We start from the raw sequence: 215,108 nt of genomic DNA, 5'->3' as shown, positions 1-215,108 counted from the left end.
CATCTCATGGTACTTCATATTTAACCCTGAGCAGAGTCGCTTAATGGTGAACACAGGACACCTGGTTATTATTGGTAAAGAAACCACAGGTCAAAGAGCTCGGTTTAGACACACACACACCTATACACACACACGTATACACAAACACACGCACACAACGAGAGAGTGACAGAGAGAAAGAGATGCAGTGTTCTTTGCATATATATACAATATGATCCAGCAATATGGGAATTCCTTATAATGTTTTATTGGTGTTTTTGCTAAAACATCAGCATGTTTCTGAACTAGTCTCTAATGTAATGATTCATATAACATAATGTACCTTAAATCTAAGCACATTAGAGCTGAAATTTATTTCAATTTTTATAACTATTCATTTGCTGATTGTTTTTTAATGTCTATTAAAATGACTGATATTCACAGAGCTTGGGTGTTCTGCAGTATTAAATGTTAAATTGCTATTGGATGGTTGTTGTAACTGAAAATGTGGTGCAAACAGTACACCACAATATTTTTCACCAGCCGCCATTGGTTATTGGTACCATGATACAATGTGGTTTTGTTAAATATAATTAGTTATTAATAAGGGATTGTTTTCCTCACAATATATTTACTTCAGTTAAAGGAACACTATGTAATATTTTTACCTTAAAATACAGCTTCAAAATCATAGTGATGCTTCACTTGCCTGTATTATGAAGTATAGAGCCTTTCATTGCTGCTCAACTCAGCACTGCAGTTACTGAACTATGTAACTTTTGGAGGAGGGTAGGGGAAACCTCAGGAGGAATAACAAAAACAAATTTAAAAACGTTTTCTGAAACTTTTTCTCATCTTTACCTGTGGTGTTAATAATTGCTGAGGGGACTCTATTTTTAAGAGTAAATTATGTGGATCATAAACACACTTGAAAAACTGAAATTATTAAACAGATTTATATATGTTGCCCTACCAAGTTCTTAAAGAGTAAATTAGAAGGAACTATGATTACTTATTTAAGGGAATCCGTTTCTGGTTCTAATCATGTTTGGTAATCAGATTATGAGTAGTCTCAACATAACTCAACACAAGTTATCAGCTTTAAAAATCAGCTTTAATAGTTTATTCAGAGACGAACTTGCAGGGCAGTTTAGGCTTTCTATTATGTAGTAGGCCTAATGATTTTGGGAAATGTTCACCAGTACATTTTATTTATATATTTATGGTTTGTACAAAATTACACTTTTCACAGTTTGAGTGCAGTGGTAGTAAATTACATTTTTTATTTTTCGTATTTTGTGTAAAGCCAGCCATTGGTTCTTTTTGAACTGCTGCTAACCAAGCATCCCTGGACCAACAACAGCGCAAGGCGCTTGTGGAAGTACATTAGCGGCCCAGTTTTGTTGTTAGCTGTAATACCAGAAAATGATAGAGCCAAGATCAATCAAGAGTTGAAAAAGAAACCAAAAGAACCCCATGTTAACATCCCATACTCAGCACTGACTCAGCAATAACTCTGTCTCTAATTTGTGACACTGTGAAAGTAAACCACACACTCTCAGATAAGAAATTATTATTTGTTTTATTAAGAAACAATTGGTATTAAATATAAAATATTAAAACAAAAAGCATAGAGTTATGGCTCTGGTTCATCTGCTCCTACTGCCGGCTGCACTGTTGCCCCTCAGTCAGTCAGGTACATGTCAAACACACATAATCGCACACATAGCCTGTGTGGTTCAGTAGCTCAGTGGAAAATTGCCAAGTTTCTGTTCCAAGGGTTGACTGTCTAAATCTTTGGTTGTGATGGCTGTCTTGTCTAAAACAGCTTTGAACACTGTACATCCATCATTCATATTGTTTCTCATTAATCAAGTTCAGTTCTGTTCACCAAATTTGTAACTAACTTTCTTTTAAATTTGCTTTTGTGAGTGAATGTGTGAGTGTCTGTCGCCCTATGAAGGACTGGTGCCCCCTCCAGAGTGTGTTCCTGCCTTGTGCCCAGTGATTCAGGGTAGGCTCCAGACCCAGCACGACCCTGAACTGGATAAGCGGTTACAGACAATGAATGAAGGAATGAATATTTAAAGTGTTTCTCCTACACTCTTAAAAATGATGGTTCTACAAGGGTTCTTAATTAAAGGAAATGGTTCTTTGCATCATAAAATGGTTTTTCATATTGATAGATAATGTGCTCGAGATGTTTCTATATAGCACCTTTTAGAGAAGGGTTCTATACGGTACAAAAAAACAGTTCCTCTATTGTTACAAGCTTGACATCATAACAATATAGAAACTGAAAGTTGCTATATAGAACAATATATAGCACATTCTCCATCAATTTGAACTCTTCAATAATGCAGAAATTCTTTTAATCATGCAATAGTTTCTTCAAGTGTTCAGGGTTCTATATAGAACAGTTTTCTTTACTGAAGAAACTTTGATCAATTTTTGTCCATGACAATGTGCAGAAAGAGAGCTATATAGTAGTATCATATTAATAATAATTATTATTATATAATTGCAAGGGATACTACAGAAACACAGCATGTTGTGTAAAACACTATGTTGATAACTTTACCACTAGCTCCACTAGAACCCAGATAAAACCATCTGATGAAATGTTTATTCTTATCTTTGTTTCTTTGGGTGGTTTCCAGCTTCCTGCAGATGGTGAAGACTACAAAGGAGACAAAACCTCACAAATTTAACATGCAATTTTAATTCTGAATATTCAAAAGCAGTAAATGAAGCTCTGATGTACTTCACAGTTTTGTACTGTGGTACCTGAGATTTTTTGAACCCTTTAGATTCTCCCTACATTTCTCAAGAAAACAATTAGGCAAATAAGGCAATATTATCTGTGAGTGGCAAAATTACATGAAATTTTATTTTTCTAGTGTGTGTTTTGAGTTCCTTATAAATATTCTCATTAACTGCTGATCAGTCCTGCACAAGGATTTTAATAAATCCAAACAAATGATATTAAATTTATTTTCATTTTCTTCGCATTTATTAAAATAAATTTGTTTAACATCAGAATTGTAACTTTTCCAAAACAGACTAAACAGCACAAGAGTTTGTTCAGTAAAACAACTACTGGATTAGAATTTAATGAATATGACAAATCAAAATTAAATGAAGAACTGTGCAAAACCAGTTTTTCTATACTTTTGTGAACTTGAGAACAAACCACCATCTGGAAGATGAGTGCAAATCACTGTTCAACAGTTCATTTATCAAAGATGCAGTAAAATAGGAATTGTCTCTCCCTCCTTAAAGTTCCCCCAACCTTTTGAGACTGACCTTTCCTCAGTACATCACTCTGCTGGTTGAATTTAGCCCACAGCAACTGGCTCAGCTTGTGAAAAAAGAGAGTGTATTTAAATTGTATTATTCTTGAACCAATTATTTGTACCAACTCATTACTAATAAGTAATTTAAATTAAATTAAGTTACACTTTATTTTGACATGGTCTGATTGCTTGTTTATATTAGTGACACTTATTTTATGTTTTCTTCATTTTTAAGCTCATTTTAATATGTTTAAGAGTTCAGGCAGGCAGCTCATAGAAACATATTGCAGTTGCATTAGAAAGGTGACAAAAATAACATATGACTAGTATATTCAGTATATATTAAGTGTAACTTAATATAATTTAAATTCCATTTGTCATGATTTAGTACAAATAAGTGGTTCCAAAACAACATAACTTTAGTATACTTTCAGCTTTGACAAGGGTCACTTTTCATAGTGACAAGCTAGTTAGCTACTAGCTAGCATTTTCAGGCTAATATATATAGCATTTTGCATTGTATAGTTTTATACATTGGTAAATCACCAACTTGGATCATAAATATATTTGACCCAGATAAATTTGCTTTGACATAGCAGTCATTGCATCTGATATCTTAACGTTTTACTCTGATAAGCCAAAAACAGTTTTTTAAGTTAACTGGTGCTTACCACCCCTCCCATGTACGTTTACTTTTCACATTCTGGCAGATACAGATAAAAGTTTCCTCAGTTAGCAGTTAAATTCCTGTGTAGATGGTGAGTAAGATGTAACTTTTGAGGTTTTGTCACCTCAGTAGACACCATTACCAAAAAGAAGTTGGAAACATCCCAAAGCAACAAAGAAGATAAGAACGTCATCAGTTTATTTAATCTGGCATCAGACCAATGATATGATGGTAAATTTATCAACATAGTGTTTTTCCACAACATGCTGTGTTTCTTCCAGAACAGTGTTGCAATTACAGATGCTTTGGTTTTCACATTTTATTTCTTTCTTTGCATCAGAATAACACAAACACAACAGAAAAAAGTCCAGTTTAATCATTTCCACATAGGTCCAATAAAAAACTGTGGAAAAGCACAACAGTCTCAAGGCTACAAGTACTGTATATATGCAGAAGTCCTAATGTTCCTGTGTCTACTGTGCACAAAGTCAAGTAGAAGATTATGAGTCCACGGCATTTTAACTTACCTCCCTGGACATGGACAGAAGCGAAAAATTAAAGGAAGATTGCAATGACTGATTCTTCATAGGACTGGACAACAATCGCAATCATCTTCCAAATTCAAGCTAACCTGCAGGCACAGCATTGAGTAAAATGTAAGCCTGCACTATCCTTCACAATTTGATGCTATGTTAGGATCCTCCCAAGAGAATATCTTGTCGACAGCTAAGACAAAAATAGAGTTTTTTGGCAAAGTACATTATTACACATTTACAAAAAACAGAATGAGGCCTATAGAGTAAAGAACAGAGTCCTTACAGTCAAACATGGTGGACATTCACAGATGGTTTGGGGTTGTTTTGCTACTTCTGGATTCAAGAATTTTTATTGTCAATTCCACTATATTTCTAGGAAACACAGAAGAAACGAAATGCCATTTCTCTATCATCTTATACATACATATTTACAGACAGACATGTAGGCCACAAATACAATATAATAAAACATAGAATGGAGAGGGGGGCTTGGGGAAGGGGAGAGTAGACTATATCAAACGTACAAATAGTAAAGTGCAAATACATTATGGAAACCATAACATCAAAGGTGCATAGAATAGCAGCTTGTGAAGAGTAATAGTGCAGTTGATTGATAGCAGCAAATGTTTTTTATTCGAGAAGCTGAGGTAGTTCTGATGTATTCAAGATGTAAAGTGCAAATACTGACTTAAAAAGTTTCATTGTCAATGAATGAGTTCCAGATGCTTTCCTTGCACATGTACGGTGTAGTGTGCAAGAAGCTGATTTTGAGAGTGTTGATGTATTACAGTCCGGAAGAATAGTGAAGGTAGTGAACAGGAGTTCCAGCTCCTGATGGCCTGGTGGATGAAGCTGTTCAGAAGTCTTGTGGAGCGGGCTCGGAGGCTCCAGTACATTTTCCCTGAGAGCAGAAGGCTGAAGAATGAATGTAAAGTGTGGGGACAGTCTTCAGCGATGTTGATGGCTCTATGGGTGAAGCGGGAGTGGTAGATGTCTGTAAGGGAGCGTTGAGGGGTACTAATGCTGGCAGTGTTCACTTTGCGTTGCAGAGTCTTCCGGCAGGAGGCAGTGCAGCCTCCGAACCATGCAGTGATGCAGCTAGGTATGATGCTCTCAACAGTGCCCCTCTAGAATGAGTGCATGATGGTTGGTGGGACCCATGCGTTCCTCAGTTTGCAGAGGAGGTAGAGGCAGGTTTGAGCTTTCTTGGCCAGCATAACCATATTGTTGAGCCAGGAGAGGTCTTGAGTGATGTGCACCCCCAGGAATTTGGTGCTGCTCACCCTCTCCACTGCAGCACCATTGATGATCAGGGGTGGATGCTGTGAGCGACCCCTCTTGAAGTCGACCATGATCCCTTTGGTCTTCCCAACATTCAGGAGGAGATTGTGGTCTTTGCTCCACTGGACCAGTTGGCTCACCTCGTTCCTTTAGTTGGTTTCATCATTGCTAGTGAAAATGCCCACCACTGTCATGTCATCTGCAAACTTGATGATGTGGTTGGTGATGTAGCTAGGTGTACAGTCGTGGGTCAACAGGGTGAAGAGCAGCAGGGTGAGCACACAAATTCATGTGTTTAGCATGATGGTCCTGGCACCCAGTTACAGAGTGAGTTGTTGAGTCCCAGATGTTTGAGTTATTGTATTAGTTGAAGGGGAATAATTGTGTTGAATGCTGAGCTGTAATCCAAGAACAGCATCTGCACGCAGGTGTTCTTTGAGTCCAGGTGAGTGAGGGCTGGGTGGAGAGCAGCAGAGATCTGTTTGATCCTCTGTGGATCTGTTTGATCTATAGGAAAACTGAAAAGGGTCATGGGAGGGAGGGAGGATGAACTTGACGTGTGGCATAACCAGCTGCTCAAAGCACTTCATGATAATGGAAGTCAGAGCGATGGGCTGATAGTCGTTATAGCCGAATGGGAGGGGCTTCTTTGGCACAGGTATAACTTGTGATTTTGAGACACACAGGAACAACAGCTTGGTTCAAGGAGATATTGAAGATGTCAGTGAGGACATCCTTGAGCTCCTTGGCACAGTCCTTCAAAACATACCCAGGTATTTTGTCAGGAACAGTGGCCTTGCTTGGATTTATCCTGGCGAGGGTTTACTCCATGTTGGCTAAAGACAGACATGTGGCCTGTTCATCCTGGGGTGGAGTGATCTTATGTGCTGGTGTGTTGTTTTGAGTGTCAAATCATCCAAAGAAGTCACTGAGGCAGTTTAGTAGTGTGTTGTTGTCACTCATGCAGGTCTGGGGGTGGGGGTTTGTAGTTTGTGAGGGTTTGGATGCCACGCCACAGAGACTGAGCATCTCTGGTGTTGTTGAAGTGGCTAGATATTTTCTCGCTGTATTGGCGTTTTGCTTCTCTGATGCCATGGGACAGGTTGGCCTTGGCAGTTGATAGACCTGCAGTGTCACTGGTCCTGAAGGCTGTCTCGAGCCCTCAGAAGCCTGTGAACCTCTTCTGTCAGCCAGGGCTTCTGGTTAGCATGAACAGTGATGGTTTTGCAGTGAGTGACATCATCCGTGCATTTTCCAATGTATGCTATGATAGTTTCTGTGTATTCCTCAATGTCTATGTGATCACTGTATGTAACTGCTTCTTTGAAAATCTCCCAGTGTGTAGTGCTAAAGCAGTCCGGCAGAGCATGTGAGGCTCCCTCTGGCCATACACGTATCTGCTTTTTTAGGTCTGATGGCTTTCACTCTGGGTCTATAAAGAGACCTAGTGTGAAAGGGGGGAAGCTTTGCAAGCTTCTTTGTGGGTTGTGTATACTAAGCCAAGTATGTTATCTCTTCTTGTAAGGAAGTCCACATGTTGGTGGCCTGGTGGAGTTCGTTTAGTGCCTTGCTCCTTCCGGTGTTCTTTACGGTGGAAGGGATGTAAACAGCAACGAGCAGAATCCATGTAAATTCCCTTGGTAGATAAAACGGATGGCATATAATGACGATAAACTCTGCCAGTGCTGAACAGTGTTTGTGTCTGGCACTGAATGCTTTGATTGTGCATGGCATCATGAAATATGAAGACATAGGGCCCAGAAAGCTGTGTCTCCATCATGGGTTCATGAGGTCATGGTTCTTAAAGCAGGACTCTGACCCCAGTATGAAGACTGTGGTTTTCATTCACTCACTCACATCCTTAAAATTACGTATTTATTCAGTGTAACAGTTCGAGTAAAGCATGTGAAGGAGGCTGTGCACAGCTATGTGGAGTTTCATAAACACACTAATGCCGTAAAAAGTCTCCCCACCACTTCCCTTTACAATATTCCAGGAAAAGACATACACTCATATGAAATAAAACATTTTGCAGTCCTCCTCTCTCTTGAGATGTAATACGTGTGTAAATGGTCAGAGTCATCCTACTGAGCTTATGAGCGGAGAAAAGTAACCAATGCAGAGCCGTGGCTCTGGCCAACGTGCATGGTGTTGTGCCAAACACAGCCCCAGAAACACACACAAACAGAGCATGTTCCTGTCCTGCCCATTTCCTATTATTTATTTATATGAAAATTTGTAAATGACCCCATCCAGCTCCACTGGGTGATTTCAGGCTCTGAGCTCTTTCTTGAATTACTGAACATCGACACGCCCACGGACAAAGCCACAGTTCACACTGAACAACCTACTCTTCTTTGGTTCCAGCTGGGAAGAAAATTTTCTAGTTCGTGAACCAGTTAAATTTGTTTGAAATGCACAGAATGGTTCAAATTTAGTTCACAAACTGGAACCATTAAAGTTCCGTGTTGGTGGAAAGGCTCTATATGAAATATTGCTGAACTAACAACAGAAAGTGAAATAATATTCCTACTCATGCATGCACGTTTCAACATTAGGAGTCAGTCTGTCAGTACGAAAAAATACCTCTTCTAGGCTGACATAGTAAGCAGTCTGGCAAAAATAGCTGCACACACCAACACATCAGGGCAGACACATGTTTATTCAGAAACCTTTCAGAAATGAAATTTTCAGAAAGAAACAACTTTCATTGACTTTCATTACTTTTTTTCATTGAATAAAGTTGCAGTCACACTAGATAATAATTGATGAAATTTCATGATCACATCCCCATTTAATGTCATTCAATGATTTATTGTAGAAAATTCTGGGGCAAATATGTTTCAAGTTTTAATTTTTGCTCCAAGCTCAAGTTGTGATGAATATTGACATGTGAATTTGCAACTTCAACCAGTAACACTACATTTTTGAGTGACCTGAAGGGGTAAGGCTTTTTATAACAGTAATCTTCTTTCAGATACTCCCTCCTATCATGGGTCACCACAGCGGATCAACCGTGATCCACACCATCAATCTGGCACAGATTTTACGCCGGAAGCCTTTTCTGACAGAACCCTCCCAATTTATCCAGTCTTTGGAAGCAGCACTACAGCGCAATGCATTCCAGTGGCTAGGTACACACACTGACACCTATGAAGAATCTTCCGGACCATGAGAGGAAACTGGAGCACCTGGAGGAAACCCACATGAACACGGGGAGAACATACCAAACTCTTCAACGACAGTCACCTGGAGCCGGACTTGAACCCACAACCTCCAGGTCCCTGGAGCTGTTTGACTGCAACACTACCTGCTGTGCCACCAACATTGTGGAAATGCTAGTTGTAGCATTTCGTGTTTTCCATGTTTAAGCACAGCATTTTATATAACATGATCTGATATTCGATTCAGTTATAAATTGGTCCATAACAGTTTGCTGTCATTCAGGATGGTGGTTTATAATGCATGCATATTTTGTGTTTTTATTTTTTGTATTTATTTGTATTACTTTTTTTACTGCTATAGATGTGAATTTGCCAGTTTGTTAGTCATCCTTCAGCTCTAAGGCAGAAGGAAAGCTTGTATTACTCTTCCCCATTGTTTCCTCATTCTCATTCCAATATGCTAGCAAAGGTTAAGATGCTAACTCACAGAAAAGCTGCTAACTACATTGCTAACCTACTAGCCTCTCCTAGAGCTATGAAAACTGCTAATGTCTAGTGACCACTGCATCAGTTTTATGGCATTCATAGTTAGAGAAATTAGTTTGTTAACACAAGGCTACAAAAACTATCAAGGGCCTTTCAGAAAAGATATGAGAGGCAAAATAAGATGGCATTTACCAGGGCACTCCAGACAGCACAGCCATACTCTTAAACTCTCTGCCAACATAATCACATTGCACTGGGTGGCAGTTTTTAAGTGCTCTGATTACTCCACCTGATAAAAACTGCATTAATTACTTTCAGATATGAATCCTGCATCATACTGAGAGGCACTAAGAGCACACAGTTCACACCTGGGGCTGCACAGAGAGCTTTCCCTAGACCCAATTAGAGACATGCTTAGGTGGGTGGGAGTGAAAGCCCAAGCATCAGGGGAACAAGTAGCACACTGAGAACTCTTTTAAATGAACAGTGTTGCCTGCTGTTCTTCATAAGCCAGAAGGTCATGTAACTACCACTAAACCATAGCCTGTCTGCGTTCTACACAGTGTAGCCAAAAGTGTTTGGATGCAAAACTTTTGGAGACTAGCATATTTCTGAAATTAAGGCTATTTATTAACTGCTAATTTCTCTGTTTTTACTGTTGCTGTTCTGAAAAGGTTACTGTATGGAACATTTCTGTAAGGATTTTTTGACAATCAGCCACAAGGGCCTGTCAAGAGATATAAGGTCATGTAAACACCATTAAACATAGCTATGAGTTAGACTGTTACCCGTTTACCCTCATCTGTAATATTCACTGTGTGCCAAATGTAGCGACACAAAAAACTTACTTCTGCTCTCCTCAGAGGGCTGTAGGAACATTTTTCTAAAGATTTGATGGCATTTATTAATGATTAATTCTGCATCACCAACATCAGGCCAAATTAGCCCAAAGTATTAAATGATTCCCTGCCATTTTAGAATACATTATTTCACTACTCATACAAGCTGTGTGCTCTATACTAGTTATATTAGCATTGGATCCACATCAGCCCAATGCCCGTAACTGTCACTGTTTATCACAAAAAACATGACTTATGCCACTTCTGTTTACCTTTTTTTTTTTTTTTTTTTTTGAGTATGTAAGTCTGTAGCAGTGAAGATAACAATCACATGCCTGACTTGGGCTTCAGCTGTTGAATGAAGTTAATTAGGTGCCAGTCCATCTGCTGCTCAAAGATCCATACAGCAGCATCTCAGTGCCAAGTAGTAGAGCCTTGCAGTCAGATTTCAGGAATCCTCAGCCTTGTGTTTACAGACATAAACAAACACTGCAAAAATGGATTTCATCAAATGAGATAATAAAATCTTATATGTAACATTCTTCATAACACTGTTGTAAGTATATTCAACAACTTCACTGACAAATTGACTTGTTTTCAGAGATTTTATACAGTGGATAATAGTGTCTTTTTCCTTTGACATGTCAATGAACTTTTTCACATGTATGCTGCACATAATAATGGCAGGTAGATTCTGGACCCACCCTGATGAAGATAAAGCTAGTATAGTAGATGAACAAACACACAAATTAAAAGAGTATATAGAGATGAAAATATATATCAAATTTAAATACAAAAAGCAGCATTTATTTTAAATCTACATGTTTTAAATACACGTTTTTAAACGGTTTAGCGCTTGGCTACAGAAAGATGGAACAAGAGTTCCACAATTCCATGATAACAAAAAGTCAGCACTGTGTATTAATGCAAAGCACAATAGCACCCCCTTGTGGGGGAGTCCTTAATTATTAGTATGTGAAATATATTATCCCTTTTGCTGCAATTACTGTGAGTGAGTCAGTCAGTTAGTTTATGAGTGATTATGTATGTGAGTGAGTCAGTATGATGTTTTTTATGTTCATTTAAAATAATTTTCTGTAGTATATTCATTCCTTAATCCTAAAATTAGCCCAGCAGATCTTTGCCTTAACCAACCAAAAATTCATCTGACAGCTGGTCAGAATCTTACCATCCCTATAAATGGCTGGACTTTATATCAGTGGGCGGTTGTCACCTACACACTGTGGTGAAGGCTTTATTTTTGTAACTCACAATGCATCTCTGACAGAAAAAAAAAGGGAAAAAGAATAAAGTAATGCTAATTAACATGCACATTCATCTATGGCACAGAATGTAATGACAGAGAAGAAGAGAGAAGGGGAAGGTAAAAGAAATAAAGGTGGGGTGAAAGAGAGAGGTGTTGAGAGAAAATGAGAGACTGAAAGAAGAGGTGAAGAAAGAAAAAAAGATAAAGGAATGGATCTTATTATGTATCTTTATTTTTTGTGTGTGTTTGTGTGTGTGTAAGTGAGAAAAGAGAGAGAGAGAGAGAGAGTACTTATTCCAGTGATGACCTACAGAGGGGTGGAGGAAAGTGGATAGGGAATCAGGGAGTTGGGGGCAGACAGATAGAGAACATCTATCACAGAGATAACCCGGAGATAGATAGATAGATAGATAGATAGATAGATAGATAGATAGATAGATAGATAGATAGATAGAGAGGGAGAGGGAGAGAGAGAGAGAGAAAAGGATGCCCGTCTGGAACGCACTGTTATTTGGGCAGCCTGTGCAGCCTCGGTTAGTGTATAAAGAATAAAGATGAAGTGATAGCAGCATCTCCCCTCGGTAAAAATCTGAAGCCTGTAAAGTGTGTGAAAGAAAGATAGACCTTTGCAAACTGTCACTGACAGGATATTTACTTGTCATTACTGATACCAAAGGAAGAGATGATTATGAACTCCCCCACCGCTAGAGGGTATTTGTGAATTATTTGTCTTTTTTGAGTGGTTAACTTCAAATCTAAATTAACTACTTTTTTCATTGATTGTAAAGTGTCCTTGGTTTTACAAAAGGCATTATATAAGTGTAAATTATTATTATTACTATTATTATTAAAATCTGAGGTATGTGATATTTTTTAAAATCCAGTAAATTGAAGCCATTTTTTTTAATCCATCAGAAAAACTTTTAAAAATTAGCTGATTCATTTCTCAATTTTCCAGGCCTGTTATCTGAAAAGAGTGTTACCCAGAAAAAGTAGCATAAGTCCTTGAGACAGAGGTTACAAACTGGTACTATATCTCTACATGAGTTCTTGTGTTTTCTTACGTTCTCACGTTCTTGCCTGACATCAGCTTTCGCTGCCAAAGTTACATTCCAAAACTCAAGAACATAAATGGCAAAAACGTTTTGACAAACGTTTTGCTCTTCCCAAAGTAATAAGGATGCATCAGTTTGTGACTTGCCACTGAGAACGACCAGAAATATGCTTTTGAAACATAACCTCTCAAGAGCGTTCTTCTGAAGTCCATTCTTTGTATTCTTGGCGTTGTGAAACAGCCCTGGAGAAAACTAGAACTAGTCAGTTTATATGACTCCCATGATGCACTGGTTATTGAGGGGCTGTGGTGTGTTGGCCATTTTTTTTTATTAAAGCTGTTTGTTTGTAATACACTGGAATGGTCTTCTATTTTTCCCGTTTTGTATTTTCTCTGTTCCGTTATGTTGGAGAAAGGTTTAGCTCTGAGGTCAGTGTCCACATTATGCTGTTTCTAGATCGTTACACCAGACAATAAGATTAATTAAGAGACAATAAAATGATCCATCTACTGCCTACACCAGTGTTTTCTGTGGGAACACTACAATAACAAGCAAGTTAGTGTCATGAATAAAGTTAGTGTCTCAGGGTACAGGGATTTGTGGAATGAAGTGTTCTCCGGTTTCTAAGCAGGAGACACTACTGAATGTAGGTTCTTTTTCATTCAAAAGAATTGATTGTGTTCATGTAATTCAAGACTTCCACTGAAGCACATGCCTGCCAGACAGTTTCTTGTCTGACATTTAGAAAGATGGATTTGCTGCCTTCCTTCTTCTTTGTCTGAGAGATTACTTATTCTACAGCTTATTGCTGCACATCTTTGTTGGTATATGGAAAGCGCTTTAGCTATTCAGCCCCAATAATGTTCACATCCAATTCTTTCTGATATGTTTATTTAAAATCTTCTCTCAGTCAAATGGTTCAGAAGCCATCATCCCACGTTCACATGCCTCTGAAAGACATGACATGTTCTTCTCAGTGGGAGAGCAGGCTGGGTAACTGTGTGTAGCTTTAGTGTTGGGATACTAGCAGCAATGCTAGCAGAATGTGCTTTGAGGGTGGCCTGGGCCTGTCTGAAGCAGAGCTGTGTTTGCTGATAAGAGACTGCCAAAGAGACATCATCCATTCTCATTACTGTCTCCTCTCATAAAGCTGGGCTCTAAAAGACAGACACAATCCTCAGATGCAAGAGGATGAGATTTGTGCAAGCACATACTATTATAACATTTTGAATAAAAGAAATGGGTAGAAAAAAATGGGAAAACTGTATTTCCTGAAGTATCCAAATAGTGAGTTCCATACCCAAATCAACACACAATATTTTACCTTCATAGAAAAGCATTTCCAATAGAAGGTGATGCTTTGCAGCAGCAGAACATGACCCTTAGTCCACCATACCTAGTACCAAGGGTTGGTTATAGGGGTATAAAGCCCCCCTAGCATTTAGCTTAGAAGTAGTGGAACTACATTGTCTGCAGTAATGGTGCTTCAGCTTGAGGCTGACTGCAATAAAATATTAATAGCATGGCTTTTGTGTGTTTTGTAAAATATTTGTATTAATTTGACAGTAAAATAAATGTCACATTATTTTGTATTCATGAATGTTTAATAATGTGTTGTTAACTTTAATGAGAGAAAAAAAGTAATAACAGTTAATCAACTATAAACTTTAAAGGTGTAATCAAAATGCAGAAAATGACCCACTTAATGGGCTCATTGTGGACTGGCGACCCAAACAACTGCATGAAATGGCCCGGTTCCAGTTTTTGTGGGGGTTTTTGTGGGGGTTTCTGTATAAAACATGATGGCCATTTTGTTTTTTGTTTTTTTTATAACCAGCTTAACTTGCTCCACAACTGTCCAGATCAGTAGATGCATAGTTAAACTGAGAGCAATTGAGATTGCTGTAAATGATGAGTAAATCTTGTCCAAAATCTCAGCAGCTGCTGCCAAAGACCTTTGTGGACCTCTGTGCTCTCATTAAGTTACTTGTACATTGACAAGGTGAGGATATTTTTTCCACTTCAGTGCGGACACAGAGGAAGCAGGTGTCCTGCAGCGATCTGAGGAAGAAGAGAGTGTTCGGAACATCCAGCGTTTATGAGATATCAATAATTCGACTGATGGCTCATCCCAAGGAGTGGCAAGGGGTCCTCAGCTGTCTGGATCCAGTCCACAGCCTTTTTTCCACTGCAGGGTCGAAACGCTTTTGAGCAAAATGTATAACAGTACAATTAGCTAACTGTGCTGAGAGCCAATGAGCAAACCTGGTGGGATGGCTTAATGACATAGTGATTCATAGATTGGTTCCACAATTATGATATTTAAATGTCACAGCTGTGTTCTTATGCATTTCCTAATTATACAAACAGATGCAAAGAGAACACATAACAGATCACAAATCCAGACCAGCTATGGTAACTAATTGGCCTTGCACAGAAAAAAACCCACTAATGACTACTTTCCATAAAATGCTTTTAAAGTGTTTCAAAATGTCACAAAGAGTATTTTCTTAATTCTTTATGATTTACATTGTTGGGAGTGGGCTTTACACATGCAGTAAATATCAGTGCTATATACAATTAAAACTATTGTCATATTGTTACAAATGTATATATGACATGCAGCATTTTGGAGTAAAACTATTCACTGGTATATAACCATATGTGTTATCCCTCTCTCTGCCTCTGAAACACCTGGTCCTGCTTCCTTTAATTAGATTTAGGTCAGACTCCTCTGGGCGTTTGCTTTATTAATGCTGAGAAACACCAAACACAAAATGTTCTCAATTAAAATGAAGATGAATGGCAGAGTTCAGCCTCCTGCCGAGCCTCTCCACCAGAATTACTGCCGTGCAGACGCACCATTAAACTCCATCTCTCTGTCTGTCTCTCAAGCACACACACACACACACTCTTTTTCTATCACTTTCTCCCTCTCTTTATCTTACACACACAAACACACACACATCCTCTCTCTAACACTCTCCTGTTTTTCAGTGTTGGACGGCAAGGAAAAAACATGAAGCGGTAGACAGCAATCTAAAAATAAGCCATTTTCACACTAGACACCAATCACATTCTGCTTTCTAAACCCTTCCCATAATCAGAAGCAGTTACTTAGCCATTCTTAATTAAAAATGTAAATATGACACAAAGCGGCATGGTAATGCAACAGGTAATGTCTGTCACACAGCTCCAGGGTCCTGGGGTTGTGGGTTTGAACCAAACGACAGGTGACAGGTGCCTGTGAGGAGTTTGGTGTGTTCTCCCCATGTCCAAATGGGTTTCCTCCGGGTGCTCTGGTTTTGTCCCACTATCTGAAAACACACCTAGCGCTTTTCCACCAAAGGACTCTGGCTCTAGAACCGGTTCCGTTCCTGATTCTTGGTACCTTGGTTCTTTCCAATGAACCGGCCCACGTTTCTACACGTTTAGAGGGGAACCAAGAATACGCCATTATCAGGAGGCATCACTGTGGCTGAATAAAGCGCCAGAGCCAAAGATAAACTGTTACAGTCATGACGGGGTCATTGTTTATTCTTTGTTTACCGTGGAGTCATATTGCTGAGTTCAGAGCCGTCCTGTTGAGCTTGTGAACAGCGAAGAAACGTAACAGCTGCAGCTCTGACCAACGCGCCTAAAAGTACCAGAAAGATGAATTCATTTACGATGCTCTGGGACAATGATTTCCATAGTAGCTATAGCAGGGGGGATGCAGCCAGGCAGATTATTACATATAGATTTCATGTGCCTTGTAAAACGTTCACTATAAAAGTGATTTGTCCAATAAGATGCAGTGATATATGAATTATAATGTGTAAAATAAATTCAAGCGGCATCTAGAAATAAAGGATGTACTCACGTGTGTCAGAGTTTGTGTGTGTGAGAGAGGTCTAAGATATTTTTATCTACAAAAGGGGGGCACTGAGGCAGGTTTGGGAGCTAGTGCTCCAGAAAGGTCTGTAAATCCTTGTTTTTTTTTTATATTGTATATACTTTCCCCTCTTTTCTTACGTGAATTATTATTGTCTATTTAATTTAACCAGGAATACCATCTGAATAACTCGGACAAACAAAACAATAATTGTTGACGCACCCTATGGACAAATGTTTGTGGACATTCAGCCATGAGAGCATTATTAAGACTTATTAGTAAATGATTAGTTTTTGATGTCAAGTACAAAGGTATTGAATGATGCTCCATCACTTCAGAACTCACAGCCAATGCTTAGCACTGAGCATGGCAAACACGATGTTGCTTACAGCTGTTTCAGAGAATTCCATTTTATTTCAGGCTTTTCTATTGTGTGTGGGGTCTGTTTTCACAGTGGGTGCACCTTAAAGTAGCTGAGTTCACTAAAAGTAAAGGGTGTCTATAAATGTTTGGGCCTCTCTGTCTGTTGATAATAGACGGTGAATGTAATAGACCATCCAGAATATATTAGATCCAACTTTGCTGCAGAAACACAGAGCCATGCAGAGAAAGATTTATATCAGCAGCACTGGTGCCTTGAGGGAAAGTATCTGCTTCTGTAATAATAGCCCAAACACAACTAATAATGCTCTTCTAATGTGGACAGACGAGAGCTGGGCAAAGCAGGGATACAAACAAACAAACAAAAGGTGAATTGTGTGTGTTGACTGCTCCTCGTAGGTGTAGGAGCCTCTCCGTTGGAGATTTCTAACCTCTCGGCTGAATTAATTTTCACATTCAATAGGACAAGTGCATTAATAAGTCCCACCGACCCTCGAAACCGCTATTAAAGGGCAGGGCAATGAAATGAACATCCACTTATCTGTGAATATAGAAACAGTTTGACGCATTACATTTTCAGTTATCCAATTTAAAAAAAGATCCTCTCCCTCACTCCCTTCTCTGGAATCATAAATACACTGAATGTCCATATGTTTATAGACACCTAAGTTGTGTTACTGTAAGGTGCTCCCACTGATGTTTAAATGTGCAAAAAATATCTTCTGGAATGAGACACACCCAACCAGCTGCACAGAAGCCTAAGAGTGGGCTAGTGGTGTATAGCTTTGCGCTGTGGAACTTGGAGTGATGGATCTCCAACATCTAACATTTTTGTAATGAGTGGGAGTGGAATATGCAATCCAGAACTAATCATCCAACATCAGCATCTGACCTCTCTAATGTTATCAAGGATGAATACCATCAGATCTTGACAGAAATGTCCCAAGGTCTAGTCTAAAACCTACCCAAGGGAGTAGAATCTGCTACAGCAGTAATGGAGGACAAGCTACTTATTGATATCCTTTGTTTCATAAGAAATTATAAGCAATGATAAACTTTAAACCTGTTTGTAAACAAAGTCAACTGCCTATGCACTAGTGTGATGCCAAGTTTTTTTTGTTTTTTTTTTAATCAATCGAAAACTGGAGTAGTTTGTTCCACCTCCAGCACTGAATTCAGCTCTGGTTTCCTCCCACGGTCCAAAAACACACATTGGTAGGTGGACTGAAGACTCAAAAGTGTCCGTATGTGTGAGTGTGTGTGAGTGACTGTGTTTGTCATCCTGTGAAGGACTGGCGCCCCCTCCAGGTTGTGTTCCTGCCTTGCACCCAATTATTCCTGCTCCAGACCAACTGCGACCCTGAACCGGATAAGCACTTACAGACAATGAATGAATGAATGAATGAATGATGAAATTGACAGGCAATTTTATCAACATAATTACAGTCATAAATTAATTTTTTTTTTTCAAAACAACCGTTTGTGCAAAAAGAAAATAAAAAACATTTTTTAATTGTATTTATAATCACCCTATCATTGCTGTCAAAAGAAAAACACATCTCCAAAACAATAACTATACAGGATAAGGAAAAAACCTTCTTAATTTCCAATGGAGACAATGTAAAAAGATTTTTTCCAAGGTAATTTTGGAGCATTTCAATTGGTCCATTCATAATGAAATTGTCACACAATGTGAAAGAAAGTGTTCAAATGATGTGGTAAATTAAAATCTATAAAACTGAAGATACATGTTATTTTCTGGACAGTGATGCTATACAGATTTAGAAAGGCTCAAGTGTGAAATTATAAGTAATTATGTGGTGTGTTTGTGTGTGTGTGTGTGTTTGTGAGTGTGTGAAATTATTTACTCCAGTGACATTTGACAAGTGTGTGAGTAAACACACCCAGTGGACTCCATGCCCCAAGGGGAACAAAACAATCTCCAGAAATCAATAACAGATTTTTGCACAACTTGAATTCTGAAATGTCCTGCCAAGCCTGTCTTTTTATCCAAGATCAATGCACCCAACACTGAGTTTACAGAACACCGACACACAATTTAGGCACATTACCTACCTAGCTAGCTACACTGTGAGACAATGCTTAACCTCCACATGGACACTATGAACAGTATTGTTTTTTTGTTCATTTAATTGGATTGAATAAAGTTAAACTTCTAAGGACTGGCGTCCCCTCCAGGGTGTGTTCCCGCCTTGCGCTCGATGATTCCAGGTGGGCTCTGGACCCCCCGCGACCCTAAATTGGATAAGCGGTTGCAGATAATGGATGGATGGAAAGTTAAACTTCTAGTTATCACATTCGGAAAAACAAACTGAATAATGGATATTAGCTGGCATGAAAAATTGGACAGTCAAGGTATGTCTCAATTCCTGAATGCAATAAATAATAATTGCCATTTTTTGTAGTAATACATTTCTGAGAAGTTTTATTGAACTGTATTAATTAAACAAACAAATATTCTCTGCTCTTTCTCTTTTCTCTGACTTACTCTCCTCACAGAAGTTGTACCACACAAATAACAGTATTTTTTTTAAATAAATGGATCATTGAGGCCAGTGGAAAATTGAAAGGCTGTATTAGTAATCACATATCTTTCTGAGGTGAACAGAGTTCAATAGAACTCTCCCATAAACAATATTTTAGAAAAATAACCGCCAATACGTTCTGCTTCAGCTTTAATTGCTGTGCATTTACCTGAGACCAGTGTTGTTTAACACCGCAGATAAACGAGACATAAACCCTACATTTCTCTACCATTTAATAAACTGCTTGTTGCTCCTTCCATAAAATGTTCCTTCTTAACATTTGTATTGTTAATTATTTGACTTTATTTGTTAATTATTTGAACACATTCAGCAGTTGGGTGAGACCAAGAACTTGCATGCAATTGGCAAAATTCTTATTTATTTGTTTCTTCCTTCCTTGCTTGCTGAGGATCAGTGGTGTTTGGTTAGCCATCATAGCATCATAACAGCAAAAGTGTGTTCTAATGGGTGCTGAAGATGCTATGATATAGTGGTTGAACATTTCTGTGGCTGAAGAAGTCATTAAACGTAGAATTTTATATTGAATTTGGAGAATCAACTGGCTATATTTGTTGTGTTCAAATAGAACTGAAGACCATTGTTATATTTGAGAGTAAGCTAGCGCATTGTTTGCATATACAAAATGCCCATGTACATTACCTTTTCTCTCCTCAGTGCATATGTTTCTGCCTTGAAGTAGTGAATCTTACTGAATCTTGTGATTGAACAGCTGCAGATACAGATGTGCAGGTGTCACATCAGCAGTTTGAAAGAGCAGCTTTTTTATTTCCATATTGCATATTAATGAGGGACTAATTTGAGGAGGTGAATGAGTCTGACCTTTCCCACGATGCTAGCGCAGCCGAGAGGTCCACACTGAGGGCATGCACATTGATTATGATGAAGATGCTCCACACACACACACACACACACACAAAACCATCACGCATGCAAAATCCTAAAAACATGGTTAAAAAAAAATTCATAATGGCTGAGATGTAAACAATGTCATTCAGGGTGGTTTGACATAATGTTGTGTATTTTTTTAGAGTACCGGGAACCACACCTTAAATTCTGCACTTTTACATTTCTGTGGAATTCCCCTTCAAGTGTGTAATTCACAAAAAAAAATTGACCACATGCACAATGTATCTCATTCTCATTCTCTCTCTCACACCACACACACACACAAGTATTTAAGGCCATTAAATTTGATTAATTTTGTTAAGACTTACCCTTAATCATATCTATAACTTCTACTATCCTATCCCTAACATATAACACACCCTTAAATTATATCATAGTTACACAAAATTTTAGTATTTATTTGGTGAAGAACAGTCTGTGGTCATGGAAGAGAAATCCCACATGTGAGTGTAACAGGTTTTAGTCTCCACATTGTCACATATACCCCCACACACACACAGAGAGAGAGAGAGAGAGAGAGAGAGAGTAGCAGATAACAGTGGGTCGGTCTAATCTGCACATCAGCAGGTAATTTTCTCCTTGATGGAACTTGGGGATGAGGTGAGTCGTGCTTTAAGCTGTAAACCCTCATAAACAGCAACTTTCTTCTGCCCAAGGTTTGGGAAAGCAAGAACAACCTTCCCTATGAGACATTAGCCAGCACTTACCCGGATACACCACAATATTACAACACTTTATAAGCAGAGAGAGATATCGGTGTTAGCCTCAGGGAACTAACTGGGATTTAGATAGAGCAGCCACAATGTGTTCTCATGCAGAGAGAAGATAGCAGCAGAGGTGTTTTTGCTGGAGTTAGAAAACCCACACACACTGGAGGAGGATCAATGATTGCTTTACTGGAAAGATCCACTGTATGGCCAAATGTTTGTCATCCAACATTTTTACTGAAATTAAGGGTATTGAGGTTTTTATTCCTTTGCTGTGGGACCAGCTTCTACCTTTTAGAAGAGATTTACACCAGATGTGGATTTGACTGCATTCACCAATAGGGGTATTAGTGAGGTCAGTTAAAAATTTTGGATAATTAATTCTGGTTCACAAACTTGACATACTGTATAATACTGGATGTATCCTTATCACCCCTGAAAATGCAGATCAACTGCTCCACGGCATAGTCCCTGAGGGATTTATGCCCCTCTATCCCAGGTTTAGCATACCACATAGTGACCCTACACTCCATAGCTGCTCCAGAGCATCCACTACTCAAACTCTCAGAGTAAAGTTCGCCAGAGCAACCCTGGTACCCCATACTCACAGAGCACCTCCCACAGAATCTTGGGGAAAACAGTCATACACCTTCTCCAAACCCACAAAGCATGTGTAGAGTGGAGTAGCAAAATCCCACGCCCCCTAAATCATCAGTGAAAAAGTAAAAAGTTGGCCCATAGTTCCTCCATAGGGAGGCTGAGAAGTGTGATGCCACGCTTTACTCCGGTCCCCTGAGAAGTGTGATGCCATAATTGACACATTTTCTCCGGTCCCCTTATTTAACAATAAGAACCAACACCCCCATTTGCCAATCCAAAGGCACCTTTCCTGACGTCCATGCAATATTGTCAAGTCATGTCATCCAAGACAGCCCAATAGTATTGAGTGCCTTCAGTAACTCTGAACAAATCTCATCCACTCCTGGGGCTTTGCCACTGCGAAGTTTTTCACCACCTCAATGACTTCAGCCAAGTAAATGGAATCTGACACCCATGACACTTCTAGTCCGGTACCCATCTGCAGAATCTGAAGTTCCCTGAGCCAGCCAAGCCCGAAAAGCCTCCTTCTTCTGCTTTACAGCTTCCCTCACACCTGGTGTCCACCAACGCGTTCTTGGGTTGCCACCATAACACAGACACAGACAAGCTTCTGACCACAGCTATGTGCAGCTGCTTCCACAATGGAAATCCGGAACAGGGTCCATTCCGACTACATTCCCCCTACCTCCTCCGGAACATGTGAGAAGTTCTCTAGGAGGTGAGAGTTGAAATCCATCCGGACAGTGTCCTCTGCCAGCTTCTCCCAACACACCCTCAATACACATTTGGGCTTACCAGGTCCAGGTTCCCCGCCATCGGATCCAACTCACCACCAGATGGTACTTGGTTGACAGCTCAGCCCCTCTCTTTACCCGAGTGTGTCCAAAACATGTGGCCTTAAATCAGAAGACATGATCACAAAGTCGATCATTGACCTTTGGCCCAAGGTGCTCTGGTACAAAGTACACTTATGAGCAACCTTATGTTCAAACATGGTGTTCATTATGGGCAAACTATGACTAGCACAGAAGTCCGACAACATCACACCACTCAGGTTCAGATCAGGCAGACCATTCCTCCTACCCAGACTTCCCAGTCATTGCCAGTGCGAGCATTGAAGTCCCCCAGCAAAACAATAGAGTCAGCGCATGGAATCCTTTCTAGAACTCCACTCACTACCTCCAAGAAGGCAGAATACTCTGAGCTGCTGTTCGGTGCATATGCACACACACCAGTCAAAGTTTTTCTCTCTGCAAGCTGAAGTCGCATTGAGGCAACCCTCTCGTTTACTGGAACAAACTCCAGCTGTACAATTTATGAAGTTATGTGGTTGTATATTGTTCTCTTGTCGCGTCATATGACATTTCGGTTTGGTTGCATTTTGCTTGAGAAATCTGGACTCAAACCGTATTTAAAGCTGAGAGAAACAGCAGGGGAGATAAGAGGTATATATCACCCAAATGAAAAAAGGTTTACGTGATATTACCAAGACTGCTCTTCTAAGCCTTCCATAGAGCCCAGGGAGCCAGAAGTGTATTATATTAGCATTTCTCTGCAGCCTTTAACAGCAGAGGGGATTATTGAGTTGGGAAGGACACGAATAACAAATCAACGCTGCCCCCGCAAATAATAACAAAGTGTGCCGGGTCCCTGCTTGCTCATGACAGTGAACTAATGAGGTTTATGCCTTGAAAAATCCAAATATTTTGGTGTGTACCCTCTCATCACTCACCGCCAAAAAGAGCACAAAGACAGAATTTGATTAAATTATGCGTCCAATTACATCCAGGTCTTTTGTTTTGTCTTTTGATGAAGACAATTGCTTCTAATGACACCAGTATATATTTGGAGTCTTCATTGGCAGCAGTGTCATTTTTTATTTCACCATCTTAGGGTCGACTTTCCCCTGCTACATTACTTCTTCCTTTCACCAAGAAGATGAGGCAAAACTGTGAAATAATGAGTGTGCTTGCACACACAAACAAACACACCCCCACACACACTTTCTCATCACCACCAATCCAATTACTCAAAAGCCACTTAAGATGCAATGACAAAGCCACCCTTTTCTTACAAAGAAATCTTCACTATGTAAATGCTGCACAGGATCAGCAGACATGGTTGTCAGCATGTTTTTCTGGCTATATTCAGAATTCAGTTTGGGGTCTGGAGGGTCAAAACACCAAGAGCATTCTAAAAGCAAAGACTTTAAGGAGATCACATATGTCTTAAGAAGAACAAAATAATATTGCCTGTCTACTCTTCTGTGATAAGTCCCAGTGACCCTATTCCAGGCAGGATGAATAATTTCCTTATCCCGCTACTCTTAAGCTGAATTAGTGGAATGAGTCTTCCTTTGCAGTTTACATTTGCTGTAATGGGGCAAAAACTATGTAAACACAAAATATTATGAATTTTTGTCTGGTAACATAATAATAACTATTATAAATAAATAAATAAATAATTAAATATGCCCAATACCGACTCAAGTATGTCCTCAGCTGTTATGAGTAAAAATTAGACAAACATTAAATATTCTATTTTTAAATGGAAATTACTGTTTGCAGTGGCACCTTTTAAAATGGAATGAGGTTCCATTCAGTTATGAGAACTTAATATAGAACTAATCACTTTCCAACAATTAGCTGACATATATTTGAAATATGATAGAATATCAGCACCATTGGGTCTGTGGGATGAAACATGAACTGCTACAAACTTTAATTTGGACCAGAGTGTTGTGTTTAGAAGTGTGGTTATGATGTATTTTTTCTGTACTAAAAATGTTTTGTTTGTCTTTGACACAAATCAAATTACATGTGCACACCCAATGTCTTAAAACCAAACTAAACGCTGTTTTTAGTAACAAATCTAGCCAGACAAATAAAAACCCTCACTTCTAGACGCTTCTTTGAAAGAGGAGTGGACACTGAAAGCAGCGGACAAACTAACATGCTTGGTCTTGTTGTGTTCTGTTTGCTGTGATTACTCTTCTCTCATGCTTCTAACATTGTGTCTGAAACCCTTTTTGTAGTAGCGTCTAAAAACAAAGTGGACAATTTTCAGTGCACTCAAACAATCCCACAATGCACAAAATGTAGTGTACAACCCATGTACACTAAAAGATATCATATTAAGATATATATTACCCATACTCCACTGCGTTGTTTGGTAAAAACCCACATGATGTAGTGTCCGAAATCATTCACCATCCTTGTGAATTCAGTTCCCTATAACAGTGAATAATATAGGGAATAGTGAATAGGGAGCCATCTCTGACACAGGGTCAGTGTCACGTGTCTTGATTAGTTCCCAGGTGTATCTTGTCTGTGGTGTGTTTTTATAGTCTGTGGGTCATTTGTCTGCTGTCAGTACTTCATGTTTCTGTTTCAAGGTCTCTCTGTATTTGCATCTCTCTCTTATATCTTGTCTTTGTGTCTTTATTTCATTAAATTATTTCCTGCAGTTACCTCCTGTTCCTTGTCCCTCGCCCCAACCCTAACGTGACAGAAACACTAGACAAGGCTAAACACTAAACAGAAAACCAAACACAATAGAACACATCAAGATCAAACATATTACACAAACAGAGGGGGGCATGGCACATGTTATGCTCTGATATTTAATTGCTGAATATGAACTACTACTTACATTTCCAACATTTATCACCTTAAGTGCAGGCAACTAACTTCACTGCAATGTTTTGTGTTTTATTTTATGTGCTCTAAGGAAAGAAATGGTCACTGTAAATTTATTTAAGAATGAATAAAATTTTATTTATATGATACTAATGTAATCCATTTATTTACCACTGCATTTTGAATACTGTTTACATTGAAACTGTATAGGAATACATTTACTTATAATTTGAATTCTAAATACACAATATTATTCTGATACTGACCATCACAGCTCACAGGGGTGATTACTTGGTCTTGGATCACTTTCATTAATTGAACAGATGATTTGGCAATGTTGGCCTTATACCACAAATTATTTAAATATGCAGCTTAAGATATTATCCAGGAAAAGATTTATATTACAGTGTCTAACTGACTATAGTGTTACAGCGTTCACCCTTAGTGAAATTGTGCAGTTCCTAATGTTACACCTTTGTTCTTAGTTTGTTTTCCTTGTTGATATGGTCTACTTGTTTCACATCGGTAAACTTCGCCACCTAAGGTTGAAGTTATTTTAAGCTTATGTAATATTTTATAAACATCCTTTTAAACCTCAATAAACAGGATTGGATATGCCTTATATCACTGATATATATTGTATATATATGTATCTGAGACTGAAAATAATCTGAAGAAATATACATATTAACAATCATCTTTGGTCAGAACATCTCTTCATCAACCCTCTTCAATATATTGCTCTTTTAGGGACTTTAAATCTTGTAAATTCTCCCAATTAAACTGTTCCAACATGTTTGGAATATCGTAATTGCTGTACATCAAAGTAATGATGTTTTGCTGTTTGCAAGAGACAAATTTGAAAACCTTCAGTGTTCCTCATTTAGATGGAAATGTGGAAAGGATTCCCATCAATAAAAACACACACACACACGAGAGAAGTTCTATTTGCATTCAATATGTGTTCTTCAACTGTGTCTCAGCTCAGTCTATTTACCAGAGAGGTATGTCAGAACTGCCTGCTTCAAAATGCTGAGAGAGAGCAGTTTATTAAAGAAATCATCTGCCCATTTTATCATCACCACTGCAAGTATAGGTGTCCTTTGTTGTTCTACAATTACATACTTTAGTCCATCTATTACTATGGGTAGTAATTCATTCTCAGTGCTGCAGTGAAAATGACATGATGGCAGTGTGTTAGCGTGTGATGTGCTGGTACGAGTGATTTAGGCACAGAAGTGCTGCTGGACAGACAGCCAGCACCACATCAGTGTCACTGCAAAGCTGAGAATGACCCACAACTAATAATACCAGCTCTGTGGTGGTGCTTTTGGTGTCCTAACCATTAAAGGATGGTGAAAAGGGGCTAGGTAAGTATGCAGAGCAACAGATGGACCACAATCTTTAATTATAGAATTTCAAAGTGCATCTCTATGGTAAGTGGAGATTATATAATAGCTGATATAAAAGAATAGACAACCCACATCTATTGATATACTGCAAAGATACAAATATAATACGTTTCACAAAAACATTTCATGAACAACTCAGATCAAACACTTCAGTTCAGGAAAACAGACTTGGGACGTTTTATAGCCTTCAGATTACTTATACATCAATTTAAACATGCCTCTACTCCAAAAAGCCTTTAATTTAACTATAATTAATTACCATAACAATACCATACAGCCTTAGGTAAAAAGTGTGTATTAAAAACACATTGTCTCACACATTGATTGTCTTGGTTTAAAATGTTGGATAGAGCACATTTAAGTAGTAAACAACTTGGTGAAAATATGCCCTTGACAAAAATATCCTCTGATGTCTGACTGTCCTGTCTAGTAAGTTGATATATTCACATCTCATCTGCCAAGTCAATGTCTGCAAAGACTACAATGAAAGTCAAAATCTGACATTGATCAACAGTATCAAATGCTAAATAAAGCAGACCTTCTAAAACTATGCCAGTAACACAGAAATGATATCTGGCAGTAGTCCTGGGAAAAGGTTTAGAATCTGTTCTTGGGACGACACATGTTGTAGAGGCTTTTCATTGTGTTGGGTACCAGCCAGCTTGCAGATATTTAGTGAAAAATTGAGCCAGCACTGGAGTAAATTCCTCACAGGATTGCTTCAGAATCCAAGACCTGCTGCCTTTCTTTTTCTCAGGAAGCAAAATGCAGCTTCATTTGACCAGTCCTGAAATCCAGGATACTGTAGTTTGACTGTTTGTTCTCAGTTTGTTCTGCAAACTGTCTGGAACAGTAGGGCTTAACCAAACAGCTACTTAACTGTCCTGTTCCAGATGCTTGAATCTCCTGACTTTCACATTTTTTGCTGTCTTGCTTCATAGACCAGAGTTAACACACTTAAATTATAACACTTACCTGTTGTCTCTCACTGATGGAATTCTTGATCCAAGGATTGTCAAGATAGACAAAGATGAAAGAGATGGTGGCAGACTGACAGGTTAAAAGTGATAAGAGAAAGAGTGTTTGTATTATAAAAGCTTGATAACCACTAAATCCTGCTCTGGAATTTACTTCTCTTTGTAAGCAACACAACCATGATATTGGTTGAAATTTGTGCAAACCAGACAAGGTATGGTCTGCTCTCTGCTCATTGGCTAAAGACCTGTTAGTATTTTACATTTTTCTAAGAAGAACGATCATTTGTGCTGTTTCCTCAATCAAAAAAACAAAGTAAGAAAAACAAAGGAAACTCCTTTTGAAAATGGCTGGTCAGTTCTGCTCTATAAGCTAAAATGGGAAAAATAAAATGCTCCTGAATTACTGTCTTGCCTTTGCCATGGGCTCCGATTCTGAATAAGTATTTGTTGTTCTTATGTTAATGTTACATTACACTAGTAGCATGTTTTATTTATAAAACTTTACGGAACTTTTAGTTTGATGTTTGTTGCCCTTTATTTGCTGAGGATTGATGCCAGCTCTTAGTCCCCAACTGACAGCACAGTCTGATGTCTCACTCATTCTGCAAGACTCAAACAAAACACAGATATTCTTCTTCTTTTTCAAAGGGTAGGTTATGAGGATTGAGCTTTTACATGGTCACTGTGCTGCTCCCATTAGATGTACAGGACATAGCTGATGTACAGCTCAGCAGGCCAGCTACTCACATCTATTAGATACATTGACCTGCACTGACCCCTGTCCAACACAAACTGCCACTAACCAAAACTCCTCAGCCCTAGAGTTCCTTTCATTACAGAGGTAGACTAGTTAGTAGAATCCAATGAATGAGAGAGAGAAAGGGAGAGATAGAGAGAGCGAAATAGGCAGGAAGAGAAAGACAATGGACTTTCTCACTCAGATGAACTTATTTGATGAAGGCACAGTGGAATGGCTCTCAGTTATTGAGCAACAGATTAGAGAGGAGGGAGGAAAATCAGGAATGAAATTAAAGTTAGTCCCAGGGGAGAAGAGCGGAGAGAGAGAGAGAGAGAGAGAGAGAGAAAATGGGGAGGCAGAATGACAAGGGGAGAGATTATGAAGAATTAGAGATAAACCAGGATGTATATATTTCAGACTGCAGTGTATGAAATTGATGCAGATTAAGAATATAATCAGAATATGATATAAATCTACAGCTCAGATATTGGTACTGACCAGTTACTATTATTTCCATGTAATATGATTATAAATGGGAAACAAGACAAATGTATTTTCATGGTATTTCCAGTTTTCAAAACAATATCAAATTCAAAATTACTTTGAGATCTAATTGCAGTCCTCAGTGTAATATACTTGTTTTGTTTGTAAAAAATAATGTATGTGTAGATTTATTATGTACTTATGATTCAGCACCTGAGCCAATCATCAAGCTGTGTGTGTGTGTGTGTGTGTGTGTGTGTTGCATACAGGCCTGAGAATTATTCTACATGATCCAGAACATTCTTCACACAAACACACACCAGATCAGATGACAAGAAACAGGGAAACAAAGCAAAATCAAACAAAGAAGGAGTCCGAGCCTCAGAGGTGATGGAGAAAATGTGATTATATATTGAGAGAAAAGTGAGATTAAAATTCCGCATCTGAGAAAACAGAGAAATAGTAACCATAAGTAACAAGCTGCCCCCAATCTACCTCAATACACACAACAATCCACAGGACGAGGCTCTTTTATCTGTGAGGGATATTGAGAATTTGAGGTGTTATTGGCCATTAGGACATCACCAAGAGCCTGGCACTGATGAAATGGAAATCAATGCAGATTGTCAGTGGGGATCGCAGGCAGCCGGAGGAGGACAGACCAAATAAAGCTAATCTCCTCATATCCGCCCCAAAGTTGCTAATGCCATCCAAGGAGATTTGGAAGTGTGATTACAACTAGCAGTAGGGAAAGCAATGATAAGGGAAGAAGAGTAAAGAGCAGGAAAACAAATAAGCAAGGACAGCTTGATTGGAAGACCCACATTAGAAGATAAAAGGCCATAAAGGAGCAGTATAGAGAAGGGAGACGCTAATGAAATATAATTCTGAGATTCATAACTGTTCCCCAACATAATAGACCCCTGACATTTAGCAGTATCTTACAACAAGTAAATAGACTATATTGGTCTCATTTAGTCTAAGCTGTTTTTCCCAGTGTGTAAAGTAAAAACATTTGCACCCTGTGGTAAACAAAAAGGTTCTAAAGCAATAAAAACACTGTATAGCAATAAAAACTGTGTATTTAATAATATGTTTTTATGTATTTTTTTGCTATTTGTACTTTATTGTTTGTTTAATATAATTTTCAGAAGATTGAAATAACAGAAAATCCTTGACAACAGAAAAATACACTGTGGAGCAATTGTGTATATGAACATAAATCACTTTGTGCAATGCCAACCCTGGGATAGAGTAATGTAAATGCCCCAGTTGTCTGGAGTGATGAAAAGCTCTCCTACCTGAACTGTGTTAGCCAAAATATTACTTTTTTTTTTTAACTATCCCTCCTTTGTAGGCTTAAGAATAAAAAATGGGGTGTAAACAAATTATTTATTCAAAAGGTGATATATAAATAAACAGCTGCAGCACTTAAGGCGGAATAGAAGATAAACGAAGCAAACTTAGCTGTTTATTCAAAAGCTTGCAGCTTTAACGTTAATGTTAAATGATGCAGTAGTTTTGTCCAGGCACCTGTAAATGCTTCATTGTTTAAGGTGTAACAAAACGTCAGATGCTTGTGTTAGTGATTGTGTGAATATCGCGGCAGTATTTAAGGTGGAACTGAAACTGCGAAGAACTCAGATTAGCACTTGAAAATAACCACGTCATTTTTTAAGGTGGAATGGAATAGTAAGGAATTTTAGTGTACTAGTGCGTTTAGGGACGTTTAAACCAGCGGTTCTCAGACATTTTAAAGACCAGGCCCTTGTCTGACCAGTGTCAATTTTGCTGGATATCTCCACAAAAACCGCCCGTAGTTGCCCGTAGCCTCTATGAATGTGACACTGTTCTAAGGATTGACAACCCGCCAAATCAGCGCGGACGACTGTGAATTGTGATTGGCTGGCAGACATGTATTTTTACACCGTTTTTTAATTATTATAAATATTTTTAAAATAATAATTATTTTTTAAATCATGGACCACGTTTTAAATTATAAGTTAATGATAAATGGACATAACTGAAAATTATAAAAAGAGATACATCCTCTAGTGCCTTATCTACAGCCACCATTGTGTCCCCTTGCTGCCCCCAGTTTGAGAACAGCTGGTTTAAACCAGTACTAAACAGTATAAAAACATCAGTATATGTTCACTTTTCACTTTTGTGCTTCAAAGTTTGGTTCATGATAATGTGCCTTTTAAGGTTGTGGAAAGCGGCTGCACAGTGCACGGCAACTCAAAATATATGTTTGAAGACTATTATTTATTAACAATCCAACCTCAGGAAGAACAGTCACAGGTTTACTTGACTGCTGTTCCCGCAGCTCAGTCTCGTGGAGATTTTTTTCTTTTTCCCACTTTTCATATCCTGAAGGTTAGTTTTGCTTCATCTTCTGGTGATAAATTAACTCTCCCTAACTTGACGAGAGTGGGCCTTTGTTCATTTGCGTGCATAATGAGCGTATAGGGCAGTCCAGCTCTTCAGTAATGACCGTGTATTGTGTGGGTACAATTAAGGTGGAAAGAAGCACCACCCCTGAATGGAAAAAAAATCACATGGAATATGATTTACCTGGTCAAACTGAAACACTGAATCATTTATTCAGATATCAATTTTGAAACGGATGTAAACCGCTTACAAATATTCTGATTGAAACAAGTTCAATTTCATATGGTTCTTTGCCATTCATGGTTCAAAAATTGGATTTGAACTGCTTCTCTGAACAAGGCCATAGATTTACAGAACCTGTGCTAATGGCAACATGTCCTCAGAGGTTAGTTACCTGACATTTTTTTCAGTTCCCAAGCGCATTATAAGCTCCAGATGACTGACATGTGATACATGTATCTTAGTGATAGAGGAGATATAATCAAAATCCCACTTTACTGAGCTGTAGGCACCTTTAAAAAATACGACAGGAGCTACAAAGAACTTTAGCCATGAAAGACTCTTAGGGTAAGCTAATGCATCAGCCCTGCTAGTATCACTAATTTATCTCCAGCTTAGCTGAAATGACATAGAGAGAGAGAGAGAGAGAGAGAGAGAGAGAGAGAGAGAGAGAGAGAGAGAGAGAGAGAGAGAGAAATGTGTGATGGAAGCAGTGACAGCTCGGGCACAATATCCATCCCACAGCAATTTACACAGCAAAGCTGCTGCCTTGCTTTGGTTTGATCCAGTCTGCAGATTATTCAGAGCCTCACTCGCATCGTCAGTCTGAACGACAAAAGAAATCCACTGAGTAATGGATTTAGACTAAGAACAAAAGAGAGAATCTGATACAGAGGCCATCTTGTTGCAAAATAACTCCTACTTTTTCCTTTATATTCAAGTATATGTAACAGTGGTTAAAAATATGCTTGCTTGCTATTCAAAGTTCGAATCTGCATAGGGAGATTAGAGGCTGAAAATGACTGAAAAGGATTACTGATGTTAAATTAACGTTGCGTAAATTATCTGTGATCATTACAGAAATTGCCCATTTCAATATAATGATCAATATGCCCCTCAGCCCATCACAGCAAAGGAAAAACATCTCTTCTTAGTCCAAAATGTTTTAAAAGTAAACTGTATTAGTGTTAAATTAGAATAATTTCTCAGTTTCTCCATTTTAATGGACATAAACAATCAGCAGACTAATACATACCAAATGGATTCTAAATTGCAACTATAATGTGCTCAGATATAAGGTGTCTAACATTATATTAGAGCAGCATGGTGGTACAGCAGGTAGTGTGGCAGTCACAACTCCAGGGACCTAGAGGTTGTGGGTTCAAGTCACGCGGGCGACTGTCTGTGAGGAGTTTGGTGTGTTCTCCCTGTGTGAGAGGGAGGCACCCTAAGACCCTCTATTGACCAGTCACACAAATCTGGGTTAAAAGCAATTTATATAGGGTGACCAGACGTCCTCTTTTAGCCGGACATGTTCTCTTTTTTAGACTTAAAAAAATGTCCGGGCGGAATTCCACAATTTTTTTTTTTCTAGAGCTTACATAGAATTTCGAGAAGTGTTTCGTTCACAAACTAGTCCCTCCCTCCCCTACTCTGTTTGGTTCACTTGAGTGAGAAGGGGGCGTGGTGAAGTAGCCTAAAATCTTCTGATTGGACGGTCTGACTGTAGAGCTACCGTTATTGATAATCTTCTCTGTAAACCTTTAATTGGTCAGTCTGCTCAGGCAATGCTCATGTACCTACCCTCATCTCGAGCAGCTATGCCGAAACATAAATGTTAATTTTTGGATGAATTAAAAAAGAAATTCCCATGTTTTCCCATGTGTAGCAAATAAAGGTGTAAAGGACCTAAAAGCAAACATAGGGTCAGCTAAGCATACAACGGCAGCGAGGGGTGAGAACTCATCACCTCCCCGCTCCCCATCTCAGATCTGGTCATCCTAATTTATATAGTCAGGCATTTAGTAATTTGATTCCCATTAGTTAAAAGATACAGATCTAGGGGTTCGAGGACATGTAGAATTGTGGTAATCTGAGATGATCAAGGTAACTTACATTGATGTTTAGCCAGAGGGTTGCTCGTATCTCTGGGAGACCTCATGTCTGTGCTGCCTCTTTACCTGTCTGCTCTTAGTTACACTGTTCTAATGAGGTCTGCTGGAGCTACAAAACACACTCTAATTACTCTTATAATGTTCAGTCACTCTGAATTAAATATCAGACCCAACTCTCTGCATGTGCCTCTCCTCAACAGAACAACTGCACATCCTGTCTGGGCTAATTCTGGGGAAAGATTGTCTGAGTGTGTGTGTGATTTCCTGCTCATGAAACACCACACAGCTATTAACACACGTAGAAATTAACAGACCACTGCACACTCATTATATCTTTATAATTCTTCATTTGCCTTTTTGTTTTATTCTAATGTTGACCAGAGGAGGACGGGTTCGCCTTTGAGTCGTGTTTGCTCTAAAGGTTTTCCCTCAGGGAGCCAGGGCATGGGATTCTGCAAAGCAGCTTTGTGACAATGTCAGTTGTAAAGTAAAAAAAAATGAAATTACATTAAATTAATTACAATCTCAGAACAAATCTGAAAAAAGTGAGAACAGCCCAGCCAACACACATCGAAAGGTTAAATGTTAGCCTCAAGTATGGATGCCCTCCAGGGTCAATGATGTAGGATCAATGTTAGTGCCACTATTTGGAACTATTTTAAAATATAAAGTAATAAAATCATTATAACCTTTGGGTGCATTTCTCTGATTCCTGGAAATGCATGAATATTCTCAAAAAATTGTTTAGTCTACTATGTACTAAAGGACTCTTTTTTTGCATTAGGAAACAGCATGTTTTCACAAAGATGGTAGCCTTCAAGTGAGTATCATTATCATATTCTAAGACTGAAGCAGAGCGACTCTGATACAGTGAGGAAAAACACACCTGCGTCTTCAGAGAGATACTGATAGAGGGAGCTGCCTGTTTTATTCTGGAGATGTACAGCACTTGACCCAAAGATTACCACAATCTGAGCATGGTAATGTTCTTTTTTCCAATCTCTATTGTAAAAATAATGGCACAGACCAGTCAGAAGTATACACAGGTTTACACAGGTGCTGGGTGTGGTTACCCAGAACAATCAAGCTGGTTGACCAACATACCTGTCGTCCAAAACATAACACATTCTGGTTTTGCTGTTAATGTCCTGGTCTTTTATAAGCAGAAGGGGCTGCAAAGACCACAAAGTTCTCTTACACTTGTCGTGTGAGGTGTGTGAAATCTATGTAGCATGATTCTTGCTGAAAAGACCAAAAATTACACATTTGGTTAACAGCTCAGGAATTATTTCATTTCTGAAACATATTGTTCAAATATTCTTGATATGGAAAAAATGTGTATTTCTATAAACATTAAAACCCCTTTTGTGTATTATGTTTCAATAAGATGCTGACCTTGAACAGTGCATCATTATTATAATCTAAGGCTTAGAAGCAGAGAAACTGTTACAGTGAAGAGACAAACACCTGTGGCTTCAAGCAGAAAGGTACTCTGATCATTTGATGTGTCTATTCAGAACCAGCTGGAATTGAACACTGGAAAACATTCATTATTCTGTTTCTATGTGTTTGTCCCTTTCATCTGCTATAAATACTGTTCAGTCTCGTTTGTGGGTCATGAGTCGGTGTAACAAATGATTGGTGCATCCAAAGAGGTGCCGTGAACGCTCACCTAGAGGACACATCAAATTTCTCTCTCAATCAGTGCTTTCTTTGTTGTGTTAATCATTCTCACAGCATAGGCAACAGACCCTCTCTCCACCATCTACACATTCATTCATTCATTCATTCACTGTCTGTAACTGCTTATCCAGTTCAGGGTCGCGGTGGGTCCGGTGAGATATATGACCATGAGGTCATATATTCTCCAGCATTTCATCTGAAATCAGTGGCTTTAAACCTTTAAGGCTTTAAGGTGTTGAATGTTTCCCTGAATATTAGATTGCATTCAGAAAGTGAAATCAAATGAAGCAAATTAATCAAATATTGATGTTGGATGCATATGCCATTCCAGCTCATACCAAAAGTATGCTAGTCTGCTTAGTTTGCATTTTCTAAAGCATTTTGTCTCAGAATAGACACAGTAGAGGCAATAATGTTATTGATAAGCACAAAAGGGCTGTTTCACATTTAAAATTTGAATTTTGCTATCTTTCTAGTGTGGTGGTGAGATTACATTTCAAATATATTGTCACTAAGTGCAAATGTATTGAATAATATTTTAATGATAAATATGAGGGTGGCACGGCAGGTAGTGTTGCAGTCACACAGCTCCAGGGACCTGGAGGTTGTGGGTTTGAGTCCCGCTCCGGGTGACTGTCTGTGAGGAGTTGGTGTGTTCTCCCTGTGTCCGCGTGGGTTTCCTCCGGGTGCTCCGGTTTCCTCCCACAGTCCAAAAACACACGTTGGTAGGTGGACCAGTGACTCAAAAGTGTCTGTGTGTGTGAGTGAATATGTGTGTGTTGCCCTGTGAAGGACTAGCGCCCCCTCCAGGGTGTATTCCTGCCTTGCGCCCAATGATTCCGGGTAGGCTCTGGACCCACCGTGACCCTGAACTGGATAAGGGGTTACAGATAATGAATAAATGAATGATTAATATGACACAGTTGTTGCATGATCAAATGAAACATGTTGATACAAATTGGTAAATATTTTTTAATTTACATAAAGATAATCATAAACCTTCAAATCTTACTGTAAATAGAATATCTATAGAAGCCTACCAAATAGCAAATGTAAATGGGGGTTTGAGCTCAGACTTGCATACATTAGTGGGAAAGTTAATTTCAAATCTAAGATTCCGTTGCCATTTTTCATATTAGGCTAAATTTTCATTTTGATACTGATAGACTTCTTGATGGGCATAGTGATCTTAAGCCCATAATCAGCTACAGTGGGTCAGTGTATTTTTATTATATTATTGAAATGTTTTAACCAAATCTTCTGGCAAAGTCTGGAATCCTGAAAATGTACCAAAATAGTGGTGAAGATAAAATGGGCAGCTGGTTTCTGTAATAAACTGATTCTGAAACTCTCTCTCTCTCTCTCTCTCTCTCTCTCTCTCTCTCTCTCTCTCTCTACTCAGCCATATCATAAACAAGCAAAGCAGATATTCAGAGGCTAAAAGCTAGAGGAATAATTGCAGGAGAAAAAAAAACCCAAAGGCTTTCTGCTATTTTTCTATTCTCCTTTTGCTTTGCTGCCTTTAAAGCCAGTAAAAGAGGCTGGTGTTATTTTCTGACTTTGATTATTGCCATTCACATGTCATTGCCAGTTTGACCAGACTGCTCATTTTGGTTTTGAGTGTTAAACTAAATGTTTTTCCCTTCTTTGTATTTATTTTCGTCTTTTTTCATGTTTGTGATTGTGGACAGCACATATTATGATGTCATTTTTTTTTGCTCTTCTATGGTTTTACTATTAATATTATTTATATTAATACATATTATATAAATATATATAAATTATTACATATTATATCATATTAATTAATAGCACGTTTATATGCATTTATAACGAGCGTTCAGAAGATTTATCTTGGTCATTTTTGCTCTGGTGGTTGTAAATATCTGCTGTTGGGGTTCGAGCGAAAGGAAAATAAATGTTTGAATAACAATCCATTGTAATACAGAGGAAAGGAAAACAAATATGTATTTGAGATTTGTAATGGGAACTTTAAAGTTTTACATTTGAATGTATGTAGTATGTAGTAATATTCTCTTTACAAATAAACTGAGCAAATGTGTACATTTGTGCACAAGTATAGCAGAAACCTTCCAAAATTATACTTAATAGAGGCGTTCAGCATATTTCACATCTGAACACAATTTGTGCCCATCTATGTATGTTAACTCATTTGGCAACATCAGTTCCCTGAAAACATTATTTTGAAAGACAAACACCTACTAAGATAAAGCAATTTTATTTAAATTTTCAATGTATTTCTGCTGTGACTTGGTCTAATCTATAGTGTAGAAACACAAGCATGAGCACACATCTGGAAAGTGCCCTCAACACAGTGGATGAAGGAATACATATATTTTATTTGATCACTAAACATTTTAAACAACTAGAAACTTTAGCCTCCTTGAATGCCTTTTCATTAACAATAATGTTGACAAATTAATTATGTGGTACTATTGTGTATGCATTAGCCAGTGTGTGTGTGTGTGTGTGTGTGTGTGTACAATGTGGGTTCAGTTGTAGAGGGAAATGTTTTTATTTTAATAACTTTTAAAAATTGTTTATGTAAATCAAATAAGAATATCTGAGGTGCCTATTAACCAGCCTATGGGTGTTTAGAACAGCTCAAATATGAAAAAAGTGCAGTTTATTAAGTACAGATTAACGACAGTTTTTTGCAGGCTTGGATCACTACAATCTAAAAGCCATATAAAAGTAATTATAAAAGTCCAGAAGAAAATGTGAAGTCCAGAACTGTAACAGACACCAAGGCCAGTACAAGGGTCACCTCACTACACTGTGGAGTCCAGTTGATTTTGTCTACTCTAGCTCTCTCTCTGATTTAAGGGCATGAGTTACTGTTCGTCCTCCTGTAACCTTCAGAGTGTTTGATCCGCCACTGTAGCTTTGCTTTGAATGACTGCACAACCAGTCAAAGTAAAATGAAAGAACAGGGCATAGAGAAATCCCAGTGGAACTGCACATCAGTCAAAGAAGAGTGAAGCAGCCTTTTGCCCTATTCTCCTCTTTCTTGCTGTGATGTATGGTGTCTGTTTGAATGAAATGTTAAGAAAACCCAGCTTTTCCATTCACAGTAGGATGGTGGCTAAAGCACCTGTTGCTGACATGTGAGGTTTCTAATTACATGTGGAGACAGGGCCATGCTGGGGCTTTTCCGCATTGGTACGTGTGTGTGTGTGTGTGTGTGTGTGTGTGTGTGAGTGTGTAAGTGGGTTACCAGTGTTCATTGAAATGTCTAGAATACAGCCATGTTTTTCAGATCATCATGATCCTTCATAGATGAATTCTTATAAACAACTATTTCTTAATTATACCTGCAAAGCTTAAAAATGTACATAATCTGATATAATATAGTACTGTGGAAAATTCAGAGACCACCATTTCCAACCTAATAACTGCCATAGAATTTGCATCATCATAAAGCTAATTACTGGTGACTGATACAGCATTATTCATTCATTCATTCATTCATTGCCTATAAGCACTTATCCAGTTCTGGGTCCCGGTGGGTCCGGAGCAAGGCAGGGACACACCCTGGAGGGGGCGCCAGTCCTTCCGATGCAGCTTCAGTGAAAGTCTAGTCATATTTATTTTCTATAACTGATTTTTAGGGTCTCAGTGGGTCTGGAACATACCTGGAATCTTTGATGCAAGGCAGGATCACACCCTGGACAGGGTACCATTCAATCACAGGGCATAACACACTCATCCGATCACCCACACATTTATAAATGTGGACAATTCCCCACATTCCATCTACTAACATTTTTTTTTAGTGGGTGGAAACCAGAGAACCCAGAGTGTGTCCTCCAGGTGCTCTTGTTTCCTACCACCATCCAAAAACACGTTGGTAGGTGGATTAGCGACTCAAAACTGTCTATAGGTGTGAGTGTATGAATATGTGTTGCCCTGTGAGGGACTGGTGCCCCCCTTCTGCCTTGTGCTCAGTGATTCTGGGTAGGATCTGGATCCACGACGAGCCTGAACTGAATAAGTGGTTTCAGACAATGAACGAATAATCCAGCAATCCTCCAGGTATTTTAGCCTAAGACCCCCTTGTTGATAGTAAAGGCCCCCATATGTATTTCATGTAGTTTGTTAAATGACAGCATTATTTTTATATTTTATATTTGCCTTCAGCAAAGAGCAAAAAGGACTTCCAAGAGGTGGACGAAATCCAAACAGTGAGGTTTTTTGAAAAGGCTGAGTAAAAATTGCCTCTGCTTTGGGAGGTCCTGCTCTTGCTCCTTAGACACCTGTTCAATTGTGCAGTAATTCCTTTTGATTTTATGGAGGCAGTGCATTAAAAAGATGCCGAGCTGGATTACACCGTGCATTATGCTCATCTTTCTCTCTCTCTCTCCTCTCTGACTCTAATTAAAGCTTCCCCGTCGCAGCCTGATGTTAATTCACAGGTGTCCGCATCAGCCGTGTCTCCATAGTGACAGTGAGGTATCCCATTAATCCCCAACATTTTATCAATGCTGATTAATCTGGACCACAAACAATGTCTCAGTTTTGTGGTGAGTGGAATGGGGGGTGGTGGGGGGTGGGGTGTGGAGGGAGAGAGAGAGATTGAAAAGATTGGATTGCAATTTGGGCACATTCATTTAGAAAGCTCCATGAATCGGAATACTGTATTCTTCTTGGATTCTGTAACAGGTTCCAATTGCAGTCCAACCTGCCAAAAGTCTTGTCAAGCGCAGGATTCCAGCAGATTGTGCATAGAAAAATCTAACCGTGAGACAATAAGACAAACAGCATGGAACGGCATCCCTGAAACCTGTCAAAAAAATAGCTGAGACTCTTCCCCAATGAACTCTTCTGCCTTTCCAAGTTTCCAACCATACTCCGGCTCTCACCATGGAACCCTGCCCCCGTGGCCTTCTGAAATGTCATATTTAACTATTTCAGGATAGGCATATGAGATGACATTTTAAATGGCAAAGCCCCAATCCTATACTCTTCATTATCTTTCCTCCATTAGAGTAAAAGCACCACTTTATCCATGAATACTGGAATGATGCCTAATAATGACACCCCAGTAACCCCAAACCGAATAGTGCAATTTGTAGGGATGACACCATTTGTCTCATGCACACTAAACCTCATATCACTGTTTAATTCACATTCCTATGGCCCAGCCTCCCTTTATCCTGTAGAATTATGCAGGCGGTGTTTGTTACTGTGAGATATGTAAATGTTTCCTTCCAGCATGCTCTTATATTGCCTGCCGTTCAAAAAAAGCATTTCAGGTTGAATGAAGTGTTCAGCTTAGTATCTGCCCAGACTTTATGGACTGTTAAGTAAAATATATAATTTAAAACTTAGGAGAAAGTCATTTTTGTGCTATGGGTCTTTATATTCGTATCCGTATAATGCGTCAGTAAACATGTCAGTCAGTCTTCTATGGCTGTGCTCTTCCTACCTTCTAAAATGTTCCTTTTTCTATCACCAAACAAAATGATACCAAATTAATTACATTTTCTAATGTACTGTCAGCTAATGAATTTGTATCCAATTAATGTTTTTTACTTTTGAGAAAGCATGAATTAGGCCTGAGAGAGAGAGAGAGAGAGAGAGAGAGAGAGAGAGAGAGAAAGAGAGAGAGAGAGAGAGAGAGAGAGAGAGAACAAGAAACAAGAGTATCAAACCGACAAATTATGGATAAGAAATGTACTGTGGGCCCCAGTTTCCAGTTTGACCCACTGTGACCACATCCATTAAACATAAGACACAAAAGGTCAGTTCAATTCCATCATGCAGCAGCCCTGAAGACATTAGCCCTGTGTTTTCTCTCCCTCAAAAGTCTGTTAACAACCACATGCTGAACTGTAATAACACTGGTGATTGTGTGAAAGTAAAAACGGAATGAAGGAGAAAGATGGCCTTGTTTCATGTAACACTTGAAAGTCCAGAATTATTACTGTCTCGTATTATTATTATTATTATTATTAATAAAATAGAAGTGACCTGTTTTTAAGAAACTACATAATGAAAAACATATTAATATATTACATATATTGAATGGAACCCTTTCATCTTTTTGTTTTGTTTATTGATTTTTTTTTCCCAAAGAAAAGTGCACACAGGAAAACAGCTTTTTGTCAAACTCCATTATAAAAACATCTCCTAGATGTTTCTGCTTCTTTTAATGAATGAATATGAAACAGTAAAAAAAAACAGTTTGAAGATAAATACATTCATTGACTGTAAGCGCTTATCCAATTCAGGGACGCGGTGGGTCCGGAGCCTACCCGGAATCACTGGGCGCAAGGCAGTGCTTCACAAGGTGACACACACTCACACCTATGGACAATGTGTGTTTTTGGACCATAAGAGGAAACCAGAGCACCCGGAGGAAACCCACGTGGATACGGGGAAAACACACCAAACTCCTCACAGACGGTCACAAGGAGCGGGACTCAAACCCCCAACCCCAGATCCCTGGAGCTGTGTGACTGCAACACTACATGCTGCACCACCGTGCTGCCCAAGATAAATACATATTAAGTTAATTACATATTTATATATGGCTGAATTTTCATTCTTGTTTTATTGTTAATCTTTTCCAAAATTTCTTTTGTTGAAGTCACTGTCTATTTGCTAGGTCTTCTCCAATCAGACAGTCCTACCAAACAGGGAGAATGAAGGCAGCATATGTTTATGAAGCATATGCGGTACAAACATATCTATTCAAGCTGCCTAAAATGCAACGCAATTGGACAGGTTAACATGCTTGGATTGTGTTATGTTAGTTTATAGATGCTGGCTTTGACTAGCATCATGAGTCATTTTGAAAGAGAGATATGGCCATATCAAAGAGAGTGACAAGTGCTCTCTTGAACTCCGAGATTGACGTAAAAATACCAGCAATTACACAGTGGTATTAGTTGGATTAAGCCACAATTCTGATAAAGCATTAAAAAAAGGAATCTGAAGACTTGAATAAATTTTGTGCCTCCATTATTTTGCCATTATACCTTTCATAATGTTGCCATTCTGCAGGAAAATATGATTTGTGTTTGAATCTAGATTATAGGTTACTTTGCATGCAATGTATTGTACTTTAATTTGCATGTTCAGCCACTCATAAAATGCACTTGTGTGTACAGGCATTGTTTTTAGCAGTTGAATAGTGGAGTTAGGCATGATTCTCTAGGTTTCCTCTTATTGCAAATAGTACTCAGTATTTTCATAATGCACAGAGAGTATAAGCCATTCCAGCTGTATGAAGAGCAAAGCCTAGCACAGCTCCATTTCCTTTCAATTTCTTGCAGACAAGACATATGCTATAAGTAGCCATTGTTTGTGCTTGGAGACTGATACAGTTTCCTTGTGTGCGCTAGTGTAATTAGCATGCTAATGAAAATAATATGGCAGAATGTATACACTACAAAGAGGGTATAGACAACAAAACCAGAGCATTGGGGCTTACTCAAATTCCTCTTAAGGACACCTATGTCATACACGTGGATTGTTACGCTAGGTTTAATTATTTTGATTTTCTTGTCAAATTATTTTGCTAATAATAATAATTATAATAATATATATATAATGCAGTGTACATGCTAGACGAAGGCTTTGAAAAGCAATAGATTTATTCTATGAGAAATATCTTATATTTCACAGGCTGTTCATTCTTGGGAGTTTGCTTTATTCTTCCTTTTTTCTCCCAATCACCCATTTTAAGTAATTGTGGGATAATTTAATAAGTAGGTAATGGAAGTACAGAATGAACATTGTACTGAACTTGAGATTCATCATATGTTTTTGTCTTCTTCCTGTTATCACAGGGGACAGACCTCCTCTGGTTTCCATGGGAACGAGTGTCACTGTGATTCTGATTGCACAGTTGGTGCCTCCAGGTTCAATACCGGGAGCTGGGAGTGGACGTGTGATCAGTGGAGCAGGCCACGGAGTCGGAGTCTGGGGGAATTAGGTGCTGCAGGCAGTCTGGGAGTACCACTGCTGGTTCAGTGCTGTAAAACACTGATGAGTGACATAATAACAGAAGATTATGTTAAATCTCTAATTAGAAGACAAGGTTTCAAGCTTGTTTAGTTCTGGTGACCAACAGGTGTGTCTTTGTTTGCTGCTCACTTATCACCAGGCTTTAAGAGCCTTTTTTGAAGTTCAGGACTGGGGTATTCCTAAAAGACCACAATCAAAGGTTAAGTGTATACACATGGGATTTTTGTAGGCATATTTTATTAACCCCTTCAGTTACAAGGTTTATATCATTTAATGGAAAACAAAACCATTCTCCCATCAAACCTCCTCCACTACTTCCCTGCAGCTCAAAAGACTTAACTGCAAGTTGATGGGATTGATTCTTTAGGTTTTTTTTATGTAAGAAAGCCTAGTTTTTCCAAAGATGGGTGTTTCAAAGCAGATATCTCAGTCTTCTACTTCGAAAGCAACACATGGACGTTAACCAAGAAAAAACTTAATTTTCACTGGAGAGATCTTTTAAAATTAAGGAGTCATTGAGTCTTTATTTCTGGTTGGTCTGACTTTCATGAAATTTGACAATATGTAAATAGCTGTTGCTTATGAAGGAAAAAAATGCAGATTTTGTTTAGACAGCAATTATCTAAATTGTACACCAGAGGCGAGTGCTCTAAGACTGCAAGGGAAGCGCAGCTTCCCCTAAAATGTCAAAAAATAACTGATCAAATATATACTGTTGTGTGTACATGTGATTGAATTAATATGCACAACAACACGCTCAACTTTTGTTCAGAATCAGCTTCTTATCACTGGTAAACACACGGCTTTCCCGCAGTTTCACAGTGCTTTAAACAGCGTCCACAGAGTTCAATAGCAAAGCAGCAAAGTGCAGCGAAACGAGACGAGTCATTGGATAAATGCTGGGCTTTGTCCCGCCCATCGGACACTCAGCGTCTCTGGGGGTCTATGGGGCAGTGGGCTGGCCTCGGCTGGCCCGGGCGCTCAGCTTCTGCATGAGGATTGGATGATCTGTCTGAGGCTGAATCCCTTTTTGATTGACAGCGAAATTAGCAAATCAGAGATCCTTTGGTGTAGTGATCTGTGGGAGAATTACATTTTCATTCTGTTCTGAGTGGAACCGGAGACTTTCTTAAACCTCTTAGCGGCATTTTCTTTGTTAAAAACGACTAGCGACAAATCGAGCTTCTATTTCTGGTGGGGTTTTTTTGTAGCTGCTTGTGTTTTGAGACTGACTTTCTATCACTCTTTCTGACTTCTATCGCAGTTTCTGTCCAGCGGGTGCTGCTGAGCCCCTCCACCATCACAAAGCACTCACAGGCGGACACACTTCACATGGGACAAGGCCGTTTAAGCAGCCTAGCTCTGCTGGCCATTGAGAGGACACTAGTCAAGTCCCTGGAAAAGACGCCTTGTTGGTACGACAGGGTCACAGATCATTTTCTTGAAAAGGAACGGAGGGTAGAATTTACGTATAAATAAACTGACACATTTTATGATGTAGGCAAAAATTGAGCTTCCCCTCCTTGAAAGACCAGCATCCACCACTGTTGTAGACATATTACATGTTGTGGCCAATAAAACAAATGTTTTTTGTAAATTCATGTGTGTGCAGAAGAGGGCAGCATGGTGGTGCAGTAGGTAGTGTAGCAGTCACACAGCCCCAGAGACCTGGAGGTTGTGGGTTCGAGTCCCGCTCCGGGTGACTGTGAGGAGTTTGGTGTGTTCTCCCTGTGTCTGTGTGGGTTTCCTCCGGGTGCTCCGATTTCCTCCCATGGTCCAAAAACACACGTTGGTAGGTGGATTGGCGACTCGGAAGATTGTACATAGGTGTGACTACATTGCATTGCAGTGCCGGTCCCAAAGCCCAGATAAAATAGGGAGGGTAGCGTCAGGAAGTGCATCTGGTGTAAAAACTGCGCCAGATCGATGTGCAGATTGTGGTTGGTCCGCTGTGGTGACTCCGGATGGGAGCAGCCAAAAGACAAAGAAGACGACGTATGTCCCCAGCCCCAGCCAGAGCTGTTACAATAACTAGGAAGTCTGATCATATTAGACCAAAACTATCAGAGCTACAATGGCTGCCAATCAAATCTAGAATATATTACATATTACATAAAATACAAACTTATATCATAATATGAACCATTGAACTTAAACAAGGCACTGGCTGCCTGTTTGTGCCAAGAATTATTAAATTCACTGCAGGGGAATAGTGTTATGGTATAGAGCCTACAAGCTTTGCAATGAACCTCTAATCCATTTTCAAGACCTAGACATTGTCTCTATGTTTAAGACTAGATTATAAAACTATTTATTTAGTCAAGTGTTTAGTAATTTTTCCCGTTAGTTAAAATTTGAAGATCTAAGTGTTTGAGGACATAAAAAGTGTGGTAATTTGAGATGACATCGTTGTCATTCTGCTGCTCTCACAAGGTCACTCAGGTTTGTTGATGTTAAGACGGAGGGTGGCTGGTATCTCTGGGAGACCTCATGTCTGTTCTGCTCCTTTACTCCTCTGTTCTTAGTTACACTTCTCTAATGAGGTCAGCCAGGGCAACAAAACACACTCTAATTACTTTTATAATCTTCAGTCACCCAGAGTAAAATATCAGACCTAACTCTCTGTATGTTTCCCTGCTGAGTTGAACAACTGCCTGTCCTGTCTGGTCTAATTCTGTGGAGGATTGTTTGAGTGTGGTGTCCTCAAATGTCTACCATCCACCCACAAACAGAACATGTTTCAAGATTTGCAGATTCCAGCTCATCCCTGGTGTGCCTGTGTCTCATCTTCACCTCACAAACTGACCACTGAGACTGGGCTTTATCTAGAACTGCTCGCTCTTCACCTGCTTCAGACTGTTCTTTATTAACACTGCTATCAACACTTCCAGAACAAGATAAAATACACCACTGTACATTCACTATAACACTGAATTTCTTCATTCATTCTGTCCTCTGTTTATAAACTGCCATTCATCTATTTATCTGTTTGTTTTATTCCACTGTGTAGAGCAGAGGTGGATGGACCAGAGGATGCTTTGAGTCCTGGTTGCTCTCAAGTTTTCAGCCTCATTGTTTGAGAAAGTTTCTTCTAACCCTCACCATTAAATTATTTTATTTATTTATTCATTCTATAAATAAAATTGAATGGAACAGAACTGAATGTGGGCAGCACAGTGGTGCAGCAGGTAGAGTCACTGTCACACAGCTCCAGGGACCTGGATGTTGTGGGTTCGATTCCCGCTCCGGGTGACTGTCTGTGAAGAGTTGGAGTGTTCTCCCCGTGTCAGCGTGGGTTTCCTCCGGGTGCTCCGGTTTCCTCCCACAGTCCAAAAACACCTGCTAGTAGGTGGATTGGTGACTCAAAAGTTTGTAAGTGAAGTGAATATTTCCTGCCTTGTGATTCTGTGTAGCGGATAAGCGGTTACAGACAATGAATGAACTGAATGTATGTAAATGCAGACCCTTGCTTTAAGAGGCACCTGTGTTTTTTGTTTGTATGTTTTTTGTTGTATAACAAATGCTATGAATAAAATGTGCCTTGAATTTTTTTATTGCTGTATTGCTCTTTACAGGTTAAAGCCTACTGGACTGAACTGGACTGAGCTCAGGTCATTCTGCTTGACTGGACCTCTCCTACCTCTCCCAAGTTTATTCTTCCATTCCTCCACTGCAGTGGTCAGACAGAACCCCTTCTCCCAGCTCCCCAACTCCGTAGTTGCCATAGCAATCCCCTGGCCAATAATAGTCCCTACATTTGCACCCTGAAGCCAGGAGAGCCAGATGAAAATATGCTCCCCCCCTCCCCAACCCTTCCCCCACAGCATACCTCATTCTGACAGAGAGATTACACTCTAATGTTCCTCACTCGACCAGAATGGACCCCAGAAAATAAACGTATTACCTGGATGGAAAATGTTACGTGGGGCCTGTTCACCAGATTTAGATCTGTGTCTATTCATAAGAATCTGGAATACAGGAAACCTCTCCAAGAAAAGGGAAATGGGTCCATCAATTGATATTCAGTTGTCTGACCCATAGACTTGAAAAAAGCAGACACTCTGAGACTCTAAAATATCCACATTACTTTAAAGGTATGGGTTAGGAATAAAAAAAAAATGTTCCAAGCTATGTACGAAAGGAAATATCCAACAATTTATTATGCATTATGCAAATGACTTCATGCTAACTGATTACTATTAATATAGTTTATTAATTATCTGTGTTTTTGAAGCAATTTAAAGCAATAATTTTTTTAACTGAAATGTCTGAAACCAGAATATGGTACGTACTGCCATAACATGATCAAAACACCACAGAGCCGGAATGATTTTGGTGATGGATCATTCTCATTCTCAGCACTGCAGTGACACTGACCAAATGGTGGTATGTTGGTGTGGGTTGCGCTAGGAGAAATGGAGAAATGGATCAGACACAGCAGTGCTGCTGGAGTTTTTAAACCCCTCAGTGTCTCTGCTGGACTGAGAATAGCCCAATAACCAAAACATACAGACAACAGCATCCTGTGGGAGGCGTCCAGTGACCACTACTGAAGGACACAAAATGTGCAGCAACACTGTGTGTGCATCTACTGTCTCTGACTTTCCATCTGCAAGGTGGACCCACAAGTAAGGTGTGTCTAATAGACTAGACAGTGAGTGGGCAGTGTTTTAAAATGTCAAGGGTACTGCTGTGTCTGATCCACTCGGACTAGCACACTACACATTAATATGCCACCACTGCAATGCTGAGAGTGATTAATCACACATATAATACCAGCTCTAATAATACTATGTTTTTCTTCATTTAGTCAGGATATTTTACACACACGTACACACACTCTTTTACATACCCACACATTGATGTGCATACATTAATCACTGGCTGAGATCTAAAGGAAGTTTCCTTGGCTGTAGAGGCAGATGTCAGGCTGTCCGTGTCTGAACATATTTCTGCCTCTTTGCTCCTGCATGCTGAGCGCACTACAATAAATCACTTGGCAGCGGTGAGAGACGGCGTGTGGAGAGAAATGTGATATGACAAGAGCAGGAGAAGAGCACAGCTTCCCTGCCTGTCCAGTCCAAGCACACACAGTGCACAGCAAGCCCAGCAATGTCCAAGCTCTTTCAACACCTCACATAAACAATAAACAAAGGAGTCTCACAGGACACAGCTTTTCAAATGTCACCACTACTTTCTACTAACAGCCACATTTAAATGAACATTCCATTAACCTGAAACACACACACACATACACACATTATATATATATATATTTGTTTAGGATTAAAGTGAACAGAAAGCAGTTTCAAATAAACTAAATAGAGCTTAATACAGTGACATTGTATAGTCAGAATGTGTACATGTTGCAGTTGATCTCTAAAATTACATTCAACATTCCTGAATATAATGGTTCCTAAATGATTCTTTGTTTAAAAATGTTGTTTTTCAACTAAACATTGCCTATTCAAATGGCTAGAATCATTTGCTATATTAATAGAACCTAAAAAGAATGTTTATGTGGCATGCTGGCACTAAAGCTTCCTGGAGGGTCCAGGAAGTCGTAGATTGGTTCCTTGCCTCAGGTGACTGTCTGTGAGGAGTTTAATGGTTTCTCTCTGTGTCTGTGTGGGTCCTTAACACCTGTGAATGTGCTGTGTGAAATTGTCCAGAGGAGTGACTGGGTGTGTGAGTGATATCCAGGGAGTTACTGCCATTCACCAAAAGATTCCAGATAGACTCCTGACCCAACACATTCCAAATCAGGATGAAGTAATTTGAGACAATTTATAGGTATCTGAGGAAAAGTAGTTTACCTGCAATTATATTATGAAGTTAATTAGAACACTGTTGGTTCTGTGTGTGTGAATATGTTGTGCTGCTCGAGAGCAATGAAAGGTGAAAGACAACAAGTAAGAGCCTATCTTACTTGTTGCAATCTTACCTCTCCAAAACTTTTAAATGATTTCATTTTACACTACATTTTAAATTAGTACAACAGTTCATTCAGTCTTTAACTGATTGTGAGGACGTCAGATGGAATTATTGGGTGCAAGACCATCGCAGACTGCCAAAAATAAACACAGTTTTGTGATCTTAGTAAGAACTTGCTTGTAAATCTATATGTGATGACTTTAGATATAAACTCAAGAAGGTGACAGAGAAAGACTGCTAAATGCAGTCACCTAAAAGTGTGTGTGTGTGTGAGTGAGAGAGAGAGAGAGAGACAGAGAAGAATAAAGAATGGGATCATATGGCTCCAAATGCTGATGAAAAGCTAGGTGAAGCAATAAATGTATGGACAGTTCATTTGAAGGAACAGGTGTGCATCTGTTCTAATGAGCTGCAGGGGTCAGGCAGCAGGTTGCAGTGACAGATGATGGTGAAGTTTAATCAGTTTACCAGCTACTGACACCCAAATTTCCTTGGGTACTTCTGACCATCTCATCTCACAGGCAAATAACTAACATCTCACGGCAAATACCGGTCCATCGCAGGGTAACACACACTCACACATTCACTCACACACTCACACTTTGAGTAGCCAATCCACTTACCAATGTTGGTTATGTTGGAATCATGCTAATGAAGGGCAGAATTTCTAACTGGCACTGTGCTAGATAAAATTAGATCAAATATCTGCAATGGGATAAAATACCTGCATTGTATTCATTCTACAGAATTTACAAACATAAATAAATGAGTTTTTCCTCTGTAATGGTAATAGATTTCAAAAGTAAATATATGTTTATGCATCAGCATCAGCAGATGTTTAAATTAAAAATACTGGATATCGGATACTGACATTGGCCCACAATTCCCACTGGAGCATCCCTTGCAGGTATGAATGTGCAATTTTCACTAGAATTGTAAAAGGCATTATTTCATATTATTTCATTAGCTCCTTCTGCCCTTGAGAAATGAAAGAACCCACTTGGAGCGTGCATGCTTTTCACATCAGACTGAACCAGCAATCTGCTCAGAGACCTTCATTATATATCCATACAACTTTATTCGTCATACATTAACAAAAGCACTTAGAATAAAACTCTCAGCACAGCCTGCAGTACTCCATTAATATCAGCAAACACATCTGTATGTTCCAGTGTTCATGCAGAGTTGTGGAGAACATGCCACATATAAAGCACATCTATTTCCTCAACATTTCACAGCTTCAAATACAGTCACCACGATAAAAATAGTGTCCATTCACATGAAGTACAAACACCAGAAAAGATAGAAGTCCAGCGTTTACAAATTGCAACAAACATCATGTGAATAAAACCATTTCTACATCAAGTATGTTGGATTGGCACTTTGAGAACCTGTTAATAACAGGAAGACTTGAGCGTCAGCGGCCCATAAGAGAAAATCATTTCAGAGAAAAACATTCAAGGAAATGTCGGCACTCATTTAAAAAACGCCTTAATAGCTCAGGAACACGTAGCTTTTTAATAGAAAAAAGAAAGGAAAAAAACTCTACCATCCAAAACCTTTTACCTCTTGTTTAATTAAGCAGCATTTCAGGACTTAATAACAAGGGATCATTTGCACTCTCTTCTGGCCTGATCATAGGCAAGGTCACTCTGTCTTTCTGTGGGGAGATTTTAATGAGGTCTACTGCTTTTACCACTGATATATCTACATTTATTATATCAAATGCTGAGCTCCAGCCACACGACTTTTTTTTCTACAGAGATTGTAATATTTAAACATTAAAAATGCATCCAGTACAAGCACAATATTCAAATTGACTTACTGCATTCAATATTTGCATTAGTAAAGAAACAATGGTGCTGGAATATTGCTCTAATGTATTTTCAGTTTTGACAAAAGTTCATGTTACGTTCATCCCATCAGAATCATGGTTATTTTTATTTTGCCCATATTTGCTCCAGTCATTTGTCCCTAATAAACAAAACCATGTGCACTGCACATGTCATTACTGTCATTACTCACAGGTCTATGTGTTTATACAGTGATGAGCAAAAGTAAGAAACCCCCTTCTTATTTATTACATTTCTTCATCTGTCAGCATCAGGAAAATGCAAAATAAATGTTCAAGAAAACACATCCACTGATTACACTACATGTTTGATATTTAGTGTATCCACCTGTCTTTAACTCAACTTAAATACTATTCTGAAGCCCTGGTTCCAGTTTTTAAAAACAAATAAGCTGGGATATATTTATACACTTGCGAAGTCTAGTCTTAGGATTTGTTGTATGTTCTGCTTCTCATGTTTTCAGTAATCCCTGTACGGGTTTGGTCAGCAATGACTTTCTGACAGCTACACATCTTTTTAGATCAATAGATTAGAGTTGTCTTCTATTTTAACGGTTTTTGATATCTTATATTATACTGAAGACACGTTCAGTGCTAAGAGATTTAAAATTCCATGTGAAACTGAAGGTGTCTGCTGTATTTTTCATTCATTCATTCATTATCTGTAACCGCTTATCCGGCTCAGGTTCGCGGTGGGTCCAGAGCCTACCTGGAATCTTTGGGCGCAAGGCGGGAATACACCCTGGAGGGGGCGCCAGTCCTTCACAGGGCAACACACACACATTCACTCACACACCTACGGACAGTTTTGAGTCGCCAATCCACCTACCAATGTGTTTTTGGATCGTGGGAGGAAACCGGAGCACCCGTAGGAAACCCACGCAGACACAGGCAGAACACACCAAACTCCTCACAGACTGTCACCCGGAGCTGTGTGACTGCGACACTACCTGCTGTGCCACCGTGCTGCTTTCCTGTATTTTTTTTCTCTTAATGATTGTTTCCAGAAGAGAATCATTGAAAAAGTGGCCTCAAACATTTGCACAGTACTGTATTTCCTGAGAACTTGTTTTCGACCAAGATTAAAAAATCTAACTCAGAAGATCATTTTTAAATACTGAAATCTATCCATCAGAAAATAAACAGTGCTTAAACAGCAGGACTGAACTGAGTTCTCCCCAGTATTCACTTTTTCCATCTTTCACTTAGTGCCCAAGGAAACATTTCAAATATGAAACTGATCATATGTACGAGAATGAGTCCATAAAAGATCACAGTCTGTGAATGAACATGCTTCTGTATGTGTAATATATATATATTCATCATCGAAGGTGACCTCCCATTAGAAGAGCCAAGGGATGCTCAGATTAAAGAAGTCCAGTCTGAGCTGACCATGCCACACTAACCTCCTCCCTCTTCAGTAAGGCTTCTGGGTCTCAAAAACTATTCACAAGGGTGAGAACACGGCATCACATTTCCATATTTACGCCAGATTCTGGTTAGAGACAGTGATGCAACATCCTCCGATGTTAGTAATTCATGCTCCAAATGAGTCGGCAGATGCATCCAGGATCAAAGCTAACATTAGCACACTGGGTCATTGTGCGAGTTCAAAGGAGCAGGAGCTCCATGGAATAAAATATTTTTGCTATCAAAAGGCAAATCTTCTGTCTTCATCACACAACAAGCATTTTACAACAAAATATATATATATAACAATCATTACATATGCAATAGAACTTTATCTGCATACCCACACCAAAATCAAATAGACACATTCACCTGCCACGAGAAACAAGCTCAAGAGTGTTTACGGTACTTGTAGTGATGAGTAACAAATCTGCCCAATACTGGATGATGCAACAGGGAAACAAGCTTTGCTATTTACTTCAAGGTCCCTAGTCCATTTTTAAAGACAGTAGTAAGCCTTTCCAAGTCCTTGTGTAGTGCTTTAAAGACCAGGCAGCAGCTTCCCCAGAGGGACTTCTCGCTCCCCCAGCAAGCTGTCCCTTTTCAGGCTAGTGCCCTTGTTCACCACTTTGATCTTCAGAGCTAGGTTCTTCACCTGCGCAGAACTAATCGAGTCAAAGAAGAAGTCCTCATTGAAGACAGGATTGCGGCTATTCTTGATGATGGTGCTCCGCTGCTTCTGCAGCTTGCCCGGCGTGAGGTAGAGAGATACACAACAGTTGATGCTCTTTATGTCGAACATTTGGTCGTAGAGGTCCTCGGCAGCAACAATGCGAATTCGCAGGCGGGCCGTGCCTGCGTCGTAATCTACACAGAGCCGGATTATACCACCTTTGTTCAAGTTGACCGTGTGCTCCCTTTGATGCCTGTCCCTTCCATGCAGATGGTCCAGAGGTCCACCTCCTGAGGAGCAGTGAATCCGCCTAGGGACGTTAGGGCTGGGCTCTGCCGAACTGCACTCATCTGTGGACAGTGAACTGTGCCGGGCAAACGTCCTCTTGGCCTTCACCACCTTAGCCTGGGTCTCATGGGTGAAGATCTTAAGCAGGGAGGCGGAACGGGACAGCAGGGGGGAGCTGAAAGGGGACGATTCTGCGGAGGAACAAGTGTCACTCTCACCCCCACTAAAGTAGCGGTACGGGCTGATGTGAGATGTGTTATAATCCACAGGGTTCAGATGACTGCCATCACTGCTGCTCTTGCCCTGGGATTTGCGCTGGGTGTTGGGAGAGGTGACGGGGCTGGTGTGGTCACAGTGGAACAAAGATTCTTTCCGGCGAGTGTGGGGACTCTCCATTAGCGTGGCAAACCCATAGGAGGTCTGAGTCTTTGGGATATATGGTAAGGACATGGCAGTCTGGGATTGAGGATCAGCATTAGTATCGCCAGCAACAACATCGTCTGCACTTTCAATCTGTATAATATGACGGTTGGCAGCCTTCAACAGGTTCTTGGTGTCTCCTGCCAGCTTGCTGACCAGACGTGGACTCCGAGGGCTGCTGATGATCTTGTTACCGATGGTCTGTTCTGAAGTGGATGGTCGCAGACCTTCCTTGGGCTTGACATCTGCCGTTTCAGTCTCTGGTGGGCAGCAAACCAGCTTAGGGGGGATGAAAAAGTCAGGGATCTTATCAGGGGTGAGGACATTGCTGTAGATGGGGGCTTTGTCCTGTTTGTCACCTGCCTCCCCTTGACGGGGCACATTGTTCTCCACAGAGCTCCGGATTTTCTCCAGAACCCACATGATTCTTCTGGTTTTTGACCCAATGATGGACAGCTGGGGGTTTCCGTCTGCAATATCAAGTAGCACAAGTGCTTAGCATATAATGAAGGCATGAAGCAAGTCATTTTTTTTTTGCATATTCTAAATCTGAGTGCAGGGGTGCCCAGTGATACTGGAATTATGTTGGCACTAGATATCAATCATTAAATATGTAATGTGTTTTTAGTAAATAATGTGTTTATTCTTTACCTCTATTACCATATCAACTGGAAAATAATGACTGAACATGGCGTTGAACATTAATTGCTCTGTAACAAAATAGCAAAAATGTGTCAATATCACCCACCTATGGAACAGGAATAGGGCAATATTCTCATTTGGGTTCGTGCTTTTCAACATTTAGTTGACAATGTTCTCTCTTATGTCTAAAACCTCCAGATGTCTCTGCCATGCAAAAGGCTAGCACACTGGACAGGTTTTTTTTATTTGTACTGTACAGAGGAAACATCTGAATTCAATAAAAATATTTCTGATTACAATCGTGAACTTCACCTTTAATATGAGGGGATAGTTTTGGTGGGCTACCAGGTATTGCATGGTTATTAGGAGTCACATTCTGATTAATTGCTTTACTTCAGTTTTGGAAAATATTGTTTATTTTCCCTCACTTATCTTCCCCTTCCATATGTAAATGTATTACTACCTCTAATATCCTCATTAATATATCTTGGAAATTAAATTTTTAACCCACTCTCCTTTTCAGCCTGTTCAGATGTGGGAAGGACCCCCATATGACCACCACAGAGCTGGTATGATTTAGATGATGCAGAGCAACAAATGGAAAACTGTCTATGAAAAAAAAAACTGTCACCAAAATTATGAGTTTACAGTGGTCAGTGGTCCTGAAAAAAAGGACTTTGAGTTTAGAAACATAGAGGTGGTTATAAGTTTGTAGATTGGGCTTGTGTGTGTGTGTGTGTGTGTGTGTGTGTGTGTGTGTGTGTGTGTGTGTGTGTCGGGTCAAGTTAGTTGTCAATTAGTAAAACTATAAAACTGCAAAAACATATATATGTTTTTAAAACTACAAATAACAGCTTTTGTCGCCTCTTGCAAGAAAACGAAGAGTTTCACCCTGTATTCTCAGTAGTTCCTAATAATAATAATAATAATAATAATAATAATAATAAGGCTTATGTTTTATCTTGTTTCTTGTCCGTTATGTGAGGGAAAGCCATGTGAAACACAACGAGCTGCCATGGGTTAAATGAGCAACAGGCAGAGTCTGGAGGGCAGTAAATCATCCTTTATTAGGAGTCTGAAGTTGGCTTCCTTTCACCTGCTTCTTTTTCCTATTTTCCGCTCGAGCCAACACCGTGTTCGAAAGAGCAGACCAAGAGTCTCCAGCCTGATGTTCAAATATTAACAGCGTAGTGTTCGGACCTGTGCTCAGATTTACACCAGTGTTTTCTTTTCAGTGTACACACAAGAGGAAACTTTTATTTTTACCTGTATAAGTTATCTTAGCGATGTTCGAATTATTATAGAAATGAAATGTCCAAATTAAATATGCTGCGCAAAAAAATATAAATAAAATAAAATAAAATAAAAATAAAACAAATAAACAGGTGGCAGACCAATGAAAAGGACAGCGGGGGATAAAGTAACATGGACACGGACAAGCCTACACTTGATTGATGTGTCGCACAGCATTAAAACGTTATTTAAAACTGCGTTTAGACAACAGAGGAAAAGTATTCATGCACTAAGAAAGAGAGACAGACATCGCAGCAAATATACCTGTTGCGTTAAAGTGGATTACTTACAGTGAGGTGTGAAACTGCTTTTCTGCTTCGAATCCTCAAGTAGTGTAATGCTGATTTAAGCTCTTGTTTTGTGAATATGAATAAACTCTGTTTCGGTCCCTCCTTTGAGGAGCTCGCAACGCAACAGCCTGCTGCGCTTTTATACTCTCCCACCTGCTGCATTGACCAATCAGATGAGTAGCTGCGCTGTCAGAAGAGCATCTGCGATGTCCAATCCCCGCCCTTCTTTACTTAATGAAATAAACTGTAGCTTAGCTAATAAATGTCTGAGGAGAAACATTTTTATCTCTTTGTGTGTGTCTGAAATGGCTCACTTAACGTCTCAATAAAGACCACTGTGGTTTCTAGTAAAGTCAAATAACTAATGAAGTGTTTTAAATGTCCCTGTACATAAGAATTGAATCCAAAAAGCATAATTCATACCATCTTAGCTTAAAGCTAACAGGCTACTCTTTACACAGTTTAGTACAGACAGACTCAGAAACAAATGACCATTTATATTATTAAACACATTTATTCTAACATTTCATAATGTATAAATATTATGAACTTAAATTTTAAACAAAGCTGGCCACTCCTGCTCTTTGGTTCCTTTTGCCAATTTGCTGAGTACGTTTTGAGCTCAGAGAAACCACAATACATTGTGAATTCAGGTGTTCCAATCACTTCCATGGCCACAGGTGTATAAAACCAAGCACTATGTCTTCAAACACTTGTGAAAGAGTGGGTCATTCAGAGAGCTCAGAGAATTCCAGCTTGGCACCCTGTTATAGAATGCCACATGTGCCTGGTCTACTTTTACAAGAGTAACAAACACTAATGTGCCACCACCACATCACTGCAATACTGAGAATGAAACACCACTTGAATAATACCTGCTCTATGGCGGTCCTATGGAAGACTTGACCATTGAAGAACAGGATTAAAGGGTGCGATCAAAGCATGCAGAGCAACTGTAGAACTAAACATTGTACCTCTGTAGTCAGTGGAGCTGAGAGAATATACAATGAGTTTTAGAGGAAAAAAAGAGGAGGCTTTGATGTTGTGGTTGTTCAGTGTATTTACATTTGCATATTTTAAGCATAAATAGTTTAGAACAAGCAATTGGTTATTTTTGAAAGTCTGAAAGAAATAAAATCAGTACAGTGAAACAGAATGTACTTGAGTTTGAACTTCCAATCACTTGTCAATCTGTTCTTGTCTGGCCATCAGTTGCCCTGGAGACCAGGCCATATCTATGGCAACAAATAGACTTTTACAGGTGGAAAAAAACAGAAAAGGTCCGAATGAGTGTGGAGGATTTCAGTATTGAAGTGTCAGGTGCACACTCAAAATACCTGGCAAATGGCTTTCCATCTTTTAAGTCCTTACAGACTAAAATAGCCATAGTATAGAGTTCAGAAAAAAAGAAGATATTAAAGATTGCCATAGTGTTATTAAGCCTCTCGTCACACGCCAAAAAAAAAAAAAAAGGGGAATGAGCCTCTCCTAGAACAAATATAGGACAAGCATAGTAAGCTCTCACATTTTACTAAAATCATACAAACCAGAAATATGAGCCTAAACATTGTTTCACATTTGTGTTAATGTGTCTAAAATTTTAACACTTTACATTTTTTGTCAGTTTATGGATTGGCCCCAAATACCACCTTTGTGCAGTATTCACATACTCCTGTGTTTAATTACACATTACAACATGTGTTTTTGGATTGTGGGAAGAAATCAGAGCACCAAAGAAAACCCACACAGTCTCAGGGCTTACACATCAGACTCCTCACAGGCATCTTGGGGCTCACACTTTAAAGGTACAATAGTGGTTTAAAAGACCAGTTGTGTTCCTTAAAGGTATATTACACTTTCTTTTCCAGAAGCAGATGTGAATATTTGTAAGATTTTTTAATAGAAACGTGTAAAATAAAAGAACATAACATACGTCCTGAGGATCAAATTGGTCACTTGAAGTCAACACAACTTTAAAATCTACAATTAATATAGATTATGGTACAATTATGTTCCCTTGAGGGTACCACCACTGTGACAGCTTTTCTTAGAGCGTAGGATGGAACTCCTCATCACTGTGCTAGCCAGGTGGTCATCTGTTAGCTAACATAAAAGATCTCCTGCAAGGATATCCCACTGTTAAGTGATGCAGGGTTTATGACAGTTCAAAAGGAAGAAATGGTTGGCTACACATGCCTAAGTGGAAGCATGTGATTGCCTTCAATTTCCCAACTTGATAGCTTCATGGCAACAGGACGGTATTCATATTGTTCAGATAAGTGTTAAATATGAATATGAGTGAATGAATGAGCTGTATGACTGACATACAATTATTATTATTATTATTATTATTTCAAATGGCCGCTCAAGTAATCCAGCCACACTTTCTATTTTCAATACATCACAGAAATCACAGAATTTGACTTAAGACTAGACATGGCCTAAGCACACCTAGGAAAAATGCTGCAAAATGGGGCTCATTTCAATAAAACTCACCTATTATGAATTGTACTCAAAATTCAAAATTCCCAGTTTACCTTTCAGACTGCTGAAAGAATGACCATAATAATGTGGTCTACGACATCTATTTATGGCCTAAATTAGCACTTAGGTCAATTTAACAGAGACAGCCTTAGAGAATAGTTAAAGCCTGAGTCAAAAGTCCACGGAAACAAATTACTGGCCTCCTTACAACAGCCAACAAGGGTTGCTGTCCTTAATGCTTTTGTTAGAAATGTGAGTCACATAAAATTATTTAATGGCAGCTACTTTGAATGCTGCCAGGGTAAGAATACACAGAGGGAGAGATACAGCGAGAAGCCTATTACACACATCACTACAGCACAGAGAAATTAACCATCCATTCCATGAAGGAACAGGCTCATCAATTGGATGTTCTCATAGTGAAATGTCAAGAGACCTTTCACAGTCACGCATGGCACATCTATTTCAAGCTCTCCTCAGAAAAGCTAAAACAGGACAACAGAGACTGGATTAGGAGTGGGGAAATAAACTTGACCAGAAGAAATGATGCTGAGACACAGATAGCCAGCTAAAGATCTGCAGTTTTGGTGTTCCAGTATGCAAATATATATGCTACATGAAATCATGATTGAATTAAGCTTTAGTAGCCTGAATAAAAATGTCAAACAGTCATTTTACTGCTGGGTTTATTATTGCACTTTATTTCCCCCATTGGTTTCCTTGGAAACTGGCTCCCATTTACCCTGTCATGGTGCTTGAAGTCACCCCCCAACAGCTTGTCTGTACTGCTTCATCTTCCGGGTCTATGTAATTCTTCTTGTGTCCAGTCAAAAACAGAGCACTAGTGGTTTCATATAATCTGTAGGCTGTCCCATTTCATAACATCATCAGTGTTACTCTTACCCAAAATTCCTTGAGATACATGTGAGGACCATTCAGGATGTACCTAGAGATGTCAGGCCATCACTGCAGCAGAAATGTGAGAAAGAATGCATATCATCCCTTTCCAAAAAAGAAAACATGCATCTTCAAAAATAATAACTTTGCAGAAGAAGGAAAAACTTTTCTATAAAAGTCAATTCAAATATTTTATCCTTTATTTTACCAAGTCACTGTGGAGCATTTCTATCTGTCTATACATCATGAAAATTTCACATTTAAATGACAGATGCTGTGTTCTATTAATGTAGTTTAATGTATTTAATTAATGTAGTTCATTATCTGTAACCGCTTATCCAATTCAGGGTCGCGGTGGGTCCAGAGCCTACCTGGAATCATGGGGCGCAAGGCTGGAATACATCCTGGAGGGGGCGCCAGCCCTTCACAGGCAACACAGACACACACACTCACACCTACGGACACTTTTGAGTCGCCAATCCACCTACCAACGTGTGTTTTTGGACTGTGGGAGGAAACCGGAGCACCCGGAGGAAACCCACGCGGACACGGGGAGAACACACCAAACTCCTCACAGACAGTGGAGCAGGAATCAAACCCACAACCTCCAGGTCCCTGGAGCTGTGTGACTGCGACACTACCTGCTGCGCCACCGTGCCGCCCCTTATCTTTGGACAGTGATGATATATTTATTCATTTTGCTTGTGACTGAGCTGCCTGCCAGAAGCTGCCACTGATAATGAGTGGACTACTAGGCATTACCCTTTCATGAATATAAGCATAGTTCTTTTTTTCCAAGTACAATTGTCTGACTTGCACCCTGCTCTATTTTCTTTGTTGTATGTCTGTATAAATAAATAAAACAAATAATTAGACACTATAAATCATGGCTGCTGGTCAGCTGGAGATAGCTGCCATTTACAGCCAATGACAGAGCAGTCACTAACAGCTGCCAATGACCATGTGCAACAGTTGCCAGTCATCTAGAGGGAAGTGACACCTGACATTGACCAGTGATGGCAGCTACTAGACAGCTACAGATAACTGCCACTTACCATCAATGGCAGGAAGGAGCACCCAATAACCGCTACCAGTGACAGCAACAACTGCCAGTGACCTTGGAAAGCAAAGATAGTGCTGTTGTTTGACTGAAATAAGCATTGCTGATCTAAGTAAAATTAACAGTCAAATGTTTGATAAGGGAAATAATTTAAGTAACCAATTCGAATGGAGGATTCAATTGGCCAGCCATGTTGAGTAAGATGAAAGTTTTTGTCTTTCCCTTTGCCTAAATATACAAAGATGTCCTGTAACTTAATAAAAGTTTCTGAGACACACTGAGCTTATTTGATTTCTTTAAAAACACATTCAGTTTAAAGGGAAGGCCTACGATTGTAGAGAAACAAAGCTCTAAGTTCTACGTCTTTTAAGGTGGAATGGTAGGTTTGAAGGAGAATGACGACTGTTGTTTGTTTGCTGAAGTTTAACGTGTCTTTAAGGTTTTATTCACTGTTTGAATTACCACAGAAACTTGTCTGTAACTCGAGTTGTTTAGTTCTGTAGCACTTTCGGTAATGTAGTTAACCGTCTCTCGAGTTTGGAGACTTGGTATTTATAATGGTATTTATAATCTTTTGATTACAGTCGTGAACTTTGCCTTTAAAGCTAGGGTAGGTGATTTTGTATAAACCAGTTAGTGTGGGTGGGGTTGGAAAGAAATTCTACTAAAAAGTCCTACCCCAATCTTTCAGCCCATCTTTCCAAAGCCACTCCCCCAGTTTACACGTGAATGTCCTGAAGATGTCTTCTATTTTGAACCGATACAGGATGCGTTTTGTTACATATTTTTGAGGTCACACTTTTGTTTGGTTGTCACATTTAGCCAATCAGCAGCCAGAGTTATCCGTCCATCATTCAGCGCTGCATCCAATGGAGTCACAGTCTCTTCTACAGCAGTTTGTTTTGCGGTGGCGCTGAGAGCAGCAGGTCAGAGCTGAAACATTGGGAACTACAGCTTTTCTTTAGATAGAAATTATGTTATCTTAGCTACTTGTGGCTTTGTTTAATCTGTACCTCGTCAAAGACATTTGCTGTTATGCGGCTTAATCCACCTACATTTTATTGAATACCATTTCTGCCACTGATATTGTTAACTAAGTTGGACCAGCCTCGTGGCCAATCTTCATTAATTGCACATTGCTCCAGTAAGAGCAGAATGTGAAGGTTCAATTAGCAGAGGGTAAGAGCACAGTTTTGCTCAAAATATTGCATTGCACACAACATTATGGGTGACATACGAGAGTTCAAAAGAGGACAAATTATAGGTGCACGTCTTGCTGGAGCATCTGTGACCAAAACAACAAGTCTTTGTGATGTATCAAGAGCCACGGTCTCCAGGGTAATGTCAGCATACCACCAAGAAGGACGATACACATCCAACAGGATTAACTGTGGACGCAAGAGGAAGCTGTCTGAAAGGGATGTTCGGGTGCTGACCCGGATTGTATCCAAAAAACAAACTCACGGATGCCCAAATCACAGCGGAATTAAACGTGCACCTCAACTTTCGCTTTTCCACCAGAACTTTCCGTCGGGAGCTCCACGGGGTCAATATACACGGCCAGGCTGCTATAGCCAAACCTTTGGTCAATCATGCCAGTGCCAAACTTCGGTTTCAATGGTGCAAGGAGCACAAATCTTGGGCTGTGGACAATGTGAAACATGTACTGTTCTCTGATGAGTCCACCTTTACTGTTTTCCCCACATCCGGGAGAGTTACGGTGTGGAGAAGCCCCAAAGAAGCATACCACCCAGACTGTTGCATGCCCAGAGTGAAGCATGGGGGTGGATCAGTGAAGGTTTGTGCTGCCATATCATGGCATTCCCTTGGCCCAATACTTGTGCTAGATGAGCGCGTCACTGCCAAGGACTACCAAACCATTCTGGAGGACCATGTGCATCCAATGGTTCAAACATTGTGTCCTGAAGGCGGTACTGTGTATCAGGACGACAATGCACCAAAACACACAGCAAGACTGGTGAAAGTTTGGTTTAATGAACATGAAAAAGTGAAGTTGAACACCTCCCATGGCCTGCACAGTCACCAGATCTAAATATTATTGAGCCAATTTGGGGTGTTTTGGAGGAGCGTGTCAGGAAACGTTTTCCTCCACCAGAATCACGTAGTGACCTGGCCACTATCCTGCAAGAAGAATGGCTTAAAATCCCTCTGACCACTGTGTAGGACGTGTATATGTCATTCCCCATATGAATTGATGCTGTATTGGCTGCAAAAGGAGGCCCTACACCATACTAATAAATTATCGCGGTCTAAAACCAGGTGTTTCAGTTTCATTGTCCAACCCCTGTATGTATGTATGTATGTATGTATGTATGTAGCCGCGCATGCGCAAGCGAATACACGTTCAGGCCTGGTGTGAGGGTGTGGATTTTGGGCCGGTAAGTATATTGTCAAGCCATTCGATCATTTTCTTCGGTCCGAAAGAAATGATTGGATTAAATATTTACAGTTTTTTGCCTTATATACACAACATCTATTTCTTTACGTCGTCAGATATTAAAACGTGTTGGTTGCTATCAGAATATTTCGAAAAAGAACCCAAGCTTTAAGTGAAGGCTCCAGTGAGCATCTCATCCTGGAAAGCAAAATAGATTGAGACTGTCATTGGATAAGACAAAGTAAATACCACCCTCTAGTGGCAGAGGGCCCAGGTCTGGCCCATCAAATTACAACAGGGATTCCCAAACCAGGAGTTAGGACCTCATATTTTATCTCTTATGTACAGATTAAGGCCATTGAGGAAATTGCCTCTTTAAACTTATGTTGTCTTAATTTAGTTTACACAACAGAAATATTCCTTTAACTTAATATTAATGATCTTACAAATACATTGAGTCCTACAATCTAAAATACAATCTTTTATATTTTAAACTGATTATTAGCAACCGTTACTATTAGCAAAAGCTAAAAATACTAACCTCTGATTTTTTTTTTCCACTCTACACTGGGATATTTCTTCAGGGTAATGCTCAAGTTAAAATGAAATGAAAGATTAAATTACAAATATTTGAAATGTTTTTGTATGTTTTATACCTGATTATTCTGTCTTCGTGAAACAAATAAATTATTAAAATTAATTAAATTAGTTTTTCCAGATGAAGTAAAGGAAATAAATGATATCATACAATGTAGAGGGCAAAATGATTGAAACACCCTGTAATTTACATTTCTAAAACAAATGCTGGCTCACATCTCTATATGCAAATTAGTCTAAAGTTAAAAGGAAATGCTTTCAGACCTTAAAAAGCTGTTGGACTTGGCAACCTGAACCAAAACATGCCCATAACAAGAGAGCTGTCAATTAAAACTCCCTGGAAAGCATGATAAAAGTCCTTCAAGACCGAAATCCTACATTAAGTGTGGCAGAAGAAGTTGATGGTTACAAGTCTGCTGTGTGAACAATTTGGTGCAAGTACAAAATGGGAGGGTAATGAAAGGAAAGCATCAGGAAAGAAAGCTCAAATAATTTTGTCTTGAATAGAGAAAATGCACAACAAAACAAGTGTTCATGGAGTCAGTGTTTGTTAGAGATTTAAGTTAATAATGAAAAGGGAATTACAGATATAAAAGCCAAACAAGCACCAGCACTAACATTTAAACACAAGAAACAAGAGCCATTACATGGCTCAATCCTGCAAAGCTGATTTGTCAACTGCTATTCCAGAAAACTGAAACCAGATATATATGTAGAATATTGTTTTTCATTAGGGACGCCCAAACCTGAATGACTCAAGTCTGATGAGAAGAAACAAAAATACTATGATTATTTTTAAATCGTTGTTGTCTGAATAATTTTCCCCTCAAATGTTTATTGAACCTATTTAATCTGGAAAAAATGCTGCCATTAATTAAAACAAATGTACTTTATTTTGGTGGGCTTCCTGGACAGCTACTGAACACTAATAGCTGTGTGTTATATCTGTGATTTGTTAATTTGCTATTAAAAAAAAAAAAGATGAACATTCTCCAATTGTGGGAATTCTATCATTTTTGCCATAGTTGCCCAAGAAGAGCCAAAAAATGTGAACCCACAAATGAGATCAAATCCAGTAATGAATCATAGACGCTCAAGTACCGCTATAGCATTCACCACATCTGAAATGTAAAGCAGCTGCAATAAAGTTTTTATTCAGATTTTAAATAGATTTACAAATAAGAAAAAAGAAAATAAAAACAAAAACAAACAAAGAGAACCATAAATGAAAACCATAATGCAAATTATGCATATGAACAAAGTCACCCTTGGATTAAAAAAAGGTCAAATTTCAGGAGAGCGAATGCACAATATTTTGGTCTAGCCATTAAACTGTTGAGATTGTGAGTATGTAGGCAACTGAACAGACTTGGTGACAGGCTTTATACGCTGCTACAGAAGTAATCAGCAAATGACTGATCAGCTGCAAATTACCAATAGAACTACAATTTGAAAAAAATCTAGAGAGAAAATTTTTACATAATTTTCTTTGGAAAACAGCATTATAATGTTGTGATTTGTAAACAGTACTGAGGTCTGACATCTGGTCTTTGTCTGTTCCTGAGGGGTTTAGCCTTCCTTTATCAGACTCCAGCTGCAATTTTTTGGGGGGTGGGGGGAGGTGGGGTCATTTCACAATCCATTATACCAGGTCAACATAGCACTACTGTCTTCACCAAGATCAAAAGTTTAAAATGAACGTTGCCCACCAAATACAGCCCTAAAATGTGTTCATCATTGCTCTTATACACAGGTGTTGAAACAGAAAAGGTTTTAAAAATAATCATATTAAGTGACAAAACAAGTATGATCCCAATATATGACATCACAAATAAACCAGCCATGAGGACTTTAAAATAAGGGGATGATTTAATGTCATAAAAACCTGAACAAAAGGACTGTTTCTTAAATAATTTTAGTGAACTGCTTGTGAACCAAGCAACCATGTTGAGTATCTTATTCTACACACAGCTCACCCCTTAGCTTAACTGTGGGATTTAGAGTGTGTTCAATTGTATAAACTCATTCACGTGCACTCCTGTTCAACAGTCAAATTTCACCATTGATTTATTTAATTCCCTGTAAAAACAGTCATTAAAAACAATCTACTTGTTTTTCAGGTAATACCTCTGAGAGGATTAGATATAATTCACTTGAATATAGAGGGGAAATTTGGAGGAAAACAAATGGGGAAAAAAAATTAGACCAGAATGATTTCCAGATGAAAGATGGTGTTTGTCCTCACACTGGAGTGGTCATTCTTGAGCCCAGGTCTCATCATTATATCATTGGGATTACTTAGAAAGTGGGAAGCAGAAAGTTCTGTTTTGTAAGTACCCAGAGAAGGATGTAAACTGTAAGAAAAAGGTTGACACAATAAAATAAATATTGACAAAATTGATTTTCTATTTAGCTGCAGAAAATTCTGTATAGTTTTTTCCTGCTTTTTCTCTTGACTCCAAAAATTGAAAACATTTTTCTTATTCGCCTTCTGACCGAAATGGAGATTCAAAATTTCTGTTCAGTGCTGTACACCTACACACACATCAAAATACCAAGATGAAATTTCCTGGCAGGTAGGAATATTTATTAACGTCATTAGAATGAGGAAAAAGCCCTGAGACAGTGGCACTATTTATTGGTTACCTGTCTGTTTAAGCACCACTGAGACTGTCCATGAATCCTCAGTCTTGAATTCACCCACCCCCCCACCACCACCACATAAACAAACACACATACACACTGAAGGCCAAGAATTCTACAAAGGTGTGACAAAGTCTGAATGCCACTGAAAGTACATGTTTTGATTCATACTCCATAGAGAACACATTTTAAAATTATGTTTATATACATATTGTAATGCAAAATAAAAGTATACTTGTACAAAAATGAACTTTTGCACAGGACATTTTGCAATTAAAATATGCACCCATGTGTTGAAATTAGAGAATGCATCAAAACACGTACCTTCAGTTGCAATGAATACCAGGGGTATTTAAAATTTTGCATACAACTTTATCTAGGCCTGTAGTGCCACCCAAAGAGGAAAAAAAGAGAGGGAAAAAATATAGTAGGGTATGGACTGAAAGACAAAAGGATGATTCTAAACAGCATAAGAACAAGAATGGCTCAGCAGTGATTTTGCACAAATCACCCACTCTTACCCTGCTCTCTCCATCAAAACATTTGAACAAAAACAAACAAACAACTAGTCCTCACTGGTGACTGTTAAATCATTGATCATATGCAAAAAGCCACGTGAGAGAAATTTAAAGTAAAACATTAGGGGAAAAATTCAAAACAAACCAACTCTTTAAAAGCAAGGAAGAGGGAATGAAGAGTCCAGATCAGTTCAAGTGATGGTGGTGATGTCATGAATCCTCAGTGCCAGAGTCAACTTCATCATAGCAACAGTCCTCGTCCTCCTCTGTGTCCTCATCCATTTCCTCATCATCGTAATAGTCATCATAGAAGAGTGTGGAGCCCTCATCAGGTGGTGCAGCTCGGGTTCGGACGCAGTATTCAGCCAGCGTGGTGGGAACTTTAACCCCATCACGTTCAGCATCTGCTTTAGTGGCTAAAACCTGTTTCCTAGAGAGATAGATATAGTTCGCTGTGAGCAGGAGGGATAAATTACTATGTGTAAATGTATTATATAAGGGCTACTCTGCATAGGTAATCACTTCAAGATTATGAAATTAAAATATCCAGAGTGTGATGACAAGTTGGAATAGGAATTCCATGCAAACAGATCAAATAAATAAACAAATCACCGGGATGAATACTGCGGCAAACAGTGCTTCCAAAGCACTGCATTACCCACTAAACATAAGTGGGTAGATAAGTGTTCCTGTCTAACCTGATGATGTCAGCATACTCCCGGTCTCTGCCTTTGCTGTCCCTCCACTTGCGGTACATGACTGATGCATCGACGTTGGCTGGGGAGAACGTGTTGGGCTCATTCAGCAGAGAAATAACACTCAGCAATATGGTCCTGTCAGAGAGCAGCCAGCAGTTATTCATTACATCACTGCACACCATTCAATCTCCATCACATAATGGTTGATAGAGCACAAAACCATCAGCGCTTACGAAATGCAAGTAAGTAGAAATCACAGAGCCTTTTCAGGGGTCCTTGCCACGGCAGCAAGCATAAGACAAACACATGTATATGCTCACCTGACATTTTGGGTGGGGTTCCATCTCTCAGAAGGCAACTCTCCACTCTGGGGGTCATCTACCGGAGGATGCAATATGGAAATACACACGTCTCCATTCTGAAAACACCAATAGGGTCGCCATTAGACAAACAATAACCCCTGTATCATCCATTCTAGCAAATGAATGTGTTAAAAATAAAACATAAAAATGTGTTTTGTGTTATTTTCTGAACTCAGTAAACATACTTACTTCATATATGTTTGGGTGCCACATTTTGGTGAGAAATCTGAAGGACGGAGGTGAGTAAGGGTAATCAACGGGAAATTTGATACGAGCCTGTTAACAGTAAGGAAACAACACCCACAACAAAAGCATGAGTCAATGAGAAGTCTGCAATAGAAAAGTTCTGACTGTATTAACATCACCATAGTCAAACTGCTGCTGAAGTAACTCTTAACCTAAGACTAATATCAGCTGACTGGTGGCAAAACTGCAAATGGTTTAATGGTTAACAATTTTCTTTACTATACAAACCATGTCATATTCATGCAAGTGTACGCAAAAGGTGTCTATACACACATAAACACACACTTAATTCAGCTGCTCATGCTTTCAATACAGCTCAAGCACGCACAAACCCACCACAGCGCACCCACCACACTACACATCTACGGGTTTAATGTCGTCAGCACTTGTTGGTGGGCCAACTGTGTGAGAGGAGAACAGGATGACATTGGCACACACACAAACACACAAGTAATCAGCTATTTGACTCCTGACAGCTGAAAAGTAGAGTGCAACATTTAGTCAAAGCAATCACACAGACACCAAAGCAAGGATCTATGCAACTGAAGTAATAATTCCAGGAAAATTTCCTTAAGATTTCCCTACAATCACACACTGCAATCAACAGGAATACATGCAAACTAACAATCATAGACAAAACTCAAATAAAGTCAAATGCCAAAATTCATCCAGTACAGTTACTTAAAGGTGACGCTGAACTTGTTACAGCAATATGGGTCTTATAATAGACCACACATATTCCATGGCACACAGGAAAGCAAAATGATCAATGGCTGACAGTCCAAGATAAAAAAAAATTAACACAAGAGTCAGCTGGAGTAACAAGATACAGAAACTAAGCAGCCACTTCTGCACCAAAAAAAAGTTGTTTCACAAAAAATTGATCCTGTCCTAACCTCCTTTGCAGTTTGTGACTTTGCCCTCAAGTACACACTTGTGTGACATATTTATGGGTTTAGTAAACGTTACTTAGTGGATGTGTGTTGTAAAATTGTATGACAGGTAGTGGTGGATGTTCTCACAATGTTCTGAATACTTTATGAATTTAACATAGGACCAAAATAAAATAATAATAATTAATTATTGAAACAAGCCTTCGGGGATTTTATTCACTCAACCAGTTAATCATTTTATTTCTCATGGAAATGTCCAAGACCTGGGGAGACCCCCAAATGGAGGTCTGCAGCAAACAGTTGTTTCTGTAATTGATCAATCAATATTTGATCACCTACTCTTACGTTTTTGACATTCTTCCTCATTATTCAATTTTGTTTTTAACTAAAAATCATTTTGACTTTTTTTTTTTTTTTTTCATAAAAGATGTCAACAGAAAGTAAGTGATTACACAATATGAAAAGCACTGCAGCTGCCTTCTGGGATTCAAAATCTGTTTCTTTCACACACAAAGGTCTTTTTATCCTCATGTTAACCACTGCTTTATCGGCTTAAGAAAAGTTTATGATTACTTCAGTTAAGAAAGTAGTATAATTAACTTTATCCTCTTTATTAGAGACTATACAAAGATTAAACTAAAGTATGGGTTTTTCTTCTCTCAAAGAGCAGTCGCCTTCATATGGTGCAATAAAAGAGCCGTCGACAACACCCTCTATTTAGCATTCTCCACATTCTGCAGTAAGTTTCAGAACATTTCTGTGGATATCAGACCATAATTGGCTAACGGACACTGGCATCAACATTATAAATGATTTTCTGTGATGTACAGGTTTGTTGGGTAAAACTGGCCTGAAATAAAAGTTCAGGGAGATCCAGCACAACTCTTTAAATTCCTCAGACTTTCCTCTGTCTTTACATTATGAGAAAATCTGGAAATAAAATAAGCATGAAATACAGAGGAAGACAGATCATAGAGCATGCAAGAGAAATCAAATGAAACATTGAGAGAAATACAGACAAATGCAAGATAGCGAGAAAAGGACAAAAGGAGATAAGAGGATGCAAGTGAATGAATAAAACAATGAAAGAGAGCGAGCAAAGCAGGTCATTCTGGTCTCCTAGAATAAACTGTACCCCCTCATCTTCTGCTCAGACCACCTCTGTCTTAGTTCTGTCATTTCTGTGTGAATGAAGAAAGACGACACATTAGAAGAATGACCTCAAGATCACATTCACTGCAAAGACTTTGCAAATTTGAAGGACTAAAGGAAGAGACTAAAATAGATCTGATAGAAATGGAAAGGTATGCTTGAGTTCTTTTGACAGAGAGCAGTCATCAATATTAAAGGGAGGTCCTCTTCATTCAGGAGAATATTAGCCTAGTGTTTAGCCTAATTGCAGCATCCTGTGTGCTTCACCAGGATCATCAGACTTGTTGGAGAAGAAAAAAAAGATTTCACCTCAGGGCATATTATTGCATGGATCTGCTACAGCTTGGGTGTGCAACATTTACAAATGTGGGTCACTGAGGGAATAAAAAGACCTGTTTCCTTTGACATAAAAAGTACCTCCATTCAGTTTTCACCATAACATAAGAGAGTGGGGTCAAGATACAGTGACGCAGTATGACGTACTACTAGCAACATTTATGGTTCTACAAGATATAATTTCTTGCCTGTACTTTTGTCCAATCACAGATCTGATTGGATGCGAAAGGAGGGCACAAAGTTTTTCGCTAAATATTTTTTAAAAAAGTAACAATAACTGTTTTAATCAATAACAACCTACAACACAAATAGAAAATGTTACAACATAGTGTAGCTTTCATTGTACTAAACAAAATTGCAAATAACACAATTAAATGTCTCTTTATTTAACACAAATATCCATAGCATAGAAATTATATAAAATATTTTTAAAGTAGTAATTTCATACTTATATTTGTTTAATGTAGGAGGCTTAGTAAATGCATGTTATAATTAAGCTCGCTGTGTAAAGGTTTACTTTGACATGAAACGGCCACAAAGTATAATACCACATAAAATTTATAGCCTACCAAAACCACATAGCATGGAAAAACTTGTCTAATTCCTGTTGCACCATCACTACTTCCAAACTGTCTCTGAAAGCAAACCTCTGCACATGAACTTTGCATAAGGAGCTTCATGAAATGGAGTCTCATGGCCAGGCAACTGCACACAAGCCATCAGCATCATTATATGCAATAGAAAGTGTCAGCTGGAGTAAATCACAAAGCCACTGGACTCTGAATCAGTTGGAATGTGTTCTCGGATGTGATGATAGTAATGAAGAAGGGAGAATCATCTCGGGCTGTTTTCAGAGTTTAGACTAGGCCTGCAGGCCTCACCATATAAAAAGGTATTTTTTATGCTTCCAACTTCCTGGCAATATTTTGGGGAGGGGCCTTTTCTGTTCCAACATGAGTGCACGTTCTGCACTAAGTAAAGTTCATAAAAGACTTCGTTTTAGGAGTTTGGTGTGGAGGAATGGCAAGCCCCAACCTTTTTTTCCCCCCTAAGGTGACTGTTCCTAATTGACTAAAAGTGTGAAGGGACCTTCATTTAACTTGTAGTCCATTAAAAGAAAATATCAGATTTAAAGACAGCAGGAATGAAAAATTAGAAGCAGACATATTCACCAGCAGAAGCACACATCAAAGCAGTATAAGCCATAGTAACTATGCAGAAAATGTGAGCAGCAAAGATATGAATCATATTTCAAATTTAGACAAATATAACAAACATCTCAGAATAAAAAAAGTATGCTGTGAATTGTGATTTAAAAGCTGATACAGGAAAAAATACTAATAATGTGATAATATGATTTCATTCACTGGCTGTCTCTGACATGAAGTCAGGATGGAGCTTTTGTCTAAACCAAACTATTGAACTAAAGCACAAAACCAGAACATGAGGGAATGAGGTAGAGCTGTATTCTCCACTGTCTTGTGATGGGCATAGGATTAATTATACAAAGCAAAATGATAGATAAACCCAAATGAGCTGTACATTTTCACAAATTAAAAGATAAAATTCTGTTCACCTCTGTTCTAAACTACATATTTATTAAGTTATTTCCATTAAAAGAAAAAAAAAAAAGTGAATGCCTTGAAAGTGGCTTCTTGACCTCTTTAGTACATGCAGATTTATAAACGTGCAATTTGTCCGTACACACCCTTCAACCTCTCATTTGCAGCTCAAAACCCCAGTACTGATCTGATTGGTTCCTTAGGTTTATGACATAAACCCTGGCAGTTAAAATTCGCTCAAATGAGACCATCTTTGAAGCACTGCAGTGAAAACGCTCACCATTGCTCAGGCTACTTATTTCCTTTGATAATAAAAATTCTAGCATATAAAAAACCTCCATGAAGACATATTAACAAGATTAAAAACCTGCTTATCACTGAAAATGTTTTTGGAGAGGTTCTTTACAATGCTTCATTTCAAACAAACTATTCTGAAAGATTTTCTAAATAAGCAGTAACCAAATATCAATGCAATTCCTTTTTAAACAATTAAAATAAAATAAGGCATTAGCGGGCTTTACTTATGAACGTTGAAAAGAAATGTTGGCACAGCAAGAAGATACAAACCAGTGCAGTCACCTTTTATACTTATACAGCTAATTAAATTAGGCCTGCAGAGATTGAGTGAAAGTATTTGTTCTGTTTAAAAGAGTACTATCTCCAGATATTTGTAGCTACTGTCACTTGTTTTTTATTCGTTTTAGTCAAAGTCACAAAAGCAGAGGTTAAATCACATTAACTCAGGCTGGTAAGAGACAATTTGCTTCTCAAAGTAATTCCCAGAGCTGAGTGTGGACTCACAGAGCCTCTCCCGTTCCCACCCTCTGCTCTCATTTCTCTGTGACACTCCATCAGCCCCAGAGGAGGAAACATGACTCGATGAAACCAGCTATCTGAAGCTCGGCTCACATCACCTGCCAGGGGACTGAGTGCATGCGCACTCCAGCAGGTGCCCACTGCCCATCAGATGGCTGACACATGCATCAACACAAAGAACTATACATTATCATGACTGGAACACACTCAGTTATATGGATAGGTGAATAAAATTCATTTAAATGCAATCTGTCTGAGATTACATATTTTATGTATGAAGACATGTTTTGTTGCTCTGAGGGAAATTAAGGAAAGTCAGTAACGAAATTAAAGTTAGCCTTGAAAGGTATATGCTAGTAATTAAGTAAACGTGTTAAAGTACAGAATAAGTAGCTTCCATAACACATGTCATTAACGCAAGTGTCCAGAAAATGTCAGGCCTACATGTTATGCATTGCGCAACACCTTCCACTAGATTAAAACTCAGAGGATGTCCAGGTCTCTTTCCTCCTGATGGTTATGAAACTAGATTACCCGGATGACCACTGACTGAACTACTAGCACAAGCACAACAGAGCATGTTCAGTTTGGCCATTGCCTGCTTCACGTTTAAAGGTTTTATATATTTATGTATTTTGAAATATAAAGGAACCAATAATATAAGAACTCATCACAGTTTTACAAAGCCATGAGGCATAAGAGGTAGCTAATAATACACTTCAGGTCTAAAGCCCCACAAACAGAGAACAAAAGTGGCTCTTTTCCCTCTGCTGTTTGCCAGCACATGCGGGAACCTGAAAGAGGCCTTTTTGCTATGAATGCTAATGGGGGAATACTGTCAAATGGAACATTCAATCTACAGAAAGGTATACACATGACAAGAAGAACTGCACATAAAACACCATCCTAGTGTTTTCAGCTTCATTATGTAATTATGGCTGAAACAAGGCTAAATAGTAAAAGCATCTCTTCTGTTTGAGGAGTTGTAACTCATTTAAAGAGTAAATTTGCTTCTAACAGTTATTAGCATCACAAAATGAGTCACAGCACTGCCATTCTACGCATTTTGACACCCCTTCAAGTGTTTCAGTAAGAGCCGTAACCAGAGAGAGTTCACCGCTAACTCCATAAGCCATAGTTTTACAAAAGAAATGACACTGCAAAAGTAATTATTGATATGAAATGTAATAATAATAATAATAATAATAATAAAAATGTTTCAGAATGTTTCTCAAAACAGTAGCATTATGGTAAAATACCAACTATTATCACTAATATCAACAGTGGAAAAATGTATTTAATGCAAAAACTCATATAGGTTCCTTTGTCCAGGTGGGTGTTATTCTGGACCCGAGTTTCAGAAACTGGTGGCCTATGCTATGAAATACAAAACATTTAAGAGCAGTGCTGTGACATACATACACACACATTGTATGTATTATCAGTGAATGCTTTAAATGAGATTGTCTTGACGTTAGACACAGGGACAGTTCTTTATTGATCACAATCACGTTTGCAGCACTGGTTTCCTCTGTTCGAAAGAAGACAGGAAACAACAGACACCTTCATTATGTTGTTTCATGTTGCCCTCCCTAAGGTTGTGGGTACCAGGCCTGTGCACTAGGACATGGCCCTATTATTTTCTGTCTTTGGCAAGAACACCTGCAGAACAAGATGTAAAACAGATCCAGAGAACAATGACGGAAAAGGGAAACCAGTAAGTGAGTAAGTAAAAAGCAGAAGATGAAAACGAAACAGCAGATCATGGCAAACATATTTTCATCAAGTTAGTGAAACTGAGCATTTATAATCTTATGCTAAGGAAAGCCATGTGGGGACCTGTCATTTCAGCAGGGCTTTGTTCCTGTGATGATAAGCACCTGAAAGCAACAATAGGGATAAAACAAAGAGTTTTTCCTTTCATCAGTCAAGAAGACAAACGGCAACTCTTTCATTGCAATCCGATAACGCAGCTGCTGCAGTCAAATTGGTGGATTAAAAGGGTAGTGGGTGTTGTCACCCAAAAGTAAACTCACCTTAAAATAACCACCCTCGTAATGTGTGTTTGGAGGTCCAAAAATCGCCACTTCCCAGTTGTACAAGTCGGACTCGTCCACCAAAGTTATTCTGAACCCTTCGACAGGCTCGTCCTGAAGACTTTTCAGCTCCAGCATTAACGCCTTTTGTGAGCTCGCAACATGATGTTGTCCATGTTGGGCCATATTCCGGACAGAAAACCGCTCAGTCTTAGTAGTCTTTGCTTAGAGGCGGGCTATTGCTTAAACTTTTGGAGAAAATGTTGGCTAGCAACGTTAGCTCACTGTTTACTTCACTTGTTTTCCACAAAACTTCGGTTCCTAAACTGACTGTTACTGTGCGTCCCTTAATGCGCAAGTCTTTCCGCAAATGTCCACAACAAACCCGAACTCGGGCCAAACAGCTACAGGAAAAAAAAAATCAGCTCCGTCCCGAGGCTAGCAGCCGCTAGCAGCGCCTCTTCAGGATTTTGAAACGATGTCAAACTCGACAGATTCGATTCCTTTGAATCAAACAGTATCGATACGCTGCTTGGAGAGCCGAAGTCGTGATATCACTCAGTAGTCAGACCCATACCCATATTAGGAATTCCGATCCCAACCTGGTTTATGCATGGGCAATGTCTTGGATACCATTGTTTACTTTAAGAGTGTGAAAACGTTAGCATCAGGGTACAGTAGCAAACTCATGTTCATTTAATTTTCCAATACTATACACTTAGAATTAAAATGAACATGAGGTTTACTATTGTTACTTGATTATATACATAATTTACAAATTATTTGAAAAGTCCCCACCACTTTCATAAAGTGTACTCTGAAAGAATTATATATAACAGCTTGCTGCAGATACCTGTCCAAAGTCTTATAAAATCCAGTGTATGCATATTACATATAGGAAGGAGCAATGTAATGTTCCAAATGCAGGTGTGTGGCAGTATGGACAGTTTTCTTCTAAAGGTCACAGAATTGCTTTATTAATAGGGTTGTTAAAGAGCCCAAAGCATAAACGATAAATGGCACATATTTATGACCTCCCTTAGCAAATGAATTCAAAAAAGTACTCCATTCAGCCTTTTGAGGCCTGTTTTTCTAAGCTAACACACTACTGGGAAAACATCAAAAAATGTGGCCCCATACGATCTACTGCATTTGCTGGACTTAGGTGGGCGACATATACTGGATAAATATGGAAAACCTAGTATCTCTCTCATTTAATTTAACTCATTGTGGCCCTGTCACTGACCCTGGAGGGTAACCAATACATCTAAAATTCAGCAGGTCCAACATTCAAAAAAGGACAAACTTACTGGCCACACACCTGGGCTGCCTATATGGACACCACATGGGTCTTTTGGGACATTATTCAAGTTTGCAATAAAAGAATGGACAAAAATAAAAAATTATTCAGAAGTGGGGAATTTATTGGTACACCATCTTCACACACACACCTAACTACAGCAGCCTATACTTCTCATAATTCTCTTGGGTGAACCTCTTAAAGGGAAATTAGATGGCAAATTATTGGTCATTCTCTTCAGTAATTTATTCTTGAAACATTATATTACATCATACAGTCAGAAAATACATAGTGAAGGAGCCAGACAGTACCTTCAAATGAAGAGCATTGATAGTACATTGAATGATACAAGCATAATCCAGCAAGACCTGCACTACAGTTTGCCAGGGGAAAAACCTTTGGGAGATGGTGGGCTGCTTCATGTGAGCTGTTCTGCAGTAAACAGCTTATTTCACAAATCCATTTGGACACCCCAATCTCAGAGTCTTCAACACCAGTGAAACCTGCCCTTCTAATGATATAATTTAATGCAAAAATTAAAAACATTCCAAGACTTTTTCAGTTGCATGTACTCTTAACAGATAAAAATACATTATACCATCAAAAGTGTAGCATGAAGAAGCCAACTTTTACTTAATATACTGTATATATTTATATATATATATATATAAAAGAAAACTAGAAAATACAACAATAAAGGAATGGTATGGAACTTCTGTATGCATGTGTCTTTGTATTAGACAAAGTAACAAAAAAATAAAATAAAAATAAAAAAAGATACATTCCTACCCATGCAAGATATAAATCAAGTCTGCACAGAAAATATCTTCAGTATTGTTAATAGATACAGGTGGTTCTCCCAGTATCCTGTAGTTTACCCTGTGTTCATATAGATGACCTGATGCCTAGACTCAGAAATCCACCTAAACTTGCATTCAGATGGCAAATGATATGGACATTAGGCGGACATGCCTTAAAAATCAGCAAATCTGCACAATGCATTATAAGGGTCATCTGTATGAACGACCAGCATGGTCAATATTTGCCACGGCATGAGAAACCTCTTCAACCACATACACTAGTCGCTTGATTTATTGACTAATGCCGCTTAAACATTTCAGTGAAATACCTTATTTTCTTATGAAAGGACTACTACTTCAGTTGGATGTTACAACTGAGTGCTACAGCGTGCTGGACCAGGCAAACAAAAACAGAATTTACATTAGAGCAGGTTCCTCAATTAGTCAGCACAATACAGTAGTTTGAAAACATAAAGGCATTTGAGGGTAAAATAAAATAAGAAAAAATATGTAATTCACCACAATTGCCAAATGAACAAGGCAGAAGAAGAGACCAACACAGGCATGAGCCAGTCAGAGTCAAGCCTATGTCTACACAACAGGAAGTTTAGGAGGAGTGACACCAATGGAGATGGAATGGAGGGCACATTTCAGAAGGATATTAAGCTTCTCATGAAGAGTAGTCAAGTCAGGGAGAGAGAGAGAGAGAGAGAGAGAGAGAGAGAGAGAACCACTTAAGACAATACTGACTGAATAAAATGTATTAAACTGATACTTTTGGGTTTGTCACTGATTTGTCAGAACTAAAAATCCTTCATAACTTAATGTGGAGCCTTTAAAAAGACATGTTTATCTGGGTTCCTGGTAAGTTACACTACCAGCTGAGACGAGAGGAAAAATGACCTTGATGACCTTGACAGAATAGTATTGTATCCATTTGTACACTTTTCATTATATCAAACCTCCTCAAAGTCTTTTAGTGTGCCGTAAACGTGTAAAGCTGTATGCTTTACATCAATAATGAAAAAGACTAACAGACACGGTAAAGTAACAGTGTTGTGCCTGCCTTAATTATGTCAGTGTGAGGACATTCTGTTGTATGTTTCAGGGGTAACAAGTCCCAGATATTCAGAACATGGTCCCAGAACTCACCCGTTTTCTCCAAGTCCAAAAGTGCACCAGGTTACATATTAGGAACCATATGGCAGGGCTCGTGCAGTACAGCTACTTTGGAGACACAGTCAAAAAATTTAGACCTGCTGGAGGCTGGGAAAAGGGGTGGGCAGGGTTTCGGGTATGAATCTGAGACATCGGGTGTAGAAAGCTCTCCACAAAGGGTTGAAAGACAGAGAGTGACAGAGAGAGCGAGAGAGACATACACACGCAAACACACATTAGGAGCGGACAATAAGCTTATGTTTAATGCAGAGGGGAGAAAGGCGCAAAGGAATTCTGAAATGAAAGAAAGCAACCAACAAAACGCAAAACAATGCAAAAAAATATCACCCAACATCATTGAGATCAAGAATAAATCCAGTTACTTAATCGTCAAACTATTAAGACAATGGAAAAGTGGAAGGGGGCTTGGGAGGTTTGTTGGACTGAACGTTGAACTGACACTGACGCAGGTGGAGAAACTTGAATAAAATCAAAAGGAATGTGCATTTGCAGTGGAGCAGTAGAGTGTGGATCCACACAACAGAAACACAGCAGCTGTGTATGATCTCAAGAAAGAGGAATAATAGAACGAGACTAGTAGAACGAGAGATCCAATAAATACGAGGAGGAGGGTGGTGAAGAAGAAGGGAAGCCAGCCTCAGTGTTTGTGATATGATTCTGAGTGTTGGAGGGGTTGGGGGAAGGAGGCAAGGGCACCATTGGTCTCTTAGACACAATCAGCACTGTGAGAAGGTTTGCTTTATCTCATCCAGCACGTTCCCCAACAGCGAGGGCTCGTCACATTTAGCATCAATGGAGACAGTCTGATCAGCCTGGGAGAGAAACAGAAGACAGCAGAGAAGATATGAAACCAGAGAAAGTAAAGTGAGATTTATCACAATGCAAAGAGAAGAGAGACACAGCAATATTCTATTCCTTCTAGACAAACCACATGTGATTAAACAAAAATGCTTAATAAAAGCTATTTTACATCAAAAGTTTAGCCATAGGAATGCTATGGTTAATGGAATACTATTGTGCATAAAAACTTCAGGTGCATACATTTTGGTATATTGATAATTTGTTTAACATAAAAAATGAAAATATAAATACAGAGTTAAACTGCTTAATATAATGGGACTATTATTGGGGAAACAGAATTTCATATTTAGTTTATAGGATCATTCTTTTAATAGTTCTTTACAGTTACAAATGATAAATGAGAGATGTTTTCTGTGATGATCGGTGACAGCAATTGTAATACATTAAGTCACATTACGCTTTATTATGTGATTCTATATAGTGAAAAAGCTTCACGTGAAAATTACATTACCTTTAACTGAGTGTTAATTTCTTCCTGCAGTAGAAAGTGATCATTTATAGTGGTAGATACTGGTGAATCATTTTTCTGCGATTCAGTCATTGTTTTGCTGCATTAAGCCTCTTTAACCTATTTCATATTAAGCATTTCAGAAAGTACCTTTAAACTGAATATGGACAATGTGCTGCATTTTTTTTAAAGCAGTGTAAATATAACTCATGTATGGGACTTCCACGATCTGTAAAATTCTAGCTATTTTACAATCAGGTTTGTACATACGTAACTTTGATGAATAAGGGACACTGACTTTAACTAAATATTTGTGACAAAGTACAGGAAATGTAGGACTCACAGTTTTAACCAGCAAACAGACATGGTGACCCTGGATTGATCTGCTGTACATGGAGGCACAGGAGTCGATCCTCTCCACAACTGTAAAAAGTTAAGGTGAAAAACAGTTACAAATGAGAGGAACAGAACTTAATATTTCTTTCCATGAGCTGGCTTTTTAAAAAGGAATTGATCAAAAGTATTCTATTATCTGCCAATTGCAATTATTTTCTATTGTTATGTTTTTCCAATCAGAACAGTATGTGAAAGCATTTATTATTTTGTTTTTTTATATAGAGTGCAGCAGTATTTAACATTTGTTGGATAGCTAATCAGCCAATTCGGCCACTTTAAGTTTGTAATTTTACAGAGGCTTACAATGAACAAAGGCACGTTATTGTTTAATAGAATCCAACAATAAAGATTAATCTAATTTTATGAACTGAAATGTTTTTTTTTTCCTTTTTATAATTAACATACCAGAGAAATGGTGATGGAAGCAGATCCTAGCCAAAAGGTGGTGGAAGGGCATGTTAACTCCTTCTAGTCTCAGCGAGCTGCTTTTCAGGTCCCCAGACTCCAGCAGCTTGGCATAAGCATCACTGTTAAAGGAATTACATTGACACATTACCATTAAACACCTATAAATTAGTAAAAATCAACATTCATGATATTTCTAGATTCCAATCAAGTCCTTGTTCCTGACCTGTAGCAGGGTGTTGTTATTAGGTATGATGTGCAGGTAAAGTGCAGTTTGAAGTCCAGTTTTTCATGAGTGGAGGAATCTTCCGACTGCAGAATGGAAACAAAGTTTCTAAATATCATGTGGAGACACTAATGCCTTTTAACTGTTTTCTAAGCTTTTTTTGTTTGTATTTTCATCCGCTATGAAAAGACAATCTCACCTTGACTATAAAAGTGAGGGTTCCCTTCAGTTTTTGAGGCATGACAATGCTCTGCACTGAGAAAACGAAACGGGCCTCATTTGAAACCCCTGCGAAACAAGATAAAGAATTAACAATCAAAGGTTTAAAACTACAGAACCATAAAACCAATGCCAACATTTTAAATACTGAGGCATGATAACAATGTTAATATATTCATAATCATTCTAATTATGCGGTATTTTGTTTATATTGTAACATTTCTTCTAATGTAACAAGTATATTAACATATGGTTAAGCAATATGATGTCAGTTCATTCATGTCATATTGCTTAACCATATGTAAATATTTGCACACTAGACTAAAATCCACTAATCTGGATTTGGCGAGACCTAGAAGGATTCTGATATTTCATTTTTCACAATCTCCCAATCCTTTCTGACACACAATCATAAGATGTATATAACAATAAGAGCACATGGGGCAACAGGAAGCAGATTTAATATTAATGTTGGCACCTGGCGGAAGCTGGAAGGGCACAACAAGCCCATCATGGGGCCCTGCTCCTTCTGGTCGTTGTAGTTTGGAGTTGAGTGAGTCCAGCACATTGAACTCCATGGACTTGAGGAAGCTGTTGCATTTGTTCTCAAATATCACTGACACCACCACTTGGCTGCCATCCTGCAAGTTACCCTGAATATCGTACACCTGGCAAGAAAAAGGGATTTTTGTTTACAATGTTTTATAAGTCGTCACATTTTACAGCATGCAGATTCTCAGATTTAAAGGCCTGGTTACTAAAACACCTTAAGTTTTTAAACTTTATGGGAAGATTTTCCCTTACCTTTTAATCTTTTAAAAGAATATGGAAAAAGTTAAATAAAAAAAATGCTGTCAGGGGCTGTAATACTGCAGGAAACTTGTGGTTGGACTGTGTGTGTAATATCTGAGGTAGTCTTCAAGCTCTCTGGCGATTTCATAAATTGAAAGACGGTCAAGTCTGTCTCTTCAGGAAAGTTCTCCGACTCATCTATTCATATTTGGCACTGTATTGCAGAACATGGGTTCCCCTGTATGAGTCTTGGTTCCTTCCAATGTTTCTTCCTCGTGCGCTGAGGGAGTTTTCCCTTGTTGCCCTTGGCTTGTTCATAGGAGGCGTGGACCTAAATTTCTGTAAAGCTGTAGCTGCTGTGAAACAACTTTCTGTTGTAAAAAGCACTATATAATTTGATTGATGCTTAATTTTGCCTCTATGGAGTCATGGACAGGGTACACAGGAGTGTGTTAACCAGATTTAGGATCCAATATTGAATTATTTATTGGGACCAATATTTATTTGTCTTTTTTTTTTGTGTGTGTGTGTGTGTGTGTGTGTGTGTGTGTGTGTGTGTGTGTGTGTAGGGGTTTGGCAGGATTTATTTTTTGTACCGTTTGTTTGAGTTTTTGCTGACTGTAAAATGAGCATTTGTTAAATAAATTATCAGCTTCAAAATAGCTCTAAAATCTCACACACATTTTCAGTTTTCTGAGAGTTATAGGGAGATTTTACATCCCTTAAATAATTCTAAGGGAGATGACAGTTAAGAACCTTTATGCAACACTTAACAGTTATAACTGAATACTCAATGGAACCTTTAAGGGTTTATGATTATATCCTTAAATACTTAGATATTACTTAAGGCTTTTATTCTGCAAGACACTTAACCTTAAGGAGGTTTTAATAGCCACTTTAAGGGACTTTTTTTCACTTAAGGTATTTTATGCAACCAGGCACTGGAATGCAGAGACACCAAGAAAAGGAAAGTGTAAAGGAACATGCTTAAGTCAAATGAAATATAGTAACTATGAGTATCCAAAGAACTCATGAAGATGTTTAAGTCAGAATATGATGTGCATTTCATCCTAAATTGCTCTACTGTGAATTCTTTTGTAGCTCACTGTAAGCATTTTTAACATAAAATGCACTAGTCTTTAAGCATAAAAAGACCAACTGTAACCAACTCTAGTCTGAAGAATTCCACTGCAAACGAGAGAGAGAAAAGCTATTCAAACATCTGTATTTTGTGTGATTACCGGATTGGCATCCTCCTTCATCTTTAACATACATACATTAAGGAAACAGGTAACAATATTAATACACCTGAATGCCTTGGAAGAATAGGTCAGTTAGTATTGCAATGAGGTTGACTACATGAGTTGTACTGTCAGTAATTTGTAACACTAACTGTAATGTGAATAATAAATACAAGACAGTTCAGTTAACAGGACCTCTTTTAGATAACACTAACATTACTAAATGACTATAATTATTACTAAGGACAATCATTTTTTTCAGAATTTGTAAAAACTAATTAAACGCAACTTCTTACTACACTCACCATCTTGATGTATGAGTTTTCAGCCAGCAGGCAGTAGTTTGACATTGGCTGTAAAGAGAAATAGGTAAATGCACAGTGTACACAGAACTAATGACACCATTCTTTCAAAGAAATGAAACATGCCTTCAATTTTATCTGATATGTAGGTTGCTATGAAATACATGTATAGTCTGCTCTGTTAATTTTAATGTCTCTGTACTCCTCAAGTGTTCTCTTCTGTTACATCTGGAAAGATTCTTACCGGCAGAGGCTCCTCCTCCTCCTCCTCCATGGTTCCGTTCTGTACAGAATCTTCGCCTGCTCCATCACTGTGATGGTGGTGATGGTGATGTCGCTTCTTTTTCTTCTCCTTCTTCTCATCTTTCTCCTTCTCTTTCTTCTGCTTCTTCTTTTTGTGTTTTGAAGATTTCTGAACAAAGACGAGACTAGGTATGCACCATTTTTCAAACTATGTTTTAATTAGCAAATACTACATTTATTGTTATTATATGTACTACATGCAAGTCTTGTCTCATTATAATTTCAACATTTATGAATGGATCCATTGTTTGCTATCACTATAGACATTGGAGAGAGTATCTTAAGAAAAAGTAATCTTCAAACTGTTTATTGAAACATAATCACAAATATAACAACATCAATCAATGTCTCCCAGAGCACCAAAATTTACACATGGAACCTTTGATTTGCCTATACCCACCACTTCTTCAGGTTCTGCATCTTTGGGCTCATCTACATCAGAATCGGCAGCTGTTGCTAAACTAGTTTCAGGTGCTGAGGCCGGGGCTGGGGCTGGGGCTTCTACTTCCTGAAAAAGAAACCACCCACGGTAGCATGAAAGACCATACTAAAATGTAAATATGGATCCAACACAGGTACAAAACATGCACCACAAATGCCACAAACAAAAACAAGTCTGTTCTTGCAGCAATGTTCCTGTCTAGCCGACTGATTTGACCATGTGGTGGAAGATGGCACTTAGAAGAAAGTAAAGCGTAGAACATCGACCTGAAGTGAAAAAGACTTGTGAAAAAAGAGGCAAATTCCTACAAGTGCACAGTACTTTGTATCAATTTGTTTAAGATGAAGGCAATAATCAATAAAACAGTAATAAAAGTGATTCAAAAGATGTTATTCAGATGACCTCTCTCTCTAATTAGGAGCATAAGCACTTGCCAGAGAGATTGACTATGTGTGAAAGACAGGATCAAGATGAACTGTCAGCAAGATTCCTTTGTTTGTGACTGAAAAAACACTGCACACAACAAGACAACACATATGGGCATCCAAGCTGGTCAGACACAATGACAAACTAACAATTTGAAAGTCAGCATACAAAGAAAACATGGTGAGTCCTGTAAAGAGCTTGATGGTACGTGACAAAGTGAGACGTTGGCACATGGGAGAAAGGAGGGAAAAGGAGTGGAAAGATTTGGTTAGAAGAAAACAGAATAGACACCGCATTGTGAGAGGAAGGATTGAGAGAGGAACCGGACCTTGGCGGGTGGGGCAACAGGAGCACTAGAGAGCCAGAAATCCAGATCGGAGGCCTGGAACAGAGAGGGCAAGTTGGGGGAAGATGAGTCTAAGCAAATAGCTTCATGAAGGATGTTTTAACTAACACCCATGGAATTCACACTGCAGCATTCAACATCTTACAAGAAACCTCTTGTTGAAACCCATGTCAATTTAAATCAGACAATTTTATTTTTATCAATCTGACAAATATTTCCTATCACTTTTAATTAGATAAAGCTTGGCCTGATATTGGTCTAACAATTAGTTATTTTGATATTTACTGCCAGTTATAACAGTTTTGTTTTATAGGCCTTAAATGATGGTGCCACAGTGCGTTGCCATATAAGGGTGTTTTTATTCAATTACCATGCATAGAAATAAGAATAATAATAAAAAAATAACACTTTAGTACTGCAATGCAACTAACCAAGAGCCACCAAGCATTATTAGAAATATACAAGAGCATCACAACAAAAACTGAGTAGAAATGAAACAGGACAAAATTAGATAAAGCTATAGAAATTTTGTATACTTTACTTTCTCTATTTAAAAATTGAGAGCAAATATGTAGTAAAGTTAGGGATGTAGGATGTTTGAAAACTAACATGAATAGAATATAATAAATTTGGAATTTAAAATATTATTACTCATACAGCATATAACAAGACTGTCACATTACAATCTTAGAAGACAACACTAGTGTTCAGTGTTTATTCATTTTCAGAAAATTTGAATGCTAATCTTTTGATTTATTGAAGATATCCATTCATTTAAAACTTATATCATACATGGAAAAGAAAAAACTGCCCCTAAACCTAATTCAATCAAACCCTATCTTGATGTGAGCCTTTTGCCCCAGCCACTCCAAAACCATACTTTTTCCCCCTTTGAATGCTAAAGAATGCTAAATATCAAATAGCAGTGCACACACTTAAAAACATACTAAAAATGTCATTAAAACCCACTACTGAAGGTTTACAAGGCCATGAAACCATGGCTTTGTAAACCTTCAGTAGTGGGTTTTAATGACATTTTTAGTATGTTTTTAAGTGTGTGCGCTGCTATTTGAGATTTAGCATTCTTCACATTGGCAGACCGGTTTGTTTTTTAAGCAATGTTTAGATTTAGCAGGTCTGACAGTAATCCTGCCTGGATGCTGCTAGTGAAAATGAACCCAAAAGCAAAGGAGCAAAAAGTTGTAGAAGTCTTCAAGCGCTGAAAAATCTAAACTATGCATTGCTGTCGTTCCTGAAATTGAACCTTTCAACACCACCCCCTGCTCTGTTTACGTTACTCTATCACAAAACCCTAAATAAAATCACACCTCAGCAGATGTAGAGGTGGGTGGGGCTGCCACCTCATTGGTGTCTTCTGATTGGACTGGTTCTTCGGCCAGTGGCTCTGGTGTCTCCTCTTCTAGATCGTGCTTGTATTTCTTCTTTTTTTTCTTTTCCTCTTTGCTCTTCTGCAGGAACAGTTACAACAAAGCACATCATAAACAGAATTTGAATAATAAGAAAAATACAACAAGTGAATTATGTAAGCTTCGACCACAAACAGATCTAAACACCAATACCAATCTTCAAGACGTTTAACAAGTTTAATACAATAGTGTCTACAGGGCTGGGCAATAATTAAATATCAATGTATATCTCAATGTAAAATATTTCAATAACAAATATATTATTTTTTATACACACACACACACACGTAGCATCTGTCGACAGACAGACATTACATGGCATTGCCATAAATAAACAGCACTCAATTTTAAAGTAAGTTAAAATATATTAATATTGACAAAGTCTAGAAATTTTTGTTTGCTGGTGATCATGTTATTTTCAGTCCTTTGCAGTTTTTCTGTGGCTTTTTTTTTTGTTCATATCGATATTGGAACTATACTATATTGACCGAAAAGTAAGAAATATATTGTGATATATTGGCCATATCGTCCCCACACTTTGTATAGTGTACTTTTTCCCCGACAGTAAAATCAGCTGGCCTACCTTCCTGTCTTTGTCTTTCTTTTTCTCTTTCTTTTCCTTACTGCTCCTCTTCCGGGGCTCCTGTTGGACGCTCTCAACATCTCCATCTTCCCCAGGGCTCTTCAATGCCTCAGAACGGTGGGTCCTCACTGGAAGCTTCTCACTGTCTGCCAGAGGCCTGAAGGAACACACAGATATGGCTTTCAATGTTACACAATAGTTAAGAGCCCATAATGTGCTGGGCTAGACTTTCTGAACTGTTGCACTAGGGATAGACCTCTCAGATTGCAGTATTCAGATCATGCCAAAACACAAAAATGTCAGCTTTGACGATAAACTGAGGCATTAAAGTCTACTAAAGTCAAAGTTATTAAATGCTGGAGTGATCTTAAATGGGTCCAAAGCTCTTTGGAAGGGTCAGTTACAAAGCAATCATTCAGCATGAATTGTGCAGAGATAAATGTGTGTGCCAGTTTAGCCCATATGCAAAATCATGTCATGAAACTAATGTCACATTCTTATAGGAGGATTCATCTAATATTTAATGCAAAACGGTTTCCAAGCATGGGTAATTAAACATCCGGAATGAGTGCTTTTCTATTGGCAACACAGACACATTTCTCAGGTACATTTCTTGGTTCAAGTACAAAAGCCATCACCTAGACATCTACAGACATAGTGCTGTGTAAAAATAAAACACCACCCTTCTTTTATTAAATATAGTTATTATAAAATATGCTTATTATATTATAATAAATTAAAATAATGTGTACAGAAGCTTCAACAAATAAATCTTTGTTTATGATCTATAGTTTGTCTTTGTAATAGCTATGTATGTGCAGTAGAAAATGTGTATAATTTATGCTTACATTTTCTTTAATGCAAAATACATATATTTATTTATTTTCTTGCAGGTGAAAAAAGATTCAATTTCAGTTAATTGCCATTTTGACTGGAGAAAAAAAAAAATGAAGGATGGTATTTCCTTGAATTTTCCACAGTACTGCAGTTAAAGACAGTAAAAGTACAAAGGTTTGGTATTGGACTGGACATCTCACTGGCTCATACAATGTATTACTCACCTGCAGTTAGTGCCAGAAAGCAGACTAGCAGAAAGATGTGAGTTTGTGTGTGCACGAGACAGAAAGAAAAATCAGATCAAAGAGCGTTGAAGGTTAGGCTGGCTGAAGACCATTTTCAGCGGTGCCCCAAATTCCAAGAGTGAGACATTGTATTTAAAGTTCAGAGAGAGTTTTTCGAAGACATTAAAACTAAAGGTAAAACTAAACTTCCACTTGGAATATATAGTCATTTCCCCCAATAAATAAATACTAAGCAAGAAGCATATCATCCTGGTCATAACAGGAACAAAGGGGAACAAAAGTGTTGTGGTAAAATTATGAATAAAATAAGAATAAATTCAGTTTAGTACGTTTGATATGACAATGATAACATACAGTGGTGACTATAATGAGGCTGACATACTTGTCAAGGTCTATATCCAGGGCTTTGTGTGGATCATTGGGGTCTTTGTCGTCATCGTCACTTGGTAAGGCATTCTGTGAAAAGATACAGTTCTTCAGTACAAGCATCAAGATACAGGACAATTCCTCTTATATTGAAGGTCATATCACCTTAGAAACACATAGCGAACAGTGTGCTAGTTACTGGCCTTACCTCCGGCATTTCCTCTGTGACTATATCCACTTGGTGAGCAGGTGTTATATCTTCCTCACTCTCAGGGCCCGAGTCACCCTTCTTGCCTTTCCCATGCTTTTCTCTCTTCTTTTTTTTCTCTTTTTTCTTCTTCTCAGCCTTTTCCTTCTGCCGACGCTCCTCCTCCAGTTTCAGGTACTGGTCAGACATGGGCATTCCTGTGAAAAACATGTGACAGTAGGAAAAGAAAAAAGGAAACAATGACTGGACTGACCAAGGGCAGCACAGTGGTGCAGCAGGTAGTGTCACAGTCACACAGCTCCAGGGGCCTGGAGGTTGTGGGTTCGATTCCCACTCCGGGTGACTGTATGAGGAGTTGGTGTGTTCTCCCCGTGTCCGCATGGGTTTCCTCCGGGTGCTCCGGTTTAATCCCACAGTCCAAAAACACACGTTGGTAGGTGGATTGGTGACTCAAAAGTGTCCGTAGGTATGTGTGTGTGAGTGAATGTGTTGCCCTGTGAAGGACTGGCGCCCCCTCCAGGGTGCATTCCTGCCTTGCGCCCAATAATTCCAGGTAGGCTCTGGACCCACCGCGACCCTGAACTGCACAAGCGGTTACAGATAATGAATGAATGAATGAATGTTCAGACTTTGTATCATTCACAGAGTATAATAGCAGGATGTATGTGTGTACACGAACACGCATTCACGAAAAATCCCAGTAAATAGAATGTGGCAACTTCAGTATTAACATCCAGCATCCTTTTTCATTCCTAATTATGTACAAAAATGTTCCTATAAATGTTTTCAACAGTCTCATAAGACTTCACTTATGAAACAAATCTTTAGCTCAGTTAAACAAAATCAAGCATTCAGTTTCTGAGGATTAATATAAAGTTTAATATATTTCCTAAGAAGATAACATCATCTATTTAGAAGCTGTCCCAGTAATTTCCTAAACACTGTATTAAGGCTCACATAGGTAAATGGCTGGATACAATTTAATGGGCTTTGTTCAAGCTTTGAGCCCATCATGAGATTGAGAGTTTGATCCCAGGTGGTGCCACAGCTCATTTTCTGTGTGTATAAGAAGGCGCCCCCCAATCTTTCCAGTCCAGTTTGCATTCACAGAACCCCTTTCTTTTTACATTACTATTAAACGACATTTTTAGGAAGTGGGAGGGGAGGGGGAGGGGTACATTCCCAAACAATAACCATCAGGAATAATTGGGGTAGTTATAGCATGCTCACCTGGGACTTTGAGAGGCACACTGAGGTCTATCTGCACCACAGGAATATGTTCTACACCTGGCGTGTCCTGATATACCTGTGCATAAACAATTTATTTATTTTACAAGATCTAAAACTGAAAGAACTTTAAAATATCCCACAGTTCACTTGTAAATTACCCATTAGAGCATTTAATCTCCCCATGTTTGCATGAAGTGTACCTTTTGAGATGATGGGGAGGATTTGATGTAGAAGGGGTTGTTGGCCTGCTCCTGCTTCCTGACTTCTCTCCTCTGTTTCCAATGAAAGTATAAGGAGGATTAGCATGAAAGCCGGCATGAGCAAAGAACTGTGGGTTGACATTTATCTTAACGACAACCTACTAGAACAGTCAAACATAGCCTTGAATAATGTACTTTGGCTCTATAAGCACAAGCATAAGCACTTTTAATACATCTGTATAGATACTACATATTTACCTCCTAGCAAATTATAACAAATGACTTCTACAGATTTCTAAAGCTGGATTTATTAAAGCTTGTCTAAAAATGGCTTAAAGAAAATAAATTATTCATATAATTTCGTTTAAGGAAGACTGTCAATTTGCAGAGAGATTGACAGTGACTGATAAGGGCATCATAGGCCTGTTATGTTGAATCACACTGTCTGTGAATGCATGCATCTATATGTTTGTATATACACACCCTTGCCAGCTCCTTCTCGTCTACTTCAGTGTGGCGTGGTCTAGAGTGTTTAGGCTCTTCTTTAGCAAACACAGCTTTGGGCTTTTCATCTTCAGACTCACTCTCAGAAGGAGGTTCATTGATCCAGGCATCAAGGTCCAGACTGCAACACAGATATCAAAACAGCAAATCAGCGTTCATTTCACTAGGTAACCTTGAAATGAGGAAGTGATGAGAAACATGGGGAGAAACATGAGGAATTGCCTACATTTACTTCTCTATAACATCAACTGATAGTATGACCACTAAGTTAGTTACTGCAGGTTAATTTCCTAAACTGATTTAGCAGTACAGAAAACATTCATATTCTGGTTTGGATGGTTAGTATAAGAGCAGTATATATATGACATCCAGACTTACCCTTCAGGCACAGGCACCTTCTTCTGGGCTTTAGGGGCCACAGGATTGAGCTCTCCTGCAAACAGTGCCGACACCTCTTCAGCTACCTCCACATCCTTCTGCTGCAACTTCTGGATGTATTTCACTAGCTGCAGGATACAAGACGCCTGCAGGGGGCAGGAAAGTGGCATCAAATTATTGAATTTGGATATCAGCAACTGAGATAGAAGTTATTAAATTAAAGCATTTTCTTCATATATTCAAACTGAAGCACTCATTTAAATCTGCCTTTTAAATGGTTTTAAACACAACATTGCTGGCACCCAAGACAAACTATTGTAGGTAATTCCACATGGTGTATGAAGGAGAGTGAGGGATAGTGAACTACTGTAGCACTATTTATCAAGAATGCATGTAAGTTGGAAACACTGAAGGTATTTTGATACTGGATATGTATATTATTTGTTATATACACACACACTCATTGGTTGTTGGCACATGCATTCAATTGTAACAAAGCATTCTGCCATTTAAAAATTTAATAAATAAATAATTGTACATGTTTGATTAAAAAATGTGTTGACAAATTTCACTTTATTTTATTAAAGATTAATTATTGAGTAAGTTTCAATCCTTACCCTCTCCTGAACTTCCAGGTTAGCACTCTGAACAAAAAGAGGCAATCTCTCAATGAGAAGCTGGCTGGTCTCCTGTGCTGCCTGACTGTCAGTCGCCCCCTCATGCTTCCTCAGTACTGTAGCAAACAGTTTTGCAGCATTCTGGACATACACAGCCTGGATGTGACCAGGCAGGGTGGCCACTTTGGGCCTCAACATGGCCTCAAGTGTCTGCATTGGATCCTCCAGGTGCCTGAGCAAGGAATATCACAGTAACAACTGTAAAACAAGACACTAACCGACTAAATACAAATATCTAATTCATTGCAAAATAACACAGAATAGTACCAAAGAGATGTAAAAGGAGTTTCTGTAGTACAAATACAAACTCAAATGTCATTAAAAAAAAAACCCACATAAGTCTTTGGCCATTAAATAATTAATAAAAGTTCTGACAATAGTGTGCATCCCTAACAAAGTTCTGAGCTCTTAAATTTTAAATAACTTGCCTTAAAAGCAATGACATATGTAAAAAAAAAATCTGTCATTCTTATCAAACCTTTGTGATGTTTATATTTGCCAGTTTATATTTCACAGTTTGACATACTCTGAGAACTCTCCGCAGATCCAAGCAGCAGCATAGAGGACCTCACAGATTCCATTGCGCTGCATGTTGCCTGTGAGCAGGTGAGCATTGTCCAGCAGCATTGCCATCTGAGCCACAGCAAAGGCTCGAATAGCTTTCACACGAATGGCCACATCAAGCATCTGAGAGGCGATTAGATGACCATGTCGTGTGCCTTCCAATCGTGTTAATTCCACCAGGATGCTAATATACCTGAAAAGAGAGAAAGTAGAGAGAGAGAGAGAGAGAGATAGAGTGAGTGGGTCTGTTTAAGTCTCGAATGCCCAAATTAATCTATCAAGGGCAGAACTGGTAACAATGAGCTACTCATTAAATTGAACAAAAATACTGGATACATTTATAGCTTATGAACAATCTGCTTACCATTCAAAATTTGTGATGTACTGATAGTTGCTCTGGCTGCAGATGTCAATGATTTTGGTAAGCAGCTCATCCCTGTAGGTGGTGCCTTCAGCCTTGTCTACATGTAACATTAACTTTTTCACAATCTCCATCAGGTTCTTCTTAGAGACCTACACAGATGGTCCAATGCACAGAAAAGAAAATAATGTATTAAAAAAAAATTGCTCTTAATATAATTTAAATGACATAATTTAATGTAATAATTCACTATGGAGAACAAATATATAGATGTATAAATAAATAAATGCACAAATAAAAATAATATAGACAGCTATTTAGATGCATCTAAAAGATCATGTAAAACATGTAAAAGATCAATATGCATAATTATGAAATCCAAGAGCTTGTCAATAAGAATTGTTAAGATATAATTAAGAGCATAAACAATTACTATACCATGCCATATAGTAAATCCAGGGCCCTAAGTCGGATGGACTCGTCTTTGTCGTCCAAACACTGCAGAATGAGGTCCTTATGAGACTGCACAGACTTTGGGTGTGTTTTCAGGATCTTGGACATGGCCAACAAACCCAAGTATTTCACTGCAATGAGACACTCAGACAGTGAGGGACATTCTAGCTAGTGACTAGCCTGCATTCTAGTTTACTGAAGAAGATATCTGTCCAATTTCTAACACTTCATGTTGTGTTGTAGATTTAAGAACATGTTGAGTACAGTATGTGGGATAGAAATTGATGCTAGTGTAAGTCCTAGACTCCAAATTCTTCATTTTTTTGAACATGTTTGTAAAGTTCACATTACAGAGAGTGTTAAACCCTGGATCAAGTTCACAACTAAGATTACAAAAGCTGATATAGAGGAGTACTGCAATAGTTCTAAATCCATATAAACACAAACATGGGGAAAATACAAACACACACACACGAGACAACATAAACACTATACACAGATATTTGAGATTTGGTCCTATTTTCTCAGCACAGAGGCATTACATGTCTGACCACTGGTCAGATTTACAGGAATGCTGAATCTTTAAGTTCTAACTTGAGGCTGGTCAAGAGTGTTTAAAGTCAGAATGATCAAGCAAGCTTTTGCCTTAAGACTTCTCACCTACATACTCAGTGAATAAGGTTTAAACCACAAGGGGAAAATATAAGTGCTAGCCATACATTTTACTTTTCACATATGCTAAACTCAAAGCCAGACTATAGACTGCATCCAGCTAACAGTGCATGAAATCTGCTGCTGAAATCAATACACTGCCATTGTCACACCCCACTCAACAAGATCTTGATTAGTTATAATTCAAACTACTACATGCCTAAGTGTTTTTATGTAACCACGATCAAATGTAATGTAAAATAATTGTAAAACAGAAGGATGAGTTGTGCAGAGAAATCAGGCATTAGTAATGGCAAGATTTTTTACAAGCCTTCCTTCTGATGTATATTGTCTCAGTAATTTTCTCTAGTTGTTCATTTTCTTATAAGGGTGACAAGGTGTGTAGAACCTCTACATCTGATGGGTATAAGATTCACAAAAAGCCCCAATACCAACAACAGAGCAAAGCTGAAACTGAACCTGGAATCAATATTATAATACACAAGAGCTGCCATTTTTATGATGAAAGACAACAAAGTTTGCTGTCTTTATGTTAGACATATGCAGTAATATAAATGCAATAATATTAAGCAGAATATTAATTGATGCAATCACCAATAAACACTACACAGAAATCTATGCGTTGTAAAACTAACTCTACACACTGCACTCACTGCTTGCCTGATAACTCGAACCCTCCTATTCCAGTGATAAAGCTCTGAGACAGCTGAACTTATGTGGTTTGGAAATGCCAAGGCTTCACTTATAAAGCAAGAAAATTTATATCAATTTATAATATGTAAATAAATATTTTGCCACTACAAATTTTATATTTCCATAATTTCTTATTTTCAAATACTTGAAAACATTGTCTAAAGAAGCACAGAGGCAACTTCGAGTTATCCAGGATGGAGGTGGCCAGGTCCTCCATCTTTAAGGGATTGTGGCAGGGGCTGTCGGCTAACACAGAAACACACAGACAATGAGAGAATGACACACTGCAGGCATTGACAGAAGGCTCACAGTTCTGGTCCGAGTCTTCAATCAGGATTCGCAGTTTCTGCACACAGAGCTGTACACAGCAGAGAGACCCAGAAAGAAAGACCAGAAGAAAGAATAAATAAAAAAAGGGAAAAGAAACAGACAGACAGATACAGAGAGAGAAAAAAAATCATTATAAGCATATTGAAGACCTTTCCATACTAGCTCCTGTTCCTGAACATCTTTCTCAGAATAAGTGTAGGAATCAGATACTGCATGTAAATTTCAAAGGAACACAACTGCATCAATAGTAGTAAGCAGTTCCTAAATAAGGAGATTAACAAACCTACTTAAAAGGTGGATGACAATCACATGCCAATGAAAATAATTACATTCAGTTGACCAAGAAATATTGCAGGGAATGACAAAGTCTATTCTTATTTGTCTGGAGTGGAAAGGGATGACCTCTTGAGGAAAAAGAAGCACATTGTGGTCAAGAATGCAAAGCACTAAGACCCACCTGAATACTAGCACTGTGGTTGGGCATCCCAGAGGAAAGAGAAATCAGCACTGCATATAACAAAGACAGATAGAAATTAATAAAAACAATCATCATTCAACATTCTATCTGAATGTGAACCACTGCACAGAGTGAGTACTGACCTGCTATCACTGTGTTGACACATTCGTACAAGAGTGACATAGCTGAGGTACTGGAATGGGAACAAAAAGAAAAATAGGATGTTTTGGCCATCTTCCAAATCTCAACAAAAAATATTTGCTGTCATTTAAGTAGTACTGATAAATCTAACCTGTGGATGAGGTTTGTTAAGGGTTCAATCAGCTTCTTTCCTAGACGAGGCTCCAGTGGGGTGAGGGCACCAAACTGATAAAAAAATACAAATTATCCCTGGAGACTCACATACACAACAAACATGTGCGTACAAAAAGAGTATTCTGTCCTCATCTTACCAGCTTGATGATCTTGATGAGGACCCAGTTGTTAGTGGAGGAGGTCATGAGCTTGAAGAAGAGGGGGGCCAGAGACAGGTAGTTTTTGGGGTTCCTTCTAGCGAGCTCACAGATGACATTAACTGCTGCTGACTGCACTCCTGTACAGTGAAATATGACAGTATTTATTACTGCATTACATCACACTTTTCTGAACTGTCAGCATTTAAAGAGCATAGACCAGATACATGTTTCATTACGACCAGAATATAATTACTCCTGTTGATGTGATTTAGTAAAATGAAATTACTGCATTAATTTTTGTCAACAATTCTTAAATCTAGCACAAATTTGGCTTTTTAAATCTGTTGCATTTTAGGTTCTAGGCCCTGATCAGAATGAAGCTGTTACATAAATGCTGTGCATTTATCTTTACATTTTGAAAATGGTGCATTAAAAGAGCTAATAATAACAACAAACTACTTTTATATTTGGTTAAAAACTTGTCTTGTTTTTATAGGGTGTTATGTCACATATGCATTCAGTATATTTTTAACAGCATTCTAACCTGGGTCAGGATCCTCCAGTTTCTCTTTGAGGCGAGGAAAAGCTGGACGCAGGGACTCCGGATATTTCAGAAAAACTTTATACATGATCAGCACAGCCTTCTTCCTGATGTATGGTTTAGTGTGAGACATCTGAGATAAATAGAGACACAGAGTGAATGACCATGCGAAAGAAAAAAAAAAAAGGTGGTGTGTGTATAACGGAACCAGAAAGCAACTGAGGGAAACAGGATATTTTCAAATCATCACAAATGAGTAAGGGAGGGTGGGAGGGGTTAAGGAGAATGCAGGACATTCATAAATGTTTTCATAATCCTACAGGATACATTTATAACAAAGCTCACCAGAGTCATAATGTCATTTGCGAGGTCACGGGCCAGATCAGGGGTCACAAAGCAGGAAAGGCCAGTCAGAGCCACACCGGTATCATACTGATTCGGACTACTGAGATCCTGGTTTAAGAGAGAGAATTATATTTTTTTCTCCATGTCATAGCAAAAAAGCCACACAAAAGCACAGAAACTGGTGGGATACAGCTAATATTGTCTTATTTGTGCATTAAACCCAACTCAACCATGTTACATATACATTCTCAGCCACATTCTTGATAATGCACGCACCCTAAAACACTGTTTCTTGCAGTAGGAAAATATAAGATAATATATTTGTACTAACAAAATTTAAATAATTGTAATAAAATGTTCAATAAAATGTTAACACAGTTACCATGGGTGTAACCATGTATATCCCTACAAGGAACTGCCTCTTTCATTAACTTTTTATATATAAATTGATTCATAATATCAATCACCTTTGATATTTAAATATCAAACACTTTTAAAAGGCCCTATTCCCCTTTCACAGTAAGCCAGCATCTGCCATGCAGCATTGCTGAGCTTTGGTGTCCATAGAAAATAAGGACTAACAGACCTATTAAATCTGTGAGAGCAAACAGATGCCCAGATTGGCTAGTACATCCCTGAGATCAATGCAAGAGAAGAACCCTGCTGTTCTTCACAGCTAATGAGTGTACAGCCAATAGTGTGCTCGTGAACCTGCAGCCACAGATGGTGAAGAGCACCAAATGAACTCAAACTGGGGTCCAGGCAGTACAGCCCACCATTACTCTATGAAAATTTAAGAAAGAGAGGAGAGGAAAAAAAAAAGGAAAAAATTTAAATAAAATATGGAACACCTTACCTTGCGGATCTGATTGGTTGTCAGCATAATAACATCAGTGCCTTCATGAAAGCACTGCGAGGCAGCTAGGTAGCCAATTCGCTGAGAGAGGAAAAAAAAAAATAAATAAAAAACAAATCCTTTCATAACATATCGACCCTATAACACCATATTTATCACTTGACCAATTGACATTTTTAGAATGGATTTGACCAAAGAAATAACCCAATATTACTTAAAATTGCTTCAGCAGCAAACATCTTATTAATATTTTACTTCCTTCAAACAACATCAGCATTTTAGAAATACAATATATTTGACAGAGATAATAAATTTTATATAGATTTCAGTGTGAGGAATGATTTAGCTGTATTCCTACTCTCTCACCTTGAAGGTGAATTTGGATGAGCTCATCACCTCCACGATGTTGAATGCCGCCCAGCTGACATCATAGCCCAGCATTTGAAGCTAAAAGCAGAAGTCAAACAACTGAGCAAAAATAAGGGTGTAATAACATAATAAACACCAGCAAATCTGCAGTGACACAAGCAGATATGAGTGGATCTTTTTATCTGAAATTCAGTATGCAGACACATGTAAGTTGGATTGGTAGCCTTACATAGGTGAGTTTGCAGACTGCATTGGCTTTAACAGCAATGTTGTCTTGCTTGAGCTCCTGCTTGATCTCATCGATACACGTGGAAATGTATTTGGCCTGTGGAAAGACATTGAAGGCATGATGTAAAACATAACCAAGAGATAAAAAGTGGGGCAAAAAAGACCAACATTGATTGATGACATTACTGATGAGGGAATGTTTCATTTCCTCTTTGTGGCTTGAGGATTTAAGTTTCCCAACAAATTATGTGGAAATAACTTTTGAGATTCATCAGTTAAAAGAGAGGAACGACAGTACACTTTTCACCAGGCACACCATTTACGACAGCAGACAAATCTTCCAGTTACTTTATGCAAAAAGCTAGATCAGAAACAGATTACAAGATACTGCAATGACAACACGTTTTGAGTTAATCCCAAAATATATGTAGACTGAAACATTGGGAGGTTACAATATACTTCAGAATATTTCTGGCCTAAGTTTGTGCGAATGTTCATTAATAGGTTTATCTTTGTCTGTGATTCATTTTGTTTATAGTCTTACAAACCGTAGTGGTTAAAGCCTTCCCCTACGAAAGGTGTAATCAGAATGTGTCATACTGAGGTTTATTTGATCTTTTTACTGTGTACACACAAATACATACACACATAAACATATCAATGCTGTCTTTAAAGACATCAATATATCTTTATCAACCTGGAATATCAAAAAGAAAATGTATTTTTTTTTTTTTTTGCTTTTAAATTTACTTGTGGAATGTTCCAAATGAACTAAAATGGAAAAAGGCATTTTAGTGTCCTATTCCAGCATTGTCTAAATGTCCTGCTTTTTCGGACTGAAATAACTGTGTCAAACATTGTTTAAGATTAATGGCTAACTCGCGAAGTCTGGTGGCACAACACGTAGTTTCACTGTTAAACAGTTCCAGGGCCCTGGGGTTGTGAATTCAAAACCTAAGGTCACTATCAATGAGAATGTGAGCCCTTTGTCTGTGTGGGTTTCCTCCAGTTGCTCACGTTATTCCCACACGTTGGTAGGTAGGCTAATTATACAAATATAATATAGGTGTGATGGAATGTGTGAGTGTGTGTTCCAGTCTTTGTGGGTAGGCTCCCGGCCCACTTCTACCCTGACCTGAATAAAGCTGTTACAGAAAATGAATGAATGAATTAATTAAAGAATAGCAGCTAACTCTAAAAAGAATGGTGTAATATCGTAATATTTTTGGGATAATAAACATAATATATTTGTGTATTCTGTTTACACTTATGAGCAACTGGAGAGGGATGAAATTTACTTTTACCTTTAATGCTCTGATGAAGTTGATTAAAATGGACCTTATAGATGACACATGCAGTGCGCTGTTCACAATTCTACTTAGTCATCAAGCCTGAGGGCCAGCACAATATAGTGATCAGTTACATACTAAAGATAACAGCTGTGGCCTTTCAGTCGTGTCTGAACTGGAATAAAGCCCTGAAAACACTTGAACTAACACACAAAATTTGTTAAAGTGTTAATACAGGTTGGGATTTTAAGGGCAGTATCTTTACAGCTAATATAAAACAGCACACTGAAAAATACCTTTTTCAGAGGGCCATGAACACAACACATTTTCTCTCTCCCTCTCTCCCTACACACACACAGCTGCTGTAAGGAGCTTGGGTGCCGGTCATGTGTCTTCAGTCATAAGACAGCACAGAGGCAGAAGGAGGGGAGGGAAGGAAGGAGAGAGGGAGAGAGGATGAGAGCAAATGCATTTGCACAAGATCCTAGCTTCACCAGAAGGAGAAAAATCAGGGCAAAATCTCACTATCATGGCGGCTACAGCCTTCTCATAAAAAAAAAAAACAAAAAAAAAAACAAAAAGAGTCACTACACAAGAGCGATTTCAGTTCATTGACGGAATGTGAATATTTGTCATTTGTATAAAATGCAGCTAACCTAGCAGTGTTCATAAACAATCAACTCCCTTTTCCTACACTACAGAATGCACTCAAGGTGACAAGCTGAGTCTCCCTCCCTCTATGTCCTTGTACAAATATACTAAGCTGGTGAGATTTCTGAGAACACCTCACACACACCAGCATTACCAAATTTCCAGAGTGAAACAATTTGACACCAAGCTTTTCCTAGCTGATTTTTTAATATTTCATAAACTATTTTTGAATTGGTTTGAACTGGCTAAAAACTACCATTTCAGTGTTTTACAAATGTTTGCCCTCACAGATCAAAATTTTATGTTACTCCATAAACAAATGAAGGATTTTGTAAAGTATTAAAGCTTAAAACTTCAATTAAAGGGGGGGCCATTTGACCTTTGCCCTTTTTTTTTAATGGGACTGAGGGAAAGAAGAACATTTAAAAAAATTAAATAAAACAACACAACACACACGGACAGCCTTGTTGTTCCTTTTGGAGAGCATCAATTTTTCAGAGTCCCGTCCACTGTTGGCTGGGTAACAGACACTGTAACCGTATCTAGGTGAGCGGGAACAGGTTACGCTGAGGGAACCTTTTGTGACACCTGACTCCAAATATCTCTGGATCAAACGGTGTGATAACAGCCCATACAGCTGGAAAGACATATGTCTCAGAAAATGCAACACATCACTAATATAATTAAAACACAATTTATTACACACCTAACTGTGGCATGGTTTAAAAAATAAGCAATGGCAGAAAAGCTCATTTTAATTAATGAAAATACTGAGTGAGCATAAACATTTAGGGCATTTGGCAAAGCTTTAAAAAAACACCCTCCAATAAATTATTTTAGTCAACTCCAAACCATTGTCTAATGGGTGTTAAATATTTAACAATTGGAGACATTTAAATAAAAGTAAAAGAAACATAACATACGCACTTCTCCTACAAAGCAAAAATAAAATGACTCATTTTGTAATCAAAAGATTTTGTTATGTCATTTAGACATCTTTATAAATGTGTAGTGTCAGTCTTTAACTGTTTGGTGTATTAAATATGAAGATTGTTTCATCTGGCTCTCAGTGCCCAGTTCAGAGGGGCGTTAAACTCACGTTACTTATTCAATGCTGTTACATTTGCTATTACATCTGTTTCTTTTCACACCAAGTAAAATTGTCTTCCCACCAAGTCTGACGTGTTTTTTCGTCTCCGCAATGAATTTATCATTTTACTTTAAACACTGCAACTAAACCCCACCATGATCGCCCCCCCAGTCTCCAGAAAAACAAGGGCAGTTTAGCAGTGTTTCCGAGGGTCACTGGGGGTGTTTGAGGCTCTGCTTCTGCATGTTGCTCCTGTCAGTAAAAGGGAATATGTTTTCTTTATACTCTGCATTTTAGTTTTCAGCGTGTTGGTTATGTTTTAAGCTTTTGTGATCTGCTACGAATAAGACGAGTTGCTCAGCCCCCTGTCTTAATGCTCGTTTGTTTGGTACGTAACCGGGACACCAGCGCTCTGATTGGTTGGGCTGATTTTTAACGCATTCGTCAAATGCAGAAAATAGAACAGGTTCTATTTCAAAATCTGACGCAGCCAGTTTTGGACTCTGTGTGCAGGACACTTAATATATATATGCGTTTGTTTTAAAAACTCGACATGGTTTTTATTTTCATGCGTAAATTTTACTGAATGCTTAATACATTTGATAATACCTTTACTGCTTGCACGGGTCCAGTAGAAATTTCAGTTGTGAAATAAGGCTAAGAAACTGAAGGCATAATATATACAACATAAAAGTTAATGAAGTTGAGGAGGAGCACTGTCATGCACTATTTACTATGTCCATGCAATGAGTTACTCTCATGTTGCAGATGCAACTATAGGTGTCACATATTAACTGGCAGTAGGAGATTCCAAACCATAATTTAGCTTTCTGTCATGACTCTAAATAATGTATTAGAAAAGAAACAACACATAAAATCAGAAGGTGTCGGCAAAACTATTATTCTCTGAACAAAAGTTAAAAAGAAATGCAAGATTACTATAAGCGCGACTGAAGGTTTGTCTTATATTATAGCATCTTTATATAATAGCAAATGCTTTGTGGGTTCTTTCAGTTGAATAATCTTTTTTTTTTTTTTCAATTTAAATAATTCTGTAGCCTACAATCACTGCTTGCAAAATAAAGAACCAGTGTGTTTCAGCACATGACCATGTCAGGTCGTGTGTGTCCCCTCTGGGCATACAGTCCACCCAGAGAGACTACAGTCCAACAAAAGCCAGGGACAAATGGAGCACTGCTAATACATGTGCAGCAAAAACGACTGATAAAATTACCTAACGACCTGGCCTACATTTACTACACACAGCCAGATGCCGCATTCATGGTCTAACATGGAAAATGAGGCTGCATCACTGACAACACACACCACTATCAAGCTGTGATATCAAGCTCTCAATAGTAAAGAGCTGCAGTGCATCTTCATGCACCTGCATATTTATTAGGAATATAAAGTAAAGGTGACTCAAACAGGATCACTATAATTACTTAAACTGCAATTTAACAAGTCACCAATCAATAACACATTCTCAAATGTGACTAGCTGGTACATGTTGTATGATGTCAGTGCTTTTCCAAGTGCATGTAGTAATCTGCCCTGTATAGACACTAATATTACAGTGCAGATATTAGTAGTAGTAATAGTAGTATTTTTTAATATATGTTTAAATAAATCTTTTTAAAGGCTATGCTTTTCAAATAGAATATTTTGGTATCTTTAAAATACGGTGTATGAATGACCATCGGGATTCTCTCAAAACATTCAGATCTTATATTTTAAAAAAAACTTCATTAGTGTATTTTTGAAATTTAAAACAAACTCATATGCACAAAGATACCTGTAAATCTATAATAATAAGGCAAAGATTTCAAGTAGGCCACTTAAATTATACAGCCATGGAGAATGATTGGTGCATGGTGAACTATTTCATAAACATATCTTCGCACCCTGCTTTGAAATAAAATCATGCTGTTTATATACTCTTGAACCTACTATGTACTGCTTTGTTTTGCATCATAATCCTTTTTAACAATTAGGCCTCCGGGTAACCTGATTAACCATCACAATCATTCAAAGTGGTAATAACCTGAACGAGGTTGTGAAAATTAATTGTACCCTTTGATACCCAGAGGGTACACAGAGACATTATTAATAAATAAGTCCATTCAGATAAATAAAATATTCCTAGTTACTACATTTGAAACACTTGATGCAATTAAATCCTCCAACAGAAACAAATCTGTGAAAATATCAGTCTTTAAAATGTTTAATGCCTGACTTCTTTACAAAGCTATTGTAGAATCACCAAATGTTACCTGCCCACCCAGATTCAGTTGTAATACTACAGCAGCTTTAGACTCACCTAACATCCTGGGGTCTACAAATTAACCCATGTACCAGATTCAATGTTTTTTTATGTTAGTAGTTAAATACAGAAAAGAAAAACAGTTCAAATTTGTCCTGAATCTGCAGAACCTACCCTTTCCTTTATACATTATTGCGACAGCATACATGACTCACCCAGACTTATGAGGCTATGAAAAGGGTTTAAGATACACAACTTCTGCACCTTACCTTATGTGTATTTTGTGAATAAATAAATCTGATTTCAGGTTTTTATGGTTAGGTCCAGATTATCTCTTTTGAACATTGTTCCAGGTCTAATGGGTCCTAATTACAAAGAGACTTAAAAAATATGAAAAACTAAGAAAAAGCCTGTAGCCACACCTCAAATATTTTTGTGCCCTTTTTGTGTTAATTTACCGAGATTGCAGCTAAAATCGAATAAATTCCACAGCTTTTCAAAATATCTGCAATTAATTTTTGTTGAGACCTAAATAAAACCATTGAATGACTTGATCAGTAGCATTTAACGTTCAGACGTCTGGTTCCCATCCTCAACACTGTGGATAAGCTTGACTTGACAAGTTTCTCCAGAACGATATGTTATTCATCAGATCTCTCTGGATGAATGAGTTTAATTCTTAACCACGCCATTTTGATATTAAGTAGAAATATTTGTTTATTTCCCCTTTAAAATATATTCCGGTGTGCTTCATGCTGTTTTCATATTTACACAAGAGGGCCCACTCTGCAGTCAGGCGCTGGGCTCATCTGGGCTTTCAATTGAAATTAAAAAAAAATGGGGAACACACCTCGGATTAAACCAGAAGCTGAAAGCCACAAAAGCCGACTACAACTGTCATTTATACAATTTAGACACTGTCGAGGTTCCTAAAAAAGGGCCTTCTCGACATGGATAATGTTACTGACAGCCAGCACCTGAACGAGGACCGAGAAAAGATACATTCGCTACGTCAGATTTCGACGCAGCATTCAAGAACTAACGTTGAAAAATAACGGTAAACTGAAATTTGAAGGACCAAGAGACTATTCTGCAACATTAGCGATGATTAGCAACCACCAAAAAGGTGGCAAACGTAAATGAACACTGCTAGAAAAACAGCTGCTAGGAGCTTACGAGCTAAAGTCAGCTGTTAACTGACATTTTAACCAAAGCTTAATCTCGAAGCGGAGCCACCTGGAATTAGCACTAGCTACTACAAAGAGCAAGCTAGTTTAAAAGATTCACAATCATTTATTTCTTTAATATAATCGTTTTTTTACTGAGTTGCAACATATTAATTCAGACGAGGCTGATGGTGGCTTCCTAATCGAATTTTCAATTCCACCTTAAAGGCTGCAGCATTTAAGGGGGAATGGAACATTAGAACCAGTAGCTGTCTAAATAAACCTCTCCCCAATGGAGCTGGAGCAGTGACACGGCGCTCACACTTCTCGTTAACGAGTGAAAATCTGCTGAAATTATATCGTCTGCCAAAATTAAATTGCCTCACCTCATCTTCCTTGTGATTTCTGATGCCACGTACTAAGTCCTGCAGGTTTTTGTCGAACATCCGATCGATGCTGCCTTTAACTATCTTCAGAGCCATTTCTGCGGGGGAGACGGAGCCTCAGGGCCGCGGTAAAGGCGCTCATCCACCCGCCAAGCTGGAGCCGAGCAGCGCCGAGCCGAGAGTCCCGGTCTAAACCCACTGAGAGGACAGTAAAGCCGCGGAAAAACAGCTCGCTGTCCGCCGAGACACAGGCGAGGAAATGGCTGACAAAATGGCGCCCAGGTCAGCTGACTGACTACATGATTATTCTCCACTTTTTAAAAAATGTTAAACAGCACCACACCACTGAAAATATTAGACACACAGAGGATAAAACCAAAGAAATATCCTACACAGACACAAAACTTCTAGTTATCATTTTAATAACTGAACAATTTAATTATTTTTAACATACGTAAGGCCTGTCATTTGAGATTTTCTGGAGTATATCATCATACATTTCTAACATTATTGGACAAAACAAACAAAAAAACTTGCAACATAAATGTGGAATTTGACCAGCACCTAATTATATATTAACTAAGCAAGAATGATAATAAAGAGTCATACATGCACTACAGGAGTCCATCTGTGCCCTGCTGTTTTTTTAAAGGTCAAGAATTCCATAGGCCCAATACATTGAAGGCATGATCTGTGTAGTGGATCAGACACAGCCAGTGATGCTGGAGTTTTTTAAAAACTGTCAACTTACTGTCCACTCTGTTTGACAAACCCATCATGTTGGTCCACCTTGTAGATGTAAAGTCAGAAATTGCAGCTCATCTGTTGTTGCAGTCTGTGTTGGTCGCCCTCTTGTCCTTCATAAAAGGTCACTGTATGCTGCCCACAGGATGTTGTTTGCTGGATATTCTTGATTGTTGGACTATTCTCACAGCAACTCGAACCAGCGAAATGGCAGACAAATTAAAGTTACGGAGCAGGGTCACCAAGTGCTAAGGCACACAGTGCTTCTGCTGCCTCATTAACTGCATTAACTGCAAAACTCCTCTGGCTTTAACATCAGCACAAAAATGCAACAGTAGTTTAATGGCATAGGTTTCCATGGCCAAGCAGTTGCATGCAAGCCTGACATCAGCAAGCATAATGCCAGGTGTCAGATGGAGTGGTGTAAAGCATGCCAAAACTGGAGTAACAAATCATGCTTCTCTATCTGGCATTCTGATATCATTTGGCAAATGCAGGAGAACTTTACCTGCATGACTGCATTGTGCCCACTGTACAGTTTGGTGGAGAACGAATAAAGATATTGGGTTGTTTTGCAGACTTAGTTCCAGTGAAGGGAAATCTTAACGCTTCAGCATATCAAGGCATTTTCAATTTTTGCATATTAAGACAGTTGTATGCTTCCAAATCTTGTAAGCATTTAAGGGAAGGCTATTATCTATTCCAGCATGACTGTGCCCCTGTGCACAAAGCAAGGTTCATAAAGGCATGGTTGAGTAAGTTTGGTGTGGAAGAATTTGACTGGCCTGCAGAGTCCTTACTTCAACCCATTAACTTACTAAAGTGTTAGAACAGGAATGTTTTTAGGAATAAATTTGTGCTTGGCTTTTGTGATGTCACTGCTTACTGCCTCTGGGTCTTGCATTACAGAATATTTTATTGTATTTTACTGATATATTTTATATCCTTCAGGTTTCCTAATTCAAACTCAGAAACAGAGAAGAGGTTGACCTCAAATATATAATGCAAAATCTACACTTGAATGAAATATTCCAAGTTAGGGCCACCATGCTGACTTTTATTGAGGTTTTTTTTCCCATTAGTGATTAAAAATGATCTGACCAATTTACAGAGCACTAAAAACATGTCTAGAATATGTAAGACAAGCAAATGTTTAGTTGACTTCAACCAAAATATTGTTTGTAAGACATTAACCTATACAGTGTAATTCAATCTATGCAGTGCGTAAACACCAGAATGTTACAGGAAAACCTGACAACAGGATCTAGCATTATAAGCCCATAGGGACATTATACTTGATGTAGGTTAAAATCCACATGAACTACTGTATGAAAATATTTCATTAGTTCCTGTCGTATGGCTCAATTTACATAGGGTTCTGAGTAATGAGAGGGGAAGAAAAAAAAAGAAAAAGAAATTTTTCTTTTTTTTTTATACAAAGAAGATTACAGAAAAACAAGTCTCGCTAAGAAAAGGTGGCTAATTCAGTACCAACCACTCAGATCAGGGTCTCTCCATTATATACAAGAGTTATTTTTAAATAATGATGACCCCCCCCCCTCCCCTAATAATGAAAGTTTTTTTTTTAGTGCTGGATCTCTGCCACACAAACATCAACAAGCCTATTGACAACATCACATTCCTGTTCAAAGAGTGAACATCTTCCATCGTATTTTATATACAACATGAAAAAATGATGCTCATAAAATGGACAAAAACACAATGAAAAGGTCAGAGGATGGACGTGTGTGTGAAAGAAGGACGCTCTCTACAAGAAGAATGTCTGCACAGAATACATGAATCAATGACAAAGGTCTCTGTTCAGTTTGAAAAAGAAAAAGAAAAAAAAGCAGCAATTCCAAATTTCAGCTTTGTACCGGTGTTTCTGTCTCTGTTGCTGAATTGTGATCTGCTGCTTCAGGCGTGTGTGGTCGCTCATCAGCAGGACTGTCTGGTCTAGACCTGAAATAAAGCATACAGCACACAATGTCAAAACATTCTTTTTGCCAGGTGCCTGTCTCATGAATCCATATTTCCTTAGTTCCATCTTACCAAGGATTTTCTCATAACCGTAAATCATTTCAACAAGGTTGCCTATCCACAGACATGTATGTTGCACACCTAACCTGCAGGTAAATTTCTAAATTTCAGATCATAGACAGCTCTACCATTCCTGTAAAAGACAATTTAAATATACCATGTTTGTGTATCATTGTTAAATTATCTTTCTTTTCATTAATTACAGTTTTTAATCATTTAGGAACTTAGGAAGGTAATTGTTGCAGTTTTGCAAGTAGAATTTTCACCCATTTTGCTTCATACATGTCTTGATATAGCCCCTGTTAACTACTGACTTTCTCTCCCCTTTATGGTGTGTCATATATATATATATATATATATATATATATATATATATATATATATATATATATATATATATATATATATATATATATATATATATATATACACACACACACGTGGCATATGACTTTAAAATCCTAAAATATGAGAATTCACGTAGGCTGTGGATTTGCAGCACCATACCATGACGGTTTCTTTTCTTTTTGTCTTTGGCACAAGAACAAGTTCAAGCTTATCTGGTTTCTTTTTGCTTTAGTTGGTTAAATAATTGTTGAAGATCAAATCACGGATTCTTGTTTTTATTGGAAAGGAACTTTGCATATAGAAATTAATAAAGCATATATTACTCCATAAAGCCCTAACAGTTATAGCCTATTTTAATGGTTATGTTTACACACAGCATGGGCTAAGATATAATGTGATTAATAGTAATAACATATTCAGCACTAATTTTAACATATGTGCCAATTAATAAGACAGTTGTATTAGTTGTCATAAAGCTCAGATTGAGTGTGGTGGGAGAGTGTATCATTTACCTGTCAGCATTTGGTGAGTTGTGCTCCACTGACTCCTCCTGCTCTATGGATTTTGCGTTACATTCAGATTCATTGTCCTTCTTAACAACTTCAGTTTCTCCATTCACTGGATTGGAATCTACAGGATGCGCAAGTACAGCAAGCAGTATAATTGTACATAACCAAAATGGTGGGTACCAGGATGTAGTAACAGGATGAAATAACAACATGAATATTTACTAGAATACTGAAATGACAAACTATGGATATGAAAAACTAGCAGGGATGCAAAGGTAACAACACAGTGAAAGCAATGCAGCTGAATTTATTTTACCAGTGGAGGCTTTGTAAAGGACATTTTAAGGCATGTATCAGATAAACATGCAGTAATTCTTTCTTGTTACAAAAATTAATGTCCACAATTATATAAATCAGACTTTAGGAGAGTTATACTGAATTAAAACAACAGATGTCATTGGTAATCTTTCAAATTATTGTATCAAACAAACAAATCCACTTTTTTCCAAATCCAAGGCTTGCTTAGTTCTATTGTCTGTTTAAACCCTATATTTAACTGAAAATCGAATAAAGACAATATTTCAAAATGCTGAAACTGAGACAACTCACTTTCATCATTTAAAAGCATAGAAACATTTTTGCATTAGGGAGGTAAAGGATCCTGGAATCACTGGGTGCAAGGCAAGAACACACCCTGCAGGGGGCGCCAGTGACACACATTTAGAGTCACTAATCCACCTACCAATGTTTTTTTGGACCGTGGGAGGAAATTGGAGCACCCGGTGGAAACCCAAGGAGAGAACACAAACTCATCACTGACAGTCACCCGGAGTGGGACTTGAACCCACAACCTCCAGGACCCTAGTGGACCCTTTGTGACAGCGCCACTGTGTGGCCCGATTCTCCTTTAATCATTTCAAATTGTAATAACATCTCTAGTTGTTATTTGTGAAGTGCACTATGTAGGGAATAGTGCACTATTTGGAATGCAGCCCGAGCTCATGAGTAATAAGTCCTCAAAATGGTGGCTACTACACAATGACATCAAAAGAAACCTTATATTACTAATATTTTGCACTGTAGATGAAGAAATGTTTCTATGTTCTAAAGGCTAAGCACTACTTAATGGACCTCCATGAATATTTCACATTATTTTAGTTACTGACATATATAAGTATGAATTAAAATGAAAATAGCATGCTTAATTTGCTTTAAAACTGACAATTTTATTAAACTACGGAAAAACCCGAGCTCGCTATGCAAATTCTTGAACGCAACCGTGACGTCACTGGTGGACCACAGCTGAACAACGCCGCGGTAAAACACCGTTATGACTGACTGTTATGACAGTATCTAGCTAAATAACCAACATTATTCATGACAATAGCCTAGCAATAAGCTAAACTCAAATTTAGAGGTACCGTTATCCTTGTAAATGTGATCGAAGTCGACTTCATCCGACACTATAAACCTCCGTAATGCGACTACGTAGATAGCCGAATATAATCTGAGCCACAAGTTTAGCAAGTCAAGCTAACGTTGCCTAACACCAACTAAAACAGGCGAAGTGAGTGTCCTTACCCTGTTTACCTCCATGTTACAGAGGCTCTTGAACACCTTTCGTTTCCTTACATGTCCATATTGTTGGAAAAGCGCCAGTGAAATGAGCTACAGATAACGGAGTGAGCGAATGACCCTTTCCAAAGTGCCCGTTTAAAGTTGACAAATTTAGTACATTTTCTGGATATTTTGGGATCTTTGGGCCATTTGTGCACAGATGTCCCACTGTACATTGAATGATTGCAGCCAAAAACAACACACCTTTTCCTCATTTTGCATTAAATTAAGTGCAACCTCTAGAGTTGTTGTCCACCATCTACGTCACAGGCAAGACGCCTATTAGAGTTTCCGAACACCGCTGGGGGAGGGGGGGGGGGAACCAACGGTCTTTTAAACCTTATTCCTTGAATTAGTAAGAAATAACATGTTTTCTGACTATCAATAAACACAAGTTAGGAACTCAAATTCACATTTGTTTGACACTTTCATAGAGCTAGTGCTTAGCCTTTAAGGTAAGGATCATTGACCTTAAATAGTTTCAATATTTGCCCATAAAGTCTATCACAATGTTTCTGAAGGACTCAGCCTCTCTGAAATGCTCCTTTAACACCAAATTATATCACTGACCTGTTGCCACTTAACTAAATTTGTTTAATTGCAGAAGTATACAGGTATTTGACCAGCTTTTTGTTGTCCTCTCCCAATTTTATTTAGAACATGTTTGTGGCATCAAATTCAAAGGTGGGCACAAGTTTTTTCAAAAATGTAAATATTTCTTTGGTACCATTTTCAATTAAAGGGATTAAAGGATGAGCACTTAAGTGAATTCTATATTTGTTTAGATTTGGCTCTGCTTTCCATCTTTTCTGGCAATGGGGTTTGCAGTCAATGCCAGAAGTTATGTTTAAACTGTAAGTTACAAAACCTCTTGGGTACTGAGAGCAGACATACTGAAAAAAGAAAACATATTTATGTAAACTACATAAGGTCAGAAAAGCATCACCTGTGTTCATAGTTTCTGTTTTTTCATCTGTCTCCTTCTTATTCTCGTCTTGTTTTGGCTTATTTGCTTCCACCTTGCCTACAAACTGGAGTTTTAATTTGTTGTAGATCTCAGTAGCCTTTTCCATTACTGCACTGCTGGCCTTGTATCTGCGAATCTGCAAGACAAAAAAATGCTTCAAGTTTAGCAGCATTATAAGAAAAGTTTACGTTGTTTGACTGAATATGCCCTTGTCGGTTCTGTACCTGTATCAACATTTTTCATACAGGTTATTGCATTAACCTGTATCTTTCCTACTTAAATTACAAAACGCAATGCATTGCATCTCACAGTTCAATTAGTCTATACCTAACCTGATGCCTAGAGAGCATTACAAATGTTTTCCTTATTGGCCTATCCATGACTATAAAACTATATAACTCAAAACTTGGTGTGTGTATATAAAGATGAATAAACTGACCTTTTTAAGTGTTGTGATGACATCAGTGTTCTTTTGCAGGATTTGACTAGTGACCGGTACAGAGCCTAGGTCATCTAAGGCCTGTAAACATTTCTCAATATCCTGAAAAGGAGAGAAAATTAATCACAGGCAGGTCTCAATGCATTACAAGAAGCATTGAACATTTAGACAACAGCAGATCTCTTGTTTGCGAGTAAAATATACATCAAAACCTGCTCTCTAACAAAGAGTGGATACTCACTGGGTTGTCCACCTTCAGCGCAAACTTGATGTCTGTGTGGAGCTTTTGTAGCTTCTCTTCTGGAGATGGTTCTGAGAAGAATTAAAACAATGAAGTATTCACACTGTGTTTAAGACAGATTTTAAAATGGATGTACTTTGATTCTCAACAGAAAACAAAGAAAGAGCATAGAAAGAAAGAACATACTACAAAGGACAGCTTAGAAGTTGTTTCAGAAAAAATTACTCAGTGAGCTAGACAATGTCAGACAAAATTCAACACATGGAAAATATAACTGTCTCAAGTTAAAATTACAGAGGGAACCAAAAAAATCCTGCTTTGTGAAATATGACTGAGAAAAGGTCTGAGTCTTAATTTAAGTGCATACCCTTCTTCTTCTCTACTTTCTTCTCTGGTGGACGCTCAGGCCTTCGTCTTGGTTTATCAGGCTTAGACCTGGAGAAGATCAAACAGTTTAAATTATTCTAAATGAAATTCATACTAGGGCTGGCCCAAGTCTTCAAGTGCAAACTGGTGTTTCCAAATGAGTACTTAAGTGTTCACTCCATATAAGTTCCTTCAAAGCAAAATATTAAAATTTTAAGTTTGTAATAAGTAGTTTTACATATTTAAACACCCTTTTTTACAGTAGACATTCCAATGACGCCAAGTGATTTTTGCAGTAACAATAATACAGAGGTAAATTAATGATGTACCTAGTTAGGCGGAATAATTCAATTAAAACAGTTTAGCCCTAAAATTTTAAATTCCACCATGGTTTAATGATTCGAATTGGCAAAAATTAACCTCTGAGCTAATGACTGAGAATATTTTAGGTGAAGTTCATTAAATATTAAATATTTATTATTAAGTATTAAATAATTCAGAGCAGTATTAACTCAAAGTTCTTACCTTAGTAAGAAAAAGAGGGCAGAAAGGAACATAAAGCCTACCTCATCCTGTGTTTCCCTTCAGATCGTGGCATTTTCTTCTCCTTTCTCTCCCTCTCCTTTTTCTCCTTTACCTCCTTATCTTTCTTCTGTCTGCCTTTCTGACCGTCTTGACGTTTGGCTGTTTTCTTCACCTGAGAAGAAGTAAAATGTTAAATATTTAGAATAATGCATTTGAAATTTCAGAAACCTTGAAAAAGCAAACAGAACTTGTCTTAAACCAGTCTTGCCTCAGTGGGTGGTGGCGAGTCAGAGTCTGAAGGTGCAGGAATGGGAGGAGGTGGGGGTTTCTTAGACTTTTTAAGGGGATGGTCATCGACACCTTCATCTGAGCTGCTACTTTCGCTGCTGCTGTTCCGACCTTTGTTCTCTTTTTCCTTCTTTCTTTTCTCCTCCTCCTCTTTCTCCCTCTCCCTCAGCCGGCGGAGTTCTTCTGCCTCCTCCTTCTTCCGGCGCTCCTCCAGCTCCCGTCGCCGCTGCTCGTCTCGTTTCTTCCAGTCACTGACATGGTCCAGCTCACTGTCACTGAAAAACCATCAGAAAACATAATCAAGCAAACAGACTTACATTTCTGTTTTAAGTCTGTATGTATCGCCATCTACCATATTAACCTAATCCCATTAACTTTAATCCACTTTATTCACTGCATTCATATTCATAGGTCTGTCTACCTTATACCCAATGTTTGTATTAGTATGTGCCAAAATAAACATAATTTATAATTATATTTTAATTTTCCCAACATCTCTTTACTGACTGGTGCCTTTAAGTTGGGTACAGGTAGATGACAGCTTTTCTGACAGGTTGCCATTCGTTGTGCCTTGTTCAAAAGGCATCCCAGGGCTGAAATGCTTTCCGAAAAGAAAGAACAGGGTAGTGCTTTCCCCCCGCGTCTTTTCCAATTATTTTAAACCAGACTTGATTTGTTTTTCTAGTGTCTTCTCAATGTGACTTCTCGTAAGTATTTCTTTTTTGAGCTGAAATATGTGCACTGAAGCAGTACAAAATTTGTCCTACGCACCTATCGCTGTCTGAAGAAGAGGACGCAGCTCTTTCTGGTGCTGGTTTGGGTTTCCTTGCCCGTGGCTTTGGTGGAGGTTTCTCTGAATATGAATAAAGGAAAGCAATTTAGTATGCCACCATATATGCACCTGAATGAACAGACACTTTAATAAGGGAAATGTGTCAGCCATTTCTGTTGCAGTCTACAAAATCATGGTAAAACAAACATAAACCATCAGCAACCACTGGCCTCACCTTTCTTTCGTGCCTGTGGACCCTTCCTGGGTGGAGGCTCCGAGTCAGAATCTGATTTGGAGCCGGACTGAGATTCGGACCCAGAGATGGCTGGTTGTGGCTTCACATCCTCAGAGTCACTCCTGTCTACTTTGTGATCGGACTGTGACCCGGAGTCTGAATCAGAGTCTGAAGATGCTTTCTAAAACGACCCACAAAAACGGGCATAAGACGGCATGCAGAAATCTTGCTGATGTGACTCTGATTACTAGTTCTGATTATGATGACTTCTATATGCTGACCTTTTTCCTGCCTCTGCCTGCAGGCTTCTTACCACCACGGCCCCCTGTCTCCTTCTGTGGAGTAAAATCCTGAAGAGGCATACAAACAATGCTATTTAAACTGTGATGCTTAACTACACTCCAACACAGTCAAACCTCTATTTCAATTTGTGAAATGACAGATTTGCAGTTTCAAATTTAATAACACCTATAATAAATTATAACATTGTAATATAGATTTTCTTAAAAAATGCTTGCATTAACTTTCTTATAATAGTTCACATCATATGTTTAGTAAAAATAAATGAATAAACCTGAAAAACAAAATGATGAAAATAAGAATAATATAATTTTTCAGAATGCACTCATTTCCCAAAAACACTGAAGTGAAATCATGGTGTGTTTAGACATTTACACCACTAGTACTAATGGATATAGCTTGAGTATGTTGATCTAGAGACACACGAGTAAGGAGGATAGCATATTTTGCAGCAATGTGACAATAGCAATCCCGGTCATACTTTAGAAATACAGACACCTGGTCACTGTTTTTTCCAGACTCTGAGTCAGAGCTAGGTGAAGGCTCGGGCTCAGAGGGTGATCCACTCTCTTCTTCATCTCGTTCACTGGAGGATGCCCCTCGCCCTCTCTTTGCTGCGGGTCGCTACATTAAAAATAAAATAAAATTTAAAAAAAAGTGTTAATTTTAAAATGACACAGGATACAAAATACGCACAAAGCCCTGTGCACCACAAGATATGATTCAACACAATTATGTTAGTGAAAAATAGTTTATTTTCTACAATATCCAGTATACTCAAATGCATCTTGATGTCATTTATAAAATAAACGATAACAAACACGGATTTGGGAGCAGTAGAACATTGAAATTTACAATATGCTTATACATACATACATAAGATTTAAAGAGAAGCTGCACTTGCACAAATGCAGTTGTTAATAAAAATACAGTGTACAATCTCCTAATCGCCTGAGAAATGTGCTTTTGAAATGTCAAATCATTTGTTAGAGACACCCTTAATATCTGAAAATTAGATTGATTAGATGCGACTCTGAAGTATATAAACCTCCTTTACGGGCGGCATGATGGCGCAGCAGGTAGTGCTGCAGTCAGTTCAATTCCCGCTCTGGGTGACTGTCTGTAAGGAGTTGATGTGTTCTCCCTGTGTCCGCGTGGGTTTCCTCCGGGTGCTCCAGTTTCAACCCTTCCACACATTGGTAGGTGGATTTGCGACTCAAAAGTGTCCGTAGGTGTGAGTGTGTGTGTTGACCTGTGAAGGACTGGCCCAATGTCCAGTATTCCTGCCTTGCACCCAATGATAAGCGGTTACAGATAATGAATGAAACCTCCTTTACAGTGAGCTACATCACCACTGCCACACAAGCGAACAAAACAAAAGTTAATCTCTGAAAACAGTGTACTGCACCCATGTTGTATGGAAAGTATCTTGAAAGGAAATTATACAATGCAGTCTGGAGATATTTCCAGTGGAACAATTATATCATTATTTTAGTGTAGGTTTACCTGGTATATAGGCTTAATTATAATACCTTTGCAGGTGGTGCTTTTCGTTTCACTGCTCCTCTCCCCCGATCTTCACTCCCAGAGGCAGACTCCTCACTTCCTATATCTGCTTTTCTAGGTACCACCGCTTCTTCATCATCTGGCACATCGCTTCCTGCGGCAGCTTCATTGTCCTCACTCTCCGATGAGCTTGCAGGCTAAGCATTAAGCACATTTATTCGTTTTATTAAGAAAAGAAATTTTACTAAACTGAAATAAATAGAGTGCTCTATGTACTTGGTAGCTTCCACTGTACAAAGCAATGAATCCTTTAGGCACATGGAAACCTGGAATTCTTTTTTTCTCACTGACCAAATGTACAGTTTCAAATGTTGAAGTTACATGGTTTTTGCCACCTGCTGAAGATCGCCATCAACAGGATCTAATGGCACTATTTTAGTAATTTCCTGCCAGCACAAAGTGCTGTTAATCTAGACGACTAGTGTGTCAAGAGGAAAAGCTTAAACCTTCGATGGACTCTAGATATACCTGTGTAAATGTAGAGGTTCTTTTTTTAAAGTATAAAATATGAAAAGTAATATATTATAAATAAAAAACTTTTTTTTCAGAAAAGTATGGATACTTACAGCAGGAGTACTGTAAGAAGCATGGGGATTGTTTTGAATCTCCCACAGTCCCTCGTTGAATCCTTTCCTTTTGTTGGACTTCCCATACCGGTCCCGGTACTTCTCATAGGCAAAGAGGTCCTTTGGTGCAAGGAATGCTCTACATTAAATAAGACAAAAAAAAAATTTTAGTGCACAAAACAAGTACTAATTAACATTTATAGAGTAACATTAAAGCATTAAAGGTGGCACAGTGGCGCAGTAGGTAGTGACACAGTCACACAGCTCCAGGGACCTGGTGGTTGTAGGTTAAATTCCCGCTCCAGGTGAAGGTCTGGGAGGAGCTGGTGTGTTCATCCTGTGTCCATGTGGGTTGCCTCTGGGTGCTCCAGTTTCCCCCGACAGTCCAGAAACACAAGTTAGTGGATGGATTGGCTAAAAGTGTCCATAGGTGCGATTGTGTGAATGAATGTGTGTCGCCCTGTGAAGGACTGGCGCCCCCTCCAGGGTGTGTTCCTGCCTTGCACCCAGTGATTCTGGGTAGGCTCCGGACCCACCACGACCCTGAACTGGATAAGTGGTTACAGACAATGAATGAATGAATGAATGAACATTTAAAAACTGAATTGTCTGCCTGTGTCCAGCTACCTAGCTACCACAGACGGCACACCCTGAATCCTGACCAATTAACTATTATATTAGTCAAGGAAAACTTGAATAAGCCAGCAGGAGAATAGACAGATAGATAAATTATTTTATATATTATTAATTAATTAAAAAATAATAATAAAAAAGTTTTCTCAAGCATAAAACGCACTTCTGCAGATGCCATTTTTAAAACAACTACTTTGTAATCATGCTCTTCATACTTATTTGTACAAGCCAGAAAATGTAATTAATTTACCCAATTAACGTTAAATTTCATTTACAGTGGAAATAGCATGAAAACTCTAACGTGATCATATACATGCTTGAACCTAAAATCACTTACGTTTCATGAGTCCCAAAGAAAAAAATTGGTATTTTATTTGGTGGAGGTTTCACTGCCCCTTCAGCAACATCTTCAATCTAGAGGAGAGAGGAACAGCCAAAAATATGCAGTATGAGAACTAAAAAAGACTTTAGAATTACTGACCTAAAATAAAGCCCAGAAGGAGGATTTCAGCTTTGAGAGCAGGCCAAGTCAGCAATACAAATTCTATTATATAATATACAGCCTTTGTAATAAAATAAGATTGGGTTGTAAATAAACGATAATAGATATAACTGCAACAGCAAAGCTGGGTAAATATTTATGTTCGTAAAGGCACTTAAATTAACTTCTTATCTATCCGGCTTAAAGATATGTTTAAGGACATAATTTTATAAATAAAACGTAATTTAAAAGTCAGTAATACTAGGGGAAAATACTGTTAAATATTTGCTCCAAACAGTTTAGTCTTTCGTCTAATATACCCGTGTTTCTAAGGAAGTTTAACTTTGCTTCTTATTCAAACTTCCATTCCACCTTAAATGGTGCAGCAGTAGCGTGAGGTGCAAGAGGTTTTCTACTGCACCATTTAAGGTGGAATAAAAAATACGAACAAAAAGAATGCAAATAAAGCTCGTTAAGGTATTTGTTTTTGAGGGAAGTACAATTTTGCCTTTCAACGGGCGTTGCTTTCTATGTAGCTAAACAAAAATATAAACAAAGTTGAAGCTGTCCTAGTTCGTATCCTAATATTCCGTTCCACCTTAAATGTTGCAGCGGTTAATATAAGTGCTGCACAATTTAAGGTGGAAAGAAAATTTTGAATAAAAGCTGCTAAATATAACGATAAAATCCAGCTGCAGTTGTTTATTAAAGACTGTCTATGGCTGAACATGAAAGACAATGCTATTAAATACTACGTTCAAAAATGTAGATGTAAATGTGGGCCTCAGTTAACATCTCCGCTTTGGGGGCGTGTGTGTTTTTTAGAGTCCCGCTATGGCCCCTCTCTTTTCGGCCACACCGTCACCGACCTCCCGCTTACCCTCGCCGGCCAGTGTGGGTACCCCTTCATTTTAGCGAAGACCAGGTCCCCGGGCCGAAAATTGTGTGGCATCTCCTCTGTTTACGCCGTGCAGAAGTAGTCTCGGTGTTTGTTTATATATTTCTCTTCTAGCTCTTCTGCTATGGCCAGGTACGGAGCTCCACAAAAACGCGCTCTCGGCTCCAGCAGCAGTTTCCGCTCACACAGCCGAGCAAACTAGCGGAACTCCCGCCTCAATTCAGGAGATTCACCGGTGAAGCGGCCTGCCACTCCGTGCTCTCAGCCAATAGAAACTTACAGTGTAGCGCTGGGTTTTTACAGTAGAATGGTAATGTTGCCAGCCGGAGAAAACTGTTCACAGAGGAAATAATGTTTATTTCGGAAACTCTCAACTACAGGAGGCCTAAAAGGCAATAGATTCATATATTTTATTTATTATCCTTTTAAAAGTAAATTTATAGTTTTCTCTAGATCTTTCTGAATGTGTTATAATTGTACCATAAGAATGGACATACAACAAATTGTCAGTTTTTACATCTAAAAACAAAGCAAAAAGTTGTGCCGACAAAACTGTTCAAAATGAAAATGGCTAAAAACAAAGTTTCAGCTCCTCACCCCTCGTTGCTGTGCAGTATTACTGGACTGAGCTGTGGCTTGCCCTGTGAAGGACTGGCGCCCCCTCCAGGGTGTGATCCTGCCTTGAACCCAATGATTCCGGGTAGGCTCTGGACCCACCGCGACCCTGAACTGGATAAGAGCTTACAGAAAATGAATGAATGAATGAATGAATGAGCAGTGGCTTGTTTTCATTTAAAGGAACAGGGCTACACAGGGTGAGAATGGTGCTGCGTGGTTTGATCCTTGTGTTATTTTTTCCTAAACAGGTTACAGATGACTTATTAAGAACTTAGAACAGTGTTAAGTTGTGGAAATATATTTTTTTAATACTTGCCAAAATGAACGTTACAAAAGTTCCGTTTATTCCGAAATGGCATTCCACACCAGGATGATACATGTGGTGTTTTCATATGTAGAGAGATTAGTCTCAAAATACTTTACAAATGTGTAAATATTAACCCACAAATAAAACACAAGTCACAAATATGTTTCAATATTCACAAATGAACACATCCCAATCTGTGTCTCACAGTCTGCAATTTGTACAAATACAGTTACATTCATAAATACATGTTTTTGGTTTTCATAGATATGTCACAATTTTATGCGAAATTTACATTGCAAATATTTGTAAAGTCGAAGTCTCGAATTTAATATTTATTTGTAAAATGTTGAATCTGCATTTGTGGATCAAGTCACTTACGTGTTTTTCCTTTACGTGCATTTGTTCATTTCCTCTCGCGGGTTTTCGGATTTTGAGACTTTCCTGTCACATTTCACCCGATCCAAATACAAATGCAGCCTGATCCACAAATGTGGCCAGCAGGCGAACAAGCCACCGCTTGGTGGCACTGTTGTTTTCCCCAGTGTCTCAGAACTGACCTGTTGCTCTTAGGGCCGCAGCGAAACGACCCCCTGTAGGCGGGACTATGACTCCATTGGCTGCCGCAATAAATATAGACAGCTAACTCTGGCTGCTGATTGGCTAAATAAAAGTGATGACCAATGAGAAGCGCATATTCTGTTTCAGATCCGTGGGGTATCTGCCCCTCCCTTCGTCTGAGGGAGAGCATCTGTCTGAAACAAATCACCCGTTTTAACAATCCAATCTCAAAATTTCGAAACATATCAGTCCAGTAAGTAACACCATTTTAGTCCAAATACGGGATGGTTTTAACGTATTTTATTTGACAACCCTAGTCTGCAGCGAAATTAGGAATGTTCCGCTGGACATTAGCGTCGTTAAATTTAGGGCACATTTAAAAGTGTTCCACAGTGATCCCCCGCTCCTAACGGTCTGTGATATGAAGCTGAATTCAGCGGCTTGGGGGCTTTTTGTTCGAACTTCCACATTAAATGTTGCGCAAATGCGTCTCCATTTAAAGTTGCCCCCCACGGCCTAAAACAACAGTGCTACCTAGCTGTGGGTTGTTCGCCTGCGGGCCACATTTGTGAATCAGGCAGCATTTGTATGTGGATCGGGTGAAATGCGAGAGGAAAGTCTCAAAATCCAAAAACCCGCGAGAGGAAACGAACAAATGCAAGTCACGGAAAACACGCGAGTGACTCGATCCACAAACGCAGATTCGACAATTTACAAATAAATTTTAAATATGAAACTTCGACTTTACAAATATTTGCAATGTAAATTTAAACATGTTTTTAATTTCGCATAAAATTGTGATATATCTATGAAAACCAAAAACATGTATTTATGAATGTAACTGTATTTGTACAAACTGCAGACTGTGAGACACAGATTGGGATGTGTTCATTTGTGAACAGTGAAACATATTTGTGACTTGTGTTTTATTTGTGGATTAACATTTACGCATTTGTAAAGTATTTTGAGAGTAATCTCTCTACATATTTTCAGGACATTGGACACGACAAGAATAGCGCTTCATGGTATTTAGACCACCGTTGCGTTAGAGGTCGCTAAAAGAACTTTTCTCGTTTCCTGCCCTTCCCTCTCCCTGAGCATGTAAACAGATTAGCGGGCTCGGTTAGTAGGTCCAACCAGTAATTTACTGCCGTTTAATACTGTAGCTCTAACAATGAAGAAGTTTTTCGAAGACATCAAAAAGGATATTAAATTCAAATCCGCGGGACCAGGGAAGAAACTTGCTGACGACGCCAGGTAGAGTAAGGGTTATTTAACCTCACAGCTTTGACAGCTGCTTACTGTTAAACTCGGCAGATTTAGCTTGATCACTAAGGTACAGTTATTTTTATAGCGGATCTGATGAAACCATATTTACAGTCTTCCTGTATCGGGTTGTTTCTCTTGCGGTCTTTAACTGCGCAAGTGGTAATATCACAGCAGACTGGATTCTTCTCAATTTCTTTAAGCAGAAGAATTTAACGCAGTATGTGAACCTTGTTTTTAATATATAGTCTTTATATTTGACAGTTTTTTTTTGTGCCAGGTTACATACATTTAACCATTGTATTTAGACGGCATTCCCATTTTCAGCCCACAGCTGTTTAAGAGTTTTAGCGTGGTCCAGGACAAAACATCTTATTTAACTCCGAGTGCCTAAAACAAGTTATATAACACTTATCAACACAAATGTAATAACAATTAAAAAAAAAAAATAAATAAATAAAACACCATAGCAGTTGAGTGTGGGTCTAAAACAGTCATGAATGCAAGCGATCCCAGTAAACAATTAGCCGTTGATTCAACGTTGAAATAACGTAATGGCTGCCGTCTAATCAACGTTCTCTTAAGGTTGAAAACGAAAGTTGAAATGACGTCCAAACACAGACATTGAAAAGACGACTATTAGACGTATTTTGGACGTTCATTGACGTTATTAATTGGTCCCGAAATAAATTACTTGTATAAAAGGCATTTTGGACGTCCACTGACATTATCGGTTGGTCACCACTTAAGTAACTTATTAAGATAGATTTTGGACGTCCATTGACGTTTAAAATATGTCATTGACGGACAGACTACTTTTAGACCTATTCTGAACGTCCAGGGACGTTCCTTGTTTACTGGGATAGGCCTTTCTGACTTAAACTTTCTTCTTTCAAGCCTGTTTTATAGTAGATAGGTTCTGAAACATGCTCTCAGGCTCAATACCAATATTTACTGAGCTCAAGATTTTTATATACACGGTTTAACTAAAAACTCATCTTCAAAAGGTTAATTTTGTGGAGAATGGTGAATTCCTATCAAGCTATTTATTTTAGGCCATTTCTATTTGTCTATTCAATAAGAAATAGGAACCAGTGTAAAGAAAATCTAGTATTTGCAGATTGTCTTAAAATATTTTTTTCCAATAATATGTTTAAAATATCTTGATTTGACAGAGCTCATGTAACAAATAACAGCTTAAAATCTAACTATTTTTATCTATTGGTAACTAATAGCACATCATAGTGAAACTACTATACTATTCAAGCCTCACCTTAACCCTATATCTAGGCATTTGGTGTGTGAGTCATTCAGTTAGACATCTGCTGCTGCACATGGTGTTATTAGTAATAACAATGACTAGTTTGTGTTTGTTTTGGTTTTCAGCAGTAAGACTCCGGAGGCTCAGCCCAGCACCCAGGTGAAATCACGCCATGCTCCCAATGAAAGTGCTCAGAGAGCTGGTGCTGCTGCACTGGCAAGAGTGGAACAGCAGCATCGTCCACGCATGCACACATCCCAGGATGCCATCAGGAACCAAGGTCAGTTACCTATTCTTAACCTATCACTGACAGACAAGTGTGCCCTTACTCCTATAACTCCAATACACTGTGAAGATCCATTGATGCTTTGCAATAAAACTCTTTAAGGCATTTCCATGAATATTTCAAATATTCAATAGTGCTATAATATTAATATGTTGCTGTTTAAAACTATGACCATCAGTGTTGGAGACAAGATTCAACTACTTTTTATACAATACTCTGCAACAGTGAAAGACTAGCCTTTTTTATCTCCAGTTGAAGTAATCATTACATATGTGTTCGTAACATTTATTTATCAAGAATAAAAAGCAAAGAAGATAAATTTAAATAAAATTACACAAAATAATTTGTTTCCCTCAAAATCAATTGTATCCACTCTGCGACTTGTAGCTTCAGTTCTTTTCAGGGGACTTGCACTCAGTTTGAGCATTATGTGTTCTTCTTTATTTGTGCTGAAGCCAGCAGTGTTTCCCCAATGGAATTTAGAAAAATTCTGTCTCAGAGGATGTATATACTATTCTCCATTATAATTTGATAGCATTGTTTGACTGGAAATCACATTTAAATAACATTGTCTCTTTTGGATTAGTAAGCAATGACCAAATAACCAGTGAGCATTAAATAAAGTCACAGTGCCTACATGCACAGTCAGTTTCTGTCACTTAAATAAAATTGAGAAAAACTACAACTTTTTCTATGATATGTGCCTGATAACACTTCTCTTGCAGTGAAGAAGGAGCTTGAGGCTGAGGCTGCGGCCACAGCAACAGGACTTGAACATGTGGATGCTCAGGCAAGAATTTGTTTATGCCTAATTTACACTGGCAATTAAGATAGATACTTGACCTTCTAATTCCTAGTTCTGCATTATGTTTTCTCCAGGTTCCAGTGAAGGACGCTGCATGTTTCTCTGTGTCTGGAGTGTATTTTATTTGTCCATTGACTGGCCAGATGTTAACAAAGAGCGAGAGAGAGGTGCACATTAAAGAGGCCATTCTCATGGTGTGTGTATTTACACAAATACAGTGAATAATGTGTGAAAAATGCACTGGATTGTCTTTTTTATGTGGGAAGATTTACTTATGCGGATTCCCTTGTTACAGAAATTCTCTGAGAATCCAGTGGAGGCTTCTATTATGATGATCCACACCTTCAACAAGGACAGGGAGAAAGTAAAGGCTGCTGTGGATATCATCAGCAAGTGAGCACTTTAAAGAATCTGTTTTCTTGTGTATTTAAAAAAAAAAAAAAAAAAACTTCAAAGCACGTTTTCCCTAAATACATTTCAGATATATTGACAACATCTGTAAGAATCCCACAGAAGAGAAATACAGAAAGATTAAGCTCAGCAATAAAATCTTTCAGGTAAGTAGAAGTGGTGTTATAAAAAATATGCCAACATACGTAAATATCTAATCACAGTACATGATACAAAACGTAATATTTTGTTTTTGAAGATTTGTCATTTTAAGGAGTAATAGATCATTTATTTACCTCTAAGAAACAACATATATGGAACAGATTATTAGTATTGTTTTCTATGAAATGCAACTTGCATTAGGTAAAAATCTGAATGAATTCTCCCATGAGTGTAGACATTTGAACTAGGTTTAATACAGATTTAATTAATAGGTTTAATCACACCAAGTGTCAGTATAAAACAAGAAAGGATTATTGGAGAAAAAGCCTGATTGCTTCTTTTAGTACTTACAGTACTGCCAATGTTCTCATAAAGTCTTATAGTGGTTATAGTAGAATTCATATTGTCATATCACTCAAGTCTTGTGAGTAAGAGGAAAAAAGTGAGTATTATAGGAACCATCAGTTTCTCTTTTATTCTGTTTCAGGAGAAGGTCAGTGGAATCGAGGGGACTCGGGAGTACTTGCAGGCTCTGGGATTCGAGAGTAAAATGCTGCCAGTGGAAGGGCAAGGTAAATTAAAATGCAAAATGTTATCACTAGGCAGTTTCTGTGAGGTGTGTTCTCCCTGTGTCCGTGTGGGTTTCCTCCGGGTGCTCTGTTTTCCTCCCACAGTCCAGAAACACAAATTGGTAGGTGGATTGGCAACTCAAAAGTGTCCGTAGGTGTGAGTGTGTCGCCCTGTGAAGGACTGACACCCCCTCCAGGGTGTGTTCCTGCCTTGTGCTCCGGACTCAACATGAACATGAACTAAAATGAATTTGCGTACATAGGGATGCTATTCTATATATTTTAATTTATGGACATTATCAAATCAGCAGATATGCCCGATATTGCACCCGTATTTATATAATATACTATAATATAGTAAAATAAATTATAAAAATTAAGGTCTTTTTCTCACTCTTATTTATTTATTTAAAATCCATATGGATTCACTGTAAATTTTCACTGAGCAAAATCTTGTCAGTTTTTATTATAATTTCATAAGCTGGTATTGGCACAATGTTGAAAATATGAGGATTTCAGGACAGTGCAGTAAAAGTGAATTATGTTCTGCAAGTGTAGGAGAGCCCTGGAGAAAATTCGTCCATTCATCCTGTTAGATCACACAATGTATAGGGCAGTTGTTTTTTCACATAGTTTAAAAACATGATTCTGTAGCTTCATTCTCATTTACACAAGCATCGTTTGGTTTGTTCTCCTATGTGAGGTGAAGTTGATACCTATTATATATGCCTGTATTATATAGGCCTGTATAAACGTTGACTAAATCCATTATCTCTTGCTGGTGTTGTCCAGAGGGCACCGAGGAGTTCCTGGTCCTGCCAGAGCAGCAGGCTGAAGCTCTAGAGCAGATGAAAGAGAGGAAAGAGCAACTGCAGAATGGAGAGCCTGTCCGAGCCAAGCTGGATCGCCAGCCTCAGGCTTTCAGACCCTCCCAACACGCCACACGCTTTGAACTGCCACCAGACTTTTACAACCTCACTGCTGAAGAGCTCAAAAGAGAACAGCAGCAGAAGTGCGAAAGCCAATAATTATTCTTAAGAATATCTGTTAAACTTCAGTATCCAGAAAGCTCAATGTCTTTTGTCAATGCAAAATATATATTGCGTTGATATGAGTAGATTAGACACAGCTTCAGCAGCATTTTGTGCCTGTTCCGCCAGCGAAGCACACACTAACAAGCCATCATCACATTGTCACTGGAGCGCTGAGAATAAGCAACCAGCCAAATCATATTTGCTCTTGACCATTGAAGGACAGCGTGAACAGGAAATAACAAAATGTGCAGGGAAACAGACTATAGTATGTAATTTTAGAATGGACACAGCACAATAATGAGAAAATATGAAGCCATAATGTACCTTTATTTAAGGAATGTGTTATTAATATATATAAATCTCCAATGGTATGTTTGGTAAATCTGATTCTTGGAGATCATATATTTGCTGTTGTTTTGCAGTTGATTGTATTAACAAATGGTTTTTGATGGAATGATTTTAATTCGTTTTGGCTTTCTGACAAATAACTTTCAGAAGCGAGATAGTTGAAAGAAACTCCATGCTGCGGACAAAAGCCATGCGGGAAAAGGATGAGCAAAGGGAGAGGAGAAAGTACAACTATGCTCTTCTGAGAATACGGTTACCAGATGGCAACATACTACAAGGTATTCAAGTATTCTGCAGACATCCCTAAGATCAGATACTTTCACAACCAGTGTTTTTTAACATAGTGAACTGAGACTGACAGTTATTTTTCTATATTTCTGAACTTTTGTTCTCATATTTGTATCAATATTTTATTGCTATTTACTTGATATTCTGATCAATATTTAATTGATAGGGACTTTCTTGGCCTGGGAGAGAGTGGCAGCGTTGTATCAGTTTGTGCGAGATTCTTTGGAGAGCAGCTGGCAGCCTTTTGAATTGTTGGCACCTGGTGGCCAAAAGTTGAAGGAGGATGAGGAATTGGCATTGAATGAATGTAATCTTGTACGTAAGTTAATATAAGATACAAACACACACACACACACAACTGATCAAGCACAAGATGAAACCAATGAGTTTAAGTGAATAATGATTATCTTGTTTGAGTAGCACGCGAAATTGTGGGATTTATTATGTGGCAAATGAAGAATCAGAGCTTCAAGTTTGTGTGTTGGAAGCAGGAAAAATGGGCAAACAGGAATCTGAGCTTTCAGGTGGCCAGTCCACTGTTTAATGTTAAAAGAAATGTAGTTTTTGGACTGTCTGTTCACTTGCCTGACATTTTGAGAATAGACACTGGAATTGCTAATTTCCTTTCATAGCTTCCCTCCTTTTCCTCAGGCTCCTGCAGCCCTGCTGACCTTCTCCTGGGATGCTGCGGTCCAGGCCGACATTGCTGCAGCTGGAGGACAGAGCAGTTCGTTGCTGCAAGAAGAACTTCTTGAGAACATTAAAACCCTAAGCTGAACCCTGGATGAACTTCCCTCCTGCTTGATCTGCCTGTGCCTCCTGTTTCCTCTCTTCTGTTAACAGCCTCCTTTCCCTGTTGGAGTCCACACAGTTCAGTTTCACAGGCTCACGGCATTACCGCAAGTGCTGATAGGATGTAACAGACTGAGAAAAATGGGAGATGTCTGTGGTTAGCCAGTGATTAAGCAGCTTAGAAATGGCTCCTTGGAACCAGAGTCAGCATTCTCACAGCTGAGCAAAGGGACTGTTGCATCTTCTGTCTGAGCATGATTGTTTGTCTCATTGAAGAAAGGTTCCTGTGGTTATGTTCAGTGTATCATTCACATGCTGGAGAGTGAAATCATTTCTATTGCACTGTGATGCTGCTGTAAAACTGGTCCCTGTATCCGATCCTGTTTGACCGAAGCTTTGATATTTAAAAAAAAGAAAATATATAAATGGAAAAATTAAAAGCACTTTGAGGCTATTTTAACAAAAATTGTTGTTAAATATGCTGTTAAAACTAATCTGCACAACCAGATATTGTTTGCAAGTATGTTCAAGGTTGCAAAGATGTCAAGGTAAAAGAGAAAAAATAGGTGTTTACAACTTTCCCTCAACTTAATAAATGATTAATTTAATAATTCACTTAACTGAATTAATCAGCCCCTTAGTTTAACTAGGTGAACCTTAAATCATTGCTCCCTTAGTTTTAATAAATGGTCCCTGAAAAATTGAGTTGGGGAGCCATTTTAGTTCAACAGAGGGAAAACATGTTAAACTAAGAACAATATATGTTGAGAAATTGTGTTTAAAGCCTCAGATTTTTTACACCTTGGTAACTGTGTCACCATACAGGTGTAGTTAACTGTTTCACATCATTCATTTAAAGCACACCAGTTAATTTCTTACCCATTTCAGCTTTATTACCTTGCACAGTTCTGAAAATCTATATAATTATGAAACCATTGCAAAAGGATTCAATACTGAACACTACAAAAAAAAAAAAACAGGATGACAACAACCTACCTCCTCACAACAGTAAGTGTCCACTCCCAATGCATTAGAAAACAGACTGCAATTCATTTACCCAAGTAGCTAGTACAGTATGTATGTTAGTTCCTAGTATCTGCAGAAAACAGCATATGAGCGATTTGCTTGTTAAAGTATTTGTTTCTGTTTGGAGACGTTTTAGTTGTATGTTTAATGGAAATATATTAATAGCACAAGAAAATACCATATGCTTTGTCTACAATAGCCAAGTTCTGTTGCTTTTAACTAATTTACAGTATGTAATAAAAGTTTAAAAATGCTTCCTCACGTGTCTGTTTTGACACGTATTTCGTACAAACACACACAGGCGCACCAGATGTTTTTGCTTCAACCTCGTCACACCCAAATTTATTATTTTGTAAACGTTTATGTATTCATGTTAAAAGTTAGCCTACTTTTCCCTAAATTCAACCTCTTCCTTCATTTGCAACATTTATTTTCAAATGAGGCCAGCTGTGGCCTGTTACAGAAGATAAAAATAGGGGCAGTGAAGTAATAGCAGTTTCTACTCCCATTTTCACCTTTGGTAAAGCACCTAAGCCTCACCCCGCTGTCAAACGGCTGCGCTGTGGGTGTTTGTTTCTACCATCATAGTGCATACATTCACTGCAACAGATGCTGTATGTTTCATTGTCCTGCTGTGCAAGAATGATGAAAGCATGTTTCACTGTATGAGACATGGTGCATTGAAGAATGTTTTTCAGCATCAGTTGTGGCTTACATTAAGAGATTTTGTTTTTTTTTTTAATTCTATTTATTTTCAATAATGCTTTATTTAAACATGTTATTAAACAACTGCAAATGATGCCATTATTATGAAGATTCAAACATTACGCCAAGGGAAAAGGTTGTGAATGGTCACATAATATTTCCAAACCTCTAAACCATTATTCGAACCTTCTACATAGAGGTTTGAAATATCATTTACACCGTGTTTAGCAGCTTGGAGGATAAACAGCACATGCAGGTTCTTTCTGGCCCCTCATTTTTTTTCTCCAATAGCTCCAAGTGTCTAAGGGGCAATCTATCAGAACGCGAGCAGGCACACACGTGATCCAAGACATGGATAAGAACAGTAAAGGCATAAAAGTGCGATACATTGTCAAGAATTATTTTTTTTTTAATGAAATAACCCAGTTCAAGTATTCTGAAAAAGAAAAATCACATATATATATATTTATACTTTATGTAATAAAAAATAGGCTGACACTGAGCTATAAGTTCAGCAAACAGCTACTACTCCAAGTCATACAAAGTTAAGATGTTTGGACCACCCGTGGACCAGCAGAGCTTAGACAGTCTGAGTAAGCCCACCACCACTCATTGAAAAGGGCAGAGAATTAAACCTTAGCTGCCTCTTCAAAATAACTTGTACTGAGCTTAAAATTGTCCATTGGAACTATATTACAATTAATGATCAGATGCTTAATTTAATCGGAATAACTGCTCATTTGAGTGGTCCCTAATACTGTTCCCAATGATTGTAGACTAGACTCCTTTAGCCCTACACACACTGAACAACGTGCTGGGTCTCAGGCAGTAGCTGGTGTTGGACAGGGGAGGGACAGAGCAGTGTCACCAATTTTTGTGTCCACGGGTTCAGCATTCTTGACTTCTGTTGTGGACGTCTGGCCATCTTGTTCAGAAGATCCTGAAATCAATGGCAGAGGGAAAGAGATCAGTCAAGGTTAAGTCACCCTGTCCCTTTGCATTTCTCTTCTAGTTAGAAATCTGGGACTGTATTACAGATATATTTAGTACTCAATTATGATCTGCAGAGCTATTGTTCAAATTCATATTAGAATAAATATTAATTTAGCAATGCTGTGGTGTAATCATGGTTGATTGATGTTGGTTGTTATTCAGCCAACAACCATTCGATCACAGCTCAAAATGATAGACTCAGTTATTTTTTTTACTCTAAAGCCAATTAACAAATAACAGGTTTAGCAGGATTCATGCTGACTTGCCAAGTGATATTTGGGTTGAAACTAGCTTGATGTCAATAGATTTTCATTACTAAATAAAAAATGTGTTGTCTAGGGCTGTTTGGCACAAAAACATACTTGTTGACCAGCGCCTCAGCTCAGCGTTGGTTAGCTCAGAAGCTCGTTTTCAACATTTAACACAATCTATCTCTCACAGAGAGAGGACTGCTGAATTTGTCTTATTTCACGTGAGGGTGCGTCTTTCCATGAAACATCGTAAAGGGAAGTGGTGGGGAGACATTTTGTGGCATTTCCACCAATTTAGTGTGTTTATAAAACTCCATATAGCTGCGCACAGCCTCCTTAAAACTTCACATGCTTTAACCTGTTACATTGAATAAGTAATTGTAATTGTTAAAATGGACAAAATGTTCTTGTTCTTTGGTGGTAGATCTAATATTTATTTTTAAATAAAATTAAAAAGAGAAACACTGATGCCAGTGTTGTATATTATGAACCAATCTTTGTGCTCCTTTTTCACGTCTGTATTTGTTAGTCCTGCCCTCCATGTTTTCTGTACAACACAATCACATAAAAACCACATGTAAAAGACATTGACATGAAGCACCAAAGCTTCTCCAGCCCTTCCAATGACAAGGGGATGTATTTTGGGCTTTCCCGTTTTTGAAATGCCAGAAACACCTTTGTGACAATGACTATGTGGCTAATGACAGTCCGGCAAAACTAGGCTTGCCTAGTTTCTATTTGCTATTGTTTCTCTACTTTAGACATCATTTAATTTAAGAAAATAATATAATGTATTTAACGATGCCAGAATGTACATTTATTACACAAAATGGGTCTTGTTTCAAATTTGCTCCACAGGACAATTTCCATAATATATTCTTCAGCACAGAGTGAATTCACAATTACTTTCTGTATATGGTCTGGAAATAAATGTTTTTAAATTAAACCTTTTTAAATTTTGAAAGCCTGATTATTCAGATATTAAACAATTGTCATATCATAACATTAGTACCATCTCTTTGCTTTTACACTCATTCTCAGCTCCAGAGACCAACATTGCCACCACATCAATTTCATTGCAGCACTGATAATGATCATACACCAGTGCTGGACATTAATTCATCATCAATATACACTGTGATATTAAATGTTTCAATATTGGTAATGTGATATATTTAAACAGTTCTGATGTGTTCCATGTACAGCAACTGTCACTGACTGATGTTCTTTACAGGGCATCACCATCAGTTCAGTGTCTCCTTTAGGATTTATTTCAGTAATAGTTAACTTCCTGTGCTACATGTTAGTATCCAGATTCAATTTAGGAAGTTACATATAGCAAGCATAAATGGTTCTTGCATTTAGGGGGCTCTGTAGCACTATAAAATTTAAGTATATCTGAAATAGTGTGTGAAACCCTGTATGTGGAAAACAACATTGAAAATATCACTGGAAATGCAAAACTTTCCTGTTATCCAGAATTATAAAAATACAATTATTTTCAGTGAAATTCACAGGTTTGAGGAATTATCCTCTAAATATGTGGGTTTTAAGCCTCAGTTTGCTGGAGAACCATCTGCCTTGCTGTGCTAATGTGCCTGTTATCTGGCCAGCTGATCTCCATAACTGTGTAAAACTCATTATGTTTTAAAAATCTCACATTTCCTCCATATTTCAGCTAAATAAAACAAGGCAAGGCAAGACAACTGATTATTCTATAATTAGGATGTTATTTATTTGTTTTGTTATAATTTTCCTATTAATCACTTATCTGGAAATATTTAGTTATTATCATAAAGTTATTCTGCCATGATTACTGTCGTAAATTCAATATCAAGTTTTTTGTACATGTAAGATTTCAGGACTGGAACGTTTCAGTAAAACAGGCCTTGGATATCCCCCAATATTTTACTTACCAGACTGTTCATTTAAAATAATGCAGTCATCTTCATCATCTTCAGTATCTGCTTGAAATCCATCAGTTTCCATTGCCTCACCCTAAAGGGCGCAATAAACAATTTGTAGCTCGTTTGCCATTCATTTTCCCACCATTATTAGTTAATTAGTATTATAGCATTTCATGCAACTACGTGCTTGAAATATATAAATCTCTAAGTCTCCTCCTATATATATATATATAAAAATAATATAAATATATATATATATATATATATATATAAATATAAATACACAAGCTCTACCTGTTCAGTGTCAGCACATTTCTTCATGTATTTGGTGATGGAGTGATTGCTGATACTTTTTCTCTTGTTGGAGGGGGTGCTGGATGTGGACTGGGGTGCACTAGGAGAAGTGCTCTGTGAGCCTGACTGTGGCCCTGTGAGTTCATCTCGGGACATGTGAGCTCCAGATGTGAGGTAGGTCCATTTGCAGGGCACAGGTAGAGCTTCCTGCCCAAAGCGAGTCAGGACATCAGCATGTATGTACCAGCAGCAGCGTCTATAGGTGGAGCGTTTCTCATATACTGCATTCTCTTTTATGAGACGCTTCACATGAATCCTGAGTTCAGATTAAAAGGAAATTAATAATATTAAGTCAGTTTTATAGAGGGGAAAAATGTGGAACTGCATATTCATTAAATACATAGAAATTACATACATATTTTAACTAAAGATGCACAGATACCACTTTTTCCCTTCCAATGTAGATATTTTGTGTTCAAGTATTCGCAGATACAGAGTACAAGATACTAACTATCTGAACTACTAGATAGGTGCCTATAAATCCAGATATTTATATTGCTATACTTACAGCTTTTATTTTGTTAAAGCAGTGTTCTGTATCGCTAAGATATAATAAGCTTGAATGAACATTTTCTTTATTGACTGCACATCAAAAAATTTAAAATGTTTCAGAGACATAAACAAACAACAACAAAAAAAAAAAAAGAAAAATCCACAATGCAGTAACAAATACAAGCAGAAAGGCATAATTCTACTAAGCCCGACTGAACAGCTTTTTACACTGTCATGAGGATATTTGTAATGACTGTGAAATGCACTTTACAAGGACTCCTGCTGACCTGTGTTAGTGTGCTTCTTTGTGGTTGCTTGAATGAAGTCAGTGTTCTTTGGCATGCTGGGGTTACACTAAATGACTTTTAGCCCAATTTTACATTTCTCTGCCTTAAAACGGGAAGAGGATTTCAGACCAGTCGCAGCATATCAAACGTTTGATTTTTTTTTCAACCCGACTTTGGATGTAGTCACGTAGAGTAAACTCTCCACCAATTCTGGGCTGAACAAGAACTACAATACATTACATAGAGCTGGATGCACATCCCCAAGTAACAAGTAGCACCTTTAGGAGAACATTGTGAGCCAAAGAACACGCTGTTACAGCATTTATTCCAACTTTATTCTAAGATTAATTTCCACCTTAAATGTCGCAGAACTATGGAGCATGCACCAGCTACCACTAATATTTCTGAACAATTTAAGGCGGAACTATGTTCTATTCTAATAATCTCCAGCTCCTGCTGCGGTGTGTAGCGACGCTATGTTTTTCCAAGACCAAAGATATTTTTTACGCATTTTTCTTTGTGGGTCTACACAAACAGCAGGGCAAATTACCACACCGAGGTGTTCATCCATATTTATCTGTGCCTTCTAGGAAATTCAAGTTGTCTGTTTGGTTGGGGAGTTTGGAGTCATGTAGTGTGTTATGCCAAGTCATGTAGTGTGTTATGCCAAGTCATGTAGTGCGCGTGACATTTTTCAAATCGCCATAAAATTCTACAAAAACAGTAGCGTGAAATATTCAATCTGTTTATATTTTGCTCCATCTTTAAATTCGAGCGGCACGCATGCACGTCAGTATCTGCTTCATGGGGTGTCCAAAAAAGTGCCCTGTGTACTACATGTAGGGAAAAGTGAGTAGGGGGCCCATTTCCAACACACCAGTGGTATCTGTATCTATGTTTAAGTGCCAGTGTTATCGGTGCAACACTAATTTTAATTTAAAAATGTGATTTTCACAATATAAATTTACATTCTAACCTCTTCTGTACAAGACAAACTAAACACAATATATATTACCTGAATGAAATGTCAAAAGGATGAAAGATAAAAATATAAATTACAAAAAAAAAAGAATAGCTGTACGCGGCTTATAAAAATTTAGTTCCTATATCTCACCTTGGGGGAACGTTGTCAGAATTCTGAGGACTGCCAGTTGAGGGGGGCGATTGCTGGCGACAGAATTCCTGAAACTCTGTGATAATAACCTTACTGCTATTTACATTACCATGGAGTAAGGGAAGCAGCTGGGAGAGCACTGAAAAACAGAGAAACAAACCACATTAGATCAAAGGTTAATACAAATGTGCATACCATCTAACAAAAATACATCTTGTTTTACCAATCGAACAAAAAGGCAAAGAACAAAATCCATCCTTACATTGCTCTTTTCTCTGCTTGCGTGAGGCATCATCTTCAGGTGAGATGGGCTCCTCTCTAGGGAGAGACTCAAGCAAACAAACTGCATAGGGCTGCAGCAACTCTGACAGCGGCTCCTCTCCTTCCCATACACAACCTGTCATAACTGGCTCCAGGATCTTCAGCTTCTTCTTAGCCATGAGTTCATCCCACTCCCGAGCTTTTAACTTCTGACGCAACTTCTGCATTTCAAGATCACCACCCTCCTACACATGTACAAACACATTAATACATACTGCCACACTAAAGATATTAAATTATATTTAAAATTGGAGTGATATATTTTTCTATTAAGTTTGTGATACAAAGTCAACATTTATTTAAAATGTGGGTGCAGCCAGGCATACCTCATCCTCAAGTGCTCCTTCCCCATCAGAAAGATAACCATGTGGTACAAAGAAGCCATCACCACCATCTTCATCATCATCCTCTCCTCCATCATCATCATCATCCTACCAAAGTACAAGACTGTTACTGCTTTCCTTCCAAAACAATGTGACTTCGCATAAGTGATGTCAACAAAATTAAAAATGTAATCAATACAACATGTGATTATCATGATTAATGATTATTGAAAGTTACAATACTAGTATTTCCTTGTTTGTTTTTGTCAAGGGATATAAAATACAGGTCTGCACACAGAAAAAAAAACTGGGTCAAAGAAACATTTATTTTTACTTTATAACATTTCAGAGTAGTTTTTAAAATTGTGTGCATTATAATATCTTAATTTACTGACTAAAAGTTTCAGGGAGCGAGCTTAGATCAAACACAACAAAGCTCGGACAGAAAACTGCAGCACGCAGCTCAGACAATAAAACAACTCTTTATTCCAGGTTCAACAACTTTATAAGAGATAAATGTGTGGATTAAGCAAGGGAATAAATAAAACCTCTTGCAGTGAGAGAGAGTCTGCTGTTATTTATTTAATATACAGGGTGGGCCATTTATATGGATACACCTTAATAAAATGGGAATGGTGGGTGATATTAACTTCCTCTTTGTGGCACATATGGGAGGGGGGAAACTTTTCAAGATGGGTGGTGACTGTGGTAGCCATTTTGGATCCAACTTTTGGTTTTTTTTCCCAATGGGATGAGGGTCATGTGAAACAAAACGTATTTAGAATTTCACAAGAAAAAATGGTGTGCTTGATTTTAACTTTATTCTTTCATGAGTTATTTACAAGTTTCTCTTTGTTTACAGCCACTGACATGTCGCATTTAGCAGATAGAAATTGTGTTGATTTCTGGTGAACGCAGCAACCGGGTCATTGCAGCAGATTTCAATGCAAGACACCCTACGAGACCACCCATCTCCCATGCTACAGTTAGCAAACTGCTTGCCAAGTTTCGTGAAACTGGTTCAGTGTTGGGTTTGCTAAAATGTGGACACATGAAAACTGTCACTAATGAAGAAACATCAGTGACTGTCCTAGCTTCATTCATGTCACTGGAGTGGCATCCGTCGAAGATCCCTTCTGCAGATATGAGCTACTCACAAATGGCACATTTACAAACTCCAGCTGCTGCAGCATCTCAACGAGGATGACACAGATTGGCGCACTGAATTTGCAGAATGGAAATTTGCAGTTTACACAGATTTTGTTCAGTGATGAGCCAAACGTTTATGTGAATGGTGAAGTTAACAAACAAAACCATTCAATTGGTCTGACACTAACCCACACTGGAAAAATTGATGGTATGGTGTGGTATATGGGGTACAAAAATAGTGGGGGTGTGGTATATGGGGTACAAAGGTAGTGGGGGCATTCTTCATCAATGGAAACCTCAATGCTACCGGATATGCAAAATTGCTACATGATGATGCATTTCCCTCTTTATGCACTGAAGCTGGCCCATTCCCTGAGAATTTCCAGCAAGATGGTGCACCACCACATTATGGGTGTCAGGTCCGAGCATTCCTAGATGAACAGTTTCCTGGAAAGTGGATTGGTCATCATGGGCCAGTTGAATGGCCACCAAAGTCTCCTGATCTGACCCCCTTAGACAATCTTTGGGGTCATCAGTGTGTGAAGAGTGGGAGAAGAGAGTTGCACTGACAATCCAACACAATGGGCAGCACTTTAAACAAATTTTATAAGTGGTCAGAAACTTGTAAATAACTCATGAAAGAATAAAATTACGTTAAAACCAAGCACACCACTGTTTTTCTTGTGAAATTCCCAATAAGTCTGATGTGTCACATGACCCTCTTCCCATTAAAAAAAATAAAGTTGGATCCAAACTGGCCACCATGGTCACCACGCATCTTGAAAAGTTTCCCCCCTCCCATATACTAATGTGCCACAAACAGGAAGTTAATATCACCAACCATTCTCAATTTATTAAGGTGTATCCATATAAATGGCCCACCCTGTATGTGTGTGTATATATATATATATATATCAGTCGCCACCAACATCCAATCGCATCACCGTATCACCTAATCTACCCACACACGAAATGTATATCGAGGGGAAAACATTTTATATTTTTTAAAAAATGCTTGAACAAATTTGTAAAAACAAATAAACCTCACCCCTTCACTTTGTGACAAAGACTCCCCAGGCTCTTCTTCTTCCCACTCTTCATCACTGTCCACATCATAGTCCAATAGCTCCTAAAATACAATTATGTACTACTTTAATTTACCTACTTGTCAAAAATACAAGAGTGCACAGTCACACGCAAATAATTGAACACCCTATTCAAATTATGTCAGTTTGCTAAGTGAAAACGTATTATCAGAATTGAACCATATTAAAAGAGCAATTTTCTGCTAATTGTAGTGCACAAATCCAATTTTCAGTTCAGGAATAAAATTAGATACACATTGAAGTGCACTTTATTTTTTAGAACACTGCTTACTGAAGGAGAATAAATAAACAAACAACTTATTTCACAAACACAAAAGGCCCTAGCAATAAAGAGGAATGGGAGTAATATCTGCTTTATACCTTGTCCTGCCTTAAAGGGCACCGAGGAGATATGTAGGTGCTTTTTTTGCTCCATGTTCCCCAGTATGCAGGGCGATAGTTTTCATGAAACTGCAGAAGCTTCATTCGTCTATAGTGTTTATGGTCAGGAACATTATCGGGTTTCAAGTCATCAATGACCATTAAACAATCACTGATAAAAAAACAAAAGAAATAGGAGAAATTTATACTAAATTATGTGGCTATAGTTATTCACTTACTACACATACAACTAAATATACTTGTGGTCTGACCTCATAGTGTTTGTGCATCTGGGTAAAGTTGGGCCTGACTTGCGGGGTTTGTGAGATGTCCAGTCCTTCAAGCCGTTCAGAGAAGTATCTGGTTGTGCCAGGTATTGATCAAGGCCCTCCAAAATTGCTTCATCACACTGAACTCGGGACAGTGGTGCCAATATCATGTGCTCTTTGATCTCAAAAGGTGCAAACTTCCCACAGACAGATGCCAGTGTCTGAAATAGTGACATTTAAATTCAAGTTTACCAAATTACCAATCAATAAATATACACAAAATAAATAAATAAAATATTCATTCATCAATTCACTGTCTGAAACCGCTTATTAACCCTGGAGGGGGCGCCAATCCCCTAAATAAAATATTTGTATTGTAATCTTACCTTTGGCACTAATTGAATCTTCTGCTTCTGTAAAAATCGTGTGATCTCAGCCTTTTCAGCTTTCATTCGCTGCGATTTAGAGAAAAGAACATTGTTATTACTTACCACAATGCATTTTTGTATTTAAAAGAATTAGTCAGTAAATAATAAACATACCAACACTACAATATTTATATAAAACAAAAATAATGATAATAATCTGCATAAATCCTTAAACTCTAGACCCAACCTCTTTCTCTTCTTTCAACCGTTTTTCCTCTTCTTTCTTTCTTCTTTCTTCAAGTTTAGCCCTTTAATAACAGAATCACATCAACAGGCATTCCAGGGAAAAAAAGAATATCAGACTAAAAACATAATTGTCACTCACTCTATCTTTACTTTGCGCTGCTCTTCTTTTGCCCGAACCCTCTCTGCCTTCTCTTTATCTTCCCGTTCCTTTTTCTCCCGCCGTTCCTTTTCCTCTTTCTCTTTCTTCTCTTTTTTCTCTTTTTCTTTCTGTTCTTTCAGTTTGCGTGCTTCCTCTCTCTTCTTCTCTACAGCAGCTTTAGCCTCCTGCTTTTGCCGTTGTTTTTCTTCTCGTTGACGCTGCCTATCTTCCAATTCCTGTGCATTCTAAGACACAAGCATGCTTAACCTTTAGAATATTAGGCATCAATTAGCTTAAATACATTTAAAACCTCAGTTCAGTTTTCAAAAGCAGCATACTCTTGATGAAAAACTGATGAAATGGTGAAATTAAATAAAAATAATAAACCTTGAGAATTCCTATGCAGATTTTTACCTTGAGTGAGCGTCGTTTTACTTTTTTCTCAGTGTTTGTCCTTGGTACCTGCACGGAAAATATATATATATTTTTTAAAAAGTATTCATCTCCATACAGGCATTTAAACCAAATTAGAGAAAAAGCCATAGGCTAGCACTGTAAACTTCCAAGAGTTTGTTTTGCTTATGAAAGCCATACTCAAGCCTGAACAATGCCAATTTTTCCTCGAACCGCTCAGCATAGTAAAACTCCTGCAGAAACTGTTCAATGAAATACATTTTAAAATGACTTGTTGCCATGCATTTTTCTGTGCTCATATTCTGACACTCTTAGAATGATTAATGGCAAAAATAACAATTCAGCTTTATTACATTTCATGAACAGCACTGTCACGCTCACAAACCTACACACATACTACATATTATATGTACACATTCTTTTAATAGTGAAATATAGTTTACTGCATCATTAATGGAGAGAAAACCTGCATTTATGTTATGTTGCACTGTTAAACTGCCCCTTGTTCAATGTTTGTATGCATTTACTTTTTACCCTTTTCAAAACGATTTGGAAAGTCCTACTGGAATTCTGCATCTACTTACAGAGACAGGAGTAGTTTGTGTGATCTTGCTTGGCTCTGGTGAACTCTCAATAAGTGATATAGAGCTGGTGGATTCAGGTGACAACTGAGATTCATTCTGACTAATTTCAGCCTCCTGCTCCTCCTTTTGGTTCTCACTCTCAGGTTCTAATTCCAGAGTGTTGTCCATCTCAGAAGTGTCCTCCTCTTCATTTGTCCCTTTGTTTTCTTCTGTTGACTGGGTGACAGCAGAAGCCGTTTCTGGATCTTTTGTCTCAATGGCATCCTGGCCGTTTTGAGCAGCACCACTTGAAAGGAGACAGGAAGCTTTCAGGGGTGCAGAGGGCTTTACCTTGACCACATCAGTGGAGTTAGAGTCCTCTGTTAGGTCAATAATATCAGCAGAAGTAGCACTAACCGAAGAACACTTTTTCCGACTCATAAAACTATCAAGAGGCCCGCGTCCATTTACCAACGGCGGTCTACACTGCAGGGGTAGGGAGGGCACATCTACTTCATTCTCCCTATCTAAAGCACTGGCTTCAAGGGTAGGTAGAGCAGAAGGACCCGTTCTTGTTCTTTTGGTCTCCCTGCTGTCCTTGGGTTCAGGGTTAAGTCGCTTGAAGGGAAGACGAGCTGCAAAGAGAGTATCATATAAAAGATCAAATGGATAAATAAATATATATTTTTAAATATACATTGACAAATACAAAACAATGCTACATAGTCAAAAAAGCAATATTAATATGTTTTATATAATTAGAGTAAACTAAAAATTACAAGTTGTAAAAAATGTGTTTACTGTTCAATATAAAACCTGTATCACCCAAAATAGTAACTTTACAGAAGGTAAAAAACTAACTTTTAGTGGAAGTAATTTTGGAGCATTTCTACTGACCCATTCATCATGAAATGTTCACACAATGTGAATGAAAGATGTTGAGTTCAAATTATATTGTAAACTAAAAATCCACAAAAATGGTGATACAAGTTTTTAATCGCACAGCGACAATATATAATCTATAGTCCCAGATAATCTGAGATAATTCAATTCTGTGTTTTCACCATTTAATTATATAGTAAAGAACCTATATAAACACACATGACTGAGCCAAAAACAATGAGATGCTAACTGTTTTACACTCACTGTCCATTTCATCATTTCCCTTTAACATATAGTTAATTTTCACCGTTCTGCATAATTTGTTGATCCTGAGAGAAACACCATAAAGCATTATTTGAATGGTGGATGTCTGAGAGCAATATAATGCTCCATGTGGTGTGGTGGCATGTTAACGTGTAGTAGCAGTGCTGCCACAACTAAAAGAATATATATCCAGCCAAAGGATACTGGTCCTGTGACCAGTGATGTATGACTCATGGACATGAAATAATCTAGGACTAAATAACAAATTATGGAGCAACAGAAGAGCCAATATTATTATTTAATGTTCTTGAACAATAAAATATAAGTGGGCATTGTCTAAGTCAGCGGCAATACTAGATTTTTATTTTTATTCACTTGTTGCAGAATTAATATCAATGCAATGCCGAGAATGACCCACCATTGGCGTCATTGACTATTGATGTAGAGGGATAAAGAGGGGGCTAACAACATATGGAGAGCAACAGATGGACCAGAGTTTGAACTATAAAACTACATAACGGAGTGCTGAGATAATAAAACGGTAAAGAAACAAGGCAATATGGAAGGTTATGGAAGATTGGTGTGTATATAAATATATTATGAATGTTGAGAACTATTTCTTCAAACTAAAAAACAAACATAATTAAACATATAATCTGTACAAATCACTTCTTTCATTTTCGAATTTCACCTTTGTATTAATATAACTAACAATTATTTAACAATACCTTGAACAAGCTTCTTGGTGGCAGTACTTGCTTTTCCCACGCAATCCATACCTGTATAAAGAAACGCGACATTTTTAATTACCAGTCTTAGAACGAGCTTTAGTAACTCGGGGCTGCAGAAGTTGTGTGGGGTGGGGTTATTTTTAATTAAGGCAACCATGACACAATGCCACAAGTAAAAAAATCGTTTAAGTGTTAAGTCTAATTTAACTACCTACCGAGACCTTCGTGAAATATTAACCATAACCAGAGTAAACACAGTAAATATATTGCCTGCACATCACTCAACAACAGTGGTGAATGTAACCTTGTAAATATGATATGGATATATTTCATTCTTTTCCAAGAGGGTAAAATTAGCGACTAAATCCCAACAACAAAATATCCCTTTACAAGAAAACTTTGCTTTATTTGGTCTCCCGCCATTCACTGAATCCATTATGGGTAGTCTCTAGGCCTGAACAGTTAGACACACACTTCAAACACTCGACAACTTTAAAACACACTCAAAAGACCGCGTTAAACACAGATAAACTGGTTGAGTTCGTAAAGAAAAACGTTATCCAATGCTGGCATGTCTCAAATAGCTTAATATAACAGGCTAAACATGTTGCTTAAGTTAGCTACTGAGCTTACTTTCCCCTTCCACCTTAAATGGTGCAGCAGTTTGTGAGCCGCCACACAGTAACATTGACCGTTTAAGGTGGAAAGGAACATTGGGAGTTTGAAAAGTTCTGAAGTTTTAAATATACTACCGTTGAAAAAGTCATTAATCACAAAAAGTCTATCATGTTTGCTCAAGTTAAGAGGACAAAACCAGTCTAGACGTTTAACCTGGGTCACACAGCACATCTTGCTAACTTAATTGCCTTTACAGTAATTCTAAGCTAACTTAGTTAGCATGTTCGGTTAGCGTTGTCTGCGGTTCGTTTAAACTTTCTTCAACAATAGGGCACAAGCGTGAGAACAACAATAAACACTTCTGTTCGGACCTCTGCGTGGAGTGGAGGCTAAAGGCCCGTCCACAGATGGGTCTTCGGCCGCGAGCATCACCACCACCATCCGAAAGACCGATCCGCGCTCGGAACAACGCAAAACAACGGAAAACGGGGTACGAGGAAACCTTAACGAGCCTCGTTGTACTTAAAGAAAACAAGGTCACTTGTTCATTTACTTCGTAATTGGGAAGGATTAAAAATTAATTTAAGGTGTCCTCGCCGAGCTCTTTATTCCGGAGTTCGGTGAGGTGTTGTTGTCTCTAGTCCCACCGTTGCCCTCCGCCGTACTCCCGCTTCACTCAGAATTGGCGGGAGCTCGCCGCGATTCAGGCCCGCAGTCTGATTGGCTGTTAGCGCGATTCGTCACCGGACAGGGGAAACTTCGGTCAAAACCAAAATAGCGCCCCCTCCCTAGATGGTGCACAACGCAGCTCTTCCTGTAACAGATAGACCACATCGCCGGGCCATATAATGCATTAAGTCGCTTGTCAAATCATAGAAAAAAAAAATTATGGCTGCAGAAGAGAATATTTCAGAGCTCAAATAGTGCACTCTACATACATCCCAGATACAGTCCAAGACATCCTACAATCATTATTTATTTTTTTCTTTTGAATCAAATAGAAAGCAAATAGCATTAAAATAGAAATAGATAAAGCCTGACAGCGAGCCTGAGCCAAAAATAAAGCCATACCAAACAAACTCCATCTTTTTTGCTCTTTTAAGAGAAGCTGTATGTTCACCTGGCTTGTCTGACACTAATGGAAAACTGCCTGCCAAGGTCTCCTGATATTCTCAGCAGACCTGCTGCTCACCCATCATCTACTGCTACCTGCATATGCCTTCTCACCATTACCATTGTAATATCATGGTTCATTTTCCATTAAGCATTATAACATTTAATAATTCTTATCATTAAAACTGCTTAAATCAATACACATTCAGAAGAAGAGCAAGCTTTGGGTCAGGTGATCCATGGAAAGCTTTCAGCAAGGCCACATCACCAGAGAGAAGGCAAATGATGACTAGATTTACTTGCAAGCAGGAAGAAAAGGCACTGTGGGCAACAGCAGCGTCACAGGCAAAACCAGGTCTGTGGCTTTGATGGGAGCATCTAGAGATGCAGAAGATTTCCTGGCAAGAGTTGTGGGTGATGGAGGCAAGTCGTGTTAAGTTTTTGCTGGGAGAAACTATGAAACAATGCCGCAAAATTTTGAACAGTGGATAGGTGAAGACTCTAGTTGTGGATTATGTAAAGGGGTTGGCATGCTGAAGCATATTCTATCAGCTTGTAAGGTTAGTTTGTCACAGGTTATACCAATACATGGAGACATAATCAAATGTTTGTTGGACAGCAAACACCTAGAGGTTAATGCACTGATGAGTGTCTGTAGTAATAAAATGGTTAGGTTTGTGTGTGAGGGAGAATGTTTTTGAGAATGTTTGCAGGCTAGAAATATTGGTAGATGAGGTGAAGCATGAGATTCAAAATTGCTGGTGGACATAGGTAAAAACTGCAGGCACCACAGTGTATTGTGTTAAGTACACTGATGCCAGACATTGTTAGCAGAGTTAGCAGATCCATTTGAGGATGCAGTAGATGAAACATTTAAAAGGAAGAAGCTGAAGTATGCAGACTTGGCTGCTGAGGTAAGGAAACATGGGTGGCAAACACATGTAAGACAGGTGGAGGTTTTAGGGGATTTGTAGCCAAGTCTGCTACGTCCCTGCTTGTGCAGTTCAGCATCAAACTAAGGGCAGCTGTGAAGGAGTTAAATGTGGCTAGATGTAGCTGGTTGTTGATCAGATCATATACGGACACAACAACTTTACTGTTGAGGTGTAGGATTCAAACAACATACATTTTGTGTCTGCAGGTAGGAAGAGATAATGATGGGCCTTATGTGAATTATGATTATAATTAAATAAATATTACTGGACAGAAATACTGGGTTTTTAATCATTTTGACTTGTTTGTCTTTCTCATTTTTGCCTTAATCTGTGCACATTTCTCTGTATTCACTGTGTTTGTTTTGCTTTGCCTAACCTTTTCTTTGTCCTCTCACACAAGTACTGGTCCAGTGTGATGATTTGAGAAACAAAGAGGCAGGACATTCTGTAAGTGCCTGCACTCTACATACATGTGGGACAGAATTAGAATGGCTCATTTTATCCCATATTTCTTGACATAGACATATTACAAAAAAATGTCCGGGTTATTCTATTTTAAAATGTTTTTAAAGTAGGAGATCCAGATCTAATTCTCTCAGAAATAATATATATATATATATATATATATATATATATATATATATATATATATATATATATATATATATATATATATATTTTTTTTTTTTTTTTCTGATTAAATAAGAAGTGATTTATCTGAACGTCCTGCAGGAAATTAGGCTTTTGACAAACTTTAATTTTCATGTATTATTGAATATTAACTATTCTATGTAGAAAGAACAGACTGAAACATCCCTAGATGTTTGCCCACAAATTCAAGAGAAAATATAGGGAAATTTAGGGATAAAGGGATCTTAATCTCATTACATCTTAAATATGCATTAATGACCATAAAAGGTTTTTACACAATAATTTTGGCGAAATTCTAAGTAAGAGCTGTGTCAGCAAATATCTTTGAGTGACTCAAGGTTTGTAACAAAGAACGGAATTCCAGAAAAGTAAAGACGTGCAGACATGCAGGTTTTGGGTGGTGTGTCAGGATCTCTCTCTCTCTCTCTCTCTCTCTCTCTCTCTCTCTCTCTCTATATATATATATATATATATATATATATATATATATATATATATATATATATATTATATTTCAATAATATTATTACCAATCCTGACTTCACTGAGAACTTTATAACGTGTTATTGGACTGTGGGAAGAAACTGGAGCGGCTGAAGGAAATTCCTCAGAGCAGGCACCCCAGGATGAGGATTCAAACAAGGACCCTGACACTAGCTGTAGACAAATCTTTTACTATATTATTAATGCTATTCATTTTATGGAGTCCAAGTTGTATTACTTTTGACATATCATTAATTATAGTGGTCTATGGTCTGGACGCTGCCATAGTGAATGCTCTGTAAAAGCACATGGTGTTATTTTCCAATACAGAAGTCAGTCAATATGAAATGTGCACATGCCGATGCCAACCCATCGGCACAAGAAAAATACATTTATCGATGAAGACTTTAGTTCTTCGATGATATCGCCCACTCCTAGTTCACACGTATAATGCAAAACTCCAATAAAGCGGGTTATTTCTCTGATAGTCACAAGCACTGTGAACACACCCTTCGCTAGGTCACATATGGGATTTGTAGTTTATGAACTCATTACTCCGCTGAACAATATAGAGTGCAGCCTCCTCTAAGAACTACATTTTACAGGAATGTGACGACATCGTTCCCCGTTATTCACGGGACCTAACTACAGTACTCAGACGGCATCTCTAAAGTTAGCGTCCTTGCAGGTACGAGTTCTTTTAAACGACCATGATATTTTATCAGTAACATAATATCCAGTAATAATCTTTATGTGTGTATCCATTCTATAGCTTAAACGCTGCAGTTTCGGAACGGCTGTGTCTAGCGCTTCGTTTAGCTGCTGATAATGCGGTTAACGCAACTGCAGTAACGGCTTGTGTGTCACAGGCCAACTTCTTTAACTTCGTGTATTGAGTGCTTTGACTTTTTAAACCCAGAAATGTAGATCGCTTTTGTGTTGTGGGATGTTTTGAAGCAATTCTCTGCGCCTGTTGGTGCTTTAGCAGTTAATAGTGACACTGTTTCATTCGGTTTCATTTTGTGTCTTCTTGGATTAGAAGTCCAATGGTGCAGAGGACAAATATGAAAGATTGTACGTATATATCAGTTGCTGATACCATGTAGCAAGCGATAAAATATGAGCTTAATGGCTACCTACTCCCTACTAAGGGCACTACGTAGGGATTAAACTACTGTCTCCCCTAACATTGTTTAGGTTAAACAAAGAGCCATTTGGGATTTAGCCAAATGTGTGTACCTTTCCATACACGATATAGTGCAATATTTGGATGAAGAATACCAAATGTAATAATTAATACTGGGCATTATTAATATAGCCTTTTGAGATATAGCCATTGTCTCACAAGTTGAGAGATTTGAAGGATATAGTTTACATGTAGTAATTTATACATAAAACTTGTATTAAAATCTTCATCAAAAGTATACGTTTGCAAGTTGTTCCCAAGGAATGGGAAAAATCCCCTAATGTCTTGAAAGTGCACTACATCATCCACATTCCATGCACACACATCTATTAACATGCATGCAATTGTACTGAAGAAAACATGGACAGCACAACAGGTATGTCCAGAAACTTTTGCTCATCCCCTACTGCAGAAGAACACGGGAGAGGAAAGAGCTGAAAGAATGGAGAGAAAGAACAGCCATTGAGAAAATCGGACAGCTGATCCCTTTCAAATATGATGTTTGCTACTGGTGAACTGCGACTGTGTCAACTTTTGCTTTCAGCGCACCAGAGTATTCCAAAGCAACTTAAATGCGTTAATTGTGAATGTTTAAACATGCATCTGCTTTTATTTATGCGTATATCTGACGCATATTTGTGATTATGACTTACATTTGTGTGTATCCTTTTCCATGTTAGTGTACTCTCTGGGCATGCATGCAGTGATGTCAGTCCAAATTCTTTAAAAGACTTACTGGGTAGCATTCTCTCATGTATCTTTGGCTGGCTCTTTTTTGTCTCCTCTGGTATTTGGACAACATGGCATCACAAAATCAATTTCTGGGACACAGAGAAGAGAAGGATTGATAGGAGAAATATAGTATGATGGAGGATAGAGTATGATATGAAGCTTTGCCTATATCATATATTTTTTATGGCAAAGCAGTCCATTTGGAATATCAGTTTTGCATTTCCATTTGCAAAGTCTAACTCCAGCAGTTAATATTTCTTGTGCTAATATGGGCAAAATTTTTATTGTCCTCACAGATTCATATTAAAAACGTTATTCTGCTGTATTAGAAGAAGGCGGGATTACACATAGGAACTTTATGAAAATAATGCTGCTCTGCTGTTTAAGATCAAATGGAACATTTTCACACACAACAGAGGTGGTTTAAGAAAAATTATGAGTTCGCACCCTATAAAATAATCCGCTCTATTCCAGCGCAGTCAACACTGCAAATACTACCCCAGTCTCTACAGCACAGACACATGTATCAAATGTGATAACATGGTAGAAAATTAATTTCTGTAGAACAGAAGGGAATGGATGCACACTGTCCATGCTTTCTACAGCTACTGTTCACCACCAACCAATTGATATTGGCCACTAGTTTATTAAACTAATATATAACTAATATCTCTAGAAAACATATGGGCTAATATAATTAAAAATTAATAAAAAACTACCTTTGCTATCACTGTAATATAATACATTATGCCATAATATATACCTTTCCATTCTAAAGTGGCAAGCAACTCTTAACTTACCTACTCTACATAACTGTCATGTAATCAAGAGAACGCCAACTGTATCATAATTTTAGATATTGGAAATGTATACATATATATTTCTGCTGTGCTATATTAACTTTTCTCTTTTAAAACTTTGCAGCAATTTCACAATGACAGGTGAGTAGCCTGTTAAACTATTGAAGCTGTTAATATGACACAATTATTTAAATGAAAATATGTTTGAAAGAAATCTGTTTTCTTTGTTTTCAGATCGAGCTAACAACTTCCCGCCACTGCCTGCTTTTTTCCGCATTAAGCCGTGTTTCTACCAAAATATAGACGAGGAAATCCCTCAAGCTCATTGCCAGCTTATCCGTAGAGTTTACAACCTTTGGATCTGTAAGCAACTTTGATTTCACAAATCCACTTACCCTATATATCTGCAGAGACTCTAAAACATACAAATCAGTCTTTGTCTCTGAAGCCCTGTTCTCTGAGTATCTGCCACTTTCAGTGTAATAATAATGGATACTAATGTCTGATATTTCTGTGTTTGTAGTGTACTCTATTACGCTGTGTGTCAACGTGGTGTCTAGCATAGCATGGTGGGCTGGTGGCGGTGGGGCAGTCAATTTTGGTCTTGCCCTCCTATGGCTCTTGTTGTTTAGTCCCTGTAGTTACACCTGCTGGTTCAGGCCCCTTTACAAAGCATTCAGGTAAGAGCACTACAGAGGGAAGATATTGTATTTCAAAATCATCTAAATCTCTTTACCTGAGATGTTCATATTCATTTACGTTTACATTTATGGCATTTGGGAGACATTTTTATCCAAAGAGGTGAATATGTACATGTACCTGTTAGTACAATATAGCAGTAGTTACAAAGCAATGAATAGGACAGTCTTAGAAATTTACCTTTGTGTTTTGTTAGATGCTCTAATACACAGCAGCATAGTTTCATCTTGCTGCAGAGGTAGATGAATACAGAATTTGGAGTCTTGCCCACTTTTGTACAGTTTTGTACTAGATATGTTGCACAAAAGAACTAGAAAACAACGTTTAGTTCACAATTATTTATATTAATGTGAATCAGCAACTAAAAGACCCAAGGGAAGAGAGAATGAAAAAAACTTCAGTATTTCATCTCTTTCCACAGGGCTGACAGCTCATTCAACTTCATGGCATTTTTCTTCATATTCTTCCTTCAGTGTGTTCTTGCTTTTATTCAAACCTTGGGAATATCAGGTTGGGGCGCATGGTGAGTCTAATCCCAAAACATAATTATGACAAAGCAAAGACACATGAACATTTTCTTTTTACTGTGAATTAACTGATAAGCAGTTAATACTGTAATATTACAGTATGATATTTTCTGTCAAATCAGACCATCGGGAATGTAAAACTCACAGTAGCATTTAAACTATATTTTGTGTAATGCAAGACTTTCATGATGTACCACAAATAAATCTGGCTCTAGTTATAAAACATAAAGACACACGTAATATAAACCATGTGGGACAAATTTGATGTGCCTGAACTCTATGTAAAATGCTTAATGAAATCAGCACAGTTTTATTCCATGATTTGACACCCCAAAAAAATTGGGTTGATTAATTTTTATAGTATGTCGGTTGGTCGCTACAGATCCCCAAATTAATGTAATGCACGCAAAATTATTTTTTTTCATACTGTGTCCTCTTTAAAAACCACAAATTATCATATCTCATGTTGAGATTTAAATTGATTGTGAAATATTGGTTGTGATAAATGTAATAGTGTTGTTTAAATAATGTTTACCAATAATACAAGTTTGCTAGATAATACTGTGAATACTGCTTGTCATCTTCATGTGATATTTTGTTAGTCTAACAATCTACTTTTCCCCGTGTTCATTCCTCTTGCTCTAGTGGTTGGATTGCGACAGTGATGTTTTTCAGCACTAACGTGGGATCTGCTGTGGTTATGCTCATCTCAGCTGTGCTATTCACAATAGTTACAGTGCTTATGGGTCTGGTTCTTATCAGGGTGAGTCTGAAGCATAGCACAAATTAGCTCTGTTTTAAAGAAACATTGAAAAAAGTTGGTGACATCATGTAAAATGTCCAGCAGGAAAAACATACATAATTAGGGGACAACTTTGGCATGTGCACCATATTTCTGCAGCCCTGCTCTTTAGTGAACTCTAGTATTATTCAGACTAATTTCTGCTTGCCTTATGTCATTTGCATATAAGTTAATTACCATGAATAAACATTTGTTACATTTTTTTGCATATCCAGTAAATGTTATCCCTTTTTCAGTAACAAGATTTAAACAACTGCTTATTTGCCATTCTTGTACTGTTAAGCATATTCTTGTAAACAATCAAATGGCTCTGTTTTCTGCTGTTTTAAATACAGTTCACTATAAAATAGTGTATTAAATTAACCACATAAGGGAAAGGATTTGCTGTGATTTTAAATTGAGTGGTAAAAATGACGTCTCATTTCAGGTTCACCGGCTTTATCGTGGCGGAGGAGGCAGCTTTCAGCGTGCCCAGGAGGAATGGAGCACTGGGGCATGGAAAAGTGCTCCAGTTAGAGAAGCTGGTTTCAATGCCATTGCTGAGACTGGCCCAAGTCTTCCTCAGTACCCTGCTGCTGTACCCAGTTATCCAGAAAGTGGCCCGTGGTGATCAAGCATTCTGAACACCAGATGGCGCCAGAGTGTTTCTTACTCGAAGCCGAGCTCTCAATAACCTCATGCCTCTTCATGAGTGATATAATAGAGAAATAGTGAAAGTTCTACAGAAAGGGGACTGAACAGCCCATGTTTGAACCCATTGTACTTTTTGTTTACAAACTGCATTGCCAAAATGGTTGCGTAACTACTAAATCATGTGAAGGAATCTAAAAAATGTTGCTGAATGAAACAATCACAGAGATAAGGTACTGCTCACGCCGAAGATGTGGCAGCTTTATTGAAAAGTGAAAAAATAGGAAATTAGCACTAAGTTTATTTTTTAAAGTGATTCCTTACACCACATTGCATCCCTTAAATTTGCTGTATGTATTATTCACTCTTTGACACTGTTGGAAATTGTTCCAATTTCAAAAGTTAAAGGTCTCTACATTTGCCATAACCTGACATGACTGATCTTTTTGTACATTGAAATATGCATACTACTTATTTGCTTTTTAAGTTGCCAGTAGCATTTTACTTTTTAAGTGAAGTGTCTGCGGTTTCTATATTCTGTTTGCTGCCTGATGTTCAATGCAGAGATGCGCCTTATTTTTTCTAATGCATATAGCATGTGCAAAAAATTCTTTCAAGTTGCCTAACATTCTGTAATTCTGCAAGTGGATATGGCCACGTCCATTTCTGTAGAATTATTATTGCTTGTTCAATGCAGTTTTTACACTATGCTTACAGATAACCACTACTTTTGATTTAAGTGCTCTGCTGTTTAATTATACATTCCCTTAGCCCGTGTTCCAGCTATCTTATTCCAATATGTTCCTATTTGGAGCATTGTGTTTACAAGAGTGGCCATTTGGACCAGGGTTTGAGACATACATGGTGAAAGAACCTGATTTTAGGTTTTGTTTTTTTTTAATCCTCTGTAAGATCAGGTGAGATTGATTTCCCATCACTGACATTTCATCTCTGAGCTTAGTTATGTGTATAATTAAAACTAACATTCAATATGTTTGATATTACTGTAAAAACATCAAAGAAATGTTACTGAAATGGCTAACTTGCAATTTAATAAATACATTCCTTTTCAGATTGTATATTTTTCTTGTCCTATATCAGTAAAATATTTTAATGCTTAGGGGCAGAGAAAATTCACATTTATATTGCTTGAACAATTTAGAACTTACAGTTTATACATGTAAGTATAAGGTTAGTAAATGTATGTTAACGAGAACAGTACAGACTTTAGATTTTGACATTAAGACCAACAAGGTGTCACTGATGATACAATAAGCCACCATGAACCTAAAACATTAGAGACATTGCCATAATCCAAATCTTTTTTTCTTTTTGTGCAACAAGATCTCACACAAAATGCCAGCTACACAATTAAAGACAACAGTAATGGGTGAACAAAGGCTACATTTATTAAGTAAAGTATCAACTGCAGCTAAAAGACACTGTTTTTTTTTTGAAGCTGCTAATTTTAATGCCTTTTATGTTGTATGTACCATTTTCCATGAAGGTCATATATACATATAGTCCTACTTTGACTATAGCTCATCTGTTTGCTCACTTGGGCCTAAAACCCAGAATTCTGTAAAGTTAAAGGTGGGGGATTCATTGAGTACTTTTATACTGGGCATTTCAAAAGTAAAATGAGTATTGCTACTTTGCTTAATTACAGAATTTTGTGGTGATTTTATTAAATATAAATTACCAAAATAAAAGTTTTTATATTCAATAAATAGTAATGCCTTGTTGAAGGGGCCCTGATAGTTCCTCAAAAGTACTCCCCACGTTTCAATAAAGCCACAGTGAAAATGAACAATAGCCCCCCACCCCCCCTCAAAAAAAAATGCAGAAGACAAGTGAGCAACAAATCTGTAATGAAGCATTCCACCTGTTAAAAGAATTTTACAACAACCTTTAAATGTAGAGTAATCCTATTATCAGGTAACTGGTGAAAGTTTCTGTTTTATGCAACAATGTGTTCAAAAAACATTTAGGGCTTATCAAACTAGCAGTGAGAATTCACAGGCCTTATTCTTTCACCCTAATGTTCAACATTCCCTGTCCTCCCATCCCCCACCACTGACACTGAAAAAGTAAAACATGGCATGGAGTTCTGTGAGGAATGTGCTCACTGATTGTATCTATTACACAGGACTGTTCTTCTTAAAACTTTTACATTTGGTACGGGTCTTTGATTAAAATATTACAAAGTTTAAAACAAATAATTCCCTTGTGTCGTTTTAAAATATCCTGAAAGTGAGTTTAAAATAACTTGTTAGAAATAACTTGTTAAACAAAGGTAAAGATTTAAACCACGACATGGATTTTTTAGCGCGGAATGGAGTGGATTGAGCCATGCGCTCCTCTCCACTTTGCGCTGAATGTCTTATGCTTGTGTTGAAGTTGACTCAAAAATACACCAGGATTTCGCCCTCACTCCAGACTATTAAAGCGGGTAAGTCGGAGGATGTAGTTCAGACAGTGCTTGGGCCGGTTTACCATAGCCATGGGCCTATGAACACGAACAGACCTGGCAGCGAGTGCTCTAGGTTTTAAGCGCACTATCACTTTAAACGCGCTGGTTTTACATACGCCCGCCCACTTTATGACGTAGTCAGCGCTGATTGGTTACACCAGTCCGTCTCGGATAGCGGTCCACGCTTTTCATTGGTTGCCGCCGCCGCTCGCCTCAGCACTGTCGTTGCTTTGTGAAGATGGCGGCCGAGCTGGTGGAGGCGATGGTGAGTGGATAAGGGCTATTCTTTTCCAATTTGGAATATAAAAGTGGCCTCTAAGACCAGGAGAGGCAAGCCGATATTTATTTGGATACATATTGAAGCGGTGGACGTCGGGTACTGGTCCTTTTATCACTGCTTCATGTCTTTAGACTGCGCTGGCAGTTGTGTCTGTGGCTAAAGGCTGGCTGTGGGCTAACGTTCAATGAATGATGGGACTGTTCAAAACAGCCTAACTGAATGTGTCCGGCTTTACTTCGTAGACATACAACCGACATTTAAAGTAAATCACTCACAGAATAGCTGGTGCCTCGGCTTAACTGTCACTTGACTTAAGAAGCTGAAGTCTGACAACAAATAACATTGTTAAAGCCAAGAATTTATATCCACGTTCGGCTCGACTAATGTTTAATGCTAGTCAGAGTTCTCATACATCATTGCTCACTTATCACTGCTGTGTTTCAAATGAGGCTGAAATAGCCTTCATTTTTTAACAGTTTCTTTTTTGAATATTTTGTTCCACCTTAAATGATGAGGTGCCTGAAGGCGACTGCTGCGCCATTTAAGGTGGAACGGAATATTCGAGGTTAAGACGCTGGCGAATAGGAAGCCAGATTTGATATATTCCACTCTATAGCACGCCATGCTGCCTCAGTAGTGTGCAAAGTACAGCGTATGTTTATAATGGTCTCCTGTAAACAGATCAAACAACCGAGTCTATGGACTGGGTTTTGAAGTTATTTAATAAACTGTTGGACATTTACTGTCATTTTGGTAGGAAAGATTGAAGTACTTTTAATTATTGGACGTTTGTAAACTGGCTGCTTCCCTTTATATGCAGTGACACTAGTGTAATAAACACGCAATAAGTACAATTAAAATAACTATGTAACTTAATAATCTAATCTTGCACATGTTTGAGCATGCCTTGTCATGATACATGTTTTGTTGATTAAGTGGAATGTGTGTAAACTCATCTATGGAGTATTTATTTCTGTATATTGTAGTGCAGTTATTATTTGATGTATTAAACAGTGGATAAAAACAAACTTTTATGAGGTATGTGCAATGTCAATGACTATGTTTAACGCAAATAAAATGTGAAAGTAGAAAAATCAAAATAATATTTGCAGTAAAAAAAACTTGATCTAACGTTCAATTCAAATTCTAATTTAAAAATACGAATCCTTTGTAGTCATGGCAATATTTCCAGCCTGCATGGATATAGTCATGTGAAAATGTTGAATATGACCTAAATATTGTTACCTTTTCTTAAATTTAAGTAAATGTATATTGCTTTTTATTCCATTATATGACAAGTAGAGTTGTCACTTTTATTTATATATGTATCAGCAATGATCAGGGGACTGGGTTAAAATACACATGTATTGATAGCTGCCTCTATCTTTTATGCTCAAGATTCAATTGTATTGAAAAAGAAAAATCATATGAGCTATCTAGCATCATTTACATAGTGCATAAAATGACACGAAGGTGCCATGAATAAGCAAATTCTCTCACTTTTTTCCCTGTTTTTCTTTTATTCTTCTATTTTTTTTCTTCACACTTGTTTTTCCTGTGGTTAGAACATGGTGAAGAGTTTCCGGGTGTCTGACCTGCAGACACTGCTGGCCTCGATGGGACGTAGTAAAAGTGGCCTAAAACAGGACTTGGTGGGGAGAGCCTTGAGATTGGTGCAGACAGAATACAGCCCAGAGCTGCTGAAGAATGTCCGACAGCTGTATGAGACACGCTTTCCCAAGTCATCTGGATGGTTAGCTGCACGTCGCCCGGAGGGAGTTCCGGCAGTGTCCTACCCCACCCTCAACAACTCTCCCAGAGGCGCAGTGCAGGGCACAGACTACCTCAACGGCATGCCCAAGCTGGCTGCCCCGCCAGCAGCCGAAGTTAAACTAGTGCCCTTGCCCTTCTATCATAACTTAGAAACATTGTTGCCACCTACAGAACTAAGTAAGTCATATTCAACTGCTAAGTTTCTCTAGTCACTGTAATTGCTGTTTTAGTTGGCAGTTTGAGGTGAATTAGAATAGATGATTGATCTCTGATCTTGCAATGCTTTGCAGTCGCCCAGAACAGTGAGAAACTGCAGGACAGTCAGTGTGTTTTTGAATTAACACAGAACCAAGTGGACCAGATACGAAATTCCAGGTGAGTAATTGCTGGAAAAGGGCAAACAAGACATGCATTTTTTAATTCTAAATGTTTTATGGTATTTATATGTAGAAGTGGAAATAAAGTTGTCTTCTATTCTGTGTTCTCAGTGAACTGCGGCCTGGTGTGAAATCAGTCCAGGTGGTCCTTAGGTAAGTCTAAGCATGTGGTTTTCATGTGGTTTCATTAGAGATGTTTGTCAGATGTGCTGATGTATCCTTGTAATTCTTTTTTATCCCCAGAATCTGTTACACAGACTCCATTGGTGTTCAGGAGGACCAGTACCCTCCCAATATTGCTGTCAAAGTGAATCAGTCTTACTGTCATGTTCCAGTAAGTATGTTCATATTGATTCAATGTAATAGTGTTTAGGGATCTATAGTCTGGCTTTTACATTTGGCCAAATCTACATATCTGATCTAAATTGACAGTGTTAAGGATAGGTTGTTTGGTAATATGTCAATTAAGTTCTGTTTGGCTTGAAATGTTTCTTTTGAAGAGAGGGTATGCTTATGTTCTAAACTGAAGTGTCCAGATAATGGCTTTCAATTTTGAAAGACTTACATGTACCATTATTCTACAGCACTTGAGTACAATATAGAAGTTTATTAATCTTTGCAATGTAAAAGTTGTTGAGGTTTTAGGACCTAAATCAAAATGTCCTAGCTTGAATTGTTTATTCTTTAGGATGTTTATATTATCTTTTATTTATTAATTTCTATTAATTTATTTTGTTATTCTTTTGGTCATCTGTCATTTCCAGGGTTACTACCCTTCCAATAAGCCAGGTGTAGAGCCTCGGCGACCTTGTCGCCCAATTAACATCACCCCCTGGCTCCATCTCTCCACAGCCACCAATCGAGTCACCATTACATGGGGAAACTTTGGAAAGGTAGAACGTCAGAAGACTGTGTTGTTCGATATAATTCTATCTAATACTATAAAAACCCTTTTCTTCATTTATCTTGAGCCTTGTCCTGATTGATTAATTAACTGGCTATTCCGTGAGTGAATGTGTAATACCCTGTCCAGGGTGTGTTCCTGCCTTGTGCCTAGTGACACTGGGTAGGCTTAAGATCCACTGGGACTCTAAACTGGATAATTGGAAATGAATTAATGACTTGTCTTGATTGTTACCTCCATAATAACTCAATTATTACATCCTCAATGGAGGACTTTCAGAGGACTGCATTCAGTATGAACTGATATAAGGCAAAGCAATTCAAATGCCTGTAGGGTAGGGTCTCAGACATATGCCATAAAATGCATTTAATTTATATGTTTGTTTGTCCGTTATTGAAAGTTTTGAAAATTATCAATAGTAATTTGTTGACTTTGTACTAAAATGGTTTTTTTGACAACCAAGTCATTAGTGTTTATTGCCATCTTGTAATGCTATTGGTAATTTGAACTTTATTTTATTAGTCTGACTTTAAAGCTGCTAGTGTGGGAGTGAAGGAAATAAACCATTTGAATCTGATATTTTTTAATAAGTGGGGAGCTGAGTGCTTGTTCTGTTGCCCATTTGCAGCGATACTCTGTGGCTGTTTATTTGGTGAGGGTCTTCACATCTGCAGAACTTTTCAACCAGCTGAAGCACTGCTCAGTCGAAAGTGCAGATCGATGTCGCGAACGCAGTAAGTAACCTCAAAATGTTATTTTCTTTTAACTACAGCACCAAGATTTTGTGGGTAACAACATCTTAGCATTCACATAATTAAACAGTGTCTTTTTTAGCTATTCCATAATTTTGGTAAGACAAAGTTTGCCTAAAATAAATTCAATGTGCTCTTGGTTTATTTGCTTTCAGTTCAGGACAAGTTGCGATTTGATCCTGAGAGTGAGATAGCTACTACAGGACTGCGAGTGTCCCTGATCTGCCCAGTATGTCTTGATCTTTTAATCTCTCAATATCTGCTTTAATTTAAGTCAATTGAAATACCCATTCCACTTGTTGATGTCTACTTGTTAAGAGCCAGAGCCCAGACTAAAAGTGGAAGAGCTCTAAAAATTGAAGTATCACCTGAAATTTATAGTATCACCAGTATTATAGATGGGTCTTTATTATGTTTAATCAGATGAATTCACATTTAATCACATTATTTTAAATGATCCTCAAAGTCTGGTCCCAATAACTGTTGATGGGTATTGTCTTTGGAGAAATTTTTAAATGACACTTGTGCCTTCATGTATTTCCAGCTGGTGAAGATGCGCCTAGGAGTGCCATGTCGGGCCCTCACTTGTGCCCATCTGCAGTGCTTTGATGCAGTTTTCTTCTTACAAATGAATGAGAAGAAGCCCACATGGACTTGTCCAGTGTGCGATAAACCTGCTCCTTTTGAATTGCTGACCATTGATGGGTAGGTTGATGATAGTAATGACTAATAATATTATTGCAGAAATGCTAAATTTAGTAAGGCTGCTTTATATAATTTATTGCCATTGCTTTGTCTCTGCAGTACCTACAAGTCTTATGATATTTAAATGAGCACAGTAACAATTTTCCTGAAATATTTGTAAAATCTCAAGATGTTCTATGTTCACATGAATAAGGGGCATTTGTGTACTGTATGCATGATATTGTTATTTAACAATTAATAGTATATGTTGTTATTAAAAACAGTGTTGTGATTATAAAGGAAGGCATATCAGAAACACACTGTATAAACATATGTTTGCCACTGTAAAATTTTGCCTGAAATCTGATTTTATTTTTCCAGATTACTTTCAGAGATTCTTAAGGAGACAGAGGATGTGGAAGAGATTGAATATTTGACCGATGGTTCATGGAGACCTATCAGGGATGACAAGGAAAAAGAGAGAGAGCGAGAAAACAGCCACACTCCAGAGTATCCAGTTGTGGATATATGTAAGATTTTGGTTTGCAACTGAATCTAAATTTCAGGACCAATTTATGTTTGTAATGTCAGCATAAATAAGTGGAATTAAGGAAAGAAATGTGAGATTCCAAACATAATATAAATTTACAGCACTGTGCATGTATTAATCTACAGAAGTTGTTACAAGCACATACCATGGAATAGTAGCTCCTTTTTTATTTATTTATTTTTTTTTTTGTTACTGTCCAATACAATCTTCAGCTAAGCAGTACTCGGGTTATATGCTCAAGTTAAATCAGATATGCTGGCAGTGGAATGCAAAGCTTCAGGCAGCTAGAATTAAGGAGTAAAACATGTACTCTATGCTAATGTGTAAGATCCCAAAACAAAATAACTATAGTTAATTTATATTAGTTTTTAATATTCATTCTCAAGCTATATATTTTTCATCAAAACATGTGCTGTTTTATTAGTTTCACATTTAGATTTCTTTGCTGGTCCCAGACTTTTGCACATTTAATGAAAAATCTTCAGTAAATCTTTGTATCCAGATGTTTTACAAAGCTCCTTTTAATTATTTATTTCTGCTACTCTATGTTATGCACATTAATGAAAAGTTCAATTGCACACACTGGAACAATAACATTTCCATACCACATAAAATATATGATATCTTTGTCTTGCGTTATGAAAACATGCTTAGGGCATTATCACCTCAAGCGTTTAAAGAAGCAGAAAGAGTAAAAAGATAGATTAAGAAGAATTTAAAATAATAAATAAATGAACTCCCAGGTGCTGAACTATAATATTGCACTTAACCTATTATAAGGCTTAGAACAGTGCTTGTAACAGTTGGAAAGCTAGAACGTTTTCAGTTTCGCACGTTCATTCATTCACTGCCTTTAACCGCATATCAAGTTCAGGGACACGGTAGGTCCGGAGCATACCCACGCGGGACAATTCCACCCTTGGGAGCTTTTATTTAAGAGAAGCAGCTAGATCTATGGCATGGGAGCCAATTAAATATTTGTGGGCAGAGAAAATAATTTCGTCAGGCAACGAACAGTGCTCTCACAAACCAGAAAACATTTCCCGGGAGGAAAATACACTTTGAGTGAAGAAAAACCCACCAGATTCTTCCCTGCGCTTGTGTTCTGACAGGGGGTTGCCACACCAAACAAAACACACCCCAAAACACATGGCGAACAGGACACTAACATATTTAATATAAATGTATATATATTTAATACATATACACAAGCACTTGAATTAAACCTATTATAGTCTTTTTTACCTTCTCGCTTTCATGCGATCACCTGTTCTTTTACCATAATAGCTTTAGTATACGCGCCAGATAGCGTGCAGCTGGCTGTGCTAACCGGGAATAGAAATGAAGGTTTATCAAGCGCTATAACCCAAAGCTTATCATCGTTATCGAGCACCCCCCAGCAGTGGAACAGTGTCCTATGTAGTAATTGAGCGGAAATACCATTGGATAAGCTGAAATAGTGTTTATGATCCAAAACTAGCCCAATGTTAGCATTTGATTTTACTAATGCTCTTGTGGCTGCATGCAGTCACATCCAATACAGCAGTCTTTTAAACCGTGAATGTAAAACCTTACCAGGATAGCTGTTCTAGCAATGGTAGGGAACTCCTTGATTTCAGAAGAAATCTTGGGATGGGAGACGTGGAAAAAATATGAAGGTTGCTGTCTCAGGGCCGGACCAAATGTGAGAGCTGGAGAAACTGGCAGCTGACTCTCACTACAGAATCACTGCTTCCAATCTTCGCTGTCTTTGGTAATATATTGTCTTTCCACAAGTTAGCAGAGATCCCCTGGTTTTCCTTGAAATGTGACATGCTTTCATCAGAATACCACAAGGATCAAACAACACTGAATTTTTAAAACTTTGGCAAACCACAAAAACAGACTGGGTGATCTTTCACAGTTTGTAGGTTGATAACACTGACATGTAAATTGGAAATAATGTTCCTGTAGTTATAATATTTAGGTTAATCCACATACTTTTGTTCTTTTTGTTTTTATTCAGGTGTTCCTGAAGCAAATGGCCACTCCCCAGCGCACAGCAGCACAAGCCAGTCAGGAAAGTCTGCATCAGGCAGCCAGGCAGTGGTCACAGGTGGGGCCAGTGCTTCCGCAAACAGCGGGGCAGTGGTGGACCTTACTCTGGATGACTCGTCAGACGAGGAGGGGGGTGGGGGGGCAGGGGATAGTGAGGACACAGATGACAGTCAGGACAGCCCAGCACCCAAGAGAGGCCGATACGATTACGACAAAGACTTGGTTACTGCATACTGAGACAGGCTGGACATACAGACTCAGGGGGACAGGGGACAGGTTGGATCTGAGCCGTGCAATTTCAGAAAAGTCCCCTTTCCCCCTTCCATTGTTTCCTCTCCTAAAACACTTTCCCTCCCCAAAATATACATGCAGACACATGAACACATGCACAAATGTAAGCTGTTGACCTCTGGAGCAGATGGGCATCCCCATGACACCACTGGAAATCCACAGATGCCCACTAAAGCCATCTTCTCTCTCTTCTCCTCAGCATCTGAATATTGTATTCTCCCTTTAAATGACTATGGAGGAGTTACAACCACCCTCATTCATTTCTCTTTCCAACTCCAATTCGCTCTGTGTTTTCAGTTTGAACCACTCAGCCTCTCTGTCATCACAGGCATTTTAGCTGTCACCATAGTTGAATTCTGTGAGGAGATGCTTAAAACATGCTGCTCTACTCTACACTTCAGCAATATTGAAAGGTCAGAAACAGTAGTGACACATACAGAGACAAATAGCAGATTTTTTAAATGGATAATTGAAGTAGGAATTCTAAACTTACCACCCACAATTCATATGGAGGCATTTTCATTGAGCTTAGGTGATGTGACACAGCAATTGTCAAAAAGCCAAAATATCTGTCAGCTGTTTTATAAATCATGCATGATTTGGTCAGATTTGGATGCTAAAGATTTATTTTCCATGTATTTTGTCTGCCCCTTTTTTCCACAGAAATTGACAACCTACCTCAGTCTAAAGGCTTTTCTAACTTGACCACAGCTTGAAAGGGTAGACAACCTGAGATGTTTTTTTTTTTTTAATTGTTGTTTTATTTTGCACAGTAACACTGGAGGAAAATAATTTACTACATTATATGGTGCCCCTATCTCACTGAATCAGCTCTGAACCTTATTGTAAGCAATGAATTTCCAACCAGGTTTTCTCATTTCTCTATCATGGGAACTGTTGTGCTTTACAGTAGCCTTCCCAGCTCAGATAAACATGGAGCACTTTTTTATCATTAGTCAACACTTAGAACTGTGAGGACTTATGTAATTGCTTATTTTGGAATTGATGTTCCTTCAAATAAATATTGTACAGTGGGAGGTAATCATCATGTATTACAACTTTTAGCGGATGACTACAGATCGCTGTGGGATTCTCACTTATACAGGTTGTAAAAGGGAGCAGTGATCAGGTGAAACTGCTTGAATGATATTTCTACCTGTTTAAAGTCAGGGGGTGTAGATGGAGTTGAGAAGAATCCCAGAGGATGCCAAGAAGTCAAATAGCCATAAAGCATGGGAATTGTTCACTCATAGAAGTGATAAGGAGGTTGCTGTAGTTCCTGGACTTGAAAGTGATAGCATGAGCTCAAGTAGGCATCTGACCTTAAGGGTGTTTTTTTTTTTTTTGTTCTGTTTTGTTTCTTTTTCCTCCTCAGATGGCTTTGTTTTGCAGTTAATTCTTATCATTAGAGAATGATGAAAGACTCTGTTTCCACTGTGATTTAAGTGTTGGTGGATGTCATTGTTTTGTCAAAATGGCGAAGATTTCAGATGGGTACATTTTGCTGAAACTCCTGATATGGAGTCTGAGATCATATAAAAACCTTTTGTTCGCATTTTTGTTGTTGTTTTTGGGTTGTCAAATGAGTATTTATTTGGTTAAATTGTTTGTCTTTTAAATAGCCTTTCATATTATTTGTACATAGGCATTTGAGGAGTGTGCAGTGATATTGGAAGGCTGTTTTTAGTAATTGAAAGGATTAGACGTGGCAGTCAGGCTGGTTCTTCTGCGCAGGTTTTTGGCTGGTTTCGCTTATGCTTTTATTTTGCTTTGTCCTCAGTCACATGTTGAAGTCTGTAATCCAAAATACTATTTGGGTTATTCATGTAAAAAATAATTTGAGAACTAGTTTGACACAACCCTAATCTCAGAACATAAGCTTTAGGTTTAATTTCATTTTTTAAATATGTTTAGGTTCTCCTGTTCTTGGCTAAGACTAATGCAACTGACCTTGGACCGGCACTTTATGCTAATGAAACCTCTAGAAAAACTCGGGCACAAGTCAGCTTCCGTCTCCATAATTTTATAACTTTAATTCAGTGAGCATTAGCTTGTTTTGCATCTCAGCTGGAAAGTGATTAGCAAAATATGAATTTAAGGATAGTTTTCTGGTAAGTAGTAAATTTTAATTTGGTTAACATCCAAGCTTCAGTGAATCACTACATGATGTCCATGGCTCATGGTGGTCACGGGTTTGCTTTTGTTTTTTTGTTTTTTTTTTGTTTTTGATATGAATTCACTCTAAAATCTGACTTGAAGAAATGCAGAACTGTATCCCGTCTATTTAAGGTAATGTTTTAACAGCAGTACTCCAAGGAAAGTCAAATTTTGATCTGTGTGTGAGTCAGCATGGTCTTCCACGTATTTTCATCACAATATGCCCAATGTTATAGCAGTGAAACAGATGCTTGTTTTTTTGGAATATTTTCTCATCGAGTCTTGTGCCCCCAAATTGGACCCCATTAATATGGTCATAGTTTTTTTGTTTTTTTTTTTGCAGGTAAAATGTAGGACCTTTTTGAATATACTTATTTTAGGCTTCTGAAATACTAACTCAATATAAGAAGTGAGTAGATAAATTCATTTGTAAACAGTAGAATATTACAGACAATGTTGATCTACACCAAAATGCTTTATTTCAGTTGGTTAAGAGTGAGGAGGTTTAGAGTCTCTGAGGTTGATATCTGAGCTTTGACTTGAAGTGGTTCTTTGGGACTGGTGGAGAATCTTCAAAGGTGACATCCCTTCTTCTTACAGTGCTTAAGATAGCATGGGCAGTGGCTTGCAATCCTTGATGTAAATGTTTCGTTTGTTGTGTCTTTTTATATGTTCATATTAAAAGCCAATAAAAAATAAATAATATTTTATCAAATTTTGAATTGCCTCCAGTTGCTCCAGTGGGTGGACTTAGAGAACTGAAATGTTAGTGGTTAGTTATCACCACTTTAAGAGCTATATAAATCAGCAGAACGCTGTCATGTCCTAAATGGACTTGGCTGTAGAAACTGAGTATTCAGTTGTCCCTGTTTGAATGGAAATAAATGTAAAGACTTTAAGGAAATCATACTCTTAACGTGTCATTTGTGTGCAATTAAACTGATTTTAAAAATGTAGCATTTTGTCATTTCAAGTGATTTTTTTTTTCACTTTTTTTTATTATTATTAAAGGAATACTAGTAATATTTTTTTACCTTAAAATTACAGCTTCAAAATCATTAGGCTCAACTGGGCTTTAGTAGGTAGAATACAGGCTTTGTCATTGCTAATTCCACCCTCAGCACTGCAGAAAATGCACTATGTAACTTTTGGAGGAGGGTAGGAAACCACTCACCTCCCCAATGATTTCATTACAGTGTTGCAAAAACGAAAAACTATAATTAATGTTATGGGTAGTCAGTGTAAGGGGCATAGTTGGGCAATAACATAAAAGAGGAACACTGACTACACACGCACTGAAAAATGTGTCTCTCTAAGTTGCCTGCATGTCATTCTCCATTCTAGAATATGGAGTAAGATTCAAGTTTCCCCTCTCTAGTCCATCATACAAATACAATTTATAACATCTAATTTTAAATATTACTTAACATTTTTCTTTTCACAGAGTAACAGCTGAAGACCCCCTATAAAATGTAATACTGTATTTGAAATCCCCTTTTGTCCCCCTTTCTCAAGTTTAATCTATTCGTGTTTATATGCCATATTTAGGAAAAGGAACAGTTTAATATTTGCCCACCCAAAGATGGCATCCTATTTATATCTTTTTTTTTTTTAGTTAAATTTAAGTTTACTTGATAACCATGCCATACAAAGGCTAAAAGTGGCCCTTGATCCTGCCACTAGGTGGCACACTAATTGTAAGATTATTGTTGAACTATTTTTACCAAAGTCCAGGTGTGACCAGGAAACTACAACCATACAATATTTGTACAGAGTGGCTTTTCCAGTAACGTCAAACTTAGAAGCAATATAAACTATGTAACTAAACTATATAATAACAGCTATCAAAAGTTTCCCTGTTTATTATTAATTTATAAATTAAAAAAAGAATTACAAGCTACACTTCAGAATTAGATGTGTCTGAGACTAGCATTCAGTTTAGCAACATTTTATTTTTGTCTATTTCTTGTTCAGACAAACAGCATTAACAGGTTATCACAGAGTGGAACGATTTTTTTCCTCTCAAACTGAAAGCTTTGAGCACTAAAAAGTGATAATGACTTTCTAACCCCAGTATTGTCATTTGCCAATTCCACCTGTTAACTAGCACCATATATTCCTCCAACAACATTTGCTGTGATAATAGTCCCTTATCTTCTGGGAGGGGGTAGTTTTACCCTAAATTTTAGAGCATATCTGTAAGAATTTTCTGCCATTATTGAGGTCAGTTACTGATGTTTGATGATTATTTCGTGATTGCAAATAACATTCCTACTCTTTCAAAGGGCACTAAATGATGCTCCCTGCCTATAACCCGCTTGTTTCTGCCAAATTAGAACTTGATTATCAGCTAACAAAATGACTCAGGTGGGGGTAGACTGCAGTATTAGAGTTCTGAAGCACTGATGTATGACATAGCTTCCTTGCCCTGGAGATCTGCATATGGTTTAGTTCCAGCCCTAATCTAACAAACCTGATCCAGTTTTTCAAAACCTTTAGTAACCTTTTGTGTTTCAGACACAGAGTATGTGGTAAAAGTCTCCCTCTGCTCTTCATTTACACCCCTACAACAAATCTATGTTAATCAGAATATGTATATGTTGTATACACACACACACACACATACATACATATATATATATATATATATATCCCCCAAATCCCTTTGCCTTGAAAGAGGCCATCTTTTACAGCATTTTTTTCATTCTGTATGTTCAAAACTATAAAATGCTATTAGTTCTCATCCCTTCACTCTCAGTGTTTGTCTTGAAAAGCTTGAAAGACATATTCTGCATATTCACAGGATTGAGTCTTCAGGTTTTTGATGTCAGAAATCCTGGCTCTGGCTGTCTGAATCTGTCCATTTTTGGCCTGTGTTTGGAACACAGCATTTTCAAAACAGAAATGCTTTGCAATGGCATTGATTTTATTTATTTTTTTAATCATGATTTGACTTCCCGTGTATTTGTTAAAAACTTGACTTTCACTAGAGTATATATTGTATATTTCAGTCAGGTCTCTTTAAGGGTATGTAAAAGGGGGGAAAACCTCACCCAACTGTGATCTCGCGATGTTTAGCGGAATCTCGCGAAGCTTCAGCTTCCTCTGTGGTTGGAGAGCTGCTTCCTTGTACCGGATTTTTTTAATCACTAAAAATTGTGCATTTTGTAAATGGTTTTCTCTGGAAACTTGAAGAAGTCCATACTTCGAGCGGGAGCCATTTAAAACTGCAGAGTCTCGGCTGAGGTTGAGAAGAGGGGCCTGTTCTGTCGCAGGCAGCGTCTCTCTAACGGCTAAAGCTAAATATATAACGTTTCAGTAACGTTAACGGTCACAGGGATGAAGTCTTTAACGAAAACCATCTCTCGTTTGTTAAACTAAAGCGCTTTGCGAGGCATCACACCGCCAAATGTCTAGTTTCGTCCTCGGAAAAGTGTTTGCATAGTCTTTTTTTTCGTTAACGCTTTTTACTGTGACTTGATAACGCCTCAAAGACATGACAGGCTCCTCAGACTAAGGCTGCAGACCTTTAATGATTTAATGACAACACCTGGGTAGATAGGAGATAGTTTAGCTTTTTTTTAGGCCTTGTTAACGACCATCTGCAATTTAATTTCTGTCTAAAAACCTGAATTAACGTTATTCAGTCATGGCTCCGAAAAAAAGACCCGTCCCACTGAACATAACGCCCACCGGAGAGGGACAGCCGACCACCACCAACCTTGACGCTGCTTCAGAGTGAGTGCTCAGATGCATCCCCTTAGGCGGAATTAATGTATCCATATGTTTTTACTAAGTGCCATTCCGATAACGAAATAATCAGTATCAACAGGAGTTCACGTAAAATAAAACAAAGTAATATATATATACATAATATAACATAACACACACATTTAGTCAGGTGGGTTATTGGCCTTTCAAACCAATAATTATTAACAAATTTACTGTACTCAATGTGCAGAGTCTACAGGTTGCTGTGTAACGTTAAGCTAAAATGTCTACATTAAGTTTGTGCTGCCACCTTTGTAACTAGTAAGTGATTCTATGCCAGATTTCATGAATGAAATATGGCAGGTGTTATAGGGACTATAGATAAATTTGATTTTCTTCTTCAGTCATGCCGGGTGTGTCTCAAATTTCTTTGAAATCTTCTGTAAGATTGTTTTTTACTTTGCACCACAGAGCTAACCTAGAAGCCTTGCAGAAGAAGCTGGGGGAGCTGGACCTGGATGAGCAGCAAAGGAAGCGTCTTGAAGCTTTTCTCACCCAGAAGGCGCAGGTTGGTGAGCTCAAGGATGATGATTTTGATCCCATCTGCGAACTGGGAGCAGGGAACGGCGGTGTGGTCCACAAAGTCCGTCACAAACCCTCAAGACTAGTCATGGCTAGAAAGGTGAGTATAATGGCTTTAATATGGCGGGAGTAGACCGGCAATACTATCATATTCCCATGTCAAGATTTCACTGAATGTTAGATGATTTTTTAATTTTAGTAATGGTTTACTCTCAGCAGTAATTTCTGCTTCACTCCTTTCCCTCTATACTCATTGTCCATTTTTTTTCCTTTCTTATTACCATATATCTGAACATTTGTAGTTTTACAATTACAGACTGTAGTCCATGTGTTGCTATGCATACATTAATGCTCCCACTTCTTCTATAGTCAGGACCTCTAGAGGTCCAAAAGTAGGTATTTTTGGTGTAGTGTATTATTACCAATACTACATTGACACTGTCACAGTTGTGTCATGTTAGTGCATGTTGCACTGGTATAAAAGCTGCTGAAGTTTTTAAATATGGATACAGTTTGTCATTGTCCACTTTTAGTTCTGTAAAGGATCCACTTCCATATAATAACCTGCTCTGTGGTGTTCTTGTGGGGCTTCTAACCCTTGAAGAACAGGGGGAAAGGAGGTTAATAAAGTATGCAGAGCAAAATAATATCCACAGTGTGAAATTGTAGAATTGCAAAGTGCTTCTGTATGTTAAAATATAAAGTGTTTTATAGAACTGATACTGAGTGTAGAAGCAATGACATCCTTTTAATGATTTGGTTGATGAGAGTATATGGCATAAGCCCATCATTTCCGCTCTTCCTATAGTTATTCTAGTAGTTTGATAATTATAAGAAACGTTGTTCTGTGTTCAATATAAGTGCAGTATTCATCACTTGCACATGGTATATTTATTATTCAGTATATGAATACAGTTGACATTTTGGATTTAAAACCCAGAGGTTTTACATGCCTATATTTTCATTGTACACCATACAGTTGAATTTTGCAGTAAATACACACACACTAGGGTCAGTGAGCTTACATTTAACAGGACAGCAGCTAAGATCTTAGATTATAACTTTCCACATTTAACTTTAACATGTGCTTATTATATCATTCCTTATTATTTGGTTATTTGAACACCTTTAACTATCTGCAGTATTCCTGCTGTATTTAATTGGTTGTCTGCTCGTGAAGCCAAGTGACATTACTTAAACTTTCCTGCAGCTCATACATTTGGAAATTAAACCAGCCATCAGGAACCAGATTATTCGGGAGCTGCAGGTGCTGCATGAGTGTAACTCACCCTACATTGTGGGCTTCTATGGAGCTTTCTACAGTGACGGAGAGATCAGTATCTGCATGGAACACATGGTGAGTGGGTGCATGTTAATAACTGTGTTAGGAAGATACTGTTTAAAGGAATTTTTTGTTCCCATGAATTTCATCACATTTTAAACAATTGTGAATGGTCACTGTAAGCTGAAGTTAGCATTTCTACTGATAAATGTCTTGACAGGTAAAAGCCTAGGTAAAATACAGTATTGTGGAAATAGAAGCAAATCAACTACTTTTAACTAAATGGCAAAAAAAGTTCAAACATTTACCAGGCTGAAGTTAAGGCAGAGATGTTGAAATCAATTGGTTAGAAGTTGATGTTTCCTTTTGTAGATTTAATAAACTAACTTTATTATTTTGCTCTTTCCCAGGATGGTGGCTCCTTAGATCAGGTACTAAAAGAAGCAAGAAGAATTCCAGAGGAAATCTTAGGGAAAGTTAGTATTGCGGTAAGTATTACTCAATCATTCTTATTAACTGTTGGCCGTCATTGAATCATGCAGACTTGTTCATTTTAAGTCTTTGGCAGCTGTGGTTACTGCTGTATGAAAATCTTCTTTATTCTTTAATAAATGCAGAGCTCTAGTCTTACTATAGTTTACTATATTTATACTGAAAAGTAATTTTTGTTGTTGAATATATATATTATAATGTGATTATGCAACGTATTATGCATTGGGGCCTCTAAGCAGGACCCTGTAACATTTTTTGTGGTATCCACTGATTTAATGCATAGTCATTTTGTCAAATGAGTTGCATGTTAAATGGCATTAGTGTCTTTTGGTGCATATATATATATATATATATATATATATATATATATATATATATATATATATATATATATATATATATATATATATATATATATATATGAAGCCTTAATGTCAGACTTGTCAAAAATGTGCATTCTCTTGATACATTTGCATTATTTCCATCATAAACAGTTATACAGTAATTAACTTACTGCTATGTATTATTCGTTAGTATTTGAGGCATGCCCTATGAGGCATTTTACACTATATAAGCTTCATGCAAGTATGTACATGTCACATTTTATACATTTGTCTAATTATATAGACAACAAATAATTAAACTGTGTTTAAACAGCACCATACATATACACGTCTGCCATGAATGAACTTAAAACAAATAGACCTTTTTGTCTCAGGCATTAGGCTCCATGTAATTTCATAATATTTTCTTTTGAAATCTTCCTTAAATTGGATTTTAGATTCTAATAACCAACATGATAAATAATTTTAACCTGTAATAATTTTGTTATGCAGTATATTTAAAATATCAGAGGAATTTTGCATTAACAAATGTGATCCAGTAATTAAAGGAACACCTTATTAGTGTCTGGCATCTTTCTTAGTGTATTATTTTTCCACAGGTACTCAGAGGTCTTGCCTATCTACGGGAGAAGCACCAAATCATGCACAGAGGTATTTTCAGAGCAACATTCCAAGCTAATGTTACTTTATCTGCATGTGGGTACATGTGAAATCCAATGCTGTATTTCTAGGCCAGGAAATCAACATATTAATACAGCTACTATTATTCTGTGGACAATATAACATTGGTATACCATTGAATATAATGTGTGTATGTGTCATTTTGTGTGTGTGTGTGTGTGTGTGTGTATATACACACACACACTTGAATCATGATTATCTTGTATAAAAGAACATTTTTCAATTTTAATGTTGGAAAGATTGCATTAAAGATGGCTTATTTTTACAAAATCTTTACTATTACTTAAATATATCTTAAAAATATAATTTTCTTATCTATTTATTTTGAGTATAAATATTTGGGTTTTGATCCTGCCCTTGTTTGTGGGGTCACCTAACAAATCCAAGCCTGAATTGCCCCCCTGTGTATAAATACAATGTATTTAATTAAGTTCAGTTCAATTTAAATCCTGTCCCTCTAAGTTTATCAACTTTATCACTGGCCTATCGGCTATCAAACAGTGATCAGACCATTTTATTAATAAGAATAACCATATTTGGCCACTATTACCAATACTATGTTACTGATAATGGCTCTAGTCTGCTGTACTACTTACCATATCCTTTAGGTACCATTTTGGAATTTTTGAGGGAGAGTGTAAAATTGAGACTAAGAGTGATCCCAAAATGGCTGCCTGGAAGTCAGTGGGGTGTTTAAGAATCTGGAGGAGCTGAAGGAGCTCATGATAGAGACTCAAGGCTGTAGTTGTGTTGTTGTGGCAGAGAGTGCTAGCAAGTGAGCAGTGAGCTGTCTGGGAGCCTGACCGGTAATTACGGCCTCTCAGATGTGATTACATGGCAGCCGCACCCTGCAACCCCCTCTGTTCTTTTTCTTCTCCCTCTTTTGCATCACCTCTCTTTCTCTCTGTCTCTCTCTTAGCCAGTCTCTCCAAACTCACCCAGTGGGCGGTTGTACTGGATAGGGGCTTTTGATGGACTCACAGAAAGTATCTAGCTTGTCAGTGTGTACATTACAACGAAAGATATAGTACTGAAAATTATCTTTGGACAGTAAATACAAACCACATTTCTAGAAAAATTACACAGAGACAATGTGTAAAATGCAGTAAAAACATGAATCTGTAATGTGTTAATTCTCTTGAACCTTTAATTTATCTACAAATGTACAAATAAGTTGTTTCCAGTGTCTTAGATGACCAATTCGATTGTTTTGTAAACATATAAATGTATTAATTTGACGCCTGCAATGCACACAAACATTTGGGGCAAGTGATAAAGTGAAATTGAAAAATGTATAGAAATTTCATGTCAAACCTTTTTGAAACAAATCAGTAAAAAAAACCAGGTGAATGAAAAAAAGAGAATTCAGATCTGTCTCTTATGGTGCAAAATGAAGAAGAAAACCAGGCAATTGCAATCATGAACCAAATCTTGTTTCAAACTAGAATGGCTAAAATTCTACTTGCAGAAATTTAACAATTGCTTCCTTGCTTCCCAAATGTTTAAATGGTGCAATTAAAAGGAAATGTGATGTAACACTGTGATTAACATGCCTCTGACCGAACTTTTCAGAGTGTAGCACACATCTAATTATAAATATGTTTTTATAAGATGCATTGAAGTTGTTAAACACGCTGAACATGGCTGCTTGTGAAATGGTTTTTCTGATCGAATGCTTGCCGTGGAGGAGGGGCAGAGTGGAGATGGAGGACAAGGCCAGGTGGTGGGATTTGGGCCCTGGCACTCTTAGCCTCCCTTCTCTTATCCCTCTTCATCCCTCCATTTCACCTTATCATTCTCTCTCTCTCTCTCTCTCTCTCTCTCTCTCTCTCTCTCTCTGGCACCTACAGACGTCAAGCCCTCCAACATCCTGGTGAACTCTCGTGGTGAGATCAAGCTGTGCGACTTTGGTGTGAGCGGCCAGCTCATCGACTCCATGGCCAACTCCTTTGTGGGAACACGCTCGTACATGTCTGTGAGTCAGTTTTCTATGTTTCTTTCTCACTCACTCACTCATCCATCCTCCTGGCCCTGCTCTGCCAGGACCAGAATCATGCCCAACACAGCAAGGTGGGGCGCAGAGGCAGCTGTTGCCAGTTCTGCCCGATCCTCCTCACTTTTTTTAATTTTTTTTTTTCCTCTCTTGCCTCAACAGCCGGAGAGACTCCAGGGCACTCACTATTCGGTACAGTCGGACGTGTGGAGCATGGGCCTGTCGCTGGTAGAGCTGGCCATTGGCCGCTACCCAATCCCCCCACCTGATGCCAAAGAGCTGGAGGCCATATTTGGTAGACCTGTGCTTGATGGAGTTGCGACAGAGGGCCACAGTACATCTCCAAGACCCAGACCTCCAGGACGACCTATCAGTGGTGGGACCACTTTTTTTTATGCTGAAATACTTTTTTTCTTCTATATAAGTTTGAGTTGAAAGTTGACTTTAGTTGAGTAAAAGGTTAACTCTGTGAGACTGATGCAATTTAATTTACTGTTGTGTTATTAATCCTTAAATAATGAATTTTTAATATCAAATAGATTTTTTTTAGATTCAATTTATTTGTCACATACAAAGTTATACAAGTACAACATTACAGTGAAATGATGCTATAAATGCCATAAATAATTCATGTGCAAAGGACCTGATTAAACAGGTGAAAATGTATTATTTTGTTTGTGTAACAAATTGTTTTTGAAGAGGAAAACAAATGAATAGCAATATACTATTTTATACCGTGATAGAAAACACACCAGCACTCAGAAACATCCAGTTTCATTTACTGATTCATTTTACTCTGGCCAGCGTGGACATGCTTGCGTTGTAATTCACTTGTGGCAGGGTTAAAGAAACATTGCCAAGGTCTCTGAACAGATTAATGACAAGACTTTCAGTTCAAAACACGTTAAGCATGAATTTTGGCTTTTTGTTTGATATTAATTTAAAAGTAATTAATTCTTTATAATGATTGTTTCTATAACTCATTAATATTCTGACTTTTATTTTCAATAACTGTCAAAACCAAATACATCTAACTTTCATAAAGCAACCAACTTCTATATGAGATTTTTTTTTTCTTTTCAAAACCAGAACTTAAGCAATATTGTCCCCTGCACTCCCTATAGTGTATTGCAGTCTATTGAAATAACCACACATATGAACATAATGGAGCATTAGTCGTTGAGTTATTTATTTATTTATTCTGTTGTTGATGATTAACATGAATGCATTTCTAATAAGAAATCACGGGACTAATTTGATCACTTTTTCGTTCAAGGTAAAATGCAAGTTTTGCTATCTATAGGGTATTCCACAGAGATTTTTCTACCTTGAAGAGTGATATAGAGACTATGGCCGTGAAATATAAGCCATTTTAGTTGACTCATGTGAAATACTTTTCCCAAAGGACATGGAATGGACAGCAGGCCGGCCATGGCTATATTTGAGCTACTGGACTACATTGTCAATGAGGTCAGAGAAAATGCTTAGTACACAACTTTGTTCCTTGTGTGTGTGGTTTTATTTATTTATTATTATTTTTCTTCATACACTTTTTGCAGTGCTCCTCAATCTCACCTCTTTACCTTTTTCTCCTCCCATTTACCATTTTCCATAGCCTCCACCTAAGCTGCCACATGGTGTGTTCACCTCAGATTTCCAGGATTTTGTGACAAAATGGTGAGTTTGCTTTGTTTTATAGACTCTATTTTGCAAGCCTGCAGTTCCCCATGGAAGGGTGTTGTGCAAGGTGGCTAGTCAGTAAACATATAAATATATTATTTTCCTTCTTGTATTGTCTTAATCTCATACATTGACATGAAATCTTACACTTCAGTAAAAAATAAGCATGTGCATTTATTGTGTGTCATCTGTATTTAAAATGATAAAAAGAATTTAAGTTTGAGGTCACATTTCTCACCACTCAAGGGATGTTCAGTCTGAATTTTTTTTCGTTTCACAGCCTCATCAAGAACCCTGCTGACAGAGCTGACCTGAAGATGTTGATGGTGCTTGTTGTCTCTTACTTTTCCTTTTTTGATTGTAATGGAGGACAGACAGTAGACAATGGCTACTCATTTTAAAGACAAACCATTCCCATTCAAAGACCCTGAGATATTAAATAACTTAGTATTGTTGTTTTGTGTTATCAACCAAAACTCTATAGTGATGGTTTGGTCAAAAATATAGATATGTCATACACAAATATAGATAATATGATGTAGATAATAATATAATATAGATAGTAATATGTAATACACTATCAGAAACCACATAAGCAAGTATGACAGAGCATGCTTTAGACAGGTAGCTTGCAAAATGTTAACTGGTTCAACAATGAAATATTTGCTTTATTATAACTTAAAATACTTGATTGTATTTTCACACACAATATATGCTAATGATAAGTAACAAATTATGTGTGTAAATGAGTGATATTAATTATATTGGCTTTGTTAAATGGAGAACTTTAAATAAGACTTGTATGTTCATTGTAAGATTCTTAGACACATGAAGACATTTTTTTCATTGCTATTTAATTAACATTTTTAAATGGTTGTCTTTTTTTATGAGGTGTAGGTGAAGCGTTTCTCAAACAGTTCTTTTTCACTTTTTCCAGAGCCACACATTTATCAAGCGTGCGGAGGTGGAGGAGGTGGACTTTGCCGGCTGGTTGTGCAGAACCATGGGCCTGAACCAGCCCAGCACTCCCACTCGCAGCTCTGAGTGAACGGAGCACTCCACTCTTGCTGTTCACATCATAAAGCTCTTCCTCCTTTTCTCCTTCCCTCTGCTCTCTCCATTCTTTTCTCCTCTCTCCTGCTCGTAAAGCCCAGTTCAGACTGCCGCAGACAAGTCCCTGCTCTTTTATGCTTACACTCTCTTGTTGCTGCCGTGCTTTCCGCAGGTACTGGCTTATGAGAGGTAGTCTTCGTCGTATGCACACCTGTCCATTTGAACAAGCTTAGGTTTTTACGTCGCTTCAACAGGACAAGTTTTCAAAGCCAAGTTATTCAGGAACATTTCAGGTATGACAGAGCACCTGGGTATATAATACGTAATGCAGCTTTTCACTATAATTTTGAGATGTATTCATAAAATAAGATAATTATAAAATGCACCCTTGTTAAAGCACCATGCATTGACATTGTAATTGTTGCCCTGCATTTAAATAACAACCACATTCTGGTCAAATAGTAAATGTTCACTTTCATTAGTTTAAATGCCTATTCTGCTTTAGTTTGTGTCTAAATGTTGCAAACCAAAGAGGGCTACAGTGGATCGCACAGTCAATGCACAGTATTAAAATTGTCTACAATATGAATAGGTGAACTCAAAAGGCCAATATGCCTACTTTCTTGTGTCTGAGTATAGGTTTTCAGTTATTCCAAAACTCAAGACGTTTCAGAGCCAACTTATTTGGCCTAGGTTATGTTGTACGTTATTATTGCTTATTTTGGCAATTTAAATGGTCACAACTTCCAGCAACCCTTGCCATGAAGCTGTCAAGGAAGAAATCATGTTAATATTATTATAAATATCACAACGTTTTAAAATTGATCATTTGGAGTAACTGAAGGAATGTCCACTGCAAAAATCTTTATTCTTAGAAACAGCTTTTGCTCAGCTTAAGATCGGATCTGGTTCTTCAGTCTGCAGTGAGAACTGTAGCATATTTTACTCAGAAGCTGTTTGCGGGTAATCATTTACTGCCATTATTGTTTAGTTTTTTTTTAATCCCCAAAATCATGATTTATTATTTTATTATTCTGTTGCTTGAGTTGTTTGTCATCTAAAATTTTTTGGATTATGTTGACACTGGAACTTTTTTCACCACAGTATATTTTAGGGAAATTTTTTATATGATGAGACTGAAATTTGAGGATTGCACTGTATGTTGCAGCTGATGTTTCCCAGATTTTTGCATTGCAGTGCATACAAACTAAGCAAGCTCTTCTTAACATAATGAATAAAGGACTCGCATGGTACGTAACTTACCAAGTTCTTTTAAAGTCACATGTACTATGCAAGAAAATGTACAGAATCATGGCTAAAGATATGAGTATATATGGACGGTTTAATGGATGCTGTGTTGTTTGAATGCAGAAGGTGGATGGTGATGGTGCTTGGCTACCTGTCTTTCTTTCTTCTTCAATGTTGGATTGGGTTTCTTCAAAATATCACTGTAGGATCGTTCAAATAGATCCTTAAGTAATGAAGAGGATCACTTCATTTTAGACTTTGCAAAAGTGAATATGTTAAGTTTCTGATGCTTTTGAGGGACAACTCAGAAACATTGGGTCTGTATTGGTACCACACACTGGCATTCTTCTCTAACCAAATGAATGCATTGCCACACTTATCTGTATAAAAACATATTACAGTACTGTGGTACTGTTTTGCAGTCTTAAAGAAATGGCCTCCTTTTATTATTATTTTTTGTTTTTGTTTTGTTTTGTTTTTTTTGTGTAGAGTTGTTTTATTATCATATGAAAATGTGTTAAATACAGTTCTAATACAAGAATAAACTTATTTGTGAATGAAAGTTTATACGTAATGGCTTGGGTTATCTCTTTTTTTTTTTTTTTTTTTTTTAATAAAATGATTGGCAATTCATTTCAGAATTTAGGCTTTTTCCAAACTACATAATTGTGTCACCCTTTCCACTCAATACAGTCATGCAGTATCTGTTTTATTATTTAATTTAATTTTTGCTTTAACAACTTTCTGACTTTTATTATTTTGATTAAAAAATTAAATAAATGAAGGGTGATATTTGCACAGCACTGTTTTTATTTTCATAAATTAACAACAGGTGTGTGGTGTACATCTAATTTTAAGCTGTTTATACATTATATAATTTATTTATTTTTAAAATTATATATCTGTAATTTACATTAAAATACATTGTTTCAAGTAAGCCATAACTACACTTAAGGATCGTAAAGGGTCTGACAATCTGTCCAACAGAGTCACTTAAAGTTCATATGACTGACCTCATCCAACTGAATTTACAAAACATAATGAAAAATGTGCCCATATCAATTCTAATGAACCATATTCCCTAGCCACTGCATTTAAACCTAAATCTAAATTTGATTTTAAAAATCACATTAAATTCATATCCCTGAAGATGGCAGTTTCAGTAGAATTGTTAACACATGTATTTGTTTATACATTTACATTCAAATGTAGTACTGTATCAATACATTTAAAAAGATAAAGTGTTTATTCCTATTTGAATTGTGTTGTATGCAGGAAAGCTGGGGAATGACTGGAATTTGCTTTTTATTCTATTCCAGGAAAAATTTTGGATGCATGGAATCTGACATAATATTATTGCTTTAGGTACTGCTTAAAATTATTACTAATACTTTTCTGTGACCTGATTGTGGTGGTTCATGTGGGTTTCTACAACCTAGCTGTAAATAGTTCGCATATTTAAGCGTGTCTAAATTGCTAATTTACGCTTATAAAACAGTTATTTGTTTCCTTATTCAGGTTCACTGTGTCTGCTATTGTGAGACATTGACTTCATTAGTTCAGATTCTGCTGGACATGTTTAATATGTAATTTGCTGAGCATGCTTCCATTTTTGATTTTAGTATAAAATTGAAGGAAAAAAAATTGGACACCCTTGAGAGACTTAATATTATGAGCTATGTAAGTGAGAGAGCAATGTGTGTGCTTGGTGAGTGGAGAAGGGGGGGGGGGGGGTGTTGCTGGCAGACCCTGAGTGTTTTGGAATGTGCCAAGGCTTGTTTCTGGGGTGGGACTTCATGACCTCAAGCTATGGGATGGGTGGGTGTGTCTGCAGTGCTCAGCCACTTCAGAAAGAAAAGGACAGCTTACAATCGTAGTTTTAACACACACACACACACACATGCTCACTTCACTGTATGTAATGTCTTCATAACTTTTTTTGGAAAATGTGCCTTAGTCACCTCTGCTTTTTCCCCCACCTGTTTTTATGACAAAATGATTTCTTCCAGTCTCTTGATAATATAATGCATTATATTCCCCAGAGAGTTGTGGAGGATATTGGCCAGGGAGGAATGCTGTTTCTTTAAGAGTGAGAGAGCGAGAGAGGGAGTGAGAGAGAGAGAGAAAGGGAGGGACCTCTTTGCCCTCCAGAAACCAGGAAGGGAATTGAGTTGATCTGCTGCTGCCTGTTTAGCGCATACGGGGCTTTGAGAAGCAGGGACAGCTAAAGAGAGAGGGATAGAGCGAGAGCTCCAGAGAGGAGGAGAGGAGCGCTGGGAAGAGAGAAGCCACAACAAGCAGCACCACGGCAATCGCAGGTGAGTTTACATCTTTCCCGCCCCCAAGTACCCCCTGTATATCTGTCCAGGGCCTGTCGACCACAGGGTGAACAGAAAGGAATGAAGGAGGGGGGCAGAAAGCACCAAGCGAGTTGAAGGGGGGGACTACTGAATGTTCAGGACTCTAACCTTTTTTCTGCAGTTAACTTATTTCACATACCTTTTATTTACTGTCAATGCTTCCCTGAACTTTATTCTCATCTTTTTTTTGGCATTCGCACTCTTAGTTTGGCAAGAGGTGGTGGGGGGTTGAAAGAGGAGTGGGACAGTGTAAGAGGAAGGAGGAACCAAAAATAATGCTGTGGGACAAGGTAGAAGTGGCATGTGACATGCTTTACTTTTTGTTTGTTATTACACAGGCAGTCGGCTGTGATTGATAACTGGTGTCAGAGCTTTCAAGATAATTTTTTTGCTGCCTCTTTCGTGCTGTGTCGGAATATTTCATTGTGGTTTAAAAAGTCTTATTTAGGTCAAGAGTATCAATTCTTTTGATTGTTTTATTTTAGGCTGGCTTGTCACATGTCAAACTTATGGTGTTTGTTTTTGTCTCAGAAAGCTTGCATTTTTTTATTTCACTCTGTGCCTGGCTCCGCTTGATGGCTGGTCTGTACTTTTAATACCTGGCATCCTGCTAGCAACACACTGTAGTGTATAATTCAGCTCTGAGTGCTTACGTTGAACCAAGCTCTGAGGTGTGGGGGTGGTGGGAGTGGACAACTTGGGACTTGTAGTTCCATAGTGGTGGCCTAGAACCAGGTGAAGTAGCTCCAAAGAACTCCACATCCCAGAGTGCCCTGCCTTTGGCCATACAGGAAAGGGAACAGCCGGCAGCCTATCCCAGTGGGGAGGTGTGGTGAGTGAGTAGCTGTCAGGCCAATCGCAGAGGTGGAAGTGAAGCCAGAGCAGTGGGCTGAAAATAGAGGAGTTAGGGGAGGAGGGGGGTGGGTGCTTAGTAGGTGTCTGCCTGTGTAGGATCAGGCAAGGGCTTGCCTGTGTAACCAGGGCCACTCGGAAGTTTTCCCTGTATGCAGTTGCTCCACAGCAGGGTCCTGCCCAGACATACAGGCAGGCAGTGGTAGGACTAAGACTGATCCAAGAAAAGAGACACGTTTCTGCCCGGCCGGTAAGAGCTTATCTGCACTCTCACTCTCTCTGCTGCTCAAAGTGGAGAAGACAGGAAGAGAGAGGACTAGTGGGATCTTAAAGTGAGAGCGAGAGAGAGGAGAAAGAGGGGCTTGACTGAGCTGGGAGAGCTTGACCCAGTTGCAGACGGAGTAGAGATGGAAAACTGAGGCCTTGCTGTGCTAAGGTATGTCCTGAAGAGGTTATGTACAGCACGTGAACTTTTAAAGAAATTAGTTTTATTACTTCTGAATAAAATCGTTAAGACATTAATATCAGAAGTTGGACCCCTAAAATGGTTAAAATGTCTTAGGAAAATGTCTAAATTAATGGCCTTCTAGTTAGAACATTTTGGCACACATGAAGGAATGTAGCACCACTAGAAAACTGAAAATGTAGAAATTTCAGTTTATTCATGGTACAGTTTTGCAAATTGAAGTATAAAGACCTGGTCTGTTGAGGCTTGTAGTTTCTTTTATTGGCAGATGTGGTTGATGTGTCTCTGACCCCTTCCTTAAACTTCTTATAGCTCAGTCTAAATGCACATCCCCCTCACTGTTCTTAGTGAGGGTCTTTTGGTCATATCTCATGACTTGAGTCAGACCAGCAGTCTGTATGGGTGTCCTATGTATAAAACCATCTCTCTCTCTCATTCTAACTCTCTCTCACGCTCATGCTTTTTTTTAATTCAAGGATGTATGCGGATAATTTCCAACCCATACTTGCTCAACTAGTTTTCACTAATGCGGGTACAGGGAGAGTGCAAGGGGTATTTTTATTCACTGATGACGCCCAGTTTCTGAACAATACACAGAAAAGGCTCCTTGTCTTGTCAGGGGTGAGGCCACTCTTTATTGTGTCTTACTTGCAGTATGAATGACACGCATATCTGTGCCCACTTGAAGTGCGTGTACTTTGTATATTGGAAAATTACACCATAGGGTCATTTTGGGTCGCAGCACCTGGGTAGAACTGTGTGTGTGAATAATAAGAGCACCTCCCCTAAAGCAAACATTAATGTTGTTTTTATGTTATTTTATTTTTACAAATAAATCAAAAAAGTTAGAGTAGTTTGGACAGATAAATTGTCACCTGTCCAGTAATTCAGACATGGACTTAATCTACTTTTGAGATTTGTTTGTTTGGACTGTGTAGAATTGCTTCATGTACTTTTTTTTTTAAATGTATAATCACTACATACACACCCTTGGTCAACCTTGTGGCACATATGAGAAGACTTAAAGTTTTTCTTAGAATGCAATTCCAAATCGCATGTGTATTAAGACAGTTTTCTTATGAGAAATTGCCATTAAATGTGCAATTCTTGTTATGATGATCACATTGAGGAAGTAAAAATGCCTGTTTTATATGACCTGAGTTGGGCAACTATTTATATTTGGTGTGACAGATTTCAAAAACAGCTGTATTGTAGTGGGGAATTTTACTAAAACTGTGTGACTGGTGCTTTGGGCAAAAGACTTGGCCATGTAGGCGTTCTTGCAGGCATTTTTTTTTTCTTTAGCGTTTTGGTTGGGGGCACTGGGCTGAGTGGGTTGTTAAGCGTTTCCGAAGTGATTGAATAAAAACAAAAAAACAAAAAGAAATAAAAAACTGTATGTTTGGATATGGACTGCACTAAGTGAACCTCCTTATCGGTAATCAGAGAACTCATCTCATTATGCTCTCATTGCACTCTTTAAAGGGCCTTCTTCCACTTGTCCTTATCTGCAGAGACACTGTCGACACGTTGAGTAAGGTCTACTTCTTAGTTTCATTTACAGTAATGCAGAATCTGATTCTCTTGCTTGCCTCTTTTCACCAGTATGGAGCTGGGCCTCAGATGAGTATTGGAGAGTCCTTGACACACTTACCTTTGCGTGATCATTGAAAGATGTGGATGACACAGCGGTAGAGGGTGGGAGGTGCTTTTATTTTCACCTCCTCAGCAGAGGCAGAAAGGAGGAAGTGGAAGCTGTGGTGGGCCCGGCGGTGGACGAGCGCAGTGCAGTGTCTGGAAGAGCTGGTCATCTGATAACAGAGCGGGTTCTGTTACACCATCACCAGAGTCACGCAGGAAGTCATCTTCCGTCCACTCTGCTGGGCCTCTGCAATGGAGAAAAAGACAGACATGGGCACAAGGACACGGGTAATGTTAGTGCAGTGGACCACCTTCCTTTGGATATTTGGTGGTCCAACAGTTCTGTAGAGAACATGTTAAAAAGTCGAGCATAGGAATATTCCCGTTGAGACAGAAACACGTCTTGAGTAAAGCTGACAGTAAATTTCAAACAACAAAAACACTAAATGAAATGGAACTACAGAATACATTGCTGTAAATGTGCTTTAAAAGAGCTCTGTGTACGTTGTAGTTGTAGCATTTGCTAGAACATGGCAGTGGACGAGACACAATCAGGTAAGGTCTCAGAACAAACAAAGCGATTAGGGTTCTGTTCAGCAAGTAGCACATGCTGTTCTTTTCCAACACAAATCACTGACATTTTGGTCAAATTGTTATTTGAAGAAGACTGCTTAACTGTCAAACTGTCAGAGGAAAGTGAAGAATCTAAGTATATATATTTTTGCTTTCTTACAATTTGTAGCAATAAGTGGACTACTGAAATATTAAAATGGATGGGCGTTGATAACTGATTAATTCCTGCTGAAACTGTTCAGTTTTCAGAGTGGCTCTCTGGAAACTTTTGTCAGTTTGTTTAGACCTGACTACCTCATACAGTACATCTACTTAATATCTAACCAACTGGTTCCTAACCTTTATGTACATTTTATTGTTCTCCCTGCCCTAACACACCTGATTCAACAAAGTAATTAAACTAATTAAAAACTAATAAAACCTATTCCAAGAAACTAATGAACAGACCTTTAAATTTATTGAACATGTTAGAGCAGGGAAAACTAATACAACAGGACCACGGTACTCGTGAATCAGTTTAGTTAACCACTGCTATATAGTCATGCTGAGGCTGTTAACTGTCATTTTTGGGGAGGGGTTTGCGTTGTTAGGTCTCTCTTCACTGGTTTCCTGTAAGCTTGGCCGCAGTGTCCAAAAAGACTTGCAGAAGTTGTGGCCAGCCCACTGCCAGATGCAGGGAAACGAGCCTGGAAAACTTTGGTCAAACTTTGAGGGGGCGTCTGACATTTTCACACTTGGGTCTAACCTTCTCGATAAAACCGTGGCTGGTTTGGGAGAACTGTAAACTTATTACTATTTAGTAGCTGTTGCTGTACCGTGTCTCTCTGTATCTTACTAAGTTTGACATTTATTCTACTATGACTGAGAAACTGAATAGCTCTCCAACCTGAATTTATTTTATCATGAAAACAAAGTTGTACTTGTACTCTCACTTTCATGACATTAGAAGTAGTGAGGTTAATTGTTCACTGGAGTGAAGACAGTATTATGTGTGGTTAGGCACTGTTTTTATTGGTCTAGAGAAAGTTGGCAGGGGCTGAAACAGGTTAAGACAGACTCAAGAATACTTGAGAGTCATGTACATACGTTTTAAGCTGCCTCACCCACTACCTTTTGAGGGGGCATTGTGAACACAAGCCTGGATTTTTGGCAGGCTACTGATATATCTCCAGCGAAACAGCCCAACCCCACAACTCCAGTTTTATCAGTTGTTCGCCCACTTCCTGCTTGTGCTCCGCACAACCAATCAGACTTCCCTAACCACTGCTGGCAGGAGTGACTCATAGCAAGCCCTTGCTCAAAATCCTGTTCTTCTTGGAACTAGACACCCCCCCCTCCATAGCGTTTCCGATTATCCTCTAATATCCTCTCGGCCCTGACCTTGAACTCCGCCGACCTGTGTGTAGTGAATCCCCCCCACCCCCCCGCCTCCAAGCCAGTGCTGCTAATCACACACACACACACACACACACATACAAGCACTGAGTGGACACACTGGTCAGGTATGCTTCGGCACATCTTTCGTCCACACTGCACAAGGTATTGGAGGTGATATTGAGTGTGTTAGCTCACACTTGTGTCAGTAATCTTACTTCTGACTGGAATCAATTGAAGTCTTCCTGTAATTGTTTTGATCTCCTCATAAACTGCCTGTAAAAAATGACTAGCAAAGGCTACACATAGGCCACTGTTAAAGAAAAAAAATATATCAACAGCCTAATAAAAAGCACTTAAGCCTCCAGCGACGTGCTTCACGCTGAGAAATATCTCTGGTTGTTTTGGTTTATGTCATAAGTCAGTGTGCGTTTTTGGAATGCGTGGTATGTGCTCAGCTAAGAAGTTTCATTTTGAGGTGTTGGTTTACAGTTAATATAATGAACAGTCTGAATGAAATGTACACAGGGCTTGGCTGAATTTGAGTCAACTGAGGTTGAAAGCTGCATTCTAAGAACTTCATTGGAAACAAATATAAGTCAAGCTTTTAATTTCCTCTTCACAGAAGCTAGCATTGAGGTCTAGGTAGAATTGTTTGCATTATTGAGAAAAGTCAGTGTAACAGCAGTGTCGTATCTTGCTATTGCTAAGAGAACGCACAGTACTTGGTTTCGTTCAAATATTTTTGATTTATGCTAGTTTTTTGTACAATCCTTGTCAGAGCTATTACTTTCAACTTTTACTTTATGCAGGAATCTCACAAAATATATATTTCATATTCAATGATTGTCTTAAAGAGTAGAATCGTCCCAGAAAAATCCCGATTACTGCTCTCCACGTCGGCCGTGGTAGAGCAGGCCTGGGGTAAGTTGAGGGAGGGGGTTGGGATGGCTACTCGCATTGAATTGTGGTTTGACTTGCAAAGCAGCGGCTGGCTTGTGCGTGTGGCTGATGGCAGTGGCCTGCAAGCGAGCCGTTGGGGCCGTGGCACAGCCCCCGTCACCCACAGCCATGAATTAGTGATGAGGAATGTTTGGAGCCATGAGAAGGTGTCAGGATCAGGTTTGTTTGCAGTGTTTCTTCTTTCTCTTAGCCCAGACCTGAGTTTATTCTGGGACATGGATAGCACTGTGACCTGCTAGCCAGCTTTTGGTAAAATCTTGTCCTATTCTAGTTCGTTCCACCCTTGGTCATCTTTTTATTGAATTGGTAATGAGGCTACAAAATATATTTAAAGTTGATTGTTATTGTCGTTTTATTGCTGTGTCTTATTGCTTATGCAAATAAATTCTCTGGCTCACAAAATTGTTTGTTTATTTGCCTAATCAGATGCTCCTGATGAACATTTCTTGGGCATTTTGTATATGAAAGTAAAGCAGTGTTAAAGTGTAATTATAACGTAGTGCAGTTCTTATATTTAGCAAGAACTGTGATATTTTCAATCTATTTTATTCAACCCAATTATCAAGGTGTATTCCCCTTTGCCTGAGTTAAAACAAGGCATATGTTTGTCCGTTACTCCCTTGCGTTCTGGCGTGTTCTTAAATTGGCTTATTCAAATGAGCCCTAAGAGATAGTGAAATGAGTGCTGGTCTGTCAGGCCTATGGGGGTTTATCAGAACTCCTAGGGAAAAAAGGACCAAGCTGTGATGGGGAAGCGGAGCGTGCAGGTGCCCATCACAATAGCACGAGAGCTGAAGGAGACAGTGAGAGGCTTAAGCCCTGGCTTATGGTCATTACCACGGAACTTCAAGATGTGGTCTAGAGTGGAACTATTATTGGAAGGCCTTCCCTGAGGTGCACTGTATAGAAGTGTGGGTGTTGCATATGTGTCCTAGATTGAGATGGTCTCGCAATTCCCAATGTATAGCAGCAAACATAATTTTTCATAAATTAAAAGATTCATTAATGTATAGATTGTTTACTGTGTGGCATCCAGGTTGAATTATCCAAGCAGAAATGTTTGCTTAGAGCGTTAATGTCGCACTTTACCTAAACATGACCTCTGCATTGTCCTGACGTAGTGCCAGCAGCTCTCTAGGTGAGGAAGGAAGCAGTTTTGCAACAGAGTGAGTGTGTAAGTGTTAGGATGGCCCAGGTTGATCAGGTCCTGTGTACATACCAAGGGGCTTGATCTGAAGGAATGCCATTCAAATGTGTTGCTCATATAGAGAATAATCCCCCCTGGCCTCACCCCCTGCTGGGTCACACTGCCAGATGGAGAGAGAGTGGGGGGTGGGGGGGAGTTGGTTTAGGCTGTTTGGCTTTCGTGCATGTGTATGTGCCTGTCTGAATGGACAAATCGAGGAGGGTTGCCTTTCAAAGCCCCCCTCGCCACCCCCCCTTCTTTCCTCCCACCCCTGCCTGGGCTGCAGTCGATCATTTTAATCTCCCCCCTTTACACGTGAGCAAGGGGACAGGCCTTTCCTGAAACTTGGCACACAGAACAGGGTGGGGTAACCGGCTCAGACCGGATTGACAACCTCCCTATTTAATACCGTTCCCTCACAGCCCTGTGCCTCTCCTCATCCACCACTACAACCACCTTGTCCTCTGCTAGAGTCCCCCCCCCCTCTCTGGCTTTGCTTACCAAGCCCCTGACCTTCCCTACACCCACCCAACAGCAGAGTGAGGAGCTACTGAGGGCATATGCTGTACTGTCCTACACCGTGTGCCACTCTCCCCACGCACAGCTTAACCCGCACATGCCCTCTCATCTCTCCACTCCTCTCCTCTCTTCTCAAGCTTAAAGCTATTCAATATCTAAACTCTCCATGGCAAACAACAAGGACATGGAAATGACATACTTTCATTCAATGGTTCAGTTCATGTTTGAGCATCTTGGAGAAAATTGACCTGTAGTTTCTGATACGTCAAACTCAAAATATGAAGACCATCATGAGCACTGTTCTTGCATCCGCATGGCTTTTCCCCCCTCATTTAAATAAGTGATAAAAAATAACACTGATAAATCATTGTTATTTATCACAATATATTGTTAGACACTATCATTAACAAAAATAGCATTTTTTTAAATTAACAAATGAACACAGCATAAGCTGATGCTACTTTTTTTTTTCTGGTGGTAGGCCTAGATTATCTATTTACCTAAAGCATAATATTTTTTGTTGGGGGAGATTGTCACAGTCACGACTGTCTGTGAGGAATTTGATGTGTTCTCCCCGTGTCTGTGTGGGTTTCCTCCGGGTGCTCCTGTTCCATCTCACAGTTTAAAAACACACGTTGGTAGGTGGAATGGGAACTCAAAAGTGTCCATAGGTGTGTGTGTGTGTGTGTGTCTGGTGCCTCCTCCAGGGTGTGTTCCTTTCTTGTGCCAAATGATTCCGGGTAGGCTGAGGACCCACCACGAGTCTGAACTGGATAAGCGGTTACATACAATGAATTAAGATTTTGGGAAAGTGTCATTAATAATCACAATTTTCAACTTCCCAGTGCTGTAAAAGGAGGTGATCAATTAGTTGGCCTTATAAATACTGTGGGATATAAGACTTTAAAGTTGTTTCTCATCTGTAAATTCTTCTTACTTACATTATTTCTTAAATGGATAAAAAATATTTTATAGGAAACGAATGTAAATAACCTCTTTTGGACTGTTATGTTGACAGTTGATATAAAAACAAATGTGATGCTAAATGTAAAGTAAACAGTCATATGGCATACAAAAATTTCAAATAAGACATGTGTACCTATAATTGGATGATTTGGTTTTAAAGCTAGAGCAATACACTTGTCACTTTCTTAAACCCAGTGAAACCCAGTGGAGATATGAAATGGTTTCAGTTTTACTGCATGTTAATAACAATTACAATGCACTGTATCTTCAGACTTCAATTATTTCTTTTTGAACTGTCCATGTAATCTTCATCAGTGGCCTTTGACTTGCTTGGTTTGATAAAGGTGACCGTTAGACCACTGACTGTTAGCTCCTCTTAGTCTTTGTCAAATTTGCATTTGCAGCTTAACAATAATAACTCAAAGGGTGGCCCCATAAGGAAGTGATGTTCTCAAATGAAACAATTCTGAAGTGAGACAATCTGTTAGTAGAAGAGGAAGAAGAAAATGTACAGATGCTCATTCACAGTTTTGGTATGATGTCTAGTCAGTGGGCTACCAAAAATGCTACTAAAATTTCTCTGTACTAAGATATACTCTACAGTTAAGAAGGACTTGTTGATTAGCTCATTACATGGGGTAAGAAAAGGAAGAACACACAAAAAATGCGGGACAGGTGTAATTAAGGATTGTTAGTCCTGGAGGTTAATGTGATATAATGATTTAACATGACATTACATGGGGTGGTAGGTAGCGTTGCAGTCACACAGCTCCATGGACCTGGAGGTTGTGGGTTCAAGTCCCGCTCCAGGTGTGAAGAGTTTGCTGTGTTCTTCCCGTGCCTGTGTGGGCTTCCTCCGGGTGCTCTGGTTTCCTCCCATGGTCCAAAATCACATGTTGGTAGGTGGATTGGCAACTCAAAAGTGTCCATAAGTGTGAGTGAATGTGTGTGTCACCCTGTGAAGGACTGGCGCCCCCTCCATGTTGTTTTCCTGCCTTGTGCCCAGTGATTTAGCGTAGGCTCCGGACCCACCACGACCCTTAACTGGACAAGCAGTTACAGACAATGAATGAATGAATGACATTACATAAATAGCCCAAGATTATTACAACATTAACATTTAGCATCTTTTCACTTGGAACGGCGATAAAAATGTAAATTGATATAGGGCACCCAAACTTTTGCTTTTTTTTTTTTTTTTTAAACAAGGTATTGCCTTGTTTGGTTTTTGTGTATCTGAAGGTTGTTGTAAACATAACCCGTTTGTGTTTGTAGACAGGCAGACGGACAGACGGCAGGACGGACGCGCGGGTTGGGGCTGCGATTGGCGGCTCGGCGGCAGGCTGGTGGAAGATGTCGTCGGGAGCCGGCGGGAGGGGGGGCCGGCAGGGCCGGGCCTGCGGGGAGGCAGGTGAGGCAGAGGAAGGTCCAGTGGGCATCCCCTTCCCCGAGCACAGTGCCGAACTGCTGGGGGGCCTGAACCAGCAACGGCTTGATGGCCTGTTGTGTGATGTGCTGCTGGTGGCCCAGGAGCGCGAATTCCCCGCCCACCGCTCAGTTCTGGCCTCGTGCAGCACCTACTTCCACAAGCTCTTCACCTCCGGCATGGCCGCCGATCGCCAAAGCGTCTACGCTCTGGACTTCATTCGAGCTGAGGCCCTGGCTGCCCTGCTGGACTTCGCCTACACTGCTACACTCACGGTCAGCCGCAACAGCGTTGCAGATATCCTTAGTGCTGCACGTCTACTGGAGATCTCACCCGTCCAAGATGTGTGCACGCACCTGCTGGACACCAAAGTGCTCTCCCCGCCGGTGGGTGTAAGAATCTCCCAAGGGAAAAGTTAATTTGGTTAAATCAAATATTATACAAAAGCCATTTCCCTTGGCTCCAAAAGATGGGACACTGTGCGAAATGTAACTGAAAAGTGGAAATCATTTACACTATATTTAACTGAAAACCATACAAAAGCAGCAATGGAATATTTAATTATTTAAAAAAATTATATATCCTTTCATAATTTGATGCCAAGAAACACTTTTTCTAAAAAATTGGGAGTGGGATCAGTTAGTAAAGTTGTATAGATATAGTTAGTAGTAGTTGTAGGCAACCCAAAAAGTTAAATATGGTTAATTGGCAGCAGGTCAGTGACATACACTGGTTAAAAAGACCATCTCAAGATCATCTCAGAATTATAGATGGAGAGGGGTTTACCTCTTTGGAAAAGACTGCACAGGCAAATATTGAACCGGTTAAAGAATCATGTTTCTCAACATAAAAGAATCTGGAGGTTTCTTCATGTGTTACATAATATCATTAAAAGACTCTGGAGAATCTGGAGAAATCATTATGTGCAAGGGGCAAAGCCCAAAACCAATATTGGCTGGTAATGGTATTGGTAATGGCTGACATTGGCAGGCCCTTATGGGGTAATGCATTTAAAAACAGACACAATTCAAAAATAGAAATCACTGCACTGCAACCAATGAGCACATTTCATCGCTACATTGAAGCTAAAACTCTATCATTTCAAGAAGAAACTTTGTAAAAATAGGATGCAGAAGATCCACTGCCATCTCTGGGCCTGAGCCTATTAAGAGGTGAAGTAGAAGAGTGTCAGTTGAACTGTCAAATCAAAAATTAAAATTCATTTTGCAAAGCAGTTACAGACAATGTTGGAAGGTAATGAAAATAACGAATGCTGTGTTCCCCAAGTTAAAGTGAAGCGGGACCTTCCAGCTTGTTATAAACACACAGTTCCAAAACCATCATCCCTTTTGGTATGGTATGGTTCAGTGATCTTTCTCCTCAGCTCCCAAATGTTTGATTGTTGTTAAGTTGGGCATTTTTTCTTCAAGTTTCCTCATATTCCTCAGTTTGAATTGAAATATCGTCTATGTATTGGGAATAGGTGGCATCCATAATTTTCATACCGTTGGGCTGTGTGAACCTCCATACCTGGGTTGAGAGACAAGTTTTCAGCCCTGTGCAGTTCAGCTCAGCGCAGCTCAACAGCGCACACCGACCCATGTGCCGATGATAAAAACAACAAAAAAAACATATTTCTGAGAGAGCAAATTTCAGCTAATGGTGCTGGAGGAACAGAAAAGTAAAAAAAAAAATAGGCAACGTAAGACAGGTTCTACATAGTTTAGAAATGTATCTGGCCAGCTAACAGGCACTTGTGGTTTATCACACCACAGCAGATGAATTTCCAGCGAACTAAGGCTCTAAACACAAATATTTGGAGGATAAAGACTCATACCTGTGAGCATTAAGTCTAGTGAAGTGTCTTCTGAGTAATTTGTGTGTTTTCAGCTTCCTTCCTCTCTCTCTTAACCCAAATTCAGTGCTAAACTCAACTGCAGTGGGCTACTGGGTTTGTGTTCTTTCCCCACCCATTTTTTATTTTTTAGTCTGTCATCACCAGCCAATGAGCTCCCACAACGCCCCCTCCCTGTGGCTCTCTTAAATGCACATGAATGAAAACTCTGGCCTTGTACTTAATGACACAGAACAGAAATTGACACACCACACACGTCATAAACACCGCCCTCATTTTGAGATACCATCAATATTTTTAAATAAATTTGAATTACCGTTATACCACCCAACCCTACTTCTTACTATTTCAAATAAAACACGTTTTAAATTATTTGCACATCATTGCATTTTTGTTTTATTTATATATATGTGTGTGTGTGTGTATAAACATAGACATATATTTTGCCAAGTTTTAAGCATCCTTGTCAAATTGAAATTTATTGCATCATTAACGTTCAAGACTTCTGAGATATTTTATTGCTTAAAGAGCTAAGGATGTGCATCAGTCCTGTTTTAACTGTAAATGCATTCCAGCTGTTGAGTGTGACAGTCCTGCCTTCATTTTTGGTCCTTAGGCGGGTAGTGAGCAAGGAGAGGATGGGCTGGTGGAAGACGAGGACCACAGAAGGAGTGGAGGAGAGAAGGGCAACCGGTTGCGTGCCCGTGAGTACTTGGAGTTCTTCCAGCGGGGGGCGCACTGGGGCGGCAGCAGCTGCAGCACACCAGAGCTCAGGGACCCACCTGCACACCTGCACTTTAGCCAGCGCAACGGCAGTGCTGACAGCAACGGCATGCCCCCCGGCCCAGCTGCCTACTTCTCACCCCTCGCACAGGCCCTTGCCCAGCAACCCCTGCCCCCTGACCCCGAGGACGATGAGGATGAGCCCCCTGAGGATGACGAAAAGCAGCGGGACAGCAACCCTGCTGATGTCACCAAGGAAGCCCTGCTGTGGGCACGGGGGAATGGCACAGATGCTTTCTCTCACTTCTATGCTTCGTCCCAGAACGGACACTTCTACCTCCATCAGCCGGAAGTCAAAGCCGAACGGGATACCGAGGCCCCCCTGCAGAGGGAGGCAGAAAGGGGGCCCGCAAGTGCCCTCCTACAGCAGATGATGGACTCCATAGAGCGGCAAAAGGAGCGGGCCACAGGGGCAGAGGATGACGGGGCAGACGGAGATGAGCATGATGTGGAGTTTTACTTGAAGTACTTTAACAGTGCACAGCCGGAGGAGGCAGGAGCTGCCGCTGTGGCACAGGGTCTCCTGCCCCTCTGGTCCGTGCGGGGAAGCAGCGGTGGAAGTGGGGGTGGTCAGTCTGGTGGAGGTGGCGGTAGTGGCAGTGGTGAGAGGAAGATGCGCTCAAAGGCCTTCCAGAAGTGCCCCATTTGCTCCAAGGTCATCCAAGGGGCCGGAAAACTTCCCAGACACATCCGCACCCACACAGGAGAGAAGCCCTATGAGTGTGCCATCTGCAAAGTGCGCTTCACCAGGTAAGTCATGAGCTCTTGATTTTCTGATACGGCACCGTTATTATCAGTGTAAATTGTTCGTTAATTTGGAATATTTTATTGTTTGAAATGTTTGAGTCTGTTTCTGCTACCAGTTAGATCCTACTAATTGTGGCAGTTAAAATTGCTCGTAAGAGTGATGGAACACCACTGTCCTCCCTACCTTTTATAAACAGGGCAAAAAAAAACCCATAATATAATCCTTCATTAACCAAAATTGAGGTAAAACGTTCAATACTTATGATATTGAATATAGGATCATATTGCCCAGCAGAACCCCCACCTACTCCCCAGGCACCAAGTGTGTGTTCTATGCCTCTAGTGTGTGTGTGTGTGTTCGATGCCACATATGGGTTAAATTCAGAAGCTGTTGCATGTACAATGACAAATATTTTCATTTCATATAATTTCCTTTTATCAGTGACTACAAAGCAATGTGGCGCATCAGGCAAGTTAGCCACTTTAGGTTCAAGGTGTAGTTACTTTATACATTTAAGTGATATAAAAAAGCACAAAACATACATCTGTTTATAAAATGTTTCTGCTAAAACTATAGTTTTGCAAAACTCAGGTGGATGGTTGTTGGATGTGCTGACTAGTGTCCATTACTTTATGAGAACATAAAAAAAGCAACAAAAAAAATTGAAAAGTGAAAATGTCACCAGGATTATGTGTACATACACACGCAGCAATCCAGTGAAGCAATAGATTGTTGCAGTTATTCAGTAAAGCATGTGCTCCTTTTTTTGGCCAAAATAAAAGAGATTCATTTTGTATCCAGTTGTGAGGTCAGTGATTTGTGCACCTACCAGTATCATGTGACTTACCAGCTGACCACATAGCCAAGAGTTTAAGAGTTTTTCTTTGAAAATCAGAGTTTCCTTTTGAAGATAATTAATCATAAAGAAGAGGTTGGGGCGCTTGTAGATGGAGAGGGGTGTACCTAAGCAGAATCCATTTAAATGCTATGGACTAGTCAAACAGACATGTACATTGTACGCTGGTGGGGAGAAAAGTAGCTATAAATTTTAGTGACAGGCAGGCTGCATGTCAAAGTCCTGGAATTTTAACAAGGGGGATCCAATAAAAACGGTCTGTGGTTGGCACGGCTTGGCTGTGTCTTATCAGAGTTGAGGCCACTATAAACCGCTCTGTACCGATATTGAGAGGGATTACAGAGTGATGCCCTATCTGTGCCAGTGAATTATTTGAACTTGTGATCCCGGGTGTTACGTTGATTATTGCCCCCAGCACACACAGGCCTCTTTCAGCTGGCCTGCCTAATGAAAGCCGCTGTGTGCTGAATGCAGGTTAGCAAGCTGCTAGGGATGGCTTCCGCTGTACTTAAGGCCATCACCTCTTCCATGAAACCATCCCCTTAATGAATTAATCAGGGGACTTGCATTGGAAATAGATGCTGCACTGAAAATATCCAGGAGCCTATTTGTGCTAGGTGGATCTAAATGCAGAAGGCAGTGGGAAGGGGGCATTGTAATCTTAATCCTGTTTGAGCAGGGTTAAGAACGTGTCTCTCTAATGCTGTAATAAATCAATCCTGTCCTTTAAATAATTCAATTCTGTCAGTGCACCAATTTATTGCTTTGTCCCTTGGGTTTGCATGCATGTGCACTTGTGCTGGCCACTATATAAGCTAAAAAGTTTTTGTATATATGTGAGTTTTAGAGGGTGAGAACTTGTGCACGTGGCTAAATGCACATTTCAGTGCATGCGCATGAGGTTCTAAACACGTTATTCCCTATGTTTTCAGATATTTTTATTTGTTGGAAAAAACATGAACTGAAATGTAATTTTTATATAAACTACAAATTTCAAAGTCGAAGCAGCCTGTGAGAAAAAGTCCCTTATATTTCAGGGGATATTTTGAAAAGTCATCTGAAAACAGTTTCCATAGCAAAAATTATTAAACATTACAAAGAATGCGAGATGCCTAACAACTGCACAAAAGCGTATACAATACAAAAAGGGCCACCAACTGATGATCAGAAATGCAGAAAATGCTGCTAACATTTAATTTTGGATGTTTCAAACAAGATTTATAATGCAGATCTCCATGGAAACAATGAACAATGCAAAAAATAAATAATAATAATAATATATATATATATATATGTGTGTATATGTATGTTTGTGTGTGTTTGTACAGTAAGCCTCCACAGTTCCGGGCCAGCCAGCCGCAGTAGTTTATTTAGCTGTACTCTGCCCTGGTCACAGGCGTTGGGGGAGGGAAACTGAAGGGTAAATGTGCGTTCTATGAACACAAGACCTTACACTTTATATCACAAAAACAGTTCTCTTATTGGTGAAAAAATGCCACATTTTCACAGCATGTCGGTCTTTCTTGTACTTTAACTCCCCCCACCCCATCCCCCTTGACACTTTTGTCATTTTGTGGCTTAGTATGCTTGAGAAACATTTAAGCTATACGAGCCATCTGAACTGTCTCATTTCTGATGGTTAGATTTTTATTTTTACTGTGCCCTAACACCTTAGACCTCTCAGACCTACCAGCAAAAATTCAGTTTAACACTTATTCAAAAACATTTGTTTGAGACTACACAAGCCTGCACAATCCATGTCCACACTGGGTGCACGTTAATGTAACTGAATTAAATATCTTTAACCCCATGTTTTATTGAGTGAAAACCCTCATTAGCTCTGAAATCGCCCCTTGTAACTAGAAAAATGTATTGGAAGAATATGTTAACATTTAACTTTAACATTAACATTTTTCATTGGTTCCATGGAAATCCATGAAAGCTAAGACCCAAATCTATAAAAACTGTAATAATTTTAAGTGAATCCACACAATGTAATAGAATAGTTTTAGACTCCTTTATCATGCCTTGACAGTGGGGCAGATGAGGGCACCTCAGTAGGTTAAGCAACATTCCTCAAAACATGTTTCTCAACACAGTGCTTGTCTTGATTTTTGATCTGAGTTTCCAGGTCAACTGGATGCTCACTGTTGATTCCTTTGTTGCCTTTGATGTTGCAGTACTTTGGTGAAATAATGTATTTAGTCTGTTAAAATGCAAAAGTTTTCACGTAAGTAGGTGAAATGGTGTTGCTGATTGCTATCATCCACTGTAAATCTTTTCTCCTTTCTACACTGATAAAACCTCACCCCTTGTCACACTTCTTTGGGATCCTCCAAACCCACTTGAGCTCCATGGTGAACATTGAGCCCTCCAGCGCCTCACTGACTCACAGAGAAATTATAGAGATAAAGATTTGAGCTTTATGGCGCTCGTCCCCAGATGACCCAGTCCCTTCTGGGAGCAAACAAACATTGCGAGATAATCAAAGCTACTTCTTTAAAGGAAAGTGGTATAGTTGAGTGTAGAGGTTATAGCCTTATGGGTAGGGTAATAAATATGCGTGATGTTATGCATTAACACTGTGATGCCTATGAAATTGAATCAAAGTTGTATTGAACATTCCTATGGCATTTTGCTGTTCATTCCTCTGTGTTAAATATTTTTAACTGTTTATTTAAAAAATGTATATTATATTTTTCAGGCTCTGGGGAAAAGCATTTTGTTCTTTATTAGTCAGGGTCTCAAAAATATTGCACAAAATATATGTCACCAATTTCATTGTCATATGTCAACTAAATTACATTTAAAGACTTAAGATAAAAAGGGTGTATATTTTTGGTCCCGCATGAATGATCTCCCCATTTACTGAAACATTTGTGACACTTGTGTGACACATACTTTGGAGTGATCTGGCAAAACTAGGCTTGCTTGGTCTTGTTTTGTTGTTAAATGCTTATAGATAGTTGGGCAGTGGTACAATCCAGTGATACAAAGTTGGAGGAATCTGTAGTCATTTTATTTCTTCCTACCACATTCACTGCCCTTCTAAGATTTACTCCTATGAATTGCCTCTATAAGCAATATCTTACAGCGTCTATTGTTCTAGTACTAATTTTAATACAACTTTAACACAAATCTTTCTTAGTTTGTATACATTCTTTAATGTTCTCTCTAAAAATGTCTGATATTCTTAGTGTACCTCATAAGATTGAGTTGGAGATAAGGGCCTGATATATATATCATAAGCTGTAATGCCACCAATTAGCAATCCAGATACTGCTTGTATGCTTTATAATAAACCTGCCTAGTACCTTGTTAATCTGGCACAGTGTTTCTTCGGCATTCAGTAAGTCTGTTGTAAATTCAATACAGTTTAAGGCAAGTGGTTGGTTTGCACAATGTTATTTGGTGTTCATAAATGTCTGTTAGTGACATTAACCAAGTGTTATATATATACTTTGTCTCCCAAGTATCACTTTAAGATTCATGTTTTGATTTATGTGATTTATTTATTTTTTCATTTTTTATGACTTTCACCTCTTAATTTTTGTTTGCTTGCTCCTTTTTTTCCAGACAGGACAAGCTCAAGGTCCACATGCGCAAGCATACAGGAGAGAAGCCTTACTTGTGCATGCAGTGTGGAGCAGCCTTTGCCCACAATTATGACCTAAAGAACCACATGCGCGTGCACACGGGCCTGCGTCCCTACCAGTGCTCCAGCTGCTTTAAGACGTTTGTGCGCTCGGACCACTTGCACCGCCACCTGAAGAAGGATGGCTGTAACGGAATCCCATCTCGTCGCGGCCGAAAGCCCCGTATCCGGGAGCACGAATTGCTGGAGAGCCCACCAGAGCCCTCCGTTCCAGGACAGCGCCCGGAAGGGGGATCTGTCCCAGAGGATGCTCCAGATGGCCGCACACACAGTCCACACGAAGAAAGCAGAGGGGAAGAAAGCGTGAGGCAAAGGGACTTTGCCACGGCATAAAATCAGACACTGCTGGGTCAGGTGCGCTACATGGAAACAGGAAGAAAAAAAAGAAGAAAAAAAAAGAAAAATAAGAAAATCGACAGCAAACAACAACAACAAAAAAAAAAAAACCTACAACTAAATGCTCCTCTTTTAAAAACCAAATCAGGGTGACACAAAAATCGATTCTCTTAGTTTCCGTTTCCCTTTCTTGCTCTCATTTTATTTTTTTAACTTTCAGCATAGAGACCTAATGTCACAAGTTACTGGCCTGTTGAAAGAGTGAAGAGCACTTCAAATCACTCACCTGTGCTGTCTCCATCTTTCTGGGTCTTTTTTTTTCTTTCTTTTTTTTTTTTTTCCTTGTATGTTTAATTAACTTTGGCGTAATGGCTTAACCATATGCATACGACAAAGTGGAGCTACTATGCAGTTGAAACAGGTTCCTCATCTCTGGGTTGCATTCCACAGGGCCTTTGTCTTAAAGTGAGGTGTCTATCACCTGGCTGACTGCTGCTGCTGCTAATGCAACAGGTGAACGAATAAGTGATCCAAGATGTGGGAGAAGCAACAAATTAATCTTTTTCTAATGCAGTGAAAAACATGTACATATACCATAAACAAAATGTTATATTGTCTCAGATCAATATGGCAATATTATGCAATTCTGATGCAGCACCTTCTTTCTAAATGTTCCAGAAAGAATCAGACAGGGGTTTGATTTTAAGTGTTACTTTCTCTATAAAAAAATCTATGGTTCTATCTTTTTAAAAGGTTAACTTTTTGAGTCGAATCCACTTTTGGGGGGCTCTTTAATTTTAGGCCGTGGGAGGAAAAGAGAGGGTAGGAGGTGTGTGTTTTTTTTTGAAGCACTACCATCATCAGTTTGCCACCGAGCAAAACCGTGTTGAATCTGTACCTCTTGCAAACCTGCTTTTCCTCTTTTTAGCATTTCTCTTTTTTTCTTTTTTTTATTCGTCTTAATTTCTTGATCATTGTTGGTATTTTTCCTTTGAGTTGACTGCTTTTGGGTACTTGACACTTTACATTGTATATGTGTGTGCGTGTGTGTGTATATTAGGTGATAACAATATTGGTCCCTTTATAAGAGATATATTACAAATGGATAAGGTTATATTTTCCTCCAGCTTTACTCCAGGTTGCTCCCTGGGTAAAGTTTGTGAAGGGGAAATATGTCATTGAGAGAATTTATGCGAGAAACCCGTGTTTTTTTTTTTTGTTTTTTTTTTGGTCATTTTTGTCCTAAACTCAGCACTTGACAGAACCTGCTAGTTCCCGCCCAAAGTATGAACCATGGTTCATATGCGTCTTGATGTTGTGTGTTTCTGCAGGGGTTTGCCAGCAAGCAAGGAGAGACAGGACCACTGTTTTCTGAACAGCTGGTGCACAAGGCTAAGAATGTTTTCTTTTCATGCAGGGAAAGGAGAGGTAGACATGAGCACCTTTTATGCATTTGCACAGCTTTACTAAAGATATCGGAGAGAGAGAGAGAGAGAGAGAGAGCGCATTCTATTTAAAGAGAGGGAGGGAAAGTTTTAAGTGCTTATTCCAGCATTTTGCCAGAGGGACCACAAAATCCATGAGATGACCTGGGTGTTGAGATGACCAATAAATACGTACTTGACCAAGATGGGAGGCCAAATGAGCACACAGCTGGAGCTGGGTGGAAAGAGGATACATCTTGTGCTTGAGGGGGAAAGGGGGAAACTCCAAAAACCTCAAAGCTACATCAAAGCCCAAAAAATATTTTCAAAATGGCATCTATATTGCTTTTACAACGTAGGGACACCTAGCTTTTTTATAGTAATGAGCTGGTGTTCTTTACTGGTTTGCAGTAACTTGACATTAATACAATCAGGCGTATTTAGAGGAAAGCAGCATCACATCCAAATATTTGTGACACTACTACATTGGGAAAATGCTACATTCTGAAAACACATTTTATCCTCTTGTTATATCCAGGTGCATCAACATTCAAACCTAGACTACAAAATTGCTGTCAGTGGTGATTTACCACTTGTGTATTACTTTTGGTTTACGACTGTTCCTAATTCACTGACAGAAAAAAGTCCCCAAATTCTTATTCCTTAACACTCCCCAGACTTCTTCTTATGGGCAGTGCATATGGCTCTCTATATAATAATATATATAAACGCACAAGCATACACATCAGTCATAATATTATTTTAAAAAACCTTGAATATTGTCTATTTTATCACCTCTCCTTACCATAAAATTGCACTTTTTAGTTCGACATCCACAGAATGTTGTCCATCTGTTGCTCAGCATATTTTGTTAGCGTCCTCCTTCAAAAGGTCAGGAACCCCACTGGACCAATACATCTAATGCCTATTAACTAACTACCTTGTTTGTCCACCTTGCAAAGTCACTGCTGTTTCTGATCCACTGGTACCACGTCAGTGTCACTGCCGGATTATCCACCACCCTGGATCTTACCTGCTCTGTGGTGGGGTAGTTAGTATATGAAAAAACAACATAAAATTGGGCAAATGAACTACAGTCTGAAATACAAAGTGCTTCTATATGGTAATTGGAGCTGATAAAGTAGACAATGTGTTAATGAGGTATTTTTAATGTTATGGCTTATCATTGTGTGTGTGTGTGTGTGTGTATATATATATATATATATATATATATATATATGTTTGGCCTCCTATAGCTGAATGTTGTGAGTACAGTGTCAGTATGAGCGGAGGGGGCAGGGAGGATGCAGCACTGTCCTGTAGCCACATCCCAGCTCCATGACTCATTCTGAGGGGCTGGGAGCGACAGGTTTGTGAGCATGTCCCAACACGCTTTTCTCCAAAATTTGACATTGCTGCTGCAGTGTTTTGTCCAGCCCGCCTTTTTCTGCTTCTTTTTAAAAGAATAGGCGAAGCTGACAGAGTTGAAGTCTGTTATTCCATATAGACAAATTTAGCCGAAGGCTGGCGGAAATGGTTTAATCCTGAGAGAAAGTGTATGAACATCTTTGGTTATGCACAAGAAGTAGGTAGCATCCAGAAATGGAAGTATGGGTAAATAAGTTGTACAGTTTATAATGCAGATATCTTTCCCACCTCTGCCACTGTTGCAGTGCTGTAGCCAACGTCTCAGTCCTTTGCACCTTAATGGGAAAGCAGCAGGTTTTGATTGCACTTTGTTACTGAGAAGGGCACTTTTTCTCAAAAGAAACGGGTACTTTGAAACAAACGAGAGAATGTGCTAAAAAAAATTAAAAGGAGAGTGGCCCATCCATGCAGTGATGCTTAGCTTGTTCCTTTTGTGTTTTAGATTTTTCGACTGGCTGCCAAAAAAAGAATCTGTACAGTCACAGAGTTGCAGGGTCTTCTAATGTGCTGGGTTTTTTCTAAATGGAGTTGTGATATTGATGAGAAAGAGAGCGGATTTTAAAAAATTCCCTTAAAAGACCAGATATTCCCTTTCTATCTGATTGCACTTGAAATTTTGATTTGATGTAATAATTATTATTTTATTTTATTTTTTTTTTTCGTTTTTATTCATGTCTTAATGTGGAGTGGTTGTGGAGGGTTGAAGGGGGGTGGGGTTGAAGGGGTGGCTGTGTGTATGTGTGTGCAAGGGTCTTCCAGTAATTCCTAATAAGCATATTCCATTTAGACAGTTTACCAGTTCATTACTCTAATTTATATCATTATGTGCAGAGAACAGACTACCTGTTGTAGTCCTACTCCAATTTTCACTCAGTCAATGACAACTTGTGTAGCCTGCATAATAAAAGGGATGTGTTTGGCTATGCTTGCTTTTGCGAGGCCACACCCTGAGCAGTGGGTTTGGTGTGCCTGGACTCTATCACGTTGTGTGATTAGCCTTGTGCAGAATGTTTCATGTTTATTTTATTGCATTCTCTGCTGGTTATTGGGAACATATCTACATTGATTGATTTTTGATTGATTGATTTTTTTTTTTTTTTTTTTTTTTTTTTTTTTTTTAGCTGACCATCAAACTAAACTCACTCTCTGTGACCATATACTCTAAGCTTGACAGCAGCTGGTGAATATGAATATGCGTGTGATGTAAACTTTTACCGTTGCCACGCTCCAACCTCTCCACCCCCCTTTACAATAAGCAAAAGTGTGTGAGTGAAAATCATTGAGAATATGTACTTGAGTTCCTTAGTGGCTGTTTTGTTTTCTGTCAACTGTAGGCTGCCTGTTAGATGAAATGAGTCTTAAATTAATCTCTTTCTTTTCATCCTGCTTTTTTTTTTAAGTTATAGATTCTTGTAGTGGGAGGGAGCGGGGTGTGCTTACAAGGTGGAGGTGGATAAAGAGGGTTTTTGGTGGCTGGGAGGGGAACAGAGATTGGGGCGATATAAAGCCTGATAGCACTGGATATGGTGCTTTAGCTGAGACAGCAAGAGTTTTGCACTAAAAGTCATGTCCTTGTCCTCATAGGAGAAGGACCTGAAAACCAGGCAAAGGCCTTTGAGTTTCCGTGAACACAGAGCCTAATTCAAGCCTGCTTCACCATGCCCTCTTTTACCTTCTCTACTGTTTAATAATTTTTTTTTTTTTAAAAACCAAAGTAGATAAAGGCCTGGATTACTTGAATTAATTTTATTCATACTCCTTTAAGCTGAATACGTTTGCTCTTTCTGTATTATTGATTCTATCTGTGGGTGCATCAAACAAAAGTTCAGAATGCTCCTGTGATGTAAAACTTATTTATAATAATGAGCAATACAGCGTGTTCTAAGCAGTGCTACTATGAAAAAATCAAAAGCACAGCTTCTGTTGTCAGAAAAGACTACATTTGCTCCTAAAAATAAAGGTTCCTGAATGGTTCTTTGCATTGAAGTGTGTTGCAAGGTAAAAAATAGTTCTTCAAAAATGCTAAAAGGTTCTTTGAGAAACCAAAATGATATTGTATGGATTGCTCCAATTAACCCCTTCTAGCACCTTTATTTTTAAGAGTGCACTCCAACCCAGGCTGGTTGAGGAAGGTACACATTCAGGGAATAGCCTAAATCAAATGGTTAACTGGATCAAGCTTCATGTTTCTGATTGCAATTGTCCAATGAAGTAATAGGAGTTTTCCTTTTGGTTCACAGCAACTCACTGGCCTTGGCTAGGAATTTAAGCTCTGTGTAAATGGGTGCACAAGGAGTCTCAAGGGGTCAGGTTGTCAACCTCACTAATAGAAGAGAGATTCAGAGGAGAAAGTGCCTTAACATGGGAAAATAGAGTGTGTTCTTCAAACAATCTTTCATTTCCATTCCCGTTTTATTTACCCAAGATTTGTTTCCACTTACGTTGTAAATAAATAATGTAACTGTCCATCATAGAAAGTGTTGAAAAGTACTGTTTGCGGCTGAATGTAAAATGCTTGCCTGTGACCAACCACACACAATCTGTCTTTCAGTCCATCAAGATTCCAGGCTAGGATTCTTGGTTCATTGCAGTGAAACGCTCTAATCTCTGCTTCACTATGCAGGTTGATACCTCAGCCCCATTAAGACTCCTTTGACAGATCCTACACTGAGAAGGTGTCTCATACCCTTTTACAAGATGTTTCGAAAGTGTCGCTTATGTAATATCCAAATATTAATTTGTCTTTGTATTATTTATTGGATTGGATGTTGAAAAGCATTACAAAAAAACATTAACAACAGTGATAACTGTAATAATCATGGAATACCACAGCATTGAGGATGTGTGACCGTTGCATCAGGGCTGTGCAGATGTTCCAGGCTGAAGCACAACAGGTTGAAGGCTGTAGTATGCTATGGATTTACACTGCTGAACCTGCAGATATATGGAGAGACTTAAGTCTGTTGGGCATATTGCACTAGAGCTATATTCACATTTCAGGGTACAGGCTTTTTAATTTTCCCCCTCCCCCCGTACGCAACCTTTTGAAAAGTCACATGTGAAATGTACATTTTGCGAATTGAACATAGTCAAATCAACCCCCCACTTCCCGCCCCCCCTTTTTTTCTTTCCTCATCACTTGGTCCCACTCTTGTCATCCAGTGTGGGCAACATGTTAACAGCTACAAGTAATGTGAATATAGCATAGAAGTCCATTATTATCTGTGGAAACCAGTGATTTACAGGATGGTGTGGGGGAGAGAATGAGGTGCTGTTTGATCTCTTGAAAGTGTGGGATCAAGTTAGCCAGGTGATGCTGTATTTACTGCATTCAGGAATTTATGACAACCTGGGCCTATTACACCCTCAGCCTTTTGTGCTTCACAGTCCATGCAGATGATGTGGAAAACAACTTTTTGGTGCATCTGTTTGTGTGTGTGTGTGTACATGAGTGATTGGGGTTTAACACAATTCAATATCGTGGGGATTATGGGTAATCATCTATCCTTTTAAGTCATTTGCTTCTCAGGTTGAATAAACACTGCAGTCCATTGGTGTGGTACCAGCCCAGATTTTTGCCTTCCGTGTAATCACAACTTTGTTATTGTAAAATATCTGTCCATGTGAGAATACTCTAACAGAATGTGCCCACAATCCCCCTCATTTACTTTTGCCTATGATATGTGTGTACTTGTGTTGCTGAAGTAAAAAGAGTGCCGAAAAAAAGCCACTGTTAACTTGCTGGACAGCAATTTCAGTCTGAGTGGTTGAGGGGTAGTTACCTTTCCATGCTTGGCCCACAAATGTGTTCTTTCTTTGTACTTTGTAGAATGAGCAAACATTGAGTTTTGACAGTGAATTTACAGAATGTTGGCAAAGATCACATTCAAATTATTGATAAAAATGTATAAAATATGCAACTGACTGGAACCACAGATGTTTGGTTACAATCACCTCATAATGCTGAGTTTCCAGCTTAAAGATAATGTGGAGTATGATGGAATTACACATTACACATCAAACTACACATCAAAACTACATCTAACAAGTGTAAAAATGCTTTATACAATAAATGATGGTACTTTAACCATATCTTATTGAATGAAATATTTACCAGTATTCTGTAAGGCTCGTTCAACTAAAATCCAATTTATGAAACAATAACTTTGTAGGTGAAGCATGGAAAAGTTCAATTATTTTAGTCAGTCTGCTCTGGCTGCAGTCCAGCCTCGTGGCCATAGAATGTCAGAGTCAGAGATCATGTTAGAGAAAAGGTCTCTTCAGTTCCAAAATCACCAGTAATTCCAGGATGCATTTCATAACTTTAAAAATTCCCCACTTAGGAGAGAGAACAGGGCTAGCCAGAGGGAGAAATGGTTCTTTATGTCTTAAACATCACCAGTCCCAAGGTCAGCAGGTAGGCAGGGAGCAGGGCTTCTCAAAGCCATTATGCTGTTTGCAGCTTGGTGATTGTAACAAACAAAAAAAAAAGCACTTTGCGAATGGCCATCCAGAATATTGTGTGCTTTCTCCAAGGTTATTACTGTTATTGTTATTGTTTCTGTTTTTTTTTCTTTTATTGTTATGTTGTTTTGTTATCTCATTGTGGATATGACGATTTATTTAAATGCAAAAACTACATGGAAAGTTAAAAAAAAACAAAACAAAAAAAACAAAACAAAAAAAAAAACTTGAACATGCTACATTTGGGTTGAAGTCCATTTAAAATGCCGCCCCACTAAACAACTGTAGAAAGACAGTGTAAAAAAAACAAAATAAAAAAAAAAACAAGGAACTATGACAACAGTGGAACAAACCAGATGTTTTTCTCCTCAGCACTCGCAAACCTCTAGTAATCTAAAGGACCTTCCAGAATTTACATTTACACTTTATAACACTGCAGAATAAATCTGAGGTGTGGAACGGTGGTACTAATTTCCACGACTAACCAGTGTCTAATTCAAAGCCGCACATGTTCATCTTTAATGCAGTGTTGAGCAGGTTCTGCTAAAGGATTCATATTTCAAGCATAGGGGCCACATAAGACCTCCCTTTATTTTCCCACTATAATACTAGTTTATACAAGCACACTGTAGTATGTTTCAGTCACTTGTGAAAGTGAATTTCACCTCTTAGAGGGGTCATAGAATATATGCAGGAATATACACAACATTCTTTATTTTTATCAAATCATTATGGAAGTAATTATTATATAGAGTATTTAATAAAGTGCACAGACAGATGATTATACACTTAACAGCAGTTGAATAACAGTAAATCAGCAGCAGCCTTTTTGTTTGGTGCGGCAAGAGCATTTAGGGCACATTATTTTTAAGACTTCAGTTATGTAGACTATGGGGCGGCAGAGTATTTCCCAGTGTCTCAGGCTTGGACGGTAGGAACCCTGTCCTTTTTTTTTTTTTTTTTTCAGCTTAAGTCAAGTCCTGTTCCTTTCCATTGTCCCTTAGTGTCTGTTGAAGCTAGGGAGGGATGGGCAAGTTTGGGAGAATTTGCACTTTTGGTGATGAAAAGAATTTGTATTGTATATGAGACCACTAAATGTACATTGTCTAAATCATATAATTCCATCTTTTTTCCTATTTTTGTTCCATTTTATCCTGTTGGTTTTATTTCATTTTTTGTTTATGTTTTGTTTTGTTTGTTTTTATTTTTACAAAATATATCCAAAAACATCTGGTGTCCTGGTTTAAGAAATAAGATCTTTCTATTAAAAAACAGAATGTTTACGATTTCTCTCTGTTGGTCCCTTGCACTTGGCATTGATCACTTTTGGGGAGCGTTGGGGGAAAAACAAAACAAACAAAACAAAAAACCCTGAGACCAATAACCTTTAGGCCAATCCAGTCTTTAGGGAACCCGTCAGTCTATATGTTTAATGCACTCCATTTCCTGACACACCTGTGCCAGGTAAATCAAAACCTTATAACAGTTGGTTCTTCGTTTTCTTCTTTTACTATTTTAATGGGTTAAGGACACACACACAGTATACAAGATATACCTGATATAGAAATTTCACTTCTGAAATCACTGTTATTTTTTAAAAATGCATTTCCTCTACAGAGCTCTAACTTTATAAAGAGTTTCAAGGAAGTTCTGCTCCTCTACATGAAGTATGAATGTCTGTTAAAGATAGAAGGTACCCCTTCAAATGAACTAAAGCAAAAGTTAAACTAGTCTCGACATGTTCGGATGTTTTCATGAAACACTACAATGAATAGCATGAGTATGGGTGCATTAATATTTCTTTATAGACTGACCCTTATTCACTGAAATTGTGCTCAGCTTCATCATCGGTGCCTAAGTATTGCAGTGTCAAAGAAGGTGAGGAGAACATAGCGTGTATAGACAGCAATTCTATTTATAAGAACGGGCAATTCATAACTGTCCTTATAAAGACACAGAAAAGCTCCCAGCCCAGTGCTTTCCCACCACATAAATTGCTGGGGTGTAACAAAATGGAATAAGGCATATGAGGAGAGTGGACACATGCAACAAATTCCACCCACGATGTACAAAACAAAACAAACACAGTACAGTGCTGTGAAAATGGTATTTGCTCTCATTCTAATTTCTTCTGCTGTTGCAGATTGGGCACACTTGAATGTTTAAGATAATTAAAGTAATATTAATATAACACAGGGACCTGGAGGTTGTGGGTTCAAGTCCTGCTCCAGGTGACTGTGAGGAGTTTGGTGTGTTCTCGCCGTGTCCGTGTGGGTTTCCTCCCACGGTCCAAAAAACACATGCAGGCAGGTGGATTGGCAACTCAGAAGTGTCCATAGGTGTGTGTGTGAGAGTGTATGTCGCCCTATGAAAGACTGGCGCCTCCTCCAGGTAGGCTCTGGACACATGAATTAATTAATATAACACAAAGATAACACAAGTAAACACAAAATACAGATTAAGATCATTCCATGAAATACATTTACCATGTAAAATCCCACCCTTTGAAATAACACCAATCAAATGCTTGTAATAAATTAATTTTTTACATGGCTGTGGAGGAATTTTATTTTAATTCAGCAATAATAATAATGTTGTATGCTTAGCTGAACCTATGTGTGCTTTTAGGTCCTTTACACCTTTATTTGCTACACAAAACATGGGAATTTCTTTTTTAATTCATCCGAGAACTTACATTTACGTTTCGGCATAGCTGATCCAGATGAGGGTAGGTACATGAGCTTTGCCTGACGTAAACAAGGACTACTGACGTGCAGACTGACCAATTAAATGTTTACAGAGAAGGTTATCGACCAATAACGGTAGCTCTACAGTCAGATCGTCCAATCAGAAGATTTTAGGCTACTTCACCACGCCCCCTTCTCACTCAAGCGAACCAATCGGAGTAGGGAAGGGCGGGACTAGTTTGTTGAAATTCTATGTAAATTCTAGAAAAACAAAATCCCGGACGTTTGTGAAATTACGCCCGGACATTTTTTTAAGTCTAAAAAAGAGAACATGTCCGGGTAAAATAGGACGTCTGGTCACCCTATACACTAAAGGATGCTCAGGCATGAAATACCCCTTTATCTCTTGTCACATCATATAGAATTTTGATTCTCCAACTGAGCAGAGGTCCCAAATGGCCAATCAAAAATCTTAAATGTATTACTTTTGGAGCTATTTAGAAATGGAATTGATTGTGCGCTTCAGATCATTGTCCTGTTGCATAACCCAACTCTGTTACAGCTTTAGGTCACAAAGAGTTGGGGATGATTTTCTTCAAGATTTTCTGACAGAGGACAGAATTCAGGGTTCCATTAATTATAACATCTCTCCCAGGTCCTACAGAAACATAGCAGCCCCAGACCATCACACTGGTATGTTTGACTGGTATGACTATTATTCTGGAATGGGGTGTTAGCACTATGCTAGGTGTAACAGGACCCATGTTGTCCAAAATTTCAACATTTGACTTATCCATGCAAAGAATATTATTAAAAAAATCTTGAGTTGTAGAATTTTTATTTGTTTTTATTTTTTGGGCAGCTGTATTTTACACCATGGACGCAATATTTGTCCAGTGTCTGTCTTATTGTGGAACCTTATACACTGGGCTTAACTGAAGCAAGTAAGGCCTGCAGTTTTTAGCTGTTCCTCTGTGGTTTTTTGAGACCTCCTGGATCATCGATGTGCTCTTGGAGAAATAATGGGGAGCCAGCCACTCCTGGGAAGGTTCACCATTATTTCAAGTTTGTAAAATTTGTGGATAATATCGCTGGGGTTTGCTGGAGTCCCCAATGATCTTGTACTCTTCCAGACTGGTAGATATCAATGACAATTTTACATTTCTTTAGAACATTTCTTACATTTCTTTTTCTTTCTTTTAGCCTTCTTCACATTGACAGACAGGTTCTATGTTTATGTAATGTTTGTAATTTTTTTTATTTATTAGTTAAAATGCAATAACTTGTTTTTCACATAGGGCCAAGCAGGGCAACATTTTCCTTCCTGGTGGGCACAAAGCTCCACTCACCGCTCCTGGCCAGTACATTCAGCATGCTGTCAAGTGTAGAGCTTCAAGCTGCCATTGCCATCTTCACTTCATCCCTGAGCACAGAGGAGAGTGCAGAGTTTTCACCTTGGCACTGTCCCCAGGGCTAGATGGCCCCATCAGGTTCAGTGCTCAGCATTGTCTGCATTCAATGATGAGTCACTGGATCCCCAGGATTTTCTTATCCCGCTTCAGAACTCTAAATCTAGCTTTCTGGATAAAAGGTAAGCAGGCAGCTATCACACACACAAACAGACTGGCCCTGTCATCAGGAAAGACTCAGAATGGCCCCAATCCATATATGTGCCACCGCACAATCTGCTGGGTCACCAATATTGATAATGAGGATTGAGGACCTTAAAACAAATACGGAGAACACTGTATTAAGCACATTACTGATCTAGACTACAATAAAACAACATAATGAACAACAAGTCCTCTGGGAAGTGTGGGGCAGGTTCTGTGTATGGCCTCTGCCTCTTGCCATCCTTAGACTGGGTGGAGTGTCTGAATAAAACCAAAAATAATGATTTCTCCAAATAAAGGTCTAATTACCTATAGAGCCATTTCCCATCCAATGTGAAAGACTTCATGCTGACTGTGGAATTGTGTACAATTATAAAAATATTCCCTGGATTTCTGCAATGATGTTTTCTGATCTGTAAAACGAATAATTCTTAGAGATGTAGAATTAAATTTAGAATATACGGTCTCTGAGGATTGTATTGAAACACCACTGAAGTAGACAGCTGGAAACAGACTTTCAACAATCCCAACTTCACAATCTGAACATTGACACAGCTACACTGGCTCAGACATTGTGTGCAGTGTTTCGCTTTTGCCACAAAAGGGCGCCAAAGCTCCATTCACGGCACATTCTCGAATAAACTTCTCTAAAGTTCTGAACATAATATTTATAACGTCCGCTGTTTTATTCCAAAATATCAACCAAAAATGAACTCAGATACGTGTATAATTCCACCCCAGTGACTGCACAGAAATGTGGGGCACTCCATATGGTCCCTAACTCCCTCTAACAACAATAGGCCCCTGACCTCTGTCTACAGAGACGTTAGCACATCCCCAGGGATTAACATATCGATTCAAAGGGGTTTTACTCCTACAACAGAAGCCAAGTACTACCATTCCATCATCTAACATCAGAGGAAACAACAACAAGAGACTTCCACAATGAGTTCAATACACAGATCTTCTTTTGGAGGCCATTTTAGCATTAGCCACTTTAGGTCAGTTTGGCACAATGGGGACGTTTCAGGTCAGACGCTTAAAGCTGAAGTCTACTGTTTCCACGGTTAATGTATTATAAAGGCTAGACACAGTGAAACACGGAGGTGGGGGGAATTAATAATTTAGTAGAACAGACCAAGCTATGGGGTTTCATTATTGTTCTCAACAGGGGTGGGTTTTTCTACAAACAGATTGAGTTGGAAAGAGGGTATCACAAGAGTTATTGGCCTGAAGCTGCAGCTATGCAGCTCCTAGGGACGTTAGGAGCTCAGGCTAGTCTGCTAATGTGTGTGCGTTTGAGAGAGAAATAGAGAGTATGAAAAAGAGATTTCATGCAACGACAGAAGCTCTAAAGACTCCTGCTGCCTTCACAACAATGAACACCAGGATATCTTTTTCAAAGGAGGAGAATGTATCTTAATTTTCCACATTGACAGACGCCAGTCTGAAAGGAAACTTTATACAAAAATATATATACCATACACACACAAAGCCCACTTTTTATGGGGTGTGGGTTTGTGTACCCAAAACATTCTGAATTTTATACATGGCTTTTCCCAGTTTATAGTTACTTTTTAGAATCTGTCTGTGCCTCTAAGACTGACGTGAATGTAAGTCATCTCTGATATAATTTGCTGTTCTTCATTGTGCCTTACTCAAAAAAGCAGTCCTGAATCAAAAACACAACTTATTACTAAAGTGAGTAGGCAGAGCCAAATGGCTGTAGACTGATGAGGCAGATATATGGAAAGGCATTATTATTTTCTGAAACAATGAAAATGACCAAAAAAAAAAAAAAAAACCATCAAACACTGCTCTTTTTTTCTAGCTTAATTTCTACATATGGACTGAGACTTAAAGTTAAAAAAAGGTGTTCTCAGAGTCAATAAATTTTTTTATATATATGTTATTCAAAATAGTGAAGAAAATTCTGTTTTCCAATATGTGGATCATTCAAAGAAGAGAAACAACAGAATTGTCTGAGTCACCAGCTAGCTTTAACATATTCATTTCAGGCCACTGAGTGAAACACTATCACTTCAGTCTATCTGAACCTGGATCTAACTATTCCATATGACAATAATTTGGCCACACTCTGGACAATTCTTTCTTTCATATGTTGATTAGGGACCTTGCCCCTTAACCCTTTAACCTCTGTGTTGCAAGGGCAGAGGGCACCTAACCCCATTCCATACACACGATGCTGTTGAGAAGGGTGGGGGTCTGGACTACATGGCCTGAGGCGTCTTTCCATCCCTAGAGACCATGCCTGAGGTGCCTTTAAACCACTGCGGCAAAAAGCCCCACCAAAAAACTCTGCAGTCATTAATATGCAAAAATGCAAATGAGTGGGTAATTAAGAGCCAGAGCTCTCTGGAGGCTCTTTGATTGCTAATGAATTCTAATCTGCAAAGAAGGGGGGAGGGGAGAGGAAAATAGATAAAAGAAAAACAGGAGGAAAAGAGGAAATATTGGGAAATGCTTCCAGAATCTGATTGTAAGGGGGTTTTGACGTTTCTGACATCTAGATTTTTCATGGTTTATGAGCAAAAACAGGAAATGAATGGGAGCTAATCAATTAATAAATGGTCAGTTTAAAGTTGCCCTTGTACCAGCTATAGCATTAGAGTAAATATACTTTTAAAATGATTACTTAATTAATCTTACATATTACATACTTAGATGCCAACCATATTTGTTTAATCTTTGTTTAAACACTTGTGTTATAAGTAATGAGGAGTTGAAAGAAAAAAGGGAGAAAAGTAAATGGGCAGCTAGCTTGGCTGTGTGTCTGCGAGAGCAGCAGCTGCGTTGTACGAGATGTTATTTCATCACTTTTGCAAAGCACTGACCCCCCCCTCTCTGTTTCACATGTGTCTGCACGCGTGCGCACACCACACACACACACACACACACACACACATACACACTTGCACACAAACATGCTGCTGTTATTGTTGTTGTTCAAGTACTCCCACAACACACACAACAATCTCTCACCCCCTTCCTCAGCCTCTCATACATCTCTCCCTCCTGCATTTCCTTCTCGCATCTTTCATCTCTTCTAATCCAACTTCTTATGCAAAAATACCTCACTTTAATTTTGCAAGCACATGTACACCTAAACACAACTAAAATGTTTAAAGATGTTTTAATGTAACTTCACAATGTCAGCTGTTCTTAACATTGCATTACTTTGGGTATAAAAAAGGAAATCCTGCTATTCGATTTTAACTCATTCAATATTCTTTCATATTAAATGCCTAGTTGTAGAGTAATGTACTGAGTCTGATCTATCCAGAGAAGTTGAAATATTCCACAAAGAAAGTTATTACATGGAATAGTGACAAATAATATAGTTCTGAACTATAGCTATAGTTCTGAGATGGTTCTATGCTTTGTATATTTTATATGATATTTTATATATTAAAATTCATAAGAGACAGGGTCCTGTTAGATAACACATAAATAACTTGTATTATTCCTATCATCACAACTGTGCAAACATCTGGATTTATTTCTCTATTTCACATTAAACAACAAAGAATCTCCACCATTAAATTATTAAATGTTTCTGAAAAAAACAAAGGCTACACGTTCTAACGCTGATGTTACTAACAGCTCTTTAGATGTGAATTTTGTGCATCTGGGATGGTTTTGGGGGTTGTAAACAGGAAGTATGTGTTCCTCTTATGGTACCTGATACAGTGGTGCCAGAGCAAAAGCTCAGCTCGTTGCACAGAGCTGGGATACCAAAGTGCAGGTGTGCCGCATGGGGCTCAGAGCATAACACAGTGACATTTAGGGATGTCAGGTTTTTGAGTTGTTGTCATAATTTTGTAAATACCTTGGAAGTTATAAACTGCTACTCAAGAGTTTTGAATCACAAATTATTTAATTCATACTATTTGTTGTTTGTTGAATACACAAAATGTCCAAAGGGTTTTATACATTAAAAACCCCATTCTGCACCTGTTGCGGACTCACAGCTTGTATAACCTCCAGAGAAAAGCATGAAATGAAATGCAGCATTCTGGAGCAGCTGCACATGAGCTTAAGGTCACCATTCCCAATGCTAAATGTAGGCTAGATGGGTATGAAGTCTATGGATCTTGTGGTAGAATGCAATTAAATTCACACCACATCCCAACATATAATGTAAAGCCTGACCAGAAAAGTAGAAGCGCCATTTAAAGCAAGGAGTGACAAACGACCTGTTACTGTCCTATTTTAATGCATAATTTATTACTGAATTCACTTCAACTTTAATTCTGATGTTCAGGCTCATTTACAGTTCTATGGATCACCTTTGGACCTGGAATGGAACTTTTGGCATGGAACAGGACTAATAGCATTTGATTTTTCAATTAAGTTGTGTATACTATTACAGACATTGGTTCTAAAGTAGTATTTCTGAATGGTAGAAGTGTATGTATATGTCATCAGTCACTGGTGTGACCTATCGTCCAAGTCGAGCCAGAACAGCCTACAGTACAATTTGTTGTCAGTGATAGCTGTAAAGGAGTAATGGATGGTAGCTGTGTGAGAAGATGGGGGGTTGTTAAGGTGGACGTCCCAGCTTCAATGTCCACGTACTGGCCTCCGATCGAGCAAGCTCAGCGGGGGTCAGTTTACCATGAGCAAAACAGATAGATTCCCCACCCTCTCTCTCTCTCTCTCTCTCTCTCTTTCTCTCTCTCTCTTCCTCCCCTCCCTCTCACTCCCACCTTCTGCGTAGAGAGACCCTGACCATGGGCAGTGGGCCAAAGCCATCAATCTAGCCCTGGCTACCAGCAGCCCCACTGTGAAGCTGAGCTCTTTTCATTTTTTTCCAACTTTATAAATATGTAACAGCTCTTAAAATGGGCCTAAAAGCGATTAACGCCAGCGTAGGGACCAGAAAATGGCTCAGAAGTCTCTGCCTTAAACAATAGAGCTGAGCCTAGGCCTGACACGAGCCAGTCACTGTTTGAAGTGATGAGAAAGGGGGGTTGGGAGCTGGGGGTTGGTATAACTGAAGGTTTTTATGGGGCTTGTGGAGCTTGTCCTAGTTTTTGGTGTCTGATCAGTAGCGTATGCACCTCATATCTCAACCTGCAGGTAGTCAGTGTAGTGCATGTCAAACATCTGGCGGCTTCTGCAGACACAGAGACGGTCCTTTGAAGAGCTCTGGTTGCTTCTGCCAACAGAGGGACAACAGAGGAGGAGAACAGCCTAGAGAATCAGCTGCAATTATGAGTGTATGAAAAGTTTACAGAAGGATAAAGAGAGAAAATTACTGGAAAGAACTTCGAAAGCAACCCAGCTGCATAAGGTTTCCATATTCTTTCAAATTCAGCAGCTCCAATGGCCTGTCCACCTGTTTGATGATGTATAGCTAATATAACATATGAAATATCTGAAACAGCACTTCTATTTTAAGTAAGCATGGGAAAATGCAAATACCAAACTCATTTTAAAAAGTTGCCTGTCATCCAAAACATTGGGGGGAAGTTAAACCCCAACAACTTTTTGAACACAGTTTCACTGATGTGAAGCAAAGACTAGCGCTCTTAAATTAATAAGTAAATGAATTACAAGCCATTTCCATGGTGCTTCACATCAAAAAATGAACAATCAAATGATGCCAAGAACAGATCTCATGTACAAAAGAGATTTAAAAATGGTCATGATTTTAGTACATGGAGCCACACAAATATTAAGAGCAAAAACGTAAGAAAATTCAGGATAATGGACAAAACACCATGTAATTATGTTTTTAAACACATTGGTAAATAAACATTATGAAATTTTATTGTATAAAAATCCTTTTGTTAGATTACATGAATACCTGATTCAACATGAAATAACAAAAACGCCTGTCATACAGGATATTTTAATATGGGTAAGGAGCAGTAAAGTAAGAAATAAGTGTAGGAATGACTATAGCATATTGCACCTATACATGCTGTTATCATGTGAAAAATTACAAATCATCAATGATCAAATGAGCAATGCTTTATATTCCATGCACTAAATGACTGATGATTGCATGCTAATTTCTTACACGTTTTTTCTTTCAACTGAGCACTGTATTACTAAAGCTAAACATTATAATGGTATAAAACAACAACAGCTTCCCACACACCGTAGACCAAGTAATTTTTTCACATGGATAAATATTTTACATGTTTGCACAAATGTATAAATGATTAGCACAAATGTATGAAACATATGCTAATTTTACTTCTACATCTGGTGTTAATTACAGACAGAGGGTGGTGGATGGCTGGAAGGAAGAGAGAAGGGCTCAACAGAGTCACTCTCTCAGATAATGAATCCTACCATGCTCTACGGAAGAGCATCCAAATTTACTCCAGTCCACTAAAAAACAGATGCATTTTTTGTCCTATTGCCCAGTTTTTATTGTACAAAAATGTACTATAAAGCACCCATACCAATCTGCAATGACACCTGGGAAAACACATACATTTAACTGCGTTTCAAAAAAGTTACAATACTGTCTTATTATTGAGTTTTCATACTGGGTTGTAAAAATAACAACATATATTTATTTGTTAACCTTCAGTATTTATTTAATTCTGAACTGATCCTGTGTAAGTGCAGATTCTCTTATCCTTGGCTTTTAGTCCACTGTGACCCTCCCTCCCTCCTTCCATCCCGTTGCCCTCATGCATGCTCTCCATGTCAGGCCCAGCTGTTACTACAAACTACTTGGAGCATTTACAAGGCCTGTAGTGAACACTGACAACCGAGCTGTTCTTCCCCAAATCCCACTGTGCTCCGCAGACTACTGGACTACATTTATCACCTATTCTCTGTGTCAATAAAAAACTGTCAGTGTCTTATCAGTGTATGTTACATGATAAAGCGTGCAGTTTCTTTGTTTCATAGGAACAGTAAAGGTATGTATAAATGAGCTGTATTTTTTTTTTACCCCTGCAGTTCCACTATACAGCACACAACACCCTCGGGTTTAATTATTCCGATTTACTCAGGCTCTCTTCCCTCATGGGAAGAACCCTGCTATTATTATTTACCTGTTTTAATTCTCCCTGAGGTCATTATCTGTAGAATTGCTTTAATAAAAAATGTAAAATTGATTTAATATTGTTGCTATTGTTTTGACAAAATAGTAGAAATATTGTTCAGTAAAAATATCATCTTACTATTTTAACAGTATAAACTTTCAGAAAAACTGTGGTGGTACACTCAATGTTGCATTTACTGTACCTTATTCTATTATAATGGTAGATTCTGAAATTGCGTTGATTTCATATGCCACATTTCATCTCCAGGACTTTTATTATGTTCTTTTATTTGACACAGTTCTATAATGAAATCTTATAAATATAATAAAGAGTATAATGTATCTTTAGAGAACAAAACTGGACTTGAAAACACGGCTGTACATTTAAAGGTACATTTACACTGCTTGTACTTTTACTGACAATAATGTACTTCTACCATACCTTTATTTCTGAGAGTGTAATGGACAACTATTATTTGATAAAAATGTTTGTTTACACCAATCAGCCACAACATTAAAACGACTAACAGGTGAAGTGAATAACAGATTATCTCATGACAATGGCACTTGTTGATGGGTGGGATATTTGAGTGAACAGTCACCATGATCTGAGTGACTTTAAGGGCCAACTTGTGATAGAGGCTAGAGGACTGAGTAAGAGCATGTATACAGTGGTTAGCACTTACTTGTATTGATTTCTGAGAGGTGAGTGTATTAGCCACCAAGCTACTGTGCTGCCCAAGGAAGGAAGACCAGCTGGCAAAATGGCCATAGGTGCCCCAAGTTCACTGATGCATATGGACAGCAAACTTTTATGTATTATTATTATATATATATATGTTATATA

General features: G+C 38.4%; 10 protein-coding genes across 16 annotated transcripts; 5 read left to right on the top strand and 5 right to left on the bottom strand.

The window, feature by feature from the left end:
- Positions 1–50,079: 50,079 nt before the first annotated feature.
- On the bottom strand, positions 50,080–55,944 carry LOC136671904 (C2 calcium-dependent domain-containing protein 4C). Its single transcript, XM_066647782.1, has 2 exons — positions 55,843–55,944; positions 50,080–54,087 (listed from the first exon to the last, which is right to left on the bottom strand). Exon 2 carries the CDS (start codon positions 54,038–54,040, stop codon positions 52,778–52,780), a length of 1,263 nt encoding a protein of 420 aa, XP_066503879.1. The 5' UTR covers positions 54,041–54,087; positions 55,843–55,944; the 3' UTR covers positions 50,080–52,777.
- An 8,895-nt stretch (positions 55,945–64,839) lies between these two features.
- Positions 64,840–75,050, bottom strand: cdc34a (cell division cycle 34 homolog (S. cerevisiae) a). The gene is made up of 5 exons (XM_066648130.1): positions 74,541–75,050; positions 67,689–67,775; positions 67,458–67,555; positions 67,138–67,272; positions 64,840–66,869 (listed from the first exon to the last, which is right to left on the bottom strand). The coding sequence occupies exons 1-5, from the start codon at positions 74,724–74,726 to the stop codon at positions 66,650–66,652; spliced, it is 726 nt and encodes a 241-aa protein (XP_066504227.1). The 5' UTR covers positions 74,727–75,050; the 3' UTR covers positions 64,840–66,649.
- Positions 75,051–75,960: 910 nt separating this feature from the next.
- ap3d1 (adaptor related protein complex 3 subunit delta 1) lies at positions 75,961–104,189 on the bottom strand. Of its 2 annotated transcripts, XM_066647232.1 has the most exons (33): positions 104,051–104,189; positions 97,207–97,302; positions 96,975–97,055; positions 96,609–96,689; positions 95,753–95,860; positions 95,411–95,540; positions 94,864–95,003; positions 94,704–94,777; positions 94,555–94,604; positions 94,412–94,461; positions 93,934–93,982; positions 92,245–92,390; positions 91,810–91,958; positions 91,408–91,638; positions 90,822–91,053; positions 90,205–90,350; positions 89,806–89,947; positions 89,323–89,394; positions 89,123–89,198; positions 87,893–88,089; positions 87,701–87,774; positions 86,237–86,393; positions 85,555–85,695; positions 84,209–84,262; positions 83,413–83,520; positions 82,954–83,121; positions 82,713–82,760; positions 80,853–81,042; positions 80,355–80,443; positions 80,156–80,241; positions 79,930–80,051; positions 79,472–79,551; positions 75,961–78,631 (listed from the first exon to the last, which is right to left on the bottom strand). In XM_066647232.1, exons 1-33 carry the CDS (start codon positions 104,144–104,146, stop codon positions 78,536–78,538), a joined length of 3,759 nt encoding a protein of 1,252 aa, XP_066503329.1. In that variant the 5' UTR covers positions 104,147–104,189; the 3' UTR covers positions 75,961–78,535. The 2 variants fall into 2 exon arrangements, with proteins under 2 accessions (XP_066503329.1, XP_066503330.1); XM_066647233.1 differs by lacking the exon at positions 84,209–84,262.
- Positions 104,190–105,837: 1,648 nt separating this feature from the next.
- On the bottom strand, positions 105,838–119,115 carry hdgfl2 (HDGF like 2). Its single transcript, XM_066648407.1, has 18 exons — positions 118,889–119,115; positions 118,183–118,325; positions 117,568–117,918; positions 116,544–116,620; positions 115,574–115,712; positions 114,974–115,144; positions 113,940–114,065; positions 113,423–113,491; positions 113,142–113,322; positions 112,906–112,987; positions 112,115–112,409; positions 111,888–112,018; positions 111,323–111,390; positions 110,956–111,026; positions 110,715–110,816; positions 110,255–110,411; positions 107,695–107,812; positions 105,838–106,756 (listed from the first exon to the last, which is right to left on the bottom strand). The coding sequence occupies exons 3-18, from the start codon at positions 117,637–117,639 to the stop codon at positions 106,660–106,662; spliced, it is 1,956 nt and encodes a 651-aa protein (XP_066504504.1). The 5' UTR covers positions 117,640–117,918; positions 118,183–118,325; positions 118,889–119,115; the 3' UTR covers positions 105,838–106,659.
- Positions 119,116–119,172: 57 nt separating this feature from the next.
- Positions 119,173–127,506, top strand: ubxn6 (UBX domain protein 6). Of its 4 annotated transcripts, XM_066648410.1 has the most exons (12): positions 119,269–119,321; positions 120,235–120,325; positions 121,721–121,875; positions 122,607–122,671; positions 122,761–122,880; positions 122,982–123,079; positions 123,168–123,243; positions 123,726–123,810; positions 124,600–124,819; positions 125,337–125,467; positions 125,644–125,792; positions 126,129–127,500. In XM_066648410.1, the coding sequence occupies exons 2-12, from the start codon at positions 120,243–120,245 to the stop codon at positions 126,252–126,254; spliced, it is 1,308 nt and encodes a 435-aa protein (XP_066504507.1). In that variant the 5' UTR covers positions 119,269–119,321; positions 120,235–120,242; the 3' UTR covers positions 126,255–127,500. The 4 variants fall into 4 exon arrangements, with proteins under 4 accessions (XP_066504506.1, XP_066504505.1, XP_066504507.1 ...); XM_066648409.1 differs by lacking the exon at positions 120,235–120,325 and having other exon boundaries at positions 119,173–119,321; positions 125,644–125,796; positions 126,129–127,506; XM_066648408.1 differs by lacking the exon at positions 120,235–120,325 and having other exon boundaries at positions 119,176–119,321.
- Positions 127,507–128,124: 618 nt separating this feature from the next.
- On the bottom strand, positions 128,125–141,870 carry chaf1a (chromatin assembly factor 1, subunit A (p150)). Of its 2 annotated transcripts, none has more exons than XM_066648405.1 (16): positions 141,523–141,870; positions 140,531–140,581; positions 138,678–139,291; positions 138,094–138,141; positions 137,680–137,924; positions 137,542–137,602; positions 137,313–137,381; positions 136,930–137,147; positions 136,658–136,829; positions 136,240–136,320; positions 134,046–134,150; positions 133,661–133,904; positions 133,399–133,537; positions 131,446–131,761; positions 131,161–131,242; positions 128,125–128,940 (listed from the first exon to the last, which is right to left on the bottom strand). In XM_066648405.1, the coding sequence occupies exons 1-16, from the start codon at positions 141,590–141,592 to the stop codon at positions 128,822–128,824; spliced, it is 2,634 nt and encodes an 877-aa protein (XP_066504502.1). In that variant the 5' UTR covers positions 141,593–141,870; the 3' UTR covers positions 128,125–128,821. The 2 variants fall into 2 exon arrangements, with proteins under 2 accessions (XP_066504502.1, XP_066504503.1); XM_066648406.1 differs by having other exon boundaries at positions 141,705–141,868.
- A 3,071-nt stretch (positions 141,871–144,941) lies between these two features.
- scamp4 (secretory carrier membrane protein 4) lies at positions 144,942–150,764 on the top strand. Its single transcript, XM_066647861.1, has 7 exons — positions 144,942–145,021; positions 147,176–147,192; positions 147,286–147,414; positions 147,575–147,731; positions 148,172–148,273; positions 148,923–149,040; positions 149,507–150,764. The coding sequence occupies exons 2-7, from the start codon at positions 147,186–147,188 to the stop codon at positions 149,687–149,689; spliced, it is 696 nt and encodes a 231-aa protein (XP_066503958.1). The 5' UTR covers positions 144,942–145,021; positions 147,176–147,185; the 3' UTR covers positions 149,690–150,764.
- A 1,647-nt stretch (positions 150,765–152,411) lies between these two features.
- pias4a (protein inhibitor of activated STAT, 4a) lies at positions 152,412–162,880 on the top strand. Of its 2 annotated transcripts, none has more exons than XM_066648133.1 (11): positions 152,412–152,447; positions 154,028–154,412; positions 154,526–154,610; positions 154,724–154,765; positions 154,856–154,946; positions 155,377–155,505; positions 156,145–156,250; positions 156,424–156,497; positions 156,813–156,973; positions 157,334–157,482; positions 159,508–162,880. In XM_066648133.1, the coding sequence occupies exons 1-11, from the start codon at positions 152,421–152,423 to the stop codon at positions 159,774–159,776; spliced, it is 1,518 nt and encodes a 505-aa protein (XP_066504230.1). In that variant the 5' UTR covers positions 152,412–152,420; the 3' UTR covers positions 159,777–162,880. The 2 variants fall into 2 exon arrangements, with proteins under 2 accessions (XP_066504230.1, XP_066504229.1); XM_066648132.1 differs by lacking the exon at positions 152,412–152,447 and adding an exon at positions 152,619–152,724.
- A 2,177-nt stretch (positions 162,881–165,057) lies between these two features.
- Positions 165,058–175,620, top strand: map2k2a (mitogen-activated protein kinase kinase 2a). Its single transcript, XM_066647769.1, has 11 exons — positions 165,058–165,725; positions 166,170–166,380; positions 167,491–167,637; positions 167,973–168,050; positions 168,998–169,049; positions 170,930–171,054; positions 171,235–171,448; positions 172,478–172,542; positions 172,688–172,749; positions 173,033–173,078; positions 173,690–175,620. The coding sequence occupies exons 1-11, from the start codon at positions 165,637–165,639 to the stop codon at positions 173,798–173,800; spliced, it is 1,200 nt and encodes a 399-aa protein (XP_066503866.1). The 5' UTR covers positions 165,058–165,636; the 3' UTR covers positions 173,801–175,620.
- A 1,699-nt stretch (positions 175,621–177,319) lies between these two features.
- zbtb7a (zinc finger and BTB domain containing 7a) lies at positions 177,320–195,692 on the top strand. Its single transcript, XM_066648276.1, has 4 exons — positions 177,320–177,371; positions 187,229–187,765; positions 189,851–190,767; positions 195,198–195,692. The coding sequence occupies exons 2-4, from the start codon at positions 187,307–187,309 to the stop codon at positions 195,607–195,609; spliced, it is 1,788 nt and encodes a 595-aa protein (XP_066504373.1). The 5' UTR covers positions 177,320–177,371; positions 187,229–187,306; the 3' UTR covers positions 195,610–195,692.
- The last annotated feature ends 19,416 nt before the right edge of the window (positions 195,693–215,108 follow it).

Source organism: Hoplias malabaricus, chromosome 16, assembly GCF_029633855.1.
Source record: "Hoplias malabaricus isolate fHopMal1 chromosome 16, fHopMal1.hap1, whole genome shotgun sequence".
NCBI lineage: Eukaryota > Metazoa > Chordata > Actinopteri > Characiformes > Erythrinidae > Hoplias > Hoplias malabaricus.
Note: the sequence above shows the minus strand (reverse complement) of the source record. Positions and strands in the feature narration are given on the sequence as shown.

Coding starts and splice junctions, on each gene's coding strand:
- hdgfl2 (XM_066648407.1), bottom strand. CDS start 117,639: ATGCCACACAATTTTCGGCCCGGGGACCTGGTCTTCGCTAAAATGAAG. Junction 114,066..114,973: donor GAAAAGCACCACCTGCAAAG/GTATTATAATTA, acceptor TTTTTAATGTAG/CGACCCGCAGCAAAGAGAGG. Junction 106,757..107,694: donor AACTCACCAAATGCTGACAG/GTAAATGATACA, acceptor GCTTTATTTCAG/GTCTAGACCAGACAGTCCTG.
- scamp4 (XM_066647861.1), top strand. Junction 148,274..148,922: donor ATATCAGGTTGGGGCGCATG/GTGAGTCTAATC, acceptor CTCTTGCTCTAG/TGGTTGGATTGCGACAGTGA. Junction 149,041..149,506: donor TGGGTCTGGTTCTTATCAGG/GTGAGTCTGAAG, acceptor GTCTCATTTCAG/GTTCACCGGCTTTATCGTGG.
- chaf1a (XM_066648405.1), bottom strand. CDS start 141,592: ATGGTGGTGGTGATGCTCGCGGCCGAAGACCCATCTGTGGACGGGCCT. Junction 137,148..137,312: donor AGATTCAATTAGTGCCAAAG/GTAAGATTACAA, acceptor TCACTATTTCAG/ACACTGGCATCTGTCTGTGG. Junction 136,321..136,657: donor GCCCTTTAAGGCAGGACAAG/GTATAAAGCAGA, acceptor ATTGTATTTTAG/GAGCTATTGGACTATGATGT.
- ubxn6 (XM_066648408.1), top strand. CDS start 119,191: ATGAGAAGCGCATATTCTGTTTCAGATCCGTGGGGTATCTGCCCCTCC. Junction 119,322..121,720: donor TTTCGAAACATATCAGTCCA/GTAAGTAACACC, acceptor TTTGGTTTTCAG/CAGTAAGACTCCGGAGGCTC. Junction 123,811..124,599: donor GCTGCCAGTGGAAGGGCAAG/GTAAATTAAAAT, acceptor GGTGTTGTCCAG/AGGGCACCGAGGAGTTCCTG.
- ap3d1 (XM_066647232.1), bottom strand. CDS start 104,146: ATGGCTCTGAAGATAGTTAAAGGCAGCATCGATCGGATGTTCGACAAA. Junction 95,541..95,752: donor CAAATGACATTATGACTCTG/GTGAGCTTTGTT, acceptor TATTTATCTCAG/ATGTCTCACACTAAACCATA. Junction 86,394..87,700: donor CTGGATATAGACCTTGACAA/GTATGTCAGCCT, acceptor GTGTTCCTTCAG/GCCTCTGGCAGACAGTGAGA.
- zbtb7a (XM_066648276.1), top strand. CDS start 187,307: ATGTCGTCGGGAGCCGGCGGGAGGGGGGGCCGGCAGGGCCGGGCCTGC. Junction 187,766..189,850: donor CCAAAGTGCTCTCCCCGCCG/GTGGGTGTAAGA, acceptor TTTGGTCCTTAG/GCGGGTAGTGAGCAAGGAGA. Junction 190,768..195,197: donor TGCAAAGTGCGCTTCACCAG/GTAAGTCATGAG, acceptor CTTTTTTTCCAG/ACAGGACAAGCTCAAGGTCC.
- map2k2a (XM_066647769.1), top strand. CDS start 165,637: ATGGCTCCGAAAAAAAGACCCGTCCCACTGAACATAACGCCCACCGGA. Junction 165,726..166,169: donor AACCTTGACGCTGCTTCAGA/GTGAGTGCTCAG, acceptor TTTGCACCACAG/AGCTAACCTAGAAGCCTTGC. Junction 172,543..172,687: donor TGGACTACATTGTCAATGAG/GTCAGAGAAAAT, acceptor CATTTTCCATAG/CCTCCACCTAAGCTGCCACA.
- pias4a (XM_066648132.1), top strand. CDS start 152,647: ATGAATGATGGGACTGTTCAAAACAGCCTAACTGAATGTGTCCGGCTT. Junction 154,766..154,855: donor TCAGTCCAGGTGGTCCTTAG/GTAAGTCTAAGC, acceptor TTTTATCCCCAG/AATCTGTTACACAGACTCCA. Junction 155,506..156,144: donor CATGGGGAAACTTTGGAAAG/GTAGAACGTCAG, acceptor GCCCATTTGCAG/CGATACTCTGTGGCTGTTTA.
- LOC136671904 (XM_066647782.1), bottom strand. CDS start 54,040: ATGTGGGTTCTGGAGAAAATCCGGAGCTCTGTGGAGAACAATGTGCCC.
- cdc34a (XM_066648130.1), bottom strand. CDS start 74,726: ATGGCCCAACATGGACAACATCATGTTGCGAGCTCACAAAAGGCGTTA. Junction 67,273..67,457: donor AACCCCACCCAAAATGTCAG/GTGAGCATATAC, acceptor GCTCTCTGACAG/GACCATATTGCTGAGTGTTA. Junction 66,870..67,137: donor GAGTATGCTGACATCATCAG/GTTAGACAGGAA, acceptor CTATCTCTCTAG/GAAACAGGTTTTAGCCACTA.